Raw genomic sequence first — 228,485 nt, 5'->3', positions numbered from 1 at the left:
CTTTGTGTACACGCTGTACAACGTGTGTTACGGGGGGGACTGCAGCGAGGTCCTAAATTATGTACAGCACATGAATTATTGCTGAAATGCATCGCTAAGATTTCACTCATCGAACATTTCCAGCTCCATGTGAGCAGCATGGGAAAAGCTAACAGTGTGCCTGTGGCGTGGGCAAGGTTTTCATTTGCATGGATCTAAATGGTGTGTGTCACTGTCAGATTCACAGGTCACGTGGAGTTAACTGAATACATGCCCCTACATCTTGAAGGAGATGTGTTTTGCAAGCTTTCATCTGATTAGCATGGGAATTACACAGGGGCTTCTTTCTAGGATGGGACAGAGTTGGGGAAAAAAATGTAATCTTGATGTGTTATTTAAAAAAGAGAAAAGTCTTTTAAGGCCAGTGCTGCTGCTGTTGCTCAGGCACATCAGCTCACATCCGGAGAGCATCCCTTCTCCATCCTGCCCATCAAAGCCTGGAGCAGCGAGCCCACCCTCGGACAGTGCAAGAGGGGCATCTCCACAGCCAGGGCACTGAATGTGGTTGGATTCATTTCTCTGTGGAATAAGTCCACCAGCATCCTTGGAGGACAGTTCCATGCTGGTTTTCCAAACGCCTGTGGATGTGGCTAAGGTAAAAATGATGGAAAACTGAATGTTAAATCCCCAGACAGGGTGTTTGCATGGCCTTATGGTTTTCATCTCATAGCACTGTCCTGATGTGGCCACGTTGCCCCAGGGAACCCCACAGTGCACTGAAGGGATGAAGACATTGTCTCCCAACAAAACTCAATGGGGCCAATGGGCAGCATTACATTGCCAACCCCTCAACCTGGGGCAGGAATAAAATGACACCTTTTCTTTTACTGGTTTATTTTAATTCATGGAAGTCACTGCTCTTGCTAAGGAATGACTAAACCTCCAGACCAGCAAAGTTAAATGGCACAACTGTCCCTTGAACACACTAGGAGCAAGGCAAGGGGCAGGGAAGACAAAAGGTAAGATTTGTTCTAGGTAAGGCAAGTAAAGGCTGGGCACCTGCCTTTATCGCATGGATGCAATAGAGGATAAGTTTTTATCTTTGGCCTGTTTTGAGTGGAAAAATGCTATTTATTTTGCTCCTTATGTTCTGATTTTCTCCTGGAGGGCTGCTGCCAGAATGCAAACTCTTATGGGGTGGGAAATCTTCACTCCTTTTAAAAGAAAGACTCGGTAAATGTATCTCAGAATAAGGTTTGTTTCGATACTTGCTCTCCAAATCCATGCATGCTGATTGTATTACACTCCCTTTATGTTTCCGTGTTTCCATAATATCCCGTCTTCAGGACAGATAGAAAGGGAATTTAAAACTGCTTCTCCTTTAGCATTAGCACCAAGACCCTGGCTGCAAGGGCAATGCTTCCCAATGAAGAGAGAGGAACCAGCCCCAGCAAGATGCTGAGAGGAGTGATCCACAAACCATGTGAAATAATAATTCAAAAGGCACTGACTGGTTTCAAACAAACTGGAGAAGCCGGGGTTTGCACGTTGGCAGTGTGTGAACGTAATGGGGTAAAATCCTGCTGGCAATGGTTTACTCTGCTGTTGGGTACAGAGATGCAGCTGTTTGGTGTGAGAAGGACTTTGATGGCGTTGAGGTGAGTGAAGAAGAGGGAGGTGTTTGAATGAGAGCTGCAGCATTAGCACGAGCAGTGGAAATGCTGCATAAACCCTGGGGCAGACAGGAAGAGCCTTGCCTTAATGGCTGTATATAAGATTATTGCTCAGCAGAGCAATTCATGTAGGAAAGTACTGTAAGAGGGTAGTGAAATACTAGCTGGAGAGAGGATGTTTTGATGGGCAAAGTGTGCTCTTTGGTGTTCTGTGGTACACTACGGTGCTACCTATCATTTCCAGGGTTGCAACAATGCTGTCACCTTGAGCTGAGACTGAGATGGAGTTAGTCTGTTATCTGGTTTAACGTTATGATTTGAGATCCTCTGCTTCAGCTGAAGTTCCCCCATTTAGTGAGGGGGTCAAACTGACCTCTGCTCCAACCCTCCACATACAAGGGGCAAAGTGGGGACATCAAGAAGCAATTTTAGCTGAGAAGGTTTTTGCTTCTGCAGGAAGAGATGTGATGGTGAATGTTCAAATGAAGGTTTGGGTTTGGAGTCCTCAACCACCCGTCGCTGCTGGCTGGGTTGAGTTCAGCTCTCCATCTCCATGTGGATTTTTTAGCACAAGAAGCAGAATCCTTGGCAAACTGAAGAAACCCACCCAGGGAAAGAGGGAAAATTTCCCATGGTGAAACTGGTGCTGACAGAAAACTTAGGAGCAAGGCAAGGGGCAGGGAAGACAAGAGGTAAGATTTGCTCTAGGTCATGCAAGTAAAACAGTCAGAACAGAATCCTGTCACCAGCTTAGTGAATTTACTTGATGGCTGCCTAAAAATTCATGCCCTTCATAATTTTTACTGAAAACTGAAAATGAGACAGGTTTGGAAAATGCTCTTTTTTTTCCCTTCTGTTTTTGTTAACATCATGGTGATCTACGGCTGGCTTCCTGCTGGGAGGGCTTCCTACTGCCAGGCTAGGAGGAGATGGGTTAAAACAGCCTCTCCTCTGGGAACAGACCCATAGGTCCTTGTCACGTCTGTGAGGTTTGAGGGAAAACCTTTACTCATCCAATACTTTGGGAATGGGGAACTAAATCTGTTCTTTAGGCAACCAAAGAAGCAGCCATTGATTTGTTTGCCAGGTGATGGCTTGCATTTGGAGCATCTCCTAACAGTGCACGAAATGTCGCCTGTGGAGTAAGACACAACCTAAAAACATGTGAAGGTATCAGGGTCTCTTTGCCCCATGTTGCACATGAAACAGAAACGGGTGCCAAAATGATGGTGTTTCCATGGATTCTGGAAATTCCGTGGTTGCACTTGCCTTTTCCCCACATTAGTTATTTAGGGAAAAAAGCAATCAACCCTCAGAGCCACACTTCTGTGGGAGCAGCCTTTTGCTGAAGTGGCTGCACTGGCTGCATCTCCCAGGGATGCCCCTGAACGGTGGAGGCTGGTGGTGGCTTTCTAATGGGACGTGAACATTTGAAGGGTTTCCAATTCCCATAACAGATCTCCTGTGTTCTCCTGGGAGGTTGCCTCCTCTCCTTACCCCTCTCCTTACTGCTGCTGAACAGGTACTTACTGCTCCAGGTATTGCAAAAGGGCCAGGACACAGAGGTGCAGGAAACACCCTGGCCACCACACCAGGTGAGGTGTTAGGGGCAACATGCCCCACCACGACTCCCCTCCACCTCCTTGCTCTGCTACTTTGCTGCCCAGAACATTGTACGAAGAAGCCCCAAGCAGCGCTGTGCTGACCATCCCCTGGCCCAGGCAGGAGAGGGATGATGGGTTGGAGGCAGCTGTGTGCTGATGGGGTGAATTTCTGGGTACTTGGTTTCGTCTTTCGTTTCTGCCTCGCCACTGACTTCTCAAGAAATCTGTTTGTGAGGCTGTTTCCTCTTGCTCAAAGCTCCTGACGTTGGCAGCACCGTGGTGCCACAAGCCCTGTCACAACCCTGCTGCACGTATCGCCGGTCCCCGTGGGAAGCTGGTGCTGTTGGGTAACACCAAGACTTCTGCAGAACAAGTCAGAGTGTGGTACTGACCAGAGAAGAGTTGATGATGAAGGGGTTTGTGAGGGGCCTGTGGTCACAGGGGAAGATGGAAGTGCATTAGGTCTTGGTTTATTTAACAGTGTTACATCAGTGGGGAGGTGGGAGTGATGGTCCTGCCTGAACCTGGGCCTTGGGGAGAAAACCCCTGAGGGTTTGGGAGCAAATAACCACCCTGCTCCACGATTAAATCCTTAACCCCAGGGAGGCGCTAGCACAGAACATCTGCTTAACTGAGGTGCCAAATTTGCCATCTCCTGACTGCATAAATGGATGCTCAGATGTCCTATGTGACCAGTCGGATATCTCTGGAGCCTGCAGTCCGTCTTGCACTGGCACTTCCTTGTTTCCACTGACTATGTAGGAAAACTGGGGTGCCTCCAGGTGGCAGCCCTGTCCACTCAAAAGAGGGGTTTGTTTCTCCATTGAGATGATAAGGAGACATTGGTAGTGGCTTTAACTTAGGATTCAGGCCACCTCAGTAGCACGGTGGTAGGAGAAAGCTGTATGTGTTAGTGGTGATGCGCCTTGCTTTCATACAATGGTAAAGCACTGGTAGGACCCATCCCGGACCAGATGATGTGGGCTCTAGGCTCTGACAGCCCATGGACATGGTCAGAGGGTTGCAGGACTGACCCCACAGAATCCTCAGTTCTGCCCAGGAGCAGGCAGGTAAGAATCATGGGGGTGGAAGGATGAGCATGAAACCAAGCACAGACCTTAGTGACTGCAGCGTTCCATTGAATGGTTACAGATCAGAACCTGGAAACATAACACAAAAAAGTAATTAGATTAAAAACCAAAACAACAAACCAAACAAACAAACCAACCCCAACAAGTATAGACTGGAGTCCTACACAGAAGTGACCACCACCACCAGCAAAAAGCTGCCTTCTGGCACTGGGTGATAGTCGCCATCTACCCCCTTAGTGGTTGGGACACACTTAATAGCTGTTGGGAAGAGAAGTGGAAAGCTCAGGCTTCAGCCAGCTCTGCATCTGAATGCAGAGGATCTAGCTAGCTCATTGCTCACAGGTGCTTGGTGGTATTCAGGAACATGTCCTCTTTTCCAACCACAAATGAGACTTGCAGGCTGACTTTGCAATTATTCTTCAATGCAGTGAAAAAGCAGCGCAAATAGTTGGTGCCTGGATTCTGGTTAGGCTAAGGAGAGAAGTCCCTTTTATTCTATCTTTAATTAAAGATGAGGTTTTGTTTCTGTCACAATGCACAGAATTACCTCCAAATCATGTTTGAGACTTCCAGAAGAGGTTAACTAATGCTGTGAACTCCCGCACCCAGGGGAGCTCTGAATTAATGCAGTATTCAAGTGGGGAGATCAAAGCCCTGGTACCGAATGAAATGCTAAGAGTTTTGCACAAGCAAAAACCTTCAAGACATTTCAGTGCAAGATACTGGAACCAACCAATGGCTGCGGATGGGGAAAATCTGGCTCCGTGGGATGGAGCTGGCCTTATTTGATGATCAAAGCAGGGGCTGATGGTAGCAAATCATTCACTGATATTTATGGAGGTATTGGCCATGGTCAAGGATGCAAGGTACCATCTGGGAAGCTGCAGGGCAGAAGCAGAGGCAGCATTCTGAACCATCTTTCTCCCCAAATCCCAGCTCACACTACAAGCCTCTTGCTTCTTATCTCACATCGTATCCCACTATGTTGTTCAGGAAGCTGCTCTACCCAGTGGCTATTTCTTTTTTCCTCTCTTCAACTACAAAGCAGCCCAACCCCAATGTTCTCATTCAGATGGCAGTTCTGTAATAGTCAGATCCTTTGAATAAACCAGAATTCAGCTGCCATCCTTTCATCCCTTGTTGCTTTGCTAAAAGAAACAACCAAACAAAGTATTGCAGACAGAATGCATTTTTCAAAGGCTCTGTCTTAAGGCAATATTTTCCTAACTCCACAAATGCGATCAAGTCAACAATTTATAAGGGCAGAGTTAGGCCACTAATTAAGCAAGAAATGCAGGAAAGATTTAAGCGGGATCTACAGCATTGACCTGTCCTTTTTCAAATGCCAAGTTTACAAACGTGACCGTGCATTTCAAATGGGTCAAGAGAGCTTGGTTGTAAGTACCCAACACATGGCTGTGAATTAATATTTAATCAAATGTACAGCATAGGGCTGAATATTAAAGCTTATATTTGATTTTTACTTCCATGATTTTCTTGGCTTTCTAAACCCCTCTGAAAATTCTTCAGTATTTCATAACAGTGTTACTCAGACGATATGTTTCTTAGCTTTGATTAGGGAGAATATAAATCTACAAAGGGAAATCTAAGCATGACCTCATCAGCATAAAGTATGTGGGAGACTAATTTGGTTACATCCCTATTAGTAATGACAAATCAAATTGTTCCTCCTGTTAAATCACTAATACAGTAAGGTTTTGCAACTCAGCACATGGCACGCACGATAAATCAGTTCAGTCTGTACACAGATACTGATGACAGCTTTAAATCTGGTTGATTTCTGATTCCAAACTGTTTCAGGGCAGTTCAGTTGAGCCATCCTAGTTCCCTCGGTACCTGGAAAGAAAAAAACCTAAAGTTAATCCCTACTCCCATGTACCGTATATTAAGCACTCAACATTTATAACCCTGCAGCTGATTGCTTAGCAACGTCTTTGGGAAGGAGGGCTCACCTGATGTGCTGTCAGGCACTCTTCCGTGGCAGGGTATGAGGACAGATGAAATGAGGTCAGGCAGTGTAAGCTTATCCCGTGCCGAGTGGTGTTTGCTCCACTCTGTAATGAAATTAATTGAGGTCATTTATTTGACCCTGTTTTATTGTTATAATTTGAAGCTATAATTTGAGGTGGCTCAAAGAGGCACAGTCTTATCTGTAATTATACCTTTATAATTACATTTATATTTTAAAGTAAACATTTTCATGTATTGCTCTGAATGGACTATGTATGATAGAGAATGAGGTTGTCTTATACTGCTTTTCAGCCACAGCTGCATTAGTGAAAATGTGGACTATAAATGGGATGGGGAACTGTTGGAATCAGTCAGTTGTGCGCTATTTAATTTGATTTTATGAGAGTGCTTAATGTATCTTATATCTTAAGGTTAAAACTCAGCCTAAACCCCTCTACAGGCCCAAAATCAAAGGTTAGGGCAATTGAATGAGACAAAGAAGAGCTGCTGTTGAGTCACATTAACTTTTAAAAGCTGCAGAGCCAGTGCACAAAGCTTGTCCTCATCTGGCCAAGCTCTAGGAGTTCCCAGCGGATGAAAAACCATGGACCATAAACACCTCCAGACAGATAGTTGTGACCGTGGTGAGCAAGCAGTGAGGGACCAGCCCCGGCTGACGGTGAGCATAAATTTCATTGCTTGCTCTATTTAGCATCTCGCTTGGTGAGACCACGATAGGGGTATGAAAGCACCTTTTGTCTACACAACCAATTTGGCTGCCTCTGTTCCCCCAGGCTCTGCTCACCGGCTGTCTCCATGGCATGCATATGAGCTCCCTCCTGTCTCTGTTCTGGAGCAAACCAACTGGTTTCTCCCAAGGAGAAACCTCGGCATGGCTGTCAGTATTGTTTTTTCCAAGGCTGCACAGACAGAAGAGCTTGTCATGAGCTGGATCAAACTCTACCCTGGACAATCCTCCTACCATCTCAGGAGGCATCATGTTCCACCAACCTCCATGCCATGCTGCAAAACCCCGAACACCTTCATGTCCTGCTGCAAAAGCATCCTGCTGGCAGGCTGCACTCCTCCCATCACTTGGGGAATTTAAACTTTAAAGCAAAGAGGTTCCTGATACAATAATTATTGACCCAGGGTGTGTGAGGCTCTGCAGGGAGCTCACAGCATGAGGGCAACCATTGCCCTTCAGAGGGTGCTGGTCCTTAGCAGTGTGGACACAAGCCAAGCCCTAGCAATGAGACTTGGGTTAATGGTGCCTCCCAGGCGTTTTCCACAGCGGCAGCAAACGCGCAGCCTTTGCCAAGTAACCAACACTCAGCATTTCCTTGTTTCTCCCTGAGATTATTTCTGGACTTTGCAAACCTCTTCTTCCTTGTGGGTCCCTGCTCCAATAGCAAAGTGGTGGGGCCTATCGGGAGCTGTAGAAGTGGGTGATGCAGCAGGTCCATGTGGATGCATCTGCACAGGCAGAATGAGGACACCAAGTGTGGGGAGCCCAGAACAAGGGAAGCAACGAACCTGTGCAGGAACAAGAAAATATAGCGATGTTGCTGGAAGAAAACAGCTTGGAAATGAATCTCAACTGTACTCCATCTTGGAGGGAATCTCCTTAAGCATGTAAGAAATCTGGCAATTTACGTTGAACAGTTAAAAAGAAGTTGAGATGCGTTTAGTGTAGCAAAACCCAAACTCACAGATTTAGTGAGAAAGAGGCAGTGAAAGGGTTCTAAGTTCTTTACTTACCAATAACCTTGATGCAGCTACCAGTGTATCCTGAATGTTTCTCCTTCTTAGCAAAATAGTGCCAAAATTGAGAGCTGAGCTCTAAAGGGCACAGTTGACATCACCCTTGGGTACCTGGTTCAGCTCTCAGCAAATAGACATCTTCCATTTCTTATCTATATTTACCTTATAGTATATATATATCTAATATATTTGTAACCAAGCATCTGTCTGTACTTGACTTATTCCCTTCTCTATTTAAACACGCACCTGAGAGGAATCATGGACAATCTGCAGTGAAGCCAATCACCTGTCACCAGCAATCAAAGCTTTTATAGAAGATGTCCCAGCACATCTCTGCAAGGCGAATATATGTGAACATGGATTTGTAAAAGATGCACTAGAACTGACTGACAAAGGACCTAGCAGGCACTGCACGAACAAGCCCCACAAGAACCTCAAGGCCCAGCCATCAGGTCAGTGTGGTTTGTTGTAGCTTGCCAGTTTTCACAAGTGACATGGTATTTTTGCTGCCTTGGTTTTTCACTTTCACACTTGAGGTGGTTTTATTCAAGATGGCTGCTTTGAAAATGCTTGCTCAGCTCCAGATTAAGAGAAGAAAAAGAAGATTCCCTCTCCAGCATCCCTATAGGCCCCCTTCAGATACTGGAAGGCTGCTCTGAGGTCTCAATGCAGCCTTCTCTTCTCCAGGCTGAACAGCCCCAACTTTCTCAGCCTGTCTTCATACAGGAGGTGCTCCAGTCCCCTGATCATCCTCGTGGCCTCCTCTGGACTTGTTCCAACAGTTCCATGTCCTTTTTATGTTGAGGACACCAGAACTGCACACAATACTCCAGGTGAGGTCTCACAAGAGCAGAGTAGCGGGGCAGGATCACCTCCTTTGACCTGCTGGTCACACTCCTTTTGATGCAGCCCAGGATACGGTTGGCTTTCTGGGCTGCAAGCACACACTGAAGCCGGCTCATGTTCATTTTCTCATCAACCAACACCCCAAGTCCTTCTCTGCAGGGCTGCTCTGAATCTCTTCTCTGCCCAACCTGTAGCTGTGCCTGGGATTGCTCCGACCCAGGTGTAGGACCTTGCACTTGGCATGGTTAAACCTCATGAGGCTGGCATCAGCCCACCTCACAAGCATGTCAAGGTCCCTCTGGATGGCATTCCTTCCCTCCAGGGTATCAACCGAACCACACAGCTTGGTGTCATCGGCAAACTTGCTGAGGGTGCACTGAATCCCACTGTCCACGTCAGCGTGCACATGAGGTGCTTCACTTTGTGCACATAAAACCAATGGTAATTCCTGAAATATCTGGCTGTGGAAACTATAGCAGGGCTGGGAGAGCAGGGCCATAAAAGCACTGTGTTCTTCATGCAATACTTGTTCTAGTAGGAGACCGAACACTACCTTTTGGGGCTGCTTTCTCTAGCAGGGCAGCAGATACTTTAAGCAACCCAGGAATACTCTGTTAAATACAGCGAGTGTGTTTAAACTGGGTGCAAATTCATTCTAACCACTTTGGTCTCCTTCACTTGCTGTATTGTCTCAAGGTCCTTCAGACCAGGTATTCCCCCCTCCAAAATGTGTAGAGCCAAGTGACAGGGAATGAGACCTGATCAGGCAAAGCTGAAACGGCTGGAGAAACGTCTTGTGACTCACTTCATGCAAAGTCTGGGCTGGCTGGGGTGATATCAGTGGCTTCACCATCACGACCTCCAAAACTAAACACCCCACAGCTTCCTGGTCACTCTTATCCTTCCTCAGCATCTCAACACATCAGCAGCAGCCTTGGCTGTTCCAGCAGAAGTCTCCCCTGTGCAGTCTGTTATTAAATTCTCTTATGTCTTTATTAGATATCAGATGTGATGAAAGAAGGTGGCGTCTCCAGGGAAATCTTGCATGAGGTGTGGGAATGGGATGTTAATGGACTAGGGAAGACACAAAGTCTACAAGTGTAATGATCTTCTAATGTCTCCGTGAGAGTATTAGGATACAGAACTCTTATTTTTAGTTTTCTCCCCAAAGAAAATGCACTTGAGAAGTATATAGAGCAAGGTGCTTATCTCTTCCCTACCCAATACTGCTCTCTTCTGTTTTAAGGATGGTTTTGGTGTCTTTGGTTTTTATTATTTTACTGTTCTGCAGTCTCCATCCATTTTATCTCATGTATTAGTATAGCCAATGAGTTCTTTCTATGCTCCATTTCAGAGGAAAATGGCAAAATCACTGCAGAATCAGCATTTTATGAATTGTCAATTAAACAGGAGAGGGGAAGATGGGTGCAGACCGCAGAACTAAACCCCGAGGAGCTGGTGCGTGGCAGGGACCTGCCCAAGGCAGGAGGAGGCAAACCCAGGGCCCCAGGTAAATAGCTAAATAGCTTAAAATGTCATGCTGTGTTACCCTTGTGTTCCTTAATTTAAGAGATGTTAAAACAGAGATAGGGTTGAAAGAATATGGTGTGAATTATTTAAATGCAGGTGCTTAAAAGCTCAAGAAATGCAGACAAATGGTTAAACCTGTATGTTCAGGAGGGCTGTGTTTACATTAGCTTCAGTACTCATCCCTTCTGGTGTGCCCTGCATGCATGTGCACGTCCTACTCCCTCCTTCCTCCTAAAAAGGCATCTTGTGAGTGCCTATGATACCAGCAGCAATTGTAAAGTTAGGTTTTCACACCAGAAACCCTCCTTCCTTTCACCATGGCTACAGGCTCCCACCATGCTGAAGGAGGTCCATGAGAGCAGCTGTACAGGGGAAGGGGTGTTCATGCAGGCTTCTCCTTAATCAACCCTTGCAGTTTGCAGTACTGCCTGAAAGATGGTATAGGATGAACATCACACAACTGCCCTTAGACTTAAGATGAATTTAAGAATTAAGGTGAATCAAAACATCTGAGAAGTTTCAACTCAGATTTTCTTGTATTAAATTTCCAGAGGACTAAAGGAAGATAAGAAAAGGACATTTTTAGGGTTTAAACTTCCTTTTAGCTGTAAATTACTTTGGAATTTGTGGTTATTTCTAATCAGGAATGCATTCTCCACTGCAAGTACTGCAGCCTGGCGAGGGATGTGCCCTGTCTTCTGTACACAACAGAGAAAGGATCTTCCCTTTCCGTGGAAACCCCAGCCAAAGCCAGGTAGGGGTGAGGATGGCTGGTTCCAAAAGAAGCCCATGTACTCCTGAATCCCAGCTCTTGTCACGGTTTTGGGTCTGGCATCATTGTGCTGTTTGTAAGCAGGTTTGCCTTGAGTCTCCCCGATGAGTGTACATGCTCACAGGACAGCGGGACACTGCGCACAACTCCTCTGTTTTGGGAAAGCAAACCAGAGCGCAGTTTGCTCCCAGAACACGTCCACATTGCAGCTGCATTATTAGCTGGCGCTGGGGCTCCCCTTGAGCTCAGTGGTCTGATGCAGCTGCTTGTAACTGCACAAAACCCTGTCCTTCACGAGGAAGGTGTGTTGTCTTTGGCCAGCTGGGATGTGTTTCTTGGATTGCTTCAAGAATAGTTTCTGCTTTAACAGACCTGAGCAGCTGATGATCTTAACGCTTGCTCTAATTGCTATTTAACTTCAGAACTGGTTTAATGTGTGTAGCAGCAGGAGTTACAAAGAAAATACCCTACCAGAATTTAAATAATAATAATATTGAAACAAAAATACAAAGCCTTTATATGTACAGGGAGAGACTTAAATACATGTGGAGCTTTTTAGGCTCTGGGTTTAAAACAGTGTAATCACAGAAACAGCAAGATTGGCCATAAGGGCAAGAGCTTGTGTCCTGAAAACCAGAAAGCAAGCAGACTGTGCAGATTGCTTTCTAATGGATTTCTTAAGGGTCTGAAGGAGACTTGTTGGTTAATCTAAGCTAAATCCAAGTTTAATTCTTGTTTTGTTACCATTCATCACGATGTTGATCAGGAACTGGAATGATGTTGATCCAGAATAGCTGGAAACCAATGTGCTACTGAAACCTGCCATATTTTATCTTTGAATTGCCTGTGCACAGGATTGGCATGTTAAAGCCAACCTGCAACCAGGACCTGGTTCTCTTCTTGCAGAATTGGCAGGGGGGGTAAATCTCTGATTTAGCACAGTATTTCAGCACAGGCCTAGCACTATTTGCACAGAAAGGACAGCAGATTTCTTCCTGCTTTTTAGCCCCCTCATGCTGCCTGGAGCTCTGTGCAAATCTCTCCAGAACTGTCCCTTATGGCTGAGGCTTTGCCCTCCTGCCCTCAGACCTGTGAAGAGCTGGGAGATGCAGGAGGGATGGCAGCCCTGCAGAAAGCTCACTCCTCCCTCCTGTGCCACAAAGGAGAGGAAACAGCTCTGATGGAGGTGACCAATGTTATAATCCAGCAGCAGAACCATATGCTGGCACGTTTTCACAGCCTAACCAGGCTGCAGGTGAGACAATGACCAAAATCCAGCTAACATCCAACTGGAAATTTAAGACATTGGCTTAAGGAAACCTGCATACCCAGACGGTCTGCTGGGGACCAAAACACCCAACAAACTACAGAAAATCATCGATGCTCCACAGTGACATGATTGTGTGACTTAGCACCATGGGGAATAAGGAATGCATCCGAGCAAACAAGTGATTTATTACTGCAAACACTGGCATGGCCACAGAGAGACCTGCGCTCCTGCAAACAACCCCTCAGCACAGACAGCTCCACGAATCTTGTCATTTCCTAGGAAATCACTCTTGTGTCACATCCAAACCCCTTCCTTACTCTCAATGCTGCAAGTCAGTGGAAGCCAGAAAGTGGACGGGGCCTTGCTCTTCATCACAGCATCTGTGTCTGTGTCTGCTGGGGGTAAAGCTGAGCTGTGATCCTGCCCTTCAGGAAGTGGAGGGGTTCACATTGGTCTCAGCCTGGCTTACATCTCTGTGTACTACAGAATATGCACATTTGTATGTCCACAAGAAAATAACACAACGCTTCTCCTTTGCTGAGGACAACTTTTATAAGCACTGAAAACCCCTGTAAAGTAAGCCCTGTAACTAAGTACCATGAACAATGCCATGATTGTGCCCTTGCAGTAATACAGGTCTGCAAGCCCTGTACACAGACTTATCAGCAGAGTTTCTCTCCATTGGCACGACCCTTTGCAGTGTCACACATGAGCCAAATTAGTATTCTTGGGATGGCAGGAAATGCTTTTTCCTCCAAGTGTTTCCATGAGCAGCGGGGCTCTGGTGGTGCAGCTGATCCTGCTCAGCCCTGAGCACACAGAAGTTTTTCCCAATCTTCTTCATCTCTGGCTTGGCTGAAGGCTGGGGCAAGCAAAAGTGAAGGCCTGCCATATGAAGTGAGACTTAGCTTCTCAGTTCCTTTGGGTTTTCCTAGAGTCACAGATTGGTTTAGGTTGGAAGGGACCTCAAATCTCATCCAGTTCCAACCCGTGCCACAGGCAGGGACACCTTCCACTAGACCAGGTTGCTCCAAGCCCCTGTGTCCAACCTGGCCTTGAACACTGCCAGGGATGGGGCAGCCACAGCTTCTCTGGGCACCGTGTGCCAGCACCTCAGCACCCTCACAGGGAAGAAATTCTACCTAATATCTAACCTAAATCTCCCCTCTTCCAGTTTAAAGCCGTTTTTCCTTATCCTATCACTCCATGCCCTTGTCAAAAAAGTCCCTCCCCAGCTTTGTTGTAGTCCCCTTTGACACTGTGGGATGTGTATATTTGCAAATAATTTTTACTAAGAACTGACTGAGGGCCTCTGGATACAGCTGTTCTCTAAAATCAATGACACTTCTGAGCCATCACCGCCTCCATCCCAACCGTAACTCAGCTGTCCTGCAGTGATTAAACGCAATCAGGAATTAAAGCACTGGCTTTGGGGGGCTTTGTGTGTTTTGGCATATTTTTGGCTGGTGGCTTTTTTCTTTAATTCTCACTGTGTAGCACTGAGCCTTTCTGCCTTTGAGTTCAAACTGATGCTATGGGAATCATTCAGTGAATGCTACTAAATATTTGTTCAGGATGGGAAGCTGCAGCACTGCTTCAGCTGAAAGATTTTCTTCTGTGCAGTCCTGACTGTCAGTTTTCCCCTCCCATTGTAAAAAACAGATTTTCATGCTGTTGTTTCAATGAGACTTGAACGTTTTGCACCCTGGGGCCATTGCGTACTGCTGGAGTGCAGCTCTACGGGTGGACTTTCTTTGCTTAGAGGTTATTAATATTTTCTTCATTAGCAACTGAAAACTGCAAAATGGAAACTGCTTACATCAGCTACAGAGCCACTGGAGATAAGATTGTGAACGTACAACATCTTCATGTCACGACGATGAGCAGGTGCAAAATGCCTGCTCTCTGCTTCCCCACAAGCGGTTGCAGCTTTTTATCAGCCTGGTTTATAAAGTACCAGGTAGTGGAGTCAGCCCCAAAAGTCCTACATCATAGTACTCAAGATCCTTTCTTGGGTGTTTCTGCCTTTCTGATTTGTCACCCAACTGCCCTCTCCTGATGTGTCTGTAAAAGTGTTAATGCAGCAACTCACATAACAATGCCCATGGCTTTAGATAAAAATATTTGACTGCCCTTGAGATGCTAGCCTCATCCTATGGGGGTATTGCCTTCTTTTCATCTTCCTCTGGTGTGCAGCTAACCTGTTTTGAGTTAACCTTTTGTTTCACCAAAACCTGTTAGCAGGAACCATCAGTTCAGGAGCAAGGGCACAAGAATGGACCCATACCAACAGCCAAAGATCTGGCAGAAGCTCTGTGCCAGCTGTGCCAGCTCCTTCCACTGCTGGCAGTTTTGAGGCCAGCACCAACAGCAAAACTGCACCTTGAATGTGAAGCAGAGCCATCAGAGCGAGCATCTGTGGGTACCATGGGCCAGCATGAACAAGTGCTTCCATTTCTCTGCTGATGCGTCTGATGTTCTGATATACCTCGTGCAATGTAGTGTCTGCAGCACTGAAGTAAGCACCCACACCTTTCAGCAGAGGTGTCTCATTGAGTTTGAGAACACTAATTGCTTAGGCTGAGCTGGGAGGGTAAGACAGGCTTTTGCTTGGGAACTATTGAAACATTACACTCGAGGGCTGTGCAAGCTGAGAACTGTGTAAACAGAACAGATAAATTATCCCCTAAGTTACAAATGGGCTCAGAAGTAGAGCTACAGCCAACCTTTGCATTAGCTGGGAACAGCTGCATACACCATAGCCTCCAAATTTCCATAGAAACTTGGAACAGCCATAGATTATCTTCATTTTGTAAATGTTTTAATTATTATACTAGAATATCATTCTGAAGGGACTGCACTGCTAAAGCCAAGGCTCCGTGGAACCCGCATTTTACAGGCAGTTTCCCTAGACTGTATTTTAAGAAAAGCAAAGCTGGTTTAGGATGAAGATTTATGGTTTTCAATAGATTTTTACTTCTTTTCCATGCTACTCCATGCACTCTTTTAAATAAATAAACTCCCACTGAGCTTGCTACTCCAGTGGGACTGGATTGAACTTCCCAGGCACGCACGAATTATAAAGTCAGATACACGTTCCTGCGGAGAGGAGAATTACTCGCAGAAACCATCCACTGATGCACGTAGCCCCAGTCCCTCGAAGAGTAAAAGCCTGGGTGCAAGGAGCGGGCGCCGCACCCTGACGGAACCAGCCCTGCATTGCCCCACACAGCCCTGCTGCTCCCCACGTGTCGCAACCCCTCTGCGCTGCGGCCAAGGCGATGGCCCCGCTGATTGCAAAAGGGGCTGACAGGATGCGGCTCCTGCGTGCGCGGCGGCGCCGCTGCTCACACGATCGGGTACCCAAGGGGAAGCGGAGTCCGGCGGGCGGCCCTGGGAGATGCGCTTGCATCAAAGCCTTTCCCACGGCGAGGGCTCCCGGCGCGGCGGCAGCGCTGAGCGTGCCACTGCATCCGTGTGTGCCCGGGTCCGTGCGCGACCCAGCGCAACCGCGCTGCAGAGCTCTTCTTTGGGTTAGCCGTTGTAAACGCAGCCCGAGGGTGCAAGCTGCTGCCCCTTGGTGCCACAGGGTGTATGTAGGTTGTCGTGGTGTGGTGCGGCCATGGGTTTGAAACGGTCCCGTGCCAGATGGGAGCCTGCCCACAGCCAGCCCTGCCTGCGGTGAGGGCTACAAGGGCGGTGGGTGCACCCTGCTGGCGCTCTGCCCATGCCAGGCTCTTCTCTCTACCCTTTCCCTGTGCCCCAGGGATGCAAGGCCTGTGAGACTCAAACCTACCCCTGTGTTCAATGAAATGCTGGGGACAGAGTCAGTCAAGTCACACTGATGAGGTGAAGCTTTCTTTTCCCTTGCAGGGCATGTTTTGCTTACCTTTCCCTGCAGGGCAGGTGGGCAAGGGGGAGCTGAGCACCTAACCCCAAACCTGCTGCTTCTTCCAGGTGTTGGCCCAGCCATGACTCCATGGGGTTTATGTGCTTCTCTCTATAAAGTGCTGTGTTTTCTGTTCTGCGTTACAAGGAGTAGAGGTACCACTGAGTGGGGGACAACACAGCTGAGCGGTCACACCAACATTCCTGCAAGGCTGAAGCCAACAGGAGGTATTTGCCCCAGCCCAGCAAACTGTGAATCACCATACAGCTCCTAACAAACCAGAAACCCTCCTAGCCCGTGCTGTTAGTCATCATTCGAGGCAGAGTGATGAAATACTTGGCCCTTCTCGCCCTGATAAGCACTTTATTTTTAGACTACCTTTTAGCATCGCTCTGCAGCTGGTCCTGCAGGCTGGGCTGTTGCCTCCGGCTCCTGATGCACAAACAGACCCTGCTGTCAGCACGTGCTGAACTGTTACTGAGCCCTTCTAGCTCCTAATTTACACTCCAGGACAACATGTCACTGCAGAACATCATTGTCTTTGACGTGCCTTCATCTGCCTCTCACCTTCTGCTGCTGTGCCACATCACGCAGGAGCAGTTCTCTGGTCAGCTCAGCACAAAGCAACCTGTATCTTCACGTCTCTCCAATTCCTTCTAGCAAACTGAATGTTTTAGAGGCACTTTGGGGTAATTTGTTCAGATGAGAAAATGCCTGGCAGGACACTGCTCTGTGCAGAGGCAGCTGCATGTGCAGTGCCCTCCAGCTCTGCCTGCAGTGACAGCAACCAGCCGTCCACGTGTGCCTCGCTAACAGGGCTCTGGGCGAATGCTTAGGTGTCCACTCTGGGTATCCCAGGCCATCCCAGTGTATCCCACATCAGCATACGGGGACTGCTCCCAAAAGCTGCTGCCAGCACAAGCAGCTGCGGGTCCCCAGCTTCTCCAGCTTTGGATGCTTTGGGGCTATTCTGGCAGTGGTGCAATAACAGTACCAGGGGTGGGAAACTTCAGGGCTAGTGTTTTCTGCTTGGAAATGCTGAGAAATGAATTCTCTTGCAGAAATGCTTCAATTTGGACAAAAAAAAATAGAAAAAAAACTGGTAACAAGAAATTTAATTTCTATTTTGGAACGTTTCAGTTCAATGTCTTTCAGTCTTACAGAAAATGGATTATTTTAACAGCCTATGTTGGCTTTCACAGACACCAAACACTTTGATCTACCTCAAGTTAAACAACTGTGGCATTACAATCCATGACAAATTTATTACCTGCTTCAGAGTCGAAAACAAATTCCAAAACTGCAGATTTTTCCCATAAACCAGGAAGACCTACCCACCTCCCTCCCAACTCTCTGCTCTGCAGCTCAGCCGCCTGCAGAAACACAGGGTGAAAGGGACCACCCTGGTCATAAATACAGCTCCATGTCTCAGGCTGTCGGATTTCCACATGGGATTTCTTAGCTGTGTCATGTCAACTGACCATGTGCTGGACAGATGCTTTGCACCAGGGTGATAAATCAAGGAGTTTCAGGACCCAGCAAACTTCCTGTACCTGCCCTGTACAGTCCATTCCCATCTCCCAGCCTTTCCCAACAGCACAACAGTCCCTATATGTTTGCTGTCCCATGACTTCTGCTGGTGCTTCAGAGCATTTCAAGGTCTACACCAGCCTGCAGAAATCCCTTGGCTGCAGAAAGGGACCATGAAGTCTACACAGACAAAAGGGGGGTTCTCTGGGGTGAGACCATAAAGGCATTCAGTCACAGCATCTTCATTAAGCACAGGCGAGGACAGCAAGTCTACCTGTGTTTTCTCCCAAGAGCTTTTCCCTCTTCCCCTGCTATAGCTGGTCTTCCTCCACCCTCTTCTTCACCAGTAATTAGATGTCAGAGTACAAAGCTGCTCATGGTAGGGCTCTTGGCTGCCTCACTGCACACTGTCCACACTGGGAACCATTATTATTATTACTATTACTATTTATTACAGTAGAACCTAGAGGGCTCAGGTGTTGTGGCTGGTGTTTTGCAGACACGTAGGAAAATGTAAGTCTTTCTCTATGGATGTGCAACCAAAAGCAAGATTCAACAAGTGGGAGACAAAATTAGAAGGAAGGGATGGGCAGATGAACTGACCACCACTGCTCGCTCTTTGAAGCGTTGGGTACAGTTGATAAATGGAAATGTGCTCTGTAAAAAGGCATTAAATGGTTTAGAATTTTAGGGTAGTTACAGCCTTTCTGTATTTTTCTCAGCTGTACAATTATGAAGGGCTTTGAAGTCCCATTTTCTGAAGTCACTTGGGCAAATGAAGTTCCAGTGACTTTCAGGGAGAGGGAAACTCCTGGATCCCTTTGCTTCTCTAAGAAGCAGCACATTGTTTCCTCTTTCATCTAAAGCTTTTTGAATACTGCACTGGGCTCAGACGTTTTTGTGTTAAGATATGCAAGGGGGTAGGAGAATGAGGGTGCTGCATCTAAAAACCACTCAAACCTGTATCTAATATTGTCCACTTATATGGCATTTATGACCTTTTTCAAATGTGATACTGATAGTTCAAATGTGATAGTAGTTTATATACCAGTAAAACAGGAGTTCACGTGACAACAGTTTTGACACTTTCAATGTACTATCAAAGCATTTCAGTCCAGATAGGCCTCTGCTCAGTTTATAGGTACCTGGGGAGAAAAAATATCCAGTCTTAGCTGTTTGTGACTCTCTAAGGACAACATTCATTAACACAGTGTCTGTAATCAGCCATGATGTTGTGTCCCTGCGATCAGCACTGTTCCGCAATGACAGAATGACAGACATCCCCATCAGTGTCCAGGAGGGATGACTGGGACACTCCACCCAAGCCACAACTGAACAAGAGCTGAGGTATTTCCTAAGCATGATCTCTTACAGAGATCAAAGTTATTGTGTGGGCATTATCAAAGTTAATGGCAGGGGGAACCCCAAAATCTCTTTGGAAAAATCACCTGAGCATTCAGGGTCTGTTTTGGACGGTTGCTTTTCAAGGAGCCTTAACGTGGTCCTTTTCTGACAAGGGGAGCTGTTTGTGCACATCCTCTTCAAGCGCTGATGTCTGAAACCTTCCAGTCAAAGACGTGACGCTGTAAAATCCCAGGAAGTGAAAACAACTTGATCTCAGTAGGTGGGTATCTTTCATGTGACTACAAGTCTGACACGAGAGCTCTGCAGAACTGCAACCCTGAAAAAGCTTGATGGCTCCCATTCAGAGGCAACACGTAAGAATTTTTTACTTTGCTTTTACCACTGATAAAGGGCTGATGTGCCTCATGGGCAGCGAGACAAGGGAGAAAGAGCAGAGGGAGGAGCACTGAAAATCTGGCTTAAATTCAATGAGTCATTATTTTCTTTCTGTGCATGTGGCTCTGTGTATAAACTCCAGCCCAGTCTGAAAAATAAAGCTGGTAATGGTTTCCTAAGGATGAATTCCTCCTAAAAGATACCGTCTGCATTCTTTCAGAAGATGCCCTCCCACAGGCCCTCTCTTACAGTGCTGCACTAAAACCAGTGCTCAGAGCTGCGTTGCAACAGCTTCGTGTTGCAATTCTTATGGTTAGGTAGGTGAAGTCACTTTAATTCAGCAAGCTCAATTCACTTAAATTTGCATGATAATGTTGTTAATTATCCATGCATTTCAAACTGAATAACGATTTCACAAAAAGATAAGGCAGGGTCCTGTTTTTCTTCCCTTAAAATTTAAAAATGCGCATAGAGTTTGCATAATTAAAATGCATTTTCTCTGGAATGGAAATTTGTATCTATTGCAGGTTGAAGTGCAAGCTCGTCTGCATGCTGGGATGCCCTACTCCAGCCCATCTGGATGTTGGGATGCCATCCTTCAGCTCATCTGGATGTTGGGATGCCATCCTCTAGCTCCTCTGGATGCGGTGATGCCCTCCTCCAGCCCATCTGGGTGTGGGGATGCCCTCCTTCAGCCCATCTGGATATGAAGATGTCCTCCTCCAGCCCCTCTGGATGTGAGGAGCCATCCTCTGGCCAATCTGGGTGTGGGGATGCCCTCCTCCAGCTGCTCACTCAGCATGAGTGCTCCATCAGACCTTACTCATTGTAGCTTCCTCCCACGTCAGTGCTGACTGAAGGAAGCTGCTGGGGATGTGACTTCACTGTTTTTAAAATGACCTTGTGGAGGTGGGGTTGTGCCCTGCTTTGCTGTTGTCTGGCTTGCTCTGAAGCACTCTTCTTGTCCCTCCTCCTAACAGAGACAAGATAGCCAAAGACAGAGGAGTACTCCCTTTGCAGGAGCTGGAGAGTGCCTAGTCTGGATGCTGGATAGATGGCATTGGGGAACTGAAACTACAGCCTTTGAAAGGGGAAAGATCATCCCTGCTGCTCCCTTTACACTGTTGACTTTGTTTGCATGAATGATCACTGGGCTGGTACATCGTCCTGTGAAAAAAAAATGTTTCTTGGTCCTTCAAGATGAGGAAACTCATCCAGTGTTAAAAGGAGATACTGAGGGGGTTGAAGACACATTCCTCCCCTGAGAAAGTGAAAGGATACTCCCATGGGGAACTGGGCAGTGCCCAGCACCCCCAGTGTGTTCAAGACACACGAAGCTCCACGTCTGCTGGTGCTTGAACCAGTGTTAATTAAAGCATTTTAATGAGGAGGTTTTGAGAACTGTGTGTTAGTCTGTGCATGCCCTTTGTGAAATATTAAACATCTCTGCCCTCTCAGTAGCATCCTCCTCCCCAGGTCTTCTCTGCAAATGGGGTTTGACACTCCTCATAGTTTCAGAGCTAAAGAAACTCAGAGAAACAACCTTCTACAAAAGTCCTGATGTGATCTTTGATGTTGCAGTTAAAGAAGCACATGCCAGAAGATAGTTTGCTCTCTACAGTCCATCCTCTGGTTGTGTTTGTTGTTATTTCCCCCATCAGGCATGACAACAAGTGGCTGATTAACTTGTTAGCTGAGAGCATCAAAGAGCAGGGCAAGAGCATGAAATCTGCTTCAGCCTCTCCTCGCAGCTCAGCAGTTTCTGCAGGGCCTGTCTGATGTACAAAAAGGCATCTCAGTTATTTGAACCATGTCTTTCTTGAGCCCTGTCTCCTCCATGGCTGTGCTGGAACATCTCAGCCTCTGTCGGAGGGGACAGCCCAAGCTCCAGCATCATCCAGTGAGCAGAGGTAGCTCCACAACATGTTCCCCCATTGTAATCCACCCTATACTCTATGCCAGGAGCTCCTCAGAGCCACATCGCACAGAGATGTGGAGAACCACAACCATGGGACAGTGAAGGAAAGTGCCACATGGTGATGCTCCAAGTTGAGAGGCCAAACACCACTTGGCAGACAGGTGATGCAGAGGCACACATGCAGTTCAAAGCTGCTCCTGACCATCCAGCTCACTGGATAGGAGCAGCTGGTAATGTTGAGTTTCTTTTGCAGGTTCAGGTCATGTGGAACTATGATCAAGGCAGCAGTTTGCACCTGAGTGCTGCTGCCTTGGGTTGAAGGCTACCAAGGTGTCTTCTCCTGTAGGATCTCACTTGTGGAGGGTAAGGTGATCTGTGTGTTGTCTCTGTACAGCTGCAGCCCTCCAGAAATTAATAGCTTGTTGCAGTCATGGTAGAATCTTGCAGATGCCAGTGTCTGTCTATGCAAGTCATACAGATGTGGCAGAGAAGCACAAGCCCAGTGCTCCTGAACAGCAGACACCAAGGAAAACACCAGCAGATACTCATCAGGTACCCAGCATGTCTCTTGTTTTCCACCTCCTCTCACTCCTACCCCAAGGTCATGGCCTCCTGCCCTCTCTTCTCTTCATCTCCAACATAAACCTCTGTCTACATCTCACCAGCTTCTGTCTCCTCCTTTCTTACACCCTTGATCCAGTGCTTTAGCCTCAGATGTGTGGAGCCCAGGGACCTCACCGCTCCACCAAAGTTTCTTACTTTGGCTTTGGCAGTCTCCTAAAGCTTCCACCACCCATTAAGTGTGAAGTGTCCACCCCACCACAACAACTGTGGTTTGCCTGACTTCCTTGAACAGCTCTTCTAATGGGAATTGGTGCAGCCCAGCGGGGCTTGAATGGAACCCAAAACCTCAGGTGCTCCCTGAGCTGAATGGTCAGTATCTGTTGGCAATACTGGGTTCATGTCCATTATGCATGGCACTGTCACAAAAGGAAAAGACCAGGTTTTGCACCTGCAGAACTAAAAATGACTCACAGACTAGCTCTTTGTTTATTTCCTAGAGCAAAGGTCTTTGCAAGGCGGTTGCTCCTTCTGGCAGCACTGGGGGATCGAAGCTGCTCCTGAAGAACTCATCAGAAAGGCTGATGTTTGGTAGCATAACCAATGGCAGAATGAAGGAGCCTGGCAGGATTAAAGCATTTTTACATCACTGAATCTCACAGGTCCCAGCCCTGGCAGCGGTGCCACTGCTGAGCTCCCAGTTCTCCAGTGATCCCATCTCTCCTGCAGCCCAGCCAGGCTGTGCTTCATTTAGCACCAAAAATCAAACACAGAGGCCTTTTGTTTTGTGACTCTGAAACACAAACAGGCCTCTTTGCAAAGACAACTGTTCACTTGCACACCCACCATGGGTTTTGTTAGCACCTGAAACCCTCTCCTGACATGGTGATCCACAGAAGGAGATGTAATCCCAAATGAAGCCATGCAAGGAAATGGTTATATTTTTTCCCCTTTACATTAGAAGCTGCCACAGTGCTCCTGAGAAACAGACACCCAACAAGCCGCAGGCAGTGTGAGATGACAGATACATGTTTAAATAATGTCTTTATTCCCGTTCAGCTGAAAAAATAATTATTGAATTTGGGTCTTAAGCCAAGAAGTACCTTTGTTTCTGCGTGCTCATTGATTAAAACATCCTGTGCCTTCAGCTGGGCTCTAATAAAGACACTGCGTTACCCTTCACACAGAGTATTCAAATAATATCTTTATTTGGGAGGAGAGGGGACTTTAGAGAGTGACCTTAAAGTTTCTTGAGATTTGAGGAATTTCACCCAGCCTAGAGAAACTCCTACTTCTAAGCTCAGGGATTGCTGCTAGAACAGGAAGTTTCTCTCGCATTGTTATGCAGCGAAATGAACTCGGGATTATATTTAGCTCCATTCATTCCGCACAATGCAAAGTAAGACTCCAGCCAATTTCCTTAAAGGAGTTTATTAATAAGCACTGGTTGTTTGGTGGCTGGTCAGTTCTAGGTGGCTGGGAAAGGTGATCTATGCAGCACAACCTCCCTCCTTCCTCTGAACTGGGCTCCCAGTGCATTGAACCACTCGAAGCACTTTACAACCTCTGAGGAGTACCTGTGCAAGCCTGACAGCTGGAACATTGTCCCAGGTACAGCTTCCAGCCCTGTCCTGGTCATTCATGCTTGCTGACCCATGCTTCACTGGAGCTGCAAACAAACCAAGTGCACTTTAACAGATTTAAACTCATCTTCCAGGGGCTCCTAACTACAGTCAGCTCTGTGTAAAACTACCAACCCTGCAGCTGCTGAGCTGGAGGAGCCACACTCACTGCAATAATAGCACAGACTCCCAGCGTATGGGAGCGCGTGTTGAAGCCACACACAAGTCAAGAGCTTGGGTCAGTGAGGGCAGCTATAGCCTGGCTGTAAATCCTGGCTTTATCCAATGCTTTCTTTGTAGCTAAAGACTTGGGGTGTGTCTCTGCTGAGGGCTAGAAAACAAGGTTAGACCTTCAGTGGGTTTATGCATGACAAACTTCATGACCCATAACTTCTCATCAATTTTGCTGGCTCTCATTTGGTGTTCAAGTATCTGTAATGTGGTTAGAATGTGCTGAACTCGTAACATCTCCGGCCTGTGCCCAACTAATTCAGACTGTGTTATTTGAAGTTCAGGCTTGCCCTAAAGGAGTGAGGTCCCTACCACCCATCTCTATTTGTAGTCATTGAGGGGAGAGGTCTGGAGCAACACTTCCAGGAGCGGGATGTGTTTCCCTTGAGCCCTAAGCAAAATTCAGGCAATATGATGTCTTGGCTTTGCTTGGACAGGAAAAACTAGTTGCTTTCCTCCCACTGGGAGTAATGGTGGGGAAGGGAGTGGAGGCAATCTCTGTGCTTCTGCCAAGGCAAAGTACAGCAATTTGTGGCTGTCCTCTCTCAATCTGGAAGCCATGATAGGATGCCTGCTCAGGCTATGGGTCTAAGGGAAGAAAGGACCTGGGAAGCAATGTGTGGCAACCAAAAACCATCACAGTTAGAGGTCAAATGTGGAGGAAGGAGTAATGTCAGTCTGACTTCTCCCTACAAACCATAGATGTCTATGTACAAGAACGAAAAATCATCCAGTATTCTGGAAACCAAACACCAGTCCTGGGGAGGAGGTGGTCAGCGTGGTCATGGGTTCTTTACTGGAATAGCTAGAGCAGTTGTTCCCTCAGTGCCCCCCTTGCCTCCTTCCGTGCCCATCACATCAGCAGTCATGTCACTGAGACTGCGCAAAGCTCAGCAGTTTGCACCTTTCATCCCGCAAACTCAGGCATCACTGCAAGGCACACAGTCCAGCCAAATTGGGAAGATCTCAGCCTAAAGGACTGCAAATGGATTTAACTTCTTCTAAGGAGAGCTGAGACTGTGTGCCATCAGAGAATGGCATCTTCTAAACAGGCACAAAGGAAGTAGGTAAGGCCACCTAAGCCAGCCAAGCATATTATTAAAGCAAGTCATAAAAGTAATAAAATGTTAAGCCACAGAATTTCTCCAAATTCTAGCCATTTTTATGCATGTGTACGGTTGGCACTGCTCTGTTACTCCTGCCAAGCACTCAATTAGCACTTGAGTTAATAAGATGTTTTAATGGCTGTTAATCTCTGACGTTAAACTGAAATCTCTGAAATTAAGCTCTGACACTGCTTTCCACTGTTTTCTAAGGGAAAGACGTTCTTTCAGCCCACTTCCTATGTTATCGCTGTCAGTAAATATTTGTGTTTATTCCTTTTAATACGCTTACTTGATTTAATTTGAAATTAGATGTAGTGATAAGGGATATAATTTGGTCCTTTAATGAGTTGAATAGATGAGGATTAGAGCTCCACAGCTATGAGAAAATGAGTCCTCATAAGCATTTGTTAAAACAGAACAGAGCCTTTTTGACAACTGTCATGCTCCCTTTGATTTGCTGTTCATCAGTGCTTTTGTAAGTTTGTTCACAGAAAGCTGTGCCAAAATGGAAGTATTTCTAAGGGAGCTGAAAGCACGCAGTAACCCAGGAATACCTGTGAAACTGTTTGGACTGACCTGAGCCACAGCTGTTTTTTTTTCTGGTGGTCTGGCAGCGATCCATGCAGGAAAAGAACACAGTATTTTGGGGATTATCTCATCAGTCATCCCAAACCAGCTAGGGAGCTATAAATAAAAGAGAAGCATCAAGTCAAAGCAATATGCAATAGTCCCAGAACATAGGGATTTAGAATTGTTTCATCTTTAAAACGAAAAGAACAAAAGAAAACACATGATCTGTGGGCAGTTCACAGCTCTGCCCTGGCTGGGGCACCGAGGATGATGGTCTCCCACCCAGGCTGGGAGCAGGCTTCAGTGTGTGATCAGGTGTTGTAGGTCCCTGTCTGGGATCTCTCCCTGACTTGGTTCGAACTGATGCTTCTGCTGTGAGCGCAATAGCCTCCGGCTGGAGCTGTGCTGGGAGAAATGAAAAGCTTTCATGAAATTATGTCATGTGCTGAATGTGCCAGCCTGTCATGTAATAATAGCTAAAACTTTCTGTAATTAAAACAAGTAGCTGGTTATGGTGTCTGACTATGATCAAAGCTCTTTTGTCTGCTTTGACAGTTGGCACATGTGAAAGATTTTGGCTTACATGGAAAATACTGTTGTGGTTTTTCTCTTGGTTTTAGATGGCAAGAAACATACATCTAGGATTATCCCTGAACTGAAAGAAAACAGTAACGGGAAACTGAGAACCAGAATGTGCATGATGTAAAATGTCTGGGATTTCTGGCTGAAGCAGCTTCCCTACCCAGCCACCATGACTTCGGAGGGGTTGACCCATTGCTGCAATGCAGGCAGTTGAATCGTGTCACTTTGTATTACTGCAGGGATGGGAATAAAGCTCTTGAGAACATTCCCAAATGTCCTGCATTGACGTTTTACAATGAGAATTGGTTTTGCATAACAAATATTTGTCTGAATGGTGACAAACCAATTGTCTCCCATGACAGGATTTTTCTTTTCATTACTTGGATTGTTGTTGAGACATTTTATGGATAAAAGCTACCTTTCTGTTCACGAGGGAAACCTATGTTATTTTTCCTATTCATGTCTGGTATCCATATTGCAAAACAAAGGGCTTGGTGAGCAAATATGAACTACTTTTCTCCCAAATTCCTCTTCATCCCAAAAAAAAACTCCAACCCCAAACTAATCCAGAATTCCTGCTGCATCTCTGAAAACATCAACTTCCTCTTTGAAGGCTCTGGGAGGATAAATATGAAGAAGTTTCACAAAAAAAAACAGATGTGAACTGATTGGTTGAGGAACATCAGCCAATGCTAGAATGTTTTAAACATTGCATTACGCAACCAAACGTTATCTGAGGGAAGTGGCCGGTGAAGTGTATTGCTGAGCATGGGGATTTTTCCATTCCTTTTCCTGAAAGTTGTGGAGGATGCTGTGTGAAGATTTGCTTCTTCCACAGCATGTGTGAATCATGTCTTTTTGTGTTTCCTGCAACTTTAATGTATGTCCTGTGGGCACTCAGTGGGCACAGGCTGAACATGCCCCCAGATTCAGCTATGTTTGATGTAGGTTGACTTCTTATCTTGGTCATGGCTGACAGAATAAGTTCTACTTTCAAGTGTCACTCTGCATGCAAGTGTGCCTACGCCCTGTCACCTCTCACCAGAGATTTTTCTACCTTTGCAGTGTACCAAAGTTGGCAGGAAATCTTTATTCCAACCATTTGGATATGTGGCTGATGAAGTGATCTTCAGTCATCTTGGGCCTGCTTCAGAGGCTGTGAATGGTCAGAGTCCACCTCTTCAGTGTGGGTGGCTCTTGCAGCAACTTCAACTCCATGGCTGGTGCTTTTGGACATGGAGCAGACTGCAGAGTGTGCAGGACCCACTCGTTCCTGCAGGTTTAGCCAGCAACTACTTCTAAATCCTGCTGACCTTTGTGAGGATCTCCAGCAGTTTGTATCTTGGTAATGTTCCATGTCAGACCACTCGTAATATTAGTTCCATATAGTAGTGCCTATAAAATGACCCATCTTTAAGTCCTCTTGTGTTTGTGACAATTGCTTTTCCAGTGTATTAGGAGGAGATGCTTCTCAAGCGTAGATACAGCCATCCAGGTTGCTAGTATGATGTGATCATGTGGGCATTTCAGCAGCACAAGATCTTTGGTCATTACAGAAACAAACCTTCAGCTCAAACATGATGAACCACAGCACCATGCAGGCTGCAGGCAAAGGTGTCACTAACATATCCAGGGACATTGCCTACAGACACTACACACATCATGTGCAATACCAACAAGCAATGTGGTATGACATTCCCCAGCCTTGGCAGGAAGCTGTTGACCTATGGAGCTTTCCTATTGGATTAATTTATCCACAGCTCACCTTTAGCAAGTGCTTTTAATTGACAGCTTGCCTAATCTACCTCTCCTGGAATATGAGCACTAGCATCTTGTAGACTTGCTTTGGAAAGAAACATGTTTACTTCAGATGTCAATGCAGAAGAGTTGAGCCTGCTGTCCTTAAAAATGAAGGGGTCCAGCTGTGGCTCGACCTCTTTCTGCTCCTATGCTTGGTCTGATTGCCTGAATGGCCACCATGGTCCTCTTACTAGGATTTCCATCGCCTATTTCAAAGAGCTCTGTGGAATGCCACCTCCCTCTGCTGCTCCCCCTGTGCAGAGCTCTGGATCCAGGCTTGTCCCAGTTCTTCATGGCAGCTCCCACCGTTAAGACATGACTGCTCCTCTCAGCAAAAGAACTTTTCACCAGTAGCAGAGAGGGACAAAAACCATTAACCTGGCACAATACACTTTTAGGTGGCAATCTTACATGCTGAAGGTGAAAGACTTCAGTCTATGCTGTAGCTCAGAGTCCATATGCAGCCCCAAATGGATGGAGCATTGATATCTTTACATCCCTTCGCCCTGAGATGTCATAAATGGTGATGGACATTATCCCTTTGTCTGTGGTACAGAGATTAGATCCTACTGCAGAAGGGACAGACAGTCCCCAGGGAATGAGAAGACCTTGTCTAGAACTGAAAGGCTGTGCAGGGATAGATGGGCCACAGGTAGTTCTTTCTTGGAAGACACCAGTCCAAACCACAAAGGACTGAAGAAGCACCAAGTACTCCCAGAAAAGGAAAGGCATTCAGACAGTCACTGTTTTTCAGAGACTTTTTTAGTATTTGCTGGACTTTGAGTATAATGCAAAGGTGACTGTAGGAAGTTCCTCTGCAAAACCTCCATGTACGTTGACCCACCACACACAAGTTCCCAGGAGGGTAAAACTCGAAGGTTCTGGATGTCAGAAAGCACACTGGCTCAGGTGGAGCTGCTGGTAACATCCAGGGCCTGAGAGCTAGATGGACCTGTTATAAAGGACCCCATAAAAAAAGGATTTCTAGAATTAGTAACATTACTTTTAAACGAAACCAGATGTGTAACATTAGAGGAACATACATTTAAATAAAAGCTCAATCTTTAAACCTCAAGAGCATACTCCCATGGCAGCCATTAAAGTGAATGCAATATAAAACCCAGATAATATAATAAATGTGACAAATTTCCTGCAGGGAGGGATCCCGAGGTACTTTGCAACTGTCAAATGATACAGAGAAGACTAATGATTATCAGTTTGCTGTAAAGTGGGGTCTTGTCTTCTGGAAACCCCTGCAGAGAGGAATGGGGTAGGTTTCCAGATGTACTGCTGGTTTGATATTCCCCTCCTCCTGGCCATGAATAGTCGGAGATTCTTCTGCCAGCTTTTTCAGTACACCCTTCCTCTACTACACATGTAGTTCAATCTCTCCTGCTCCTTAGCTGAGCATGGTCCTACTTGCCTGCAAAATCACCAGGTCCTGAAGGTAGCTCAGAGGGCATTAGCTATGGTTTATTTCTTACATTTTTTGAGATATCTATTATATATAGAGAGATATATAGATATACATATATATATATATGCCCAGACAAGATGATGGGTCAGTGGCATAAACACCTGCGATGAACACAACAGTGAATGCTCAGCAGGTGACTCGGTCCCTGATACTTCCTTATAGAAAAAGCAGAGTAAAGAAGACTGACCGTGTCTGTCCACCTCTGCCTTCCACAGCCAGCTGTACCGTGGCGTCTCTCCAGCTCCTGGCAAAACATCTCCCACGTGGACAATTGCAAATATGTTGTGTGTGGTTGGAGAGCGCTGGAGAGACAGGCCAGAAATCCAGCCTGTTACACTAAACCCAACAAAGAGGAAATTACCTGCATATAAATACAGCTTATGCTTCTTCACTTGAAAGAAAATGCCCTTATCAGCTCAGTTTCAGATGAGAACAACCCTGGACACTGTGAGCCAAGCCAAGTGCCCTTGCGGAGAGGAATCAGTGGCCTTCCTTGGCAACTGGATCCATGCTCTTATGGCCCTTTGGGGAAGGAATTTTACCATATTGTGTGAAATAAGTTGCCAGACAGAGCTGTTGAAGGGGAAAGTGGAGCTTGGAGATAGCACATGGCTGGTTTGCTCAGCCAGATACCGGGAGCTGATGCAAAAGCAGGGAAGGAGATGTGAGGCTGGAACAGATTTGTTGGGTCAAATACCATTATTTTCCCTTTTAAGTAGACTGCAGCCCTGCTGCCACTGAAATCAATGAAGATGTTACTATTAAATTTCAGGAAAATAGGAATCAATGAAAACTTTCTCTTGTTGCCTGAACCTTCAAGTCATCGTCCTCCCTCCATTCTCCCTTTCTATCTATTTCCATCTCAAAATGCACTCGGTCAAACTCATGAAGTCCTATACAGCTGGAGACTCTGCAGGTAGAGGTGGGCTAAAGCATCTATTTAAACAAGCAAACAAACCAGCAAACAAACTGAAGTTCTCTACTGCAGTAACATGAAGCTATCTTAACAATGGAAAACAAAAACCAAAGCTCAAAAACAAACCCCCAAAACCCCAAAACAAACCCAAAACCAAACAAAAACCCCTCCAAAAGCAGTTAAAAGGATTGCAGGGCGGCGTGAAGCCCTGGTTAAATACAGTGCTCAGAAATTCAGCACACCCTTATACAGAAGTAGATAGCTCTCCATGTGGTCATCAGGAAGCACAGCAACTCCTTTATATTATCCTAAAGTAACCTCCAGAAAGACATAAATTTCCACGTTATCTGATGGCCAGAAAAGTGTTTTGTACCCCAGAAGAGCAATGATGTGGCTGATACAGATAGAGTTTGGCAACATCCACTAGCTGGATTCTATGCATGTCTCACTGCCGCTGGCCCCATCAGGATGGTTTTCATGAGCAGCTGCAGTGAGTCCCTCTGTCTTTCTGGGGCGACTCCCATGCTTCCTGGCGTTCCCAAAGACCCTGCACTGGACAGAGCAGCCCTGCGCCACCAGAAGCTGAGGAGGGAAGCGGCAGTAACTAAACAGGAAGGAATAATGTGGCTGATGGCATGTTCATTTCTCTTCAGCTGTTGTCTATGGTGGGGCTATAAGCAACATCTTTTGAGTATAAACGTGCCTTTCCCAAGCAAGGGGAGCTGGGAACCAGCTCCCGGGGGACTCCAGTGGGAGCCACAGCCCAGCAGCACTGCCCATCCTGGGCACTGACCTGCCTCAAGGTAAGAACAAGGCTTGTGTGACCTTTTCAGCATCTCTGGTGCTTGTCAAATCCTCCAGGCTGGCAGAGCATCACTCTCCCACCCCTACCCTGCCCCAACAACCAGGATTTGTTTTCCCCAGTGGCAGGGGCAGCATCCCACAACATGAGCCCAAAGACACAATTTTCATATCCGGTTTCCACTGAAACATCACATCATTTTCCTGATGGTGCTGGTTAAAGCTCTCAAGTTGTGTTGTGGAGGTTCTCCAAACAAAAGGGGGGTGTTAACCATGGTGGCATGGCACAGCTCCAGTTCTGCTCCCACCACCGGGCTCACCCCCTGCTCTGGCACCCTGTGCTATTTAAACAGCTGCCATGTTTCATCTGGGAGGTGGCTGCCCTTCAGTCCTGGGAGAAAAGCTCATCTTCTGGAGAGTTTGTGTAACAATTAACATTCGTCAGCTGAGAGCTGCCTGGTGAAAGATCACTATTTACAAGTAAGCAGTGAGTCTTTTGAGGCTGGAGTATTTCTTGAACCACAGAAAACTAAGTTGAGGAGTGGGAGCGAGCCTAAAGATGGGCTGATTTCACATGGTGCGTTTAGGAGGAGATTCCTTTGCATTCAGATCAGAGGTAGAAAAGTGGAGATGCCGGGGGGGGGGAATTCTTTAGCTTTTACAGTTTTTATCCAGTTGTCCCAATGAAATAACTACATCCGCCTGAAACAATTGAAAGAGGTATTTAATGCCTGTGGTTTAACAACTGTACTAAGTCAAAGGGACCAGTCAACTAGAGCCTTGTAATTCTTTTCTAAAGAGAGGGTGAGAGAAAAGAATGAGACGACAATGCAGTATTTATAATAAAGATGAAATGAGTGGAACTCAATGGCGCCAGCAGCCCCGGAGCTCCTGCTGCTTGGGCTAATGCATTTTGCATTAGCACGTCTGGATATCTGGCACTGGAAGGTCCTGCAAATGCTCTTACAAAACAGCGGCAATTCTGAGAGCAGCGGCGCTCCTTTCCAAACCCCATCATCGATGGGCACAGCTGGGATGGGCAGCCCTTGCAGCTGGGGGAGTTGCCAAGAAGGTTCCACATGACTAAGACCTATTTCCCACTCGCCTTCTCACAGCTGGGTTGGTTTTTGCCCTGCTCGCCTCTGTATGTTGACAAGTGGTTACTCCAGTGGGGCACCCATTCCTGCTGGGGGCTTGACCCACAAAGGGCCTTCTCAGGTTATAGTAAGGACCTACCGGGTAGCTAGACCTCACGGTGAACATACAAGCACAAAATTACAGTTGTAAGTAGATACTGGCTAAACAAACAAGAACCCCTAGATCTGTATCCCATACTACTCTGTTACTCCAAAGGCTAATCTTGTATTTGCCTTGGAAGCAATACAAAATCCTCAAAGGGATTAATAGCCAGCAACTGGATGTCACCAGAACAATTTGTTTTTCATTCTTTCCCCAGCAGACTTGGGAGATAAGTGTCTCATTTCTTTCTGAAACCTGGATGTGTCAAACTTTGTGTTGCTGCACCTTCCCATAACCCTGCAGAATGCCAACATTAACAGTAACGAGCAAAGCACAGCAGCACCCTAGGGCAACTTCTGGAACTGGTGGAAAGACCACCTGGGGTGTAGTGTCATCAGAAGCAGATGGCAAATGGCACCTTCTTTTTAATAACCATGATGACAGAATGGGGAAATGCAGCACTTCAGGGTTTTCTTTTGGTTTTGACAGATACAAATGATCTCTTGTTGTAAGAAATAAGTGATACCAGTGATTCTATTTCAGTAAGTCTTAAAATGCAGACCTAGGATGTTTGTTTTTCTTTTCTGCCTAAGCCTCTCTTGCAGGAGGTTATCTCTGCACAGAAGCAGCATATCAGCCAAGGCAGGGGAAATGAAAATGATGCTAGAGGCTCCCAGAAAGTCTGGGAACAAGTCAGTGAGGAGCCAGGAAGGGAGAATAAAGTGCCTTTATGAAGTTGTTGTCCTGACTGCTATATGCTTGAGTCCAGCTAAGAATAGGGCTTCTTCCTTCAAAAGGTAATGCTGATCTCAGGCTCTGTCCCCCAGAATGCTAGAGTGGTGGGTTAGGGGGCAGTTACGAGCTCTGGCACTCTGATCCTTGCCAGCACTGAGCCTCATGTTCATGGACAAATTACTTTTGTCTTGATTTTTCATCAGCCCGTTTTGTTCTTAATAGGACATTTTGGTGCTGAACTCTACAAAATCTGCTCTTACTGGCTTGACCTCATATATGGGAAATACTTATTTGACCCATAGGATGTGGGCAGGGTTGTTTAGTTACCACAACAGGGCCTAGAAGCTGCTCAGTGGTGATAAGTCTGAGCCACGCTGCTTTTCATTGCTAACCCACTCATATACTGAAGAACAGGCATGTTGACTTCACCCAAACTGGAGGGTGAAAAGAAGCCAACACCTACCTACGTTTTAAGAGAATCCCAATGATATGTGTCTTGCAATGACTTACTTAAACCAAGGCAGAGAGAAGGATGGCACCACAACAGAAGCCTGAGCTGCAGAGATAAAGTACTAGAAAGGCCTTCAAATACCACAGGTGGTAATAGCTCAATGCTTGGGATATTGAGCCAACGGCTAAGACTCCAAAGCTTGGCAGAGCTCCCAGGTCATGACTCCCCACATTTAGGCTGTTAAGGCTGGTCGGGATATGGCTTGGATCTGGAAGTGAGGTCTGGATTGAGGTTTTGACTTGTTGCTAGTCAGAAAGGTTCCCTGAGGCAAATGTCTTACAATGAGTAACCTCCATGTCAAGCATCTTCAAGTCTGGATTGGTGTCCCGAAGGAATGTGAAGTATTTAGCAACATGGATGTTGCCTGTTTCCAGGAGGATGTGTTGCTGGCCCTGCTCCACAGGTTCCCTGGGGATGGGCTGAGCTTTAACTGAAAGCTGCTGTACGTTCTGCAGACTGTTTCAAAGGAAGACTGGACACTGGGACTGCAGAAGGTGCACATCAGGGCAGAGTCCTCCGCTTCCTCATGTAGAAAAGCCAAATGTTAACTCTGAAATTGATGCTAAAGAAAGCAGCTCTTGGAGCCAGCTCTGGCTCTCAGGAAGCCCCGAGCTCATGTCCTGCCCTAACACAACCTCTGCACAACTTTCTAGTGGGATTATTTCCAGTTTTCTCAAACATCAGTGCTTTTTTTTGCCATCTCTCCGTCTCTCCTGCACTGCTACTTCTTTGTCTTCCTTCTACTTCAACCACTGTCTCAGAGAGTCTGAGCTGCTTCTCAGCCGTGATGGAGAAACAGACATGGAGGCATACAACTTGTGACAGGTAATTCTGATTTATGCCACTTGGTGCTATCACACAGGGCTTTGAAAACAATGTGTCCCAGTGCAGCCACATGGACTTGGCTGCCTGCTGTTCTGTGAAGCCTGGAGTAGCTTAAGGCTTGGTATGTATCCTCCTCTGTTTGGAGCAGCGAGTATCCTGCTACTGCTAAAAGGTGTTTTGATCAATATGTGTAAGTATTGCCCTTCCTGCAGGGGATCTCAGTAGTGAAATAGTCACTGGTCCTGTCTGGGTAGATGTGGCAACTGGTTGTGCCACAGGACTGTTAAGTTTCCCACCTTTGCTGTTCATGGTTTACTGGGTGAGCTGGGGGCAGCTGGTTTCCCTTCCGGGCAGTGTCTGAAGCAGCAGCAACAGACCTGGGAGTGAAAGATCCTAAGTGTCACTTGCTGTCCCCTCAGCTTGAAGAACAGTAACTCACTGCTCTAGTGAAAACACAGTCCCAAATGACCTCCTTCTGCTAAACTGGCCTCAAGATGGGACAGCAGGAAACCCAGTGATGACCCATGTGGATCCCACCAGGGAATGGACATTGTGCAGGAAGGGAAACCTCCACCTCCCCTGGGAGATTAGAGAATTACCCAAGGCAGCATTCTAAAGAAAGCCTAGAAGAGCAGTAGCAGGGGGAACACTGCATGGGCGAGATCCTGGGATGGGGCAAAGGGAGGAGAACGGAGGGGTGCAAGATGACCCTGTGCAGATGTACACTCCCACATCCTGCAAAGGAGACCCAAAACAGGGCTCCTGTGTCTCCCTACTTGCTGCACAACGTGGCTGTAAGCAGCTGAACCCCAGGAGCAGGAGAACACCATGCTGACCCCAGGCACTGCTCTTGGGCTGCTCTCCAGTGAAGTGGCCACACTGTGAAGCTTTGGTAAGCCAGCACATCCCATGTGCTGATCCTGAGCATGGATCCAGTGATCGGGCCCTCCCAAGCCCACTGCACGTGATGTGACCTGACCATCAAAGGACACATTCAGTTGTGGGTAGCTGCCAGCTGCAAGGGCAGCCCCAGCTTGGGGTTTTCCTGCTTTGGGGCAGGTCACTGTGTTAGCTGGTTTGTCTCTTTTTATGTGTTTGGTACATATTTTCATTGTGATACGCTTTGCTAGCGCAGTCACATGTAAAAAAGTCAGGATACAGTACATGAAAACAGGAAAGATATTTAATCTTAGGGTCATGAGAATGACACTTGGCCTAGCAAAGATACTTGTCCAGTTGCCTTACTTCTAATGTGGGTGTTTTTAATACAGTACTGACAATGCTTCAAGACTCTGGATTTCAGCAGTGTCTCAAGCTATGAAGCTTTAGATGAGTGATGGGTCAAGATAGGTCTTGAGGGGACTGCACTGAGCCAACAAATTATACCATCCCAGAAGAGCCCAGGATTTGCTCTTCCTCTCTTCATGTCCATTTCTTCTTCTGTCTTGAAATTTGTTCAACAAATTGGTGGGGTTTGGTTCACTGCTTGATTTTCTTCCACTAGTGAATATTAATTCCCCTATTGGGTGAAATAATTTGAATAATGCAAATAGATCCAAATAACAGTTGCACATTAAATGATGCTCTAAGTACTTTGTAATAAACAGAGTGAGAAAAACACATCGGTTTTAACACCTGAATTCATTGTATAAGCAGAATCAAGAGGCTGAAGACCAGAAGGAATGTTAAAAGTCGCAATGGGTCACACAATTTGATCTTCACCATTGGAAAACTGTTGCACGCATAAGCTCTGCTTTAAAATTGGAACTGACAACCCTGCAAGAACACTCCACAGATCAACTTCCCCAAAATCACATGGCAAAGCCTGTGATCAACAGTTATCACTTCAGAGCGTGGCTACAAGGCACAGACATCACTTATGGAAGTCTCCAAACACAGGCTGAACCTTATGAATGCTCTTACTTCTAATTTATAGGATGGGAATCACCCTTGCACAGTGTTGCTCACCCTACTTTGGTAGTGGACCAAGCCAACTTGTGTTTGGCGTGAACACAGAATGGGTATGGGAAAGGAATAACATCTAAACCCTGCTCGGCTGCCTCCTAACTGCTCTGTCTCACCAGCCCCAAAAATGTCACTTTGCAGCTTCAGCCCACATGGGGCTTTCCTAAAGTCGCATTGCAGGCAAGGAGCAGAAACCCCTTGTTTCAAACTCCTGCGTTATCAGAAAACTTCTACAGTTTCTTGGACATTCATCACAAACTCACAATCTGCCTGATTCAGTGCGAAGGCCCAGCAGCAGGATCGGGTTTTATCCAGCACCAGGTATACTGATAACCCTCCCTAATCAGCCACCAATCTCTACTGGGTGAAAGCACTCTCTGTGGTATTTTTACCGAAGCTATTTTTAAACGACAGTATGATGTTTTGTTTTCCTTTGCTCGTTTGTCAATGGAAGAACTGGCTGTGCTGTGCATCTGCTCTGACAAGAAACTTCCAGTTACTTCTCAGCCCGTTCCAGCTGGAATGGAGGCAGGGCTGGAGAAAGTGCTGCTGCGGTTGGGGTGAGCCCTCCAGGGAGCAGTGACCCTGCGAACCTCTGCCTGCTGGGGTCCCCCATGTCCGGCTGTGGGAAAAGCCTTCTTGGCTTCTTCTGACTCTGGTGTTGATGCTGCTTTGGGCTGGTTTTCACAGTTCGGGTTGGTTTATGTTTAGCTGAGCTGCTGCTTGCATGAATGTTGGGGCTTTGTTTTTGTTTTCCACTTGAATTGCACTAGATTTTCAAGGAATTATATTTTAGGTTTAGGTTCTGAATGTCCTCAAAGCATCAGCATCTAAAAATTCAAGTAATTATTTAATTATATGATTTATATAATTCATAATTATTTCATTATTATATAGTTTTAATTAAAACCTGAAGTGTCCAAATGGCATCACTCCGTAGACAATTCACGTTTCATCTTGTCAAACAGCTTTCCCAAATACAGACATAACTGGTTCCACCTCTTCATCCAAGCGTCTGGACACTGCGGCATGTTGCACAACGGCTTTGCATTTCATTTCTCTCCATAATGTATTACAGAGTGACACTAGGCACTTTCCATCCCCTGGGGGCTTCTTCTGGATGAAGGAAATGTAAAATGCCTGCTGGAATTTTGCTCATTCCCAAACCCTCCACCCTTCAGCACTGTTGGATAACAGTTGTCCCACAGTTTTATACAAAGATTTTCTAGCCCTTTGGAATCAGACACAAATGGCTTACAGTAGATAAAACCCTCCTGAGAAATATGGATTGTCTGTGTGTGTGCAGCTACTGGATATAAAACATGCCTAATTAAATCCTGGAAAATTACATTCTCTGGTTTTAAGTCCTCTGTTTGTACATAGGCCCAAGATTTCTGTTTTCATGCCTCTGAATAATCTCAGGATTTATTCCACCACCTTTTCTAACATACAGTATGTACAATATTTTCTCCTTACAGAGCTAATTCCATAGACTTCAGCAAGATTACTGCTCAGGTGGCTCGAACACCTTCCTATCAAAGCAACAGCACTAAACTCAGTCAAAGGAGTGCCAGTCTCTAGGGTCAGCCATAGGAGCAGAACTAGATCTTTACTAAAACCTTCTGCCCTGATAAAGCAGCTCCAGTAGCTGCAGCAAGAGGGAGAATTGCATTCCTGTTAAGCCTGAGCTCTGCCAATTCCCACCAGTTATTGAGGCTGGATTTTTCATTGCAGAATCCAGTAGAACTGGATTGAAACCAACATGCTTATTTTCCTGTCAAGAATCTCACTGATACTCTAAAATCTCTTCAGTTTTCTAGTTTCTAATACAAAAGCCATTGAGAAGACCAGATACAGTTTGCTAGGCTAGATTTTAAAGATATGTTGGACTCTAATTATTTCTGCTGCCTTTGGTTCAGACTCCTGAGGCAATAATAACAGAAGCTGTAAAAATATGTCCCTAATTCATCATGGCTTTACGTCAGGACTTTACAGCTCTAATCATTAACTAGCCTGCTGCATTATCTATGAAAATTGCTCTGTAATATTTATGAAATGTGACCTTTGTTAGTTCAATGTTACAAAGTGTTGGATTCATTCTGTTTGCAAGTGGAACAGATTTCCAAATCACTCTGCAATTAGTACAGTTTGATCTAGCCAGCCTATCTCTGCATGGGGTAGCCTTCCACAGAACCAGCAGGATCACTGTCAGAAATGAAATGTATTTTCCATACGGCTGAAAGTAAGGCTGTAACACCTGCTTGCACTACATCATCTTTGGCAAAGGTGAGTGCTGAATGAATATTCCCAATAAGGGAAAACAGTAACCAGATTTAGAAAGTTTTTTCTTATGAGAAATACCTTAATTTAAAAAATTAAAATGTACATGGCCAAAAATGTTTGTTATGTGTAACATTGTAAGGGAAAACCAAAAGAAACCAGTATAAACCCAGGCTGAAACAGATACTATTAGCCATTCCACAGTGGATACTGACAAAGCAACTGCAAGTGACACCAGGAGTCGTGATACTCTGCTGTGTGATTCTCTAAAACACCCCAAAGACCACCATTAGGAGAGGATGGTAAGGTCCCTTCCCACCTAAAAAGCTCACCTTCCTAATCCACCTAAGGCTACCATTAGATAACACTTCACACCATATAGGACAACCTGTGTCACTTCAGTCTATGTGGTGTTTTGAAGGAACAAGGTTTCATTGGAGCGACAAATGTACCGGATGAGCATCATGCAGTGAAGCCATGTGGCACTGTTCAATAGCAGATCACCAGGAGCGTGTAGTATCCGTAGCATTAATGTCATGTTTTCCCATTCTCAAAGCTCTGTGTAGTCACTCTTAGCACTCCATTTTCAGTGCAGGGAAACCAACGCTCACCCTGACTGGGACTGCCTCATGTAACACACTGCATCATGAACAAACTGAGCACCTTCTTGATCCCGCATCAGTTCCCTGAGCTTGTCCACTAGTGACAGACAAAACTGGGGTCTGGTTTGATGAGCCAAGTTAAACCCTGATGAAATCTGTCCATGTAGATTTGTAAAAGATTGGCCCTGTGAAGATCTGTTTTATTCTCCTCTACAATGACATCCGACTGTGCTTTCCTTTGCAGGAAACAAACATCCTTCCGGATAAAGCAGGGACTGGAAAGTCACAGAGACACACCACATGCAAGCTCTGCTCTCTGCATGGGAACAGAGAGGGAAGCTGGGGCAGAGCTGGGACAGGACAGGCCCTCAACAAGGACACCACACAAATGGCATGGCTCTACCAGGCCAAGGATGCTTCCCAGGTGGAATGTACTCAGATCCTCACAATGGCCCTGCCTTTCAAACTGGTATTTTAGCACTTTTTTTCTGATGTATGAAATGGAAACCATATTAAAACCATATCAGAAACCAGGACCTGAGCAGTTTGACGTGAAGGCAGCAGCACGGGCTGCAGAAAGTCCTGCCTGCACTCTGCTGCCAGAGTCAGCCCTCCATGGTTCATGATTTGGTCCTAAAATTCAAAACTGCCTGCAAGCCTGGCCAACAGTGCCTGATGAACCTCCCCTCTCCCTGCGACCTTCACCATGTGCCAGCGAACAAAGGTGCTGCTGCAGAAACTAGTGTGAGTTGTGCTTGTGAGTGAGATGGGTTTCCTGGCATCAGCACTTGTTCCCAGAGCTTGCCAGAATCAGGGAATCCTCCTTCCTCCACGTCACTCCACTTTTCCCCAAGGAAAAGGGAAAAATACAGATGTCTGAGCAAAGAAAGAGGAAGAGAGAAGCTAGAGACATGTACATGCTGCTGCAATACAGGAACTGGGGTAAAAATGGGTTCCATAAGGACCAGTACCATGAGATGCAGCAGCATTGCCTACTAGCAGCAGTGGGGAGAGGGATCCTCCAGTTGGTTCCACTTGCCACCAGCCCACTCCTCCCTGCAGGTGCACTTCTTTGGATGCCTTTCCCATTTCCCAGAATTTGGAAGGGGTTAAATCGTGTGTGTGAACCAACTGGCAAGAAGAAGAAGATTTGGGAGCGAATATGTGAAACCAGGGAGAAGGGGAATGAGCAGCTGCTCCGATGGGATGAGCTCAGCCTCTCCGGGTGTCCCAGGAACACAAACACATGTCCTGCCAGCCACAGCGAAGGCAGCGGGACAGGCAGTGGTTGCAGCACTCAGAAGCGGAGCAGTAACAGCTTCTTGCTGGCTCCATCACATGCATTTACTGGAGTTGCATGTGCCTGCACGGGTGCAGGCCTAGTTAAGTCCCAGGGTGTCTTTATCCTACAGCTCTGAGGCAGGCACAGATCCAGGGAAAAAGGGAGGCTTAAAGAAAAGTAGTGGTCTGGGCAAAAACGTCTCTCAGAAATCCCCAGGCTGGAGAGCAATGCTGGAAGCAGGTTCCTCCCTACTGAGCTGAGCAAGTTCCGCTCCGCAGCAACTCAACACAATGTTTTCTCATTTCACGATCATACATTGCTCCATCAGACAAAAGATTTTCCTGCTACTGTGTCCTTCCTCAATGATAGGGCTCTCTCTACCACACACTGCTGTCCTCCTCTATCAAACACACCCAAGAGTAAATGTGCTACGAGAGCACCACACATCTTTCTGATGTCTGTGAGAGCTCAACATCTGCAGTGTGAAATCCCTATTTACTTTCAGGTCTTCTCTTTGCCTTTTTTTCCAACCACTTCAGTGTTTTCGAGCTTCTGAAGGTTTAGGAGTTTCAACTTTTTTGCATAATTAGGAAATTGAAAGCTGTGGTTTATCTACTTGTTTCCTGTGAAACACAAAGGACTTGAGAGACTGGGGGTGTGTGTGTGGGGGGGGAGTGTGCATGGTGGAGGGGGGTAGATAAGGATGCCTAGAGAGTTCAGGGGTGACCGTGCAGTATTATGAAGAGAAATTTTCCCCAGGTCCCACTGGCATGAAGAGAAGACCACAGCCACATTTGTCTGTGACTTCTGGGAAGTACCCCTCACACCCAAGGTGATGTGCTGCAGCCTGCTGTCACTGTAGCTCTCAGGCTGTGTTTCAACAGCCACGGCAGTCCTCCTCTTGCCAATGGGCACTGCAGTACTTGCTAAGCACCTTCCCTTCACCAACATCAGAGATATTTTCTGCTGTTTAAATCCTTTCCTATATTGGAATGTTTGCCACAAAAGTTTTTAGTTGACTAGGAGGTGTTTTCAACAGCTACGACAAGAAAGGGACATGAGGGGTGTGAGGGATGGCCCATCCATGAAGATGCAGGTAGCACTGATGGAGAGTTTGGTGCTCCCCATCAAAGCTGCCCTTTCCCTTCCAGACTCAGCCCTGCCACAGGGCTGGGACTGCCAAGCTGGTGAAATGGCAAGCAGGCCATGATTTAGCAGCACTCATCTTTGAAACCAGCTTTCCAGCTGCCAGAAGAAGGCAAAGTTCCTGTATGAAAATGTTTTCAGTTGAATATATCATAAAAAGTAGTAACAGATACTTCAAGAACAAAACAGTAGCTCTTTTCTTCCAGAAGAAAAAACCCAAGACAATTACAGCCTTTGCGTGTCGTGTAGCTGTTTACTAACATGCAACATAACTCTAGGGAACAAAGTGGGGGAAAGAAACTGGATTAAAGGAAATTTGTTGGGGTTTTTTAACCTAAAGTGTTCTCCATAAAACTATTATGCTGAAAGGATGACTAATGTAACCAGTGTGTGTTTTGAAGCGTGTCATGAACACTTTTTATGCTCTCTGAACACACAAAGAAAAACCCCAGGAGAGAATTAATTTACAAATCTGATTAAGCATAGTGCCTAAGTGGCAAAAAGCACCATACAATAAATAGGCTCCACAGGTAAGCAAAGCTTTAAAAAGATAAAACAGACGTACTCTACAAACAGCCCAGATGTGTGCGTTTTGGGCAGTCTAACGTGTTTGCGTTAATGTCAAAGGTACAGACAACGAAAGCAGAGGTCATGCTGACATATTATTTCTGACATCTGATTAATTAAGCCATCATACTGCCTGTCAGTGTAAAGCATGTATCTTCATTCGGGAGGCAAAGGCAAGCCTGTAAACAGAAGGATGAGTCATAAGAAAGGGGTTTTCTATCTGATGTCAAGACAGACTTGTACTGTAATCTTCAGCCAGTCACAGTGTAATATATTGAGGTGGCCCAAGAACCTGACATCACCTGGGGCATTTTCCCACTGTTGACCCACACAATAGGGCAACAGGGACCAAGTACCCCAGCACCAACTCTTTCCCCTTGGGTGCAAGTTCTGTGCTGCTTTGCAGGCATGACAAGGTCCTGCCCCAGCCTCCACTGGCACCAGTCCCAACTACCCGAGTCTTGACAAAAGCCACCTTTTGCATGGGTTCATTCATATTTATAGGTTAGTTTATGATAGCATTTCAGAAGTGAGCAGTACTACTGCTCAGCATTTGCAGTTTACCTGCCTCCAGGGACTTTCTGAGTTCATGGGAGTTTGGATATTTATTACAATCCCTTAGAACTGTAGATCTGGGGTGCCTTCAGACTCCTCATAGATGTTTATTAGAAGTTAAAGCTTTAAGTTCTCATCAGTGCAACTCTGAATATTACAATTACCTTTTTATTTATGGGTATACTTCTACTAATCTCCTCACCCCCTGGGATAACTGCCAATATACACAACACTTTTAAACAACCCTCATAATTTCATTCAAAGCAGAGAGGTGACAGAGTGACTTGGCCTGACTTAGACTTTCCTACATGAGTGAGTGGTGTAATGCCCTCTCCTAGTGCTCTTGTGGTAGTTGTCTGATATAGGTCCACCTTCCACCATCCTTAGCACATCTGAATGGGAGGGAAAAAGTGAAAATCCATCCCTGTGCTACACTGGTCCCAGTGAAGAGAATGAGGACCATTTTGTGGTGAAAGCTCTGAACTAGACTCGAGTTATCCAACTTACTACAGGTATATCATTACCTCTAGTAATGAGATCCAGGGATTTCTCTGTGGTTCTACTTCCCTCTGCATAGGGAAATTTATTCATAACTTTCTCATACCATTGTCTGTTTTCTCTGTGTTGCCCATAAAGAAAGCTCCTTCTCACTGTGTGTAGATCATCTAGACTACTGCGACCTTGGTCTCCTGTAGATACCAAAAGACCAGCAACAGTGAAAAAGAAATTAAGAGCTCCCAGTGTCCTGACAAGTTAGAAAAAGGTGAATCCATTAAGTAATGCCCTGAAATTTCTTTTCTGTAGGCTGGTAAAACATACGCTCACTTACACAATGCAGACACTGTCAGTGAAGCAGGAAGTCATGTCCTCAGCATTGAGTGTCTGTGCTGTAACTGCAGGGAGTCCAACACCTTGGACATGGCTCAGGCAGAGAATCTGTGTCATATGAAAGGAGAGGAATGGAAACAGCGTGAAACCATCAGCAACAAAGGAAGGCGAACAAAAACAGGACAGACGGGATCAGGGACAGAGCCAAGCACAAGGCAAACAAACAGACCTGGGGAAAGCTGGAAGGAAAACAAGTAAACCAAGTAAGTTAAATTCTCCATCCTGCCCTCCAGTTACTTGCACCTTGTTACTGAAATTTTCTCCAAGTGCTAAAGCTGGTGCATCAACACAAAGGATGTGGCACCCCAAATGACACTTGCATGGTAAACCTCTGCCTGAAGACTGCCCTTTGTAATTTTAGCCTTTTGCAACACAACATTCAGCAAACGCAGTGCTGTGTGGGTCTCAAAAGGCCGGGTCCTAATCACTGTATGTTACAGCATCATACTTTCTGGTCCCCAACAGACAAAGCAGCCTAATCAATATTGGTTTTTGCATACGAGGTTGCTTTCAGCATGCTGTGCCTTTTGGAGGCCATTCCTTCTCTCCTTCATGCCCTCACAGAAGTGTTTTGGCATTGTTGAGCAAAGATCTTCCCTTTGCTGGAATTCAGTGCCTCAAGCAAAGCACCAAAACCCTTGAAGGTTTAGCTGGGAGGCGTTACAGGGAAGTCTCACATACAGTCATTGTTGGCCAGACCTATGCAACCTCCTACTGCAATCCCTGAAAAAAGTACTCACTAAATCAATTCCATCCGCACAGTGATAGTTAAGAGTCTGCCAACACCTATATACTCATTAGTATGATTGATTTCCCATTATCTAATTATTTACTGCAGATTTCACATTTTCATGTTACTTGCTTTGCCATTTGTTCAAGAACAGCAAATGGCCTGTCACCACAAGGTGACGGCACTGAATTCATCTTTGTCCTGTACCTTGTATTTGTCTCTGGGTGTTCATCCCCTGCCTGAGGCTGGAGCCAAACCTCTCACAGGCTTTTCATGCTGGAGATGCCAAAGGCTCCCCAAGTAACCCAGCCCAGTGCCTCACTGTCCTCACTGTCAGAACATTTTGCTGATATCCCACCTCCTTGCTGCCATTTAGATGCATTGCTTCTTCCTCTCTAGGATGCTGAAAGCTGATGGTTTCCTGCTTGCACTAGCTTTTACTTTACATAAGGAAGGGCTCTTGTTACAGCCATTCTGCCCAACTCTTCACACTTGTACCAATAAAATAGAGTGGGAAATTGTACTTGCTTTATGTGGAATAAGAAACTATAGAAGACAGTGTGAAATCAAGCCCATGATTTTTTATTCTAAACCATACGTTATAAATACAGCTCCTATCAAGTGCTCATTTAACATTCAGTTTCATTTCTCCATAGGAGTAATTAGCTTGCAATGAGGAAAATCTTTTAATTAGGCCCACAACAGATTAGAGTCTGGTGCATAGCCTACCGAAATAAAGGAGAAGATACAAATTGATTTCAACATGTTTTGGGTCAGACCCAATCTTCCAAAGCAAATAGAGAGATAAGACAGCATCTGCTGACTATTCACCTGCCAAGTCTTTGCGCTGATCTCTAATTTTAGGTCTTACAGGCAATTGTCCAGGTTATTTACCACCTGGGCTGCTTTGATCTTCTCTTGAACGTGTGTATTGATGTATAAAGCTCTCTTATCTCTACCATGACAATACCAGCCCAACTATCTTAGCAGTATGAGGTTCAGGATCAATACTGGTTCCTCCCTCATTCAGCTGAACAGCATTTTATTTGCCTACTATCTATTAATGGCCTGAACTGACAAATCTTGACTAAATAGTCTAAAATACGTAAGTAGGACATGCTATGGAAATGGAGTGGTATTGTTACATATGGGATGCACCTATAATCTTACCATCACAGATTCACTTGGATCCATCTTGGCTAAAACAAGTAAGTGACAGAATCTTATGGCTGGTAGTAGATTTGCATCAGCCACATTAATTTTTCCATACTGGGAACAGAACTCAGCAATTTGCTTACATACTTACTGCAGACCTATAAATACGTTACAGATACTCGTTCTTTGATAAACAAATATCTGTTCTCCCACATACATATACACATAGCTTGACTCCTGCAGAATGGCTGTATGAAAAGACATCTAATTTCTTTAGATGTCTAAGGTCTAATTTCCTTCTAGAAATTAGAAGGAAATTCTGATTTCCTTCACATCTCAAAATGTGATTTACCCAGCTCATGTCTCAGTTGACTCTGGACGTCCAAGCACACAGGTGAGAACATTTTCTTTCTTGCCTCTTCATCTGTAATAAATGTTCTACAAACTAATGGCTGCTAACTACTTTGTTGGTCGCTATAGGACACATGAACTCATTCTTCCACATCTATATGGATTTTCAGACCAGAGAGCAACACAAATTTGTTGGAGCTTCTTCCTATAAACTCAGCAGACATGATTCACAGATTCAGAGAAGCAGCTACCTTGGGTAAGAAAATGTTGGGGGTTTTTTATATTGAGAAGACAGATGCCATTGAGACTATGTCACCACTGACTGTTTCATTCACAGTCCAGAGCTGCCTCCCTGTCTTCTTAAGGCGGACATTCTGTTTGCCAGGAGCAGACTGGTTTCGGCTCCATTTGCTAGCATGTATGCACAACCCTGCTCTGTTTCTCTCTGTCCTAGACTGCAACAGTGGTGATACACATTCAGCGCGACAGAATATTCTTTCACTGGTATATGATATGCTTATATCAAAGCCACCTAACAAGAATGCCCGACTGCAAATTTTATTGGATAAAGGAGAAATGTTTCATTTATCAGCTTGTTCAAACAGTGACCTCAGGCAGATACCCATGCCTGCACCTTCTCCCCCCCCCCCCCCCCCCCCCCCCCAGCACTTTAACACAAAGTGGGTCTGACCCATGGTTTCTTCAAAGCCTCTTTGCACTGCACTGGTCTATGTATTTTTTGGAAGCTTAATGTAATACAAATGTACACAAGCCCCTTTCCTGTGCCAAAGGAACATAGTAAGACCATGACATGTCTGAGACTCAGATCTGAAATCATATAACAAATCCTTCCTCTGCCATGTATCATAATGCCGAACACGCCGGACTGGGGACTGGGACACCCAGGCATCCTCCCAGCTCTTGCCCTGTCTTTGCTGAGTGACACTGGCCAGTTGTTTCGCCTTTGTCTTGTTTCTTTTTTGTCTTTTAAAATGACAGCAGTGATACTATTGCTTTCTGAAACATGCTCTGAGCATGAGAGATTTGTAGGACGATGCTATTCAAAACTGCCAGGCATGGTTTAGGTGAAACAGAGTTGAGGCGGAGCAGGATGATGGAGCAAATCAGTGTCTCCCAAGCTTTTCAATGTACGCCTCGCTTCAATCAGTTAAGAATAATTTCATGCCTGATCACAGAAATGGCTGCAGGGCCTGGCGGCAGGGTACTGCATGTCTCGCTGGTTGGGGAGTGCTGGCGAAGACAGGCTTTCGAGGTCCTTGCAGCCAAACTCTCAAGGACACTAAGACACAAATGTTGTCTTTTATAATACAGCCATTAACAAGAAATGAATGTTACAAGGGACTGGCATTCAGTTTGAAGCACTATTTTTTTTTTTTCAGATTTGACTTCAAGCAGCTCTGTTCCATAGCATTTTATAAACCCTCACTAAATCCCAAACAAAACCAGGAGAAACACAATTGGTTTGGGAAAGCCACTGATTCAAACAGTGCAGCAAGCAACTGGTGAAGAGCAGGCAGCAAGCTGGGCTAGCAAGGATCATGTAGAGAGCTCACCAACCCAAGTGCAGGGGAGTCATCCAAGTCCACAGGATGCTGTAGTATCTACACCATTGTCATGACCCTTGGACCAAGCTTCTCTCCAAGCCTACAACTGGGTACAGTTCTAGGGGTATGACAGGTCAATGACCAATCCAGAAGGCATTTTGGGTGAGACTGCACAGACGTGACTCCTCTGCAATACACAGTCCCTCAACACTGTAGTAGCAACTCATTGATCCTAATACTCCACATACCTTCATGTCACATTGCCTCAGCTTTAAGCTCTGAAAGCAGCTCTCTGACAGGCTGCCACACATCTTCAGGCACTTTGAGCTTAAAAATCCACCCAAAACTAAAAGCAAACCACACAAAACATGAAGAGATGAATAAAAGCCACATGAGCGCCAGCAGCAGCCCAGAGACACAGGGCCAAGTGGCTGCAGTGACATCTGCCATTTGAGATCAGGGATGGAGAATGGTCTTTGGCCCTGCTTTATTTGACAAGAGTAGACACAGTCAGTGTCTCAAACTGGGCTTGGGCACTGACAAAACTTACTTCTGAAACTTCTTTCTGTTCAACTTTCAGGTGCTCTGTTTTCTGTGTCTTGGAAACAAGAGTTAATGATCTGGATCCCAGGCGAGATAAGAAATTAAATGGGATTTAAGACGCTGAGACAGGGAGCTGAAACTCATCAGTGCCAGCTGTGTGCAGAGCCCCTCCTGTGCAGGAAGACGACTAACTCTGCTAATTATCTAAGCCTTGCAACACCCAAGGAAACAGCGGGTGGACTCCAAGGCACAGTGAAGGACATAGGGGTAGCGCACAGTAAGGTATTTTAAAAGATGGAAGATAGAAACATGCAGTGGCTGCAACGAGCCTAAACTGAAAAGCATGGAAGGCCTCATTATTTCTAAACTGAATGCCATACATGGGGAATAGCGAATAAAGTTGCTTGAATTATGGATCCCCAACTTGAGAGCTCCGCCCTCACCACAGCTCATGGCAGTCAGCAGTACTGATGTCACTGATCTCACATGCTAAGTCACACCACAAGATGGATTTTGGAGCAGAAAGGCATCGTAACACTTGAAAATGTAAATACTGCCATTCCAATCACCAAGTGCAGGCAGTGAAGAACCCGCAAACAGGTCAGGTTTTGGGGTGCGGCTGCTGATGGCCCTTCCTTCTGCTTCTAAATATATACAGTTTTTCAAACTTCACCACGAAGTGACAGCTCGCCCTTATCACTGAAGGCCAGCTGTTCCTGTAGCACTCAGCTGTTCTGCTGCTTGCTCCTAGAAATGGAAAAAAGCTATTTGGAGATGCAAATCTGCAAAGCCTTTGAGCATGTGTGTATCTTGGAGCCTGTCCTTCAGTTCTTGAAGTAATTTGGTTGATCTTCTTTCACACCCATTTTACACCTCTGCACCCACACTGACACCATCAAAGCTAGTCCTGGTTTCCTGGCACAGATAAGATCCAGAACGACTCATTCTAGGTATTTTAGACATTTGTATGGTGCCTGCTGAGGACTTGGTTGAATTCACTCTAGGAAAAATGATCTTGGTAAAACTGCTTGACTTGGTATTCTCTAACACATTGTTGCACACTGTACAAAAAACACCTTTGATGCAACTACAGGTCAGTGTGTCAGTGTTCATTTGGTATGAGCCAACCCATACACTGTCCTTCCTAAATGCAGGTGGGTTTACTCCAGATTTCATGAGTAGGGGCTCTGCGTGTGTGTGTGTGGAGGGGTGCATGTGGTTACACACACACATTTCAAGCAGATTAATACAGTTTATGACTCATGAAGCCCGGAGCCCCCATGAAGAGAAATCAGCTTGCTTTTGTGACTGCACTGGTCCCTATGCTACAGTCCTTAATAGAACTGCATGACACATACATGGTCCAGCTGGCTTCAGTGGCCCCTCTCTTCCCAAAGCATCCCTTCCATGCCAGAAAGTGCCAATATCAATGTGGACTTGTGCTTGATCACCTGGAAACAACTGTCTTCAGAATACTTCTGTCCACATTTAAGAGCAGAAAGAGCAGTTAGATGGAGTCTGATGGTTTTTAGCTCAGAAGCAGTTAGAGATGCTGGGTCTGGGTCCAAGGGAGCACAGGGGAGGGCAAGGGAAGCCTGAACCCAGCAGCCGGAGGGGACTGAGCACTGAGGAGGTGGTGAGGGCAGTGCTCAGTGGGGTGTGCAGCACAGCCCCTGCACATTGCTCTGCTTGTTTGGACTCCTGTGTTTCTAGAGGCTAACAGTGTGGTGGGGAAGAGCGGGAGAAGCTTCAGCCATTCAGAGCCTCAGTAAATTCCTACCTGAACCCTCTTGTACAAGCGTATCCCACTTTCACCCAGGTGCACTTACATACCTAGCACGTTCATCATCCCTTCTGGACGTCTGACTGATTCCACAGTGTGTGCAGAAAACTTTTTAAGCTACATTTAGACACCTATACAAAGATACGCAGGTGCTCTGAAAATCTGAGGTACTGCTAGATCGCTGTGGCTACAGTGGAGAATAGTGCCTTACCTCTACATCTTCACATTTTCTTTACTACGTGCCCTACGCATGTGGTCAGCCAAAGGGAGCTTTCTTTCCTGTGTGGACAACACCGACCTATGCATATATGGTTTCATGCTATTTCATAACAGAAAGCAACGTCAAACTGCGTCTACACCTACTTCCAGTTAGGTCAACAGCAAAACTGCCATCAATTTCAATGTGTTTACAGTGAAAACTGTGCTGTCTCACCCACATTTCAACAGTTCAAGCAGCAAGTGGAAAATGTTACAGTGTGGTTTGGTTTTTTCTTTTACCATTGCAATCTATGCACCAAATTCTCTTCTGCCTTGTAACTCATAGAGTCAGAGTTTTTCTTAAATTACAGCCACAACCCTCCTTTCTTCACAGCCTTGTATTTTGTCTTATCCCTGATGCCTGGACCAAACGGCAACAAAATGTGATCTGCATTTCAGCAATGTATAAGGGCCACATTATACTTGTGTGGCAACAAGATATAGGCTAATAAATTATCAGGTGTAATATGTATGTGGGTTTAACACAATCCTGTAAAAAAGGTAAGGCATAATTCTTATTGTAAGATGAATCACTATTATCCTCTGAAAGGGAAACCTTAGCTGGCATCTTTTGCCAAGGACTAAACACACAGGACAATATTCTACAACCCTCCTATATGCTGAATAGCTCTTACTCAAATAGTTTAACCAAAATCAGTGGGACCACTTGTGTGTGCAAATGCTATTCTGCAGGACGACTAATTACAGGCTTAAGCACTTTTGCCCTGAAGATGTACCAACGTGTGATCACAGCACAGCTTAAAACATGTCTATTTTAAAACTACTTGCTCGTGTAAAAACCAACCAGTTTTAGGCAACAGCTGTGCAGCAGCTATCTGAGATAAGGATGCAAAGTTAGCAGCGCAAATAGGATGGCGTGGACAGGAAAGGTGCTGAGCTCCTTCCTGTTCAGCCTGTATGCCAGGAGCCAAGCTATTCTGGTAGATGGCTTCTGTGTATCCAGATGACGAAAGGCAGCCGAATATGCTGTCAAGGGTTGGAAAGCTGGCAGTAACCCTGGCTGCATTTCCCAGAGCCTTCCACTGCTGCTTTTTTCAGCAGGTTACACTACTGTGTTGACTTTAGTAATTCTTTTAAATCTCCATGCATGTTTTTACAGTACTGCCGTCTCCCTCTCTTGCCTGCGCACTCTAAGGGGTCACGGATGTATATGCCAAACACATTTTTATATCTCTGGCATCCCATTTCTATCGTCTTTTTCATTCTGATTCATCTCTTGCCATACTTTACACTATGTGAGCAGGAGGTCTTTCCTTCAGTTGTACTCATATGAGTACATTTTCCTGACTTACGGCCCTGATGGTAAGTAGAAACAAATAGAAACCTGTCTGAAATGTCTGCTAGCTTTAGGATGTCCTCATGCTCTGGTGGTGGCAAGAAAGCCTGCAGTGGGCAAACTAAGAGCCACTTTCTTACTGTAAGATGCACGAGGCCTGATGATGCCCAGTGGCTTCCATGTGATGATGCCTGGGGAGGAGGTTGTTTTTTTGCCCTCAGTGCCTGCCAAGCTCCCCAGACACTGTCAGAGGAGGTATCATAAAATGCTAGATTGGAAAAGCCCTCAAGGATCATCTGGTCCAACCTTTCCAGGCAAACCAAGACCTAGACTAGATGTCCCAGCACCCTGAGCAGCCCAACTTAAAAGCATCCAGTGTTGGGGTATCCACCACTTCCCTGTGGTTATTATTCCAATGGCTGATTTTCACAATAAGAAAACATTTTCTCATGCCCAGTTGGAACCTCCCCAGGAATAACTTGTGCCAAACACCCCTCATCTTTTCCATGCGACTTCTTGTGAAAATGGAGTCTCCACCTTCTCTCTAGCCACCCTTTAAATACTGGAACATGGTGATAAGGTCCCTCCTGACCCTTCTTTTCTCAAGGCTGAACAGACCCATTTCTCTCAGCCTTTTCCCATGCAGCTCAACAGCCCTATGATCATCTTCACAGCCCTTCCCTGGACCGTCTCCAGCCTATCCACCTGTTTTTGCTTAGCAGGGACTAAAACTGAACACAGTCTTCCAGGTGTGGCTTGGTAAGGACTGAACAGAGTGGGAACACAAGCAGACTGACTCCTCACTGCCCTGCTTCCCTCGCATTCCTTGCAATGGGCTGTGGGGCCACCACACCCCCGAGCCCCGCTTTCCTCCCCATGGCCTACAGCGAGCTGCGCGCTCCTATTTACAGGGAAAAACAATAGTTCTCATGGCAAAACCGCCCGTCGCTGAGATGACACCAGGCCCGGCCCAGGCCCGCTTCCTCCGAACCACCGCCGCCCTCATGGGCGGGAGAGCGGCGGTGGCCCCGGGGACCCTCCCGTCGCCCTCCCGGTTCCCCTTCCGGTGAAGCGGGCCCGCGCATGCACCACAACCCCGGGAGGGGAGGGGCGGAGCCTCGCCTGTGCCCATGCGGTCTGGGGGCGGGGGCAAAGCTGGGCTGCGGCGGCGAGCGCCCTGGGCGGGAGGTGGAAGGCGCCGCTGAGGGAGGCCTTGCACCCTCACCGCCTTTCCCTGCTTCCCCGGTGCAGGCCGCCCGCGGCCCGGCGGCAGGGCTACGGTGACACCGGGGACTGCTCAGGCCGCGGCGCGCCGAGCGTGCCCCTCAAGGCGGCGCCTGAGGGCGGGCATTGGGGGCGGGTCCTCGGAGCGCCCCGCCCCTCCGCCTGCCTCTTCCTCACGGCAACGCCCCGCCCCCGGCCCTCCCATTGGCTCCCCGCTCCCTGCCTCCCCTGCCTCCCGCGGCACGGCACGCGCCTCCTACCCCATTGGCTCCTTCCACGCCCCTTCATTTGCATGTCTCCCCGCTCACCAATCGGCGGCTTCTCCCTGCTTAACATGCAAGAAGCCGGCCAATCAGCGGGAGCGGGGGCCGGGCCACCACGTGCTGTTGCTAAGCTTCGGCTTCTAAATTGTTACTATAGTGGCCAGCCAATCGGAGGGCGCGACGGGGATCTGTCAACATTCCCTGCCCCAGCCGGAGGAAAACGGAGGGGGTGTTCCGGCTGCTGATTGGCCGGGCTCTGCCGCTGCGTCCCGCCCCCTCACCGGATTCCGAGTCGCGATTGGCTGCGGGGGCAGCCCGTCAGCTGTGTGTCAAATGTAGGTTGAGCGAGGTGCCTTATAACTGGGGGCTTGGAAGTCCCCCGCGCGTGAACTCGGCGCGGGGCGCGACGTGGGGCAGCGGGGGGCTGAGGGCCAGGCGCAGGCAGCCATGGAGCTGAACTCTCTGTTAATCCTCCTGGAAGCGGCCGAGTACTTGGAGAGACGAGACCGAGGTACTGGGCGCAGGCGGGCAGTCCCTCAGTCACCCGCAGGCGCTCCCAGCCGCTCTCGGCCTTTGTTGTGTGGCGGTGGTGGTGGCGGCGGCGGGCGGCCCGGTGCGGGCCGGGGGACCAGCCCTGCGGCCTCACCTGCCCGGGCACCGCGGGGTTCAGCACAGGCACCGCGCTGGGGGAGGCACAGTGCTCTCCTCTTTGCCTTAACCAAACAAAAACACCCCGGAACGGGTTATTTTTGGTGGCGCTCCGGACGGGGATGGTGTGTGTGTTGCAGCGCTCAGGGTACCTCACACTTCGCTGTGTGTGGCAGTCGTTAATTGTATGGCAGTGCTCCCTTCCCCCCCCCCCCCCCCATCCCCCAGCGCAGCGTGACAAGGGTTTGCATGATCCGCCTCGTTTTTAATGTGCACTCCAATAATCCTCCTAATTTCGGCAATTTTTGTCTTAGTTTGGTTGACCGAGTTGTTATATTCTTTTTGTCTCGCTTCTTTTTAAGAGATGCCAGAATAAAATCCAAACAAATCAACCGGAAAAAATTCTGTTCTTTACCCTAGCGTTCCTGCAAAGGAGGAAAAAAATGCATGGAAAAAAATATATTGCCACTAATGCTGACTTTGTCCCTAGAAGCAGAACATGGCTATGCATCAGTGTTACCCTTCGATAGTGACTATTCCAGAAAGAAAACAAAGGCAGGCACCATGGCCAGAAAATCCCAGAATAACAGGTAATAGACGCACCGCTTTTTCAGAATGAATCGGCAGCTTTTCCAATGTGTCTAGCTTATGTGCAGTGCATACATTTATTAAAAATAAGAACTAATCCAGTGTCTTAGTTTCCCCCATCCCGGTAGTCGCCATTTTTTCCCTGGATGGGCTTGGCTCTGTTTTGATCTCTCATATAAACACTGCCACGCGTACACCATCTCCTTAGTACTCACTGCACTTCTAAACCATCCGCCCTCATCGCTCCTTCTGCTCCGCGCTCACCGACGGCAGCTTTTACTGCAGATCTTAACACCATAATCACCACCCAGACTTCTCTTTGCATGGCACTAATTTCCCCCCTTACCCCCCCCCCCCCCCGCATTTATTTATAAACCACAGGCAGCGAACCGGCCGCCTCCCCCATCGCAGCCAAAGCAGATGCAGCCTCCGGTTGCAGCGCGGCGCTGGGCTCTCGCAGTGGGTGTGTGAGTGCAGGGTGGATGGGGGAGAGCTGCCCGTGCACTTGAACTTCTCCTGTAGGTATTAAGTAAGAAGGTGCCGGAGTAGAACTTGACTTTTTCATGGCTTCTGCTGCACCGCCGGGTAGCCCACCCGCCTGTCGCATGCAGCTCCATCCAAGTGCATGACTCGGTTGTTATTTATCGCGATGATCGTCCGCCTTTTTGTCGTGGTGGTGGTTTTGTTGTTTTCCCCGCAGCCGCTACCTGTGCTGCGATGGCATGAGCGGAGGGCTGCTGTGCGCAGGCTCTCTGCAGCTTTGTTTGCTGCTCGGGCAGTGGCTGTGTACGTGCAGGAGGCTGTCTTATAGGGACAGTGCCGGCCCCTGCCTAGAAGCTCCTCCAGTCCTGTCCTGTGCTGTGCCTGCTCTGCTTTGCTCTTCCAGCGCTGCTCCGGAGAGGACCAATGACCGTGTCCAGGCGGGCCTGCTTCGCCCCAGAGCAGCGATGCTCTTCCCCAGTTCAGGCTCTGCTCTGCACGGCCGTGCTATTTGGTGGCTCCTGTAGAATAGCCTAAAATGAACTCGGCTCGTACGTGACTTGTATTCCAAAGAAGCAGCGAGTCTTGCAGGCCCGCTCCGCTCTCGCTCCTCCAGTGGGCATCCCGCACGGCCGCGGGCAGCTGGGTGTGCTGGCGCTGGGAGGTGCGGGGCAGGCAGCCAGCAGCTGCTCATGGGGCACCCACCGGAGGTGCAAACCGAAATCAAAAGCTGACAAGCACCCTCCTTGAAATAAACATGAGCTGGTGAGCACCCTGCGGGTGAGCAACGTGTCTTGGAGATAACAGAGGGGGAGCAAGTTGTTCCCCTATGCCCCTGCTCCGAGCAAGGCAACCATTGGGGGGGGGGGGGCTGTTCATTTCAGTACTCCTGCATTTTTTGGTTTTAGTTGAATTCTTTGTCTCATCTTGGAGCATAGAGAAGACGTCAGTTCATTTTAGAAAAGAAAGTCATCAGCAGTGGGAGGTGCGTCTTGTTTCCTGAGGCACTTTGCTCCTGAAGATTTTTTATTGTTTTCTTATAAAATATACTCTCTGCCTTTAAAAAAAAAAATCCAATCACAGTTAACCAAACCGGGTCTCAGAGGATTTCCATCCGTAAAGTGCACCTTGAGTTGCACAGATTTCTTTTCTGTTGCCTGCATTCAAGAAATCTGTGTTATTTACAGCTATTATTTCATCGTTTCTGTTCTTAGGTCTCTTGTCATCCACTGCAAAATAGTTATTTGTCTGAAGTGTAAGCTGCTTTCAGGAGTTTTTACGAGAGGATTTGTAATCTAGCAAATACAGCAGAATTAAAAGATTGCTGGTTACAGATTTGCTAGCATTGTTAAAGCTGAGGCATACATGTCTACTTGCAGCTACCCTCCTGCTTTTTTTTTTTGCCTGTAGGTATGTATTTACCTGTCTAGTCTTTCGCTTCAATTCTCATTCTGTAGTAGTGGCAGCCTTCAGAAATGCCACCCTGCGGGATGCCATCTGTACATTTACTTGTGCTTTCTTCTAGCTGCAGTGATTACATTAGGGGTGGGTTGTTGGTGTTACAGGACAGGATAATGCTTGTCGAGAAACGGTTGCAAGTGTAACCACCACCAGAATGGTGTTTGCCTGGTTCAGCAATGTCACTGGGCTTACTTGCTGGTATGGGGAGCAGAGGCTCATTGCTTTGATGCAGCACCCTGTTATTTCAGGGATGGAGGTGCAGCAGCCCATGTGTGCACCCCTGCATTGTATGTACCAGCACTGTGACCACATCTAGCAGTTGCTGCTCATGTTTGCCTGTGAGCTTAGGTTTGAGGGGCAGAAATTATCCTTAACGTTTAAACATCCAGTCTAAAATGCATGAGGTGCACCAGTGTCGCTGGTTTATTATTAGTTGGAGCTTATAGGCTATAGGCTCCAAGCCCCAGACTAGAGTTGGTATTTTTGATAATACAGTCAAATCATCCTAAGCAGCTCAAAGATTACAGGGGGGAGACGAGTGCCCAAAGTTCAGAGGATCTGAAGTGGTCAGATCCTCTGGGTGATGTCAACCACCAGACAAAGTGTTTGACCGTCTTGTTCCACTTTAACCTTTTTCCAGACGTGCTGGGTTTGGAGCATCAGATGCAGGCAGGCATGACTTTGTACATGTCTGAAATATGTGCCTTATTATCGCATCGTTTTTTCTTACATACAAAAAATATGTACTTAGGCAGGAGGAATAGGAAAGGAGCAGATAACTGCACATTACAGAACTGCAGGGGCTTTGTTGTTTTCATTGTCTATTTTTGTATCCTGCTGCTTGCAGCATCTGATCAGACTAAGAAGTGATACAGCTCTACATGTATATATTTTTTTCATCCTTTATGAGCTATACATACATAAAGGCATGAAAAACATCTTCCTCCTCATTCTTGGAAAATCACAAAAGAGGGGAGGAGGAGAAAAACTGTCAGATGTGAGGAAGCCTGGTGTGCTGTACCCTTCTTTGTTCTGTGTTTTCTCCCCCATGTTGCCCTCCTGTGGAGGGGACAGAGAGTACCCCATGCAGTAGAGTACCCCATGCAGTAAAGGTGTGCTAACCAGCTGCTGGGGGACCGTGCAGGGGTGGATTGCAGCTGCCCTGACGTTCAACAATGGCACTGATGGACACCTCTTTCCTCTGCAGAGGTGGTGGTGGTGATGTTCATGTAAGAAGTCATACCTTGAGACCTCCATCCTCTCACTGATGGCTGGCGAGGCCCAGATCCACAGGAGAAGGGAGAGGAAAGCTGCCCTCCCTTCGGACAGGATGCTGAGGTCTGGGCTAAAGCTTGATAGCCTCCCAACTGCAATTAAGTGAGAAGTAATTCTGACAGGTTTGGTTTCATGCAGGGAAAAATAACAGTAGAATTACATTTAATTAACTGCAGTCTGTAAGCCTTCTTTCCAGTGCAGGAATTTAACATTTTTGCTTTGTCCACTGGTAGCTTTGGATCAAAACTGGAAGTGGCCATTAGCAGCTTGTTGCTAAACAATATTCTTGGGGTTATTGGTAACAATCAGACACAATTTTTAGCCATTTCTTTCTCACCTCTGCATTAAAATTACTTGATTTTATGTGTTTTCTTCTCCCTCAGTTTCCTGTGATGTGCCTTTTCCACGTCACACAAACCAAACTGCTTTGTTTTCTCTCTTTCTGGTTTGCTGTTTGTACTGTGTCCTCAGCTGAGATTCAGACTCGTTCCCCTCCAGTAGTTTTGGCCAAAATCCTCTGGCAAATGAAACTGGATTCTTGTTTTGTAAAGAGGGCCGGAGATTGGAGAACGGCACAAGGTTGTCTTTTGGGGGGAGATAAAGCCAGGTCACATCTTCTTGTTACACAAATAGTTATCGGGTGTTTGACCACCGTGTAATAAATACCTGAACTTTCTAAACCAGTGCCATGCAGTCTGATAATTCTTGTTAATGTGTAGTTGGGATGAAAGGAAAAGCATAAAACAAACAGCTGGGTTTAGTGCAGATGTGCTCTGGAATTATAAAGAACAAATATTCAAAAGTCCCCCCCAGGCTCCCTGTTTGCTCCAAGGAAATGGATAGGTAACACGTGTGCGATGTGCCGAGGAGGAATATGACTCAAATCTGAAGTGTGGTGACGTCTGGTCACGAGGCAAGGCACTTTGACAGAAAACCATGGAGCCTGCAGGTATCTGGGCTTTCTTCTGCCCCTGCTGTAATGGCAGCAGGTATGTGGGGGTGAGGTGTGCGTCTGTCTGTGCACAGGGGAGCTCAGGCAGCCGCTTTGCCACAAAAGGGTCAGAAATAAGGTAAAATAAAAGCTCACATCTTAGTGTTAGATGCCAGTCTACTGAGGTCACAGTTAAATTTACTTGCAGGGAAAGGAACTGGTTTCGGCAGTGCAGTGTGTTTGGCCTGTTAGTTCAGGAGCTGTTTTTTTGAAGGAGGGGGAGGTAAAATAAATGCCAGTTTATAAATATATCTTTTGTATCTATTAATTAATATTTTTGCTGGTGTGTTACATAAATAGACTTGTACTTTGTGCTGTGTTCTGGTGAAGGGTTATATCTAGAAAACGATGAAAGCTGCATTTGGTGTTTCAAATAAAAACAGAGCTTAATGTCCGAATTCCTCTGTTAGTGTTGGCTGATGGCGAGGGTCAGCCTGTGGCCTGCAGAGTGAGCCCCTTGCTCTCTGCAGATATTTTTCAGTGCCCACACAAAGGAGCATAGGGATCACAGCCTGATTTTTATTTTATTTTCACTTTTTCCTTGTTTTTCTGTGGGAGGCCAGGAATAAAACGCTGCAAACCAGACTGTGCAGGCACGGCTCCTCTGCTTTTTCTTCTGCCTCGCTTTTGGAATTTGATAGATCCCTTGGGTTTGCTTTCCTCAAGCTGGCAGCAGAGGGACAGCAACTGATATCACTGCACTTGTTTTTGGAACCGATGCATTTTAGTCTCAATACAATAGATCTCACCAACTGGTCTGTCACCCCTGAGGAACCACAGTATGTCTGCAGTGCCTGGGAACTGCAGTGCTCGTGCAGATTGGCGAAAACAAATTGCCACCATATTAGAAGTGTGTTCTGACCTTGCCACTGCAAATATGTGGCAGCCCAAACTTGAATGAGGTATTGGAGCCAGAGCGCTGCAGCAAGGCTGTGCCAGTATGCCTGGCTCCCAGATCCCGGCTGCATCTGTAGGGCTGGTTAAATTTTGCTATGAGGAGAATGCAAAAGTAATTTCTAGTGGATTCATTCCATACAGGCTGTTCCTTTGACGGGCTGTAAGCAATGTGCCCATTTTAAAACAAATAGAAAAAGCCCAACAAGCCCAGGAGCAGCGCACAATGGCAGGACATGTGCTTATGCTCAGGTTTAGTGTTTCCCTGCTCCTCATCTCTGGTGATTCAGGTGGTGGCCTCTAGTATTTTCAAGTGCATCCCATGGCAGGTTACACATGTGGAAGCAAATCAGGATCCTTCCAGCCAAAAGCTGCATAGCAGTTGCATCCAGACAAGACTGCAAACATATGAGCTGCGTGCTATTACACACCAGCACACTTGGGAGAGGGAACTGGATGCAGATGCTAAACGTGTAGCACCTTGTCAGACTTCCTGCTCTGTTTGTTCTTACTCTTTTGGCCTGGACACAAGGTAAAGTGCAGGCAGTGTAGTCCATGTGGCCCTCCAAGTGCTGTGTGACCTTAGGTGGAGTGGTGTCCTCTGCACATGGATTGTACAGCACCCTGCCAACCCTGCCTGCACCAGAAAGCCCTGGCATGGGCAGGATGTCTTAAGCACTTGGTTAACTGGCCTGCTTTGCTCCCTGTAGCGCTTTAAAATGCATTGGCAACTGGTAGCGTACTGGTGACTCACGGTCTAGACCTGGCTCCCATTAGAACCAGGGAGAAAATGTCAGCAGCGTTGCTGCTATGTCTTTGCTTTTGTCAGGAGCTGTGCTGGATTCCTCCTGACAGGATGCACTGTCTGCTGGGGCAGACAGATGGAGGAATGAGAGAAGGTGTCTTAATAATGAAGCAAGCAGCGCATAACACATACAGTGAAACATCAGCCCATGTTGAGGCATGTGGGCAGCTCCTGCTGGCTCACCCATAAACTGGTAGAAAGTGGGCTTTGGGGAAGACTTGCCTTTTCGGTGTTAGTGTTACCTTGGTTAGCACCCATCCTCATTGCTTAGGTGTGTCTGCTGGATATTGCATTGACCAAATGCTCAAATCACATACCTAGAATTCTTGTTTAGGGGAGGGAGGGTGGTGGAATGGGACAGCTCTGGGGACCTGCGCTTGGCTCCTCCCCCTTCTTTCAAATCTTCTTTTGACAATTTCTCCACAAAGAAAATGTAGCTGCTGCTTCATAGCTGGTGAGCTGCTCGGTATTTGCTAAAGGGATATCAGGGCTGTCTCAGGTTAACAACGTAGTCTGAGCAGCGGCGTTCCCAGTCTCCTCTTTAATCTGTGATTTTGCTGATGATTCTTTTATTGTTGGCTTTTCCCTTTTATTTTTATCTGAGCCTTTTTACTGACACCTTTCCTTCATCACTGTCCCCCCAACTCCCCCAGGTTTTGCCTGGAGCTACAGAACCCAAAACAGTGAACTTAAGCTAAACACCGAAAGTGTTCCTTCTCTTGCAGCCACTTCTGAAGGGCTCCGCAGACCATTTGTGTGAAAACCACAGTGGTACATCTGCCTCTTTTATATAAATATATATATACACCTGTATTTTCTTAGCCTACATCTTATCTCTTACTGAAGTAGTAAGACTCCATTTTGAAATAAGTAGTGCTTGGACTACTGGTTTGTGTGCAGACTGGTTCTTATTTTTCCCCTCACTTCAGGTTGCATGAGAGTAGAAGGAGATGGATATTCTTACAATACACTGTGCTGTAGACAGTGAAGGAGAGAATAAACATCTCTTCTGAAAAGAAACCCAACAAAAAAAACCATCATGCTTGTAATAGGGTAGTTAACTTGCTCCATAGGTGGAGCAACTGTCAGGTAAATGTCAAAACTCTCAGTTTTGGTTCCTGAATAGGGCCTGATAGTTAAGGGCATTAGTCAGCATCCCCACACCACCTGAAACGTGTGGCTGATGCCCTTATTTGCACGCTGCAAGTCTTGATTAGGCTTTTGTGTCCTGAATGCTCTATAAAGAGGCACACGTGCGCCACTGCTCCATTTGCTGCTGGCATTACCAGGATGGAGAGCTGTGCCCCCCCCAGAGCAGGCCTGGCAGGGCATCCCAGGTGAATACAGGGGTCACCTTTCATGAGCCAGATACCTTGTACATGTGCTGCACACAGAAGGACTTCCAGTTACTTGTTGCATCCTTTCTTAACCTAGCAAAATACTCTGTGCAAGCTGAAATTCATGGCCAGGGTTCTCCATGCTACCAGAGCCAAGTGTGAGCTCCGGTACAGCAGGCAGCTCGGAATTGGCTGGTTACAGTGATTGTGTTCATCTCTGTGTATAATTGCCAAGAATATCAGGGAGGTCATGCCATAGGGATGAATCTAGACCAGCCTGTATTTCTTTGCCCTTCCAGAGTTCCCTGCAAACAGTGACTTTGTGCCTTTGACATTTCCCGTGGAGATGTTTTGGGAGAATCTTTCTGTACTGAACTTACTTTTTGTGTGTGTTTTTTAAATGTTGGTGGACTTGGCATAGCCACTTTGTCACTTTTCGTGAATGCTGGTGTGGAGAAACATCTGTGGAGAAAAAGTCTGATCTTTTTTTGTGTGTAAGAGTAGAAAATTAAAACGGTATCCCGTTACTATGGTCAAATGGCAAAGGCACAGCCCACCTTGACCTATTAAAGTAGCACAGAATATCTGTAAAAACACTTCCAGTGTTGCTGCATTGGTTGGGAGCACTTACATAGCACTGTAGGAATACAGACATTACCTGATAGTGACTCACAAAAAGGTGTCTGTAATGGTTGGCATAGTTGATGTCTTGGTAACATCACTGGGATGCTTTCCACTGAAAAGTGGATTTGAAGCATTTGAGTTTTCCTCTCCCTGCAGAGGGGCAGTTTGCTTAATTCCTTTGCAGCATCAGGAGCTGCACAGCCTAAAATCAGTAGCAGGTTTGTTCACTGGCTATTTCTCTGCATGAGCCTTAGTTTCTTTTTCCCCTTGAGTGCTGCTTTCGTCAACAGGAACACCCAGGTACGCCGCAGCATCCAGATGCATGCGTGTGCATGGGGAGAGGCAGAGTGGCTCGTGACCAGGCAGGTTGTGCAGTTGTGCAGGAGGACTTTCTCACCCTGTGATGTCTGTGCTCGCCCAACAGACAGTGAGCTGCCCCTTCCACAAAGCCGTCTTGGTCAGCACACCATGGCCAGATGCAGGCAGGGGTTACAGCATGATGTAGGAGAGCTGCTTTGACGTAATCTGCCTGCTATGAAAGCTGCCGCTGCATTTGTATCTTTTGATCCTTATGTACTGGACATGTTTCCAGTGGGACAGAGCTAAAACTCCAGGAAGCTGCTGGTTTTGAAGTGGTGACAATAACTTCATTTTAGGAATGTTTTTAATCTGAGCTGTATAAATAAATAAAATCACTGTTTCCAGCTGAATCAAAAAAAAAAATGATCCTCCAGGAAGTTAGCACTGCCTCTAATGGGAAAAAAACCTGAAGCGTCACCAGGGGGGAGATCTAAAATCCTAGTAGACTGGAAGAGAATAGCGTATTGATGTGGGCAGTTCAGGAGATTTTTTTTCCTGTTTGTAGACTCAGAAGAATTAAGAAGATTCCTCTTTTTTGCCATTAAGATGTCAACAGCAACAGCAGTGGTTAGCTGCTGATTTTTCTTTCTGCTTCTCTGTGGGCTTGAAAGCTGGCTTTTTGGGTGCTTTTTACTCTTGCCTGTTACCATTTAGATCTTCTAATGCTTTCTGCCCCCTCATAATTTTCCTTCACTGATAAAAATCTTGTGGGCTGTTGTTATTACTAACCTGCTCAGTTTTTTATGTCCAATTCTGTTGCTGAATCTATTGGACACTAATAAATGCAAATTTTTTATCATTCCCCCTCCAAACCCATGCTTTACTCGTGGAAATTAAGTTGATAACTTGAAGTATCTAAGGGATGTAACAGTGAACTGATTTAGCGGCGAAGCTGTTTCATAATCCATATAAATACATGCTTTAGAGAGCTCTTTTGCAGTTTATGCAGATGTTGGCTTTTAAATACTCTAACTCTTGGTTTATTTAGCCTTTTCTCTAACGTTTCTTTTTTCTTTTTAATAGGTCATCACACAACGAACTAGAAAAACATAGGTAAGTCCTGAGAAAAAAGTGCATTAAAAGATGTATGGCTGACGTTAGAATTACCATGCTTATCGAAGAATGTTGTGTTAAAGTTGTTTTGATTCTGCACTGAATAGCTTATATAGAGTTGGGTTTTTTTTTAATCAACTAAAATGTAATATGTATAATATTACTTGGCTTTTTTTCATGTTGTTTGGTATGCTGTTTTTGAATCATCCCTGATAATTAGCTTTGGACTGATTAATGCTGTAACCGGTTAACCACAGAGTTACAAATAAAGACTCTAATTGCAGCAACTGTTTGCTAGAGGTGTTAAGTGCTATGAGTACAACCAAAGCAGTTTGTGATTAAGGTGGATGATTTTTGGGAACAGTATGTCACACAGCGTTATTCTGTGTTTTTTTAAAGTATGCCTAAAGTGCAGTTAATTTCCATCTTGCATGTAAGTACCTACAGCTATGTTCTTCCTCTCCATCTGCTTCCTTGCTGGTATGTGTCCTGTCCAAGGAGCTGTGTGTGAGCGAGAAGTCAGCAATTCCTGAGCTGCAGCCTGGTTCTGTGCACCCAGGGCTGTGAAAAGGTGCACTTACTTTTACTGAGGACATTCATTAGACCCTGAAGACGTGATTTTTCAAGAGCTCATGTTTGCAGAGTTTTGGAGGCAGTGTTTGCCATCTGCTGTACCTTGTCAGACTTTGTTTGCAGATGGGTTTTTTAGCTGTAGGATGTCTCCTGGGGCGTGCTGCTCTGTCGGTGCACCCAGAGAGCTGCCGAGTACAAGCGGTCCCCCCTCGCTGCGGGATCACTGCCTTTCACTTATCATTCAGGCAGCAGAGTAAACTCTTCAGGGTAGGTTTTTGGGGGTTTGGGTTTGTTTCTGTAGCTTGTGGTCTTTTGGGTTTCATGCATTCAAAGAAAGCAGGGGGGTTGTGTGTGTGTGAATATGACGAAACCTATTTGCATGCTTCTGAATAAGTGTAACGTGGTTGATGGCACAAGACTGAACTCATGGGGGAGTTTTGTGTGTTGTTCTGTGGCCGCAGTTCTGTAGCAGCTAGACCATCACTTCCCCTGCATGCCTCCATGCTTTCCTGTAGTTTAACTGTAATACGAGTAAACTATAGCTCTGCCTAATAGCCACGTGGTCGTCCTAGAGATGAGAGGAACTAGGGAAGGCTCAAGCTCACGGACGCAGGCCTGGGCTGCAGAATGCAGTACATTGGCCGGGGCAGTGAAATCAGCGGGCAGGAGTTCTGCCAACAGAGTCTTCAGGAAAATAGCTTCATGCAAAATTCTGTCCTTCAGTCACACTTCCTTAACAATGAAAGAATTATCTTTGGCCCCAGTTGTGCTTCTTTCTCACTCTTACTTTTTTTCCATCCTCTTTCTAGATACTCTGCTTTATTTATTCCTTTCCCCCTACACCATCATTACTGACTTGTCATCTGAACTGAATAGTTCTTCTTTTTCCTTTTTTACTTCCAATCATTTTTATACCCTGAAGATGGAATTGCCTCTTCTTCCCTCTGCTGTTTAAGCAGCACAGTAAATGAGGCATCTGCAGCAGATGCAGGGGTAGAAGGAGGACATTAATTGTCCAACCTCTGTTCTCACTTCCAGTTCTATGTTGTGTCTTTGTAGTAGCTGGACCTATATAGAGTATTTACCTTACCTTGCTACCTTTTCTTTCTCTGTTGTCTCAAGGTCAAAATAGGTAAACTGCAAGGTATGTCATATGATTATACAACTAACATTTGTAACTGCTGCAGCTAGCTGTACCTCCTACAGGCAGCCTGTACCTGAAGCCACAGTTTTATTAATCCTGATGAGAACCTGCAAATTAGAGCAAGATCCTTGTATGTGCAAATGGGTGCTCACAAAAGCAGATGAGGTGTACAATTCTAGTTACCTGATGTATTGCTCTGAAGGACTCTTGTAGTTTTAATGTTTTTTAACAACCTCCTCCTCCAGTCCTGTGTGTGTATGAGCTGATAATCCCAGTTGTACTGGTTTTCACTATGTTTTACTAAAAATGCATTAAAATCCATTGAGCATCTGGCAGAGGTTAAAGGAAGATTCCCAGCCAGTGTGTTCCTGCAGCAGAGCCTTCCTCCTGCCAGCTGTGAAACACTGGATGTTGATTTTGGAGGTGTACCCCTTTCCAGGACTAGTGCCTTTGAATCATCATTGCCATGATGCTTCTGGCTGAGACACGCTTGGTTATCTCACAGGAGCCTATCATGGAGGAAGAGAGGAGATGGCTGCTCATATCCTCTTCCTTGCCCAGTGCCCCATGTGGTGTCTCTGGGCTGGACTGAGTTCTGGAGAGCAGGGAAATGGCTTCCTCATTTACAGGTCCTCCATGAAGGTGGCCAGAGCTGCCACTAACCAGAAAGCCACCTGTAATGGTTCCTGGTGCTGTTTCAGGTTCTGCGTTGGTTTTGATGTCAGTAGGGATGGCAGTGGTTGATCTGTGTGTGTGTGTGCAGCCTCGGCTGTTTGACACCACTGCTTTAATTTGCATTTTCTACTGTAAGGGCTCTTTTCTCTATGCTTTTGAGGGATGCTCAGGGAAAGACAAATGGAAGCAGAGACATAATTTCAACAAAAACTCTCGTTATATGATAAAAGTCAGGCTACTACTATGGTAAAGTGTTTGTCAGCAATTCATAGGTAAAATTCCTTTTTCTCTGCTTTAAGTCTGCCTAGAATACCCTGCTCATAACTTCAGTGTGTGCTCAATATAGCGGAACTGTGTAAGGACTCATCCCCTATTGGAGGTCCTGCTTTGCTCATGTGTGATTAAGGTTTGCATCTCAGAACCATGAAAGAGGAAATCCTCTAAATAAGAAGTATGAAGGCAGAAAAATCTTCTTAAGGACAGATGAGGTTCTAGAAGATAGTCTAATAATTACAGACAGGTCAGTTGGAGTGGCGCCTAGATGTGACTAGTTCCAGAGGACAAATGCATACATATATACTAATGTATGTATTTTTTGTTACTGTTTTCAGATGGACCATTATATCAGTAGGCTTTCACAGAGCAACGTAAATAGCAAATATATCATTAATCATGACTTCTTGAAGGCTGTTTTTAAATCTATCTAACCTGACAGCTCTACAGAGGAATGCAGCTTTCACAGTGTAGAAAAACCCCAAGAATCCATGAGAGACTCGAGCTTCTTAGAAGGGGACTTTTCACAAGGGCATGTAGTGACAGGACAAGAGGGAATTGCTCTAAAATGAAAGAGGGAAGATTTAGATGAGACATTAGAAAGAAGCCCTTCCCTGTGAGGGTGCTGAGGCACTGGCACAGGGTGCCTAGAGAAGCTGTGGCTGCCCCATCCCTGGCAGTGTTCAAGGCCAGGTTGGATGGGGCTTGGAGCAACCTGCTCTAGTGGAAGAAGGTGTCCCTGCCTGTGTGGGGAGGTGAGGTGGAACTGGATGAGCTGTAAGGTCCTTTCCAACCCAAATGTGGGGGGGTGAGGTGGAACTGGATGAGCTGTAAGGTCCTTTCCAACCCAAACCATTCTACAAGTCTGATTCTTAAAATGAGAGAGGACGATCTCATTTATTTGCATCAATTTATACTGGTTCTACATTGTAATGTAAAACCCAAGATAAATCCCCTAGAAGATTGTACTGAGGTCATCTTACTGTTCTGTGGGAGGAACTGACACCTCCCTGCTGTGGTCCTGTCTATTGTCAGAGGTGGATGGAGCCCTGATGAGGGATATTGGGACCGACCTGTCAAAGCTCCTTTGGTGACAAAGTAGTTTCACTGCTCTCTGGTTGTGAGGAGCTCTGCTGCAGGAGGAGCTCAGCATTGACAGTAGCTTGTGAAACTTAATGATTGTAAAGAACAGCTTTTAAGAATTAGGGAAGAAATTGATGAAAGTGCCTTGAAATCGGCAAGCCACATGCTGCTGTCCCCTCTCTGGCACCATGTGAGCTGAGCAAGTGCCTTGGCTGGGTAACTATGGCTTGATCTAGATGGGCAGCTATCTCCTGCCTCTGTCAGACCATTTGTATTATTCTCTGTGGGGTTTTCCTGTTTGGTTTTTCCTTATCAAGAAGGGCAAAGGGGCAGGTCAGCACCAGTAGAGGTTGTCCTGCCTGCATTCCACCAACTCCTAGAAGCAGTGGCAGTGTAATGAGAAAAGGGAGTTGATCAGTGTCTGTGGGCAGGATGGACTGGTGATCCTGAGCATGGCAGTGCTCAGCACTGCAGCATCTGACTTGTGAGTGCTCTCCTGCTTGGAGAAATCAACAGATCCCATTGCAGGTCCCCAGGCAAGCTGAGCCACATGGAGGTGAAAACCAGGCAGTGCTGTTGGGAGAGATGTGCTCTAGAGGCATTTCCCCGCTTTCCTATGGAAGTTGCTCCAAGAAGTGTGCTGGTGTTTAGCTCGGTCTTTGGATGTTGGGAGAGCAGTCCTCTCTTGTCCAGGCTCACTAGTTTGTATTGCAGCGAACTGAGGCTGCTGTGGACATGGCCTGGATCAGCTGAGTGGAGCAGCCCTGACTTTTGGGAAGTGCAAGACCAGGATGGGGCATACATGAGACATGGTGACTTGCAAAAGCTTTTGGAAGAAGAAAACAAACCTTTTCTTCTTCCCATATGAGCCTAATGTATGCATTGTTTACAGCACTGGAAGTGTTCCCGCATGTGCACATGGTAATGCTGTCCTGAGGTTTGTGTAGTCCTTAAAGCTAAAATCTTGCCAGAAAAAGGTTGTTCTGTTGCATCACCATGTGTATGATGTAGGTGTCTGTACATAAGCGTAGGTTTCAATAAGAAATCTATATTTTCATGGGCACATTATGACACTGATAAAGTAAAGGGAGTAAGTGCCTCTGAAGTTAAGTGTTAATAGCTGGCTTTCTCATGGAGGAGGTGCACATGCTAGGATCACAGCTGCGTTCATTTATGCATTAATTTCACCCACCAGGTTTACTTGGAGTTTAAAGTTCATATAAGCTGAGAAAGTGCATAGATGAATGTCTTGGAATTCCCTCTGTGATTCTTCATGTTACTAAATTGCAGGGTTAATGAAAAGCATGTAATTGCCAGCTGCTGATAAACTTGGAAGTTTTGAAACAGAACAGAAAGGTCATGGAAATAACAGCCATACCAACACAATGCTCTGTGTTTATTTTTATTATGGGCTGCCTTTGCAAAATTGCAAATTACCGTTGCAGTTAATACTGTCGTGCAGCATAAAGACAGAACTGCACTGATCTGTCACGTTAAAAAGCTACAGCGCTGCCACTAGCTGAGGAATCCCCCTGACTGGTGCGGGAAGTAAAGTACTTCCAGGGAAGGATCATCCAGATTTAGATGAGCTCTCAGGCAGCAGCTCTTCCCTGTGAGGGTGCTGAGGCACTGGCACAGGGTGCCCAGAGAAGCTGTGGCTGCCCCATCCCTGGCAGTGATCAAGGCCAGGTTGGACACAGGGGCTTGGAGCAAGCTGCTCTAATGGAAGGTGTCCCTGCCTGTGTCAGGGGTTGGAACTGGATGAGCTTTAAGGTCCCTTCAACCCAAACCAGTCTGGGATTTTATGATTCCATTGGGAGTTTAACCCAGCCCAGTTGCACACTGCTGCTGGGTCCTGCTTCCTGCCAGCACAGGAGGGAAGGGAGAAGTTTATTTCTTCAGCAGGTTCATTTTCCTGACCCAGCTCACTGTCACGGGCACACCCTAATGCCAGCACAGGGAGAGGATGGGATCGCTTCTTTGAGTGACAGTATTTATTTACAGTACAGAGCAGTACAGGTCACTTTGTCAGTTTAGTATTTCTAAGCATCCAGTTTTGGCTGCTCTTGTGTGGAGAGTGCTGGATGGGTCTTACTGACCTGGTACAGATCTCATTGCTGTAACAGGTCTATAAAAACTGCTGCCATTTCTAGGACATGTCCATGTTACACATAAACCACCCAGATAATGTGGCTGCTACGAGTGGTGGGAACCACCTTATCTTACTAGCAGAACCAAACCTCTATATTACATCTGTTTCTTCTGTTTTTCTCATCAAGTAATGAACTTTTTACACACTGTCTGCTTGGTGTGAAGTGGTTTATTGCAACTCCAGTGAACTGCAATGATTGTACCTTTGCACTGCTTAAGCAAGGTAATGTCTTAAGAACTTGTGAGCTGGCAGCCACCATGGTTTAGGCATCTGCTCCCCACCAGCTATGAGTGCCTCTGCGAGGATGCCAACTGTAGTGGTCAGGAGAATGATGTTGCCTCACACAGTGCAAAGCTGAGTCTTAGCTCAAACCCCTTTTTACTTGCAATTGACCCTCGGGTTTCCAACAGAGGAGCAAAGTATGTGGTGGTGTTTGTGTGTTAAATTGGTGTAATAAGAGTTTTTGCGGAGCTTGTTTAGCAAAGTCTGTAAAGAACTGGACCCACAGAGCTGAAAACTGAATCTTATGCTTTTATTGAAATGTCCCATATTCCTGAGTCTGATGAATCCATGGAATTAAAGAAATAGAGGGCTTAAAGCTTTGCACTGAAATGCTATTCTTTCCTCACCTCTAAGCAGTCCGCAAGTGTCCGGTCTCGTGGCTTGTCCTGTTCCATATGCTGCAGTAGCTACTATAAATGCCCATGGACTGAACTGATGTCTTTTCAGTGCACACAACAGCTCACTGGATCATGCACTCACAACAGAAATGTCTTCCCACCTAGACTGGTGGTTTGGAAAGGAGTATCTTAATGCTGATGAAGCTTGGAAGTTTTCTGCTCAGCAAGTTACATCCAGGTGTCAGGGATGTACACATCCTCATGCTTTGGATAGAGCTTTTATTTGGCAGTGAAAAATGGACTGAAATACAGTCTTAACTAAATTGTCATGTCCTTTATCCTGCTGAAGTTGGCTTTCAACTGCAGAGCCTAAGTGCAGTCTTGGGTCTGGGCTCCAGAAAGCCGTGTGCTCCCTGGCCAGCCAAACAGCCAGCAGAAAACAGATGGGTGAGAAACCAAGTGCATGGGTTTTTTCCGCTTGAATTTGTTCATCCCTGTCTCCAACCATCAGTCCGTTGTCTGTCGGCCTGTAATGGGCTAAGTGAAAAGGTGGTTTATGTTCTCAGCATCTGCTAATTGACCTGGCCAGCTCTTATCCAGGGTGGTGGGGTAGATTGGTGTGGTACAAAATGGAGATAGAGGAGCCAGATTTCCAAGTACTTTCTGGACCACACAGACAACAGCTAGGTCCTGATAGAGGGGAAGAGATGCCTGATGGTGACTGCTCTCTTGAGGAGGAAGAGATGTGTGGAGTTAGGTATAAACGATATGTTTTCCTTTTAAGCTTGCTTAGCTACATCTGGGCAAGTGAAGTGGAACTTGATTTTTTGGGGGGTTTTGTTTTTTAAGGTATTTAGGCAGCTAATGGCTTTAAGAAGCTGGCCTCTGAACAAGTCTTAGGTAGCACAGTGGGAATCCTTGGCTGAATCCCAGCCAGTCAAGTCTGTGGAAGCCCATAGACAGACACTGGATATACAGAAGTGGTACCTGCTGTGGTTTGAAGAGGTGGCAAACGCAGCTGGAACCAAGCAGTACAGCTCCAGCTGTTCGAGGCAAGGCTGGCTCCGCAGTCAGGATTCACACTACATCTGCAGGAGGCTGGATTATTTTCTCCCAAGTATGTCATGGGCACAAGATTTCGATGACCCAGTGTCCCTGGCTGGAGTAGACTCTAAGAGATCAAGTGAGGCTGGAAGAGGTGGCTCTGTTCTGTGGGTAGCTTGTCCTGTTCCTTCCTCTCCCTGCCTCCATGCTGTACTGGCATCTCCAGCTCTGTGTTCAGTGCTTCTTTCTGTGGGCTGCTTACCCCTTTTGAGTATTGGATATTCTGTGGCCTGGTCTCAAATTCAAAATGTCTGTTTTCTGGATGGAACAACGTGTACTTTCCTGTTACAGCTCATGTTGCTTTCCCTTGTGGTCTCTGTCAGCAGACGTTTGTGCTTAGATTTACTACACAGAATTCCTTTGCAGGTCAGGTACTTCTTGATGTGTGTTTTTCCCCTCAGTACACACAGTGGTTTAGCATGTGGCAGGCTGTGGGTCCAGTTCTGTACCCTGCTCAGGGGATTTCAGTGGGAGCTGGGCATGCCTGCCTGCAAGCTGAACCCCACATCACATCCGGGCAGCTGCAGGGGATGCAGTTACGGTTCTAGGAACTGTACTGAGCATGAACATGTAGCCAGTGTTCAGATCATAAATGTGAAAACCAGCACATGTTCACAACTTCAGATCATAAATGTGAAAACCCATAATGCTGTTCCTTCACAGCAGTTTAATTTGGGACTTCTGTTTGTGGGGGAGCAACAACAAACAAAACCCTAAACCCCAATTAAAACTCCATGCATGTGATGCAGTTGAAACTGACTTTCCTTATCCTAAAGAACTATGCAATTCACAAGAATGGGTAAGATTCCTTTCCTCCCCCACCCCTCCCTAGTTTTGGAAGGAGAGAGTTGATTTGGGACTTCATAGAATGCTGTTTTGAGATGGAAACTGAAATGTGTATACTGAGTTATGTACACATCCTGCTGGAACAGAGCACAGTGACAGGAGTTGTCAAAGATGTCAAGTGGCTCATATTATTGCTTAATTCTAGTTGATGTTACACAGTTCCTTTCCTATGCAACTTAGTGTAACTGATTGTGTAGTGCATGGAGATTGGCATAGCTGACACATAAAAGGTGCGAGCTTGGATGTATGTACATGAGGTCGTATGTTGCAATGTTTATAACTTGAAAACTAGCAATTTTAGTTACAGGCTACATGCCATACGTTAAGAAAGCATATATTAAATTCTACTTCACAGCAAATTCAGGGAACAGCCAAAGACTACATCTGAACATGGTAAAGTGTCTCTAAAAGGTTGGAGGACTAGTTGTGAGTCCTCTCCTCCCAGCTGCCACCTTGGGATTAATGCCTCACAACTTCGTCTGCTTTTCTTTCATTCATGTTCCAATTTAGGTAACCAAGTGAAGATACGAGGTGCTAAATTAAGGGGCCTACCTGGAGTGTAATTGCTGCCAGAACTCAGCAGCTCCTATTGAAGTCGAGAGCACCATCGGTGTTTACAAACACCGCTGCACAGACATCCTGTGTCTTTCATACCACATTAGCTGGTATTTACAAAACATAAAGGTAGCAAACCCTGTAATTCCCCCAGGAAAGCTGACTTAATCCCGATTGGTAAATGCTGTTCTGTTGACTGCTGAAATGAACAGCAAGGGTGGAGCAAGTAATTTCTGCCAGGGAAATTTGGGAGCTTGTTGTGTGTGTTTGGCTAGAAGCAGTTACTGGGTCTACGTGCTAGCAGGTATTTGACATAGGCTGTCAGGTGTCTTGGTTCCCACTGCCTGACTTTACATACTCGCATGGCAAGCAGGTCCAAACTTCTGGCTCTTCCTTCCATTGCCAGATAACCTCAGGACACAGCACTTCAGAAACCTGGGCTGAGTTTTGTGGGGATGAAAGAAGGAGGGTAAGGGTGAGAGTCTGGAAAAGCTGTTCCATGCCTTATCATCCCAAAATGGATCGTTTTCAGATTCTGCTGGGCTGCACCCTGTCTGGCACAGGGACAGCCAGCTTTGTACTGTTCAATGGAAAGGGAAATAGGACGGAAATTAAATTATAAACAAGGCACTGTCTGTGCTGTGACAAGCTAAATCTAAACTTTGAGGCAGGACTGTCGGATATCTGCAACTCTCCCCTGCCCTGTGATGCCAGATCTTGCCACTGTTTGGGGGAGGGAATATTACATACATGTTGCTTGGGTTTTAATTCATATGAAAGTAAGAGTACTCATTGTAGCCTCGGAAGAGACTATCTTTAATTACAGTCAGTGCATTTAATCCTGCCCCTAGATTTGTTTATATATGGACCTCACTGTCTTTTCTATCCACCTCTAATTACAAGGTTTCAGTGACTGAGTTGGAGACGTACAGCAAGGCATTTGGGGATATGTGTTCTTAATTACTTCATGGTGATTTCTTCTTTCCCTTTGGTGTTTTCACTTGGGGTCTGAAGCAGCCTTTGGCTGGCTGGAACAGGCACCTTGCTGTTGTCTTAGAGGTCCCTAGCTGTCTCCTTGGAGGACATCTCAAGTATCTACAATGATAGAAGATAGCAACACACACCACCTCCTTCCCCCAAAAGCCATCTAACTTCATTTGTGCATGCTCAACCTGTCACCATTAGCTACTCCTAAAATGGCCATTGGTAGGTGCAGATGTTGAGGAAGTATTAGTAAAAGCAAAAACGGAAGTAAGACACGGCTCTGCACATCTCTTTCTGATGCTTAATTTCCCAGTCAGAGCTTGAAACTTACCACGTCTGAGAACAAGAAGGTGGTTGGTTAGGTGCTGAGCTAGAGATACGGCTGTGTTAACTCTGATTAGGTTTTATAACTATGGTGTGAATTGCTGCTGTTCCTTGTGGTGCCTTGTGCATGTGGGAATGTGGAGTCCCTTCATTTGTGAGGCTACTTTAGACTAGACTAGACTAGACTAGAATAGAATAGAATAGTTAGGATTGGAAAGGACCTTAAGATCATTCAGTTCCAACCCCCCTGCCATGGGCAGGGACACCTCACACTAAACCATCACACCCAAGGCTCTGTCCAACCTGGCCTTGAACACTGCCAGGGATGGAGCATTCACAACCTCCCTGGGCAACCCATTCCAGTGCCTCACCACCCTAGCAGTAAAGAACTTCTTCCTTATATCCAACCTAAACTTCCCCTGTTTAAATTTTAACCCATTACCCCTTGTCCTGTCACTGCAGTCCCTAATGAAGAGTCCCTCCCCAGCATCCCTATAGGCCCCCTTCAGATACTGGAAGCCTGCTATGCTACTTACAATTGGATGCTTGGTATTTACTTGATGTTTGGCTATAGAGGTACAATAGCCATTAAAACTACAACCACAGGTATCCAGTTTTACAGATACTAGTGCCTCACACTTCATTTTACTCAATGCAGGAGAAGGCTGCTTAATTCCGGCTGCCTGCCATCCCAAGGCCTTGCATTCAGTGTGTGACGGCAATGTGTGGTTTTAATTTAGCTAAAATAATTTGGTTTGACTTGCCTCCCCTTTAATTTGGCATCATACAGTGGGGTGTAAAAAAATAAATCTTAAACCTATTTCTCCCCTCATTTGACTTATGTATAAAATAACTGTGTCTATAGGGAGGTTTAAAATTAGGCAGGAAAAGCACACTAGGCCTTGTACCATGCTCTTTACACTTAGTGCTGTGCCACAGCTCAACGTCCCTAGGCCTCTCTAAGCATTGTAGTTGTGCCCCCCCCCCCCTTTTCTTTTTTAAGATCCTTCCTGTTGGCAGCTGTCCTGAGACACTATGTTCTTGCTTAGCATTTTGATGTGGGGAAGCAGTCTGATAATTAAAGCCGGTTTGAAGCCACGAGCTGATTTGTAAGCAGTGACTTGCTCTGGGGTGTTGTCACTTGATAAACGTGTAGCTCGTATGCACAGAGCCATGCTGCACCCTGTGCCTTAAGCGCTGTGTGAGAGGGACATACACGCTCCCGGGAGCCACTTGTGGGGCAGACTGACTGCATCCTCTTCAACCACCTTTTGGTGAATGGTTAAATTGTGGAAAATGATAGTTATCCTCCTGTTCCCCTCTGGGTGTAAACCCAGCGCAAGCCTGTAGTTGTTACACAGCTTTCCCTTGTTTAAATAAATGCAATTCTTTCTGACCTGCACTCTTAAGTCCTTAACAAATTACTTACAAGAGTACTGTGAATGGTGATGAATGAAAGCACACCTATTGCAGCACTGCAGAGCGATGTCTGGGGTTTGGATTTACTGTGTGCAAATTGCTTTGTGGTGTTCCACCGCCAGTGAGCACCAAAGTGTTACCGCACTTATGTCAGTGGTGGCGAGTCCTAATCAGCCCTTGGGATTTCAGCGGGCAGTGTGTATAAGTACATGTGTACTTCATGTAACTTCAAGTGGGAATTAAAACTGCTTGATACTGTAATAGCTCATCTTGCAATGGCACTCGCCTTGTCTAACTGGGGCTGAGGTAACAAAGTCTTAAGTCTCCCTGCAGTGTAATCTAAGAAACTCAAGTGCCGGTAAGACAGATGGGCTTGAGAGGCCTAATTTAGGACTACTAAATTGCAGTGTGTATATTTTAATATGAGAGACAAATGGGTGGAAGTCAGGATGAATGAGGTGTTAAATAAGTTTATTAAAAGCATGGCTGATAATTTTTTGGTGGACTCTGTTTTCAAGTGTCTACAATGGTATTTCCATCACTTGTGTATTTACCCACAAGGCTCCGTAGTTCATCTGCCTGTATGACGTAGGCAGTGTGTGATGCTGAGCTTGTGGTAAGAGGCGATACCCCTCTTGCTGTTGCCTTACAGCATTTGGGAGGTAAATGTTAAATGACAATCAGTAGATAACAGGGCTAAAAATAGAAGACACCTGAAACAGAAATGTCTTTTTTTATAGATGTAAGAATTGTTCGTATTTGTCTGACACTGATTTTGAAGGTTTAAAATACAGAGAACTGTTCTTTATAGATGAGGAGAACCTGAAAGCTGAAATGCTAAAATACAGGTTGGAATCCCCTTTTTATTTGCAGAGGAAAAGAAATCCATACAAGAGCAAAAATGTGCTGTGAGGGATTTCAGCTGTTTCCATAATGTTTGGTTTCTGTTGCCTCAGATTCTTTCAAGGTCAGAGATCTTACCGCTTCTGGTCAAAGGATGGATAATTCTACACATGTAAGTTTGAGATGGTCACCATCCAGAAAAGACAAATGGTATCCAGCTGCCATTGTGTTTGCTTGTGATGTTTTGAGAATTCCTGTATAGCTTGTAAATTCCTATCGGCATTTCTTGTGAAGCACATCTCAGACTTCTGCATGGTGCTTCTGCTTATGGCCAAGACCTAAGAAGGGCTGTTAAACCTTTCATGGCTGCTCTGAAATAAAAGCAGCTTAAGACAGTGGGATGGCTGAAGCCTGGGGAAAGCTGTGAGGACAAGCCTGGCTGCAGGGAGGACCCTGGAAAGAAACAAGGAGAGATGATGAGGGTGGTCAGATGTTGGTCCTGCAGCTGTCTACTGCAGAGTCTGATTATGGTTCCCCAGCAGTTAAAACAGGTACCAGGTAGAGCTGCTGGTGTCCTTGTGCATTGCCCTGAACAAGCGCTCCCCTGAGTGCCCGCCTTGAGCCCATGAAGGAAAAGGACTGCTTGGAAACTGACCACTGTGTTTTGATGTTATCTTCCTGGGCTGCTCTGCAGGCAGTTCAGGCACCTGGATGAGCGTGTGGTGGGGTAGCACTGGGTCATGGCGTCACAGCTCACATGCCTCTGATAGCTCGTGCTCACTCTGCAGCAGGAGAACAATATGGGAACAGGCACTAATGTACCACAGGGCTTTTGTTTCTTCTGCAGTAAAATATGACTCTGGGACCATCCTCAGTCTGTCTGCCTGCTTCTGCTGTCAGATACACCCCTGAGGGGACAGCACACAGGCAGTCTGGCCAGCCACCAGCTGTTAAGGCTCTGGTCAGCTGTCCTGCACTGGCATTGTCCAGGATGCTTTACAGGATCATTCCAGCCCAAAGCAAGCCTCAGGAGTTGCTGTCATTTGCCTGTCTTAGCTGCTGCTGCTGGCTTATGGCAGTACATGAGCCACCACAGCTCACCCTGTGGTGGGAATTGGAGCTCAGTGAACATCAAAGTTGGCTTGGAAGCATTTTGAGAGTGAAGAAATGTTGATGTTGTCCAGTGCTCATAATACAGGACGGGCAGCTGTCACTGCACTCAGCTACTGGAGGGATGGGGAAAAGAGGCCAAGGGGACGAGGGCAATAAGGGAAGCAAGGTCTGCCAGACATCCCCTCTCCTGGGAATCAGCAGCTTCCCTCTCATAGACGAGCCGGTATTCACCTGTCCCCAGCTTCTGTCCCAGCCAGCTTCCTCTGCACTGCTGTCAAGAGGCTTACCTGGCCAAAACCACATCGATCTGTGGTGCTGCAAATACTTCCCTTAACTTCTGTTTGCTGAAAGATGTAGGCATAATTTCTGGTTTCATGCATGTGTTCTAAAACATGAACAAGCCACAAATTTTGGATGGTAAAAAGGCAAAGATAAAGTGTGGAGACTTGGCTCAGCAAGTGGGCTGAAGTGGCACTAAGTGAGAGTAAATAAAATGCACAGTGAATGCTGCAGTGTGCATTTATATATGGTGAAATAGAGAACGTAAATATTTTTCTGGGTGATAAAATGCACAAAACACTGAAATGGCAAGCTGTGAAACAGGCAGCAGAGGTTTTCTTCTGTCTTGATTAGCATTAGGAGCAGCAGCAGGCATTTCTGACCATTGTTCACATGAACACGTGCAGATGACCAAGTTCACAGCAGCACTGACTCCCTGAAAGCTGGCGATGCTAAGATAAACTTGCAGCTGATGTCTTGTGTTTGGATACTTCAGAGATAGCCCCATGAGCACCAGCTACCTGGCTGCTAAAGCCGTCTGGCTGGTTTCAATTCAGCAAAAGTGATGCATCAAAAACACTCAGCACGCTGAAAATGCATATAGAGAATGAAACTCCTAGTTAATACTGAAGTAAATGCAGCAGGTGGTTGCGCTGATTGTAGGGCTGTTGCATTTAATTCCCAAACAATCACTGCAATTAGGCACTCACAGCTTTTTCTCCCTCTTAGTTGCCACCATGCCTTGCTGGATTTGCTGCTCAGTTTAGTTGCAGAGGCCATGTGGAACAAACCTTGGATGAATCCTGACCTGCAGCACAAACTGCAGAATCTTGTTCTTACTGTGGAAAAACAATGGCATCTATGACAGAACACTGCTGTTCAGCTTATCTTTTCTGGGATAATAAAAAGTCAAAAGCTTTGCTGTAAGGGCACTACTGGATGTTCAGGTTTGACTCCAAGGCACTCAGCTGTGAGCAAGCAATTCACACATCTCAGAGCAATCGGCACACTGGGTGCCTTGCTATGGTACAGTGCTTTAATACCAAGAGGTTTTCTTTCCTTTTCACTAAAGCAGATTTGTTGTGTAGCTGAAACAGACTGTGCAATTCAAGTATAAGCTAGAGCCTCTTTGGGGAAAAAAATGCATTTTAGGTATCTTTTGTAGATTAGAAAGTATTGAAAGTGTTTCTGATTGAACTAACTATAGAAGAGACAGGATTTTATACTTCAGTGGAGTGTTGTTATCTTCTATCGTATTTAATATTTTGCTGAAGATATGCTAAATTCTGTCTGGACCGTTAATAGGTTTCTTTAGAACCATTTTTATATGATTGAATTTCTGTGATTTCTTAAGATGGAAGGTTATATATAATCTCTTTAAATGCCCTTGTAAACAAACATCTTAGTACAGAATCATCTCTGGTAGCTCATGAAAGGTATTGTAGAGCTGTAAATGTCATGACACTTACTTTAAAAAGCATTAGCTTAAGGAGGAGTGAGGCAAGAGTGAGTACCAACTTCTACTAAGCAGTGGGGGGTATAAGTACGTATTTACCTACATTGTATGTATGGCCGTGGTACCCAGGAACATACAAACCAATATGAACACATCTCATTTTCAGTACCATTGAAGCCACTTGCAGCCAAATTCTGTCATTGCTCAGGAGTGTGACTGTGCACAAAATGAACTGAAGCCCTTAAGAGATGCTGCCAAGCTGTAGTAAGAAGGGGTTGGTATCGGAGTCAGAAGGCAGAGTTCCTCTCTGATTTTACCTTGGTGCAGGTGAATCCTGCTGTCACAGTGGGGAAGCTGTTGCTGCTGGTCTGCATTTCTTAAAGACTTAGACATAATGAGAAGTTTATGAATAATGATGCTGTCTGTGTTCCTGTCACAAGAGGATCCTGAGCTGCTGTGTTTGCTGATTCTAGAACTTGAGAGCTCCCTGTACACAGGTATTTGCATTTCATAAATGAAACTGTGAAGAATCTTCCTGTAAAAACATGAGCGTTTTGCTACTGCAGTTAGCTCACTTCTGTATTTTATGCTGAATTTCATGTCTGTTAGGGAGATAAAATCACCTTTCTTTAGGGAGAGAACACAACCATTAGTTAACTACAGGGGCCTCTAACCCAGAGTTCTGGGCTTGGCCCAGGCTGCTTTGGTTCACAATGTAGCTGGACATTTGACTCCAGAAGTGAATTTTTGGTGCAGAGATTCTTCTCTTTCTCCTATGCATGTTATTAAGCCACATTACATAGGCGTTGTGCAACAACGAAGAACTGCTCTAGATTTAAACTTTTGTGTATTAACTTCATTGCACAGCACCGTGACCAGGATAGGTTTGCATGTGGGGGAAAAATATGAAACATGAGAGAAGGAATCTGAAAAGCTTTGGTAATCCTGTCCAGTCTGTAATAGTGTGTCTTCTCCTAGATTAAGTTCAAATGAGTTTATATTCTTTGAAGTGGGGATTGGTTTGTATTAAACTTGTACTGAATTTACTTTGCGATACGGTCAGAGGGTGTCTGGTTTTTGGACTGAAATGGTTAATGTACAGAAATGAGTAATTTTTAGGTTTTGAATCTATTTCACATAGATCTGTTGTCACTAGTGTGGCTTGTGATGACTGCATTTTCAGTGTCATTGGAGTGTTTGATACACAGTGTCCTTTTCTTTTCTGAGTATCACCAAGGGAGTATATTTAGCAGTTGATTTGAGAATATGTCAACCAGCACACAGAGCTGGTTCAGTAAAGTAAATTTGGGACATACGAAACAGAGACATGTTCAGCCATGTAAGCAGTTCTACCATTAAAGCATCTTGCAGAAAGCACAGTTAGGGCCATCTTGTGAGGCAAGCAAGCATTGTTTTATGCCCATATATGCATTGGTGATGCCTTATGGAGTGAGAGGTATGCTGGGCTGCGGGTGTTGAAGCAACAGCACCCAGCCTAATCCAGCCAACTTTGGCTGGAGCCAGCATGAAGGGAAATTGAGAGCATGCAGTATGGGAATATTTAGTGGCTTTCTGTCCATTTCCTTGCCACCCAGCAGCTGGAGATGCTGCAGCTCTGAGGTGTCTCCCAGTATGGCCAGGACTGCTCTGTGTCTTGACCAGGCAGTCTGCTAGTAGGAGAGAATGGGTGTGGACCAGAGTTGTTCTGGGGCTTCCCATGGGATGACAAACTTTTCTGATAGAGTTGCTCCTTCCCTTCTCCAGCCAGCTTTGGGCCAACAGAATGGGTAGCTGTTAAGGTCCTTTCCAACCCTAACCATTCTGTGAGTGCGTGTGAGAGAGTCATTCTTCTGATTTGTTGGGGATGTGAACATCACCTTAAAGATGTGCAAGGAACACTTGTCATGAATTCAGCTTTTCTCTAGTGAGTTGTACATTCTTGTCCACAGTTGTTGAGAAACAATGAGCATATCCCTTTTGATGCTTTGCACAAATGATCTCTGGCAGCAGCACGATGTCACAAGTGGAGCTCTTGTTTATGCCTTTTGGTGCAGCTTCAAGAAAATGCCTACCCTGTGCTACCTCCCATAAACTCATGGAAGGCTGTCCCAGCTTTGTCTGCATGGTTTGCCCAGCCAGGGTTGCAGAGTTCACACTCACATGTTTCGCTTGAATGTGAAGCTGTCACCCCATATCACAAGTGTCCATGGCCATTTAATTTCGCCAGGGCCTACTTGAAACATGCCATGCTAAGACTAAGCAGCTTGTTTTGGATGTGCACTTTGCCTTTCCAGCTGGCTTTGCACAGATCAGTGGCCTCCAAATAAAGTCTCTAGATTTATACTTGAATGGTTTAGGAACCTTAGTTACTGTCAAAAAGCTGTTCAGCTACTGCCTGAACAACTGTCTGTTGTCTGACTAGCTGCAGGCCACTTCCATCTGCTGTGCTGGACCTAAAAAACCCTTAGAGAGGCCCTGTGGAAGGACTACATGTGGATCAGATCACTCCACAACCTACCAGCACTGGATCAATCACACTGGCACAGATTTAAGTCACACAGCTGGGGGTGCTTTGCTGTTACATGCATGGGAGCAATTTTGGTTTCTGTGTTCATAGAAATATTGATTGGAGTGAATGTCTATGGCTTTGTCTGGGTAAGTGTTGAAAATCCTCCAAGGACTGCACTTCCACAGCTCTTATGGGAACCTATTCTGGTTGTGCACCACTGCCCTAGTAAAAAAATTCCTTCCTAATGTCCATCCTGAACCTCCCAATTCACAGCCATTGCCTCTTGTTCTATTATTTCTATTATTTGGCCCCACTAAGAAGTATTTTGTTCTCATTGCAACACCCATCAAGTAGTTGTAGGAATTTCTTGGAATTGTTGCAGTTTCCTTGGAATGAAGATTATCCAGTGTGAACAATAGGGGTTTTTGTTTCCTCTTTTTCCCCTCTGCATCTTAGTATTGCATTTCTTGGTGCGCTGAAATGGATTTGCATTTGGGATTTCATACATATGGAGAAGCTTATTGACCATTATTTAATAAACTCATTTAACACAGTTTCAAAATTGGTTAGGGTCAAAGAGCTTAATTTACTTTTGCATGGCAGCCTTTTCTGGGGGAAGTGGTGAACCATAGCTCACTGGCTTGCATTGCTCCTGCCTTTCACAGCCAAGCACTGGAGCAAACTGGAGTTTCTGAGGACTTAAATGAACTTTTAATGGATGCCTTGTACTACAGGGAAGTTCCTAACACCACTGTTAAGTTGCTGCTTTGCCCACCACATTGTGGGACTCCAGGGTTCATTTTGCTCTTGGCTCTCAAACATGTGCCAGTATTGCCCATTAGGGTTTACATGGATTCAAAACCTGATCAGGGCATTTCCAGCTGGAAATGTTAGTAGTCAGCAAGAGTCTGTCTGCTTTATATGAATGGGGTGAACCACCCGACTGCTCCTAGACATGGCCACTGCTGTGGAACACTGACCCAATCTATGGGCTTAGTTATTCATTTTTATTAAGCATTAGAAGAGCTGTAATGCAGATTTATAGGACCATGTGAGCTTGCTAATGGAGAAACAGTGAACTCTTGAGCAGCTGAAACCCTTTCATCATCTGGCACAAAGGAAAACATGGTAGATCAGAGACAGGTCATGCATGCACCTCTTTCTGTGTGTGGGGCTGTCCCTGAAACAGCTGCAGGCTTCAGGATTCAGGTTTTGGATGGCTGTTTTTCTTAGATCCTGACCTTCCCTGGTAAATGCAGCACCAGTGACGAGGGGGATGTTTCTGTGCATCCACGTGAGCTAAGTGTCCGCTTCTCCAGGCACCAGTGTCCTGACCTGACACCATCCTTGTGTGGGTGAAGGTGTGACAGGCAGGTTTTGAAGCTAATTACCCAACTACAACCACACTTCATGCACTGATATTGTTGCCCCGTTGCTCTGAGACCAGGCTGCTGGGTTGTTTTTTTCTTGGTTGTTTTCTAGATGGAATTTGAGGCATGAGCTGCAAAACACAAAGCAGCTCCAGCCACGATCACCTCTGTGAGTGCCTTTCCCTCATCCAGTGGGCAGCTGAGGAAAAGCAAAAGCTGTCAGGTCCCTGCAGAAAAAGAGAGAAATGAAAGCTGGCAGCGTCTGTATGTTACAACTTATCTGCTGTGGAGCTGGAGTTCCGTGTTCCTGCTGGTGTGATCTGTTAACACAACACGCCTGGAATGTTTTCTTACATTCTTACACTTCTTTTGCGATGTGCTAAATGAAAGACGGGGGGATATTTACTCCAGACCCACAGGAATTGTGTGGGCTGGTTTTCTGCTTTTTACATTCACAATCTATGCCATCGATCATGCTGCTTGTTGTGTTTCAACATATGAATTAGCCACATAAACATGCCTGCACTTACGTAAAGACCTGCATTAAAGCTGGTGATTTATAATCTTTAATGGATTTATAGGTGCTGAGTAATTAAATGTAAGCTCCCATTAAAAACAAACATGAAGTTAGAGCAGGTCTTTTAGCAAGTGTGTTTATTACGTTTAGTCCTATCAACTGCTAGTGCTTAGAATGCCTTAAAACAATGTTTTAATACTATGCGTTTCAGTTCCTCTTACTGGTCAGTTAAAATGCTTTCCTTAGTGTCAGTCCTGTGATGCTCTTCTCCTGTGAAGTCCTGGTTTACCTGGTTGGCAGGTAACAGAAAAGAATTAGTGCTTTAAAACTACTCACAGCCTGTGCCCTCACACCCTGGTGATGATTCTGTTAACTTCCCAGTTGATGGTAAGGAAGTGCACTAACTCCTTACGTTCTCCCTGCAGCAGGCAGACTTTCTTCAAACAGCAATAGAGGCAGAGAAGTTGAGTATGTAGTCCGGCTTCATTAACGTTCTCCAGGATTAATATTAAGTAGATCTCAGATCAACAGTTCTGTTTATTCCTCACTAGACTTTCAATTAGTCCAAGTATATTGTTCATTCCATTTCCATGTATTTAACTCTCTGTTTACTGCTTGGATACTATTCTTGTCCTCTGCCACATCCTCCTTTATCTTCAGTCCCCACTCTCTTGTCAGCTGTCTAAATACAGTTGCATCCAAGTTGTGCTGAGTGACGCAGATGATCTCGTGTGTCTGTAGAGGCCATTTAAAAACTAAAAGATTATTTCAGTTTAGTCCTGGAGCGAGTTTTTATATTTAAACCCAAATCAGCCAGGTGGTTGTTGGGTGCTGCAGCCCCAGGAACAGACATTCACCTGATAAGGATTTTCTGTATAAGTACCTATATTCCCTATTTCTGGCATTTTGCTATTTGAAAGCTCAGTGTCCCAGTAGCAGCCACAAGGCACCTGTGAACTGATGGGGCAATTTCTGTGCATATTTATCCCAGTCTTTGTTGCTGTTGTTTCAGTCATAGCATTTAGGTGGTGAAGTTTAGAGTCTTGCAGTTAAAAACAAACCACGGGCCTGAACCAAGTCTGTCATCAGTTTTCTCTTGAGAATCACATTTTGACCAGTATTTCCTTTTTCCCCTGAGTGGCTTGAAGAAGGAATTAGTGATTTTATGGAACTGCTCTTTGGTTTCCTACCTAATACATTCCTGATTTATAGGCAGCCAGAACATGTGAGTGTGCAGTCATTACTGTATTTTAATTAGATTTTATTTTGCTTTGGTTTTTTTCCCCATTAATTCTCAAGTGGTTGTCACATTACACTAATCATTGCAATTACACACGTGTAACTTGTCATTCAGTGCATATTAAATCCTCTGCATTTCAAACAGTGCTGCTGGATTCTGGTTCTGAACTGATTGTTTAACAGAAGGTTCATTTTTGAGTAGAAGCATTAAATTTCCTGCAAAGTGTGTTTCCTTCATGCAGCATCGAGCAGATTTGAACAAGATGGTTGTTCATCTCACACTTGTGATCTACTTCTCTTATTATTAGCTTTGTGGGGGATATTGGTACACTCCAGGTCATTGCTTTGTTCAGTCTGTAACAGGCTGGAGGAAAGGAAGATATTAGACGTGTTGCTCATATAAGCGCTTCTGCATCCGTTTCTATCCCATTGCAAAATGGTATGGATCAGTGTATTATAACCAGGAGAGAGTTTCTTCTGGATTTAGGTGTAGAGATGCTCACATAGTGTTGTTTGGTTTGCCATTGCCTTGCTTTGGGTAGTTGAAGCCACTGTTTCACAGACTGTTGTATTGCCAGCATCCTTCTCAAAGACAGTCAAAGTTTGGGAACCAAGCATCTGTAGAAATAACTGCTTTGCTGATGCTCTTTTTACTGATAGTTTTAATGTCATTAGTAAAGGAGAGATTGTTGAGAGCAGCAGTAGTTATACTTGCAAGGGAGTGTCAGAGAAAGCAGGACCCAAAATGGCTGGGTGTATTTTCTCTTGTGTGTTGATAATAAAGGTTTTCATGGCTGTACAGTGAGAGAAGCAGCATCTCCTCCTCGGGGGGGGGGGGGGGGGGGGGGGGGAATGTGGGTCAGGATGGGAGGAGAAGGGGCATTAGGACCTCCCTGTTACAATGCATTGATAAACCTTGTCTGGAAGCAGCAATGAGTTGTGCAGAGCTGCATGCATGCCCTTGTCTTGTGTACCAGGAATGTGTCCTATCTCGTTGGGAAGGGCTAATGAGGGAGAGGGAAGCTGGGGTCTGCAGCCCCCCTGCTCGCTCTCACAGCTTCATCGCTGATGGCAAAAATCACTGTTGGGGTGAAGTCCCAGTTCTCCTTCCTTACCCAGTCATAGGCTCAGTGTGCAGCCTTGCCTGGGTTGCTCACATCTCCCCCTTCGTTAAGATGGGTCTACCCAGGCTGAGCAAACAGCTTTGCAGTACAGATACGAACCTGCTGTCTGCATGTGCTAAGCAGTGTTAACTGCATTTCAAGTGACCTTTAGGTCTGAAGCTTTGCCAAAGGGAGGGGAAAGGAAGCCACCATTGAATCGAGTTGTGCACAGAGCTCCTGCAAACAGATGGTGTTTGCATATAGGATGTGCTGTTCGGGTGCAACTTCACTACAATGCTCTTCATTTTTAATCATTTCAGGCGGGCTAAACTCCGGCTATATTTGGAACAGCTAAAACAGCTCGTGCCGCTCGGGCCGGACAGCACCCGGCACACCACTCTAAGTCTGTTGAAAAGAGCCAAGATGCATATCAAGGTAAAAACGTTCATTCATCCTTTGATTTCTTTTAAAGCAGAATCTTCCAGAATCCATAGAAAGGAAGCTAATTTTCACACAACTCCATATCCATATGTCTGATCTTCTGGGTATATTGGCCTTTATTAGTTGCAAGGATTTCAGGCACAGCATCAAGAGTTTGCAATTTACCTGCAGTCTCAAGATGTATAAAACAGTGATTTATGTGATTTCTGCTTAGTTGCTAATAGTTTACATTCAGTTTAATATCTGTATCAGAGCTGTTCTTTGATTAATAGATGTATTTTTAAGAACTAAGTAAAGTAGCATTGTACTTTACTGATTTCAATGTAAAAAGCCAGATCTATTCATGATCAAAAAATCTAATGGAGTCAAAGGAATTATAGCTACTAGGAAGCCCTATCCCCATCCCACATCTTAATGACCAGATCCTGGAGCATTTTTTAATCATTTAAAAGAAACCAAAATGAAATCCACTCTCCTGTTTGTTGCCTCTCCCTTGCATGGGTGGAACAAGAGTAGAACAAAACCCAAAATCTCACCTGTGATCCAGCAGCAGCACAGGTTATACACCGGCAAAGGTAATTTCAAAGGGAATTATTCCTCAGGCCTCCTCTCTTAAAGACACCTTCACTCCCATTTTCACTGTCATCGTTTTCAGGAGACCAGGGTTCTGTGCAGACATAAGACAAACAAGTATTCAAATGTAAAAGTTAAAGAACAGGTTTTTGCTGCCGTGTGCAAGGCTGGCATTTTTTTCAGTGTTAGAGGGAAACAGGTCAAGAGAAGTGTCAGGAGAGGTGAAACAGTGCCGGTGATCATGGAGTGTTTTGGAGATCAGCCTGCGGTTGCACAGCACTGAGATCCACTGCAGCTGCAGGAACGTGTGTGATTCAGATGAAGAATTAAAGATTAACTTAAGCAAAACCTTTCTTGTGAGCAACTTTACTGAGCCCTCAGAAGCAGACTGACTCCAGCTGGGCAAGCCCTGGTTTTACCATTTGAGATTTCAGCCTCTTGTTTATAATGGAGGCTAGCATGCGTGAAAGGCACTGCATGTGGGTTTTGTCTCGGGCTGCCCCCCTGTCATGGGCTTATGCATACAAATTGAAGAACTGTTTTTACAAGTGGCAAGTGTGAGAGATTAGCCATGTAGTCACCCTGTCAGCTGCTGATAAAAACAGCTAGGAGCAGATTCCGTCCAAGTCCATCGTGCTCGGTACAAAGTACTTGTTCTTCTGAAAACTGAGGCTGAAGTTTAACCTTCTCTTAGATTTTAACTGAATCTGCCCTAACTGGGGTGCCACTTAATTGCTCCCCTTCATCAGGCAAGCTGCCTCCCCGCTGCACCACCAGAGCATGCCAGTGCCTCTCTGCCATTTCGAATACAGTCATTAGCTTTGAACTTTTCACACATTCACCCTCCCCATATACTGCAGCTTGCCCTGAAGAATCAGATGGTTTTGAGTCTCCTGGATCTGAATCACTGAGCTCATTCCTAAAATAGTTGTTAAAGTGTGGGATTGCAGCCAGGAAAGTACAGGGAAAAGGAAATCTGATCAATTGGGCACAGTTGGTTTGTTGCGTACGTGGATGTGCCAACCCGTTTTCTTATTGTGTATCCACGTATGATGTGTATCTACAGAGTGTATTGCCTGGGAGGGGGCTGCAGAAGTTAGATTTCATTCAGCCAGGAAACTGCTCAATTCAATAGTGTCAATTGGGTTTTTTTTCCAAAGATAAATACTTTTGCTCTGAGGCTGGCACTGGAACAGCCAGACCTCTGGAATGGGTTTGGTTGTGATTTGCTGTGCACTGTGTCCCCCTGCTCTCCTCAGGAAACCCAGCAGAGGTTCGCTCAGCAGGGAGGGACTGGCAGCAGCTGTGCTCAGTCCCTGCACATCTCCTAAATCTCAGTGTCCTGTAAACACAGCTCAAGCAGAAACAGGGTCTTTCTTACAAGTGCTTTTGCTGCTACAACATGTAATTCACTTCATTGGTTAGGTAATTCTGTTAAATGATACGAGGCATTTTTATTTCTCTGTCCTTCCTGCTCTTGATCCCATCATACTCATTACGCTTTCTTCACTAATTACATAGTAATTTCTTTTAAATGGCTATCAGTGATTTGGAAGAGGGTTCAGCTGAAATCTTAAAACACACTATTTCTGTTACTGCATTTGGACCAACAGTGCAGCACATCTTACCAGGTGTGAAATATTCTATTTCCATAACTAATACTGTCTTTTACTCAAGCAGAGGGGAGATTTTAGGTACATGTGTGGAAGGAACCTTTCACAGGCTGTTTGCTGAGAAGTTTTGGATTAATACCACTGATTTTGTAGGACATTGTCACCGAGTTATAGTATTTGCTGTGCTGCAGTTCAAGGAGGGAAAAAAACAGGCAAGAATAAAGAGAATTGTTAGTAAATTCCTCCTACTGTATATAATTAATACTGCCTATTGTTAATGAAGCTTTTTAAATGTTAAAAATTTCCATGGCCTGCAGTAGGAGGGAGAGCACTCGGGAGGCTGCAGTGATTCCCGCATGGTGATAAGCCTCTTATGTCACCTACAGAGGCGTTATGTTCTGACTGAAACCTGAGCTACACTCCAGTTATCAGAGATGGTGCCAGCTTTGCCTGACAAAGTAATTTAAAGATTCCCCACAACCAAGGCAACAATGATTTGGTTTTAGCTGAGGAGCGGCTGCTGGTGGCAAGAGAATCGCTGAGAGATTTTGGGGTTCTTTTTCCCCATATATTCATGTATCTTATTGTGAAATTCAGCTCTGGCCCAGCCTGCTTAAATTGTACTGACTTCTATAACATTATAATTTAAAAAAAAAAACAACAATTTAAATTTAATTTAAATTTTGAGTTAATGAAAACATTTAAACTGCTTTAAAATTACTGCCAGGTTGTACAGAGTCTTAGGCGATATTGTCTAGAGTGAGGCACCCCTGCCCATGGCAGGGGGCTGGAACTAGATGGTCCTTTCTAACCCAAGCCATTCTGTGATTATATGATTCTATGCTACTGTTCATGAGCAGATTTTCAGTTACCTGGGTTTTAACATGATAAAACCTGTCAGCTCACTGGCTTTCTTCTCCCTTTCAGAAATTGGAAGAACAGGACCGAAAAGCTCTAAATATTAAAGAACAATTACAGCGGGAGCACCGCTACCTCAAGCGCCGGTTGGAGCAGCTATCCGTGCAGGGCATGGAGCGCATCCGCACTGACAGTATGGGATCAACAATATCCACTGACTCTGAACAAGGTAATTGAACGAGGGCTTCCCAAAGGGACTTGCAGGAGCTGGCAGGGAAAAGTAAACAGGGAAGCAAGAAAAGCATTTAGAACTAAATCCAAGGTTTCAGCAAAACCCTGGCAAAATAGTTCCATTGTGTGATTTGCAGGATGAAAACCTACTGCGTCTCTTTTACATGCTTTGGGAAATGTTTTCTTTTTCTAAGCAGTTGTGAAGCATTAGTACTGCTTGGATTTTAAAGCTGGCCACACTGCATGTGGGTTTGCCAGTTTTTTGAACAATTAGAATTTAATGTTCTGAATTTTTAGGGTAATTATTACTAAGGCTGGAATAATATCTTCTTCTTGGGGAAAAAAAAAAGATCTTACTGGTCTTAATCCATATGTGTGAATAAATGAATTCCACATCATTTATTGTGAAAGGAGGAAAATTCTTTCCTGTTAGGGTGGTGAGGCACTGGAATGGGTTGCCCAGGGAAGTTGTGAATGCTCCATCCCTGGCAGTGTTCAAGAACAGGTTGGATGAGGCCTTGGGTGATATGATTTAGTGTAAGGTGTCCCTGCCCACGGCAGGGCAGGGGGTTGGAACTGGATGATCTTAAGGTCCTTTCCAACCCGAACTATTCTATGATTCTGTGATTCTAAACGTTAAAGTATTTTCTCTGTATCAATCACCAAGTGTTTCTATATCTGGTTCTCGCTGAGGACAGAGCTCTTCAAGCTGCCTGTCACTGTCCCTTATTTCATGATGTGAAGTGTTTCTGTGCGTGAGCACCGGCGCAGGCTGACTGTGTCTCACTGCCAGCGACACCTGCATTGGTTGGAGTTATGATGAGCTGCAGTGCCACAGCCTTGGAGGGTTGGGGTGTTTTATAATCAGTGTCAGTGCACAGGTTGGAACAGTTCTGGGACAGCATCTGGTACTGATGCCATGCAGTATATTTATGTGGATGAGGACAGAAGGGATTTTAATTCTCTGGTGGACAAGATCATCCCTTCCCCGGGAATTACCGTTCCAGTTTTCTGTTAATTACAGAAAATGAAGTATGATTCAGGTTTCACCTGAACACTGATTGACACTGGCCCATGATTACTTGCTACAGCTGCTGCCTTTCTGAAAATGTGCCTTCTTGTGTTCTCTTTAGAAGTAGACATTGAAGGAATGGAGTTTACTCCAGGTGAAATGGACAGTATTGGAAGTGCCAGTGATGCTGAAGACCACTACAGTTTGCAAAGCGGTTCGAGTGACGGAGGCTACACACATTCCCGCAGACTGAATGCCAGGCTCTCATAGTGCCTGAGTTCCCCGCTCAACTCAGGACCATCTGACTGAAGCACTTATATGAATATTCCAGAGTTGTCAACTGCCACTCTTCCAGGAAACCCCAACCACAGTACTCTGACATGGAGGTTTCTTAACCCACGGTTCCCTGCACTGTAACCACAATATTAGATATTGTAAATCATGGGTTTGCTGCAGAGAACTGTGGTTAGGTACAGTTGTGACTTAAAGCTAGCTTGATGTAGCCATACTGCAAATTAAAGAAAATAAATTATGTCATTCCATTCAAGAAGTATTAAATTCAACCTGTTGGAAGCATGGCGTGAGGGAGTTTGACAGTTATTTTGAGTTTTGCAGAAACCATTTTCAAACATGGAAGAATAAATGGAATCTACAATGTGTCAATGATTCAGAGAAACGAAACCCTAAAACTACTTTTTGTGGTATTTTTTCATGATGAAAACAAAACCCAAACCCACAACATTCTGAAGGCTGTAGCGGGCTCTGTAGAGTAAATTCAGCAGCTGCTGTTTGGGTGAAGAAGGCAGATAAATCTTCAAATCTCAGATGATCTTTAGAAAAGGTCATATTTACAAGTCACTACTGTACTTCAAAACGGGGAAAAGCCAGCTCTAATAATGACTTCATGTGGGATGATCTCAACTTTCTTCTGCTTTTTTTTGTATTCAGTATCCAACCAGCAGCAAATCATTCTGTCCACGTTAACAGGAGCAGCAGAAAGCAGTGCTGCAGTTTCAACCTGTTACCGTGGAAGGGATGAAACTGAAGCATTTCAGTGTTTTTTTGGGTTGTTTTTCCATTTCTTTGTCTGAAGAATACAGAACTCAAGTGATCCAGTTTGCAGTAGTTAATCTTTCCTTGCAAGGAAGTGAAATCTCTGGCTTATATTTTCTTCTATTTACTCATGTCAGTACATCTTTATGGAAGACATGGCTTAAAATTACAGTATTCAGCTAGAAGATAATTAATTTTTTTTTCTTTTGCACACTATAATTGCATTTTCTATTCTTAAAAAAAGTGCAAAAAAATGAAAACGTATGCTGTAAAACAGCAAAGTTTATTTAGTACTCATCAAGCTGTTCAGAACATATTTACCCAACTTGTAGCAATACTATGAAGCTGTATTTTAATACAACTTCTGCTTAGTGAAGTCATTAGAGCTTGGCTTGCCGGGTAATTAAAAAAAATGGACCAGTCTTTGCATTATCTGTTTAAAGAAGGTCTTTTAAAAAAAAAAAAAAAAAGAAGGAAAAAAAAGAAAAAAAAACTAAAAAAAAAAAGAAAAAAGCTATAAACACTTTTAGGGAAGTGATTTTAGCAAGTGTAGTCTATATTTCCTGTAAGAGATTTTGTATTATATTTTCCTAAATGTTCTCATTTACTTGTATAGGGAGGGGAATGGTACAGACCCAGACCAGAGTCTCAGGGACTCTTCACCTTTGTCATATTGTGCCTTGGTGACCATTTATGTATGCCTCTCCTTCTCATTGTTTAAAGGACAACTAAGCTTTGTTTCGAGACCCTCTGTTGGAATGGTCAGTTGTCCACCTTCTTACGGCTGAAGCACAGAGGTGCGTTCGTATGTCCACCCTCTCACAACTGATTCAGTGTGGCTTTAAGTAAAATCATACCATTAGGTTTTGGTGGGAGGGTTAATTGTCTTTGTATCAGCCCTCCCTTGGATTCGCCAGCACCCGAATCTGTATTTTGTTAGCTTATGGAGTCAGGGTCTCTGTGAGACCAGTGCTTGGTGGCTGGGGAAACACAAATGTACTGTGTAAGGCTATGGGATGTCCAGGAGTGGTGCCATTTTTAGCATTCGGATACAAGACCTCATGACAGACTGACCATAACGATCAAAAACAAAGGTTCAGTTGTTCTTTCAACATCTGACATACGTGTCCTCCCTTTGGCTCTTACAACACGGAGTAGAAATACGAATCCATTTTGTGGCAGCTTACCGATCCTTGTTTGCACTCTCGCTTACTGCTTGGAACTTGCCAACAAGGAAAACGTATACATTTAATTTACATAACCTAATGGACGGCCACCCCTACTTTGGCTCTGGGGAGGAGCCTAAGGTTATAAACTCTGGCAGCTGAATAAGAAAACAATTAACCTTTTCTGTGATGCAGGTTTTGGTATTACGTTCTGTACACCTTGCATATTACTAAAATCCTCATTGTTGGGGAAAGCACACAGCAATATACTCATTGTGTGTAGCTGACAAGCAGCAGAAATTACTAGCTCCTCTGGTGCATATGTAACTAATTTCCAAATCATGGAAAAAAATAAAGTAAGAGTTTACTTTAACACACGACTGTTAACAGGAAAAAAAAAAGGCTAGTATATTGTTGCTGTTCATTTATTATATAATGAACACATTCATGGATTGTAAAGTGTTTCCTTTCATGACAAGCAGCTCTTGCACAGAACCTCCTAATGGAAAGAGATTTGAACCTTACAGAAGGAAAAAACCCCGAGATTTTAAATTGAACATTATTGTACCTTAGGTCGACCTGAAATTTTCCTTTGAAAGATGAATGTGCTAACTTAATGAGTTCTTCCACGCTGGGTATCCATGGCTTTGTAGATCTTATATTTTCAATAAAAATTACTCGAATAATCTTGAGTGGAAATAAAAAGGGTTCATTTGTTTTTACTTGTTCAGTTATTGCAGCTGGGGGCTGTTGCTGCCTCGAGCACAGCCAGTTCCAGGAGGCGTTTCAGGCACAGCCCTTCTCCTTTGGCTCCATCAGAAGCAGTCTGGTTGCAGGCAGTGCCATGGCTGTTCAAGCATGGGGTCTGGTGGCTGGACTGGGGGTCCTTGCCCCAGCCAACTCACAGCAGCATCCAGCGCTCTGACATCCCTCCAGGGAGGTGATTCTATTGCTGCAGAGCAGCCAGTGCAGCACTACCTAGGGATACAAATAGTATCCTAGTGCTGTGTGTGCTCCATGCCTGCATGTGTCTGTGTGTAAGTGCACAACTGCGCGTAATAGGAACAGGAGTGCAAAAAGCATTCTGCATGCTGCCAGGTTAAATACTGCCACTGCCTCGGCAGCTCTCTCCTGTATCATGATCGTGCTCTTTTCAGGTGGGGAGATGCTGCTGCTCAGCTGATCTATTTTCTCTGCAATTACCACATAGGAAATGAAGGAGCAGGGACGAGATTACAGGGCTGCCAGGTCTTTTCCTCTGTGGAAAGGGCTCTGGAGATGAAGTCATCCAGTTCTTTTTCTGGAGACACGGAGGTTTGGCCTCTTTCCTAAGGGAAGAGGAAAGGAAGGGCTTTCCCCTGTGGTACACTGGTGTCAGGAGGATACACGCCTCTTCATTGCTCTGGGGTTAGCTCTCCTCTAGCTCTGTGAGTGCACTCTGTCATCACAGAGAGGCAGAATAAAACCAAACCACCCTAAAACTCATAGCTTTTCATGTACATTCCCACTGCAGTTTGAAGGGTGAATCCTCCTCCCTGCCCAACCTGTCCTCCCCCGCCCACTGCAGCTCATTTGTTCATACCCAGAAAAGAGCAGCAGATCCTCTGTAACACAGTGCTCACCAGAGACTGGTCCTGCATTGCCTTACACAAACCCCAAACTTGGTTCAGAGCGAGTTTCACCAGATAAAAGCAGAAATAGGCCCTCACATATCCATGGGAAGGACAGTTTTTCATCTGGTATTTATAGACAAGTCTCTATCCTAATTTCTCAGTGTAGGATTTGGGATAGGAAAAAAGAATTAAGATCTAATACGACTTGCATCTAACAGAATTAAGACTTTGCCCTTAAGCACGGTTATTTTTGTTGACATGGATGTGTATGGGTTCAGCTAGACCACATGCAGCCTAACAACAGTTACTCCTCTTGATCTACAAACAAGTTACTGTCATAAACAGCACTATTATGAGCATCTGGCTGTACCCTCTGTGTAACCCATGAACTGAAATGCCAGAAGAGAGCTTGAAATGGGAAGAAATGAAGTTGTGTGTGTGTGAGCTCCATGGACAGAGCTCTGCCTGGTTTCATCCTTGGGGCCTCAACTCCTGCTTTCCCTGGGGACACTTGGCCATTGGTTGTGTATGGTAAGAGCCAGTAACAGCACTGATATTTAATCCGCTAACTCGCACTCCCCAGAATGGCTGGGAGGAGAACTGAAATCCCTTTAGCTACTCTTTAAGGATGAGCTGTTCTCCCTACAAACACTAATGGGGCAGACACATCAGCAATTAATTTCCTCTGCAGTGAATGGAGTCAATTTGCTTAAGTAACTGCCTAAATGCACTAGTTGTTAATGGGTTAAAGAGTTGTTAAAGAAAGAACCATCCAGGTGTGTTGTCACTACCTAGAGCTAAAACACAGGGGCTACACGAAACAGAAAAGGCCAGAAAACATGGGGTCACCTTGGATTTTCTCTACCTGGAGTATTGTAAATCCATGGCAGTTGAGTATTCCTGGGAGGCACGTCCAGCCAGAGCCTCACCCGTGGGCAAAGCAGAGAGAAGGTGCTCCTGTTTCAGAATGTCTTCCTCCCTTTTGCACAAGAGGCGTGAACCCTGGTTACACCATTTAGGTCAGTCAGAGTCTGTGTATTATAGCTTTTTAAGTGGGATTTTGGTGCATATGAAGCACTGGCAAGACAGCTTTCTGCTGATCACCAGTCATACTGTTACCTGAAGGTGTTAGTGAGTGGGTTCTGTGCCGGAGACCCTGGGTCCCAGAGCCACAGGAATGGTTGGTTCATTGCCCATCAGGTGTATTATACTGTACAGGTTCATTTGTATGCACGTGTGTGGTACTATGTTCTATAGCACATGCAGTATTGTGTTGTATCATTATCTCTTCATAATATGCAGATTTTTATACCTTTTGGGGGTTGTTTTTAATTTTTCATCATTTGTTATTTGTGTGTAGTATTTCTCCTCTTTGCAAGTCTTTGTGTATAGGCTTCATGGCTGTTTCATAAGGAGCTCACTGAGTTTTAGCAATTCAAGTCAATAGTATGGTACGAGGGTTGGAGTGCCGTATAAACTAAGGATCTTCTCCCTGTTGGCCCAGTGCAACCCCAATCATCATTAACATTACTTGTCCCTGACCATGGGCACTGTATGACTTTCCACCATTACATTTCTGAAGACCAGAACCAACCTGTAAAACAAAGTGCAAACGGAAATGCATTAGCGCCTGTTCTAAGTAATTATACTTGAAATCACTCCAGCTCTGTACAAGACAGGGAAAAAGGCACTAAAAGGCAGCCTCGAGTTCTGCATGTGTATTTTGTCAGATCTGACAGTCACGACACTGCTGATGTACAGACCAAGATGGGCATTTTACTTTGTTACTAGGAGAGCTGGGACAGAGCTTTGCAAGTCCCATCGTTGTGCTCTCTGCTGCAGTGTGCGACATCCACCGGAGCCTCTTTCAGTATGTCATATGTGCTGCACTTAACTACAGCAAAGTCTTTAAAATACAGAAATAGGAGCTTTAAGTTGAAATCATGGAAAGGAGCTCATTGATACCTTTATGTTTGATTCAAATAAGCTGAGCTGCTGAATCAGGAAAAATCTTCATGCACAAAGCATAGAAAACTGTTACCACAGCTTTCTTTGCAATTACTGCTATCACAGTATCACAAAGTATTAAAATACAACTCAGCTCTTTACTAGCTTATTATAAATCAGTCTCCAACAGCAAAAAAGGCTGTAAAAGACTCCTAGCAGTGCAGTATTTGGGGACAGCACCACTTTTCTCAGCACAATAAAGAACCGCAGAACCACATGGGGTATCACAATTATGATAATGTGAAGGCACTGTTTTTGTAAATCATGTACAATTTATAACCTATGTAGCTTCTTTTACAACATTTACAATGTCTTATGATTTGTTTATACAAGTGTTTATAGACGTTTCCTCATTTTGCTAATAATGGATGTTTCAAATTTAGTATTAAAATTCCAGAAACTTGCCTTGCCTATCAGAGTGAAACTGTTTTGTCAAGGCCTATTTAAATGGAAAGAAGCTTTAAACCAGGATTAAGTTCATGATGCTATAAAGATCAGTTTCCTCTAACAGAGGCAATTTAAAGTGGCTGCAATGGCAAAGTTCTCAGTTATTATTATTCCTGAAGCTGTGAATTACCCTGTCTATTTAAGGACCGTGGTGTTGCAAGAAGTGCATGATGATGGTGTGGTGGAGTGCTGGCATTACTGCTGCCAAGTGAGCTGCGTTTGGAAGAGCAAAGACTGCTGCTGGTAGGAGCTGGGTTTCCTATTGCCTGCTATGATGTTACAGTCCACAGGCTGAGGACACAACCCCATGAAAGCCCCCCAGAATCCTGCTGTCTGGTGTCAGCCCTGTGCAGAGGAACCCCTGCTGCACTGGGGAGGAGTGCTGATGGGAGAAGGACCAGGCAGGGCAGAGGCAGGGAGCAATCTGGTCCCATGCAGTCCCTGCCGAGGCCCCTGACAAGTCTTGGTGTGCTTCCCCACAGAGGTTCAGTTGCTTGTGAACAAAACCCACTGCAGACAGCCCGGTTGAGCAGCTCCGCTGGGGGTTTTCATACGAAATAGGGTCAGAAGAGTAAACAAACCATTTTCTAGGAAAGAAAATTAACCTTGGGTGTTATATGTCTAATACACCAGGAGCGTTAGCCCAAGCATGTAGGAGCTTCTCTTCTACTTATGACACCGAATCCAACAAAGCTGAAGAAAACTAATCACTCTGACCTGCTTTTCTGGGAATACAAGGTCTCGGAATGAAATCTGATGTTCCTCTAGAGAGAAGATGCATGTGCTTGGGGGAGAGAGCAACCTGGTGCCAAATTCCTGTCTTCTGACTTTGTTATAATAAAAGTTCACATAGCACTGCAAAAGCTGCTCTTAATTCAGAATATAAATGTGCATAAAGCAATGAACTGCCTTTTAGGACAGGGTGTTTCCTAAGAGCAGCTGTTACTCCAGCAATCTGCAGCAGGGACTTGTAACGTCATCGTGCTGCTAGCGGATGTGCAGTGTGATGCAAATGAAAATGACTTTATATTGTCCACGTATTATCTGTGTTGGTTTGGTTTGTTTTTTTTTACACAAACCAAAACAAAAGCCTTAAGTAGTCATAAGCAGATGATTTATATAAGAGTTTTTCAGCTGACAGATGTATCCCAGTGGAAGGGTTTATACTGGCCAGCTGCACTGCCTACATGCTCCTTGGCTGTTCTTCATAGCCTTGGCCAATGGGTAACCCATAGCTTTTCTCTAAGGTATCTGGCACAACAATGTTGTACTCTGCAGTGAAATAAATGCAACATAGCATCTGTGGAATAATGCAGAGCTAACACACATCCTTCCAGAAACATCTATGTTTTAATCTGCTGGAATGTACCATAAAGTGTCCTGTAAAGGCAATATATTATTTAAGCAACCTCTCTGTTTCTTGGGCACAGATGCAAAACAACTGGTACTAGAACGGCAAAAAAGAGTGAGTCTTTAATTGTGTTTTGACTGAACGCAACCAAGACAAAATGAATCGGAGAAAAACAATCTTCATCCACAAGGAGATGCAAAAGGAAACACTGCAGCACACAGGGCTGTGGCTGGGTGGGGAGATGGCTGTAAGCAATGTTGAAGATGTGTTTGTAGGGGAAGGCTGCTGCTTAATCTCTGCCCTAAAAGCCAGTCGATGGTCTGACAAATGAAAATTTGTTTCACTTTAGAGGCTTGTTCTTTCAAAATGAGAATTTTAAGTTCACACTGTTCTGACCTGAAATATTTCAATCTAGCCTGAATTCCTATGCCAGCAGGGATTATGAGATCATGCTGTCTGACAACTCCTCTTCCGTCCATCTGTTCTGCTCCTCCTTTCCTTGATAACTTTTGAACCTTCAGGCTAATTTTCACCAAATTTGACATAGCAGAGATAGGATGGAGGCTGCAATGATAATCCATGGCAAAAACTCATGAAAATTCTGTGTGTGAGTATAAAGAAATGAATTATTTCCTACACCGAATGTGCCTGAACACTGCCCCAGTTGAGCTCCTCCTTGTTTTCAAGAGGTGGCTGCTGGCCAGCACGTATGGAGCTCCAAACCAGCCTCAAAATGAGCCTATAGTCCTGCTGGCCCAGCTACACAGAGGGGGATGTGGGTTTGTGAAAGGCCACAGGGGAGGGGGATTGCTGTATGTGCGTAAGTCTGGAAAGAGGGAGAGGAACCAGTCACACAGGGAACTGAAGACATTAGTTGCAGTAGTCCAGCTAATGGATTTGACAGACAAAACTAGACAATCTTCTATCAGATGTGTCTTCTTTCATCTAGGAGGTGGACTTCAGTGGCAGAGCTGGATTGCACTAAGGACTTTAAGAAGATTTCTGTGTGTTTAAGATTTGCTTTTACTTGGGAATTTTTTCCATGGTATTTCATAAATACACTGGTATTTATGAAACTTAAAAAAAACCCCAACAAATCAACAAAACCCAAAACAATACATGAAGCACAAGCCTCCTAAATACTGCTACAGAAGTTGATTTTAGTGCAGTCACTGACTGAACTGAAATGCCAAAGTCTGATGCAATAAGATGGTGAAAGCTTTTGTTCCTTCCCCATTGGGAAGACGCAGTGCTCTGTCTGCAAGGCGATGTGAAAACTTCAGCTAGCCGAAACCGCAGCTGTAATCAGACTGTAATGTGACAGGGAGGAATTCAACACTACAGCGCTTCTTACCCACGAGAACTCACTGCCAGGTCAGGGTTTAATTCAGAAGTGTCTTGCGCAGACCATACTTTACCAAAAATCAACATCCTGCACTTTGCAGGGGATACAGGCGCTGATTCTGATCCAGAAATCCCCATGTCAGTTGTTCCTAGCTGTGCTGAGCTGCAAGGTTGCTCATTTCCCTGTGCTGATTCACTCCAACAATTGCATTGAGTAAGATTAGAGAAGCTGCAGGTTTAGGAGATGTGGTGGGAGGGCTCAGCCACCCACATAACAGCCCAGGTCAATGCCTCACTAGGGCGAAGTGTAGACAACATTTCTGGATGCAATAAATGACACTTTCTAGAATAACTGACCTTAGAAACCACAAGAAAAAACCCACCATTCTGAATTTAGTCTTCGGCAGTGCAGAGGATCTCATTCAAGAGCTGTTAGTGGGTGAGCTGCTCCATAGTAGCAACCACAGTATAATTAGCCAAATAAAGCAAACGGATACTCAATTTTAAGAAAATGACCTATGCAAAACCAGGGGAAAATGCCAGAAATCCCTAAATGAGCAGTTCAGAAGTGAGAAACCTACAAACGCCCAGGCGTTTAAAAAATATGGGACTAGAAATGTCTGACACAAATAGAAAACCATGGCCCAAACCTCTCCCCTGCATGACTAAAGGAGAAAGGGAAGGAGGCTATTGCGAGGCAAGCAGGGAAGCCTGGAGAAAGGTGGCACGTGGAATGTAGACCGGAAACAAAGATGGTTAAACATGAAGAATGGCTGATAAAGGACGTTCAAGCTGTCAATGATGTTTACACGATGCTTGAATCAGAACCAGCCCTCGCTAGGCTGAAGGGGTTCTGCAGTCACGGCTGAGGGCTTTTCTGGTGGGCAGCAGCAGCCAGAAAGGCAACAGGGATCATGGTAAGGAAGGGCATTGGTGATGACTTTAGTACACCTTGGTGCACCCACACCTTGAGGACTGGGTGCAGCCTCGCCTGTGCACCTCAGCAGGGTGCAGCGGTGCTGTAAAAGGTGCCTGTGAAATGGTGGAGGGAATGGAGCACCCGCTTTGCAGTGCCCAAACCCACATGGGAGCAGACAGAGCCAAAGAGAAGTGTACCGGTGGTTTCCAGACCGCCATGAAGGGCATGGGTTAAGAGAAGGGTTTGGCATTCACCAACCCCTGCAACGCCAGCACCAGGCATTGTTTGAACAGGATTAGGTGAGGATTAAAGAACAATTACATTTAAGGAAGCGTTATTTTAAGCTGCAGGTTGGATTTTTTTCTCAAAGTTTTGCATTTGGCTGAATTTTGCAAAGCTTCTGGGGGTACCACCAGGTTCAGAAAGGTGTTACACAAACTCACGGACATAAAAGCCCATGAAAACACGATGACAGAACTAAGCAGGGATGAATTACTAATAGGGAAGCTGTGCACACACGAGCGCCCAGCGTGAGCCACCTCCCTCAGCTTTGAGGAGGCCGGTGGGCACACATGGCTGAGGCCCGGCGTTGCTCAATGCCAAGCTGCAGCCTGCTCTCCGCCATCCTCTTCCCTCCCCTGCGCTGGGTGCAACGGGACACGCCAGAGCGACCGGATGGAGGCGTGAGGGCGGCCGGCAAGCACCAAGACACCGAGCTCCGACCGGCACCCCCTGAGGCGAAGCTCCGCCCCTCCGCCCGCCTGCGTGACGTCACCGGGCAGAGGGCAAGCGCCGGCCAATCCCGCGTCCCGTATCGGCGACGGGCGCTTGGGGGGGTGCGCGCGCAGGCGTGTCTGGGCGGCCGCGCGAGAGCGGCGCGTGGCGGGCCTTTCGAGCCGCCGGGGCGCGCGCGCTCCCTCAGGCTTCCCGCCACCTCCCCGGGGCGCTGAGGTGAGTATCGGGGTCCGGGCCCGCTCGGAGCGGGGCGGGGGGAGCTCAGCGGCCGCAGCGCCTCCTCGTCCCCCCCTTACCCTGCTCCGGGCGACTCTAGGCCGAGATCCCACTTGGCGCTGTGGGCAGCAGCTGCACCGCAGCTGGGACTCGGCCGGAGGGTGTTTCTGCGCCTCCCCTGAGGGTCCCGTTTGCGCGCTGAGGTGGCTGTGGTGATCTGGGGACGGGAATGGTGGACAGCTTCCTCAGGGGTCTTAAGATACTTGTGGTGTTTGATGGCGGCTTGAGCGGCCGTGCATAAGCGTACATAAAGGTACGTGACCTCTTTTGTGTTTATTAGCCCTGTTTTAGTGGGGAAGACAGAGGGCAGTTGCAAAGCTGCCCTGGGGCATGAAACTTGCAAAGCAAATTGTGTTTCTTGTGTAATCCGTAAGTGTAAGCTACATTAAATACACACCGAATTTCAGAAGGGTGCTTTTAGTTGTTAAGCACTCATGTCCTCCAGGCTGGCTGAGAGAGTGGGGTGTTCTGTGGGACGCATGTTCCACCAAGCTAAAAAAAACCCGACCAACCAAGCTGGATATTACTGCAGAATTGCAGAAAAGGCCTTCTGTCTTCCTTGATAATTCATGGAATCGTAGAATGGTTTGGGTTGGAAAAGACCTTAAGATCATCCAGTTCCAATCCTCCTGTCCTGTTTGCTGCTTGCACTCACCTTAGGATCCCAAAGCTAGTTTGGTTGCTGGGTGTTCCCCAAAGCATCAAACCCCTTGTCATTTTTAAGTTGTGACTATTTTCACTGGAGTATTTACACTGATATTAACTTTTTTATACTTTGTCAAAGCCCTGCATTATTGTGTTGAGATATTTTTACGTTAACAGATTCCTTGTTCTGTTCGCAGAGGAAACTTTAAAATGAAGGTCCAGAAGACAAGATTCTGTTTGTTGCAGAAGTAAAATCTTTATAAAGAAGATCTCAAAGTGCAGTGTAATCTCACTGTTTAGTTTTTAGAAGAAGCTGAAAGCTCCTCTCACTTTGGAAGCTTGATTGTGGGTGGGTGTTTTTGTTTTATTTAATGTGAGTAAAACTATATGAGTGAATCACTTCTGCAGCCAGTGAATTACTCAATATTTACACTTGTTTCTTTTAAATTTACTATTAAAACAGAGTACCAGGATTAATTTAAGTGAATTAAGGAAAAACATAGGTGTTTGCAAAGATCAGGCATCTAATTGAGGGAAAAAATGTGTCCTGATTTGATGAAAAATTGTATTAAAGAGATCCCTGAAATAAAAATTGGTTTATAGTCTTTGAACATCTGATCCAGAATAGCATTCAGTTTTCTGGGTGATCTGACACTTCCTTTTCCCTGTGCAGACTCTTTATATTAAAATACTGAATGTTCATTTAAAATGACGCCAAAATTACAGCTGGAATAATACCCCAGATTTTTTCCATGTATTTGGATCTTTTCTTTTTACAAAAAAAACCCGAACCCTAAAACTTTAATCATGAACTGTGGAAATGATTTTGTGGCAATTCTCAAGAAAATTGGATATCCAAAAGCTGATGAGCTTAAAGGAGATGATTTTGACTGGCTGGTTGAATCTTTGAAAAGCAGATCATTCCTGGAGTGTTTTTTTAGCAATATAAATAAGCAGTATGTGGTATCTGAACAAGAACTGCAAGAGTTTGATAATTTTCGTGAGTCTGGTAAGCCCGTTTTGGAAGGAAATGCACTGGATGAAGTCCTTAAAACTCTGAAGCCTGTGGATTCAAAGAGCAGTAGACAAGAGGAGGAGGAACTGAAGACATTAAAGGATGAGCTTCAGATTCTTCAGAAGTTAAAAAAACTTCAAATTCATCGGTATAATAAGCTTCAAATGATGGTTTCTGAAAACAGCCATCTGTTACAGATGTTAAAAGGCAGAGAGAAGGAAGCACGTAAAGAATTAAAAGAAGGATTGGAGGTGTTTACTGTGGCAGCTAATGAACTTAACAATGAACTGCTGTCTTTTACGGATGCAACTAAGAAATGGGCCTCTTTCGTTACTGCTTCAGATTCAGAACAAGGGTCAGATCCACAGCCAGTTTTTTTTTCCCAACTTTCTTTGGACAAGTATTTGGCTCAGGAAGAAGAAAACTCTGCAGCTCTTAGCTCACACATAAACAAAAGTTTTGATCAAAGTGTGTCTAAATGGGTTGAAAATTCACATGAAGGCAGCTTTCAGTTTGCAGATGTCAGTGAACAAGACACTTGTGAGGAGACTAATGAAATCTCTGAGGAGACTCAAGAGGTGGTCAGGCTCCAGACAGCATATATTTGTGCTCAACATCAGCTAATTCACATGCAAGCCAAAGAGGAGAGCCTGAATTCAGCTATAAAGTGTGCAGAGAGCATGTTGCAGTCCTTAAACAGCAAGGTAAGCCACAAGAGGTAACAGAAGGTAGTAGAGTTCTGAACAGGCAGGCATGGTCAACTGGGTGTAGTAAAAGAAAATGCTGAGTTACCGCTCTTTTAGCTGTTTTTACATAATGAGATTGTACAAGTTCTAGTCTTGATCACAAAACTACTCTTGTGAAATAGCTCCAGTTTCTATAGTTAGGAATTTTTCAGTATGGAGTACCTTTAATGCTGCTTTCCAGAATTAAAAAAAACAACTACCTTAAAAGCCCCAGGACTTAGTAGTACCGTTCTAGTTTAGTTTAACTTTGTATTTTCAAATGATAAGTGTTTCTCAGTTATTTGTGCAGAAAAAAACAAAAGCTTAACTTTGCTTGACATTTTGTGGTGCTGAAGAGCTAATATGATTAATGAATTCTTGTTTGTATTCTATAGCATAAACTTAAAAAGTTTTAGTTTGCTGACTTTTTGAAACTCGGGTATTTGTACCAAATAAATGAATCTGATAGTTGAAGCCCCAGAAACCTCTCAACAAGTGAGTGATAGACAGATATGGCTACTGGAATTTAAGAAATTGTAATAGGAGAAAACACATTAGCTTGTGCCAGTCATGGACTAACTTAAGGCATCATGTCAGTTGGTGTGTTTTCATTTATGGATGACTAGCATATAGGACTTGATTACAGTTATTTGGAAAAGATTGATTTTGGTAGCAGTGTTGATAATCATCCGACTGACTATCAAAAATTGTGCTTGAGAGATTTCAGTCATAGAAGAGAATAGTTAGGGTTGGAAAGAACCTTAAGATCATACAGTTCCAACACCCTGCCGTGGGCAGGGGCACCTCACACTAAACCATGTCACCCAAGGCTCTGTTCAACCTGGCCTTGAACACCGCTGGGGGTGGAGCATTCACAACTTCCTTGGGCAACCCATTCCAGTGCCTCACCACCCTTACAGTAAAGAACTTCTTCCTTATATCCAATCTAAACTTCCCCTGTTTAAGTTTTAACCCATTACCCCTTGTCCTGTCACTAGAGTCCCTAATGAAGAGTCCCTTCCCAGCATCCTTGTAGGTCCCCTTCAGATACTGGGAGCTGCTCTGAGGTCTCCATGCAGCCTTCTCTTCTCCAGGCTGAACAGCCCCAACTTCCTCAGCCTGTCTTCCTACGGGAGGTGCTCCAGTCCCTTGATCATCCTCATTGCCCTCCTCTGGACTTGTTCCAACAGTTCCATGTCCTTTTTATGTTGAGGACACCAGAACTGCACACAATACTCCAAGTGAGGTCTCAGCAGAGTAGAGGAGCAACATCACCTCATTCGACCTACTGGTCATGCTCTTTTTGATGCAGCCCAGGATGCAGTTGGTTTTTTGGGCTGCGAGTGTACACTGAAGCTGGCTTATGTTAAGTTTCTCGTCGACCAACACCCCAATTCCTTCTCTACAGGGCTGCTCTGAATCTCTTCTCTGCCCAACCTGTAGCTGTGCCTGGGATCCATTGCTCTGACCCAGGTGTAGGACCTTGCACTTGGTGTGATTAAACTTCATAACATCAGCCCACCTCACAGGTGTGTCGAGGTCCCTCTGGATGGCATTCCTTACCTCCAGCCTGTCAACGGAACCACACAGCTTGGTGTCATCGGCAAACTTGCTGAGGGTGCACTCAATCCCACTGTTTATGTCACCGACAAAGATGTTGAACAAGACTGGTCCCAACACTGGTCCCTGAGGGACATCACTCGTTATTGGTCTCCAGCTGGACATTGAGCCATTCACCACAACTCTGTGTGTGGCCATCCAGTCAGTTCTTTACCCACCGAGTGGTCCATCCATCAAATTGATGTCTCTCCAATTTAGAGACCAGGATGTCGTGTGGGACAGTGTCGAATGCTTTACACAAGTCCAGGTAGATGACATCAGCTGCTCTACCCCTGTCCATCAGTTCTGTAGCCCCATCATAGAAGGCCACCAAACTGGTCAGGCAGGATTTCCCCATAGTCAAACATGCTTGAAACCTGGGTGCCAAGTAAAATACAGCTCTTCTGTTTTCAACAGAATAAGTGTTTCCTGGCCCTGCAAAAGAATGAAATTACTGTTTTTTTTTGAAATACATTTATTTGATACCTACGTTGTATTTGCCTTATGTTGTAAAGTTTTATAAAACTGCCTGTGAAGTTCTTATTTAATTTTATAGATAGAAAAGATGCAGTGATTTTGATGTAACAAGAGTACATGAATCTTGGATGAACTGCATAAATATGTTAGGGAAGTGGCTTGGAGGGAACCAGGAAGATACTGACAGATATTTTGTTTTATGCAGGATATTGGGGAACAAGAAAACCTCACTGGCAAAATACCTGGTTTAAGTGATGAAATTTCAGCAATTAAAGAAGATATAACTCGGATAAACAATGAAGAGCTGATGCCCCTTCTGAAGGAGAAGGCATCACTTCTGAGCATGCCTGTGGAGAAATGCTACTTGGAGCATCAGATTGCTCAGCAAGAGTATTGTGCTTCAAGACAAAATGAAATATTCAGGCATTTGATAAGACAGAAGGCATCATTTGAACTTATTCAGCTAGACTGTGAAATGGAGTTTAGGAGAAATAAGAAGATCTCCTGTCAACTCGAGAAGTTGGTAGAATCTCTAAAACAGCGCGCTGATGAGTTGCAGCAGAGCCTACAGGAGAAAACTGAGCAAATTAAACATGCACAGCCAAGAAACACTATTAGTTCAAAGGATGGTTTCTCTTTCAGGTAAGCTTTATAGTCACTGTTGAACTTTGACATAATATTGGGGAAATAAAGGCTTAGGCAAGCTAAGCCTTTAGTCTTTCTGAGTTCTTAGTTACTTGCTAATTAGTATTTTAAATTCTGAAGAACTTCAAGATGAGACTAGCCTCTTGCTTATGCTTTGAAATTATTTTCAGGTTTGCCTGAGTCAAAACTGTTCAATTATCAGACTTACTAATATTGCTGAAACATTCCTAAGCAGCTTCCGGAATATAACAGAAGTTTAAAGCCAAACCTGTCTTTTATAAGTGCCCTGAACTACAACCTCTTGAAAGTTATTCTAGAAGTATAGATCTGGAAAGCTGTAAATGATAGTGATTTCCCAGATCGTATGCATGGCCTCAGCAGCTTAGCCTGCAAAACCCCCCGTGTGGTAGAAGAGAGGAACGACTTCTTCAATATGGGAAAAGGGTTTAGCTCGTTTTTACTGCCTGATTTGCCCTCTGCCTTAAGGGTCCTGTCCCCACGGAGGAGTCTGTTTTTCACCAGCAAAGTAATGAAGTCTCCTTGTAGCTCAGGTGATACAGTAGGAATGTGCACTGTGTTGCTGTCACATCAAGACTCTAAACCTTTTGATGAGGTGTACTGTATAATTATAGGTGTGTTAACGTCAGACTTTCTATCTGTTAAAACTGTGCTTTATGTTTTTTAATAATAAAGTGATAACTGAGTATGGGCTTGCACAGTGGATAATTGCAAGAATTAGGCAGCATTAATTTTGCTTCCATTGTGTTTGTGTTGGCAACTCGTAACATTTTTGTTCAGGTTTATTATTAATGTTTCCAAATTGCTGAATGCCATCTGGCTATTTATCACTTTGTTTGCTTGGTTTAGTTTTATCCTTTTTCAAAGGAAAAGGAAGTTGAAAGAGTTACAAACCCTAAAGGGTTTGCTATTAATTCACATCAGCCAATGAAGTCTGCTGGCTTTCAGCACTTAAAAAAATTGCATCTTACTTTGTAGCCCTGGAAATATCAGGAAATAATTGGCAAGAGCACACTGACAATGTCTGTTTGCATTCTTTTGGTGCTTACTAACTGGTATTGTGGTATTTCATTGCTGTTAATTTAATATTGAAATATTTTTGACTCTTGTTAATCACATACTAGCTATAAATAGATAGGATCATGAAATCAGTGGGAGAAGGAGTAAAGAGTACCCTGAGCAGTATTGTCCTTTAGTAGTCCTCTGACTTCTCAGGATGAACATTTTCTCTTGAGTAATAATGACAGGATTGCTTAGGAAACTTAAAAACGTTTGTGTGTCTTAACTTCATTTGTTACAGGCTATATCAGCTTCTGGAAGGAGAAAATAAAACCCAAGAATTATTTAAAACATACAAAGGCTTGGAGCAGATGGCTCAGAAGTTAAAGCAGGACTGTGCTACAGCACAAGATCAGCTAGCAGCCTCTTCTCAAGAACAGTCTCTCCTTTTGTCCAAGCTAGAAAGTGATGTACATACCCTTTATGATGAGCTGTATCATGGAGGAGGTCGAATACAACTCAGTAATCAGGTAAGCCGTTATCTACTTACTAAAATTATTACACTTAATATGTCATGTTCTTCTCCTGAGAACACCATGGTATGAAGGCTGTAGGCACACAAACTGGCTCCCACATGTCAGCGACAAATTTCTTGGCATAATGATAATGGATGCAGTACTTTGTTCTTAGCAAATGCTGGATTTTGTAGGTGTTGGCAGATAGTGATTTCTTGTTACTGAGCAGATCGTTGCATCTAACTTCATTTCTTCCAAAGGCATATCCAGTCCTGTATTGCTGGCAAGTTTATGGTATGGGTAATAAGTCATCTGGATATGGTATCACTAGAAAACGATTTAAATTTCTCATTCTTTCAGGTGGGTTTTTTTCCCCAGTTACCTGTAACACCTCAGTAGTATGGTTTGTTCCCTTAAAAAGCCTGGCCATAGGTGGCTCATTTGGACAATATAACAGCATCAGAATTTTGAAGGACAGTTGTAGTAGGGCAACCCTGCTGCAGAGCTCCCAGCTGATAGATTCAGAGCCTCTTTTAAATGGGAGTTGGGGTACTTAAATGCAACTTGTTACTTTTTTTTAATTGTAGATACCTCAAAGGTGGATTGAGGTAGTCTTCTGTTACATTATACTTCTTTGGTTAAATACACACAAATATGTTTATTGCTGCCATCTGTCAAGTGTATTTGCAACATATAGAAGAGTTTTTATAACAAAATGAAACTGTGATTGGAGCAATACGTGTTTAGGGATTATAGGTTATTAATCAAATGCCTTTCTGTTGATTCACATTGCCTCTTAAAACAGTGACATCTCTATTGCTGCTGTTTCTTAAGAAAAGCAATTCCTTTAATAAGGAAATAATGTGGAAGATGAGTGGCCTGCTTGCACTGAACTATCTTAAGAGTGACAGTTGGGAAAATTGTAGCTGTTAATTAATGATTAAATTTTAAAATTGCATGGGCTTTTCTGTTGTAGTGGGGTGTTTTTTCTGTTCCCTTGTAAGATAGGAAGACTTGTTAAATATGTCATTCAGCCATCTGTCCAGCTGAAGGCTGGGTAAAGAAGGAAATGAATTTACATTTTCATAACCTGATGTGAGTACTGTTACACAGAGCTCAAAAGTTATGTGAATTAAGTGGAATTCCTTAGCACCTGTCTTTCTATTATCTGTGATGACTTTTCAATTACAAGAAAAGTTGCTTTCAAAAGCAAATAAACTTTTGTATTTCTAGTTCAGGTAATGTATTAACAATAAAAAAGTAATTTTTTATTTTGTCTTGTATCTTTTGTTAGGAACTTGTTGAGCAGTTGCAGCAACTGGAAACCAATGTAAATAAATTAAACAAACTCCTTATTGATCTGATGGCTGATGTGAAGTCAAAGAGAAGCTTTTTAGAGTCCAATAAGCTGCTTCAGATGGAAAGAAGCTTGTATGTGTATTTTTATACAGATGAAGATCGCTTGAAAGAGATGGTGGAGAAGCTGGAGCAGCAGGCTGAGGTGAAAGCCCATGCTCTGGCAGATGAGCATTTTGCCACCAGTGGAGTTCTCAATTTTTAAACTTCAGTGTATTTTTAAGAAAGGAAAGTATGTTAATGTAAACTGTCTGTAAGCTTATGGAATGATAACTATTGGTTTATCAAGGCTAACATTTATCTACCATTGTGATGTATGTTTTAACTGCCACAGTTACCGGCTTTGGGTTGTATGCTGCTTTATGGCTTTTGGCATCTGCCCACTGAGTTCACATCTCGGTTTTGTCACAGTTCTTCAATACGGAGTAATACATTGGTTATTTAAATGAATTGCATTCAGGCTGGTCTTCTGCTAGCCTTTATGTTGATTTCCAGTGCACACAGCATAGCACAAAAAAGAACATTTTCTGCATATGGAATAGATTTTCTTGCATGCTAAGAACTTTTGATATGTGAGCTAACAAATAAACACAAGGCATTCCAGATTTTGGAACAAGAATGTAATGTGCTCATTCTGAAGAGGAGAGTTCTCTTCAGGATATGCCGTGATTGTTTCCCGTATAGTTCTTCTTATGAAGATTTGGTGTTGCTAGAAATATGTTGCAGTATGTACCAGAATGTTTCAAGTACCACAACCATCTACTTTAAGACCATTCCGATATCTTTTAATTTACCTTACAGCCTGTCTTTTTCCTTGAAATCAGTCCCTATTCATCCTGAGCTCTTCAAAGAAGAATAATTTTAAATTGACCTTCTGGACTCTAAAGTTTTCTCTGTCTGTCAAGGCAAAGCAAGCCATTCTGCCTCTCTCTCCCTTTCATATGCTTACTGTAAATTCCAGCTGGATAGATACAACAAATACTAATGTAGCCTGATGGATCATCCTCTTTGAATCTGGATACAAATATCTGTACTTGTAAGTATTCAAACTTGCAATCTGTCAATGGCCTTGAGCTAAGAAAAAAATTTCCCTGTAAGCAGAGGAAATATTGTCAAGGTTCACCATCAAGGCAACATTTGTCTCAATGGATTTAGTGGGAGATGACCAGAGTAATAGGGCTCCAGTTACTAACTTGTACAGCAGCAATTTACCTAACAGCAGATTTTGGCAGAGCAGTTGACTTGTACAGCTTGCATCCTCTTAAGTATTTTTAAAATACTGGGTATTTATTTTGTCTTTATGGTAAGTTTTATACATTGTTCTGGTCTAACTGTAAAGAAAACAAGTCATCAGTATGGACACTGTTGTTTCTGATTCTCCTGTATGTGTTGTATCAATGGGCTCTTCAAGTATTTTGTAAGTATTATAGAACATGGGTACAGGTCAACTGGAAAAGCAGCTGCTTTTTGAAAAAGGATAAAATTTGGAACAGCAGTAGCTGCGGTCAAAGGTTGTAGAGACTTTAGATGTTGCTGACCTGTTTCTTAAATTAACAAACTATAGTAACTATTTCAAAATTATTAAGATTTAATAGTACTTGAGTACATCAATTAAGTTTAAGAAACAGAGGTCTTCTGTAAGTATTTTCTGAAACAACACATCACTAATGTTTATATATATTGTGATAGGAAGACCTGTTTCTTTCATCCTGTATTGGCTCTGGTTTTGACAGTTATTTGAAAGTGTTTTTTTCTTGATAAAATGTGGGCAGCAATAATAGTAAATGTATTTACATGCTAGATAAAACTAGTTTAAAGATGCTGAGAAGGGGAGGTGGTTCATGTGTAAATGGTAATTGTTTTATTTGTCATGGTTTTTGTATTGGAAATCAGCTGAACTTAATAGGACTGATTTTATAAATGTATTAAAATTTTCAAAGTAGTTTTTGTAAATTACTGCAGTTTGATGATTTTTATTTACAATACATAACTGATAGTAATGTCAGAGGAGTTGTTCAGCCATTCATTCTCAATAGAAAGTGACGTGCACTGTATTTTGTCTTAAATTTCAAAAGAATTGAAGTGTGGGTTGTTCTGTGGCTCTGATATAATGCATTATTTGCATGTGTTTTCTGTTTAGGTTTAATCTTAAAAATGGAACAGTATGCATCATACATAGGATGTGAGATTTCTAAAGTGCCTTTATCTGATAGCGCTCAGAGAATTATGTCAGCTTTGCAATCTATTCCTGTAGAAGTTCAGACTAGCAGAAAAAAGAACCAGAGTGAGTAAATCTCAGCCTATTTAAGCATTTCCATTTTCAATTGAAAAATTGAAACCCAAACAAATAAACCGGTATCAAATCTATGGTCCCTATTTAAAAGAAGAGAAAGGTGAGTGTTTAGATTTCCAGGGTTAGAAAAGGAGTTCAGCTGTAACTGTGACATTTGCTGGGGCTTTTCTGATTGAATACTACTATACAAGTGCAAAGAACTAGGTAGGATATTACCGGTATCCTCAACTTCATTGTTTTATTTCCTGTCCCTGCTAAGTGGTATAGAATTAGATGAGAATTTCAAACTGTCAATTAACTAATACTGTAAATTCAATGTATACAGTAACTTGACTCTGGACTAGATATTTGAAGATCACTAGAGGTACTGAGAACTTGCCAGAAGGCCTGTAAACTCTCCAGACTCATGTTTGTCCTTTGAACACATGTTCATTAGCAACTTGCTCCTTGTGAAATTCTAGGGTGAAGAGTGAATAGAAGTCCCAGAGATAGAGTGAATTAGCTAATGTTAGAAATGCTTCAGCAGATCTCTGACTGTTGAGCAAATTTTAGTCAGAATGTTGTGGATACTATGGAGGTTTTGCAAGATGGAATTTTTATTCTCAGTTCTGTGCATTTCACAGAATGTAGCTCTGGAAAGAAGTAGATAGAGTTGTGCTTCATTTCAGTTGTCTCTTTTCCCCTGAGAACTAGATCCTGGCACATCTGGTCAAGGCGATTCAGATCTAGCACTTGTCCTTGTGTACATGGCGTTTGTTGCAGCCTCTGGTTTATTAAATGACAGATCAGGTGGTTCTTTCAGTGGCAAAGTAATGGATGAGTGGATCCTGATGGTGGAGCACTGAAAAGGATAGTTCATTGCTGCGTAAATCAGTGATACTTTAAATACAGAAGGTGGGTTCATTTTAAAATGGTACATTTGGACCAAACCCGACATTATTTTAAAGAAAATCTGATCCTTCTTCTGCCTCAGTTTAATTACTGTTTCACTTTTCTTGCTATTGTGTCATTTTCCTTTCCTTAATTTTCTTGTGTGATGTTCTTTGTCATAGACTGTAGAACTCTGTGCTGTGTGATATCTCTGCCATGTGACCTTGGCCACTCTTGATCCATTCATTCCATGTCAAGCTGTAAAAAACACCCTGAAGGTGTCTGGTATCTTTAGTCAAATGAACTTGCTGTCCTTGTAGTGCTGTGAAATCCTTATTCCCTAGGGAGTGTAAGAACAGGATAAGCATTTAGTGGTGGCAGGTCACATGACTGGCTTTTCTTGCTTTTGTTTTCCATATAGTGATTATGTTTGTTTCTAGTGCTTTAAGAGCAAACTTTATTTGAATTGTTTTAAGGGAATTGTTTGTGTGTGTATATATATATATCTATATATCTTTAGCTGGATCAACATGGATCTGCAGAGAAGAAAAGGTTTGCCTCCCTTAAAATAAAAATCAAAACCCAACTAAAACCCTGTCATGTTAATTGGTCTATTTCAAACTTTAATGAACTCTGTTTGATTGATATATCTTTAAAGATTAAATTCTGCTTACTGGAAAATCTCTCTTTGGAAGTTAAATACTGGGTTCAATAGGGACAAATACTTGCACTGTTGAACTAGCGGGTGAAATTCTCTGGTTACCTTAACAGTAGAGCTTGTAATGTTCCATGTAGTGTCAAGGACTTAGGAGGCAAGGATGGGTTTCTACTGCCATCTGGTGATACTTTTTCATAAACTAGCAATTTGAGGTTGCATAGCTCTTTAGATAACCGCCGCACTGAATACTGAGTGCTGAAAGAGAGAAATGTAGTTGTCATCATCTTCTCTGGAGAGTGAATTTGTCAAGAAAAAATGTCTGTGTATGAAACAATGAAAAGTATTGAATATAAACTCAGTCACTGTCATTCTTTAATTATAATTTTATTGTTGTAGGAAGTGTTAAGAAAAACAAACCTAAAATGAAGCTACAGTTACAGCCAGATTCACTGTTGTAACAGCTCAGGTTAAAAGTCTGAGCTGGAGTTAAATAACTGATTATACACATAAACCAGTATGAACCTGCATTTACTACTATAGTAATCTTAGTTTCTTATGGAGACTAAGCTAGTTAGTCTTTGAAAATGCTTTTTTGAGTGTTTTAAGTACAAGGTCCTGATTTGCCAAGGTATCTTTTTTTTTTTTTCCTTTTTTTAACAGCTTCAGTAAATAGAGATAGATCATCTTATGATCAGTTTGACATTGGTCATCACCACATTAGGTTCAGAAAGTGTCTTACTGCTGGCAGTACAAATTTCATAGCTGAAAAGAGTAGTGGAGTATTTGACTCGGTATGGAAAAGAAGTCAGGAGGGAACAAAATGCATATTCTACCCATGAGGTGTCCCCATGAGCTGGGCAATAAAAGAATCTTGAGATAAAGGAATCCCAACTAATTGCAAAATCTGGAGAGACCCCCAAATATTGCTGGCCTGTTGCTCCTTCTTTTATTCCAGTCTTCACTTCTCTTCTTGGGGCTGTCGGGCAGTGTTGAGGACAGAAAAGAGAAGGCATGTCCTGACTCATTTAGCAAGGTGCAGAGCCCTAAGGTGCATTTGCAAAGCAGCTTTTATGCTACAGCATCTCTGCTTTTAGTGCTGTGTGGTAAATGTCACTGGTGGCTTAGTGGTGGGCCAGGCTGGCAGCTGTACTTGGGCACAGTTTGGCAGCTCTGAATTTTTGTTCTTGCCTGGTCCTGTGATACCTGTTTACTACAAGGATGAGGAATGGGAAAAAAAATTATGCTTTGCAGATAAAGCATGGTCAGTTCTCTGTAGGGTACAGTATGCTAAAAATGTATAAGCAAATAATGTTTTGCTGAAGAAAATTATTATGCCTAATTCCAAGAAAACAGTTAAACTGCTTAAGAGACCAAGATGGATCTGTTTTCTTTAAGGAAGGAAAGATGAATATTTATGGTATTACCATAATGCCTTTTAATACTGTGGAAAATGTTTGCTTTATAACAAATTTGAATTCATTTTTTCTTAATGGGGGCAGAGCACATATTTAGGAACCTGCAGGGCCCTTTTAAGCATGAATGGTATTAATTTGAGGAAAATGGTTGTCATGGAAAATTTTATTGCAATTACTTTAGGTTTGGTAGCATTGTCAGTAATGTAACACTGTATGTGTATCTGAAGTAATACGTGCTGCTCTCAGATTCACCTGTAGTGTAAAATGTTTCTCGTTCTTTTTTTAAAGGTATAGAGAAGACAAAGGACAATAAACTAGGTTATAAGGATGCACATCTGAAAAATAAAAAGGCAAGCATTTTATAAGATTGAAGACCACTAAAAGCAGTCTTTCTATAGCAGGTTCGAAGTTGGTATAGACTAGCACTTCCATAACAAGCTTTATTACAATATAATGTATGCACTCCTAATTAACTTTCCCCTGCCTTATTTGCACTTGGCATCTATTTACCTATGAGAGTCTTGTCCCCACTTCTGTTACCTTTTTTTATTGCAAGTTATTTTTGACAGGCTGGTTAGAAATAAATAAGGTTGCCACGTTTAGGTAGTTCCAGGTTTAAAAAGGTTCTCAAACATCTGTCACTAAGCAATCACTAACAAATAATCATAATGTGAGCTGATTTATATGAAAAATTAGTTTGTATTAGGAAGCTTAGTTTTTGATTTAATCATCTCTGAATTTGGTTTAATATACCTGTGAGTGACAGCGAGTGTAGGAATGAGAATGGAGCGCCAATTCAGGCTGCAATTGCAAGATCCGTTGAGTTGATCAGTGAGTTGCAGATACTGCAAATGTACTACCCCTGTCCCAGATGGTAATTTCACAGCCTTCCTTAACTCTGACTGGTGCATGTTGCACATTTTAAGTCCATTCAGGTTGCTCAAGATGCAGAAAACCAGTTAGCTTTGTGGGATTGAGATGGTTTCCTGCAAATTAAATTGGCTTGTAGGTAGACATGCAGCTGTGGATGCACATGGATAGTAATGGAAGCTCTTTTTCTGGGGATGGGGTGCTAATTTTGACTCACTGTATCTAATGAAATTTTCCTAGATCCACATAAATTGTGAAACTACATCCTGGGAGTTGTTTTCTCTAGTTCTTCCTAGAAGCTGCTGCTTCTCTCTGTGGTTAATTGTAGTTCCAACTGTATTATTCTGACTTGATAATTAAATTGCTATGTTCTTATTTTTGAACCTCTAAAAAAGAAACACTTATTCCTCATTCTATAATTGCTTGAGTGTCCTAATTCAAATTCTACTGTGTTAAACGATGCAACTATTTGCATTGCCTGGAGAATACAGCTGAGCGAATTAGTTGTCTTTCTACAGCTCTTTAACATTTGGTCTTTCTGTGATACTATTTCTCCACTTATGGCAACTTCTTACAGTGTGCAGTTTTTGATTAGCATTGCCTAAATCCAAGTAATTTGGCTTCAGAACAACCACTATACATTTTGGTAATAGCAAAAGCCTTGTTAGCTCCCCTTTTATATTTACTTGGAACCTGTTAATTGTATTTCTGCTGTAGAGTTAATCCTGTAAAGTATGATCTCAAGCAGTATAAGCCTTTTTCATCTTTTGACTGTAGTTCTGAGGTTTGGGAGCACAGGAACTGGGTTGAGGAATATTGCAAAACCAGAACACCCCCCCAGCAACTTACTGGCTCTCTCATTCTGGTTTGCTCAGTCGATACAGATGGAGTAGAAATGGACGACACCCTTTGATCAGTGAATATTGTCATTGTGGGGGAATGGATGGGAGCCTTGCACAACAGTAACTTGTGGTTCCTTTGAAGTGAAAAGGCCCTGATTTTAGGAATGGTAATGGCAGCAGAGGTACTGAAGGAGACTCTGCTCCAAGAGCAGAAAATACAGTCATTATTAGAGGCTTCAGTTGCTTTTCAGTGGAGTGGGTGAATATTAAGCTTATGTATGATGCTAAGACTTAAGAATTAGGAGACAGCGACTTTGTGTAACAGTTGGAGAACTCACGAGATAAATTGTGTTGTATTTGATTCTGTGTGAAATCAGGTTCAAAATCTTCATGTTGAAGGAAGCTCTGTCAGGGACTGTAATCTTTCTGAAGATTAAAAGATAAGTTATAATAGGAATGTGTAATTTCAAAAAATGAAGGAGCTTTTAAAAGAAAATAAATAGAATTTCCCCTCCAAAGCCAAAACATTTGTAGGTAGTATAGGTATTTATTCAGAACAGAATATTGGAGACTTAAAACGAATACTAAAATCTGTCCAGGAAAAAGGAAGTGTGGCTAAATGACAGTGTGAAGTAGACCACTAAGAACATCATCATGCAAAATGCTGAACTTGGCGGTATTTGTATTCTTTTATAGTTACCTCATTTGAGTAAGTTAAATGTAAATATAATAGTATAGTCCCAGTAAACTTTGAGAAGCAGCTTGCAAATGCATCCCTAATAATCCATCATCTTTCCAAATGCTCAGGAGTCAAAAGCTTGCCAGCTCCTGTAAGACCTGTTGATGATCAAGGCTTAAGAGGAGTATTGAGGGAAGATACAACTCTATATATCTGTAAATAGTTAAACAGAGATTTACCTTGGGGGATCTTGCAAAGGTTGCCAGCTGCTATTCCAGAGTTCCTTGTTTATGAAATGAAGACAGAGGATCTATCTCAGCTGAAGAGGTTGTAAAAGAAACTAACAAAATAAACAGTAAGATAATATTAGGCCAGTGGCATAGTGAGGAAATTTCTGAAGGAAATCCAGGATGAAGGAGTAAAATCATGACGTTAACATGCAACTTCTTGCTTAATGCTCTTTAATAGCATGCTGCTGTAAAGGGATCCAGGGACTGTCTGAAGGAGGAAAGCTGTTCTGGGCATAGTGGGTTAAGTGGAATAGAATAAAATAATCATACTTGTGATAATACATCTTCAGTGCAACTTTCATATACATTTTATTTACATCTTAGTCTTGCAAGTTGTTTGAAGAAATTGGTGGAGAGCCAGTTGACTCAGTGTACTTGAATTTCCAAAGCAGCCATTATGGTCCCTTGCCAAAACTTCAGTAAATGAAGCTGTCATGAAAAATGCTCTGAATATTGAGCTAAAGATGGAGATGAATGTTTTTTTTCTCTCTTCAAAGGCCACCAGTAACTTAGTCACCATGGAGGGCTGACTCCTGGACTAGATGCATCTTACAGTTGTTTATATGCCATTTTTAGTGTTGGACTAATATTAGATTAAACCCCAAGCAAACAGTGGTGGGTTTGGATATAAGCAATATAAATCAATAAAATAATCTTACTGATAAATATGTGAATTTTGGTTGATGTAATGTGCTTCCCCTAGACTAACTCTGTTAGTATCAACATTTTTTTCAAGGAATATCACTTCCTTCAAAGCTCATATAAATGAACTCATGTGAGTTTATTTGTATTACCCCTAAGAAGTTGAATAATTGATTCACTGAATAATTCCCAATTTTTCCAGGAGTTTCATGAGTCCACAATTGCTATACTAAAAACATCTGCCAGCCCTGAAATAAGTAACACTGGTCAGATAGCCAGGACATTACACACCAGTGAAATGCTTTGCTGTCAAGATACTGAAAGAGCGCACTGTTACCAGGATATAAACTTGCCAACATGGGGATATCGAGAAAGAAATCTTGCAGTAAAAGACAAAAACCAGAAGGAGTGTGAAAAGATTGTAACTGCTCCCCTTAAAAGAAAGCAAGATGTGCCTTTATCTTGTTCAGAGAAAACAAGGAGATTACCTGTAAGAACCTACACTTCCTCACATGAAAGAAGATATGACTGTACTTCTGGACAATCTGAGTCTTCTGAAAATTGCCCTTTTGATGTCAGGAATTTAGGATGTGAAGAAAAAAGAGAATTGCTGACAACTGTAAAAGAGGCAGCAGCTTTTGTAACTACTATGATATTTCAAGATGGTTCTTCACAGCTCAACTCGGAGCAGGTTAGTGACAGATGTGTTTTGTTTAGAGTCAGGTTTGTAGAAACATTTGAACTGTGTGTGTGACTCCCATGTTCATCAGGAGCCTGGAAACTGGGCCAGTTCAAATACCAAATATTCAAATGTAAAATGAGGTAAACATTAATACTTCTGATTACATTTTATTTTTAGTTACCAAGTAAAATCTAAAATAAAAAAGGAATGAAGCTGGTCGGGCTAAACAGGCATTTGTGTACTTGAAGTGAGACTGGAGTATTCCTACTTTTTACTGTTTCTGTGACTGGCTTTTTATTTCAAGGCTGAAAGACTTGCATGCTCTTCTACTGTGTCAGTGTTGGATGCAGTAACTCTCATGTACATAAATAGGTTTCATATTGCAAAGTTGAGACATTTTCTTTACAGGCTCACATAAAATCTGTCAGAGGAAACACTGTTGTCATTGCTCTTAACAGGTCTTAACCTCATCAGTAAAAGGATTTGTTGTATTAGTGAAGATGCAGACCAGTCAACCTTGCCCTCCCAGTTACTCTTCAACTGACTGTACTTGGAATGCTGCTAATGAAAATGATAAATTAATTTATTTGAGACTTGAATGGCTATCTCTTTGGCAACAAGCACAGCAGGCTCATGAGAGATTTGTTTGGTGAGAATATATAGGAAAAAAGTACTATTTTGCTTTACGTATGCTTATAACAACAGTTATGTAGGTTACATGGCACAGGCTTAATGAGTGTAAGGAGATTGAATTAGCTGAATGAGTCCTGTGGCGAATTTGGGCTAATATAAACCAAATAAGAATAGATTATTCTTTGGGCTCAGCATATCACAGAATCACAGAATCCCAAGGGTTGGAAGGGATCTCAGAACATCATCTAGTCCAACCCCCCTGCAAGAGCAGGGTAACCTAGAGTACATCACACAGGAACTTGTCCAGGCGGGCCTTGAATATCTCCAATGTAGGAGGCTCCACAACCCCCCTAGGCAACCTGTTGCAGCTAACTGCGGCCCTGCAGCTCTAGGTTGGGATTCTGATAGGAGCTGTTTATATTCACCAAGTAATCCTTTATAAACAGCTTATAGCTATATGGCACCACAAAATATGTTTTGTACAGGTTTCTCTTTCTTGTAGCTTGTTTTCCGTTTTCTGAACTGAATTTCTTACCTGGTACATTTCTGATGGACTTTATTACAGTAGATATCCTTTTTGATCTTTCCTGATATTTTAAGTTTTTTGAACACCATAGGCCTTTTCACTGGCTTTTGAGATCCCAAATAAAGTTTTTCTAATATTCAGTAATAATGTTACATCAGAATTGCAAGATCATTTTTTAAAGTAAATGCTTTATGTAGCTGTGTAATAAACTTCCAGTTAATATAAGCAAAATCCATTTTTATTCTTACTATTAACTTTGAAATAGCATCCCATAAAGGGAGACATGAGAACTGAATCTGATTCTTAGATATAATAGTCACACATTAAAACTTCATTAGAATGTGTTATGATTTTCAATAATAACTGCTTTCTTGTAAACTGCTGAATTTGGGTTATTAAATTACAAAGCATTCATTTTCAAGATGTTGGACTCAATTATTAATTTCATCTCTGCCACTGCTCCACTGTGACTTTAACCAAATAATTTCCTTATACTTCTTTAGCTGTAATACTGGAGTTATATGACAACTGGTTTAATAACTTGTTAGTTTGAATAGAGGTTGTTCTGAATTGAGAATAACATATCAATAAAGCAGGTACATATGAAGAGTGAAAATTCAATAATAAGTTAATAAGTGTATTAGCATTTAGATGAAACCCATAGGTAATTATTAGTTGTTGGAATAGTGTGGTTGTATAGTAGTGGCTCTACTCTGTATACAGTAATATCTTATGAGCTACACAACTTCTGACTACCAAACACTTGGAACTGTGGTTTCATACCACCAAAGAAAAATGAACTTGAAAGCTCCATAAAAAATTGCTATTTTTCTATATTGCCCCCAAAACCTTATAGAAGTAACATAAATAATGAGTAAATCTATATACTGATAGATATAGTTGGTAAGATTGATTTAAAATAGTGTGGGAACTATAGACATTTTCAAAAGTAATGGAAAAATGTGACATAGATGAAGTATTCTGAATTTAAATAGTATATGAACACTAGGCAATTATGGCAATTTATATTGTCTAATCATGATTTAAAGTAATCTTTAAATCATGATTTTATACCACTAAATTAATTCAGAAGCTTCTGTGATTTTATTTGCATATATTAAAGTATTACAGGGATGCCAGTTGCTGTTTAGGATTAAGATTGCATTTAATGTTGAGTATCAAATAGGATTTGTTTTCTTTATGAATGCATGTTAAGGCATATCTGCTATGGAGTTTGGTTTATTATAGAATGAAGTCTCAGTATTAATGAATTGAGAATTTAATATTCAAATACAGTGTACTGTTCTTGCAGGAATAAAGAAATGTGTTAACTGTTTAGTAAGAGATGGTTATTAAACGTATAAAGTAAGTAGATTCACTAAATCTAGTAGTGATACAGTGTGCATTAACAAACTGCTTCTGTTCAGGGAGGTGTTGTTTCAAATGCTGCGTTGCAAAGTTCCAATTATTTGTTTCAATGCAAAAGATTTCCTGAGGACTTTACTTCAAGTTTATGCTAATGAAATTAGCTGGAAACAAGGTAACTACCTAATCTATGATCTAATCCTGTCATCTCTGTGCATTTGATATTTCTGTTAAAATCACCAGGTGAAGTAACTAGATTAGTGGTTAAGTAATTTATGGAAAAACAATTTTAGTACGGTGGAAAGGAGAAACCTTCCTGGGGGAGGTTGTGACCAGAGGCTTGGCGTGTCAAGATGATGTATTTCTTCTCAGAGTAGGAATCAAATCATTGAATAATTTAAGCATAGCTTCTAGTGGTAACAAAGCCTCTCAACACAGTCCTGACTGGAGCTGAAAAGGTCAAACTGCTTCATCTTTCACATTCCCTAGAAAAACTCTCTGCTCAAGAGGAAAGGCTAAAATAAATTCCAGAGGTGTTCATAGTTGTCAGAATTGGGAATTACTTAAAGGGATCCTTGTTTTTTTGACAGGAACAAATTAAGACTTTCTTGTATGGATTTAGAGCAACTACAAACAGAAGATGTAATGTTTATGTTTGCCTTTTTTTTTTTTTTTCTGCTTAGAATCATAAAATCCAGTAGGTTGAAAAGGCCTTTAAGATCATCAAGTCCAACCTTTACCTCAGGACTGCCAAGTCCACTACTAAACCATGTCACTAAGGGCCCCATCTACATGGTTTGTGAATGCTTCTGGGGACGGTGATTCCACCATTGCCCTGAGCTATTCTTATGTAGTCATGATACTGATTGTTACAGGTGCAAATTCAGTGTTTTAACATTTTCATAGTGTAAATGCTTGTCTATTTATGATGGGTGTCTACAGGAAAGATGGGCAGCACTTTAGAGGTATTTCTCAGTATGGGATGTAGCCGAAGTATTTTGATTGACAAAAATAACTTCTTTTTGTAGTTGCCGATAGTGTCGTGTTAGATCCCAGGATTGCAGCGTGGCTGATAAACCCCAGCGACACAGTTCCCTCTTTTGAATGTTTAATCCAGAAGTATTTTGAAAATCTTTGTTCTATGGGAACAGTAAATACAGATACAGGCACTTTGAGAAATGCATCAGTAAGTAGTTTGTTTTCAGTTGCTTGTGGTTGGGTAAAAAGGGGAAGGAAATGATGAAAGAATTACTTTTTCTTACAAACTACTACAGAAAGAAAATCATATAATGCCTTTCTCCTGACGGAAGAAAATTACTGTATTAATACTACTTGTTGGAAATTTAATTTTAAAGAAAGGGGAGAAAGGAAGGAGGGTTCACTTCATTCTGCCAGGATGGCATCATACTTTCCAGAACAGCTGTAAAATTCTCCTTCAAAACCTGAAAGTTCAGTACCAATGTGAATGAATATGCAATCTCATCCTTTTGCTTTCCACCTCCCTGCAAACCGATTTCCAGCTTTCCTTTCCAAAATGTCTGTCTAATGCCTTGTTCTGTAATTCCTGTGAACTTGCAACCTGTATGTAGTTACTTGTTATTAACAATTTTGCTGAATTTCACAGCTGGTAAAGGCACCACATCATAGGCTGAGGAACGGTAGGGAGTCAAATGTGAACCTTCAAGCATGTGTATGAAAAAACAGTGTATTTTTATTCTCAAAAAGAGAGAATGTGCTTTTTGGGAGGTTATTCTCAGCACTGTGAAGATATCTTACTGTCTGTTGAAACTTACTTACTGAATAGTGTAAAATTTTGGTGTTTGTATTTTGTGTTTCATATCTACTCTGACCATATTGGCCTTCAGATGTCACTTGAATGATAAGAATAGATGTGCAATGCCTCAGTGGTGGTTTTTGAAACTGGTCACTTCAGAGGCCTTGCTTGTTCAGACTTGTTCAGACTGGTCAGACTTGTTCAGGCTTCTAGGTCACAAATCCAGATGTCAAGTGGACTTACAGCATGCACAGAGGTCAGTTGTATCGGCATATACCCATCAGTATAGATATTTCTGAGAGACCAGAACTATTTACTTTAAAACAGTAGCTGTAAACTGCAGTTGTTTAGAAGTTTATGGGCTAAGCTATTAGTGTAGGGAATGGACAGGTGAACTGGCAGAAGCTATGAATTTGTTGGTTATTTCTGTATGTGATGTCCCCTTCTGAGAGTCAGCATCCTTAATCTTGTCTCTTTCATTAGTTTGACTCAGTCTCTTGTTCTTCATATATCACATCCATTCTTAGTTATAGTTTGTCAACTTTGTCATGCTGATTCCCAGCTCTGAGTTAAATATTGAATTGTTATTTCCTTCCTGTCCCACTTCAGGTCTAGTTTGTTTCCTTTCCCCAACCATCTCCAGTGCCTTATGCTGACTTTTTCATCCAAATCCCAGTTAATGCCTCCCTCTAACATCCTGTGATTATTCCCTCCCCAGTCCTTATGCAATTAATTTGTTCCTTGAACTCTCCCACTTTCTCTTTGGCTTCTCTGTTTGCTCAGTGAGTCCCAGTTCTTCCATGAATGCTAACTCTTTGCCAGATTTTTGTCTTCAACCTTCTTGCTCTGACTTTACTGGTGGGTTCCTAACAGTTGTTTGTACTCCAAGAGGGATCTGTGTCAGGTAATATATCATGTCTTGTGCACCACTCTTTCAGTTAAGCTCCCTCTGTATTGTGCTAGTCCTTTCCACCCGCATGGTATTTGAAATGGCTATTTTATCCTGTAGCCTACTACTCACCCACACACCTCTGCAGCGTAGAAGATGTGCTACTTGCTGCTTGTCTTTATATTTGCTGCTGTGCCAAAAGGCTCAGTTAAAGGGGTCATAGTCCATATACCTTGAAACTTTTGCTGAAACAGGTGCTACGCATCATACTGGTCTTGTCATTACTGCATTTGCTGATAAGGAATCTTGGTGTCACTGAAGCCTGTCATTGGTCTTACTTCCACCTCCAGAATGGGATCAAGCAAGCTGTCTGTTGCTCAAACCATAATATTTCACAGGCAACTCTTTTGTTCCAGAACCAGTGGATATGGGCAAGGTTTCTTGGAGACAGCTTGATGGCTTTTCACTGCAGTATAGGCCTGCTTATATTAATCTATCTGAAGTGGAGAGAAGTCCTGACTGGTAGGACAGGACTAGACTGTTATAAAACAAGGATGACCCCTGGTGGATGTCGATATTTCATCTTTGGAGAGAACTCTTTCTGCATCCTACCTTCAAGGGTCTACTTTTTCTCAGTCTTGCAGTATTAAAGCCTGCTGTAGGCTGAAGGGAAGCTTGTACCAGTAGGTGTCCATATTGTCTACTCACAAATGACCAACACAACCAGTGCTGAAGTTGCATAGACTAATAGTCCTTGAGCAAATGGGTAACCTGCATGGACTGTCATGGGAATTCATTACCCCTTTTTAACTCTCCTGCTGCTGGGGCTCTGCTGGGACATGCTTCACACTAACAGACATCTGTTTAGTTTTTATCTGCTGTTATCTTGAATTATATGGTCATTACAAGATAAAAACAGCTATGGTCCAGGCTTGAGCGCATTCTGAATGACTACAACACTAGTGCCCCTTTGTTATATTGTATGTGGTAGGAAAATGTCTGTAGCAGATTACTCCAGAGCTTGGGTAATTCTCATTTTAGCATGAAATATAAGTTCTTGTAACTAGTCATTGTCTCCCACTCTTTTGTTACAATTGGCACTTCTAAAAATCAGTTGAACCAATATGATAAGAGTTCCTGTGACGGCTCTTCCCCAGCTGTGCACTGGAATGCACAGCTCTATTACAGTAATGTGTTACAATTTGCCCTAAAATAAACTGATTTTCAGTCAGTTCTGGTTCTGTTGTGTTTGTGCAGCAACAAGTAATTTGGATTCCTTCTGCATTCTGTTTGGATCAAATAATGGATGAAACATTGCTCTTGTCATTCTGCATCTGCTGTAATGCTTTGGTTCCAGACTTTTGTCTTTCTTCCAATAGTGGAGCAGTTTTGCAGACACTAGGCCAAAATTGTGAGGTTTGTGTGCGAGGCAGATTTTCACACACTGTTTGGAGGATGAATTATGTTTATCCCTTGATGTACAGCTGACTCTTGCACCAGAGGGCATGGGATCAAGCGATTAGATGTACTGGTGTCTCAATCCATGCCGACTTTCACTCCCTAGGAATACAACCACAAGGTTCTGAGAGTCATCCTGAAGACGACGAGGACTGCAAGAAGAAATTTGCAAAGAAGTTTTCCTCATTTAATAATATTTATTTTCATTTCATAGCAATAGAATTCTGCCTTCAATGTCAAAGGCAATATAGCGACACTATTTCATATATCCATACACGGTCTGTGCAAAATGTGAATCAAGGAACAGGTAAAATCTTAAATATTCATGTTCTGTTCTACTCTGTTCATTTTGTTTCTCAGAGGTCTAAGAACATTAATAAAATATTAAATGTAAGAGCAGACGTACAGAAAAATATATAGTTTAAACACGTTCAAAATAGTATTCTAAATATTTATGTTAGCATTAAACCTGTTGATTTATTTTTTATCAGTATCAAAACTTAGGTGTGAACTTGCAGAAGCTTTATAATGTAATGATGGACCTTGCTCATGACTTACAGGTAAGATATAAAAAGTAGTTATTCAAGTATAACTTTAGAGGCACTGTCATGAAATAAGGAGACTTAGTGATGTGCTTCTCATTCAGATCAGAATGAATGAATTCTATTTACTAGAATTAAGTAGGAGCTTTCAATCCTTATTGGTTTACACTGCTGGTCAACATTAAAAAAGTTTCCCATCAGATTTGCCATCTTTTCCAGAAGGAGGAAATGGTTAAGTCTCAAGGTTAAACTCAGAAGAAACTTCTCCTCTTATTATTATTTTTTTCTTATTACTGTTCCCATACAAAATGGTTACTACTACAAAATGTATTGCTGCTAAACTGAAGTGATAATGGGCTACAGTATTTAGACTTTTATTCACACTAAGTAGTATTTAATTGCATAAATAGTTTTGCCATATAAAAGGGGATTATACAGAAAGTGAAATACTGCTTACTGGAAAATAGAGCCACATAATGACACAACTATGCCTTTTAAGATTAAAATTGGCTGTTACTGAAGATTTTATTCGTATCTTGCTTTACAGGTTCAAGGTTTGTGGCAATTATTTTGCACGTTAGAGCTTCCCCTTCTCAAAATTCTGGCAGGTATGAAAGTTCAATTCAAAATACACTGTTTTCACACAGCTGCTGACTATGCTCAAGTAGGATGTTATACCTCAGGGTACTAAACAGTATGTCAGCCTCATGGCACCTGTGTGTGTCTGACTTCTCATTTTACAGTCTAAGAAGCATGTAAAATCAAAACTGTCAATTGTAAATGTTCTCAGTATATATATAATTGTATTTACAGTGATGGAAACACACAAAATACATGTGAACAAACATGAACTGAAAAAAACATCAGAGATTCTGGGGGTAAATTTTGCCTTTATTTTTTCATTTACAAATTGTATAGCATCATCTTGCTGCTTTTACTGAGGATAACTGATTTAAAAAGAGGAGGAGTCTGTTTTGTCACATTTTATATAGCAGTTTAGGGTTTCTAGTGTTTTATTATACTCTTATTATTGTAAGTATAACTAATTATATTTGCACTTGAGGATAATTCCAAGAGATATTTCATTAGCCTTGCCCCAGAACTGAGATTGCTTTGCAAAATGAACAGTTCCTTTTGGGTTATGTGTTGTAGAGTAAAAATTGTAATGACTTTTTCTGAACCCACAGTTTTCAGTAATTATCTCCTTCAGAAGTAATAAATATTTCCATCTTTGTAAATAAAGCACTCTTTACAGCTTAGGTGTCCTGAGAGATCTAAGTTTCCCATTTCCCCATTAAGAGTAGCTACAAGAGAATCCTATTTTGTAGCGTAAAATCTGACTAGGTAATCATAGTGGTCTGACAGATTATTAATTTACCAGAAAAATTCCCATAGCTCTGTTTCTCAGAGATCACTATAGTCTTTGTTTTCCCACAAGTTTTGGTACTTTTTACTATGATAAATCCCCTTCCCAGATCATGAAGACATACAGATTAAAGAGGGTTTAAGAAATCAAGCCAAATGCTGATAGCCAGCAATGATTACACATTACCAAGTGCCCTCTTTGTAAACAGAAGTCTGATCTACTCAACCTAGGAAGTAGCAGACCAAAGTAAGAATGTGAACAGAATAATTCTGATGTACTAATTTGTAGTTGCAACTCAAAGAACTTGAACAGGAAGCTCATCAAGTCGCTGGAGAACGATTCCTTGTGACCAGTAGTAGTCAGCTCAGAGAGGTAGCATTTATACTACTGTTATTTTGTAGCTTCTAAATGCAAAAGTATTATAAAAGATATAAAATTTTTCTCACAACTTCAAAATTCTTTCTTTGATATTAATTATGATTTTCTGATTTTAATGGATGGTATCAGCTTGTCATACATCTGTCAGTGTTGGATAACCTGTATTTGAATGTATTTACATCAATTATGTGTGTGAATTTAGTAAATATGCTACTTTTTTCATAGCTCAAAAACAAACATTCGGGTTTTTTCAATTCTGTGACAGCTCTCGTTGCTACAGCATGCTTTATTTTCTTTGAAGACTGTTTTTGAGGCTTAAACTCAGTAACCAAACACTGAAACATTTCTCTTCTGTGTTTTTCTCATTGTAGATACTATTTGAAAAGTTAAAACTGCATACACTGTGTGAGAAGGTTCACAGAACTGAAATACAACAGCTTGTGTCCACGTCGGAAATTGTGGTGAGATGGGGAGGGATTTTAAAACCACCTTCATGATTTAGCACAACTTCTAAGTTCTATTCCAGTGAAAATGTCATTTGTCTGAGATTTTCCTAGCAGTCTTGATTTATTTTTGTATTGTACTAATCACACTTCATTTACTCATGCCAGAAATGAAAGTTGCATTCTATGATGGGGAAAACCAAACTAGCTACTGATATTAAACATTAGCTATAAACTGGAGTTAAAAACTTTAGTACCGTCATGACTGTCTTCCTCAAAGGAGGGAGACTTTGTGGCTGGCCAGGTTTTGGTAGCTTGGTATAACTGACTGGGTGAAAAACACTACTGGTGAAAGAAAGGAACATTAATGTAAAATCTGCTGGTGAAAGAACTACCAACCCAGACTTCCTCTTTGCTGTCAGGAGATTTGGGCTAAAACTATGTTGTCATCTTTTTATGGAGCCTTATCTCATTTGTTCATGTTAGCTAAAGAGCTCTGTAGGAAATTAATTGATACCTATGGTTTGAATGCAGAGTTGTCACCTTCTTTGTATGGTCCAGCGTTATTCTTGTTGTCTGCATAAATCTTCCTCAAGCTTTGTTTTCCTCCATGGAGTTGCTCGTCTTCAGGAAGAATGGTTGCATTTGGAGTTAAATCAGCAGGGCATTGATAGATTCTTGCTCCCTTCAAGCAATAATGACTAAACAGTTTAGATATTTTGATATGCCTGTACAAGAGATTCAGTGCAATAAATTGCCCACATGAACCTTTTCCTGTTCTGTTAGTGTTGGAGCAGATAATGGTCAGCAATGCAGATATTCATGTGTGATTCCACACAAGTGCAGAAACCTGGCAAAATATTTGTCTGAAAATGAAGTCAAGGCCAAACTGCAGACTTCTTGGTAACTTGAGGCAAGTGGAGCCTTTATGCAGCTGTACCTGTTTCTGATTTGGTGCTGCAGTTGTATTGTTCTAGTTTACATGGGAGTCAAATAAAAGTACTCAACTCATTGCTGAGAACGGACACCTCTGGAGAAGGTACAAAGGTAGTATTTGTTCTTATGTGTGAAAGAGAAAATTCAGCTTTTGGGCCAAGTGTCTGAACTACCATATACAATCTCTGAGATAATGTCAACAGTATAACTGTAAAAACCACATGTTGCTCAAGGAGTAGGAGGTTTCATAGATCAAACGTAATTTTGGAGGGTGACAGAGAGCCTTGGGAGGTGAGGTGGGAGGGATTAATGAAATACAATGCATGTCATGTTTTTCTGGGAATATAAGATGTGTTGCAGTTATCAAAGCAAGGCTTTTATCTAGCTCAGTACTCTTTCCAACAGCTGCTAAGGCTGAGTTATTCAGATAAAGGTAGGCTGAAACCTTCCAATAGAGAAGTACTAGAGAATTAATATGTTGTCTCTCCTTGGGAGCAAGGAAAAAAATTGCCTTTAAATCTCCATTCTGGTAGGGTTCCATTTATTTTTCACCCTGAACTGTTGTAGGTCCAGATATTTTTGTTGTACTTATTAATATCCAGTCTCTATTTTAATAATTTCTTTCTTTTTGCTTTCAAAATTTTATAGCATTTTACAATCAAAGTAATGTCAGAAATATGCTTTATCTCATTGCTTTTGGATTTGACAATTTCAATTTTTCTTGAAGTTCTTCTGGAACTTATATTAGGGAATGAAAAGGAGAAGTTCTGTTGGATTTTGTGTGCATGTAAATACGTATGTGTCTATATATGTATTATTTTGTATACTTTTATTGTATCCTCTCTTGCATTGATGTGCTCTATCACAAAATATAAACCAAGGACCATAAAGAACACTACCCCCCCTCACCTCCGCCAATGCTCCAGTGTTTTCAGAAATGTCGTGGAGAAGTTTTTATGTCTGTATGTCTTTTTGTCTCTGTCTGGGACACAAAGGTGAATGTCGGGAACGAGTAAGCTCCAGCCCTCCTGCTAAAGGCAGGGGAGAATGGAGGCTTCCTGGGCCTAGACTGAGATTGCTTGAAAGACATTATTCTTTAGCCAGTATTTATTTTATCTTGGTGAGAATATTTCTTCCTCCAAAACTTATTTTGTTAAGATTGTTAAATAACATAACTTCACAGAAAAGTATGCTAGTAATTTACATGCTTTATTTTGCAGCTAAAGCAGTTGCAAGATCTTCATCCTTTGCCGAAGATAATTTTAGAATACCGTCAGGTGAGCTGATATTTGTCATATAATTTAGTTGCACTGAGGCAAAATTAGCAAGAAAGAGAACATATTCATGGCTAAATACATACAAAAAAGTTGGCTGTAATGTAAGTTCAGTCAAATATTCATTTAAATTTTGAATTTGTAGGTATTAAGAGTTTGTAAATTTAATGATTATATTTCTGGTTTGCAAGATACTAGATTGTAGCCATCAAACAACTGTTGCAAAAACAATAACAGATCTCCACTGCTAAATTTGTGAAGTGCTATAAAACACATTCTTGGTGCAAAACATTTATTTGCTGAGTTCTGAGGAAATCCTCCACTGAAAGTGAAGAAGAAAACTAGTTATGGGGGGAATTTTCGGTAAAATTTCAAAGTAACGTAGTTAGTCTGCTCTCACACTTCATGTTTGGCTTTTCAGTGGGTATGTTTCTAAGACTAAAAACCAAAACCAACCCCCCAAAAGGTGTGGGTGGTACCTTTGTGTGTATGCGTGCCCTTTTTTGTGTAGTTTATTGACCTGGGGTATAAGATGTAAAGCAATAAATTCCAGTAATTCATTAAGTATTGCAAAAATTTGGCTTTAATGTATAACCAAGCACTTACCTCAGTTACGCTGATAGGTCAAGCTATTAGTGAGTATGCATCCATCATTTACTAAGATAAAACTATCATTTTACAAAAGTCTACTAAACAAATTAATATGCATTTTGAAATTAAGATCTTAAACTTGAAAAATCTCTTATTTTTATAAATTAGCATTTATCTGAACTTTTGTGTAATAATTTAGGTTCATAAGATGAAATCAACTTATGTGGATGGACTCCGAACATGCATGAGAAAGGTAGAAACAGAAAAACTAGCCTATAAAATATGGTATTTCAAATAAATCATAAAAGGATGTGAAATGAGTGTGGTGGTTACAGTTTAGGAACTTTTAAATACAGAAGATTCTGAATATTTCTTTTTGATTTATTTACTCCTGATTCAGTGAGTTTTTATTACTGATACTTACGTTAAATATGATTTAGATATATGTCTTCACCCTTTTCTCTTGGGGGGGGGGGGGGTTTACTTTACTTGACTACAGGGATTTGTTTCCTCTACATGGAATCAGACAGGAACTGCGACTGGCAGACTTTCAGCCAAACATCCAGTAAGTGAGCCCATTTGAAGACTTACATTTTAATTAGAATTAAAAATTATTTATATAAAATACATAATATTTTTTGCACATCAAATTTTCATTTTCATCTTAGTCTAGCAGTTGCTCTATTGTATGTAAATAGTGGACAGGAAAAGCTTATTAAATAGATGTTTTACTCTAGAACGTTTATTCTTACAAGTATTTCCTGTTACCTGTGCATGAGAATTTAATACTATTTATTGAGGCAGAGGGGTAGAATTGTGAGCTGTACATGCACCCTCTAGATTTCCTCTGAATCGTTCTTTCTAAGCTGGTGTTCACGAACCATTCCTTGTAAAGGATCAGTGAGCCTTCAAAGGTACCCTGGGGACTGCAGAAGAGGGGGGAAAAGAGGCCTTTTCTTCTGGAATTTGGCTTCAGGCCTCATAGCAGTGAAGGGCTAAGCTGACTATGCTGTTGCTCTGGAAGTCTTGGAGATGCTTATGCAGCTGTGACACCTGGGCTTTTTGTGCTTCTTCTCCTGTCATTTGGTATAATGATCTCCAAGTACATACTTGTGGCTGGAATGTGTTTTATTTGACTATCTGCACTGCTAGAGGCTTGGGTGAGTTTTTGTTTTGCCAAAGTGGCCTTTTTAAGGGCACATTTGAATATATTTTATTATACCATTTTACTTGGATTTAGGAAACATACTGACCTTTGACTGTAGGGACCGGTGGGGCCTTTTGTGTTCCACTTCTGTCATAGTCAGAGCTGCATGGATGAGTGTGCAGGGGCTGGTGTGGGAGGACACAGGGCTGCAGACTGCTTCAGGGGCTCGAGTCAAGGCATTAGGTGGGGGAATAGCAGTAAAAAAGTAGTGTTTGGTTTAATTGTGGCCTATCTTAGCAAAGACCTAACTCTGGCCTGTGGGAGGGGAGGAATAGATGCAAAAGTGGGACTTGGCTCATGAAAGCTGGAAGAAATCCACAAAGCTGTTGTCCTTTTACTTGTGCCCAAAAGTATTGTCAGTTCTTAGCCATGCAGGTTTGAGTACTGCTTATATGTCTCTGCAAATACTAGCCATGAGCTTAATGGGTACAAATGGCATTAGAATTTTTCTGCAGTACTGGGAGAAAGGCCAAAGTCTTCCACAGCTCTATCTGGGAGTAGAGATGTTGGATATAATGCTTATGTTGTGACCATTTTGCATTTGTGGGTTCATGTGGCTCCACGCAAGTCCTGGCCTCTATGGTGATGCTTGGTGTTGCAGCAGAAACCTGTCCAGGGAGGTTCTTAACCTCACAATACTGGTGATTTCCTTAGCTCCTTTATCTATCTTCACAGTTCAGGTTTCGTTTATGTCTTCCTACTCTCATAGTACCTATTTTTGTACAATTTGTCATCAAACAAAGAGAGAGCAAAACATCCAATTTATAGAAAGTGGTATTTTTGTGCTTTTTGCTGAGTAAAAACAGTGTCTATGATTCTGAGTTAACAAGGGAATACTGTGTTACTGCTGTTCCTACTTCTCATGTGCCCAGATGGGGGGAAATGATGGGAGAGAATGGAAAAGATGATCATGAAGGTCACAGTTTGCTAAATATTCTGACATGATGCAAAGGCATCTAGAAGTCAGAGCTGAACTGACAGCTGTCTTAAACAGCCACATCCAACACAAGGTGACCTTTGGCTCATCAAGCTAAAAATGACACAAAAAAATCTACTTTTCTTAAAGGTTGTTTTTCTCCAAAATAATGCTGCTAAAGTTAGCATCCAGGGTTGCCTAAGGCTGGCTTTTCCTTATAAGGAAAAACATTGGCATGTCTTTTTTTGTGTAAAATGTTTATGGAACTTATACCATCTGTTTCTTTAATCATTTATTGATATAGAAGATATACCGCAGTGCCCAGTCGCTATACTGAGTTTTAAAGGACTGGGAAGAGTCTTGCCAGAAATCATAAATATTGTAGATATTTTTTGCAGTTACTATAATGCTATGAAATTTTAGCTGAATATCTGCTGAAGTATTTATTTTTAATTGTGTTTTTAAATGCTTTAAGGATTGATTAAAGCAACAGATAAGTGTAAATCAGATAAAGTGAGAATTCAAATAGAAAAACACATCTCATTTGCTGTGCTGGTTGTGGGAGACGGGGTCCCAAACAAAGGTTTCTTTCTTTCATTTGTTTTATAAATGTAATGGCTCTATCTGTCCTCTTGCCTTTAAGAAATGGAGTTCTTTTAAATGGCATCCATGAGGATTTACTCATAGGTTTAAGGGGAAATGACCAGACGAGGTACAGAGCAGAATTTCTTTTTCAGATAGGTTAACTCTTCTGTGATCATCTTTTTGACAAATCCACATCTGATGTATGGATGATGCATATTTTTGGCTTTATGTGGGTTTCTCTCATAAGATAAACTTATTCATATGAATTTTTATGAATTCTGTGTTCCAGGAACTTAGAAGGGGTTTCTTGGTAGAAATTTGCTTCAGTTGCTCTCCATGTATACATCCAATTTAAGTGTGCACTCTATTTCTTCTAATTTGGTTTCTTTTACAATATGTGTGCTGCATAATCAATGCATTTCTCACAAATAAGTGTTGTATACTGGTATAGTATATCATTAAACAGGAACACATTGAATATTGTAGTCTCCTGCTATAGCAGTGTAACTCTGTTCGCTACTCCATGAGAACCTGCAAATCTGAAACCTAAAAGTAAATATAAACCCTAAAGTTCTTCAATCAACTTAATTGGAAATATAGACATACACTAGTTATATTTGCCACTATGGATTGCTTATGGCTCTTACGGGAAGCTTATTAGTTAATTTAAACATGTTATTTTTAATTATTTTTGTATAAATACATTAGTCTTGTCTACAGTAAGAGACTGCTTCATTATGTTGCTCAGAGATAATTAAAGAGATTCATGACATTCATAAAGACTTGTTTATGTTCTCCAAATCTACCTTGAAATACCACTTCTCAGCCTCTCACTGTTTACAGCAATAATAAATCACAACAGAGGTGGAAAAGAATAAAGCCAATAAAGCCAATTAAGATCAAGCCTCTTTCAGAATGAACACAGAGAAAGCCTCACTCCAGATATAAAGATTGCATATAATTGGATGCTATAATTTGGTTTATGATGTAAACTTCAGTGTTAGAATCAGATATTTTGTATTAAGGTTTCTTTCCTCCAGGCTTCTGCAGCAGAGAAAACTGAAATGCTACTAATGCTCTATACTTCAGAAGATGTTTTTATCATTAAACTAAAAACCACAAAGTGATGGGCTTTAGGGAGAGCTTCCTTCCTTTTAGTAACAACAAATTATTCTGAAGATAAATAAGGTTTTTTTACCTTTTCAGACCAAGTGAAAATGGAATAAAAGCATTTCTATTTCTCCCCAGGAAAAGTGCTTTTACCAGCTTGCCCTAAAAAAGCAAAGAAGTAAAATAATTTAACTTGTCAATTAAAGAAGGATGTTAGCCTCTAATTAGGAAAGCAGGAATGTAGTGTAGGAAGGATGTAATGTAGAAAGGAAACTAATTAGGGGGTGTTAAATGTTAATGTGCTCAAAGAAGAACCATGAAATATTGACAAGAACCTGAAATATTGACAATACCTCAGTCTCTCCAGCAGCTATAAATAATATTTTCTCATAGTGATGCATATAGAGGATCTCATGCTTGTTTATTAGAAAATGCGTGTTACTAATAGCATTTGGAATATGAATAACAAATTACTCATCTGGTTTTCATTCTAATGGGAGAAACAATCTCTTGACATAGAGACCCTTCTGAGCAATCAAAACCAGCTCTGTTCTCTTATTTAACTTAGCAAACCAGTTTTTTTATTTTATCCACACTGTTTTACTTCCTTCTGGGCTGTATTCTGGATTGAATGAACTAATTCTCTCCAAGATAAAACTCAAATGTGCTTTTGGAATAGTCTGGGAGTCATTTCTGGGCAGTGTGGATGAGATGCTGCTTGTTTATCTCCCTTTCATCACACTATCCTGGGAGGTTTTACTTCCTTAGCATTCACACGCATCAAGCAATGTGGACTGCCAGAATTGTGCTCTCAAAGCTATTGTGGCAGCTCTTAAATTTCAGGCATTTTGTCCCCTCATTAAGGCTACAGGCTGCTCTGTGATACTAACAATGCTCTTTCTGAAAGTTTATGGTCTATAGTCACAATTGAATTCTTAGTTCTACAAGGTATTTCAGTAGTGGTGAGTTGCTGCACAAATTGGAAGTGTCCTGGTTTTCCCCTATCCTTTTCCTTCACAGCTTTTAGAAAGCTTTGGCAGAGCTGATGCAGTGTAAGGAGCTAAAACAGCAAGTCTGGGTGAAGGGATGGGATCACATCTTTTTTTCAAATGATCCTAAAGGTCATTCAGTTCCAGCCCCCTGCCCCCTCCAGCCACCTTCCACTAGACCAGTTGCTCCAAGCCCCATCCAACCTGGCCTTGAACACTTCCAGGGATGGGGCAACCTGTGCCAGTGTCTAAGCACCTTCATAGTGAAGAATTTTTTCCTAATATCTAATCTAAATCTCCCCTCCATCAGGCTAAAGTCTTCTCCACTTGTCCTGTCCCTACTTGCTCTTTTAAAAAGTCCCTCTCCAATTTTCTTGTTGGCTCCTTTAGGCACTGGAAGCTGCACTAAGGTCTCCCCAGAGATTTCTCTTCAGACTGAGCAACCCCAGTTCTCTCAGCCTGTCTTCATAGAAGAGGTGCTCCAGCCCTCTGAGCATCTTTGTGGCTTCCTCTGGGCTCACTCCAGCAGGTCCAAGTCCTTCTTAGGCTGAGGGCCCCAAAGTGGAACACAGGAGATAGAGACAAGTCAGACATGTTACATGTTCAGATAAAGCATCAAGTCAAAAGTCTTCTATGAGGACCTCTAGGCTTACGAAATAATTTTTACGTAAGTACGCTCTGATGTACATGGGTAAGCTTTCGATGAGAAAATGAACATGAGCCGGCTTCAGTGTGCGCTTGCAGCCCAGAAAGCCAACTGTATCCTGGGCTGCATCAAAAGGAGCATGGACCAGCAGGTCAAAGGAGGTGATCCTGCCCCTCTACTCTGCTCTTGTGAGACCTCACCTGGAGTATTGTGTGCAGTTCTGGTGTCCTCAACATAAAAAGGACATGGAACTGTTGGAACAAGTCCAGAGGATGCCACGAGGACGATCAGGGGACTGGAGCACCTCCCGTATGAAGAGAGGCTGAGAAAGTTGGGGCTATTCAGCCTGGAGAAGAGAAGGCTGTGTGGAGACCTCATAGCAGCCTTCCAGTATCTGAAGGGGGCCTATAGGGATACTGGAGAGGGACTCTTCATTAGGACTGTAGTGATAGGACAAGGGGTAACAGGTTAAAACTTATACCGGATATAAGGAAGAAGTTCTTTCCTATTAGGGTGGTGAGGCACTGGAATGGGTTGCCGAGGGAGGTTGTGAATGCTCCATCCCTGGCAGTGTTCAAGGCCAGGTTGGACGAAGCCTTGGGTGTCATGTTTTAGTGTGAGGTGTCCCTGCCCATGGCAGGGGGATTGGAACTGTATGATCTTAAGGTCCTTTCCAACCCTAACTATTCTATGATTCTTTGTGGGCTTCACTAAAATAACAGTATGTTGTCTTAGAGGCTATCTCTGTATTTTCTTGAACCTTTGCATCAAAGCAATTCAGGGTCACCTTTCCTAGTCAGTACAAACAACTGTCACTCATATGAGCTGATATGCTATTAGAAAGCCAGAGCACGCATGCTGATTGTTATGGTTGGTTTGTGTTCCCTGAGTATCTCTTGCTTCAGAATCTATTTTTGTGCCATGTTTCTTCTCAGTATGTTTATTCCAGTACTCTTCATTCATATGCTGATTGTAACTGCACTAATAGCACTAAAATAGTATCTCATTTTATGAGTATTTAGAGTTTTGGTGTTTTTGCGACCTCTTTTGTTGTTGCTTAATTTTCTTAGAAGTATATTTAGAAGGCTTTAGCATTTAAAGAAACCGTATTTACAATATTAGGAGACAGAAATTATCTTTCTTTCTCGCTCATCGCAGTATTTTATGATGGGAAATTTTACTTAAAGATGAGCATTTTGACAAGACTTTATTTCAGTTGTGTTCATGATGAAAGTTTACACATTAACATTACAACAGGATATTCTTATTTACTGGTGTGACAGCTACCATATGAAGAGTCACTGTTAGCCAGATGATAACATGTCTGATGCTCCAGAACATCATCATATTGGGTTAATATCCAAATGCAGAAACAAGGTTTCTGCATCATAAACCTTTGTTCTTATCATCTCAAGTACACATGATATCCTTTTCTATGATATGTGCATGTCTTTGGCATTCTCTGTAGAAATGCTCCTGAATTGTATAAATTCATTGATCTCATGGTGAGTGCTGTAGCCAATACATGAACTACTTTTTATAGCATAATGTTTTCCATTTGGCTCAGTAAGGCTTGGAGCATCATCTGGGCTGTGATTCTATAGTAACAAGAGCAGTGCAATCATGTATATAACTGTGTTCTATTTGGGTTTGTCTTTGTATCTATAATTGTTCTCTGTTATTTAAAGAAAGATGATGTGTAGCCAGTATAAATCTGCTTCGATGCAGCAATCAGCATACAGAATTCTTGCATTTTATTTATGCAAGATGGGAGTCTGCCATTATTTTTTCTACAAACCAAACATAAGCATGTAAATACAGAGAGCAGTTAAATGTAACAGCTCAAAAAGGAAAGATTCTATACAACTCAGAATGATACCGGCTAAAGTATTTTTAGCACATTATGAAATATTGACTGTGGAGGCTGAATTCCTCCTTCAGTCTCTTTTAGATTCTGGCAAAAAGCTCCTCAGAGAAGATTAGAATTGTAGAAAAGGGAGGAAAAACGCTGTAAAATTTTCCTGTGCTGGAGAGATGATGGCACTGCATATTTGCACTTGTTTCATTAAAATTCAAAGATGCTGCATTTCAATACACTATGTATAAATTAAATTGTCAGCACTTGAGGCCTGCTGCTGTTGTGTGGGCTTTGTTAAGGTAGCTGCTTATATGCCGATTCATTTTATCCTTTGAATGGCCTTTGCCAGTGTTTTTTTTCTGGGAGATAAAAGCCAAAAGTATGCTGATAGTGTTCTAGAAATCCATGCTGGAATATAACTGCCAGGTTATTTTTCTGTAATATGAATGTGACTGGAGGACATAGCTGCCGAAACCAAAATTAAGGTCATCTTTGGTCAGAACAGGCAGAGCTTTAGCTATGTGGCTTTCACTGCCTTGCAGATTAAAAGGTGTTTTAAAGTGCAGAAATTATAGTAATATCTGTTACTTAGAGTATTCTGTTACAGAAGTTAATCTATACACTATGTTGTGTCCCCTGGGATTGTACTAAGTTTGATTCCATGCAATTTTAGGGTAGTCTAAGAGCAATGTTAGCATGGCTACAAAAGACAAGTAGTACTGTTCGTTTGTAGTTTATCACAATCTTTGTTATTCCAGCGTTTATCCAGACAAATTTCAGTTCCTGGCTGAGCACTTTTCTCACACTTGAGTTTGACATATTGACATATGCTCACATCCCCTTAAGTCTCTGTGTGGTCATAGTCATTGTACTTCTGTACAGAGGGATTTCATAGAGCTTATGTCCTGCTGAGTTAATTTTATATCCTCATCCATAAGGCTGGTACTCAGATTGAATCTTCAGCAATGTTCAGAAATATATGTATGATCTCGTGTGCCTGTTTGTTCTGCAGTTGTCTGTTAGTACCTCTTGTGAGTTGTTGACTCAGATTTTAGAAAGTCTGCTTGAAGATAGGGTTTTTTATAATTTTATTCTTCATATGAAGTATTCCATTAGTGGGATTTTTAGATACACATTTTTAGGAAATACTCAAAGCTCAGAGATTTATGTTATGAGAGGACAGTTAAAAAAACCTTAGACACAGAAATTTTTTTACAAGCTCTCCAAAGTGAGAGGTGTCACCATGTTCCTCTAATTCCTTTCTGCAAGGCAAGAATGTAGTATAATTCTGATTTCAGTGGGTTTCTTTATGTTTTAACATAACAATGCTTTATTCTTATGGCCAGCTCTCTAAAGTTGGAAGTCCAATATTTTTGGCTGTGCTTTTCTTCTTCCCTTGTAATCACTTTGAAAGCTGCTTAAGCTTATGGGAAGGTGATGAATTACTTCTGGGTATCCCACTTGACACCTAAAACTTGAATAATTCTGTGCTGCTGGTTGAGGCAGAAGGGAATGCATTACCTTTGAATGATGAAAAACTCCTGAAAAACAGTAACTAGTACCAAAAAAAAGAAGAAATCCTTTACCCCAAGACTGAATCTCTTGACAAGGGAAATGAATGGCTTCAATTTGTAACTAGCCACTAGGTGGCAATTGCAGACAAATCAAGATGTGCTTAGGAATGAGGGGTACACATTCATACCAGGCTGACATTGCTATGGTGACCTTGTGCATTTTCATATTTTCTCTATTTATTGAGCTACATGCCATGACTGAAAAATCAGATCTTCAGACTGTCTTGAAATTGTGTCTCATATAGAAATCACAGAAAATAACTGTGTATTCCTTTACAGGAATACACAGATGCTGCAATGGGCAGTAACTGAATATGGCGGGTTTCTAAAAGAGAAATCATGAAGGTTTATTTTGAGGGTTTGGGGGGTGCATTTTTATTTTTTCTCTGTGCCAGACAAATTGAGTTCATTTGTTCTGAGTGAGTCGTCTTGTTCTGGCTTGCCAGAATACTACTTTGGGCAGTGTGACCATAAAGGAAGTAGCTCACTGAACCTCTGCTTACAGTTCTTCTCAAGTTAATAACTGGGCCATGAGAGCACAGTTTGTCAATAGGTGCAGGCTCACATAGTGCTAGGACAGACAACTGAAAAAGAAGGAAAAGAAGTGAGAAAATTTTGAAGCAGCAGATAAACAGGGGAAAAAATCCACTACAGGAATAAAAAGTAATTAGAGAGAATTTAAAGCTCAAAAGAGTTGTCATCTACCTATCCATTATCATTGTAATTAAGGCTGGTCTTGCAGACCAAAGTATTACTTCTGCTCCAAAAGTAATACAATGCCAGTCTTTAAACAGAAGCCATGAATTTAAAAGCTTACTTTGTGCTGCATTGTGTAAAGCTGAATTCTTGTTCAAAGAGAACAGTGGCAGCCTAATTATTTTCATAATCTTTCTTGTGAAGAAGATACTAAGAGAAACTTGAGAAACTTTTGGATTTAAAATGCTTCATTTTTTTCTGGAGTGCTCCATTTGATGGGATAAACTGGAATTTTGCTGCTCTGAACTTTATTCATACAGATGAGAAGAATCTGTATTTTTCTCAAGTATTGGGAAATAATTGATTTTCTGAAGCAACAGCTATTAGAGTAATGAAATCTAAAAAATCGCATTCCCAGTAAGTGTTCTTGCTCATAACAAATGCAACTAGCTTTTGCTATTTGCTGCCATTAGTAGACACAGTAAAAAAAAAAAAAATTGATTCCTCTATTTGTCTTTATTTTGCTCTAGTGTTTGGCACTGTGCCTCACTGTAACAGCAAGTGATTAGTCACCACATCAAAGGAGATCTACATTACAACTTTACCTGGTCTAGCTGTTTCCTTATATCTGTTCAGTCTAAATTCTTGGGTGTCTTTGATCTTCCCTTGTGACACATCCACACTATACATTTATGAAAGGTTACTGCTATCTCAGTAGTAAGTTTTGTCTCTGTTCTTATTCTTAAGTAAGTCCTTAGATCAGGAATTAATCAGAATCAAATGTCCACAGAATTCTCTGCAGTCCAGACATTCCCATTTATTTCAGTAACTTGCCAATGTTGGTTTGTTTGATGTTTCTTTTGCTCCCCTCCCTGCTGTTTGTAGGACCACCAGCTTCTGTGATTTAGGTATAACTATACTGACTTCAGAGGTGATTTATCCTGTATATATCTGTGTACTGTTATCCTTTGAAAGAACCAGAGTAACTGGTTTTTAACCTAGGAAGGAATCAAAACTCAGTTGCAAATGTAGATGTAGAATTTTGGATACCAAAAATGGAAAGCTCCACAGAAAGTGTAACAGGTTGAGCATGAACTCATCAAACTGGGAACTGTGTGGCATTTGCTGGATTTTGATTAAGTTTTATTTTCATTGATAATTTCACTCTTCATTTATACAGCAGCTTTCCTTATGGATTAGAGTATACTTTTTGGTAGGCTTGAATGCTATATGAGAAAGCTGTGTTTGTGAGGCTCCAAGAGACATCAAGATTCTGAGTTGTCTTGTAACAGTGAAGTCTGTCATTGTTTCTGAATGGCTCTGTATGCAGCAGCTAACAGCGTAGGCAAGGATCTGCACTCCCTTCACCGGAAACCACAGGCAAAAGTAGAATGACTTTTAAAAGACGTATTTTTAGAACGAAGAAAAAAAATTTCTCACTTGTGCTTAAACACTGGAGTAAGAATCATCAGTCAGGATGGATTACAGTGGCAAGAAATCAGATTATAGAGGAAGGAGGAAAGAAATCAACCATCTATTTTTCAACACACAGTTTTAATCTAGTGTTTCTAGTGAGACTTTTTTCTTTTTCTGCCATGCCTGTGCCCCCTTATTTTCCAGCATGATGTTTTATGAAGAGTTTAACTGAAAACCAATGATCCAGCAACCAGCTAGATGCTGAAAAATGTGTCAAGTAACTGAAATTGTAAAAGAGACGGTGAATGTGTTGAGCGCTCGATCCCTATGTGGCAAGTCCACTGCTGAAGAAAGGTGTCAGCTTTGGAGATCCAGGAAAAAGACAGCCAGTCTGTGTTTATCATACCTCAACTTACTTTAGTGCAGATCAGATTTGGTACTCTTTTAAGTTTGCTTATCATATTATAAAATTTAATCTTTAATGATTTAATGCTTGTAGTTGGGGAAAGAAGACGGTTTCACTGACAACAAAAGAGTGAAAAAGAGATGTGAGGGTTTTAAGCTTTCTAACTGTCATGACCTGAAACTCAGTGAAGCTCAGTACCAAGTCCTGCACTTGGGTCACAACAACCCCGTGCAATGCTACAGGCCTTGGGAAGAGTGGCTGGAAAGATGCCGGTGGAAAAGGACCTGGGGTTGTTGGATGTGTTGACAACTGGCTGAATATGAACCAGCTTGGGTCCAGGTGGCCAAGAAGGCCAACAGCATCCTGGCCTGTGTCAGCAATAGGGCCAGGGCAGTGATCATCCCCTGTACTGGGCACTGGTGAGGCTGCACCTTGAATCCTGTGTTCAGCTCTGAGCCCCTCACTGCAAGAAAGACATTTTGGTGCTGGAGCTGGGCCAGAGAAGGGCAATGGAGCTGGTACAGGTTCTGGAGCACAAGTGTGATGAGGAGTGGCTGAGGCATCTGAGGGTGTTTAATCTGTAGAAGAGAAGGCTCAGAGGGGACCTTACAGCTCTCTACAGCTGCCTGAAAGGAGGTTGTAGTGAGGTGGGGGTCAGTCTCTTCTCCCAAGTAACAAGTGATAGGACAAAAGGAAACAGCCTCAAGCTGTGCCAGGGGAGGTTTAGATTGGATATTACAAAAAATTTCTTCACTAAAAGGGTTGTCAATCATTGGAACAGGCTGCCCAGGGCAGTGGTGGAATTATCATCCCTGGAAGTATTTAAAAGATGTGTAGAGGTGGTATTTAGGGACATGGTTTAGTGATGGACTTGGCAATGTTAGGTTAATGGTTAGACTCAGTGATCTAAAAGGTTTTTCCCAACCTAAATGAGTCTATAATTCTGTGAAAACCATAAAAATAGAGATTTCCATTATACAGTCAAGTAATTCTTATCAATTTTGTTGCAGGTTTACCAAACTGATTTATGAAGCTTGGTTGTACATTTTTGCATGCATTTCCATAATCAAGATAATACAACTCTTTTTCTAAGAGCTTGCATTTTAAGACATGATACACCAGCTGACTACCATTTGTTTCAGTCTTTAATCTTTGAATTTTAATGTTATGCTACAAATGTACTTTATATATATAATATAGAATTTTTTTTTTTTTTAATTGCTTGGCAATGCAACCAGAGTCCTGTGGCTTTCCACTGCCTCAAACTATGAAGGCTTCAGTTCTATCTCAGTCAGAAATCAGGTGAAGTAGAGAGGAGGCAGGTGGTTAGCCCTGGGATGCATTCATTAATCACTTACAGTCATGTTATGAAAACAGAATTATAGAATCACAAGGTAGTTGCGTTTGGACAGGACCACTAGAGATTGTGTAGTCCAACCCCACTGCTCAAAGAAGCATCCACTACAGCAAGTTTCTCAGAACTGTGTTTGATTGGGGTTTGAATGTCTCCAAGGATGGAGGCTTCACAACCTCTCTACGCAATCTGATCCAGTGACTGTCACAGTAGATAAGTTATGTCTTATGTTTAAATGGAATTTCCTGTGATTCTGACCACTGTCTCTTGCACTGTCATTGGGCACCAGTGAGAAAAATCTGGCTTCATCTTTGTAATTCCCATCGGGCATTCTGAGCAAAGGGATAGGATCACCTCTTTTGGCATGTTGGAGACACTCTTCCTGATGCAGCCCAGGGTGGTGGTGGCCTTCCTAGGTACAAAGGGTCATTGCTGGTTCATGTTCAAATTGTTCCTCATGAGGATCCACAGGTACTTTTCTGCAAAGCAGACTATGAACTCTGAGATCCTGATAACCCATTGCTCTATTCTTGAGGTCCCTCTAAATCACAGAGCAGTGATCTAATGCATCAGCCATTCCTCCAGGTTTTGGATTGTCTGCCATCTTGCTGAGGTTGCACCTCAGTCCTGTTATCCAGGTCATTAATGGATGTGTTGAGCAGTGTTGCCCACTGGGGTACTCCGCTAACACCTGGCCTACAGCTCGTCTTTGTGCCACTCTTCAAAAACCCTCTGGACCTAGAATTTCGGTCAGTTTTTAGTCCCCCTCACTGTTCACTTATCTAGCTTGTACTTCATCAGTTTGTCTATGAGGCTTTTATGAGAGATTGTTTTGAAAGCCTTGCTAAAGTCAAGGTAAACAACATCTGCTGCTCTCCCTTCTTCCACTGAGCTAGTTACTCCATTGCAGAAGGCTATTTTTGCTTGAGCATGATTTCCCCTTTGTAAATCCATGCTGACTACCACAGATCATCATCTTGACTTTAATATGTTTGCAAATGTTTTCCAGGATTATTTGCTCCATCGCCTTCCCAGGAATTGAGGAGAGGCCGACTGGGCTGTAATTTTCTGCATCCTCCTCCTTGCCCTCTTGAAAGACAGGAATGACACTTGCTTTCTTCCAGCTCTCTAGAACTTCCCCTGATCTTTACAACCTTTCAAACACAGTTGAAACTTGGGCCTTGGCTTCCTCTATCCTTCTGGAACCTCTGGAAATGAATTTTGGATTATAGTGTTGGGTTTTATTTACTTACATATTTTTTTTTTTTAACCAGTGCTAGGTTTTTTTTGTTAATCATCCACTAGAATAGCTTGACATTTTTTCCCCCCTCAGAAACAATGAAGAGAGTTATTAATGGTTAACTTTCACAACCAGCTTTTCCATTGACCATTTCAAGTATATTCCTTTCTGTCTGGTGGAGCATAATTGTTCAGAGAGTTCAGTTTTGTTTCTCTAACTTCTAACAAGATGTGGATGCCTCTTCTAACAAGAAGGGATTAGAGTCATATCTCAGATTGGATCTCTGAAGGTTTTGCAGAAATATACTTGAAATTAATACATAAAAGCAAAAATGTAGGCTTTATTATGTAGTCCAGGTGGTAATAGTCATTTACCAAAGCCACATCAATCTTCTACTTTTGATACAATAAAACTGTCACCTAATTTTCAACTGAAGCAAAGGAACGTTTTCCGTTTGGAAGACTCTTCTGAGTGTCCTTCTCCATCCTTTTAAATACTTAAGGTAAATTTATATCACCAAATTTCATAATCTAAGTCTTAGAAAACATCATCTCCAGGGGAATCTTAGGTCAACTTGTAAGTATGTCTCATATACACACAGTTTGAAGTATCCACTGGAGATTCCTGTCTTTGTCTACTGAGTAGAGGGATTCCAGGCAGCTAGTTTAGACCAACAACCAGCCTAAAGACATCTAAAATTAGATGAGAGGATTCAATTAGGCTATTCCAATAGCTTAAAGATGGGCATCACCACTGTCATGTTTCTTGAGTTACTTCTTTTCTGAAAACTTTTCAGATCATGAGTTGTTAACTGATTTACAAGTGACAGTACATTTTGCACTTGCAATTACTTACTAGTGTTTTTCAGAAGTATTAGTAACACTTCTAAAATTGCACTGAAAGCAGACTTTCTGCATATGCTGTCAGTGAAAACAAGAAGGCAATATAGTGATTTATTTTTACCATTGTAGATAGGTTTTGGAATGAATTTTTATTTATTTCACTTTGTCCAGGATTTTGAAGCTAATGAGTTAAGCAACTATAATCAGTGAGAGGAACTATAAACAACTTTAACATGTGCTGGAAGTACAAGTCATACCAGCATGGAGCCCAGTGTAAAGTCCATACAATGATCGTTACCATTGCAGTGATTTAAGTCAGAATTAAAATCTCGTGATTTTGGGGTTATTTTTAAATATATAAAATGAGGCTCCCACATTCATGTCCAGATACATAATAAAGGAGTCAATTTTCAAAACTTCTGAGGATCTACTACCTTCCATGCCCACTGAAACTGCATATTATTCATATGAGCAAGCACTCATTCTCCCCAACTTGTTATTGATAAATAGTTATCAATAGAAATGTTAATTTTGTGTGTGGATTAAATAACCACCAATTTCAAAATAAAGTTAATAGTATTATAATAACCATTCCCACAACTTTTAAAATTACAGAATCATAGAATAGTTAGGGTTGGAAAGGACCTTAAGATCATCAAGTTCCAACCCTCACACTAGACTGTCTTGCCCAAGGCTCTGTCAAACCTGGCCTTTAACACTGCTGGGGTTGGAGCATTTACCACTTTTCTGGGCAACCTGTTCCAGTGCCTCACCACCCTCACAGTAAAGAACTTTTTATCTAACTTGAATTTCCCCTGTTTAAGTTTAAACCCATTACCCCTTGTCCTGTCGCTACAGTCCTTGAAGAGTCCGTCTCCAGCATCCTTGTAGGTCCCCTTCAGATACTGGGAGCTGCTATGAGGTCTCCACGCAGCCTTCTCTTCTGCAGGCTGAACAGGCCCAACTTTCTCAGCCTGTCTTCATACAGGAGGTGATCCAACCCTTGATCATCCTTGTTGCTCTCCTCTGGACTTGCTTCAACAGTTCCATGTCCTTTTTATGTTGTTTCTGGAAACTGAATAACAAAATATTAAAGATTGCAAGTGTTTCTTATGGGTCAAATTTGGTATTGATGGATTGAGAGCAGTGTTCCTAGTTTATGCAAGCTATGAAAAATATTATGTATTTTATGTAACAGTTTCCTGTGTCTGTGTGTATGGTGTGCTGTGGTGGGTGTTCAACTTTAATACATTAAATTATAGATCTTTAAGTGTGATACTAAAGCTAGAAATGAAAACAGTTCTGTTTTGGGGGTTTGGTTCTTTTACTTCTGCTTTAAATTTCATTAGCTTTTGCAGACTGATTACATCCTTCAAGTTTAAAATAACAAACATGAGTTCAAAATGATCACTTTGATTTGAAAGTTATATAGCACCATTCACATCTCCTGAATTCACAGTATTACATAACACTAGTAGGTTCACCTGATTCCTGAACCACTTGCAAATTGATTGCATTGAAAATTGAGGTTGATACACATTGTCTCGTATCATGTGTTACCTTTCTAGATGATGAGACAAAATGACTTAAAGTAACAGAAGAAAGCTGTTGTGTGTCATCTTCAATGCTTTACTCAAGGTCCATGAATGCAGATCTTTAAAGAGAAATCTTCTGTTATTCCTAGTCCTGCACGTTTGTTGATAAACTTAGTTCTCACTTTTAACCTTGCCCGATGTGTTGCAGTCAGAAATGAGCTCCTTTATTTTATCATGCATTTCCAAAAAGTGGGAATAGATATTTAGAAAAATTTCTGGAGGCTGAAGAAGAATCTGTTCCATTAGCTTAAGGGAGGGTTTGCATTTACTCTTGTCTGAAAGTAATGCACTGTATCTTAAAAAAATACAGGTTAAAATAAGGTGGAAATTATTTTTATTGGGTTTTTAATTATGGTCTGTGGTGCATCCAGAGATTAGGATTTGGAAAGGCTGCCGGTGGGAAAATGTTCTTACATTTCCAATTTTCAGGGAAGAGCATCTATTTAAAAGTATCAATAGTTACAGAAGTGTGAAGACTCCTTTGAAAGGCAAAGGGTTAATCTTATTTATTATGCAGGGAGAACTTGTTGGCATTATGTTCTTATGCTGCTTATGAACTGTTCATAAACATGTTTTCATAAATTTTAACTTTGCTAAACATTTTTATTCTTCTTACTTGTAGAACATTCAAGGTATCTCTAAACATCCAGTTAGAATCACAAAGAAACAGTGCATAAAAGGTAAACTCTTTTTTTACTAACATGAAAAGGCAATTTTATCTAATTATTTTACTAAGCTATATTTTAAAGCAGAGTGGTAGCTCCAGCATCGAAGAGCAGAATAGATTATTAGTGCTTAGTTATACATTAGCATTTAAGCCAAGTACTTTTTGCTGACTGTTGCTGCAGAAAAAATTGCTGTTTCAGCACTGATCTCATACTCCTGAACTTTGAGATATTTTTGTTCCGTTCAACTATGTCACTGTTCTTTTTCCAGATGAAATTACACATCATGACTCCATTAAATATCCTAGGGCTGATTTTGTGTGAATTCAGCTTGTAAGGCTTTGTCTGAGGTGGTATCAAGCTGAGTCATTTTAATCAACCTCACAAGTAAACACCAATAGTCAGATGTATTGTTTGTAATAACAGAAGTGGATTTAAGGTAGATGATTCAGAGAGAGTCACAGTAAAGTGTAGAAAAGCATGACCCAGGTGATAAAGAGAGAAAGCCACAATAGTAGACTCAAATAAAAGAGAAAGGTTTGCCAGCATAAACTCTTCTCGAACACCTACATCCATAGCTGGGAAATGATGCTCATTTTTTGCACTTGGTTCTCAGAGAGGGCACACTTGCCTTTTCACTCCTATTCACACCATGCATTTAAAATAATACAGATCATAGAACAGAATTCTGTTGAAGACACTGTAAGATGTTGACAGCAGTTTTATTTTACCTAACTGATTCATTTTTGTAAGTAAATTTTTGAAGTTGTTACCAAAAAATGTGTGAGCAGTGCCTGTGCAAACCTGAGCTGCTGTGAGTAATTATGGCATATAGACCTTTCTGGAAACAGTCCAATCAATGTAATATGTTATTCTCACACATGTATTTTGAAGTATTTCATTCCTGTATCAAGGCACACTTAGGTTTTCCATTTTCATGCTGATCAGATTCATTCTGTTGTATTTCTAACCACCATTCCTTTTTACACCAAGACAAGTGGTACTTCCAGGATGCATTGTTTCTAATACCTTGTCAACGTACATTGTTGCTTTGTGATATTATTGTGCATTTCTGTAGTTAGAATTTGGATGCCAATGTCAACTGCAGTCCCCCTACCACCTGTAAATCAGAATTTGGTTATTAACATATCACTGCAGCATATTCAAAGATACAAAAATCTGTTTTTTTAGCTCATCTCTAGACCCTTCCTTATCTGAATGCCTCCTTAGATGATCTGTGAATGATGTTAGTTTTGTAGATGTTTGTTAGCTAGTGTTTTGGGAAGGGTTTGGTTTTGAAAAAGGAGAAGTAAGCAGTACTGCAAGAATGACAGAGACAAAGATGTTGTACATGACTGATAGAGTAAAACAGTTGTGCTGCTGGCAGTTGGTGCTCTGCTAGGTTGCTTACATTGCTCTTTGTGTAGTTTTAGTTGTGGCCTTGGTATGTTGTTTACAACCTCCTATGGTTTGCAGCACAGTTTTTTTGAACTGGGGTTTGGGACTCACATGTCTATCCCCTTTCTAGGAAAAGAAGAGGAAATAATAACTTTTTCCCCAAGAACATTGTTTGTGTCAAAAAAAGGATACACGTTTTTAGCAGCAGGTAAGATAGTATGTATTATTATTCTCATACATATTAATGTCCGCAGTTCTGTCATCTCTTCTTTCTGTCTCCTTTGGATGCTATTACATTTCACAAGGCTGTCACGTCTCTTACTATCAATGAATATTGTTATATGATGTATACTCCTTAGCGTGCTTCAGAAGTAGATGATATGTAAGCCTTGTCAGTAGAAACAAAGAGCTAATAAGATTGACACCTGAAGATAACAAAGTGATCAGACACCTTGTGATCTTTAGCTGAAATTACTTCAGAATGAGCTTTTTACATGTTTTTTCTGAGCATGAGGAAATGACTGAACACCCTAGACTTGTATTTTAATTTGTGATAGTTTAGTTAAAATGCAGGTACAATTTTGTTTTAGAGCAAGAGATTTATTTTAACATCGCTTTCTAGATTTTTCCCATATTGAGTTAAGGATCCTTGCTGACTTATCATCTGAACCAGAACTTTTGAAACTGTTCCAAGTACCTGAAACCACCGATATCTTTTCCACATTGGCTTCTCAGTGGTAAGAAGAAATGTTGCATTATTTTAATAGCAATTAGGCAAAATTGTAAGAATAACCTGAACTCTGGTATTACTGTGTAGTGATAATAAAAGACAGTGTTTTCCTACGGTATCTATTGTTAACACAGCAGGACTTATAAGTCCATACTGTCTTTCTAAGCCTTTTCTTCTCCATGGTGGCAATTACCATATGTTAAAATGGTGCAATCCAGCTGACCAGTATAAGCCTTGGGACTAAAGCTGGTACAATAATGTGTTTTGAACAGGGCATGCTGATAACTTTCTCACTGTATTATTGTTAACCAATTCTTTTGAAAAATTGAGAGCAGCAGTCAAATATAAATAAAAAAATTTCCATCTGGAAAATTGCAGAAAAACTTTTCTCAGTAAAAGAATTTTTGAAACCTGCTTGGTTATTCAGTAGAAGTAGTGGAATCAAATTATGTGTGCAAGAAATAGAGGGACTAGAGATCATGGGATTCCTTTGAACTCAGGGGGTTTAGTGCTTCCATCTTCTGATGGATGATGTGATACTTGGAAAAAGTGGCACTTCAGTAATTAAAAGAAAATATTTCTTATCTCCATTCCCAGTTTATTATTGACTGATCTCTTCAGCTTGCAGATCAAAGGATTGACTATCAAAAAAGATGGGATATTAGTTGCTTAGTTGTTTGAAGGTATTTCTTATTACTGTTTATATAATGGCGATGTCTAAAAATCTTATTTGAGACTGGGACTCCCCTTGTGCTCAAAAGTACATGAGCATTCAGTAAGTGACAGGATAGATGTCAAGAAGCTTACAGTTTGAACAGATAAGTCAGAAAAAGACTGAATAAAATGCTATAGCATATAAGCAGATTGAACAGGATCCTGTCAGGTAAATGTCATGCAATTTTCATACTTTCGAATCATAGAATGGTTTGGGTTTGAAAGGACCTTAAGATCATCCAGTTCCAACCCCCTGCTATAGGCAGGGGCGCCTTCCACCAAACCATGTCACCCAAGGCCCTGTCCAGCCTGGCCTTGAGCACTGTCAGGGATGGAGCATTTACCACTTCCTTGGGCAACCAATTCCAGTGCCTCACCACCCTTAAGGTAAAGAAATTCTTCCTTATATCCAATCTAAACTTCCCCTGTTTAAGTTTAAATCCACTGTCCCTTGTCCTATCACTACAGTCCCTGATGAAGAGTCCCTCTCCAGCTGGAGATACTGGAAGGCTGCTATGAGGTCTCCACTCAGCCTTCTCTTCTCCAGGCTGAATAACCCCAGCTTTCTCAGCCTCTCTTCATATGGGAGGTGCTCCAGCCCCCTTACCATCCTTGTGGCCTCCTCTAGACTTGTTAAAACAGTTCCATGACCTTCCTCTCTCTTCTAATCTTTTATCTCTGTTTTTTGTTGGAAGACTGTTAGCTGAAAATTAAAGCAAAAATAGACATGATGAATTCATCAGTCCTGATCTAGTTCAGCTCCTATCCTACGGTTTCTAAATCCTTGCATGCATAGGCTTCCCAAGCACAGTATTTCCTACTCACTGCAATATTTGCTAGTATACTGTGAAGTAGTACAAAGACACAAAATGGAGCTCAAATTATATTTATCCTGCTACCAACAACTGAATCAGTGCTTAGGGTATGTGTATTCTGGGAGAACACAATTCAAGGTCACAGACATCCCAATGAATATAGCCATGTAAAGATCACCTTTCTCTTCAGAGCCACTTAGAAGCTTCTTTTGGTATTATAATCAAGTCTTGGCTGTAACAGGATATCACTAGAACCTCGTGATGGAGTTAAATCCTTATTTTAGTTTGTAGGTATATTGCAAATGTATGCATGAAGATGAGTCAAATTTTGTCTCAACTCTGGGCAGGGCTCCAGAAACACCATTCTATTCAGCTACCTCACAGCTCTTGGCAGCCGTCAACCTCTTAGAGTTGCTACACAGTAACTTTAAATTTAATGAAATATTACAGGGAAATATTTTTATCAGACAGAAGTGTCGTGGTGTGTCTACAAAATCATTACATAATGATTCTGCTGACTCTTCTTTTAAGCTTCAGGAGATCTAATGCTTGGAAGTAACTTTATATTAAATCTCTTATATGACTGTTACTAATTTCAGAAACACGAAGGAAGTGTTTAATCTCATCTAACCCTGGACATCTCTTATATACATGGAGAGATTCATTTGACCTGTTGTTGATGTTCCCTGTATAATAAGATTGATCGCACTTTAGAAGTGTTGACTTCTCACTATTGAGAACAAAGTAGGTGTCAGGCGGCCAACTCACGTGTAGACATCTGTATTTGTTCTGACAAATTTGACTGCTCCTGTTGAATGTGTGAACTCACCTTGGGCTTTGGAATTTTGTCCTTCATTTATTTACAACCAAAGAGAAGACATAAAATCAAAAGCTTCACAAATACTTTTCCATTGCAGACACTTCCCCAGCTCTCTTAGTTCACTATTGGTAAATAAAATCTTTAGGACAAATAGTTTGTTGACTTTATTGTAGTTGATTCCACCCCAAGTTATCAGAAGGGAGAGCAAAATAAACAACAAACCTTATTTCTCTGCTTGGTCCTGATTTTCTATGGGTCTTAATCCTTTAAGTGATGGACCAAGGGGTATACCAAATGTTTTATTCTGTTTGAAGGAATTGCATGATGTTGCAAATCTTTTCAACACATTTTGGTCAATTGGAAAATCTTGACAAAAAAGGGGTTTTCTCCAAGATGACTGAGAAAATAGATTAGTTTCTGAAGCTTCCTCAGAAGAAGAAAATTAAGCTTCCCATTGCATGTTAGTTGGTATCTTTTAGCAGGTTTTCTGCATCTAAAACTCCTTAGACAAATAAATATTAAGCCCTAATTAATAAAGAATTATTATTGGACAAAAATCTGAGCCACACCACAGAGTCCAGCCAAGCTCTATTTTAAAGGTTTGGAAAAACCTTTACAAGCTCTTTATAGCATTTGGCAACAAATACAGGTGGTGGCCAGTTTCTCTGAAGAGATTAGCTGTATAGGTTTTTGATTGAATTAAGATCTCTGATGTATAAAAGCTTTCCTTTCATAATTTAGTTAGGCATGCTCTACCATGACTCAGTCTGCCTCTGGGACCTTAAAGATGCATCTCTCTTGGAAAACTGTTGGATCCATGTATCTATTCAACATAATTCATGTGGAATCTTTACACAGGTTAACAGTGCTGTGTAGATATGCGTAAGTGTGTGTCCTAGGTTCAGCTGTAGCAGTCATTTTTCTCCTTCCTAGCAGGTGGTTCAGTACTGTGTTTTGGCTTTAGTCTGAGAGCAACACTGATAACACACCAGTGTTCTAGTTGTTGCTAAGTGACGTGTACCCTGATCAAGGACTTTTCAGTCTCATGCTCTGCCAGTGAGGAGGGGCACAAGAAGCTGGGAGGAAGCAGAGACAGGACACCTGACCCAAACTAGCCAAAGTGGTATTCCATACCACAGCACATCATGCCCAGTATAAAAACTAAGGTGGATTTACCTGGAAAACCCAGATCGCTGCTCAGGTCAGGCTGGGTATTGGTTAGTAGGTGGTGAGCAATTGTATTGTGCATCACTTGTGTTTATTGGTTTTTTTTTCCCCTTCCCTTTTTAGCTTTATATTCTCTCCACTTGTCAACCCAAACCATGTCTGTACATTACAGCAAAAGGCTGAATGGAGGTATTAACTTTCATTCTGAAATTCGGTGTCATGTGTAACACCATACCCAACCCAATAATTCTAGCTGAGGGGCAATCCTCTCTGCAAGACAGCTATAATCTGGTACTCCTGGGGCTATCTTACAGGCCGAGCTCATTTCAGTTGTCACTGGTCTGGGCTTCCTTGTACTATGCTCAACTGTTTGCTGTAGGTGCTGTAGATATTTAAGTGTGTACTGTTTGACAGAACTGTCATGAAATTGCTATTCAGATAAAACTCTCAGAAGCTGGTGTTAACTTGTCACTTAATGTGAGTTTCTGAGTAATGTCATTCTTGGTCTTATATTTTATCTTTAAAGTGCTTTTTTTTTCACATGGAAATAAAGTTCATTGAATGTTTCTGTTGGCCACTCTGCAATAGATTTGCATTTATCATCTATCTTTGTCAGTGGAAAGCCAAAGCTCATCTGTGCCATCTACCTCCAACATATTTTCTGGTCATCTAGTGTAGTTACACTGGCTAAAACTTAAGATGGTATAAATACATTTTAATGCTTGCTTGTATATCCTTAGTACTATTCTTACTCTTATCCTGTCTGAACTGATCATAAGCCATTACCAACGTTATCTTACAGCAAGCACTGTGTTGTGTCCTATGAAGAGTAAGCCTTAAAAGACAGGTCAACACCTGCTATTACAAGAACACCAGAAGTGCATTACATTAATGTGCTGCTGAACACATAGAAAAATTTCAAGACTTACCTAAACATTTTAAAATTTGTGCTATAATGGATTCCAGTTACCTTCAAGACCACCTTGTGTAATATTTTCTTGATGTCCTGTGACAGTTGTAGTCCTTTGAAAGCCAAATCATCAGCCTGGTGCTGAAGTGATGAGAGCTGTCTTGGCAGCTGTCTGACCTGCCAGGGGACCTAACTGCCATAAGACATCCAATGACAAGTGATCTCAGACTGAAATTGCTCTCACTTCTATAATCTAGCTTTTACACAATAAATGAAAAAGAAGTAGTTAAGTAATTGTATTTAAAGTGCAGTTGATGGGCATATCTTAAAGCCAGTTCCAAAGACAGAGGCTGCAAAATAAGTCCGCAGTCTTTTAGGTAGCTGCAATTTCTTTCTTAATTAGAGGTTCAGTGACAATCTCTTTCAAACTGTTCATTTGTCACCCTTCTCAGTAGGCTGTTGTTCCTCTGTCATAGTATATAATCATATTGACCATATTGGGTTAAAATCCAAGAAAAGTATCTTGATTTAACTAAGCACATAAATACCTCACAAATACATGATTCCATCCTACCTGACTGGTTCCTGCTTTCCTGCGTGAGTTGCTTTCCTGGATTGAGGTAGTATTGCTTCAGAGTTCCTATGACTCAAGCATTAGACTCTACTTAAAATTTTTGGATTATGTCCTTTCCTCTGCTTCTTTAGAATCTGCCTTTGAGAACTGGAGATCCTTCATAGTGGTAAATTAACTGTATCCAGGAGAGCATAGTGATACCTTCCATCAAGGTGCTGAGGGCAGCCTAGCCATACAAATGCAGTTGTATTATGTATGAGTCTGGAACTATCTTAACCATTTTAATCTTGAAGATGTTATCAGCATGTTTCAATGTAATATTAACATCTTTGATATCTGCAAATTGTGTTTATTCCCCCTAAAATAGAATACAAACCCCAATGCTGGGTTGCCAGACACCATGTACAATGCCAAAGTATGTATCTCAGAGGGTGAAAAAGGCGATATCCTGACTACAGAACCATCTAAGAGAAGTTGATGAGCAATTCTAATCACTGAAGTTTGCATTTGAACTCCTCTTAGAAAGCTGGAACAGAATGACAATGACAGCTAGTGGTCCAAAGTCCATACCTGAAGGTACCTGCTAGATAAGTAGTGTTCTTTGAAATAAGTGAGCAGGATTCACTCTTTTCAAGTGGCTGTGGTGCCCAGCTTTTATGTAAGAGCTATGTGACTGGGGACGACCTCACTTCAACTTTTTAAATCTTTGAGTATTCAACTCAACATCTCTCTCCTGCCAGAAGAATACAAAGAAAGGTTAGACTTTGTGTGTTGCATCTGAGATTCTGTTCAGCAAATATTGTAAAGTTGAAATAATTGGATTTGTTGAGAGATGATTTAGTAAAAACACAATAAAAATTTACAAGTATATAAAAGGTTATTGCAAAGAATTGGATAGAGTGTGAACTAGGAATAATGAGTGGACTTACCCTGTTGTAGGAGATGTTTCAGTTAAAGAAATCTTTTGAATACTAAAGGTAGATAAATATGGAGATAGGTTACCTGTGAAGGCTGTGGAATTTCCATCACTGGAAGGAATGGGACAATTAGACAAATATTTCCGAGGATAGCTGAGGGGATTTCTCAGACTCTCTCACAACTGTATTTTTATGACACCATGATCTTATTGCAGATACATTCGGTTGGAAAGGGATTTCTCTATTTCAGTCCCATCTGGGGGCTTGTTTTTGACTTAGTGATTCTTTAATTCTGTTTGTTAGTAGTAGCTACAGGGACAAAAGTCAAAGATTTATGACTCTCACCTGAGTATTCTAAATAAAATAGTGAGTACTTTCATGTTTGCTTTCCTTTTGAACTCATGAATTATGCTTTTTGATGTTTTGGGGTGGCCTGTGTTTTGTGTGCAGTTGGTTGGGGTTTTTTTGCACAATAGTCCCATTTCCATGTGATCTGGGTGGACACTAAAAGTAACTGTGGCCTTGCAATTAGAGCATGCTTTAATTATATGTCACTGGGAGGCAGAGTTGTGGATATGAATCCTGTCAGGTGAAGAGACAACTGAGTTACTGTCCCTCAGCAGCTGGGCAACTGTTCCAGAGTGGTACCTCTTCCATTTTATACTAGAAAAAGCCAGAAACTCCAAACCTGGTAGCCAGAAACTGTCAATATAAATAATGATGTAATCAGTTCACATTTCCTAGATTGGGGCCTCAGAATGGGTCTGTGATGAGCATGTGCATAATGTAGAGTTTTGGGAGCCTATTGAACTGTGAGGAGAAGGGAAGAGTTCTCTGAGGTACCTAGAGAATTCAAGGACATCCAGGATTAAGGGACCACATTTCTCTGTGAGATTAAATCAATGCAATCTTAATCTAGAAACATTTGTTAAATGATGTCTTTTCCAGGTAAAAATACTTGTTCTGTAGATGATATTTACTATTTGAGAAGGGGAAAAATTCAGAAGGGTCTTTAATTTACAATGTGATCTAATTGTGAGCATAAATCTGTTACTCCTGTAAACTATGTATCTTCATTTCTGTGAGAGCAGGAAGGTAATTGTTCCTGTGCGCAAACTTTTTCATGCAGTGCTAAATTACTTGTGCATTTTCTGTCATATATTGTGTGTCGTAGGCTGTCTGTTGAGCCAGTGTACATCCAGTGTCATGAAATGCACATTGGTCTGTGCCTCAGAAAAATCCCTTTATAGATAAGACAGTTGGACAGCTGTGACTTAGTATTTTAGTTTTTATACTCAAGCTCTTTTCAGTTTGGGAATCATAGCATATGAGTCAGAGAACACACAAGAAGTTTACCTTTATGCAGTTTTCCTGATATTCTGCAGCTAAAGAATGAGTAGAGAAATTTTAATAATCTCTTTTAAAAATACTTATATAGTATTACATAGTAGGGGAATACCTGTAATACTATGTAGTAGAGGAATATCTATAATGCTGCCTGATATGCAGTATTAAAAGATAATTACCTGAATAATCTAGTAACTGCCACCATTGCCACATGAAAACATTCTCTTCAAACTATTGATTTCTACCTAAAAGCTATAATTTAACATGTACACATTAACTGCTGATGGTGAATTAGGGTAACAAAGTAATTAGTGGGTGCTCTTTAAGGGTGATACTTACTCTGATTGTACCAATGAAAAGATGATTTGTGATAGTTGTGTACAATGCATGCACTCAAGGCTATGGTTGAAAGAAGGGTGGGGAATTTGATAGTGGTCTAGTTGCTCCTGTTTCACTTTGAGGTCTGAGTTTGGTAAAATCAGAACCACAAAATATTCCCTTCCCTCTCATTTCCTTCCTCATATCATGCTTTTAGTGCTTTCTTTTGTGTAATAATGGAGAACAGGATGAATACATGATCCTCCAGGTACTGAATTTACTTTCTAGTAGGTACTGAGTCTGTGTGGCTTTCAGAGAGTTTAAACAAATGGCTGCAGAATAAGAGGACAATCTGTTGCAATGGCTGTTACTATCTAAAATAAAGAAGTTTGTAGCTATAATGGGATTTGTAAATACTTTAACACTAATTTTTTTTGAAAACCATTCCTTTCCATGTTTATAGTATGGGCTTGGTTGGCTGACGCTTTAGGACATGAAAGGGTCTTCAGCTGACAGTATCCTTGCCAGAATCAGAGTAACTCGAACACTTAATTTCCAGTAATTTTCAGAACTGCAGGCTGTTTATAAAATGTACTGAACACAGAAGTCCATCTCTCCTCAGCTGGAATCATGGTAATACTTGTTGTGAACCATTTTGGTAAGAGACAAACATGCTAATTTTGGAAATTGCTCGAGAAAAGTCCTAGAGAGAAACAAAGTGCAAAGCCCAGGAGTACCTGGGATTGCCATAACAGAAGTACAAAAGTTTGGCAGGTTGTTTTTTTTTTTTTTGAGTATAAAAATAAATAGTAAGTTAAATGAAAAGACCACAGTGCAGAAAGGTTTGGTTTGTTCTTCACAAATGGTCTTTCTCCAGGAAGGAGGGTTATCTTATTTCTTCAGCACTTGCCAAGTGAACTGGTTACAGCTAATAATGGCAAGGTGAGCGAAATTGTTGTGCACTGGCAATTGATACAGTGGGAACTGTGGCAAAATAGGGACTCTTGTTTTTCCAGCCACTTGGCAGTTCAGGATACTTCCTGACAGTAGCTCTGTCTGTTGCTGTCCTGCCGAGTTCTGAAGAACACAGGAAATAAGCAGAGGTATTTTGGATATTCCTGAAATAAATCAAAATAAGTCCTCAAAAATAAGTCCTCATGGGCTGAATTACAGAAAAAGATAGTGTACTGCCTATGTTTGAAAAAGATAAGGTCAAGTATGCACAAATGCTTAGCGGTAGGCTGACTAAATATACATACACTTGCCCATTTTTATACAACCTTGTCTCAAATGCATTCTTTGTCTCAAATAGATCGGAGATTCATCCTCAGCAAAACACTGTCTTTTTTTAGGTCACTTCATATAAATGTATGGTATTGGAGACATTGAATTCAATAAAGCTGCTTACTCCCCTAAGTAGCAAGAGCAAAGGCCAGTTAATCAAGAATGAGATAAATAGATCTGTAGCTAAATGGGTTTTAAACAGCTATGAATATTTGTGCTTCTGTATTAATTTTAGGAAAATATTATCAATATGCACTAGAAAGAGTCATTATTAATCAAGAGCTGTCACCTGGGTGTTTGTTAGGTGATTAGGGAATAATGAAATAATCATGCTCGCCCAGGTGGACTTCTACCAAGAAGATAGGAAGAACTTTCTCTCTCCTCCCATCCCTGTTGGCAGACATGTGGTTACAAGATGTAGCCCCAGGGTTACACAGCTCCCTTTTCCCCAGTTAGAAATCTCAGTTTTATTCATTATCTAAATAATGAGAGGGTATCTCTCATCAGGACTCTTAGAACTCCACCTTTTTCTAAAGACTTTTTAGGTAGTCCAGGCTATTTCATACACTTCCAAGCAGGCATTAAAACATGTTGTCTTTTGGATTAATTTCTCCAATTTTATGAACTTAAGGTGTAAAATTAATTTCACTTCATACATTACAAAATAATGATTTTTTTTTTTTTTTTGATTGGGAGTTGCAGTGAAGAAGAGACAGTCTGTGCCATTGAGCACATACAAGATCATGAAGCTACAAAGACAAACTACAAGCATGCCTGCTCTGTACCTTGAGTATTTAGGGTTACTTCTATAATCCTGCCTTTGAAGAGCATGGAGTTTTCATGTGTGTCATATGGCAGTCCTCTTAAATACATGTAGCTGAATATCCTTGCTGGAGTCTCTATTTAGAAATATATGACTGCTGTGATCTTTCAGGTCTGACATTTGGCTGTGTAATTCAGCCAATACTGATTCACTAACTCTGGAGGTCTTAAACTCAGTGTCACCTGCTAGGAGTCTCAGTAAGGGTTAACATAACATTCCCTTAATTTTCATTGCATTACCTGCTTTTGTAATACTGTTATTTTTAATTTGTTTCAAAGCTTCTGCTTATTTTTCTTTTGTGAAATAGATTCTGAAGAAACAATTTTTGTGGTATTTTTAACTGAGTAGTTGTTAGTCCTTATCCATCACCTCATTGTTTATGTATCATTTCTATTCTGTTCAATGGCTAAAATACCTCTCATTGTTTATCTTGTATCTTTTCCTTTTTTTTTTTTATTCAGAGTATTACTGATAAAAAGTGAGAATTTGTTTCCTATCTGCAGTTTAGAGAGACACAATTACAATTAGAATGGGAAGGCAGCTCTTTCAAATCAAATCATATTCTGGGGCAGAAGGTCTAATTATGGAGATACTTCTCATTATGAATCTGGTGTTTAATAATAATTGATTTGGCAAAATATCTGTGAGTGAGGCTGAGCCACTTGCAGCTCCTGCAGCCAGATCATTGTAGGTTTATTCGGATTTATGAGGTACCTTGGTATAAACTTGTATTCCTTTGAGAATAAATGTGGTTTCTTGTGGTAGGAAAAGATGCAGTGACAGCAGTTGTTAAGAAACAGAAACATTCAAAAGAGGCACTCTAAGAAAAAGTAAGACGGAATATCTCACACTGCTGGTGAGTGCCTTATGCTTGGTAAGAGTATGCCTGGTCTTACACAGGAGTGTAAGACTAGAAGAAACTTTTTGGTCATGAAATTGTTGCAGGTGACAATGTCATAAACTCCATTTTATAGATTGGCAGGCTCTTAACTTAGAACTGGTTTTAACCTACATAATGCCATTGAAGAGCTGTTGAATTCCCCATTCCTCTTCTGGCTAGAAACCTCCTCTTGCTTTCTATTTTATATTTATTCCTACAGTTTATATACCCAAATTATTCCTGCCAGTATTGCCCATTAACTTTATTAGCTCTCCTTGCAGTGTTTGCTTTGTATAATACTTCAGGAAGGCAATGAACTGTGTTCTTATCCCTCATTCTTTAAGGAAGCAAGACAAGTTCTGTCCTGCTATTTGTCATCAAAATACCTTAGTGGACTAGTATTGGGGTCAGCTAGTTATGATGACATGGAACTCCATGTATGTTCATCTGTATTTCTTCTTGGTAAGAGGATGAGCCTCTGTGGCACTGAATTACTGTCTGACTAAGCTCGTTCAGTTACCAAAGCCAGCTTTTTAGCTAGCTCTGAAATCCCTGCACCACAGCAGTCTCAGGAACACTTGTATCATGGTCCAGAAACGTAATTTTGGAACAGCCACAAAACTGGGCTAGCAGAATGATGGATGAAGCAAATAAATAAGCTACTTGAGAGGCTAACTTTATTATAATAAATTTAGTGCCAGGCATGTTCCTGATTGCTGGCACTCGGAATCTGAGTTAGTAAATTGGTCCCTGTCATGGCCATGGCTCTGGACCAAACAATTCCTGGACACAGTTCCAGAATTAGGATGGGCCAGGGATTATTTCCACCAGGCTGCTGGGTGCAGCACCATGTTTGGATGGTAAGACAGTTTTAAAGTGTGGATATGCAGTGTTATTTTCCAGTTAGCCACAGTGCTGCAGAATATTAATGGGCAGTTTAATTTCTTACTGTTGACATACTTGGTGGCTCTTTTCACATGATTTATTTCCTCCCCACCCCATTTGGTATTCTCATATCCTATCCCCACCAAATTCATGTTTCTTGAGTGTGGTAACCAAACCAGATAAAATACCTGGTTAACTACCCCAGGCAAAATTTCACCAGTATATTGTTCAGCTGTACTAATATTGCCCTGTCATTGCAAATAGCTGACCTGACACATCCTGAAATTGCATTTGTTTTTTTCACAACCAAACCATGCTGCTTCCTACTTGTTCCATTATTACAACTTTTCTGTTTTTCTAATTCCCCATCCTTTATTTCATAAAAAAATTCCATACTTTAAAAAATCTTATTTGCAGATAAAATAGCTTGCAGAAAAGCTATCGTCTGTTCTCTAGACTCTGTGAAAGGGTTTATTTCTCAAGCTCTGCAGCATGTAGGGGTAGGTTCACAATTACTATGATCTGGAGGGGGGAAATGGTTTGAGGGTACTATCTAATTTTGTTCCTCTCTGCTCTGTTGGAGAAGAAGCTGTGAAAGAGCTTGGAAGACAGCCTTCAGGATCTCTGAATATTGTATTTCTGTTTCTCTTTTCTGTCCTATTATTATACTCACTTTGGGATTAGGCAGCGTCTTATATCTGCTTGAAAACATTGTAAAATCAGCTGTCATTGTATCTTTGAGTTATGTCTCCAGTTTTGGCCTAGGAGGAGTATTTGGCCTGGTATGTTGCTAAAGGTAAAGTTCATTGCTTTTACTTAAATTTCTATAAGGCTGACAGATTAAATCTTTGTTCTGCAGAAGCATCATTATTTAAATCAGACTTTTTTGTATTAGGCAAAAAGCACTAATTCTAGAGAGGTTTTCATCCCTCTCAATAAACATCGCTTGTGAAATATGTCTGTTTCTTAATGGATGATTGCACTGTTACATTTTTGCATAATAAAAGAATTGTACTAAAGCATACTCCTCAAAAGATTGTGACAGGAAACACTGGGAAATGATGGCATTTGGAAATATAATGTGCATGATAGCTGTAATAATTGTTGTCTTGCCTTTGGAATACCTATGTTAGGTAGCTCTGCTTCCACAAATGAGGGTTTAAATATATATATATTTGAATATTTCTGTTGAGATATAGGAGACAGATCTAGTGGTTGGCTTGTGATAGTCAATTATTGCAATATGTTTTTTCAAGGAACATTCATGTAGTAGTTTAATAAAGTTACTTCTCTCTCCGTGTACTCCCTTCTACTCCCTCGTTCTATTCCCCCATCCCAAATGACTGTAAATGCTCTTGGACTGTAAATGCTGAAATGTAGTGAAAGGGAGGATGTTCGGTTTGCCTCCTCAGAATCAGAGTCTTAAAACATTTTAAGCTCTGAGTTCAACACCTCATGGATGTTGGTGGGCGATATTTTAACAGTTTTACTTCTGTAGCAAAGCAATTTCTATCTGTTTTGAAAGCTTGCTTGCAATAGTTGATATTAATCAAACTTAACACTTGTCTTGTTTTGCACTCTGACAGACTGTCTATATGTCAGCTTATGGAAATTCCACCTTATAGTTTACAGTCCCTTGGAGAAGTGCAGCTGTGGTGTTTGTTTAGACTTGCAGATAATAAGGCGGAGGGAATGAAGCCTTCAAGAAGCATAATGGCTTTTGTTTTTTAGAAGAGCTAAACAATAGCTTTAAATAAACCAGGTTGTTAACTACAAGTTTAAACAGACAGCTTAATTTTATGCCACATTGGAAGCTTATTATTATTGCACATTAAATGCGTTTTTGGCATTCTAGGATAAATGAAAAATCAAGTTTTAGAATTGTCACCACCACAGCTAACGCACAAGCTGGTGAAAAAGCAGACTCTGAGGAGGTTGGACAAGCCTCCCTTGTTTTGTGCTGTCTGATAACATTTGCCTTTGCTAATTCCACGGGGAGGAATTTTGTGTATGAAAAGCTATCTCCAAATAGTCATCTCCTTCTAGCGTGACTTTGATGAAATGCTACATTTTATGAGCACACTCCAGAGCTTAATAATATGTTTCCATTTATTTCATTTAACTCAATTAACTTTAGTGTCAAGCCAGATCTTGATGAAATCAAGAATGCAAAGGCAATTCAATCTTCACTTTTACTCTGCCTTTAATTCTATGTGATTACAAGCATAATAGACGTTTAAGCTGCAAGAGGTGTTTTTAGTGAAGATTGAAGAGATGGGATATGAAGTATCGCACCCCTCTCTGCAGAACTCATTTATTCAAGACCCTCATATATAGCATGACTGATTTCTTCCTCTTTTGATTGCCTTGGAAAGATATTTAAAAGTCTGCTGCTTATTTTTTTCTGAATTCTGTAGATGCAGTTTGATGTAATGTGACATCTTCTCCCTTCTTTCCCTGCTTTTTTATAACCTGAGCAATCTGTACATTGTTGTAACAACGTTATAGCTCCATATTTTGTTCCATGTAGTATCCGAGATGGCAGTTACATCATCTTTTGAATATGTATTAAGAAGTCTGTCTCCTTCTGATTCACTTTTCTGGTAAAGGATGGTCTATCTATCTGTTTGTAAAGTTATGAGACTTCTAACAGGCCCAAATGAGTAATTTTTTGATACTTTGCTACAGCTACTTGTATCATGTCCCAAAATGGCTTCTGTTCCTTCTTAACTATTTGTAGCCTCTTACAGAGAATCTTGGAAAGTATATATGATAAGTGAAAAAAGAACCCTTAGAGCATTGATTTGCATTTGATCCCTGACATTATCTTATACAAATGGCCTCTGATAAATTTTGTCATCCCAATTTGTACAGACCCCTTAATCTGTTTACTTTTATTCTTTCAGTGATGGGGCTCATCACTGGTGATGTTCACACTGGCGTCTGAAACTGGGAGTTAGTTGCCCTGACTTCCTTTTATCCTGTGCTTGTAGACCCAAAGACCCTAAAATAAGAATGCCCTCTATTTAATTAATTCCTTCAACAATTGCATGACTCAGAATAAATATCAGTTGTCCGTGTAATTCACTGCGTAAGAGAGGCTACAGGTGTGAGAAGAAAGCCCTTCTTTTTTGTTCTTACAGGACTGAAGGAGGGAAAAGGTGAAGGTTGCAGGGTAGGATGTGCTCTTTTAAGCACTTCCATCAATGTTGGGGACTTTCTGTTCTAACTGACAGATGTCCAGAATTGTGCATTCTTAAACAAAAACCTCTAAGTGACCTTTTTTGTCAAGAGCACTGAAAATGAGTGTGATCTAATTTACCTCTTCAGTATCCATTTGCTGGGATTTCAATATGCAGGTAAATATCTTAATAAAGATAATGGATCACTTTACTCTCAAATGAATCCTTCAACAAATTGATACAGATGATAGCTGTAATTTATGACATGACCTTGTTACGATTTCTTTATCTGTTTCCCTGCTACTTTAAAATAGAGCAACAGGAGACTTCTGGCCCACAGAGCAATCAGCAAAGATGTATCTTTATCTTCTGTAAAATACGTGAAAGCTACATATCATGCTCTTTAAAAGAAGGCTGAGGAGTAATGAAATAAATCTTCATTCAATGGCCTGTGGAGGCAACTCAGACAAAATAAATTATTTTATGATTAACTGCTGATAGGACTTTTAAAATCCTAAAGTGCTTTCGGAGTCTTGCAAAAGAGTTTCATAGGGGTTATAAAGCTTTCTGTGGTGCTAAATAGATATAAAACAAATTAAAATGCAGTTTGGTAGGGTGGCATATGAAGAGGGAAAAGAGACACAATGACAAAAACGTTAGCTATGGTATAGCTCAAGCTGACAGTGCCATAGTCTTTCATTCAAGGAAGTTAAGCACAGCTAAAAGCTTTCATAAAACCTCTAAATAAACAAAACAGTAATTTAAACTCCGAGTGGAAGGTTATGACCCTCCACCCTTTGTGCTTAAGTACATGAAAACCCTATATTTACATGGGAGATCCAAGCTAGACATTCTCCAACATGCGCAGTATCCACTAGAAGACATTTCTGCCTCTCCTGGTGCCAGGGTGGAAATAAACACAATATGAGATGGGGACCCCAAAAGAGAAGGTGATGTGAGGAATCTGATGTACTGCTTAAGGTATCTCAATGCCCTAGTTTGTTGGCTCGTTTATTGGTATCTATCCTTGGGTAAGGAGCTCCTTCATGTTATTCTGTAACCTTATATCTCACTTACACAAACCAGGTTACAATAAAAATGTGAATACAACCAGTTAACATAACATCTGAATCAGACATGAGAAGTATTTAGAAGTGACATAAAGAAATAAAAATCAAAACCAGCTTAATAAATAATTAGGTTGCATTAGAAAGGTCTGTCTCCAATAGCTATTTACCTGCTGTTTCCCTTCTGACAAGATATTAGTCTGCATTTCAGTCTTGTAGATGCTTCTTTCTTTTTTCTTTATTTCCACTCCTCTGGGCAGTCCAGACAAATCTCATTTTTCATCTTGATGTCTCTAAGCTCTTATTAGGAAGACAATGTAGCTACTTTTTTGTGCAGAACACAGTTTTGTAAATACCTCATAATTATAGAAGACATATATATATGGTTGTATATGTGGTTTTCACATTCGTATTCAAATTGTATATTAAAACTGTGTATTATAAAAATATCTAGATGGCCTAATTGTATGTACTTTATGCCTGGCTGTTGTTTGAGATGTAAGGCAGAGTAGTGACAGTGGCTTCAGGGAAACTGTTAACCAGCCTCTTCCTTTTCTGTATTTTATAGCAGATCAGCCAGGCAAAAGTTGTTCCAAGACTGCTTTCTCATATTACCTAAAAATATCAGAGACAACTTATGCCTGAGCCTTGTCAGCATTTTCCATTAGTCATGGAATAGCAGCTGTCCAAAAAATTACTTATTCTTATGCGTTGCATTAACAGTGAACAGACTATGTTATGTGTAGCTAATCATTTCCATATGTTTAGAATGCTCACATACACTCTGGTATATATGCTGCTTGCTTTAGTTATAGCAAGGCCAATATAAGTAAAAAAGTAAGCTTCCAGAATTTACCTCCTACGTGATCTGTCCAATGGTGATACCACTGTAAACTGAGGTTTGCTAAAGCTTGCAGTTGTCACTTATTGCATCAATGGTCTGTACCAGTTTTGTATGCCAACACAAAGTTCCAGACACAAAGTTAGAAAATATACAACCCTCATCTGCTCTTAAATAGCAACAAGTGATTAAAAGTGAGAGATTTATATAGTTCACTGATGAAATTAAAAAAAAGCTGTAAAAGCAGTTGGGTGAACAAATGTGTATTCACTCATAATATCCACTCATTTATTGGACATTAATGACCATGTTTAAAGTGAGTTTAATGGCAGTCCATCTCATTTCCCACAGCAACAATTCACAGCTAGGACCTGGATTAATTGGCATATGCAGGAGAGCAGCCAAGAGCTTTGTGGCTATTATGACTGAGCTTAGCTTGGCTGAGATGTAGTGCAGATCAAGGCAATGCAAGACTGCCAGATATTGTGTTTGAGAAGTTTGTTCTGCCTCTTCCTGTACATAAACAGAGGACTTCCGTCACCATACAACATTTCCCAGAAATGCTGAAATGTCTTATCGCATTCTTTCAAGACTGATTTCCTTCCATTTCTACCTGTTCTCAAAGCTTTATTTTGGCATTGCTTAAACCTTATGCAGCTCTTACAGCCTTTTTGATTTTTTTTAATAGTTTTTGTACTTCGTGCTCCGTGTGCTCATTTCTGTGTCCTACAATTTATGTTATTCCTTTCTTTTTTATATTCTGTGCAGGGTTAAAACAAATCCACCAAGAACTCTGTATTAAATGTGTTATTCCAGTTTATAGTAAGCTTTTCAATTACAGATATGATTACCGTATTTCTTGGGTGTAAAGAATTTTGGTATTCATATGTTTTAAAGACTTAAGACTTAAACAGAAGCATCTTTGAGATGTCCATTAGACCTCATTAATATATGAAAATGTATAGTTTATTTTGGAGAAATTGTGGAAAAAAATCAAGATATTACCTCTGAAAAAGTAATAAATTCCATGTGCTTGTTCTTAAGTTTCATACTGCACTGTATGGTTTTACTAAGAATTTAATCTTTCATCGCTGTTTTGCTACAAATGTTTTCTCCCTTTTTTTTCACTCTAAGAATTAGGCAGCTATTCCCTTTTAGGCTTCCAGCCCAGTTCTTAGTAGAACCACCTTTTTAAAGATTTTATATATCTCTACTCTCACTATCTTTGTCAGATTCTCTGCTGATTTTGGCTCTAAGTTGTTTTGGTTTCCTCACAGGCCTTTCCAGATCATTTAGCTCTGCTAATTCCTTCCAGGAGTAATGAAATTTCTTAACTTGAACATGTCTTGCAGCGCGGAAGTCCATTCTTTATTCCACCTAATAGATGTGTATCGAGTAAAGTACTATAAAGCAAAGTACCTGCAAACCTGTACTAAATGAAGAAAGGTAAAGGGAAAACAAATTAGAGATGTGGAAGTAGACTGAGACAAGTAGGCAGGCAAGGGCAAGAATGTAGGAGGTGAAATATTGCACATTTAGAGATGGCAAGTCAGGAGGGATTTGAGGATGATGGTCATATTGATTACAAACTTGAACAGTGTATTTGAAGCACTAATGAGAAGGATATCATAAAATGGAAAAATACTTTTCATGTTAGAACTAATAACTGCATATGTATTTTCTGCAGGACTTCAGAAATCATGCTGTTTCCACAACAGAACCACAGCAAATTGTTTCTTCCCTTGAACCCTTTTTTTGCATCAATTTCTCTTACACCATATAAGCTTTCATCCAGTTCCACCAGATGTGCATACAGTATTGGGTGAGATGAAATCTGCCTAGGTGTCACTGTCTGGGCCCAGCAACTAAGGCTTTTTTATGCCCATTCAGCTTCCTTTTTCAGGTTCATTTGAAAACAGTGCATCTCTACTATAGATCTATTTTACATCATACCAGAATTCAACAGTAAGTATTTTCATGCTTTTCATAGCTTGCTTAGTGATTGTAGCTCAGAAAATTCTTACACAAGTAGGCAGATAACAGCGTCTCCTTTTCAGTACCATGGTATTTCATTATGAGTCCAAAGCCAGACTTAAAGTTTTTAAATTTAAATAGGTTCTTATGGTACACATTAAAACAAGTTAATTATCACAAATACAGCTTTGTTTGTAGAGAAAACAGGCTGAACAAGAAGCCTCACTGAGGGTTTCTAAAATGGCTGCTGCATTTCTGGGAAATTGCACCCCCTCCCCACTTCCCCCATTTTGTTATTCAAAGGAATAAGTCATCTTCATCTCAAACTGCAGGGTTGCCACTCTGTATTACAGAAGGCATCAAGCATCCTAGGTAGAAAACAATCATTGTCAACAGAAACTGAAAAATCATTTTCATCATTGGAAACAAAAAGGAATAGTTTTGATTAATGAGTTCTGTTTGCTCAAGCACTTGTGATTTATATGGCAATTTCATACCTTATTATTCCGGATTCTTGAATGTGGTACATAAATTTACCAATATAGAGTGCTAGATGTAATGCCTTTCTGCCAAGTGCTCCTATTTCCCAGTAGGACGTGTTGGCTGACCATTTTAAGTGTTATATTAGAAGAATTATTTGACATAAAGGTCTGAACTTTTAATTGCTTCTCATGTATTTCATGACTACCAAAGGTCAGGAAATGCTAAGTGACTGATGTGATTGCCATGATCTCATGATGTGTGTGCATCTGCACTGATAATTGTTAGTCAAAGTTTTCTTGTGATTGCTTCCTATGGAAACATAAGATCCTCTCCTGATGCTGCCTGTTGTGATTGCAGCAACAAGTCTATTTCTGTTTATCCAAGTCAGCCCTGTCAAGTGGAAGTTTGGATAATGCAAGTTCATCCTTAATATCCTAGCAGTGAGTCTCGCTGTACACATAACCAAGTTCTAGTGTCCCCTTTCACTTTTAAAGCTTCTCTAGAAGCACCAGTCCCTCCCAGCAAGACTCTCATCTTGCTTCTTCCTTGGTAACATGACCTGGTAAGAATGTATATTCCTCTAAAGATCTCTATGACTTCTTACCTGCTGTGTTCTTTCCGTTATAGCTCTTCTTTCTCAGAGAAGAAGTAAGCGACAGCTCATCCACCTGCTGATCCCTTGGCTCTCAGTTGTCTCTAGCCTCACAGTTTGAATCTTACTTCACTGACTATTGCTGCCCTGCTACCTCTTGCCTTCTCCAGGCCTCTAGTTCAAATTATGCAGTATTATGAAAGCAATATTACATTTTGTACTGTTTCCCTAGTTTCAGCATTCTCTGGTCTTGGTTATTAATCACAGATACAGTCTCAGGTAAGATCTACTCTCTTATTAGAGTCTGTTTTCCCTCCTGCTTCTGGATAGATGCTTTCTCAAGTGTGTGTGTAGCTTAAAGCCAGGTTCTTCAGGAAACTCCTGTGGACTTTCTGCCAGAGGTTGCTTCAGGAAATCCTTAATGAAGTCTAGTTTCCTAATTCTGCACTTATTAGCTCCAATTGCCACTTTGTCCTCTTATTCAGGTGCATTTGGGAATCTCAACCTGCTTTATTCAAAAGACCCATGAATTTTTGACCTACCATAACTAAGAAGGCAAATTGTAAGAGTCTCCAGCTATAGAATGATTGTCTTTAGTGTGAATAGTCTTCATTACAGATAGAAAACACTATGTATTAGACTATCCAGTTCTTCATGTTTCTCAGCCTAAAATGAGCAGTGTAAAGTCTATTTTATCTTTAGCCAAAGACCTTTTGCCCAGTGAAGGTTTAAATAATATTAAATTTTATTTTTCCCTTAAAAAAAAATCTGTTCTGCAATAAGGACTCGCTCAGATCTGATTGCACTCAAGGTCTACCTGCTTATAATTCAGAGAGCCTAGTTTTATCGGCACTGTGCATAGGTTTGGCTAACATTCCTGTATGGGCCAGGCAAGCAAAAATTTGTGGCTCTAGATATTCTAGGTACTTGAATAGCATAGTAGTGGTGCAAGGCTCTTCTTGAAGAAGACAGACAGAAATATGCCATTTTCTCAAAGCTTGTCATCCAGACTTTCATGACAAAACACCTTTCATGGCCAAACACTCTCATAACAAAGCATAGCAAACTTTGCTTTTAAAAATGCAGCCAAATAATCATGAACAGGCTTACTCGCAAATTGTGTGTATATCCTCAAGTATCTCTTGTAGCAATTCATCTCTAAGTTCTAAATACGTTTTATGTAGGCAGTTGTTTTCAGAGTATGAGTAGATGATCGAGGTTTCTCCCAGTGCGCTTCCATTTAAACCAAATGTGTTTGAATTGTCAATAATGTTGGCATTCTTTCTGAAGCTACATTTGGATAAAGAAAAGCATAGATGGCACATACTTGATGGTTGCAGAGTCTTAGCTTTTTATTTGCAAATTGCTAAATCTGTCACCCATTTTGTAGGACTGTTTACATCAGTTAGTTGTGAATGGGAACCAGAAAGGTTAATACTTTGGTGGAAGTAAACTAGCTACACTCTTTAGTTAAAAAGCAGCTGTTTTATGAAGTTGTTTTTTGTTGCTGTTTTATGAAGCATCCTTGTGGAGCTCTGTAAGATATCTGGAGAGATTCAGCGCATGCTTTTGTCAATCATTATTCTTGATAAAAGGTTGGATATTCCTGTTAGTAAAATATTTGTTTAAATAAGCTTTGGGTCAGACGTACACTTTGAGTCTCTATATACATCATGTCTTGAAGAAATGCTGTTGCTGGAAAGATTTAATTTTTCTCCTGGGTCAATAGTGAATCCTTTTCATCCTAAAGAACTAATAATATAGCAGTAGGATTTTCCCAGCCCAGAATTTGATTTAGAAGAAATGAAGATGAAGATTAGAATAGCTTCATTTACTATGGACTATCATCACCAAAATTTGTGAGGAAATTGTGCGTTCCTGGCTGAAGAAAACAGTCCTTAAGTGCTTCTGATCATATCTTACAAGTCTTTAGTTATTAAGTGGTTATTGACTTTAAATATATTTTCTGTGGGGATAACAAATTAGTTTTAACTGAAAATGTATAGGGTTGGTTTGTTTGTTTGTTTGTTTAGGAAGGGGATTCCAAGTGAACAAGTGCAACACGCTGATAGAGAGCAAGCAAAGCGTATAGTTTACGCAGTGGTGTATGGAGCAGGTAAGGTGCTACAGTAGATATGTACTTCATACATAATTTATATAAGTAGACTGAATTTCTAAAGGTGAATAGAAGTTTGACAAGTATTAAATTTTTATGTTTACCAAGGATTAAATAATTGATAAAATTAATAATTAATCAATTACATTACCTAGCCACTATCAAAATTATCAAATTAATACAGCCACATTGCCATATACAAAGATTACTCTGATGTATTGATTTGCTGCTGGTGCAACTGAAGCATTTGTCTTTCTCTAAGATTAGTTTGAGTGGACTTTGCTTTCTGTCAGTGTATAGACAGAGATGAGAATGACTTCAGTGGAATTAGAAGAGCTCTAATATTGTCTCAAAACACATCTATAGAATCACAGAATGGCTGAGGTTGGAAGGGATCATTGGAGGTCATCAAATCCAGCCCCCTGCTCAAACAGGGACTTCTAGAGCCCAGCACCATGTACTGATAGCTTTTGAACTGTCTTCAAGTATGGAGACTCTGACAACCTCCCTGGGCAACCTGTGAGAGTACTCTGTCACTCTCACAACATAAAAGCGTTTTCTCACTTTAGATCTGAATGTTTGCTGCCATTTCTTCACAACTGCAGAAAAGCTGCAAAAATCCACAGCTACCCATTGTACCTAAGTCCTGCCCAGGTCCTAGATAAGTCAGGACATTCTTTGTACTTTCCAAAACTACCTGCCATTTCTTAAATGATGCCCAACTGTCCTTATGCTTCATACCTTTTCTGGGAACACAGCTGTATGTGTCTCATCAGCCTACAAGCACTTGTGAAGTTGTTCTAGTGAGCAGCTAACTAAACTTTTATGTAGGTCTTCTGGAGAAATCCAAAAGCCCTAAAGAAGATGAGTATTTGGAAAACTCGTTTAGGAAATGAGAGCCCTAGGATGCAGGCTTATTTAACTTGGAAGCACTTAAAACTACATTTGGGTTCCTGAGTGAGACTGCTTTCTAAACTGTCTTTTTGCAGTGAGTCATCAATAGTGCTTGAACCAAAGGCAGAGCTGGCCAAGGGCATTCAATTTATTGTTTAGGACATTCAGCTGGAAAAGGGAGAAAAACACTTCAATTTCAGTTCTCCAGAATATCTTTTTTTTATGTGAAATGTGTGCGTAGATTATATACCTTCATACAAGAATAAAAATATATATACACACACTTGCATTTTTACATTAAACTGTATGGCATTTTAAACATCTGTGTTTAACATCTATATTTAAAAAGCCCAGCACTGCCTTCCTGCAATGTCAATTCAGACCTTCCCATGCTGAGACTGGAATCAAGTCTCCCATTTCCAGCCTGAATTTTTATTCACTAAAGTACTTCACAAAATGCAGGCAGTACAGCCCTGCCCCTTGGTCCATGCAGATGCTGCACATTTCCTATCTGTTCCTTTCACTGTGGTTGGAACAGGCAGATAACCTGACTTTATCAGACTGAATCTCCACCAGTTGAATTTTCAGTGGAGAAAAGGCAATGCCTCAGTTACCGGATCTAGAGCCCCCCTCAACAGAGCCTGTGGCTGTTTACTCATACTATGGAGAATTTAGATGATTAGATTAAGCAGAGTATTGGCACTCCCTCACTTGCTCTGCACCAGACACTAAACATTTCAGTGCAGCAGTGCTTCATTTAAGTATCCATTTACTTGTTTGTGCTTTGCCTCCATCTCAAGTGAGGGCAGGTAAAGGGCCTGAATGCTTCAGCTCATTAGCAGTGTGATTTGAAACTAGTTAAGACATAACATGGAGTGATATCATTAAACTATTTCTTGTTAGATACCTAAAACCGATGGGCTGAATTCCACCCACAGTTTGTCTCCTTTCAAAGATGGCTAACTTTTCATTAAGGAGACATTTTGATGCAACTGAAGAGTGTGAATAATATTTATTTCACTTCTTTTGTGGTTGCAAAATGCAGGCACAATCCTTGAGGAGCTTGCTTGTATATATGTATTATGCTTACAGGAGTTAATGAAAACCTTTCATGTAGTAAATAGGGATCTTGGTTTTTTTTTCTTTTTCTTTTCTTAGCTTTAGGTTGTACTTGGTTCATATATTCAAGGTCTTTTCTATAATCCTGGGGGATAGAAAGTAGTATAATAAAGAAAGAAGAGTCTCATTATGTCTAGGAGTTGGCACTTTAATAAAGCACCAACTTTTGAGAGGGATGACAGTATTACTGTCTTTTGCTGGGTTTGAAGCAATTCAGTTTGCCTGCTTCTGCCACAGTCATCATGTAGAACTAAAGCGCAGAGCACTTAAACACCTGTAAAATAAGGAATTAATTCAATTCAATGGCAGTATGTTTGAGCCCTGAATCGACACAGAGGGATGTCATGGTGTTTAAATGGAAAGCTAATGGTATTTTCAGTTTTGAAAGATGATGTTACAGAATGGAGAACACTAAAACTCATAAGCTGCCGCTAACAATTTCCCTGGCACAAGTAACTCAAGGAGAGTCCTGAGGGAAGCTGCAGTCCTCTCCTGAGCATTGCTTCACATGGCCTGTGCTCCTGCATTGTGAAACAGGATCTGACACAGTTACCTCTCTTTTTTTATTTCCCAGCATCTGCATTTCCTTGGAATAGTTCAGACTTCCTTGCTGATATTGTGGCTTAATTTTCCTACTATATTATGCAGTACCTTGTTCTGTATATCGATAGTTCTTTAAATGGCTAACATGGACAAACTTAGATGTTACAGTTCCCTAAGGAAGCCGCAGCAGTCTCCTCACTGTTAACATGTGCTTTAGCAGGTAGATTTGTCCTCTGTTGGCCCAGGAAGAAAACCCAAATTAATTAGATGTCAAATAAAATTATAGACCTATAATAACTCAGCAAGAGTCATTGTGGATGTCTAATGAATTTCTTCTTCCAGCACCTTGTCCAGACTGGTGTTCCTGCAGCTTAGTGCAGATCCTGGCATGACTGAGAACAAAATGCTACAGAATTGTTCCGAAATGCACATCAGACTGACAGTGATGGTATTTAGGTGGCTGAAATCTTCTCTGTAAAAAACACTAGATAATTTTGCTTGACAGTATTACTGTGACAATATCTATTCTGTGCCTTTGGTGCGTTGAGACATTGCTTTTCCACTTAGGTTATTTGCAAACACAGTGCTGGGTTTGCATTGCTGTGCAGCTGACATGAATATATCCGTCTTTCAACCCTCATCTGACTAATGTTGATGTATGGTTTATTTTTACTGGAACTGTTTGGTTTATAAATGTATTTGAACTGTAGCTCTTAGTTTATATTTTCACACTCTGGAAAACTGTCTTCAGCTTTTTTCCACCTTATCTTGTAAATGCTCTTACTTCCAGCATAATATGTATTTTGCACCTATATCCTGTCTAAAAGTTATTATTCCTTTCTCTCTTTGTTGAAATGCTTTTTCTGTTTTGCTTTAGTTTTGTTTTTTTCTTTTCTTTTTCCAACCCTTTTATTTCACAACTTGGACCCAGATTTTTACAGACATTGAGGAGCTCATGACTGTTTGAAATCTGTGGCACTCAGACTCCTAATGGCCTTTCTAGTATCAGGCTACTTCTTATAATTGCTTCAGCAGTTAAGTTTCCCTGTGGCTTTTACAACAAATTCAAAGGTTCTAGCTAAACTGAACCAGCCACATCTCCATTCTTTTTTAGATCTTCATTCACATTTGTGTTTAAGATGGTTTTCAAATTCTTTGTTCTACTCCTCAAAGTTTGCAGATTTCAACACTGAACTAATAAAACGATACTTAAAGCAACAAAGTTATTCTATGAAAAAAAGATATTTCAACTACATTGTAGATATAATTAGGAATTTCTTAATTACATACTTCTTATATACTTCTTATGGGGTATGTTCTGAATCCAGTAACTTCAGTAAAACATTCAAGCTCCAAGTTAAATATGTATTTGTTAAAATGTGATTGTAGAGTATTGAATCTGTCCCCTTTTACAGAGGTAAATAAAGTTAACTAATTCCAGTAACTGTGAATGTAGTAGTGCTATTGTATTTAGTGTATTTCCATTCTGCTTTATTGCATAATAAAGATAATTTCTTTACCACCAGGTAAAGAACGTCTTGCTGACTGCCTGGGAATTACTCCTCTTCAAGCCAGTCAATTTATAGAGAGTTTTATGCAAAAATACAGGAAAGTACATGAATTTACAAAGAGAACCATTGAACAATGCCGAAATAAAGGTAATCCAAAACCCGTAAACATATTTTTGTTTACGCATCAGTACTGTCTGACAGCAGTGAAAATAAAGATTCAGCTTAACCCAAATTAGACAGTTACAGGACAAGAAAAAAAGATGAAATATCAATTCTTGGTGAATAAAAGAACTGGTTAAGCCTGTCTGCCTTTTCTCAGACAGATGCTAACAGAATAAGACATCTGTTCTCAGAATGAACTCTCCTTAATGTCAAGTTGTGCTGCATCATTTTGACACATAATGTACTCCAACACAAAAAAGCCCAAAGAATCTTTTACTTAATAAATTCTGTACATGGCTGCTGGACCATGGAAGTTCAGCCATTTAGTCAAAGAACCAATTTACAAATCCTTTTTTCTTTTTTTTTACATATTTTTTGTTTCCATCATTCAGAATTTATGTTGTTGAAGTTCAGGTGGTATCTGTGATGACAGATGTGTGCAGAGTGCTACTTGGAGCCAGCAGCTGCAAACTCTTCTTGCATCCTATTTGTTGTTAGTCTACACATTCATTTATATTTAGTGAATCCTAAGAGTGTGGTAATTTGAGGTGAGAAAAATAGAGATGCTTGAAATACTGTCTTTTGAAAGCTACTTAGCAGAACTGTCAAAATGTATTTCTTTTGTTTCCTAATAGGGTATACAGTATTAAGACATTTTGTAGAAATAAATACTAAATGTGCTTTATAATATTGCATCATTGTATGGGTGAATGTCATGATAAAAACATAACTGGCTTCTAGTCATGAAAATAGATAGCATAACATATATAGTAAAATATTATGCATTTATTATATATTCTGATCTAGTTAAAATAACAGAGCATTATTTTCTTAAAGGTGGATGAATTTCAGTAGCCATACTCCTGTGATAAAGAATCTGGTTTATGAGCTTAGTAGACAAGAGTGTTGTAACGAATGTCCTTGACTGACATCAAACCACACTTGCGTAATTAGTACTCACTGCTCCTCTTGTCCCCTTCTATCAACCATTTTCTTACCTATGAATGTAAAAGAACAAACTGATTTGGTTGTACAAGCTCAAAAGATCTGCAGCATGTTGACATTATTTAGTATTTTTCTTGTTAATCCACCTCAGATTCCAACTACCCAACAAAAACATTCCAACCTGGTGAGCTCATTGTAGGGTAACATATTTACTTATTTGCAGTTCAAAGGTGAACAGCACCCACTTGACTGATATTATTTAGATGTTATGAATGTTCAATGCTCTGTTTAGACATGATAAGCATATGAATAATATTAATATTTGTGATTAAGGTATTTTTGTTGGTGTATATAGAGTTTATATGTTACTATATTGTTTTTTATGAAATTATCAACAAAGTAAAAGAAAAGGCTAAAGTAAGACCTCATTGAAATATGTATTTGCAGATTAATCTTTGACCACAGGCCCATACTCTGCCACTATTGTATGAAAGATGGTATTTGGGGATGCTCATCAGCGATGAGTATTGTGAGGGTGATCCTGTTGTGCAGACACACCACACAGGAATAAGGATATCACAGTAGATCTATTTTTCACTGAGAATCCAACATTTCAAGAATTCCTTCTTTAGATACTCTTCCTCATGGGGAGTCTTAGTTGAATTGGGAAGACTGATTTGCCAAAGAGTGTCCTAACCTCCAGATAATTCAGCTCTTTCTTCCAAAACTGGTACTTTTAGTATCAGTGCTCCTGGAAGTACAGTAATTCACAGAAAGCTGTATTAATTCAGCAGAATGATCTTCATCCTCTGCACATAAGTCTGGGTATGTGTTGTCCCTACCCAGACAACACATAGTATTGTCTCCAAACAGTTATGGAGAAGTTTGGAGAGGTCTTCTTACCATATGTGCTTCATACCTTGGTTGTCAAAGAGGAGATGGTGGCAGTCTGAACTTCCATGGTAGCTATTCACAATTCATGGACAGTCAAGGCAACCAGTTGTATAACAAAAGATCTTGTAAAGATACATTTTTAACGTGGATGTTTTTTCATTTTTCTTAGAATAATAAATTTAGTTTTGAAGGTAAGCTGAGAGAAGGTTTTGTGTGTGTGATTTTGACATGAGGATCTTCCCATCTCTTTTCCTCTCTGAACTCACTTCACTTGCACTCCAAAGTAGTTGTTTTGGCAAAATAGATCATTGATAATTAGGCTTAACATGAAGCTTTAACTGTGTTTTCATGTATTTCTTTTAAACTAAAAACCCCAGAACACTAAAGTTAAGGAAGTTTTTCCGTGAAAGGGATGTGAAATCACCGCATAAAGAAAATGTTATAACTTTTTTTTCCCCAAAAAACTATTTGATAATTTTTGGAAATAGTCATTAATGATTTAATTATTCTACAAATTGATTTTTCTTCACTATTCCCAAGTAAAATATTCATTGTATAGAAAGCTCTAATTATGGCTGCTAATAGATAGATAGCTAATTCTGCTAGGTATTTATAGTTTCTTCTCCCACAGAGAGAGTTTGCTGGTATATCAGTAGATGTTCCTAATGAAAATAGAGCTTTAATGAACAGAAGTTTTCCCTGTATAACATGGACCAATTCTCTGAATGAAGTAATTCTTAGACCAAAAATACAATAAGCATTTAAGGTTTAAATAAGAGAAGTTCTGCTTGTTTTCAGAGGGCACAATATGAAATAGACTCAGGCAGCACATAATTACAAAAATTGATATTATCTGTAAAATGAATTTATGAAATTTAATTTTAATCACTCTAAGAATAGTAATTTCTATTTAAATCCTACAAGGTTATGTGGTTTCCATCATGGGACGTAAAAGACCACTGCCTAATATCAATGCACAGGATTACAAGCTACGCACACAAGCGGAGAGGCAGGCGGTCAATTTTGTCATTCAAGGTAAAATCCTGCTCACCTACCTCCCTCTTTGTCTGTGCTTGGCTTTAGTGGACAACTCCTCTGATCATCTCAAAAGAATGAATATTCTCTAGCCTATGAGACTCAACTATTGAGGCATGAGCTTTATTAGGAAAGAGAAGTTTAAATGATATATTCTGTTTACCTTGGAATTTGCCAGTAAATGGTGTCATAATAATAATAACAGTATCAGTGTTCTAATACACTACAGTGCTCTGCATAGGTAAATACAGGTATACATGCATACTATGTATAGAGAGAGTATCTGGAATTCAGTGTTTCAGATATATTGCTGTCTTAACACTTTTTCCTTTCTTGTTTTGATTGTTACTCCAAGAAGGTTTATGTGATTATGCTGTCTACAGATTCTAACTTCTACTGTGCCAGATAGTTTTAGTTTAAGAAATAATCAACGTTGCAGAAATTGTACATTGTTATTATTAGTTTTGAAACCCAACTCATTCTTTCTAAGGACCATTCAAACTTAGTTTTGTAGAGGGCAAGAAAAAAGGTGGTTTTTTTTTTCACAGAAAACATTGTAAATTTGCTGTATAGGTTGGAAATGTGAAAGTCAGCATAAAGTGTTCAACTGTTAGTTAATCTAATGCATTAACACACTCTTTAAATCACTTGGACCGCAAGACTGTACAGCATATACCTACCTAAAGAAAACCATAGAAACTGAGCTGGCAGATTTAGATCCCTACTAAGCCACTGCTTGGAAGAATTACTTTTTCAATTGGATGATGCTGACAGGGTTTTCATTAAGTTATGTTGGAAGTGCACAATTTACAGGCAAGTAAAAAGTGATTTCTAGACATGGTGGTGGTGTGTTTTTTAAAAAGTGATTCGAATTTTCTTTTTGAGACGATCATGTGGGTTTTTTCTTTTTTTTTTTCCTCTCCCAATACTATTAATGTTTCATTTAAAAAATGACTTAAGTATTTGTCCTGTTCCATCTCTTTATAATTAGTAATCGAATTTAAGTACTGGCCGTGCAAGGATATGTACAGATCTAGAATTCTAGTAGACGCCCTGTTGCTTGAATAATCACTGTGCTCAAGTGATGGCTGCCTTGCTTTAGTAGTCACCCAACTGTCAAATTTTACAATGACCTCATAAAATCTGCAGCAGATTTGTAACACTGGGCATGCCTGTCCCACCTTCTCCAGAGGCTTGTGTTCCATGTACCTGGGTTTCCATCCAACTGGCCAGCAGCCCTCTCCAGTTAGAGGCACGATGCTGGACCTAATACAGCAAGTCCTGCTGAGTGTACAGTGTAGCATTAATAAAGGTGCACGGCCTCTGAGCAGCACTTGCTTATGTCCATCTGTCCAAAGAGCTTGGAGCTCAGGCAAAGCTGTCACAGGGCTGTCTACAAAACACAAGTACTACAATAATAAGATTATCATATTTCAGTGTTGGTTCAGTAATACTGGAGGATGAATCTTATGAAAAGCATTGTAACTGTTATTCAAAGCATGTAATGTTAGAAGGTGTGATGAAGGAAGGAATAAGAACTATTCAGTATTCCCAAATTTTATTAAAAATTTCATTCAAGACTACAGTCTTTTTAATTTCAGGATTTCAGCTATGAGATATTTTAAGACTGTAAAAACTTTCTTAATTATGTTAAAACATCACAGTGACTAAACTGCATTTATCACATGTGGGTTATAATTATATTAAATAGTATAATTATTTTAAGCAGTTTGCATGTCGGTTATGGTAGCAGCCAACTGATAGCAGAAAACTTCTGGTACATGACAATATTAAGAGGACTGTATTTTAACTTACTACAGCTGGGTTTCCCACAGTTCTTTCATAGTTTTTTTATGTTTTTTTAGTATTTCCCAGTTCAATAGTTTTTACCAATATACAGCATAATATTCTTCATTTATAATTCAGCTCTACCTAACTGCATATTTGAACAGGAAAACAAGAGAAGTATTTGAAGCTAAATGTAGCCATCTCAATGATCAGCTCTGGATCTGCACTTGATATGGTTAATGAGTAAAACAGCCTCAGTATGGGATTTAGAGAAGGCAGTTTGTCATAGAAAACCATGAAGAAGAGGTGTTAAGTCTATCTATCTCCTAAATGTCTTACATACTCTGTCTTAGACAAAAGGGCAGCTGTGTCCTGAGGTATATCAAGTACAGCATAGACAGTCAAGGGATGTGATTTCCCCACCCGATACTGCACTGGTGCAGGCCCCCCTTAAGTTTTGTGTGCAGTTTGAGGCACCTCAACATAAGAAGGACATCAAACTATTGGAGGGTGTCCAGAGGAGAGCCACCAAGATGTGGAAAGGTCTTGAGAGCAATACTTAAGTGGAGTGGCTGAGGTCACTTGGTTTGATCAGCTTGGAGAAGAATTGAGGGGTCCCCTCATGGCAGTCTACAGCTTCCTATAAGGGAGCCTATAAGGATGCCAGGGAGGGACTCTTCATTAGGGACTGTAGTGATAGGACATGGAGTAACGGGTTAAAACTTAATCAGGGGAAGTTTAGATTGGATATAAGGAGAAAGTTCTTTACTGTAAAGGTGGCGAGGCACTGGAATGGGTTGCCCAAGGAAGCTGTGAATGCTCCATCCCTGCTGGTGTTCAAGACCAGGTTGGACAAAGCCTTGGGTGAGATGGTTTAGTGTGAGGTGTCCCTGCCCATGGCAAGGGGGTTGGAACTAGATAATCTTAAGGTCCTTTCCAACCCCAACTATTCTGTGATTCTATGATTCCTCAAGGGGGGCAGGAGAGGAGAAGGTGCTGATGTCCTCTGTCTGGTGGCCAGAGATAGGACATGAGGAAATGTCATGAAGCTATATCAGGGGAAGTTCAGATTGGACATTAGGAAAAGGTTCTTCACTGGGAGGGTGTTGGTCAATGGAAGAGGTTTCCCAGGAACATGGTCACAGCACCAAACCTGGCAAAGTTCAAGGAGAACCTTGACAACACTCTTAGTCATACGGTTTAGTTGCAGGTAGTCCTGCAAGGAGCAGGGAGTTGGAGTGGATGATCTTTATGGGTCCCTTCCAACTTGAGATATTCTGTTATTCTATGATTATCGCCCAGCAGAGTGCCCTTATCATCTGCCCACATGGCTGTTCTTTCTCCCTACTCTGGAAGTTGAACCATTTGGAAGAAAGAATACAAAATTCATCAGGTGTGTGAAAAAGATGTCTGTAGTCTTGTACATTTAGGATATCTGATAGGACAAGGAGAATTATGGCTTCCAATCCTTACTTAATGGCTTGTTTCTGTATTTTATCTGATAAATCTTTATGTAAAATGTATTGGATCCCTGTTGCATGGTTCAAAATGAGCCTTCAGGAGCCTTCACCAAACTGCAGGCCTGGAGAGTCATTCTGCCTCTTGATCACCAGAAATATGTAATCTGTTATATAACATGACACTGTTTTATGCACCGCTGCTCTTAACACTGTAATGTAATGAATATACATTACATACACATGGAAATATGAAAAAGCATAAAATTAAGTTTCCAAATGGATATGTGGTGTTGAATCAATGTTCTAACCTTTTATTACATTAAGTGTTAATTGATTTGTAGGTAAACTTTCATTGCAATTTAGAGTTAGATAGTTTCAGACATTTCTTATAAAAAGCAATCTTTCAACTCCTGGCCATCACTGGCAAAGTCACCTTTAATTAACATCTAATTTCATATTATTGTTTTCTGGTTTTAATTAACATGTAATTAATTTATTACTCTTTTGATATTTCACATATTACATGAATTGAGTCTGCTAGATTTGCAGATTCTTATAATTCATAATCTTCAGATGTTTTTCATTCTTGTGCCATAGTTCCAAGAAGAACATTTTCCTTTATCATGCTTTAAATTAAAAACAGATCACTTTCTTTCTTAGGATCTGCAGCTGATCTTTGTAAAATGGCTATGGTGGAGATTTTTACCTCCGTTGTTATTTCTCCAACTTTAACTGCCAGGTTAGTAATGAATGACTGCAAAACTATTTGATTTTAAAACAAAATTAGTGAAATGATGTGTTTCTGGCATTTTAAGCAGCTGTAGAAATGTCATGTGTGCCTCTGAATCTTTTAACAAGCAAGGACTTGTGGGATGGTTTCATACATTCAAAGATATCTTTGTGCTTAAATGGTTGGATCTGTAAATCCATCCCAAGGTGATGAAGTGCCCTGGGGCCATTTAAACTCAGTCAGATCTAGTTTAGTGGTAGTTCTACATCTTTGAAATTGAGCCCACTGATCATATCCTTCCTGAATTTTGAGTGAATTGTACAATGGGAATTGAACATTCAATGGGCTGGGAAAAAAAAACAGGAATCAGGAAGCCAGTGCTCAAGCAAAATAAATGAACATGTTTTATTCTTCTGTAGACGGTTTTCTTTTGCTAAAGAAAAGCTAGGTCATCATCATTCCCTTCTGTTGTGACTGCACATAGTTGAAGATCACAGAATGTCCTCAAGATTTTTGTATCAGTAGCAGAAATAATGAAGTCTACTTTTCCTGTTACAAAGGATGGAGGGGATGGTGCAGAGAGTCAGTGAGCGCTATTATTTGCTGCAATAGAAAGAAACTTTGAAGTTAAACATGCATAAAAAAACCCTGAACAAATGGTTTCTCATCTTTTGTAATGCTGCAGTAAACAATCCAGCAGAACACGATTTTTTGCAGTGCAAGTTCAGATGAAAGCAGAGATAGCAGGTAGTGCAGATCATCAGTGTTTCTGTTGTCACCCAGAAGGGGAAATCATAAATTTAGCTGTAGTAATCATGCATGAAAGACTTCAGTGGGAGTTTAGGTCAGTACAGAGTAACAGGGTTTGGCCTTCCAAACATACTCTACAATTATGTGTAATATGTAACCCTATAAACTCTCTGCGTGTGTTTGTGTGTGTATCATTTACGCACAACAGCATTGTCTTATTTGATCAATGTTCCAAAATGGAATTTCTAATTACAAATATAAAATGCATGTGTTGAATTCAAAGGTAGAGTCACTCCTTTGCCAAAAATAAAACTTGTTCTGAATAACACTCATAAGTGTTCTTGCAGCTTTTTGAGCAAAATACAGTTGAACTGTAACCAAGAAAAGAAAGAAATAAGTAGCCCACTGGTATAAATCTGATCTGGGAAGTGGTTCCTTGCTGGAGATACTGCATATATATATCAGACAATGATATATTTGTATATTCAGTTTTGGATGATGGTATATGGCACTGTACCTTTTGGGGAGATTCTCTGCACTGATTATAATTCTTTCTGGTGCCTGAGTTGAATGAAGAAACCAGAATCTGGTACCTGTGGCCTGGTGTAACTTTCAGTTAGATTAGTCATGGAGTAGCTGCCTTCTGGGACAATCGAGCAAGTCTTTAGTGAAGGAGGCTAGTGGAGGTGCTGAGAGGGCAAAGAACATACTCCCTTCTGCAATTTCTACCTTGCACCCACATCTTTAGGTTCAAGAACAAGCTGTTTGTAGTAATTCTGAGAAAGCCAAAGTTTTTTATGAGTAATGCTGCATCTGATAAAGGCTTTGAATTTTTTTTCTACTCTCAACAGAAAATTTTAATTGGGTTTTTCTTTCTCAAAACTATTTCCTTTAAAGGTATAGTGTCACCAAATGGCTAAAGAGGCACTGACATGGAGAAGTATTGAAGTTTTACATGGTGAATTTTCTTGTGTTGTGAAAGCATAGGGGACTGGCTACACCAGGCATCAGAAAAGTATCATTGCCTGTCCTTTTTATTCCTATTACGAATGTCACACCTGGGAAAGACCAAGACTGCAAGGGCATCTAAAAGAGACAGACTGTTTTAATCTGGAATTTTGAAATCCTGCCAGCCATTAACAACTGGATAGCTCTGCTAAAGGACAGCCTTTTAATAGTTACTAATGGCTCCTTGCTGTAATATTTAGTAGGTACTTGCAAGCCAGACTTGACAGGAAAGCACAGTCAATGCCTTTATAAATTCTGCAGACGCTCACCTGGTTGGACAGTGGCATTTTAAAGCACCACTGTGGTCTTGCCAAAAGACTGAAACTTGGAAGTCTGTGCTTCCAATTGTGTGCCAGGTGACATTCAGTCAGATATTTTTCCAGTGTTCTGTTTCTTGATTTTCTTTTCAGTCAAGCCAGGGTAATGATCCTAACATCCTTTGTGAAGTGCTTTGAAAAATATTGCTAAAAGGAAGTGAATGCATAATTGCTGCTGTTGTTGTAACTGTAGGAACGCACGGTAGCTCTTCCAAAATGAGAAATGTAATCAATCTCCTATTATCATCACATCAGATCATATTAATTCCAAAGATAGCACATTACTATCTTTTCTTCTGTCTTCACCCCCTTGTAGGTTTGGTTTTTTTTTTTCCCATTAAAATTTCTAATTTTGGAAACAGGGTTTTCACTTTGAACAGCATATCGAAGAGAAATATCTTTTATATATACTTTAGAAGTTATTATGAACCATATAGTAGGAGACAGTATCCTATTAGGTGTGGCCAAGCAGTGGCTAACACTTAGCATTCTGTCTTCCTTACCTTGGAATTAAATGAAAATAATAAAGTAAATTCTACATAAAGCCTTACAACTTATAAAGTTAGCTTGCAGGTATGTTTGCAGTCTTCTCCACTGACAGCACGGCATTCAGTTTTCATTCACTGTAAGCTGTTCAGCTGTGAGCAAGCTCTGAGCCAACGGTATGAAGCTTTGTTTTTGTACGAGTAGTCATCAGTAGATTGTTCTGGTGTGGTTTGTGCCTCTGATATTGCATTTGGAAGTCAGGGGAAGGAAATCAAGTTGCATTTTCATGATATTTGATCACAGAGGCCCTCTTGGCAAAGTAGCATATTCTACTATGACTGATCAATGGCTGTTCCATCAAATAGCAGTCTCATTTTTCTCTTCGTGTTTCTTCATCTTTTAATTCAAATGCCAGCCTAGCAACTTACGGTGTTGACAATGAAAAGTCAATCATTTACTTGCAAATAATTTGCATTAAGCAATACATATGATAAGGAACTGATATTAGTGTGGGCTATCTGTTGGCATCAGTGTTAACATCTTGCATTTTGTGCAGCACTAATGAGTAATCAAAATGATTTCTTCAGACATCTTCCACTTTACCTAGGTCTTTTCATTAAGATGCTGTTCTGCTGCTGATGGCCAGGTTGCTTACTGAAAATGTGCTGCTGGCATAAATTATTCAAGTGCCAGCTTTTACCTGTCTGATGCAACTCTCAGAACCCCCACATTATGTTTCCTGCAGACAGATGATAGCAAAGAAACTTCTGAAGTAAGATCAAGGCATACAGTAGCAACTGAAAGAAAGATTTATGGAATTGACAAGAGTGGAAAGGTACTTAGTGTACTCAGGTGGACAGTTGTAGTTATTTTCAGTGTTTAAAACATCATTGCAGTGACAGATGCATAGAAACTTGGTAAGAGAAAAGGATGCTTGCAGATTGTGAAAGAATTGTTGCCTGAGGAAATTCCTGTAAAAAATATCACTTTGTAAGCTGAAGATGCACTGATGTTACCCAAAGTCTGACTGGTGCTACATAGGCTTCTCAAAAAGTCATTAAAGATGTTAATATCCCAATAACATGCAAATTAAATTTAACAAGTCTGCAGAGCTATTGAGTAATTTGGTGTGAATCCAGCAATTCTGCTTTCTCACCAATTTATTGTTCCTTCAGCACTGGACCTGTGCCACAAGCACACAGCTATACTTCCCAGCATGTCCGGAGCCTAGTTAAAGAGGCGGGTTCAGCAACAGGGCAGATATAAATGAATGATCTGAAAAGGAGGAGCCACCAGCAAATAAAAGGAAAAGGCAGGATCTTATTTTCTTGGTCCCAGGTGCTTTTCAATAGCAGTGGATATTGGAAGTTTTATATGTCTTCCTCAGGGAACAAACACTTTTATCAACCCAATGATTTTCTGAGTTGGTGAACTGTAAATGCAGCTCGCTTGTACAGATAGCTAAATTAGAAACAGCCTGATCATCCCAGGAACAGGCATTGTGTTATGTGACCTGGAATTGTTCACATACAATTCATGTGATAAATCACAAATGATTCATTTGTTGGAAGTGGCTTCAGTTTTTGATGCTAGAACCGAGAGGCATTTTTGTAAGGTGTGTAGGGATTCAAACATTAGTACTTTATTGTTTATCATCTCTGAGATTCATATAAAAGGGCATACTAATAAAACCAACTTCTTAATTAAGTCGTAGCTTCAACCAAACACAATCAGTAATGCTTAGTGCTGCTACTGTATAATGATTTTCTTTAATTCTGGGCATAAATCTTATGTCTCTTGTTTCTTCAAGAATTAAATAATTGGTTTTACTTACGTTTCCTCTATAGCAGTTATCCAGGATTTTCAAGTAAATGCTTATCGCTCTGGAACTGTATCCACAATTCCCAATATATGGTTGCAGATTTTCTCTAAAGGATTAACTCTAGTCAGCTTTTCTCCTTAGCCTAATACTGGAGAAATAGAATTACAAGGAAAAGATAAAAACTTTGGATTCTACTTGAGAGATGAATAAAATTTTTGTTTCAAAGACATATGCTTTTGTTTCGGTAGCAGAAGGAAATATCCTAGAGCATATTGGTATGTCAGAAATAAGTATGAGCTCTCCATAGCTGCTGTCTCATTCCAGTATGTAGCTCTCTGCTTCCCAAAGTGACCAGATAACATTGCATTTCTAGGTGTGCTGTGACTTAGCCAAATCATGACTTTCCTTGAGCATTCAAGCAGTATTTTGCATGTATCCACAAGATGGTGAGCTGTTACCTGAACACTTCATGCACAGTGAGCCAGAACAAGTCAACATGATTTATTCTTTATAGAAAGAGCTAAATATGTTTAATATGCTTAAATATCACAGCCAAATGGACATGCATGATGTAGCAGGTTTTACAGTGTTCCTTTTTATGGGTCATTCAAACCAAATAAATATATTTTATTTAGAAAAGCCTTTTGTGGATCACCTTTTAGACTGGCATGTTTTAAGACAATTTGGGTACATGCAGAAATTCTGTTCTCTTTAATTAACCATCTGTTCAGATTCCTGCTCTTCATGATGCAGCTGCTGAGAAAACAGATTTCACAAGTTAGCTGAATTTTTATTGTTAACATGTTAAAAAGTCAAAATATCTGGGTCTTTATTATGGAAACACTGAAAGGTGTAGCTTCAAGTTAATGCAGGTAACATCTATGCAAGCGTGTTATATCTTATGCTATAGCTTTCGTACCACTGCATTAGAAATCGTTATAGATACAGCTTCAAAAAGACCCTGAAAATCTACAAAGTTACTACAGAATTATTGTAACCTTGTTCCTTAGTTACATGACAACTTAATAGTCATTCTTTCCACTGGAAACTATGTGCTTCTGTGGGGAAACTGACACAATTAATTAACAAGTAGTATTAGTAGAATCAGAAAAAAAATAATACCATTTTAGTGTAGGCAATATGGAGATTTCTAAGAAGAGTCAGATCCAACATCCATCTGCTCCATTACCGCTGAGTGTGGCCAATAGCAGATGCTTCAGGAAGAAGGTGTAAGGTTACATAGTAGGAGAGTCTGTCTGTCTGTAGATTTTCACCTTGCTCTGGTTGTGGGGAAGAGTCTAAGTTCTAAAACAGACAATTTTTTTGTATCACAAAAATGTACAGAAGCTACCTCTGTCTACCTGCATGTATCCAATATAGGTGGCTGGTTTAGGAGATGGTACCCCAGCAATGTCAATGCAGAGAGCTGGGGTTTTCCAGATTATCCATTCAGAACATCTAAGTCAGAGCCTAGCTTGGTCCCTTGACTACAGAAGGAGCATGAATTTAATTAGTTTGAGCATCTCTTGGCACATTTTAATGTCCTGAAACACTGCACACCGCTGTTAAAAAAAATAGCTTCTGAGAAACACTACAATGGCAATCTTGGTTTTGTTTTTCTTTTTCCTCCTATCTTTTACTGGCCTCTTCTATCCCTCTGTTGTAGGGATAGTCCTACAATAGAGTCTGCATCATGTCATGCCACAGCATTCTTGTTTGCAGTTTAAACAAAATGTTTCCTTTAATGGTAAAGAAATGCAGTTGCTCACCAGTAAGGTAATAGCTGTTTTGTGGAAGTCAGTTCAATAGAGTACTTATTTCTCAGCAATGCATTTGCAGTAGTCATGGGAAAACTTGTAATTCTGTACATTAGAATAGAGAGGTCCAGATCTGGAATATATTGCTTTACAGTAACAAAGCCTGGTGCTAGGAAATAGTATACATAAGGAGGCAATATAGGCCCATAAGTACAATACTTTGAGAAAAAAATATCTTGATGATAGTTTAGTTTGTTTTTGCATATGTAAGTCAGTAATATATAACTGGGTGGATCCGTTGAAGGCCTGAGAAGTTTTAGCCTTTGCGTTGATTCACAGGAAATTGGAAGAATGATGAATGTAGCGTGGAAGAGAATAAAAAATTCTTTACAATTGTTTAGTGCAGCACAATGGTTTAAGAAGGATATTGTGTGCTGGACACACTGAACTGTTGTCAAAAGCCATGTTCAAGGTGGCAATCTCAGAAATACTCCATTTGAAGGTGCAGGCTGTAGCAGTGTCTCTGTTCCACACTGCAGTCATACTCAGGCACAGGTCATGTTTCTCAGCGAAAGAAATCACTTGTGTACTCATCAAAAATGATGCGTAACTTGCAGGCAATCAAAAAATAGTTAATAAAATATTAGCTTGTAAATCAAAGGCATTTTTGTTATCTGTAGAACAAAGAAGATACTGGTTTCTGCCTGGTTTGCAATTTCTAATCTAGTTTACCATACGTTTTAGCAAGAGATAATGAGAGAAGCTTGCTGTTTCAATATTCCTTCAAAGTGAAGCTGATTCAATTAAGCTGTTAAGAGAAAGTACAGGGTTTCTTTCAAAGTTCTTTCACTCAAGGTGTGCAATGGGTGGGTGGGTGCATGCACTGGAATGGGGAAAGCTATGAAATTTGAATGTATAAATTGCTTTGATTCTTTGTTTTATCTGCCTTGATATCAGATTGAATGCTTCCTTCTGTGCGGCAGCATAATGCATGCAAGAATTATTACTTTAATAACCCTGAAAAAATACAGGTGGCCTTGTACTGTAAATCTGCAGGAGTAGAATGGATTAAGTTGATGTGAGATGAATAAGAAAAAGAGATAAGAGATGAAAAAAATCTAACTTGTCTGATGAACATTTAGGAGGAAACAGTGTCTGCTATTCCACTTATTGGCATCAAGCTTGGAAGTCATGTTTAGCACTAATTAAAACTTATGTAATATCTTTCCAAAACAGAAGTGTATTAGGAATACTTATTTCTTAGATCTCATATCTCTGAGATAAATCTTATCCCTATTTTCCAATTGAATATATATTGCTTAGCAGACTTACACAGAGAACCAGCAATGCTAACTTCTAGTTCTGTATTTTAGGAGACAGAATGTTGTTCTGAACTTCGAATTAATCACTAGATGTTTAAGATGGGGTAGCTGTAATTCTGCAGCTCTGTGCAGTTCTTCAGTTCACTGGCAAAACACCCGAGCTGCTAGGCTGTCCTATTCAGGGTGACAAGCATCGAGAAACAGGATCCTTTAGCCCAGACAGAGAACCAAGCTAAAAGAGCTGTGGTGCTTTCAGTAGATGAACTGGAGCATGTAGAGTTGTGTCACGTCTATTGTGCTGTCCAGACACAATTTTGAGTTCAGTTCACATTGCTTCTGCTTACATAATGTAGCACCAATCTCTGGTCCAGCCCTACTCCTCCTGAGCTTAGTTTTACTTTTAGCGTGCAGATGAAGTGATCAGATGATCCAGTGCTGGGTGGCTTTGAAAATCCAGTTCTTTTTTCTCCATTCCTAAATTCTGATGAATTCATGATAAAATGTTTAAGGTATATTGTATGTTCTTCTTACCAAATATTCAGAATATATGGTGCTCTAATCCTAACTGAAGTCATGAGACACTACTCTGGTAAAAATAATAACCAGTCACATTTCTATTGCACTGGTTTAATCAATGTAATTATTTTCACTTATTCAATTGATTCACAGTATATTAATATTTAATGTTCGCAGTTATTTCTGATTTATATCTTTTTACATGTCCCTTGAATGATTATAAGAAATCTCTTGCTTTAATTAATTTACTTGCATTGGAAATTTTTCTTGTCATGTAACTGTATTCTCTTGCTAAAGATGATCATGGTCTTTTAATCTATTTCTTTTTGTATCCTGTGTCCCAATTTCCTATTAAAAATATGTTAATCTGTTTCACTCTGCTTCTGACTGTGTTGTAAGTGACTAATAATTTAAGATCTATTATTAGAGCTCACCACACTGTTAGTCAATGTCACATTGTAATTTAAGGCAGTGTGAAACTATCTTAGGATATTTTCCTGAAAGCTGTGAAAAGTTCTAAGCAATAACCATATTGATGTTTCAGCCATTTGTAAAGCATTATTTACTTGAATCACTACTGGGTAATATGAAAAGTCGACGAAGGGCATTTAATTTAAATGTTATATACAAATTACAAAGCAATTTGGAAATAGGTGGTACAGTTTCATGACTTAGACTCCCAACAATAATTAAAGATGTACTAAAATATACCTAGTAGGAATACAGTCTAATCGTATATGCAGTACTTTTCCTTCCTGAGAATTTAGGGATTATATGTGCTAGATTGTATCTATTCTGCTGTGGACTTGATTCAATCAAATATATTTATTATTTCTATTGTGAAAGTACTTTTGCACCCAAACCAACGATTTAGGGTGCTCTTCCTGTAAGCACTGAACAGTTAAGTCAGAGTCTGTATGCAAGAGACCTATGATACAGATCTAATACAGACAAAGTGAAAACAAATAAGCAGTATAAATTCATTACAAAACAGCCCTAGCTGAAGAGCTCAGGTCCATGTAGTTGCATGGCTTTCAAGATGTTAATGCTTTCAGCTATACACTCTGCCCTTATGAAGGCATCTGTCCTGACAGCAGAGGCAATCTTGTTGTGTATGTGTTCCTACATTTTCGCTCTTCAACCCGCTTGTTTGTCACCATGAGGGCACCTACTTTGCACTTAAGTGAAAAGCTAATTTTCTGAAAAAGACTCAAGTCACTGGCCAGCTAGGAGTTAATATTTTCATACCAGTGAGCCAAGTGCTCTTACTATTGACCTAATTTGCATTAGTAAAACCACCCTTTTCCAACCGCATTTTAAGCTCAACTTGAAAAAACAAGCTATATTAACAAAACATAGCCTGTCTCTATAATTGCTCGCATTTTCCTGCAAATTACGTTGGTTTTAAGTAATAACTTATCACATCAGTTCCCTGAATGACATTTATAAGCTAGCAAGCAGAGTTTGGGGTTACGACCTTTATGTTTTCTGAATGTATGGAGTGACAATCCTTCTAAATCCATTAATGAATTTTTCATTTCCTTAGGACATTTATCCCCACTTTAAGATACCAGTTGTGCATATGGCAATTAGTTCATGATATGGATAGGAAACACTGTTAGAAATTTCTTGCCTACATTATCTAAAGTCTCTAAAATGTTTCAGGTTAATTGCCCAGATTCATGACGAGTTATTGTTTGAAGTAGAAGATTCTCAAATCCAGGAATTTTCAGGTAAATACAATCTCTCTTTCTCCCCCACCACCTTTTTATCTCCCTATAACCTGTGATTTCTCAGAGGATAAAAGAATTAATATAACAAGAAGCAGCACGTTGATTCTTATGATTAAGGAAATGTATACTGAGCTGATTTTTCTGGATGTCTTCCACCACTGGCTCTTATGCAGATAAAATGTGATACGCTCCTCATCTGGAGTTCATCAACATGCTTACTTGTGTTTACTTTTCTTATCAAGACTCCCTCATCCAATCTATGAATCCTGTAAAGCTAAATAATAATGCTTTAGCCAGGGTTTAGAAGGGGTATAAAGAAATAAACCAGCTCAAAAAGAATGGCTTGGAAAGCATATGAATACTTATGATTGGGGCCCATTACATAAAAAAATATGAAATTCTTAATGGAGGAATATAATGTTCTGTAATTTCTAAGTTTACTGCTTTTTTTATATTTAGAAAACTTTATGATGGATTTTTCAAGGTCAAGGGTTAGTAAAAGTTCCTGTGTACATTTTTATCCTCTCACCTGGCTTATTTCCAGACATTATTCCCTAAGCCAGAGGGTGTCTCATCATCTGGTACAAATTTAGGTAGAAAACAGGGGCACACAGGAGGCTATTGAATCTCTTCTCAAGTAAGTAGTAGATTTACTCCTGTAGGCACCAAACGTTTATTCGCAAGCTTTGGTCTAGTTTGAAGCTCAAGAATACCTTTAGCTAAAACAGTTAGCATAATGTCACAAATACTTAAAATGATCCAATACAAGAAATATCTTCCATTATAACCTAAGCATCTAAGAAAAAAATAATTTCACCTTCTTGTGTTGTGTTCATTTAAACAGTACAATTTGCCATATTAGTCTCATTTCATCGCTGATTCCTCTTGTATTACTTCATAATAAGAACTTCACCTGATCAAAACAGAGAACCTGGAAAATATTCAAGTTCAATATATTAGGGGCATTTGCAATGAATTAGGCTAATATAATAACATTTGACCTCTAAATGCAGGAGTTCAAATCTGGTTTTAATTACAAGAACGCCGTACAATTTATGAGAGATTGCAGTATCTACCCAGAAAGAGACGATGTCTTAAAATGCCATAGTTTCAGAGTTAGAAAGCATAGTGTGCTAAATGAGATCTGTAAGATGGCATAGAAGTGTTTTTAATATCTTATTTTACATCAATTTGCATTAATTTCCCCTCTACTCTGCTCTTGTGAGACCTCACCTGGAGTATTGTGTGCAGTTCTGGTGTCCTCAACATAAAAAGGACATGGAACTGTTGGAACAAGTCCAGAGAAGGGCCACGAGGATGATCAGGGGACTGGAGCACCTCCTGTATGAAGACAGGCTGAGGAAGTTGGGGCTGTTCAGCCTGGAGAAGAGAAGGCTGCTTCCTATCTGAAGGGGGCCTATAGGGATGCTGGAGAGGGACTCTTCATTAGGGACTGTAGTGACAGGACAAGGGGTAAGGGGTTAAGACTTAAACAGGCGAAGTTTAGATTGGATATAAGGAGGAAATTCTTTCCTGTTAGGGTGGTGAGGCACTGGAATGGGTTGCCCAAGGAGGTTGTGAATGCTCCATCCCTGGCAATGTTCAAGGCCAGGTTGGACGAAGCCTTGGGTGAGATGGTTTAGCGTGAGGTGTCCCTGCCCATGGCAGGGGGATTGGAACTAGATGATCTTAAGGTCCTTTCCAACCCTAACTATTTTATGATTCTATAAGTATAGAGCTAGTATTATACCCAAAAGATAAGAATTATTCATGGTTGCTTATACATATAAAAAAATCACAGATTCTGTCCTCATTGGGTCAAATTCTGATCTCCATTGCTAGCATAATTTTTAATAAATTCAGCAAAATTAATACTTTTCCAGTATAATGGAAAAAACCCTCTAGCTGTTATATGAATAGTAGTAATAAATAATCCCACTGTAGAAACATGATGACTAGAGGCTTTTTTCTGGAAACATGAAAAGAGTCCAGTTCAAATACTCGAGATGTCTGATCTACACACTACAGTGTACCTAGTTTGCATATCTCCACATCTACCTGCAGTGTGCTGAACAAATGTACCTGGAAATTTCTTGTTCTGCTTCAAAGCTATCACCATGTAATTGAAGTTGCTAGGGTGACCTTTGGGAAATGGACTTGGGCAGTCTAGAGGTCTGAGGTACCTTGGAAATTGTCATTTCACTTAATACAGGCTGCCAAGCATGAGTGTTCATGGCATAAATTTGTTTCATTCTGCTGTTTCAAGACTGATTTTTAGGTTTGTCTGTACTTTGCCCTAAGAGGCAAATCAAAAAAGAAAATTCTGCATTACGGTAACTTTCAGATGTACTTATTTACCTCAGAACAGAAGAGTGATAGAATGTCCTTCCCTTAGCAATAAAGACCAACTTAAGACATTATTTTCCTTTTTCGTTTCTTCAGTCATTCAGTTTCTTCCACTTTATTCATCACTGGTGAGGCCACACCTTGAGTGCTGCATTCAGTTCTGGCCTCCCCAGTACAAGAGAGACATGGGCTGGAAAAGGTCCAGTGAAGGGCCACAAAGATGATGGAAGGACTGAGCATGTCTCCCATGAAGAAAGGCTGAGAGAGCTGGCACTGTTCAGCCTGCAGAAGGGAAGGCTCAGAGGGATCTTATTAATGTATATATATATACCTTAATGGAGGGGACATAGAAGATGGAGCCAGGCTCTTCCCAGTGGTGCCCAGTGACAGGACCAGAGGCAATGGATGCAAACTGAAATACAGGTGGTTCCCTCTGAACATCAGGAAACATTTTTTTACAATGAGTGTGATTGAGCAGTGCACAGGATGCCCAGAGAGGCTGTGGAGTCTCCATCCTTGGAGATAAGCAAAAACCATCTGGACACAGTCCTGAGCAACTGCTTGAGCAGGAGGGTTGGACCAGATGAAGACTGGAACCTTTCAGAGGTCCCTTCCAAGCCTCTACCATTCTGTGATTGTGTTATGCAAATAGATCTGCTACTAATGAAAGAACTAATCCAAGTTGTCTTCAAAGTGACTTCCTTCAGTGTCATTAATGAGGCTTCTGCTTGATCTGAATAGGTAGAGGAAGCATGTATCTGCACCAGCACATAACTTCCAGTTGGAAGTATGGCGATGAAGCAGATCTCCCTATTGTCCCCAGTCCTTGGTGTGAGCAGTTTTGGTTCACATCACAGAGCAGTCTGAGAGTGGTTGACCTAGATTCCTTTCAAATGAAGCTAAATAGGAAGACTCTTTTCTCCTAATCTTTTTCCAATTCAGGAGCTGCTGAGGTAACAAATCAGGTATGTGAGTTTCAAACCAAAGAAGGAGTGTCAGTAGGGTGTGTGCTTCTAATTCACTTCAGGGCTTTGAAAGTTCAAATATGGTTTCCATCCCTTTACCAAAGTTCTTTCTCCCTTTTTTTTTTCAAGGTCTTACTCTTCTTACATTTATTTGCTGATATTCTTTAGCTGTTAGCTTTGTCTTTACATATCTAATCAGCTTTTGTCCATTCAGAAACTTGAAACTACAGAATCTGCTGACTTGCAGTTTCCAGCCTGCAGCTTAATGATCCAGAGAGAAATCTCAGTTGTACAGTCACAAAGCTCAGTAAAGGGAAAGATGTGGATTTAAAGCTAAAGAGTAGTGTTTGATGGCTTTAATGGACTACTGTTCAGTGCTGTGTTAGTCTTCTGCATTTACTGTGATCCAAGAAGCACTGGCCTACTATTCAGCATGTTTGCATTCTGATTCCAGTCATGCTTCTGATCTACTTTTTCAGGAAAGCAACAACAAATGTGTGTGTCTCAGTTTTCTGATTTGCAGAATTGATATGAAATCTTACAATAAATCTAAGATTTATAAATGAAGAACATAAACTGCATTATTTCAATTAGATCTTAGCACAGAATGTAAGCCTTTGCAGCAGCATTTCCCCCATGGAAATGTCTCTTTTGTATAGTTTTACAACATTAAAATGTCTGCTTCTAAGACTCTCCTGAGAGGAGGCTGAGCATTGCCAGGCAGTCAGAATGCTGATGCTTTCTCTAATCCTGTTTAGGACTTCATAGTCCACAATAAGAATTTTCAGTACTTTTCAGTATACAGAATCCCAATTTGTAGTTCATCTAATAATGTATGCCCAACCAATAATTTTGAATCTTTTGGATTTCATAAACAAGGGGCAAACGATAAGGTGTTCTTTTTTCCTAATACCTACTTTTGCACAGAGTACTGCATGTAACTTAAGTTAGGTGTTACCTGTATTTTGGAACAATACGTTCTTCAAACAGAAGCCATCACCCACAGTTTTATAGTATGCATATGGTTCATTCTGAATGGACAAAGCAAAACATCATTTATTTGTAACAAGGCTTTGAGTGTCCAAGCTTTGACACAGTTTGAAATACAATGAAGCACATGCTACTCTGAATTGTGTAATTTTCAACAAAGATGTGGCATATTATTTCCCTCAATTCTCTGTTTAGGGCAGGAACAAAACAGCAGAAGAGCTTTCTAAAAATCGTCCTTTTCCATTAGAGTGTGCCTGGAAAGATCAGATCAAAACATTTGGCAGAAATTGGTTTGGTTTTGGCAGAAGACTGTCAGCTTTACCATCAATAATCTGCCTGGTTTCTAGCCAGCTTGCCTGCCTGGCTTCCTCACATCCTGAGCTCTCCAGCAGCCCAGGAAGCAGAAAGGCAGATGATATTTTGGGAATGCCAAAACCCAAGCTCTCGGATCTGAGAGAGCTCAGCATCTCTGAGTTCTGAACTGTGTGTAATCAGGTAGGCAAACTGTCCCCATATCAAACTGAGAGTCTCTCTATGGACTCTGGAAGGCTATTCAGGAATTACAGAACCCAATTTTTCATTTTATGGAGACTATTTCTGAGACTACCTCTCCATGCTGTTTGAAATGCCTCTTTGCCCTTGAATTATTCCGAATAAATTACTGCTAAAAGGGGGAATGCACTTTGGGGTGAAGAAATGCAGAGTAATTAAATTTTTTTTGCCATATAGGGGTATCCATAGTTAATAACTGTAAAATCTGGCTTCTGATGTGTGCTCCGTATGTACCTGGTGGACTTGAAAGGTGAACTTTGCCAGTAGTGTTTACTATGGATGGTTCCTCGTCACTATGCTTTCTTAATTGCATCCATTAGTGAGAAGACTAATTAAAGGAAAGAAACTTGGTACTTGCAATAATGTATTTTTGTAGAAATATGTGTATTCCAGTAGTGTAAGTTCAATATCACAGTGCATTAGGGCAATTTTTGAAGGTTTATTTTTTTAGAACTCATTTATAGTAATGCATTATTAATAGAATTAAAGAAGTTCACTTCTGCATCTGTTCTTATATTTAGTATGTGTAAAATAATACAGTTTTAAACATTTTGTCTGATATTTAACCAGGTATAATGTATTTCAGCAGTAATACCTACTTTAAACGTAAGAACAGCAAAAGGACCAGTCTAAGAAAAAAATCAGAATAAACTAAGGCTATTTATTTTGATATTTAGATCAGTTAGATTGTTACTACCTAAAGAACATATCTTAGGTTATTTTTTTAAGTCTTCCAATACTGATTTTTGACTCATGTTCAAATTCCATGAAATTTTATTTTATTCTGCTACAATTTCACACTCAATGGATACCAAGGCAGCTGCATAGAAAAGTGCACATGAGAAGTGGACTCAAGTAACAGAAGAACAAAAGAATGAACTAGTCATCACAAGTTAGTGACATTTTCTGTCCCCTGAGCTGCCTTTTTCTAACTTGAAAAACACTGGTGCATAAACTAAAGATGCCTCCAGATAGCTCTCAATTTGCAAAAAGCCCTGTTCCATAGACCATGTGTCTGGCCAGCTTTGACATGTTTCTGGAGTCATAATTTCATAGGTGAATGAACTTGAAAAATGTCTTCAGTTCGATAAGGACAAATAAGCTTTTGTTCCACAGCAGGCATGTGTGTCTTTTCTTTGTTCCTATTCACAACACTTTCAATAAGCATATTTATTCTGGTCAGTATCAAGAAAATCTAATATATGTTAAAATTTCAGTTCCTCTATGACCTCTTTGGTTTGCTGTCACCAGTTTTCATTTATACATAATCTTTTAGCATGACACTCTTAACACTTGCAAAGCATTCCAGGATGAGTATAATCAACAAATCTCGTAATTGCTGACTGAGGGTTTTGAGACGTAAGTTGCAAAGGTTGGGAGAACAGCATTTTACAGATGCCATTGCAGTATATGGCTGGCTGCAAAGAAACATTTTAAAATGAATAATTTATATGCCCTAGATATACTAGATTTTTGACTGAACAGAAATAATTATTATACCAAAAGCCTCCATCTAAATCTTAGAAAAGAAAAAGAAAAGCTAAGAGTGATACAGATAGATGTATTTAAAAATTGTGGTCACTTTTGTTAGTGACCACACTCTATGATGTATATGAGATAAAGAAGATACAGTTACGTATGTTTGGGTTTTTTGTTTTGAGTCTTGAAAAGGAGGGGAGTTTTCAAGGAGATATGAGAGAGTAGCAGGAGAATCAGATACATAGGACTAAAGGGGACCTCTCCTGCAATTACCTACCACCATTCCACTGGAGTTTTTATAAATGATCGTCTCCACTGGGGGACTGTTCCAGAATTTCATATCTCCAAAATCTAGGACTTTAAGTTTCCAGCCTAAATGTATTCAGCTAGTTTACTTATTTATTTCTGTGCAAAGACTGTCGTTTAGTTTTAATGCTTCCTTCTTCACTGTTTACTGTATTAGCAGACTACTAAATGGGAATGGTAATCCAGCTGCCATTTCTGTTCCTATGTATTTATTATTTCATTCAAGTTCTGCTGTAAAGTAGATGTAGGCAAATGTTTTGGATACTTGCAAAGGTATGATTTCAAAAGGCTGAAATGCCAGCAAAAAAACCCTTCTGATTGCTTGAAATGAATGGTTTCACTATGCCACCCACTAAACTCTGGGAATAGATGGAGAAGTCAGTGTGACATGAGAAAGAGAACGGGGAGCCAAACTGACACAGAAAAAAAAACAAGAAAGAAAATGGAACAAACCCATAGAGAGGTCATGATGGGAAGTCAAAGAGAATGAGGAACCATTAGGTTTGTTCACTGATGTGGCCACTTTGTGCTTTTAAAAATTAAGAGCAGTTAAGAATGTTGCAGAATTCTGATCATGCCCGATGCCTTCAAGCAAAAACTGTGTGAACAAACAGAGCAATCGTCGCTAACACCATGAGCCCCCTTCTGGGGCTAACAGTTATACAGGAGAGACCTAGTCAAAGTCAGAGGTCTAAAGAGCTAGAAGAAAACTGGTTTCACTCAGTGCATATGCAGCCAGCATCCTTTATCATACCACTCATATCTCAACCCATGAATTGATGCCACTGACTTGTGCTCCATCTTTTGTTGTCTGTTGGAGCTCTGTATGTCAAAAAGACCTATTCTCCCATTGCCTAATGCTCTATTGCTGTTTCACTGTCTAACAGCTCAAATAACATTAAGTTGCACAGTTAAGTGTGCCCTTCATAAGTGCTTTGGTGGAACATACAGATCTGAGTAATTCTGTATGAAAAGCAGCGAATCCAGATGTTGTGTTCTCATAAAAGCCTTGTGCATCCATAGCCTGGAAAAAATGCTTGCACAGGGACTGACTGGCAATCCTTTGCCTTCTGAAGGCATGATGCCTGGTTGGAATGCCCTGACGTTGGCTGTATTGCTGACCTCCTGGAGCTGGCAGCTTGTTTAAGTTCAGAGTGGGCTTCTCAAGATGGAAACAGACCAACACTCCTCTATTAACAGCCATGTTGACTTGGACTTCATTTTAAATGGATAATTATTTAGGCCAGCACTTCCCCTTTCACAATCTGTGGTTGCAATATTTGCTTCTGCTCTCCAAAAACAATACTATGTCTTTTACAGGACCGTAAACTACCTCAGATCTAACATGAAGCAAATATATAGGTGTAGACGTTGTGTCAACAAATGTCTCTGTTTCCTCAGCTTTGGCATTTCAGGCATTGATCTTTTGAGTTACTGCATAATTTGAACTTCATGGAAAATCTTATGACAGCTCATTAGCACGCAAGTCTGAGTGAGCCAGCAGTCTGAGCACTCCACTTCTGTTCAGGCAGAACCTCAGCATTGTTATCAAACCAGCCACAGTGTCACAGATGTGACACAGAATGTTCCATACTGTTCTTCATTAGAAGAGATTTCTAATGGCATCACTAGAAAAGGTTTCAGTGGCAACCAGAGCAACAACCATAGGCAGCTTCTTAGAGTTCTTGTTGCTCTTTTGCATCTACCCTGAGCTGCAAAAGCAATGTAATGTGCATCGAGGGATAACTTCCACAAAGGCTTCTAAGTACTCATGTGAGTTTCAGTCTAGCAGTATTGCATATCACCACATATTGCATACTCTGATCCTTCTCAATTCGGTGAGGCATATAGTGACATCCTGTCAGAGCAATGGAGGTTGCTCAATAACTTCTGTTCTGGGGCTCCCTGGTATTCCTATTTCATTTTCAGTAGCTGGAAGTTACTGCTTTTTTAAAAACTCTTTATCTATTGAATCTCTCATTGATTTGTATTAGAACAATATTCTGTTGCAGCAGCAAACATTGTCACACAAAACACTAATTGGCATGACCAGGGATGACAAATCTGATCCCAGCTGATTGATTTGGAACAATTACAGATGCATTTGCACAGTAATAGTGAGCATAGTGTGATGACGCGATGAGTTGTTAAGTTGCATAAATCATACTGAAGTTTAATTGTTTAGATTCTTGATCACTCTGCTATCCCACAGCAAAGACTTTCTTAAATTTAGCTCTGATCTTTTACTTTGATGAATAAGATATTTCCAACAGTTCAGACTTCCAGTCTTTTTTTCCTTGCTTGGTTTTTCAGATTGAGTTTTACGTCTGCACAAGAAGATGAAAATGTATAAAATGTCACCAAACACACAGTTGAGAGTACTGAACTTGAAAGCTGAGAAATACAGCACTCACACATGCTGTACCTCTGTATAAAATACAGTAGTGCTGGAGTTCTCTGTTTATGGGTTATATAAGCTAAGTAACTGCCAAAATTTCACCCTAAAATTCTATTTAAAATAAGGAATTGAACCTCCAGGAGAGATAAAAGAGAACTTAAAGAAAAACCCAAACCCCTGAAAAAATGGTAAACGGTTAATGATTTTTTAATGTAGAAATACGGGTGTTATATAACAGAATTTAAGCCATGTGATTTATTTGTTTTTCTGTACAACAATTCTATCATGGAAAATAAAGCTGTAGGTTTTCAAATTTACCTTACAGCACTGGTAAAAAGAACAATGGAGTCCCTGCAGCAAACCACAGCCTTGGAAGTGCCACTAAAGGTAGGGGCAATTCTGAATTCCCATTACCATCTGAGGCACACTTAGCTCTGTATGTTGTCATCATCCTACTGAGAATCTAGAGACAACAATTTTGCCTTTCACTTCAATAGTTTCATTTTCATATTTGAAGGCAATTGCATTTTTAAATGGCTATAAAAATTCTGAAAGAAAATAACTGAAAGAAACTCAAGCTCCATTTTGGAAAGTGTGATTGTCATCTACTCTTGTCTTAGCAATGCAGTATGGTAATTTCAAAATCTATTTCCTTCATTGCCATGAAATTTCTGCTGGGTGTGGTAGAGTGAGAAATATGTGCCTTTAATAGGCTTTCTAAATGTGCCAGGCATTCATTACTGCTGAAAAACTATTGCAAAAGATCTTTCTTCAGTAATTTTCACTTAGAAAATTGGTCTTTTTACCATTTCCATGTGTATGCCTAAAATACAAAGCAGACAAAGTCACTGGCCAGTGTTTTAAGTATAGGACATCTACCAAAACAACATCTGTAAAAACTTGAGCAGCTAGCTACACAACTACTGTATCTATCTATGTATTGGACCTAACTGTACTTATTTTATAAAAGAATTCTATTTTTCTCTCACAAGACTGTACCCTTCACCCTAGCCTACCTCTCAGCTTTTGTTGTTTAGTAAAGGATTCTTGTTCCTGGGGATCCCTAAACTTATTAAGTGAGCAACAGTGCAAGGGTTTCCAGTTTCCTGAAAACTGAGTTCTTGGTGTTGACAGCTGACTCATTCAGTGTTATTACTGAACAGGATTTGGGGACAGAAAAAAGTATTTATTTCAGAAATGATTGCAATGTACAGACTTGCACTAATGGAAATGGATGAAAAATAAAACTACTTGTTGAGTTCTAGCTCCTATTTCTTCCTCCAGATCTTCTGTATCTTCTATTTATTTCAGCATCTCAGCCACTCTGTGATGCTTTCTGTGGAGGTCTTGCAGTTACATTTTCTGGGTTCTTATGGAGCCCATCTTTCCCCCAGTAGCTGTGAGAGGATCATGGGTAGTATCCCTCATGATCAGGGAGATCTAAACTACTCTTCCCATGCTGGAATCCCCTTCTCAGTGTTCCATAAAGCCTTGTGAGATCTTGTACTCCTGTTCACCAGATTTGGTCAAGTGAGACCTGGCCATTCTGGGGTTATACATTGCTTGCACTGATGCTCCCGAGCTTTATAAACTGCGTTTCTATGGGTTGCTTACATTGTATACCTGTGCTTACCTAACTTCTTTAGTTACAAATTCCTTGAAAAACAAAGCAAGACTGTATTTCAAGGTGTACCTCTGAATGTTTTTAATGACAGTATTAGTAACGTGACATGCATGCTGCTATAAGGTTCGTTAAAATAATCAAATACGGTATTGCTGACAGTATACAAGGTGAACAGCAACACTACAGCCCTTCCTTGATAGTTTTAGGAGACTCTTTTTGGTGACTTTGCCAGGGAAAACATTGTTCATACTTTGCCTGAGGAGCTCATTGCCATGAAATAAAGTATGAACAATTTAGCGGGTTTCTAAGAAAGACAAACAATTTACATGGTTGATGAGAGTGTTCATAGTTACATGGGCAGGATATAATTTCAGTGTTATATATTTCAGACAAGCCATTAATGGCAGGAGGTTCTAATGTCCTATGGACAAAATGGGACACACCATCTTAGAATACAGTCTTTTTCACCTCTAAGGTGTTTACTATCGCACACTGACAAATTCATCTTGAAAATGAATAGTAAATGTATTCAGTGTGTCATTCTCTGTTAAACAACAACTACATTTTACTGGGTGAACAGAAATATGTTCTTGGACAATAGGCTCTTCAAAGACAAGGACTTTTTAATAGGCCGTAGAAGTATTTGGAAATACATGCTTTATTACCCGTGTTTTGGTCTTCTTTTCCTGAGCAAATTACTGTGGGAATCATGACATACTTTTGCTCCTACTGCATCTAAGACTAAATGCATCATGAAGATACTTCCACCTTCCTCTGAAGCATCATGAATGGATCAATGGCAGAAGTCAGATAGAAATTATAAAGCACCAACAGCTTGACCTCAAAGAAAAAAATGAGAGATCTTAAAAAAAATATGTATTTTTATTCATGTTGTTTACCGTTCTATACAGTAAGAATGTCTTTTAGGATTAGAGATTTTGGAGATGAAAAGATTTTCATGAAATGCTCCTGCTCTCCTTCAGTACACTTGCTTCAACTAAATATGTATTATGTGCTCTGTTAATATGAATATTACTTATTAATACACAGGGAAAATGTCACTAAAGTAGAGCACATGCATAGTCTTAACGGGGAGGGATTTCTTTTTCTTCTTTGAGGAAAAGGATGCTTTATCTTTGAAGTAGTTTCTTTACCAATATATAGTCCTTGCTAATGAGGCAGCTTTCATGTCAGAAAATCTACTGTGTAGCAGAGCACCAGTAACTGCAAAACAAACTGAAATAAAACCAAAACAACAACAAAAATGCCCCAGAATTGGGAAAGTGGATGTTAAAAAAACCCTAGTATGTTTATGCATTACTGACAAAGCTCTGATATAAACACTGATTCTGTAGCTCTTTTGAGAAACATAAAAAGATAAATTTTGCTTTAGCATATTCCTTGCAATTCAGTAACATGTATCTGCAACTTCAAAATAGAAAGTTAGTCTGAATTGTTAAGGTATTTTAATCAAAACGGTAGTGATAATTAAGTAGTAATAGGTATGAAGGACATATTGATAGGCATGTAATCTAGAGCAGTATCAACATCCAAAGGGAAAAGCAAAAATAGTAATCTCGCTATATGTGATGTGTGTGTTTGTTTAAATTTGTGTGTTTTTTTCTCTGACAGGTTCCCTTGAAAGTGATTCTTACCACTGGGAAATCATGGGGGTGTATGACAGAATTGCAGGAGATGTAAAGCAGTCATCGGGGATGTTATTCAGCACCCGTACACCTCATTGGCCTATGCTGATTCCTCGTTGAATCACTAGGCAACAGCGCTGCTGGATCTTTCATAAGCACCTAATACTCTGCATGTGAATTTTTTTACTTCATTTTGTCTGTAGCCCTAGGCAACGGCAGTGAGATAAAACTGGTTTTTACCAGTTCATTGTGTTTCCTTTAGCCAAGGTAACCAGCAGGGAGCTGCTTTTGTTCAGAGCTAAATTACTTACATGTAAGAAATGAAGCAAGACAATATTAACCCTTTGGGAATGTGAAAAATACATTTGAGTTAGAGGTTTAGACTTATTATTTTGTAAAAATACCTGTAATCTGGCACCGTTTGAACAGTATCAGCAAATTCTTAATGTTGTGCTCAGCTTACTTTATATTTTGTGAGTAGAAGGCAGCTGCTTGCTTTGCATCACATATTAAATGTCACGTTCCACAGACTTAGAAAAAGAGTTCTTTGGAAATTGAGAGTCTCCAAATTAATTTATATTTAGGATTTTGGAGCAAAACAGATAAACAGATCTGGATGCCTAAACACACTAAAAGCAACCAGGTTGTTGTCAATTCACTTAATTTCAAACTCTATTTGTACACTGTAGCCTTAGAATATTATTAAAGAAGTGAGTTTTGCCTAATCTGTTATTTTTATTACTGGTGCAATGCTAAATATGGTTCAGATAAATTTTAGGGTTCAGCCTTATATTTTGTTAAGATTCAGGCTTCTATTTTAATGCTTGGATTTGCTAATGATATTTTGGGTTTCTGTAGAGTTTGTTTTTCAAATGAGTTTGTTTCATAACATTGCTGCTTGCCAAGTTCTGCCTCTGTGTTGTAGAATATGAAACTGTCCTCAAAGTCTCCTAATTACTTAGAAGTTGAAGTCAACCACAGAACTTTTAAGAGGTGTCCGGTATCTTTCAGCATTAGAGCTCAAATGATCAAAGTAATGTAATTTAAAATTTTAAAATGTATAGTTACAGAGATCTTACAGCAGTTTTAATTTGTATCATTAAACAGTTTTGCATTGTGCTTAAAGGCATTAAACTATTAAACATCTTTTTCTGATGTTGCTTATTAATCATACATAACCAGTCAGCTGAAATGAGTCACTCATTTGTAAAATTGATTCTTATAGTTATAAAATTAGCAGTGGCCATGTAAGCAAAGTCAGAACCTTCTGTGTATTAACTGGGGTCAGCTCTTTGGCTGGGAGGGAGTCCAGCCTGCATGGCTGTGACACTGCACCAGGTTGTGGGGGCAGAGGGTCTGATTTCACCTTTCCGTAAGACAAGAGCTTGCAGTAATTTTCTTCTGCTTTTTTGCCATTTTGAAGCCTTTTGTGCTTGCAGGGGCATTGAATAAGTGTGAGATGTTCCACTACCTCATCTCTTTCACTCCTGTTGAAGATGCACTGTTTTCAGGAGGCCTGTACTAATTAAGCCTTGCTTCTCTAAGGCTGCGTTGCTAACCTTGCCACTGTATTAAAGAAGTCAGCATTTTTATATGTTTCCCAGCTGATTTCCACCTTGTGTACGCTTCTTAGGATGCATACTTTTTAACTAGATAGAGAAGTTTTTCAGTCCTGATCTATACTTAGGCATACCCTTCAGCCTAACAAAAAACAAATAGACGCTTAAGAACATAAAGAACCTTGATCCTGTCCTGTGAATTGACATCTGTTCAAGTATGAAGCTACAGAAATGCAGAGGTCACCATCCAGAACAAATTTTCAAACACAGCCCTTCATAAAAGACTGTCAGTCACACTTCCCCAGACACATGCACTTTGTACAGCTTGTCATACAGAGGGCAAGGTTAATACTTTGTACTTGTGTTGCAGAGAGAGACTGGGAGCTCCCCTGGGCACCAGGTTTGCCCTTCTGCTTTTACAACTTCTCTTCCTGTTTTCAGATTCCTAAAGAGTCAGCTGACAAAAGGAAGAGAACCAAGCAATAAGGGCACTGCTTTATCACACACATCCAAGGGTTCGTTCTGCATATGCTGGTGGGAGGGCAAAAGGCAAACTAAGATAATTTTGGAGGATTGCTGGTGAGCAAAATTTCAAGGCTTGTGTCCTCACAACTTGCAGGGTGCACACACCATGAACTCGGGGTATCTTTCCAGTACTCCAGATTCTCCAGTAAATAACATGATTTCTTCTAATTGTAGCCTGTGAGTTGTCATATAGATTTATGACATAGCGAGGTGGAGACCAGAGCTCTTTGATGTACGTTACCAGTGTCTGCTGTACTATGAATTACAAATGCTAGGATGTCTTCTCAACCTTCTGGTTCTGTTCTTGAATAGCCAGGTGAGTATCTAGTATTCACTATCTGCTCTGTGCTACTGTGTTTAGGTATAGATTTTGTGGATTATTAGATTTATCAGACCTCACTGAAGTGCTTTGGCTTCAAAGTTCCTTAGGTTTTAACTAATTCATAAGATCCCAGACACTGAGAACAGTGCTGAGCCTCTGGGACAATTTCTTTTACTGTACAATCCATTCGCACTGCCTTCTATCCTGTATGGCAATACAGAGTTTGGAAACAGCTGTATTTTTCAAATTGTGACGTTTCAGTAGTATCTATCTCTTTAGCATGGCAATAACTTCCTTGAACAAGCTCTTTGAGATAAAGTAGTGTTTGCAGTTCATTTCACAACAAGGTCCTGTGGAGAAGGCATCAGTTTTACCTCACTTGTGTGCTGATCTATGTGTAATTATAAAATAAGGGCAGTGCAGTATTTCCAAACCCTAGGCAAGCTACCCTGCACCATGCCTGAATCTAAAGAGCCATTATAGGGAAGCAAGGCCAGTCCTGACCACAGATTTCCTCCCAAATAAATACAGGTGAAAATATTCTGTATTTGATGACTGCCAGGAGTTCCTTTTGGGTGGTGCAATAATTTCACACCAGAGAACTCAAGACCCTTATTCTAATCAATGACCACCTTTTCAGGTTATTTTAGTTCTGCATGAAAGGGACTGTAAAACATGGGTATGCTGGAGCAGAAGCAATTATAAGAGCCCTTTTCAATCCTTAAAACTCTCAATTTGATCTCTAAAATTATTCCCTTTTTATCACAGCCTATGAAGAGGTACTGGGAAAGCAAGGAACAAAACTTCTGTCTGAAGTGCAGAACCCTACAAAAGTACTGATCAATGAGTGTGGGAGATCACAGAATAGATGGGGAGAGGGGAATAAGTGGCTCTGCTTATCTTCAGCTATCTTTTGTGGGCAGAAATTACATTAATTGATTTTCTGAAAGCAGTAATAACCCCTTTTGAACTGACTTGTGTCTTTGGGTTTAATTTTAGTTGTGTCTTTGGTGGCCTGAATCTTCCCTTAGATCATCTGTGAATGTTTTCATTATTTGCCATGTGCAGTAGTGGGGAAGGAATGCTATCTGAAAACACTTTGACTTGGTACCTGTGAGACATGGAACCTCACAGCTATTTGCTGGCATTTGCATAGGTATGGCATGATCAGTACATATCTACTCAGGACTTGACTCTTTAATGTCCACATACCACTGTGGAATGGTAGGACTCTGATCTTGAACACTGGTCCAACCTGATAACCTTAGTTCAAACACTGCTCTCAGATTTTATGTGAGCAAGATAATATAAGTCTGAGGGGAAAAAAACCTCTCAACTTTTGAAAACTGAGAGTAGATTGAGAGAATGAATCTGCTAAAGCCTCCAGGACATCATTTATTCTTGGTAATGATTAAGTAAAAGCCCTTGAAAGTAAAATCATTTCATCTGGGGAGTCAACAGAAACTGTTTGTCTCATTTTCTTGTTTAATCCATTTGGAAAAGGAGGCCAAAGAATGGGCTGAAGGTTGTGTGATGCATCCTGATAGAGTTCCTCAGTGGCCTGAAACATCTCTTCTCACTTCACCATTAGAAGATGTGGCTAAATCCCTGAATAACCTGGTCTTGACCTCATAGCTCACCTCCCAAAGTCCCAGCCGTCCTGAATTTCCCTATGATCCTGTGTCATTCTTCAGTTGGACAACAGCTGAAATTCCCTTCAAATATTCTGCTGCACTGCATTAAAGTATACGGTGCCGTACCAGAAGCCCCAAAATGTTTTGGAATTTCATTCCTCCTTCCCACCTGTGTTGCCTCATTCTGTGCCAGGATTTACTCTATTCCCTGGCTCACTGGCTCACTTGTGGCTGGCATACTTCCTTTTGATATTAGCAGGTTGTCAGAAACATTTGGCTACAGGCTCTTCAGAAAGGAACTAGATGATCTTAAGGTCCTTTCCAACCCTAATTATTCTATGATTCTAAGATAGGCAAGGAAAAAGAGGTTGTGGGGTTGCGTTGTATATCAGGGAGCGCATCGACTGCCTGCAACTCAATGTTGTGAGTGAGAAGGCTGAATGTTTGTGGGTGAAGATCAGGGGGAAGGCCAACCAAGCTGATATCCTGGTAGAGCCTGTTACAGATCACCTAGACAGCATGAAGCTACGGATAAACTGTTCTTCATACAACTGAGAGAGTTTCATGATCACTTGACCTTATTCTCATGGGGGACTTCAACCTACTAGATGTCTGCTGAAGTGCAACACAGCAGAGAAGAAACAATCCAGGAGGTTCTTGGAGGGTGTGGAAGATAACTTCCTAACCCAGCTGGTTAGTGAGCCAGCTAGGGGAGATGTCTGCCTAGCTTTGCTGTTCACAACAGAGGACTGGTGAGTAATGTGGTGGTTGGAGGCTGTCTTGGTGTCCTGGGTTCAGCAGTAGCAGTCATTTTTCTCCTTCTTAGTAGCTGGTGCAGTGCTGTATTTTTGACTTTCAGCCTGGAAACAGCACTGATAACACCGATGTTTTCAGTTGTTGCTCAGTAATGTTTACTCTGACCAAGGTCTTTCTGGGTCTCATGCTCTGCCAGGGAGGAGGGGAAGCCAGGAGGAAGCAGAGACAGGACACCTGACCCAAACTGACCAAAGAGGTATTCCATACCACAGCACATCATGCCCCAGTTTTGGGGGGCAGTTACCCAGAAGGGCTAGGTCACTGCCGGGGTCAGGCTGGATATCGATCAGTGGGTGGTGAGCGGTTGTATTCTCTTCCCTTGTTATTTCCCTTATCATTATTATTATTGGTGGCAGCAGCAGTGATCTGTGTTACACCTTAGTTACTGGGCTGTTCTTATCTCAACCCATGGGAGTTACATTCTTTTGATTCTCCTCCCCATCCCTCTGGGAGTCGGGGGGGAGGAAGGCGGTAGTGAGAGAGAGACTGTGTCTCTGAGTTTAAACCACGACACTTGGGCAAAGCAATCATGAAATGGTTGAATTTTCTGTCCTTGGAGAAGTCAGGGGGAAAGTCAGCAAAACCTTTACCGTAGACTTCTGGAGGTTTGACTTTGGCCTGTTTAGGATGCTGACTGGCAGAATTCCTTGGGAAATATCACTGAAGGACAAAGGGGTCCAGGAAGGCTCAGTACTCTTCAAGGAATTTCAACAGGCTGGATCAATGGGCTGTGGCCAGTAATATGAGGTTGAACAACGTAAAATGCTGGGTCCTGCATCTGAGCCACAGCAACCCCATGGAACACTATAGGCTTGGGGAAGAGCCGCTGGGAAGCTGCTCAGCAGAAAAGGACCTGGGGGTGCTGATTGATGCTGCTGAGCATGAGCAGCTTGTGCCCAGGCAGCCAAGAAGGCCGACAGCATCCTGGCCTGTATCAGCAATGGTGTTGCCAGCAGGGCAGGGCAGTGATCATCCCCCCTGTACTGGGCACTGGTGGGGCTGCACCTTGAATCCTCTGTTCAGTTTTGGGCCCCTCACTACAGGAGAGGCATTGAGGTGCTGGAGTGGGGCCAAAGAAGGGCCATGGAGCTGGTGAAGGGCCTGGAGCACAAATGTGATGGGGAATGGCTGAGGGACAGGACGGGGGATTTAGTCTCAAGAAGGCTCAGTGGGACCTTATCGCTCTCTGCAACTGCCTGAATGGAGGTTGTAGTGAGGTCTCTTTTCCCAAATAGCAAGTGATAGGACAAGAGGTAATGGCCTCAAGCTGCACCAGGGGGGTTTTAGATTGGATATTAAGAACAATTCCTTCCCCAAAGGATGCTCAGGCATTGGAACAGGCTGCCCAGGGCAGCAGTGGAAACACCATCCCTGAAAGTGTTCAAAAATCACGTAGATGAGGCCCTCAGTACCATAGGTTAGTGGTGGCCTTGGCAATGCTGGGGTAAGGGTTGGACTTGATGATCTTAAAAGTCTTTTCCAACCTAAATGATTCCATGATTCGATGATTGAGGGAGTGGAAGGAAATCAGCTCTTATTTCTGCCATCCTGCAATAGTTGTAGTAGGCAGGGTGTCTCTGGGATTTAACATAAATTTCAGTCATATCCTGGTTTTGCTTTCCTGGGAAACTTCCCCAGCCTGATTGGAACAGCTCTACTGAAAACAGCAGCATCCCATCAGCTGGGTCTTTTGTGACATCTTTGAAGTGCACTTCTACAGCCCATTTTTGTAAGACCCTCTCATGTTATCTAGTGTGTCTTTTATCATCCACTGTAAATCCAGGCAATTTTTGATCCTCTCTGCTTGGTTTTTGAACTCTGAAAGTCCAGCCCCAAATGATGTTTGCATTCTGTGGTGTGTTTTGCCACATCACCTCTTCCATTAAGGCTAATTAGTTTGATAATCTTTAGATTCTTTCTTCCTCAGCTTTTCCTGTCTACACTAATAATCTAATCCACTGCCAACCATTCCCCGGACTTCATAGATAATGCTACTATTGGTAGTAAACCTCTCATTAGTAACTATTCACAAGTTAAAAGGAAGGTTGCTCATCTTTCTGCCTCTAACCTCTGGGCCCTCAGCTTGCTTCCCTCTGCAATTTGGCATTGCTGCATTTATGGCATTTTGGAGATAATTTTCTGGCTAACTGTATTTTTCCTGTAGTTGTTCATTTCATGATCCATTTTATCTGTGCTATCAAAAACTGACTGAAGAAACTCTCTCTTCCCCCCCTTTCATTTTTTGGCAGATTCGTCTGCTGTGCACATTGAGTTTCTCACTTCTAATTATTCATAAGTGTCATGCATCATATTACAGTCCCATTTTCCAATTTGTGTGTTAAGCACAGAACTATACTTACAGACTCCTGAGAATCAGCCTCCATCCTCCCCATGAGTTGCTGCTGCCTTTACACTGCCTTTCTGTATTGAATTGGCTGCAGCAAAGTTAAATCTCTTCCTGGATTGCCTTGGCCTCTTCGCACTGATCCATTAGCCCACATCCAGCTGAGTCCAGAGATCAGTTAATTGCTGACTTATCCCAAATGTCCTGTTGGGGTCTGGGTCGGTGAAGACACATCTCCTCCGGATTTCTGTCAGAGTATTTTTCCCTTCTCTTTTTCACTCTAAGCTGTGCCGCAAAACCAGCTCAGGCTGGTGATTGACTCCGATCTGCTTGTGAAGGACACCTATAAGAACTTCATTTCTTCACGGTGAATAAATTCTGCAGCAGTTTGAAAGCTGGGCCACCCTTCTCGCCTGCCAGCAATCCCCACCTCTGTTTATCTTCCCATTCATTCACTTGAACTGTGATGTTAAATTAAATAAGCTTCCCTGGGAGGTTTTCTTCTGAATATAATGAGCTTTTGTAACACATGAGCTGGGAGAAGACAACATCTTCCCTTGGGGCCTCTGTGGGTCACAGATGAGGTTAAAAAAGTGGTGCAAATGTTGGAGTTTAGTCAAGTTCTGTGGCCATGTTGTGTTGCCGCTGATACTATGGCTTGTGATATGGTTGATTTTAAATTTTGGACCTGAAATATTTTAGTCCTTTAACTTCTTACCTTCATCTTCTCCTGGCATTCTCCATATCCCTTAACACCTTCCATTCCCTGCTAACCAGGTTGATGGTCACCTCTTTAATTCATCTTACCCCTCCAGTCTGGGCCATTCAGTGTTCAGACATTCATAATTGCAGAATAAGCCAAGTGTTTTTCTGACAATGAATCACCCTTCCCTAGGAAACTCTTTAGTTCTGTTTATATTGCTTTTGTAGAATTTAATCTCGCTTTAAATCCCTCTGTCCATCAGGTTTATAATTCAAAAGGCTTTTAACACAACAGAATGATAGTACAAAATGAACAAAAAGAAGTGATTTAGTGGGGATGAGTGCAAAGCTTCACCTATAAGCAAAAATGGTTAGGTAGCCAAATGTAGGCACCGTATTTCCCAACAGCAGGGATCAGCTAGTTAGGTATCAATACCAGGAAAAGACCAGGGGATTTGTAGGTGTTTGCATAGTGATCAAGAATGGCATAATCAACTTCCCATCCTCTTACCCCCCCCCCCCCTTCAGCCCCAGGTATATTTGGTGATATTTGGTATCGCCCCAAGGTGATACATATCTGCCTATTGGGTTCACTTGAATGCTTTGCCTAATTTTCAGAGCTGCATTTCAGAAAAGATGTGGAGCAACAAGAATCCGTAGGAGAGCAGCAGGAATGACCAGAGCTACAGACAATACACCTGTGGGGTGAAAGAATTTAAGTCCTTTAACCTTGAGAAGACTGAGGAGAGAACTAAAAGCAGTCATCCAGTATGAAATGGGCTGTCATAAAGATGGTAATAAACTGCTCTATAGGTCCCCCAGAGATAGAATGAGATGATAGGGGCTTAAATTTCAGCAAGGTATAACTAGGGAAGTTGTTAAGCAAGCCTTGTGAAAGAATGCTAAGGATAATTAAGCATTTGAATAGACTTGAGCAGAGCTTTTGGATCTTTATTACTATACATTTCTAGAACAGGATAGACAAATTCACATCACAATATACTTACACTGCAGGACTGGGGCAGTGGCTGAGCAGCCCATTGGGATCCTTTCCAACTCTAGGTCTAGCTTCTGGGATTAAGGCCTTGAGACCAGTACACACAGCATTGGAAAAGGCACCACTGGATCTTCAATGACACCAGCAAATCGGATCCTCAGTTTACATCTCTAAAGCTAAATGATGTTTCCAATACATTGTGTTACTAGTTATAAAGAGGCTCTGTACAAAGTAAAAAGAAATATAGCTCCCTGCCTTAATCATCTTTGAAGCTGACCATGCTTTGAGCTGGGGATTGAAGTAGATGACTATCAGGGATCCTTACAACCTCAATAACTCTGAGTACAAGTAGCCACCAGTAGCAAACCTGGAGCACCCTGATTTCCTTCTGAGTTATTCCCAGCTAGAATCCCACCCAGTCCAACTCTGCATTCTACCAGGATGACAGTGTCAGGTTCTAATTTGCAATCAGGGAAAGAATCCATAATGACATTTCTTAATCATTAGAGTTTTACTGGGATGGAGAAGCTGGAATTTTCTGATGGAGTCTGTCTCAACTAGTACAGAGAGTTTTTTTTTCATACCAAACAAAACCATAGTTGAGGGTTTTCTTCTGATCTACAGTTGATCTTTAAAGGATCTTGGTCTTTTGATCAAGCAAGAAGTAGTAGTGTTCAAGCTCTCCAGGCCTCTCTTTGTTGTTTCCCTTTCTCCCTGCACATATCCCTACTTGTCAGTGACTGTTCATTGTTAATTCCTTGTGCATAATGCGTTACAGGAATGACCACAGCAATGTGTTACTGAGCAAGTGTTGTTGGGACCTCGGAAATGGGGCACGTCTTGATCAAAAAGCTCTTGGACTTGCTCAGGATGGGAGCATGGAAATAGCAAAACTGCACAAAAGCCTGTGACTTACTCAAAGGTGAGCATGAGGATGGATTGTTTGAAAGCCATCAGAACCTGACAGGCACAATCTGAAATGTATTAGCTTTGGCTTCCTCTGTGTGCAATACAGCGCATCTTACACTTCTAGTTGGCTATAAACAATGCTTGTTGTATCCCACCTCAGACACAGATCCAGCACTCCATTTCTTGCTAGTGCATTTGGCGTGTCCACCCCTGCCATGCAGGGAGCTATTCCAGTTTGTAAACGACCTGCTGAGCTGGGCAATTTATCTTTGCTTATCTAGAAGCCCATCCTGGATCAAATGACCTACTGGCCCCTCTTTTTACCAGGTGTTAATATCAGGAATACTGAGCATTACTCGGCCTGGCAGGAGCAGCAGGAGCTGGAAAACTGTTAGTGTCAGGTAGCATTTGTAGACTCAGATATTGACTTAGAACTCTATAAAATGCCTGAGACATATCCTGTGGTTGCCAGCCCTCTGAATACATAAGTGCGACTCATTCTGCCCCTCTGGGATTTAAGTGCTGCCTTCTGGGATTCACCTCCTTACTACTGATATTCATGGCTTTTTGTTCTAACACTGGGGAGGCAGCTCCTTCATTCAAGAGGCAGCCAGAGCTATGGATGTTGGTGCTGCTCCTGTCCTTTTATCTACAAAGTGTAGGAAACCTTTCTCCCTGAAAGGCTTTCAACATCCATCATCCACTGGAGTGTGTGAACCACCAGATTACAGGATGTTCTGCTGAGGAGCTTTCTGTGCTCCCTCTTGGGGCTGGCCGCTGTGTATGAACTGATCAATATTCTCTCTGCCAGAGAGAGTAGGAATAAAAATCAAAAAGAGCAAATGCCCAGCCTCTAAGTTACCACATCCCATAGCAGAGCCTTGACTCTCCTGTCTCCAGTCTGCAGTCTGGGGAATGCTTCACAGTTTTAAACACATCATTGTATGTAGATCAGAACAAAGCAGAACTGGCTCTGTTGTGTAACTGCCCATAGGAACAACCCAGGGAAACGCACATCCTTTGCCCTTCATCTGGAAGGGGTTTTCCTTTTAACATCGCTCCTGCATTATGCATCCCCCACATTGTTCATGCTCCACATTATGGTACAGAGACAGGGGTGCACTTCCTTGTCCCTGCTTCCCCTCCATCACCTTCTGACTCACAAGTGAGCTTTTAAGCTATTTTTGTGTGATTTTGTGACCTTAAAACTAATTTGAGGTTTCCTGTATTTCAGTTGTTTCAATAAGTTACCTTAGCAGTAGGTGTTACTTGCTCCCGGTCCCGCTCCACCTCCTGCTCTCTTTTGCTTATTGGTACTCTGTACTGAACATCTGCCAATGACACATTTCTTAGCCCAAGGACATTCCTTCCCCAGCAGCAGCAAAATCTCTTTATTCTTGTTTCCTTCTTTCCAAATTTGCCAGTTTAAATTATTGTCATGTCTGTGATGCAGTTAAACACATTAGTAATAGTGAGGAAACTGTGGAATTGAAATCCTTTTACTGCCTACATGAATAGCCTCACATTGTAGGCTAAGTAAGTGTTTAATCTCCTGAAACTTCCTTTCCCTGACTTGGAGAAACAGGGAACAAAACCATTATATTGCCTGGTCCATAAAGTTTTGGGACTAAAAGTCACTTTTGAAAACCCTTCTTGATATGCAATTGAAAAATGTGCATCCCCTTCCCTAAAGACTAGTGATGTGAGAGAATCCAGCTGGTAAAATGGAGACTAAATGAAACATGCATGGGAAAGGCTCAATTCAGAAAGCATGAGGATGCTATAAAGAAACCTTCCAGTTAAGCAACAAGGAGGTTTTGAACTCTTTGGTACTGATAACTTTAAACTTGGACATCAGTGCAGGGATCCAAAATCTCAGACCTGATTTGTAGCTTTAGAGCAACCACAATGTACAATTTACAGCAGCCTCCCAATGTGTATCTTGAAGTGCATCAAATTTCTTGCCTGAGGTTGGTTGAAATTTCATCTGAGCCATAAGGTCTCTCTACCACTACTCTTCCAGACACTTTATTGCTTACAGGCCAAGATGTTCCTCCTCACGGTGTACATTGGGGTAGATTTTTTGCTCACAGAGAATTGAGGTTTTCAGATCACTTCCTTGTGGAACAATCAAATGGTCCTCTCCTTCCGCTGGGGTACGGCACAGGTCTGTGACAGTCAGGACACAAGCATGGAGCTAATACCTTGTAGTCTGTACAGGCAGGCTGTATCAGATTTTATGGCATTTGCTCTATATGTCTCGTTTTTATTAGACCAGGACTTGTGATAATTGGGGTGGTTTGCAGATGGAAGTCATCAGTGGATTTTATTAGACTGAGCAGGATAGATAAAGTGCTTGGCACTTGCAAGTTCAGTGTCTAACCCTGGTTAACACTCCCAGAACTAATAATTAAGTAGGAATTAAATGGCTTTCTTTAATTAAACCATTTTACAAGCAAAATAACACTGATAAGTATCGCACTTCCAAGAACTTCTTGTCCCAGTGAACTAACCAAAAAGTTACTATATAGAATTTCAGTAAGTGCACCATGTTACTTCCCTGCTCTAACACCTTCTTCCAACTCACAGACCCAGACAAATCCCTTTGAAGACTCACTCATTGAGTATTCCTGAAGGAAAGGAGGGAAGAGAGGCAAAGATACTCTGGTCCTGCTCTTAAAATGCATGCAATTGGCAGAGTTAGACTCACCACAGAGGCTAATTGCACTCTGAAGACTGCATTGCAGCTATGACCCCAGAGGTTTAGAGCATCTTGTTCAGAGCTAGATGCACTAGAATGAAATCAGCTTGAACTTGTCTTCATCAGCACTACAACATGTAATTCACCCAACCTTTATTAAACTCATTAGTGGCAAAGTGAATGTCAGCAGATGCATGTAACATTCTCTAATTTAATGGAAGGGGAACAAAGAAACAATCTTGAATGTTGTTCCTTACCTTGACCTCATTCTTCACCTAATAGATTGTATATAGTAATATACAACAGTGCAGGCAATAGCTCTGTGACCTCTGGCCTGTCACCTGAACACTTGCTTACAGAATGAACTTTACAGCATGCAGTTAAACGTGTGCTTGTTCACATGCGAGGGGAATTAGGCTATTGCACATTGATGAAGAATATTTCTTCAGTTTCATCATACAACTTTTAGAAACAGTTTCCTGAGTTTTTGAGTACAAGAAGGGAAATAAGACAGACTTGGGTATATTATTCTATATGAGCATGTGCAATGTACGTTAAATTCAGGGCTCTTACACATCTGACATGGCCTTTCTTAGGGCTTGAGTTTCTGTGCTGTTTTCCCTTAAGACTTCTTTACATATGCAAAAACTACTGAAAATCTGTGCGGAAGCTCTGGTGACAAATCCTTTGACACTGACATGATGGGGGAGCAAACCAGCTCAATGAATAATTTTGCTGTTTATTAGCATATTGAAGTGTTTTGATTAATTCTGCTGAAGTGAATGACAAAGGAACTGCTTTATCACATACCCTGCTCATTTCGCTAGTATTTGTCCTATTGAAATCTATCTTTATCTTTAATTATGCAGAGAAGGGGCACATTCCTAGGACCAGAGGTGTGACTGGTATGAATTAAAAGGCTACTGTAGAAATAATGGATAATCATGTGACTGAGTTGTGATCCTCAGATGTTAGGAGCCTGTGAAGACAAACAATCCCTTGGGGGGAAAGGATATTTATTTAGACTGCATAACTTGCAAGTGCTCAAGCTATCTGTGTGACTTGATCACATTTGCTATGCAAACATAACATATTATAAACCTAAATGACTCAGCATGGGAGTAAGGGAGAAGACAACAATGCTGTTTGCCTCTCCAGCTTATTAGCTCTCCCAAAGCAATGCACACAGTCTGGTTGGGCTCACTTCAAGTCATCTAAACATGGGGTGTCTCAAATGATGCTGGATCCTTACGTTTAGCCAGCTGAATCATGTCCTTTTTATTTCTAGAGAGCATTACTATTCATATCAAAATCTATTGTGTTTCTGCTAGAATGAGAGTGAAAAAGCAGCATCTGCCTCCACTAAACACAGGATTTCTGCAAGTCACAGTGAGGGAACCTTGCCAGGATGCCCAAAATCTCAAACACTGGCTTTAAACACTGCACAGATCTGAAGCATGCAGGGGAATTGCAGTCCCCCTCCCCATAGACAGACTGAAGGAATTTGTGAGTGATAATTGTAGGTATGATCTGACATTTAGGAGACCAATATTGCCATGATAAAATGTTCAGATCCAGCACATCAAGGACATCTTTGCTGCAGTTTAATGGGCCCTAGTGCAAGTTTTTGCTGCCTGGGAACCAAAGCAGCACAACAGCTACTGGAAGTTTCCACACTATTGCAGTTGTAGAAATGAGTTTTCAGTGTGATTTGGTTTTTCCTCTTTTTTCGCCCCAAGGCTTTTCATTTTTCATTTGTTTGCTCTTTTTCAGCCCCCCTCCCAAGACACTGATGTCTCACTTAACATTGTCTGAAATAGAATCAGATGCACAGAGCTGATTTTCTTCCTACTGTGTATAATACCTACAGAACTTAATGGGAATGGAGGTAGTGGTAGGTCAGGATAATTTCCCCTGTCATTTGAAGCCCACTTCACAATGCAAAGGGAGTATCTCCAGTTGAATTCTTTCTTATGCTAGACTGAATGGGGGAGGTGGATGTATAATGTACATCTGTACATTCATAAGAGAAAAAATGCTGCATTATAGAAATACACATATTCGCATGAGCTGTTAGACGAATTGACACACATACAAAGGCTAATAATAGCAAAAAGCCTTTTTTAGGCCTCCTTCTTGCATTAGAGAACATTTTGAACAGAAAGCTGATCTTTGCACTGTGAAGCAGGATCACATAAAACGTAATGTGGGTTTTTCTTTCCCTGTGGTTAACCTCAAAGTTATTTTAGGTGATGTTTTGCAGGATAAAGTGCATTAAATGAAAGAACTGCTTCTCTTCATGCATTTTTCTCTGTGTGTTCCTGATAGGATTTATCTGCAGTGCTAGCTGGACAACATTTGCCTAAGGGCATCCACAGTGCAGGCATAACCCCGCTCCCCTAGCATATGCTATGCATTCAGCTGTAAGAGGCTTGGCACAAAGTCTCCTGGTTTTGGTTCCTCTCACCCACCTTCTGAGCTGGAGCAAAGCTTTAGCTGTTTGTGCAGCTTTTACATGTAGCATGAGGTTATTTTTCAAGGCAGGGGGCTTTTGTCAGGCCAAAGGGGTCCAAAAAGGACTAAACCCCCTGCAAGCACCTCTTGGATTGCTCAGCTGCTCTGTACCAGGGGAGGAGAAGGGAGAATAAAATCCACATCTGAGAACATCCAATGCTAGATCAGTTTTCTGGTGCGATCTCCCTGGGTTTGAAGGCTCAACCTTCCCCTTCTAATGACTGCAGCAGCTCTGAGACCTCCCAGCCTTTAAGAGTGGCAGAAGCTCATCCCTGCTTCTGACTCCTCTTGAAGCCTAGACATGGAATGACCCCAAACCCTGCAGCTGTAGGGGCACAGGGGAGACTGGGGGAAAGCCAGAGGCCCCAGAACTTGCCACAGCAGCATTTGCTCAGCCTACCTGATAGACAGAACAGCCAGCAGGAAGGAGCTGACTGCGTGAGCAGCGGGATAGTAGTGGAACATGGCTGGGAAGAGCTCTGTCTCTTGGCAAGAGGAAGGAAAGGGGAAGGGAAAAGGAAAGGGAAAGCAGAAAGGAAAAGAAAAGAAAAGGAAAAGGGAAGGAAGGAAAGGGAAGAGAATAAAGGAAAGGAAAAGAAAGGAAAGGGAAAAGGGAAAAGGGAAAGGGAGGGAAGGGAAGGGAAGGGAAGGGAAGGGAAGGGAAGGGAAGGGAAGGGAAGGGAAGGGAAGGGAAGGGAAGGGAAGGGAAGGGAAGGGAAGGGAAGGGAAGGGAAGGGAAATGAAAGGGAAGGGAAGGGAAGGGAAGGGAAGGGAAGGGAAATGAAAGGGAGAAGAAAGGGAAGAGGAAAGGAAAGGAAAGGGAAAGGGAAAGGGAAAGGGAAAGGAGAAGGAGAAGAAAGGGAAAGGGAAAGGCAAGGGGCAAGGGGCGGCAAGGCAAGGCAAGGCAAAAGGCAAGGCAAGGCAAGGCAAAGGAAGGGAAGGGAAGGGAAGGGAAGGGAAGGGAAGGGAAGGGAAGGGAAATGAAAGGGAGAAGAAAGGGAAGAGGAAAGGAAAGGAAAGGGAAAGGGAAAGGGAAAGGAGAAGAAAGGGAAAGGGAAAGGCAAGGGGCAAGGGGCGGCAAGGCAAGGCAAAAGGCAAGGCAAAGGAAGGGAAGGCAAGGCAAGGCAAAGGAAGAGAAGGCAAGGGAAAAGGAAAGAGAAGAAAGGAAAGGAAAAGGAAAGAAGATGGAACATTTTGGCTGCTTGGCCAAGTTAAAAGCAGGTTTGTGGGCTGGATGTGCACAACCTTTAGACCTGGCGGCCTCTCTGCCTTGCTCCAGCCATGGCCTCTCCTTTACTTGGAGGGGCATCAAGCCACTGAGGGGAGGCCTCAGCAGAAGGCACAGCTTAGGGTGGTTTTGTGTCACTGGTTTGCTTTGGCTTTTTAGGAGGCATTAAGGTGTATCGTGGTGGGAAGCTTGGACAGGGGAAGGGATCCTGAGGTCCAGTCTCATGTAGAGCATGAGGCATGTGCCTGGGAGCATAGGGAATGGGGGCAAAGTCCTTGTCCCCAAGAACTCTCATGTTTTATCTAAAGCAATTGACTGTGAAGGGGTAGAAAAGGAGACCAGGACAAGGATGTGTGGCTTTAGTGGAGAGTTAGAGCCCAGTCAGCAGTTAATTGAGGTGCTTTAAGGCACCCCCACAATACAGCTTCTAAAACTTACATAGCTTTTGTTGCCAAGTCCCTGTTACTTTACTAAAGGGTGAAAGGGTTTTAGTAGCTTCGGTGCAAAGCAAAAGGTTGTGCATGTGCATGAGCTTACAGCTGTTTACCCCCAAAACACCTCCCAAATTCCCCAATCCCACAGCACTGCACTGTCAGTCCCAGAGGTGCATTATGTACCCCTCTGCAGAGTGATACTGCTATGGGGTGTCTGCATATCTGGATGAGGCAGACTTGTGATGGGCGCAGGATCCACACAAGGCAAAGGCATCAACCCTTTGCTCCACACTGCTGCCTGCCTGCTCCCCTGATAACCCTGCACTTCCCCGCATCAGGAAGGTGATAGCACCCAGTGCCCTTGCTAGGGGGTGCCGCCTGTGTCGTCTCCACAGCTAGTTTGCTGCTTTTCAGGAATAAACAGCCCCAGAGGCCATTTCAGCAGTGATCAGTTTATTCCAACTGTATCTAATTGGGCTGAAGGCTGGAGCCCCATTTCCATCCCCAAACTGGGACTAACGCTTCCCTGCCTCACAGGGATGCTGAAAAGTTGGTCAGAAACAGCCTCTTTGTGCAGGTTTAATGCACAAAGAGTGGGAACAACCCATCTGTGCTGGTTTTAACTAAAGGAAATGCACAGAGAAGAGACAAGGGGTTGTGTGGCTTGGGAACACCAGAAACCATGCATGCTAGCATCTCCACCATGAAAGCATCCTCAGCAATAAAGCCTGCTCTATTGCTTCATGTCCTTGGCAGCAGAAGGAAAGACACTGTGTGGTTTTATTTTGTCCTCTCTGCTCCAACGGGACATTTTCCTGGGGCTACCTCTGAGCTCAGGTGGGATTTTGGGTGGAAATGTTCAACTGGCAAATGGGAGGCAAGCGGTTAGGTTAGGCAGAGTCCCCTCACAGGGCAGAACCAGCACTGCAGCTCCAAGAACATCCACACCTCTGAACGTGTTAGCATTAGTCAGTGTGGAAATGTAGTCTAAGGACATGCATGACCCACACACACATCCCCATTCATCAACGGATATAGGAATGAGGGGTGCTTGCCCATGCTGGAGCTGGAAAAGATGCAAACAGCACCTGCACCGTGGTGCCAGTAACTTGACAGCAATACAGTTTAGGAAAGAACTGACATAAGTTTTAGATTTTATTCATTCATACATTATTTACAGCAGTTGCTCTCATATTACAATTCTCTTTCATCTTTTCAGTTTTCACTTATAAAAAATTAACCAAATAAACCTTATATAACCAAATTTATCACAGCAGGTCTGGTTAATTTTCACAGTTACAGCGGCCATCAGGAACAGAACTTAAGTACCTACAAGTCATCCATCCGGAGCACCTCGCCTGGCCCGCCCAAGGACACCCTCTGTCCCTCAGGAGCTGGCTGGCTCCCGGGGCTCTGCCAATGGAAGATGGAGAGACCACGCTGCATCGGGATAACGCTTTGTAGGCTGGAACTCAAGTGCCTAAAGCACACCAAGGGCTAACTCGCTACAGGAACTGGGTTGTATCAATACGTATGCAAACAGCTTTGCACCAGAGCTGACTCTGCTTCCCTCTCTAAGCAAAGTGGATTCATTTATTCTATTTCCCGCTGTTGTGGAGCCCCACCAGTGCAGTAGCACAGCACACCGGGGCACGAGACTGCGGCAATGGGCATCCGCCTTCCTCTGTGCGACTCTGACAGCTCTTCCCGTGTCTGTCTCTCCCACCAGGAACACAATTGCAATCACTCACCCTTTAGAGCTGTGGTGAAACACCTTCGCTGGGTAAGGCCCTACAGCACCAAGGAGCGATTCAGGTGGAGGGATCCTACATGGGCACGCTCTCTACCAAGGTGAAGTCAAAGACTGATGGCCTTTCCTAGTACTTAACCCTGCTCCCCAGGTGCAATAGCAGCACTGATGCCAGTGTGCTCCTAACAGTATCACCTTCCTAGGCTGTCTCCCTGTGCTCTTCCCCACGTGCTTGTTTGCTTTACAGTGGTAATTATTGCTGTTTTAAATATGTTAGTTTATCTTTGAGGACTTGTAGCCACTTCCCGTTACAAAGTACAGTACATACTATGCCGAACATAGAAAACACAAGACTAATTTCACATCGGTCTTGTACAACGGTGAGGAGATGCAGAGTAAGAGGCTGCTCGGGGGAAATCCGAGTTCCTATTCAGGCATGAGTTTAGCCTGTAACACACGATCTAAACAGCCACTGCCTTGAACATGAGCAGTTCTGGTTAGCAATTTAGCTCCAGTTTGGGTTTTATTTCAGCTGACATTGGACATGTCCCACATTCACACCACACATCTCCTGACCACCACCAAAAAACAGCTTCCTTTTTCCTTTACCGCATTTGTCTCAATAAGACTTTTGCTTTAATCAAATAACACAAGCACACAAATTGCTTAAAGCTAAGGGCCCAGCACAATCATAAGTACAATTCACAAAGCAACGGGTGCCCTGTGAAACCTAATTACATGTTTATAAAAGCAAATATACAGATTACAGGTCAGAAGGACTAAGCTCTGGAGGAAAAGAAATGGAAAACAACGTTAGCTGTATGCTCATTATGCTTACATAGCAGTAGCTGCTTCTGCATTCAAACGCGTTATTCGTATATAAGTTTAACAGTTGCATTAGGTATTTGTATGCTCTTGGTCTCAGTAAGTCCACCTGCTACTATTTAGATGTTAAAAGTATATTCTCTCCCGCAGCTGACCATAGTGTGATCCAAAGACAGCACTGAACAGTTATTTAAACAGTGATCAACCCCCAAACGCTGACTTAGAGCTCACTGTTCTAAATGTCACTGTGCTGTAACTAAACTCTGTTGTTCAAATTATTCTCTTCTTGGATTTCCAAGGAAAGGTGCTCCAAAGGACCACTCAGGCAGCAGAGTTTTGGTGGGAGATAAACATAATCTCTGTGCATAGTCTCTATCACTGAGGGATGTAAGAGCACACCTCTTTTACTTGTGTGTTTGCTGTGTGGATCTATTTTGAGGGAGAAAAAGGAAATATAAAACAATCCTTTTGCATTTTAAAGCTTATTTAACAGTTTGCATCCCTTAGTTTAAGTTTTCTTTATGCGGTGTGGTATATTCCACCCCAATACTCCAGTTAGCACGGAATTAAAATGCCTTTATTAAGCTTTAAATAGAGTGCATACCGACAGCACCACACCAGTGCTAACGAAAGAGGCTCCCAGCACTCTGAAAATGAGATTGTTAATTCAGAGGTAACCGGACCCAGTTCCTGCCTTTGTGCGTTTGGCAGTTCGGAAATCCCTGCAGTCAGTCCCTATCCATTTGCACCTCAGCCAGCAAATCTGGCAAATTAAAAGGCAGCAGACCAGCTGTTCAGTGAGCAACAGGCAGCAAGGATCACGATGAGCCTCTGCAAAACCCCGGTTCCCTTGGGAATTCTGACCACAGGACTTTGTTCTCGCAGCTGACTGTAGCAAGAAAGGGTCCTGATCCCCACCAGGCACCCAGCACTTTCTGTTCCCGCAGCACTGGGACCCCAAGAGGCACATCCAAACCTCAACAGCCACTTGCTGACCTGCTGCTCCTACACAGGGATTACTGAATTCAGACTTCATGACCTCAAGTATTACCCTCATTTTCCATGGGTCGAATGCAGGGGGAAACGACAGTCCAGGTCCCAGCCCTGGGGACAGACGTCCCCAGTGTCATTTACTCCTGCTTTCATCGATGGGTGATGCCGAAACAGTCAAGATGCAGAGCTGGCCCTTTGCGTTGTAAGAATTCAGCTGCATTTTGCACGTAGCACAATGACTTGTGCCCTGTGAGCTGTGACACTGGGTTTGGGGTCCAACTACCTCTGCAGCATCAGGTCCTGCTTCTGTGCCCCACACCATCCCCCTGCACACTGCCAACCAGCTCAACCCTGCCAGACCCAGAGGGAACCAAGCATCCTTGCAGCCTCTTTATAACACAGCTGACTGTGCTGCCAGCTATCTCCTTCCACGATGGCCAGCTTGGAAAGCCCCACAGCCATCGCCATGCATCTCTCTCTTCGGCTTCCCTGGCTGCTCCTTGAGCTGTATGTGCTGCAGATGGGAGCAGATGGACCATGCAGGGGAGAGCCCAGCTCCTGATGCTCGGTCCTGTGCTGGTACAGCCTGCAGCACACTCAGAGAGGTAAAGGCTTGCTCGGAAATAGTCCCACAGAGAGCACAGGAACGGCAAGGTGAGGGCAAGGAACGGCTTTTGGCTGACGGCAATGCCCCAAACTCTTCTGCATCTCCCAGCAGAGATGATTTACAACCTCAATTTCTAAGCATCTTGCAAGTGCTGTCTGCTTCACGGAGGGAAAACATGGTCCGAATTTACAACAAACACCAGTTCAAGGTTTTCAAGTAAGATTGGAAATTACTTTCTCTGTTGGTTTGATTGCTCAGCATCATTGGCCTGGATCTGTTCAGGGGCCCAGCTTCCCACAGAGCTTATTGCTGAATATTGTATGTGCTTGAGATGCCAGTTTGCTCAGGATCTGATAACCCATGAGGACAGCAAGGTGAAAACAGGCACCAGGCACAGCTGGGGGAGCTCCTTCACATCTCCAACACATCCCCTGCCTAAGTCTGAAGCAGTCTCACTATCCACCATATACCAACCAAGGTTAAAGCACAAGACATGCTCCGCTCTTCCCCGTGCTCCAGCAAGAGGTATCCTTGGAAGAAGAAACAGACAAAACAAATCCCACCTCACACTGATGTGAGTCTCTGTTGGAATTAAGACTCAACAACTGGCAACAGGATCTCAAAGAGTTTCTGGCAGTAGGCCCAGATCACAAGCTCAGGACCCACAACCATCTTGTGCTGCTCTGCACCAAACCGCTTGCTGAACTGGGATGGGAAGAATCAGGAGGTGATGCTCACGCCTGCAGGAAGCGCAATGGGACATCCTAAAAGAGGCAGAGCAGATGGATCTGCCAAAGGCAGTTCAACCTCAACCCATCACCTTGTGACCTGCACCATGGTCCAGGCAGCAGGGCAAGGCAGGCTGGACCCTGGCTGGCAGCAGGTGAGCCTGGCAAGGTCCAGAGCCCAGAGGCCATGCAGAGCATTGGCATCCTTTCTCCAGAGCGGAGCTCAAGCTATCGCATTTAGGGAAGCTTCCCAAGAATTCAAATTAAACAACAGTATTACTTGATGCATTTAAGCCCAACCTTGTCTAATTCTATTCAGAGCATTCTATTCTATAGAAAAGCAGCAACACCACCAGAGGTCCTGTACCCACCTTCCACTGCTGCACCACTGGCAGCTGCATGGGCTTCTCAATAAAACCCAGGGCTGGATCAATGGTGTTTCACCTGCCTGGGCTGGTGAAACATCTTCCAAGGCGAGCAAAGGCCATCTGATTTGGCAGCGATCCCTTTCCTGCAGGAACGAGCTGTCCCTGCTGGAGAGCTGGGAGCAACCAGCTGGGTGTTTTCCAAGCAGCCTGGTCACAAAGCAACCGGCAGAAGATTTAAGGGAATAAATTTGCTCGGGAGCTACTGGCCAAGTGGCAACGACTCAATCCTCATCGGTGCATCTCCGGCACCCGGCGTGCCCAGGGAGGAATGCAGACAGCATCCCAAAAGCTGCACCCTTCCAAAGCACCTCCTGCCCAGGCAACTCAACAGGGCATTACGATCAGGTACTGCAATATCAGTTAAGGTTTACAAGCATTAAAAAGGAAATACTGGTAACCTGATGGTAGTTCTGCATCTGTGGGATCTGGTGGGATTTATTCCAGGTTTGGCTTTTCTGACAGGATGTGGAGAGTTATTACAAAGGCACAGGTATCAAATAAAACCAGCAACATTCTTTTTAATTAAATACCCCAATAAAAAAACCAACACTCGATTTCGGCTTCACGTATTCCTCCCTTAATAAGAGACATGGTTTTGTTTTTTTTTCCCCTCTGGAAAGGTTTTAGTGCAGTGATTCTATAGCAACAGAAAAATAAACTAAAAAAAGGCACAAACTGTTTTGTGGTTTGGTTTTTTTTTTGTCTTTTTTGTTGTTTTTTTTTTTTCTTTCAACTTTAACACTTTATATTTGTCTATTTGAACCTCGGGTAATAAATCACTGAACGCAGCAAGAAAATAGTCTGCCCATTTCTGTACACTATACAAAATCCCTACCAACAGTACATTATTTCAGCTTCAGGAGAAATGTACAGCATAGAAAGACTCTTAAAAATATAGTGCCCCATACAGAAATTTTGTTAATTAGTTAAACTCATGGTCTCTTGCTACAGTGCCCTTCACCATCCTCATTTCCCCCTTTATTGCTGGGACACACACTAGGACTCTGCCCCCCGGCTCCCTACAGGCTGGACCCAGTCAGAACCCAGCACTGAGCGTGCTACCGGGGTTGCCCCATCCCTGCTGCTCCCATTCAGCATCACCGGCCACGTCTCAGTGCTGGGAGAGCTTTTGGCTGGAGAGGAAGGGACGACTCTTGGGAGTGGGACACAGGCAGCATCCCACACGTGGGTCCATGCTGTCTGCCCCCCATTCACCCCACAGCTCCTCTCCTCTCACCCCTCACCGCCTCCCTTCTCTGGGGCTCTCCCACTGATGCTTCCATTGTGTTTGCAAGTGCAAGCGTGGTTAACACATGCTCTACCCTTTCGTCAAGTTTGTCATGATAGGTGGTGGGGTTCCCCCACCCCCCCCATAATACTTCATAAAATAGTAACTTTTTTTTTTCCCAGGAATTAAATTAAAGGGGTTTTCCCTTTAAATGTATTAACAGAGCTGAACCCCTCCACCCACCCCAAATTAAGTGCAGCCAGAAATGGTTTTCTGTATACTTCTGATACCACGCTTTAAAAGTTAAAACCTACCAACCTTCTTTTTCCCCAAGATGTAATTCATGCAAAGTTGCTATTTGTTTAAGTAAGTTATAAAAGTTGATATCTCAGGCTAGAAGAAGCTGTAGTCTTGGTTATTCTTTAGTTGGCAGGCACTGTACATACATACCGGG

General features: G+C 41.8%; 3 protein-coding genes and 4 long non-coding RNA genes across 16 annotated transcripts; 4 read left to right on the top strand and 3 right to left on the bottom strand.

Moving 5' to 3' along the window:
- Positions 1 to 5,801: 5,801 nt before the first annotated feature.
- Positions 5,802 to 15,956, bottom strand: LOC133276526 (uncharacterized). Its single transcript, XR_009745904.1, has 3 exons — positions 15,852 to 15,956; positions 6,321 to 6,422; positions 5,802 to 6,204 (listed from the first exon to the last, which is right to left on the bottom strand). It is a non-coding gene; the product is annotated as an uncharacterized LOC133276526 (long non-coding RNA).
- LOC133275061 (uncharacterized) lies at positions 8,046 to 11,182 on the top strand. Its single transcript, XR_009745383.1, has 3 exons — positions 8,046 to 8,534; positions 10,339 to 10,438; positions 11,103 to 11,182. It is a non-coding gene; the product is annotated as an uncharacterized LOC133275061 (long non-coding RNA).
- A 21,308-nt stretch (positions 15,957 to 37,264) lies between the features above and the next one.
- LOC133276518 (uncharacterized) lies at positions 37,265 to 43,976 on the bottom strand. 2 transcript variants are annotated; one of them, XR_009745900.1, is made up of 4 exons: positions 43,780 to 43,976; positions 43,555 to 43,695; positions 37,429 to 37,634; positions 37,265 to 37,348 (listed from the first exon to the last, which is right to left on the bottom strand). It is a non-coding gene; the product is annotated as an uncharacterized LOC133276518 (long non-coding RNA). The 2 variants fall into 2 exon arrangements; XR_009745901.1 differs by lacking the exon at positions 37,429 to 37,634.
- A 9,384-nt stretch (positions 43,977 to 53,360) lies between these two features.
- MXD4 (MAX dimerization protein 4) lies at positions 53,361 to 93,343 on the top strand. 3 transcript variants are annotated; one of them, XM_061467370.1, is made up of 6 exons: positions 53,361 to 53,518; positions 54,149 to 54,245; positions 63,494 to 63,523; positions 86,025 to 86,139; positions 89,259 to 89,418; positions 90,554 to 93,343. In XM_061467370.1, exons 1-6 carry the CDS (start codon positions 53,455 to 53,457, stop codon positions 90,700 to 90,702), a joined length of 615 nt encoding a protein of 204 aa, XP_061323354.1. In that variant the 5' UTR covers positions 53,361 to 53,454; the 3' UTR covers positions 90,703 to 93,343. The 3 variants fall into 3 exon arrangements, with proteins under 3 accessions (XP_061323354.1, XP_061323346.1, XP_061323362.1); XM_061467362.1 differs by having other exon boundaries at positions 54,146 to 54,245; XM_061467378.1 differs by lacking the exons at positions 53,361 to 53,518; positions 54,149 to 54,245 and adding an exon at positions 54,277 to 58,448.
- On the bottom strand, positions 84,830 to 95,721 carry LOC133276522 (uncharacterized). The gene is made up of 3 exons (XR_009745903.1): positions 95,130 to 95,721; positions 86,682 to 86,812; positions 84,830 to 84,965 (listed from the first exon to the last, which is right to left on the bottom strand). It is a non-coding gene; the product is annotated as an uncharacterized LOC133276522 (long non-coding RNA).
- Positions 95,722 to 101,344: 5,623 nt separating this feature from the next.
- On the top strand, positions 101,345 to 109,787 carry HAUS3 (HAUS augmin like complex subunit 3). Its single transcript, XM_061467349.1, has 5 exons — positions 101,345 to 101,596; positions 102,186 to 103,707; positions 106,010 to 106,446; positions 107,768 to 107,996; positions 109,276 to 109,787. Exons 2-5 carry the CDS (start codon positions 102,796 to 102,798, stop codon positions 109,540 to 109,542), a joined length of 1,845 nt encoding a protein of 614 aa, XP_061323333.1. The 5' UTR covers positions 101,345 to 101,596; positions 102,186 to 102,795; the 3' UTR covers positions 109,543 to 109,787.
- Positions 109,788 to 110,357: 570 nt separating this feature from the next.
- Positions 110,358 to 205,932, top strand: POLN (DNA polymerase nu). 7 transcript variants are annotated; one of them, XM_061467340.1, is made up of 24 exons: positions 110,358 to 110,373; positions 111,478 to 111,621; positions 114,862 to 114,923; positions 118,099 to 118,587; positions 119,037 to 119,227; positions 121,165 to 121,277; positions 122,131 to 122,288; positions 125,715 to 125,783; positions 126,313 to 126,373; positions 126,579 to 126,643; positions 127,420 to 127,503; positions 127,881 to 127,970; positions 130,109 to 130,165; positions 130,953 to 131,006; positions 131,253 to 131,318; positions 147,810 to 147,867; positions 149,381 to 149,458; positions 149,873 to 149,987; positions 171,607 to 171,689; positions 175,772 to 175,903; positions 178,682 to 178,792; positions 182,701 to 182,779; positions 192,414 to 192,481; positions 204,774 to 205,932. In XM_061467340.1, exons 2-24 carry the CDS (start codon positions 111,492 to 111,494, stop codon positions 204,905 to 204,907), a joined length of 2,547 nt encoding a protein of 848 aa, XP_061323324.1. In that variant the 5' UTR covers positions 110,358 to 110,373; positions 111,478 to 111,491; the 3' UTR covers positions 204,908 to 205,932. The 7 variants fall into 7 exon arrangements, 6 of the variants coding, with proteins under 6 accessions (XP_061323324.1, XP_061323300.1, XP_061323285.1 ...); XR_009745889.1 differs by lacking the exons at positions 110,358 to 110,373; positions 111,478 to 111,621; positions 114,862 to 114,923; positions 204,774 to 205,932 and adding exons at positions 115,924 to 116,467; positions 186,077 to 186,166; positions 201,843 to 201,859; XM_061467301.1 differs by lacking the exons at positions 110,358 to 110,373; positions 111,478 to 111,621; positions 114,862 to 114,923 and adding exons at positions 115,924 to 116,467; positions 201,843 to 201,904.
- Positions 205,933 to 228,485: the final 22,553 nt, after the last annotated feature.

The sequence above is a fragment of the Pezoporus flaviventris genome, unplaced genomic scaffold, assembly GCF_033815535.1.
Source record: "Pezoporus flaviventris isolate CSIRO_AGI_PZ_B2104156 unplaced genomic scaffold, CSIRO_AGI_Pfla_v1 ptg000002l, whole genome shotgun sequence".
Taxonomy (NCBI): Eukaryota; Metazoa; Chordata; class Aves; order Psittaciformes; family Psittacidae; genus Pezoporus; species Pezoporus flaviventris.
Note: the sequence above shows the minus strand (reverse complement) of the source record. Positions and strands in the feature narration are given on the sequence as shown.

Excerpts from the sequence above, each read along its gene's own strand:
- POLN (XM_061467340.1), top strand. The coding sequence starts at position 111,492 with ATGGAACAGTATGCATCATACATAGGATGTGAGATTTCTAAAGTGCCT. Across the intron at positions 114,924-118,098 it reads CACATCTGAAAAATAAAAAG|GAGTTTCATGAGTCCACAAT; the intron begins GCAAGCATTTTA and ends CAATTTTTCCAG. Across the intron at positions 122,289-125,714 it reads GCACTTTGAGAAATGCATCA|TATCAAAACTTAGGTGTGAA; the intron begins GTAAGTAGTTTG and ends ATTTTTTATCAG.
- HAUS3 (XM_061467349.1), top strand. The coding sequence starts at position 102,796 with ATGAACTGTGGAAATGATTTTGTGGCAATTCTCAAGAAAATTGGATAT. Across the intron at positions 106,447-107,767 it reads AAGGATGGTTTCTCTTTCAG|GCTATATCAGCTTCTGGAAG; the intron begins GTAAGCTTTATA and ends CATTTGTTACAG. Across the intron at positions 107,997-109,275 it reads GAATACAACTCAGTAATCAG|GAACTTGTTGAGCAGTTGCA; the intron begins GTAAGCCGTTAT and ends ATCTTTTGTTAG.
- MXD4 (XM_061467362.1), top strand. The coding sequence starts at position 53,455 with ATGGAGCTGAACTCTCTGTTAATCCTCCTGGAAGCGGCCGAGTACTTG. Across the intron at positions 53,519-54,145 it reads CTTGGAGAGACGAGACCGAG|AAGCAGAACATGGCTATGCA; the intron begins GTACTGGGCGCA and ends CTTTGTCCCTAG. Across the intron at positions 63,524-86,024 it reads AACGAACTAGAAAAACATAG|GCGGGCTAAACTCCGGCTAT; the intron begins GTAAGTCCTGAG and ends TAATCATTTCAG.